We start from the raw sequence: 281,757 nt of genomic DNA, 5'->3' as shown, positions 1-281,757 counted from the left end.
TAGATTTCAAAGAAAACATACTTGAAAAATGTGAACTCTATTGGCTAGTAGTTATTAACTTTGAAAATAGTTTGTTATTGGATTTAAATAATTTTTCTTACGTCACTATAGCGACTCCTTACAGCAGTTAAGGTTTTTTAACTTTTTGGTTGGTTTTTTGTTTGCAATTCTTACAAGAACACTGTCAAAGTAACAACACACCAATTTTCCTAGTTTTTTTGAGTTTTAACGATGTTTTATTTTAGAAGAGATAATGCATGAGTATGCAAAAAGATAAAGTAGATCACCACGCAAAAAATTATACAGTATATACTCTTACAAAGAAAGAGTAATATGAAGATTTAAATTATTTAAGCTAATACTATATTTTTAAAAGTAATTGGAGGCGGATTGATCCAGGCAGATCTCAGTCTTGCAAAAGCTAGGCAATGTAGGTGAAAGTACCTGGAGGTTTCCTTCATACAACCTAGACAATGTGCGTCCGACAAGATTTTAAGCCTTACCGCCTGAATGCCTATTGGACAATATCCAGTAAGAAATCAAACAATTGCGGCAAGATGAACTTTGCTAAAAGTAAGTGGTTCAGTGGATCTCCTGCGTTCTACTCTAGTCCATAAAGATCTCGCTGTTGCACAGGAGCTGAATTTTGACCAACATCTGCTCAGCGCACTCGTGTTCATACGGCCAGCATTAGAACGTAAGAGGACAACGGTGAGCGAGCGCTAGTATTGTCGCTCAGCTGTCGGAGTGAATGCACACCTCCCTAAAAGAGGCTGCACTTCGGACCAGTATGTCCACTGCTACCTTAGTGGCAGCCACTTCTGCTTGAAAAACACTACACTCATACGGCAGCCTCAAACTAAGCTTGGCAGAGTGCACCCGATCCACATAGCTTTCGTCGGTATGTGAGCAGACAAAAAGCCACCAGGATTAGGCACTAAAAGTAAGATGCAATGGTCCAAGTTTTCTAAGGTGTACTCGGAGAAGAAGAGGATTTCAGAATGTTCCTGTTTGAATCCTTCCATTTACTCTACTTCCCTGCAATACTCTGGATTCTGAATGTCATTGTTGATATAGTTCATAGTGCACCGCAGCTGCCAATAAAAGCGTATCTTTGGACGGGTTCAAGCTTCTTAGAGAATGTAGCTTTTTCGAGCGTTAATTGAAAGTTTCAAAAGGTGTAATTATAATTTCAGGGTTTCTACTTACTAAAGTACAATATGGGCGGAAACAAAGTTGGCCTTTGGTGAGATCACTAAGAATGAGTTTTTGCGTCAATTTGTGACGATAAAAGTCGTCCAAAGCAAAACATTCGGGCAGTTGGACAAGGTTATAACCAGTAGATTTTGAGAACAACGTGGAATTATCAACTACTTTGAAAATATTGGATAGATATTACTTCGAGATGAAAGTTAGGTCAAGGAGCTTTCAACCCTGTTAGTCGTAAAAGTTATCGCATTCGTTCATAGCAGCAATTGAGTATGTGCTTAATAGACTTGGGCTGGTTAGGGTGCGCTTTAATGTAACTAGATAAAGATTGTAACTATAATGCAGACGAGTTTGTTAAGCTAGCTACACGGAAGGAAAATTTTTTTTAGCGGGAGCGTGCCTGCTGTTGTGATGCTGTGCTGTTCTTGAAGAGTGAATGCAGAATACTGAATGAAAAGGCTCTATGCAGACTAATCACAACTCTCAGCACTGATTTATTGATTGATCTCTTCCTAGAAAAACTCTTATTCAATATACTCAAGAGCTATGCAGCTTATTATTTCCATCTGAGATCTCAATTTAAATAAATATTAGAGGTTATGTAAAATAGTTTTAAATCAGAGTTGCATTCTTTAGACAGACCAAGTGGAAACTAATTTGGTTGCTGATGCTTAAAAAGTCATGAAAAAATTCAAGCCAATGAAGAAGAATGCTGGTAAGTTCATTCACTTCTTCCATTTTACCTTACATAATATTAGCAATGTTAATCAGACAAACGTGCCGTTAAACTTTTTTGTTTATACTTTTCGCAAAGATGATTTGCTATTTACTCATTTCAATTCACGACCCTTCGTCGTTACTCATACAGTACAAACACACACACGCATCTACACCCAATAGCATTTACCTTAGCTAAAAGATTCTTAAAAAAATCTTCTTAAATGAACACTCCGGAATCTTTGCTGCTAAGTGTATCGTATTTCACAGCGCGTATGTATGTTTGTGTTTACATACTTGTATGTATATACATACAGTGTACTTAGCTTAAAAGCGTGAAAAACTTCTCTTTGCCGCTCATTTACGTTGTTGAATCAGCACACAACGTCTTCAGCCAATGAGAAGTTCACGACGGAACATTGAGCTTGAACATTGTGCCAATGAAATCTGAGCTTTTTATATTATATTTAAGCCATAACCATAACGCATTAGTATGTCTTTAGTACAGGTAAGAGCCATATTGGTTAATAAATGTTGTCTTGAATTCATAAGTGATCTGGTCAAAATCCTCCTACTCGCTGAGGAAACTGGAAAATTATGATTTAATAGTGGTTTAATTTTAATTTATTTTTGTATTTGCATACAGATTTACTTATACATATGTGAGCACATGGTATACATTTACATATGAACAATTTATGCATATTCGTGTATATGTGACTTTACTTTTATAATTAAAATAACGGTGGTTCATTAATATACCCTAAGTTTGTCACGATGTTTTTAATACGCTGAAAGAAACATCACATATCCTATTAAGTATATGTATATATATAAGTGATCAGCGTGACCAGCAGAGTCGATTTAGCCAGGCCCGTCTGTCTTTTCGTCTATAAATATGCGAACTAGTCCCTCAGCTTTTGAGATACCTATCTGAAACTTTGCACACATCCTTTTCTCACAAAGAAGCTGCTCATTTGTCATATATAGCTGCCATATAAATCGAACGATCAGAAATAAATTCTAGTATGGAAAGCCTTTTCATTTGACCAGATATCTTCACGAATTTGGCGTGGATTATAATCCATGACAATGGTATAATCTCCGAAGAAATTGTTTAAATCGAACCACTATAACATATAGCCGTCATAGGAACTAACCGATCAAAATAAAAAAATATCTTATTATACCTTTTTATGCACCTGAGAAGAGTATTACTGTTTTGTTAACCTTTAATCTTATTTTCATTAGTTCTCGTCCAACAATTCACTAACTTTTATCAATTAATGAATATAGGTAAACGTTCAGTAAAAAGCGTCCCACCCTAACGCATAAATTTATAAGCTTTTTTCATGGAGTATGTGCATAAATGACTTGAAGTGTTGTAAAAGCGCATTTTTATTAGCTTAAATTAGCTGTAATACAAAGTGAATGCGTTTCTATGTGTGTGTATGTGCATATACAAGTAGTCTACAATTCCTACAATAAAGTAAATACACTTAAAATTCTCCGACAAAAAGTTATTATAAAATTGTGGAAAGTTATATTGGAAAAACTGGTTTAAGTGTAAAGCAAGTGGATCAAACGGAACAGATTTTCAAAAAGTGGTATGCATTTAAAAATTAGTTAAAATTAATTAAAAATTATCTCCACGCAGGGAGGGTTACTTATATAGATATTATTCTCATTTCCGAATTGAGTTACTTCTATAGTCCAAATTAGAATTTATTTTATTCGAACTAAGTTACGAGTTTCCAAAGCATATGAATGCTGATTTCATTTCTTCTTCTGGTAAAACCATAATATTATCTATCTGTAGTCTTAAGTGCTTATAACTACTTGCGATTTTCAAATAATTGCAGATATTATATCGAAGGTATTAAATATATTTGAGAATATTCTCTGTAAATTTAAAATTGTTTTGGCAAATATATGGTTTTGGAGATATGAACCTATTTGTAAGAAACATTTAACTTAATGTAATCGGCTCTAAAACCTTTAAACGCGTTTATCTAGAAACCATGATTTCAGAATCGGTAAGGAAATTTTCTCTGAAACGGCTTGACCGATCGACTTAAAATTTTCACACGACCATCTCACCTATATTTGTCAGATTTTGATAGAAGGAATACGGTTTTTGATAATAATATCCTTTTTTAAGCCATACTGATTTTTTCACAAAAAAATACTTTTTTTTAGAAACCGTCAATTTTGCAACATCAAAAATTTTAACTAGTCCTTCCACCATTATTTTAATTCATCTATTGTTATAATAATTTTTTTTTGTTTTTGGATTTAAAATAATTTAAAGCAGAAAAATCTTCCTCACCGCTAGACAAATTCTTTTTCGTAGGTCTTCTTGGAATTTGGCTACGGGTTCAGGAGAATTTAAAAATTCTGTAAATGTGCATTTTTTATTTATTTATTAAATAAAATGCTTCTTCAAAAAAAAATTCACAAAAATTAAATTTTTTCTGACTTGCATATACATAGATACAAGTATAACTCCTTAATATAAATCAGAGCTCAGGTAGTTATTCAATGGGTTGATTGATCTCCATCACTAAAAAATTTTTTTGCTACTTATTTTCTATCCAATTCCATAACTACTTCAAGAGGAAGAATTCATCATAATCATCAAAGTCAGGATGAAACAAGGCGACACTAGGTGTATAATTCAATAAGTAAATACCATATAATAAACAAAAAACCGATACAAAAGACTTAAGAAACGAACTTAAATTGAAAAGTGTCGTATTATCAAAAAGCTCATTCTATACATTGGACTATAGAGGGAAAATGTATTGTTAAGAATAAAATAAAGTAGAGTAAGCCAGATTATGACAATCAAAAGTAAACTATTATAAAAAAAAACTAATTTTATCCTCTTATGATTTTGCCAGAAGATTCCTCTTTTGTGCGGGTGTAAATGGTCTATCAGAAACGAAAATTCTATTAACTAAACTGTTAAATCTTTGTTTATAAAAAAAAACGTTTGCTTTAAACAATTTTTATATAACCTCTTTATCAAAAAAAAGGTGGAAGTAAATTAAGTTTTTCCTATGGAAAACAAATTGCTAACCTAACACCTAACCACCTCCAATCATCCCCTGTCAACAAGCTAAACTCCATACCCATTACATTTTACACTTTAATGTTATAAGAAATATTACTCAGGCGACTGCGGGTAATCGTGAGATAGTAGCAAGAAAGACTAGTTGAAATTCGCTTCATTAGATTTGAATGTATGAAACTGTGGTAAGAGCTTCAATGTGCTTACATATAACTAGAATACCAGGCAAAGTTTGCATATTAATCTTAAGTCATGCCCTAGAGCATCAATCCATTCTTCCTTTGTAACAAAATACGAGATTTCGCAAATCAGGTATCGTTCATAAGTCTTTTGCTACAGCTGTAGTGTATTCGTTTATAGTTTTAATATAATCCTTGATATACTAAAGTATTTTATAGCTTTTAACTAATCTGGTTTGAAACAAAGTTATCTATATATTTTAGATATAGTTATTTAAGTATCTTAAAGGTTTGGTTTTTAAAGCCAATTGCTATAAAAACAAGAAAAAACAGTAACGTCGTCTGCACTGAAGCTATAATACACTTCATAGGTGCGTTTCTTATAGCAAGGAAGGTATAAACAGGTCTTTATTGTGATTTTGATCGGTGAGTTTGTATGACAGCTATCTGCTACAATGGTCCGATCTGAATAAATTGCGTTGCTTTGGACAATAATCCATGTCCGTTCGCACGGTAGTCGGATCTACGTAACCCCGAACGGATAAGAATTTTTTTTCTGCTGTCACGTCAGCAGCATTCTTCACAATTATTTCCGGAATGTTTTTCCAGTTACAACAATAATCCATGCCAAAATACGTTAAAATCGTGTTAAATAAAAAAGTTTTCCATACATGAACTGGATTTTGAACGGTCAGCTTGTATAGTAGCTATATCATATAGTGCTCCATTATTGGCAGTATCAATAAATGAGCAGCTTCTTCGTTATCATTTTAAGTCAAGTCCTTAAGGCTTATTTTTGTGTTGAGAAAGTTTAGGTCAGGCTTTACAATTTCCGCATCCTTTAGATCCGGTCGTCGGACAAATTCACTTGAAAATGTTTACTTTCTATCGTAATATGTCCTTATGCTAACAAATGACTCAGTGTTTGTTGTACATATGTGTATGTATATATATATTTCCATACATTATTGTGGTTAACTTGTATAACCATTTAAGGATTAACACATACGCGTCGCTTCGCTTAAATGCCCATTACAAATTACAATTTAGGGATTCACATGCTTCTATCACGTTGGCCTCCTTAAGATTCTATTGCTTCTAGAAGTCAACTGTTTTGTTTAAATTTCCCGCCAAACTCAATCAATTGCATTATACACCTGTTCTACAATTATTAAGGATAACGCCAAATGTAACGTTAAAACAACCCTTAAAGGAAGAAGAACATGCGGGCAACCAAGTAACAAACCAACCAAGCGATACCATATTGTAGCATCACCAGGAACAGGTTCAACTGACAACTGCCAACCGTCAACCGCCAACGGAATACTCTTCAGCATATACATTTACACATTATTGCATACATACATTCGAGTATATCTGCATATTTATCTGAATATTTGTATGTATGTAAGTTTGTATGTGCGTGCACACACTTGCCGCTACATCCTAAATTGCCACATACTTACCCAACCGGTGCATCGCCAATTGTGCACCGATGAGCGCCGGCACATTCGCACACACATACGGGTATTTTGCGTACAAGCAACTTACCCTGCAGGGAAATCTAAAGTGATTCCGCGCTGACACCCTTATGTTGGTGTAGAAATTATTTGTGGTTCGCGTTTAGCTATCCACCTGTGGTGGTGCTGTAGATTCACAAACGCAATACCGTGGGAAATTCGTCCTTTAAAATTAATTGTCGATTGTTAAAAACCACTTGTAGGCTCAAAAGTAACAGGTATTGGTGGCATATGGAGTAGAGTGGGAATGCGATACGATTACGTAAAGTAATTGGCTAATATATGTCTCATTTACTGATGATCAATAGCAATATTCGGTTACTAAATTTCATTTTTGTTGGCTCAGAATCTGTAATCTGGAAGAAGAGTACTGAAACATAGAAATATTGTAGTACTTATGGTTGGATTGTATTCGTTAGGAAGGCATAAGGCAGTCACAATGCTTTTGACTTCATTTTAAATTTTCGCTTTTGAAGTTTTGTCTTTTACAGAAACTTTTTCAACTACGGAGTCATTCTGTTGGTGCTCCGATCGATTCTGTTACAGAACTGGTGTTTTAATAATGTCTATTAGGCGATGTTCACATGTAAAACTCTTTTGTCGGTTTTTTTGCAGGCGAGTAGACGACGAGGAAAGACAAAGTGACCGTGCCACTCGTGCTCGGCTGCACGCCTTGTACTTTTGTTACTGATACTGAGCTAAAAAAAGGAGTCCTCGTCTGAATGCAGTCTCACTCTTTCACCTTGGGGCTAGGATATTGGTTATTTATCCCTTTGTCTCTCTATCTTTCTTTTTGTATTATATTCTCCTTCTTTTTAAATTTCCCGCTCTTTCTCTCACTCTCTGTTACCATATTTTCATATCGTGATTCGGTCTGAAGTGAGTTAGATTCGCAGATTTTTATCTTCAACCGTATATGGCTTCTTCTATGAATAAAGATTGTAGAATGAGTCTTAAAAAAGAAACTTTATCAGTACTTCTGGGCAACAGCCCATTTTCATAAAAAGTATTTCTAACCGAGCACTTACACCATGTTCATTTGGTTTATTTTTTAGGATTCAAATAAAAAAAGGTTAATCTGAGTTCGGCCATAATTTTTTTGAAGAAGTTCTTCGCAAAAAGTATTCTAATACATATGAATGATTTCATGATTGAAAAAATTAATTCTAAATCTCTTTCCATTGCTGAAAATGTTTTCAAGTCAGAGACATGAAACAATTAATACAATATATATAATTTTCAGCTGCTTTAATTAAAAGCTCTACGAGTAAGTCGCATTGCAACAGCTGATTAATTCTTAGAAAAATGTTCTTTATGACTTATAACATAAATTATAGTTTGTCTTTACTTCCAAAAAAATGGTATTTCACTAGACATCTTTCCCATACCTCGTAGCTATCAAGGGCATCACTGATTAACAGATTTTTCCAACATGGTCCATATGTTCGCATTTATGTACAACGGTATGTATGCCTGCCAGCTCGCTTCAAGAGCAATGCATTTACTCTCAATCGTATAAATGAGGCAGTCGTAAAGACACCAACAGGTGAATAAAACGTTGACTTTGCTGCCGTAAAGGTGCGCTTCCCTTTGTTCACGTGTTATTCTTTCATTGTCCGATAAATAAAAACATCTGTACCCTGCTGATTCTTGCTGTTGTTGTTGTTGTTGTCGGTGCTCCTGCTGCCGCTGTTGTTGCTGCTGCTGAGTTTTACTCTTAGTAGGCACCGCTATGATGAGGGCAAGGCAATAATTTTCGTACAAACGTGTGCAGAGTTTTTGAAAAGGTATTCTGGAATTGTGCAGCAAAAAAAAACAGCTTGTCGTTATTATAACTATTATCCCTTGACTTTATTCGCCCCATTTCAAATGTAAGGATATACATAATAAAATACAATAAAACAACAACACTGTGCCCTTACCGAATCGTAGTCATAAGTGCATCCTGCATTAATGATTTTATTTCTCAGCACACAAAAACCAATAATCCTCTTCAACCCCGATTGGTTATGGGGTTTTCTCTTTGGTGAATTGGTCATGCTGTTATTTGGCATCTACATATGCGTACAATAAATGTAGGCTCTAATACAGGGTTGATCCTTATGAAAACACTTTGCATGCATGCTGAACAACTGCTCGCTAATTGTGCGTAACTAAAGAATGGTTTCAATTAGGCGAGCTTGTTTTGATGCAAAAAATGTCAATGATTAAAAACTTAAATAAATATTAAATATGTATTTGTTTGCAGGTGGCAGCGTGGGATGCTAGATAAATTTGTCGTTTTTGGAAATTAAAATATTCGAACATATGCTGCTTCAGCTTAATCGTTAGTTTTTAGAAGCATCCCTACTTTTCTGCCTTCCCCATCACCTTTTTAACTATCTTCTTTTGAAATCTACATATTTGTTACCCAGCTGCTATCATATAAGGTCCAGCAAGCGTTTTCCAAGCGGCCAATAGTCGAAACAATCGATAAAATAATGGAAATCGTCGCGTCCGACCGACATGTAATCACTGGTTCGTTTGCTCAGAAGCTATACATTGCAAAAAAAAAAGTTTTGCAAGCAATTAAGTAAGGCTGGATAAAAAAGAAGTTCGATGCGCGTGTTAACGCAAAAAAACCTCAAGGACCAAATTTGAATCTGCTATTCGGTACTGAATCGCCATAAAATTGATCCATTTTTAAAGCGGATTCTTACTCGTGATGAAAAGTGAGACATTTACGACAACTTTAAGCGAAAATGGTCGTGACCGAATCATCATAAAGGAATTATGTTCCATTAAGATAACGCTAGGCCACAGACATTAATACTGACTCGCCAGAAACTCCGGGAGTTTTGTTTGTTTTTATGCAGTACTGACCTGAAATGCATTTGCTGTGCTGGTGAAAAATTTGATACAAGAGAAGTTTGTGAAGATCGACTGTCTCAGTTGTTTCAAATAGGGACGAAAATTTTTATAAGAGAAGTTATCGAACAAAACATTGGATATTTCATCTAAGCCGAATAGTTCTACAACCAAAAATTATAGATTTTTTTACTAGATCTTATGTATATAGGTTTCTTCAACTGTTCTTGTTTGTGCGATCATGTAATGTAGCACTAAGCTTCCCCGATTCATTATTATTAGGAGCAGTGGCGCTGTTCAAGACTGTTCCCCACTGCTATGTTTATATTTTAGGATTTCCGTGGTTGTACTGATCTGAGAAAGGATTATTTTTCCTTCCCATTAGAAGTTATCGTTTTTTTAAATACTTAAGGCAGGAGCTTTTATATGGTATACCATTTTATAAATTTGATTACATATTCTCCCAATAATGACCGAATTTGTGATTTCAGTGACCCTTCGGACCTACACAATGATTTCGGCACTACTATGATCTATCTCATAGGTTTATATGTAAGTCAATTTAGACAAGATTTCTCTTAAACCGTTTTTCTATTTATTTTTAACAATACTACAGAATATGAGTTGTCAAGATGTTTAATATTTGTATGTACATATTTTTCTCATCACAGAGCCTTTTCTAAGTAGAATAATGTCAAATAAATATGATATGTTGGATAACTAATTTATTTCCTGGGTAATTATCGTAATTTGAACATTTGGCCTCTAAATGCTTGCTAAAATTTGTTAAGAATAACTTTTTCGCCACCAAAAGGTGCCCTTTTAGCTAAATATCAATACTATTTCAATCGTATTTGAGGTGGATGATATCAATTCAGATCTCAGCTCAGTCGGGTATATTGCCGAAACTGCACAGAATTATAATCCATCAATGACTGTCGCCTTAGTATAATTTAATTAAAACTGTACTTGATAAACTTAAATCTGATGAAATACAACAAGCACGCTTCTTAACAAACTATTAACATGACATAGTTGTCAGATAAATTCATTACACCGTTTTGATTATTATTTCTTACTCGTTGTATCGTGGTGGATTTATATGGAATTTATCTTTACTAAAGGCACCAAATATCTATTGCAGATCGTTAGACATCCCTTTGAAGAGAAGGACTAAGTTGTCCTTATGACCGAGAACGAGCAATGATATTACCAGAATATCTAATAGCGATTTAAGAATCAAATTTGCTTTAGGAAAGTTATATATCTGCGTCTGCTGCAAGAAAAGTAGTTTGGCTTTCAGTGAAAAAGTCTTCGATGATGGCTTAACAGTTCCTTGAAAAGTTTTCCATTACCTCAAGAATGTGCTTATATATAATTTTTTTTTAATTTAACACAAGTATTAACGGACGAAAATTAATACTTAAAAAAGTGGTATATTTTTACTTCCTAAAAAGTCAAATTTTTAGAAATATAAATAAATGTTTATAGCCCCAAAAACATACAACGCTCCTGCTCTATGTGCTCCACTAATATTTTACTATATAAAGGGCCGTACTAACTTTATAACTCTATCAACGATTATGATTCCTTGTAATGGTCAAAAGTCAGCTGAAAGCTCTGTTTCAAAACCGTCAACTCACACCTTACAGTTTATGTCCTGGAATTTCCAAAACAAGTAACCGGTAACCCCTTAAGAACCCACAATATGCAAAGCTTGGTATGTTCACAGCTGTTAGTTGACAGCAGCATTATTGCATTCGAAGTACACCGCGGTGCAGCCTTCACAACTCAATGATTTTTCGAACTGTCCGCATAAAATAAAGTGCGCTCACATTTTGCGCCGCAAGCTAAACATATGTAAATCAAATAAACCGTAATTATATACGCATACAGCTGCAAAGTAATTATTACAATTAAAATAGTCAGCAAGTTTTATTTTCTGTTAGTCATAATATTAGTTGAGCGTAAGAATCACAAATTATTATCGTAATACTAAGTTTTGTAAAATATACATTTACTTATCTGTATATGTGAGTGCGTATATATATTTATACTTATAACATATTTGCATCTAATTAATTTACTAAAGTGATATTAACTAACGATTATTCATACCTGCAAACCAATATAAGTAAAAATTAAATATGGTAACCCATAAAGTCTATACAGAACCGCGCGTTATGAATCTTTGAATAATTTTTATTTTTTATACCCTGAACAGAGTATATTAAGTTTGCAACGAAGTTTGTAACATCCAGAAGGAAATGTCGGAGGCCCTATACCCACTCGTGCCGAGCTGATTCCCTTTCAAGAAGCTGCACATTTGTTGAAATAGCCGATATCGGGCCTCCATAGCATACAGCTGCTATACAAACTGACCGATCAAAGTCAAGATAAATATCTTTTTATATCTTTTTAATCTATAAGAAATGCACTTGTGAAGGGTATAATAGCTTCCGTGCAGCCGAAGCTAACGTTTTTATATTTTAATTTTGTATTTTTTTTATGAAAACCACTTTGATTAAAAACTGGAATTGTGCAAGTGCACCGCATACAGTAGCACTGAAAATATAATTTCTCGAAGCAGGTGATTTATTATGCTGCGCCATACCAAAGCACGTACATATGTAGCAATGTGCGCGCGCGGGGATATACTACACGTATTTATCGATCCTGACGATTGCGATCGAATATGAGCTTTTTCGTTGTCGTTTTTCGTTTTTTCTTTATTATTATTATTAGTTATTAAGGTGCTGTGTGGTGAGTGTTCTTCCTTCTGGTCTTGGGTCTTTCATTTAATTCGAGCACTCAGTTCCATACACATACATACATACTTGTACATAGATACGTAAGTTTATGTGGTACATGTCATCAAGGCACAGGCAAGCGGGACGCCAGCTTCCTGTGCGCGGCCACTATGGTGTTTGCGCGTATAAATCCACCATTCGGAGCTTAAATGTGAACGAGATAAACATGAAAGAATTTGACCAACTCATATGGACTGCAGTAGCGCTACTTGAAGGTAGTTAACTCCCTATATAAGTACGTATGTATCTATATTCTTACGTTCTTATTGGTATATACTGTTTGTTGATGGGCCATGCTTGGGGGCTTGAAGGCTTCGAAAGTGCCCACATACCTACAAACGCACTCTACTTGCCGCAAAAATATCAGCCAGCTTCGGTATCCGTAAATATATATATCCATATGTACAGCCCATATGCATCTACCGTATAATGACTGCTCCCTTGCGAACTTGATTTTATTCATTCATTAAATTCCATACATACAAAACAGGTAGGAAACTAACATGTGCAATAAGAGTAGCTACAAACTAATTTAATTTGGATGCTTGATGCCGCTGGCTATGGTAGGCAATTTACTACAGTGTGATGAATTTATCTTTCGAACATTTCGACTACTTACTCGTACTTACCGACATACATACATACATATATACTTATTTAACCGGCCGATATGCCGCCTATAAATGTAAAATGCATACATACATATCTATAGGCATGCATTGTTAGTGTAATTTCTGTGTAATCGCAAATATCTTTGGCTACTGTGAAATTAATAATAGGTTTGATGCTTACGATATATGTACGTAGTATATCGATATACATATATTTATATTCCGATATAGTTACATATATATAATTTGTACATTTTATTAGATGCTTTGTCGAAAAAATTACATATATGATGATAGCAGCGAATGGAGGTGAGTTTTGTTAGATAAAAAACCCGCTTGTGTTTTTATACCTCTTGTTTCCAAACGTCGAGAGGTCTGTCGAGGTCACCAATATAAATATGATGATGCAATTCAGATGCGATGTTGAGTAGCTATCACTTCAATGATAACACGACAATTTCTGGGTCCAATTTCCATATTAACCAAGAGGAATGAACAGTTTTCAAAGTATAACTCTAAGAAACCAACTTTTCTACGATCTCTCGAGCTTCCCTGCGAGCTTTATACCACTCAAATACGTAACTATTCGGTAAAGCAGTCTGCCCAATTTACTTTTTGAAACTCCAGCTATTTCGTAGCAATAAATCTACAAAAGCCATTTTTTCATAGTAAAAATCAGCGGAACAACTTTAGGGTATCGTAAATTGCATTCGAAAGTTAAATTTGTTTAAAAGGATTCAATTTGATTAGATAGCGTATTTCGGACTATATTTAGACTGGCAAAGGGGTTTCCGAGTCACATGTATATTAGCTTTGTCCAGTTATACGACGTGTGTTCAGAAAATATAATTTTAAATTTTGCGGGTTTGGAGAGTATATTTATCACAATTTTTTAATTTGTCGATATATGTACATACATTTCCCTGAAGTACGATTAAATTTCATTGCTTACTTTATTTGCAACAGCCGCCAAGTATAGATGTGTTTTTATAAGATTGGCGATTTTCGTTTATGAAAAGCTTACACTTCGTTGCTTGTTCGTGAATACTTGACCAAAAACAATACTGTAACGATGCCCCAGCCTCTATATTCACCAGACATGATCCGTGTGACTTTTTCCTATTTCCAAAAATAAAGGGAACTTTAAAGGGTCGTCGTTTTACAAGATAGATGATGAAGGCAATAACATTAATGTAGACAAATGAATAAACAAAATTCTTGTCATTTTTTTAAAAAGGTATCGTATATCTCATATCGACATACCTATATGAGACTTTTAACGTCGATTTAATTATTTTGTACAAAATTGTATTTAAAAAATGTATTAGTTAAACATCACATAAGATGTGAATGTATCTGTTTCCCTGGGCAATTGCATAACATATTCTTTAAAAAATAATTTCATTCTTGGAGCAGGTAAGAAATCCTTGCCTTGTAGACTCCTAAGTTTTAGAGTTGCATCAGTAATTCTCGCTCTCGAATCGATTGTGATTTAAAACTCCGTTAATTTCATCGACTGAGGTCAGTCGTTTTCCATATACAAAGCTTGAATTAAGTTCTGCTTGTTATTCGCTGCTGATCCTTTGCGGTTCTCTGTTTAGACTGTTTATATACTCGTATAATTACACGAAGCTGCTTTCGGGTACAGAAGTTAAGGAAATTGTTTTATATGTATTGTATATAGAATACAGTACTGCAATATACCTGTAGCCTGTTGGACCTCTCAGAGTTTATGTACGAGTTTGAAGTAAACCTCTGCACGTTGATCTGTGAACAATGCAACCTCTATTCTTTTATATTAAGGCAGACGTCAGTCTCTATCTACTGCCAGGCTTATTCATAGTTCAACTCACCATACATTCTGTCCAACTACGGTTCAGGCCAAGATTGGAATTAACGAGACTGTATTCCTCCAGGTGGTGTAGGAAAATTGGACCTACATATGTTAGTTTAACGTAAGAAAATTATCTATCTTGTATAGTTCCTACAACCCACATTTTACTTCAAAATAATCTGTTTCCGATTTTTAGCATATTCCAGCTCAATCGGATTGTTTTCGTTTTGCGGATGCCATTCTAGCTAAACTTTGAGATTGAAAACTTTTGTTACAGATTTTTTGCATATTTTCACCAATCACAACACACAGTGCAACGTAATATTTATCAATGAATTTTAACATCTAACCGAAGTAATGAAGCGAGTTGCTCCGAAGATGCAACGCATCAACTCAATTGCTGCGAGGTGTATGTGTTCACCTCCTCATCTCGTATATTGCATACGAGTATGTACATATGTGTTTATGGGATGTACGTGGATGCAGTCAGTACTGATCTTTGCCTGCCCAACACAACACGTATACAGTAGCTCGGCTCGCTTTAATTTTATGGACACGTTGGAAACGTATTATTACTGTTAAGAAAAGAAATGCCAATGTGTCTTAAGGATGCCAAGTGACTAACTTGTATGCATGTCGTTGGTATAAATACATACCTACATACATATGAACGTTTGAACGCATGGTATTTATGTGCTGTGCTGCTCTTGTTTTGCGCTTCCGTCGAGTAATTGAAGTGAAAAGAAGTTGAAGAAGAGGAAGAGTCAAGCATATTCGCCAATATTTACGACTGATTGTAGTAAGTGGCATTGTGGTTGTTGCTACAGTTAAAGCAACAACATATTTTTAATAGACGCATGCTTCATTAACATATATTTACATGCATACATATCCTAGTCTATCCGTAACCGAAATCTCTATCTGTTTTTTTTTCGAAAGTTCTTTAATTTCGAAGCAGATAGTGTTCAAATATTTCTCCTAGCTCCGCCTCTATATTTTCCAATAAGTGAAGGATTCTAAAATTTTATGAATTCCGTATGGCTGGTCGACACTTATGGAAGAATTTTTTGATTATAAAAACCTCGAAGGTTTGATATTGCCTGTCGGGAAGCAACGCCTGGATTTAAAATCCAAATTTGTTCGAGATGAAAGTGACAACACATCAATGGTTTCCGAAGATCAAATATACACTCAAGATCTAATTTGACCCGACTGGTTGCAGAATTATTTTGGGAAGTATGCTCACAAACCTAAGTTTTTGAGTGGCATAAAGCATTCAATGACGGTCGTGAGATCATCGAAAACTTACCTCAAGCATGTCGTCCATCCAGCTCTGTTAATGACGATAACATCAGAAAAAGTTAAATAAACAATGCTTGAAAACCATCATGTTGGCATATGAGAGATAACAGATCAATCACTGACTTTTTGACCAAACACGATACGAGACTCATCGCTCAGCCACCATATTTGGCAGGTTTGGCGCTTTGTGTCTTTTTTCTGTTTTCGAAACCGTAGAATCCGCTTCGTGAAACAAGCTATGAGTCCATCGACTCAATATACAAAAACCGCTACATGAACATTAAAAAAGGTTGCATCAATCTAGGAAAAAAACATTCAACTAGAAACAACATCGGTCAACTAAGCAATAATAAGCGATTCGTCGAATGTAATGAATTTTTTTTCAATCTCAACGAACAGATTTCTGTGATTTTAGTATGAGCACTAAGAAACTATTCCGGGTCGATCCGAGTTTTTTCGTATTGCAGATGTCATTCTATCTAGCCTTTAAGCTTGAAAATTTGGCGTTGCCTTATGATAAATTCAAACCATAGCAGCTGTCAATTGTGTTGGTTTGTTTATCGTCGATTCCATTTGAAAGTATTTTTGTGGTACGTCACTTACCCTGGAATTATGTGAGGTGACTACACATGACACCCAAGACTCCTTTCTTTTTGCGTTTTTATTAGCTTCTTTGCTTGCATGTCTTTAGCACCCTGTTTCCCAATAATAGTTTATTAATTGTGTCTTTGCATAACCTGAATTTCAAGCAGACCTTAATTAACGGTTAAGCTCAAAAAAATATCTATTAAAGATATAAGCTACCTCGTGATTAATATTCGATACTCTCTTTCTACTATCGCTCACTTTTGAAATTTAATTTACATATATTTTATAAGAAAGTGAAACAATGCTTCATAACCTGACATTTTGTTGCACCAGTCGCATTCATTTTTCAGAAATTGAGCATCTTTGGGGTTTCGGGAAGTGAAATCTCAGTCGGCAATAACGACAGTTCACTTTTTTATTCGTCTAGTCTAATTAAACCCATTTTTTAAGTCTCAACTTTCATAACATTTTGGAAATTCTAATTGCTATGTCAAGTGAATTAGAGAGGGGGGAGATCGAGAACTTTTCCTTTCGGGCCCGGAGTTCTCAAGAAAACCCGGTGCTCTGCAGCAATTGTTTGCAGATTTTTTATACCAACATTTCACTGCAATCATTCACGGACCTTGGTTTTCTCTCTACGGCCGTGTACATGGCTTAATTTTCTCACTAAGCCTCTGATAATTAAATAACTAAAATATGAAACTTTTGTATGTTCTACGCAGTCTTCGCAAATCTTGCATCAAACTTAATTTGGACGTATATTAAAAATTAAGGATCAGCTTTTCCAAGATAAGATAAGCAGATAAATTTGTATACTTATAAATCCGAAATGAGAGTCGAATACATTTTTTATTACAACTTCTGAGCTTTATCGGCAATTTCCTTATACATATTATACAACTTGATTCATTAAATAATACCTTAATACATACATACATACGAACGCACGAGCATAAAGGAATAAACAAAAGCACACTTTATAAAAATATAATTATGATTTTAATAGGCGGCAATCGATCTACAATCTATGCTGCAGTGTGAATATTAAGTAGTCGCCAAACCTGCCCATTTGTCAATCGGTAGCGTTCGTCGCTCTTCGACTCTCATCGTACCAATACAAACAACTAACTGGCAATTGGCAGCTGGCAGCAATATGGTTTCATAACGAAACGAACAGTGCGTTGTCTACCCGCTAAAGCCAGGCCATGATTAAGAACATCACAGAACTCGACTTGGCTTGTCGTCTCAGCTATACGCTGCTCAAGTTGGCGCAAACCAGCCAGGTTCAGTTTATTTCAACTCTGCAGCTTGCAACTTGCTGCCAAACGCACTTTGCGCGCTGTCCGTTTGCCGCTGGCTAAAATTTAGATTTTTATATCATATATGCATGTACACACACATACTTGCATTCATACAGATGTACACGTACTAGCAGTCGTAAAGACGTATCAGTACCTCGAGAGCTTATTGCTTTTTATACCCCATGTAGATATGTACATACATACGTAGTTTCATGGGTGCATATGGGTGCAGTTAGTTGTGTATGTATGTAATTGTGTGCGGTATATCCATACTTCAGTAGCAGCAGGCAGATCGTTCGGACATTTGGCCGGACGATCGGCCGGTCGGTCGTTCAGTCGGTAGAATGAAGAACACGTTCCCGCTATTGATACGAATTGTGAGCAAATGCTTTCGAATATTAAAGAGGATGCAGCAAACGTGCGGCGTTGCGGCCATGGCCAACGATTAAGCTGCACTTTCGTATACGTGTGCGTTGGTATGTGTAGTGCCGAAAGTGGTAGCCAAGCGCCATAAAATGCTGTCGACAGTCCAGATGCTTCATCGCCGCAAGGAGTGCAATTTTGTTGGAAGCATTTCACTGACACAATACTAACACTGTATTTATTTTGCTATTACCGAAGTTAATACACATTACACTCGGCATGACACTTCCCTACTACTGGTACTAGCTAACTCTGTATATGCATGTATATCCATATGTATGGAACGAGACTAGTATGAATTATAGCTGTGAGTTGGGCGCGAGGCAAATGTAAAATCAAATGCTCGCTAAAATGAGGAATTGAAAGTATCGGTGTTGTCTATATAAACATTTGTATATATGTGCATAAATATGCATATGTACTTGTATGTATGTATATTGATATTATTAGTGTTATTAAGTTGGTGCGTCCTTTTAACGACTTTCAGAAGCTGTAAAATGTATATATAAACTGTAGGATAGATAGTAGATGTTAATGAATTGAATGTTCGTTAGCGAATAAAACCCGATTAAACGCAATTAGATTAAAAAATTCGACCCAGATCCTTTAGTTGGCAGTGAAACATATTGTCTCAATAACCTGTTGGGTCCAATAGGGCGTGTTGGAGTCTCGAAACCTTAGCGATGAATACAAAAATATATTTTTCTTCTCCACTTGTGGACGAATTTACAATTTTCTGACATAAGATCAATTCTGCAATGTAGAATATATTTCATCTGATCAAAATTGACACGTACTGAGAAAAGAAACCAATATTTTAACGTATTTTAAGAATAAACATCTTTATTATCACTTTAAACATAGGCTTCTGAGCCAATACAAGCATGTCAACGCCAAATTCAATTTTCCATACACTTGTTATAAGCCTCCGGTGAGATAGTCTTCAGTGCCTTTATCGAATCTTGGTTTTTCCGGTTTCCGTTAATTTTTGGGTTTTGGATTGCCATTTGCTACATTGTTAGATAGTTTCGAGATCATATTCATAAACCCATGTCCCGTCAGCAGTAATGAGGCGTTTAATAAATGTAGGTTCCTCATCTACGTTGTCAAACATCTTCGCAAACGTTATTCGACGTCGTTTTTGCAATGTTTCAGGTCTTTTAGTTCGAATCTAGTATTGACACGCTTCATACCCCAAACATCAACCAAAATGAGTTGCGACATTAACAGAGGTGGATGGACAACTCGTATGAGGCAAGTTGTTGATGGCTTCATAACCTTCACTTATTGCTTTGTGCCACATAACTATTTGTTTTAGTGATAAAGTAGAATACGCAAAACGCTTTTGCAACATTTTCAACGATTCCGTAGCCGTGATTCCATTGGAAACATAAAATTACAAGCAAACTTGTTGTTCAGTTTTTTTCCATAGTGAAAATCGCAAGAGAAACTTTTTGCCAAACACACATTAATTGACCTACGGAGATCAATACAAATTAAAATTTTTCAAATTATTATTTTTCCCTAAAACTTTCTCGAAGGAATTGAGTTTAATTTATCTTGTATATTCAATGCGAATAAATATGATTCAGTCTGATTGAGCTACCTAAGCATAATCCTAATCTGGTTCAACGAAACCGGAACTAACTTGAATCTATATCCGGTCATGAGCTTCTACCGAAGCAGTATTAACAGTATTAACAAAAAGTATTTGCGATCTTTTCAGCACTACGGTACCTTAACTTACGACTTGAATGTGAGATCGCTACTGTATTGTAATTGTAGCGCAGATTTAAAACTAAATTGAAAATGGCATCCCTAACCGATACTTATCATGCGATAACAGGACCGATTATAACTTTTAGGTTCGGTTCATCGCTAAAAAGCACCAAAAACATTCCAATTTGCAAGTGAAAACAAATATTGTTATTCAAAACATGAAGGAGAAAATGAGGCGCAATTTTTGGATTTCCTCGGAAATCGAGTGCATGTTAAATTTGCTACGTGAAGTTTATAAAATACAAGGCACCACCGCAACAACAAATTACACATTCATACAAATTGCTAACAAGATGAGGAAGAAAGGATTTCCCAACAAGTCGGCAACACAAATTCGACGAAAATGGTTTCAAATGAAGTCGGCTTATTTATGCTACAAACGTGGTAATGTTGAGAGGTCAGTGCAATATGTTAAAAGAATTGTGGGTTCGCTAATTTTATAAAAAGAATTTGTTGGATAAACAAATCACTATCTACATGTGTACATAGACAATTCGGTATTATGTTGCCAGATTTAAAACTTTAGAACGAATTAAATGTGCCATGAAAACTTTTAAAATCAAATTTTTTAGGTTGCTCTTGATACCTGAGAAATTTCGTCCTATAATAGCCCAATTCGTGGATAAGGATATTAAACCGAATTACCGGGAGCTATCGCCAACTCCGGAACCTGCGCCACCACCACAACGGACACCATCGCCTCCACCGTTGCCAACAACTACGCAAAAACCTATAATTACATATAGTAGATTGAGAGACACATCCAATTCCAGAAGTATGAGCATACATATTTTAAATTATATGTTCGATAATTACTTGCATTAAAATTTTTAGATGGTGCAAAAAGCGTTGACAGTGAACTGAGATATGATGACTTTTTCTCCGAAATAAAGCAGACCCATAAAATTATTAACAGTACCTTTTCGAATATGCAAAAAATTTTAATGGATTTCGAACATGAGTGTCAAGCTGAGAGAGATGCTAAGCTTATAACATTTATAAACAGTATGAAATATGATTTTTGAAGAAAAATTAAATTTTACATTTAGAAATATATATTGTGTTTCCTTTACCTTCAGTTGGAGCATAGGCTAATAGTCAAATCTAAATAAATTTTTGAGGCGGATTTTCGAGAATGTTTGATATTATATTTTTTTTAATCTAAAAATGATATTTTAGCTCAAATTCTCAAAGTAAATTTTGGTTTTAGTACACAGCAGATAAAGTTTTAGAACAGTTTTGTTAAGATATGGCAACAATCTTTCGTTGTGTTATCTTGGCAACCCAATTTGGTATTATTATTTTTCTGCTCAGAATAAACAAGAATTAAGGAATATAGTAAATATTAACTATTGTTATTTAAAAATTATCAAAAATTATGTCCTACGTTTATTTGGTGCCGGTGGCCGTTTTTCTGTTATTCCAAATTACCTTTCTCGGAACGTAAGTAAAGTTTTGGAAATATTTTATAATGCAAGTGCGTTATACTTTTTTGTTAGGTATTTCTAACAGTAAGCTAAACACAATGAATGCGTTAAACATAAAATTAAATATGTATATTTTTGAGTGATTCATTTGTAATCACATAATATTTTCATTATAAGTTCGAAATGCAAGTAAACCACAAATTATCTCGCCCAGTACTTGTGTCCTTATCTATTTGCCAGCTTGCAAGTCTTCGATGCATAATGCTTGCATAAATTTATCTGCTTTTTTATTGTAGTTATATTGCCGCCGTACTTCAGGGTCATGTAGTGCCCACAGTGCCGTATATCAGTGACGATGGCACATACTCTCCAGAAAGCTGCGTATTTGGACAGCTTATAAATATTGGTAGTGTGCTATGTAAGTAGAAGATCGCTTAAGTTGATTAGAAATTAGTCATTTCACAATGTAACATACATTTATATACATATGTGATTTTTTTAGTGGGCATCACTATTTACATACGTTATCGACAAATTCAACAACTTTACAGTCATCATCCCGACTTGGGATCCTTACTTTTGCGTTACAATAAGATAGCCGTCTGGTTTGGTATGGCTTCTTGTTTAGGTATAAGTATTGTTGGTAATTTCCAAGAAACAAATGTACGCATTGTTCACTTCACCGGAGCATTTTGTTGTTTCGGTTGTGGTACGGTGTACTTTTGGTTGCAAGCGTTAATTACCTATTTGGTGTATCCCATTGCGGGTTCAAAATTGTATGCACACATACGTCTGGGAATGGCTATCGCCTGTACAATACTTTTCATTATGATTGCCATTACTGGTGTTATGTCACATATTCTATTTAAAGGCGACAATCCAAGACAATGGTAAAATAAAACAGTTATATTAATTAAAATTTTACTAACGAACTGAATATTTTTTTACTTAGGTATCCCTCGGATGGTGGCTGGTACTTCCATGTAGTTAGTTCAATATCCGAATGGATTATGGCTACTATATTCAGCTTTTATATCCTAACTTTTACGGACGAATTTCGAGATGTCCGTCTAGAACATCCAGAACTGACGTTCATCTCCTATTCCATAACTTTATAAAAATATTAAATATTATGTGCTATGTATATTTTTTATTTTTTAAATACCCAACAACGGCGTATGTATGCAGTTGTTATACATATATGTTTCCAAAGATCTAATAGTGCTGTGATAGGTTATTATTTTTTCCTGCATTGAAATATTACACAGCACATATAATTTATCAAAAGTTGAACAATTTTTCCGCAACGTATTACATTTTTGGGTGTTTAATACAGTTAATTGAATTTATTTTGAAGTCACGTTTCAACATTCTGCAATTTTTAATCGTAATATGAATATTAAATATTGTTCGGAAAATGCTATTTATTATTGGCAGAAATTTTCTATAAAGAGTAGTAAAAATATTTACCTATGAAATTACATTTTCAACGAAAAGAGTTTATATTTTTTTTGTTATTTTTTACAAATTTTTTTTTTCTATAAGTTATTAGTAAGTTTCAATTATGATTGGATTTTTCTTATGTTCCTATGTTGGAATTAATATACATATTGATATATATACATACATCCATCTCTGTTTAAAATAAATTTTTTGCATTTATGCAAATTAAATTATACATATACCAATTATATACAGAATTACATGAAATAAACTGCTTTATTCAATGAAGAATTTTTCTACAATTTTTTTTATTTTGTTACTTTTTTTTATTAATTCTTTTAGAATTTCATTGTCAGCAAAAATCTTTTAGTTACAAAATATTAGTAACTGAGCTAAAAATTTACATTTTTTATTCATACATTATTTAGTTTATTTTATTTTTGGTATTTCTTATTACACTATTATTCTTTAAAATATACTTTAATTTTACAGCATTTATAACTATTAAATATTTTGTTATTTAACGTATTTCCTTATATTGTTATAATGTTTTTTAATGTAAAGCGAATTGCTTTTGATAACTGATCAATGTAGCATCGGTATGACTTTGTGATGAATGCTCATCTTTGATCATCAAATCGGGAACTATGTGGAAGTGATAAAATAAATTATAGTATGCATTTATTTAAGAGTATAATGTGTAAATTTTTAGCACTAAAGAAAATACAATTCATACTTGTATTCCAAATGGGACATGGGCATGGGTCCATCATTTTAATGCCTTCGGTGGAACCGCCTTCTGAAAAATAAAAATGTGGATAAGTTCGAATATTTTTAAAGAGAACAATGAAAATCATAGATAAAGACTTAACACTGGATCTAATATCTCTTAAACAATGATAACTGGCGATAGTCAGTCTAAAAACCTGAAATGTAACCAAGATTTATATCTGGTCAAGGACCATCATTATTAGTTTGTTTCTGCCGCTACAAAAATAACATTGCGAGAGTGGTTTCAATTTTTTAATACTCACAAATCGTAAGAACTGAATGAAAATAAAATATTTTGACAAGTCTGCAAAAATTTTTACCAAACGTATAATGAAGCGTTAAGTTCGGCTGCAACCGAATATTTGCTGCTCACAATTCAAAGATCAAAGCCGGCGGCATTCTTCTGGTGTTGGCACAACTTTATATTGAGAAATATTTTGAAAGAATTCAATATTCAATATTGTTGAGTTGATCGTCCACCAATAAATTGCAATCATATTTGGTTTGTATTTCATATATTGATACATCATACATTGATAACCTAAACTTCAGGTCATATAACCACATTGTAAGATATATTTATAATAATATGATATTAGGGGATAGGGTAATGCCCGTTTACATTCTCATATTCAGTTAGTGGTTAAGAAAACACTTTATTTCATTGAAACATCGCATATATTGACCTAAAAAAAATAATTAAAATCGACTGGAAGTCGGAAATTACTATATATGCGCGGGCTAGAAGAAGCATTGACCCGATTATAACCATTTTCGGCACAAGCTCAGATAATTGTCTTAAAAAGGCGCTCCTTGATTCGGTTTTCTCAGTTTTGACACAAGGACACACAATTATCAGAAAAATATCCTCTAAATATTTCCATGATACTATATTTCACAAATTTATCGATATTTTTGGTGTTTACCTAAGGGTATCCCATTTTCCTATTTTGATAGATAGATAGATAAATTAATTTTGAGGTATGCACCGCGACTTAAGGTCTATTGTGCTCTCCCCTAAGTCATAACGACTCATCAAGCCCCAGCATGTTCCTATTTTGATACCGGTTCTACTGTTCGAGATATATATACATTAAACCTATTAAAAGACCTGGACTCGCTTACTTTTTGAAGATTTTAAGACCTATACCAAACAGGTTTGTATCTTAGTTATAGCACACCGTCTGCAATACCAACATTCATTTCGATGCCAAGGAACACGTGCACCAAGTTTCATCATGATATCATAATTTTTTCTCAAGTTATCTCTTGTACAGACAGACAGACAGTCACAAGGATTTCAACTCGCTTCGTCATCCTAATAATTTATATTTAAGATCTATCTCGATTAGTTATATGAGTATTAGGCGAACAAAACTATTGTAGTCTGTAGCAACATGTTGCGTTTTGTTGCCAAATGAAAATTTGGCGTCAAAAATTTGTATTCATCAAAACACGTAATTAAGTATCTAAATATGTATATCAATATATTTGTCCCAAACATATCAGGAAAAAGTATAGACCGGTTTAACCTATTTTTGGTACCAAACAAAATAGCGCTACGAGTAACGCTATATATCACATATTAAGCTATATAGGTATACGAAATCAAATGAATTGAAGCAACGGAGCTGTCTATATTTGAACTTTATGGGAAGATAGGGAAATTTTACCTATTCCTGTACTAACAAACAATATGCTAAGGATAATATTAGGGCACAAGAGAACATAGGTCGCGGTGCATACCTCTATCCTTATCTAAGGATAATATTATCATTTAATTGGATTAATAAATCTGTAATGCTGATAGAATGCATATAGAATAGAAGTCAACCTGACTGGCAGTGATCTAAATAAACGATAATATGGAAACTATAGAAAATAGGAATGGTTTCCACCCATCATTTGACTAAATGCGATCGAACATATTTAGAAATGTGAAAGTTGTATTGGGTTTTTGGGCTGCTGATACATAAGTAGTGTTGTGTAGTGATAAGACTTCAGAGTATAATATTTCAATCCCTATTCCCATCGACCTCAAAAAATGTTTTTGGAATAGAGGACCCCTCGTAAAGCAATGCCAAGCGTCTTTTTCCATGAAACAGCTACCTAATCGATGAAAAAATTTGACGAAGGCCAAATATATATTATATATTAATAAAATATATTAGGTAAAGTAAAAAGTTCGTTCGGTTTTTATCTAAGAGATGGCGTTATTGTCTATAGTATTAGTGTTACGTGTCGCATCATGTCATACTATACGGCGCTGAAAACGTGTTTATTCGCGCTAAAAGTTTGTCTTTGATTGTTTTTCGATTGATTTACTCAGTTTGTTGTGAGCGCTCGTCAAAGATGGACACCAACAAAGAGAAAATTGGCTATATTTCACAATTTTTCTTCGATCAAAGCGAAAAAGCAGCCAAAGCGGCTGAAAACATTAATTTAGTTTATGGGCCCGATACTGCAAACGAACGTGTAGCACAAAAGTGATGTGCTAGGTTCCGTTCCGGTAATTTCGATGTCAAAGATGCACCACGCGTCGGGAGGCCTGTCGTCGAAAATTGCGATCAAATCATGGAAATAGTGGAAACAGACCGTCACGTGAGCACTTATTTAATTGCTGAGGAACTAAAGATAAGCCAGAAAACCGTTTGGAACCATTTGCATAACCTTGGATTCAAAAAGAAGCTCAATGTTTGGGTGTCACACGAACTAACGCAAAAAATATGATGGACCGAATTTCCATCTGCAAATCGCTGCAGAATCGCAACAAAATCGACCCGTTTCTGAAGCGGATTGTGACTGGCGATGAAAAATGGGTCACTTATGACAACATCGAGCGAAAACCGTCGTGGTCAAAGCTCGGGGAAGCGGCCCAGTTGGTGGCCAAGACCTGATTGACGGCCAGGAAGGTTTTGCTGTGTGTTTGGTGGGATGGGCAAGGAATCATCTACTGCGAGCTGCTCCCCTATGGCCAAACGCTCAACTCGGCCCTCTACTGCCAACAACTGGACCGCTTGAAGGCAGCACTCATCCAGAAGAGGCCATCTTTGATCAACAGAGAACTTTGACTAGCCAGAAGCACCTGGAGCTTGGATGGGAGGTTCTAATGCATCCACCTTATAGTCCGGACCTGGCACCAAGTGATTACCATCTTTTCCTGTCCATGGCGAACGCGCTTAATGGTGAGAAGTTGGCCTCAAGAGAGGCCTGTGAAAATTGGCTCTCCGAGTTTTTTGGCAATAGGGACGCAGTCTCCTACGAGAGGGGTATAATGAAGTTGGCATCTCGTTGGCAACAAGTTTACGAACAAAACGGCGCATATTTGACTTAAATCGGACAAATGTACACAAAGTTATCATTTTTTGAAAAATCAATAAAAACGAACGAACTTTTTACTTTACCTATATATATACATATAAAGGTTAAATAAGTCATTCTTTTCGCGAAATTTTAAACCTAACTTTGCTCCGATTAGTCTAAACTGAAAAAATTACCTATTTACTACATACCTTGCTGGATAATGCTGTTGTAGTTGTTCGCACCCAGTAATGGTGGAGAAAAACTAGCCTATCGAATAAAAATTATAAAATTAATTAAACTGTGTTATCAATTCTTAATCGACAAGAAACTTACTGCTGAGTTATTCGGATAGCTACTTCTCACTGCAGATGGACCATAACCGGCAAATGACTGCGTGGGTATCCATTGAGTACTGAAAAAATATATATTTTTTATTATTTGAGAATTTCATTGATAAGCCGCCAAATTACTTTGTGTTGTATCTGTAGTATGTTTGGCAAGGTGTGTGATTGAAAATCATTTTCGAGGGGCAGGTGTCAGTCATTAATTTAGGAAAATGTCCCACCGCACGATAAGGTCGCTTCATGCGTCTTCTCCGCCGATAATTGCCATTTTCGAACATATTCTCATATTGTGTATCTAACGACCAATAGTTTCCTTTCCGTTCACCTGTACCCTCGCGTGGTACCTTTATGAAACACTCATTCAAACTTAAATTGTGTCGTATTGAATTCTGCCAACCTTTCTTATTTTTTTCGAAATATGGAAAATGTGATGTGATGTAGCTGTAAATCTCATTGAGTGTAGCGCGCTTTAATGGTGAGTTCTAAAAATTAGAAATTGTGTTATGTCCAGTTTGTTTATTTGCCATTTTAATTGTTTGTGTTTAATTGCCTGAAAGTAGGCTACATAAATATTAATTTTTTTGTTCAAGCTCATACCTGTATAGCCATGGCAATGAGCGCAACATAACTGTAAGGCGGTTTGGAGCTGTTAATATCTGTTATTTCTGTGTTAAGCCTGTTGATAGACAAATATAATCAATAATAATTTATTTGTGGTATTATAATTTTATTATGGTATTAATAATTTTATTTAAACATTAGCTTACTTCTCTTTGGTTGTTTCCGTGGCATATTTTAGTTCTGCACAGGAGTTTTCCGGTGATGTCCGAATAATTGAGTTATGCATGTTATTAATTAGGTAATCCAAAATACTAAAAAAAAATTGTATTGTATATTCAAAGGTTATGTTTTAATAATTATTATATATAAATTTGTTTAGGTGTGTCACTTATTCACTAAGAATAATTTCTTTTGATTGTTTTGCATCGTTGTATAGTTTTGAAATATTCTAAAAATAGTTTTGGAGGGGTGCCTCGAGTTAACAGTCCTTTGTCACTTTTAAATTCTGTTTCTCTCCGGTAAAATAAGCCTGAAAAATGTCTATGCCAACTGTTCCTGGGTCTCAGAATGTAGAATGCAGCTATTTTCCTCGAATCAACCATGAACGCCGAAAACTTATGTATATTTTCCAATCTAGTTGCCGTGTTTAATTTGATCATTCTTCTTACAGATGTATGGGGTGTGCAGCGCAGTGCAGTGTTCCAATCCTTACTAAATATAAATATAAGAAAAAACGTTAACTTCGGTTGCGTTGAAGTTATAAAACCCTTCACAAATAAAAAAAAGTTCCATACAAAAAGAAGATTTTGTTCAGTCAGTTATATGCAATGGTAGTCCGATCTGAACAATTTGTTAAGCTCCAAACACCGTTGCCTTGGACAATAATCCATGCCAAATTGTGTGACGATATTTTGTCAAATAAAAAGTTCTCAATACAAGAACTCGATTTTAATCGGTCAGTTCGTATGGCAACTATATGCCTTGGTGGTCCGATATTAGCGGTTCCGACAAATGAGCAGATAGATGCATGCTGAGTTTCTTGGAGAGAAATGGATGTGCACAAAATTTCAGGTCGATATCTCAAAAACTGAGGAACTAGTTCGCGTTTAAACAAATAGACGAACAAAATCGACACAACTCATCACACTGATCATTTATCTACATATATATATTTGATATGATCTCCCAAGTTTTCTAAGTTTTGTTAGAAATTGCAAACTTAATATTTTCTGTTAAGATTATAATGAAATAATGTTCTTGTCAGGTATTCTTTTGAGATTTTTTATCTGTTAAAAAGACGAAAATCTGTTGTACGAATAGAATAGTTCACTAAGTTCTAAATCTGAATAAAATATCTAAATGAGCAAGGTTTTCGCATTCGAAGTTTTCATTAAATCTATAGAAAATGGGATTAATGCAGCCCCTGTGGCTCTGCTCGCAATATAAGTACTTAAATAGGAGCCACTAGAATTTTCTATTAATTTAGATGTTTTTTAGTTAGATCTAAAGTATATCATTTTTAATGGCTAGTTGAATATTATCCGGGTACTAAGTCAGGTCAAAGTTATCAAAGGCACTTGTTGAAAATATCGTTTAAAATATTGAGGGTTTGCGAAAGCTCTGTGCCAACTGCTTTCAAGGGACAAATTCTCCGTTCATGGCAAATGATGATAATTTCTTCGAGTTGCTTACGAGTCCAACAAATTCTCTGGATTAAACACTGTGTAAAGTTTTCTTATTCTAAAAATCAAAAGAATGATCGCTCTAAAGAGGGCGCCGAGACTCATGACTATTTTGCAGCAAAATATCAAACGTGATACAAATACGCCATCTGTAGCACCTACATATGTTGAATATTATCCAATTTTGGCAAAAATGTGAACATTTCAGTCTGACAGTTACATATTAAATAATTTTTAAACAAATAAAACTCTTATAATTAGTGTAATAAAATTTAAAATAATTTTTCTTTTACATTTACTTTTTTAAATTCTTGTTATAAAAAAATAATATTTTTTGAGTTCAAAATTAGAAGGCTTTTTTGTAAAATTTTGGTAAAAAGGAAAGACACATATTTACTTTTATTGTTTTAAAGTAATAGAAATTGTAATTAATTAAAAGTAAATTGTAATGTATTGTGTTTTTTCAGGATTCTCAAAAATATATTACACTTGTCCACATTTTTTATACTCTCGCAACAAATTGCACAGATTATGACAAATTGAGTAAAAATTTAGATAAATTAATAAAAATGAGATATCATAATGAAACTTGGTACACATATTCCTTGGCACCCAAGGGAGGTTGGTATTGCAAATGGGCGGAATCGTACCACTCCCACGCTCACAAATGCCCTTAAACGAAAATCTATAAAGAGTCATAACTAAGCACTAAATTATGATACAAAACAGTTGTTTGCTGCAGGGGATCGTTTGCTCGTGGTGAGGGGCACTTGTGGGCTTTTTTTAAAGTAGGCGTGGTCCCGCCCTCTAAATGGTTAAATGTACATATCTTACAAACCACTGAAGCTTTCTCGACCAAATTTGCTGGGAAGAAGTCTTCTTAGCATTTCTTTATACACTGTGATGTGGTGGGTCAGATAATAACCACCCACTCCCCATAAAACGGTTATGTTGAAAATGACTAAAAGTGCTATCGCACTCACTGAATAAAAGAGCCACAAGCACTAAATTTCACAGCCAGGATGGCAGAGAAGGGCGTGACACCGCCCACATTTAGGTGAAATCCTATATCTCGGGAACTACTTAACCAATTTCAACCAAATTTGGTGTGTAAGGTTATCCTATTATTATTTTTACACACTATGAGTAATTGGTTAACAACCACGCCTACTTTCCATATAACAAATTTTCAAATTCCAACTTATTCTTTCACCTTACAGTATACAAATCAAGCATCAATGAAGTTATTAGACTTAAACTTTGCACAAATAGTGTTCGCAAGGTATTTAATCCAACGCCCGAAAAATTGTTGAAATCGGACTACTATAACTTTACAAGCATCCAGACACCAAATATGGGAACACCAGTGCATATGTCTGATTTTTTTTTACCGAACATATCGGTCACTCTATGAATTCTTGTATTGAAATACGGAGAAAAAAATTTTTTTTTGATAATATAATAAAATAACCTTGTGCCAAAAATGCGTAAAATTGGGTCAATACATAATAAATAAATTTGCGAGCTTCCGGTTGGCTTTATGCCGCATCTATCGGTCAATATGTAAGAAATCTTAATGGAGTTCCGAAATAAGCTATGTCTAATAATAGCGTATCTTCTTGGCTGCGATTGTAAATAATGGATGCAATAGTTCCAATTAATAAAAATAATTAAACTATATACGAAAATTCCGTTTATCACTTTACCTTGCGAGAGTATAAAATGTTCGGTTACACACGCACTTAGACCTTCCTTACTTGTGTTTATATAATTTGGTCCTTGATGGTCAATTTTTCAAATATATCTGGGTTTCAATGTCCGATAGTTATCTCAAATTTCTAAAGCTGTCAATAAAGCTTCTATATTACAAACATTTATTACGCACAAGAAAGTACCTACAAAGTATACGCCTTTTCTAAATACAGTTTTTATCAGTAATTTGTACACGACCTAAAACACTCGAAGGTATATGAGTAGAAATAATAAAACACTTTCTTTAAGGATAAAAATCTCGACCGATTATAAAAGAATAGCACATATTAAACGACTATAACAATTGAGGTTATATCATTAAAAAATATACAATACTACCGACGCTGTTTTGTGCACTGAGCAGTCTTGTGCTGTAGGAGGATTTCATAAATTCTGTAACCAATGCGGATCATTTCGGTAATAAAATAAAAAAAATTAATTTTTTTTTGTCAAATATTTCCGATGATATAAGCCTATATTAGGTTTTGAGCTATGAATTTTAATAAACAAATTTTAGAAATCCTCTTAAGCCTCTCGTATTATGTGGCCTAACCATTTGCTCGAGTTATAGTCACATTTATTTATAATTTTTCCATGCGTTATGCCAAACTAAATGATGTTTAGCATGTTTGATTGAGATTCTTAATTTTCGTTTCATTATGTTTGTCATACTACAGAAGAAATTAAATTTGTTTTTGGCTTAGTAAAGAATTAGAAAAATTTTAAATCTAAAATTGGTTGATATTTGTGTAATTACGAAGTTTACAGTTTTTTAAGTCAATATCGTAGTTTCTAGCGCTTGTAAAACTTTTAGTTTTTCACTCACACAAAAAAATATGTAAATATTATTGTTTAATATAACAGCCCCCATTTATCTGTTTCGAATTCATTTTCAAAGTAATATATATAATATTATATAAAAATAATATATATATATATACAAGGCTTTATGTAGCATTTATAAAGCAAATATTTTATTATAAATTTAAAATATATTTCTAATAACTCCGCACGTTTTTAAAAATAATTTTTTTATATGAAAAAGAATCAGCTTTTAATATACCGACGGGGATTGTTTTTATATTTTTGAAATTCACTTTGAACGGATCATAGACTTACCGTAAATTTGTAATAATTTTTATTTGTTGTTTAATTTTATTATTGTTTTTAAATTTTTTTTTTATTTATTTATATTTTTTATAACTAGTATTTTATGTTATATTTTTTTTTATTATATTTTTTATTATAAGTAAATATTTTACTTTAAATTAAAATTTTCTGCCCGTCGTAAAAAGAATTTTTTGGTTAAAAATATTCTGTTTTTAAATTGCCGTATATTTGCAATAATATTTATTTCTATATTTTCACTCGAACTGCTGGTAGAACTATAATATTTTTAATTTGTAATTTAATTAAATTATCATTTTTAAGATCTTATAAATATTTTTTTAAGTTTTTATTATTATTTTGTTTTTTTATTTTTATATTATTAGTAAGTATTTTAATATGAATTTAAATTTTTGTTATGAATATCATGCTTTAATTTACCGACGGATTTTTACAAAAGCATTTGTTTTTATTTTTACGAAATTAACTTCGGACTGATCACAGACTTACAGTAGAATTGTAATAATTTTAATGTGTCGATTGTTTAGTTGAAGCATTATTATTTTCTTAAATTTTAAAAATTACTTTTAATTTTTTTATTCTTTTTTTTTTAAATATCACTTTTTTATTTTATTATTTATTTATTTATTTTTGTTAAATTATCACTTTTCAACTGTCCCATAACATAAATAAATTAACGATTTATTTTCGCTTTTTAAATAATAATTAACTCTAAACTAGTTTGCTTACTAAAAATGTAATCTCAGATTTTCAAATGTTTAAACCCATATGTAATTTGATTAATGGTTGTAAATGTACTAATCGTCTGGCGATTGATGACTTGATCTGTAGCGCTGTGAAAGTATCAAACTGCAATTAAGCAGTACATAAGATGTTACGATTTAAAAGTGCTAAATAAGAATTCTCCAGCAAATGCATATACATGCATACTTATTTCTGCAACTGCATACATATGTACATAAGTTTATATGTAAGTATGTAGATACATAGTATGTAATATGCGTTCGTTTGCATTTTCGCTATAGCCTACAATTAAATATACAATATATATAGCTACAAACATATATACTTGTACTTACATATTTGTGCAATTATGGTATATAATTGTTGTTCACATATTTACTCGACAGTCGAATACTGTTTTGTTATTGGTTGTTACTTTCGCGAAAATAACAACACGAAACTGCCTGCCCTTAAATGTGCCCTACATTCTGTTACATCAATTGGTCATTTGCGAAAATTCTAAAATCAGTTGCTAAAGCGATAAATGCACAAACATGCAATCAGCCAAACGGCGACTGATAAGCTTTAAAGATTATATATGCGCATAGTTGATTATTAATGTTTTAAAGTGTTTAAGTATATTCTAATATTCAAATGTTACGGAACATAAATTTATTGCAAGCAAACAGTAGAGAAATGTTAACTTCGGTTCAAACCGAGCTTTAAGCTTGTAATCTGCCCATAGCATATTTCCATTCTTATAGCTTTAAATTTTACTAGGTGTTGGGGTTAAAAATTTTTTAAGTCGTCTTCGGACGGCAGATCAATTTTTTATAAATTCATTCTGGGTTATACCGTATAACACGTATCCAAGTTTTGACTCGCCGAGAGCTGATCGCTGCAGAAACACATCTTTATTAACTTTTTGCTGCGCCTGGGATTTTCTGAGATCAGTGATGCATTCAAAAAACATATCAGCTACGTTATCAAGCATCTCTTTTGTGCCGTCTTTGTAACAGATTCAGATCTTTTGGCAGGAGTCTAACATTGACACGCGTCGTACATAAAACATTAACCAAATTGTGTTGAGTCCATCACTAAGAGATGTAGACCTCTTCTGCTATCTCTCTGATGCCAATACGACGATTTTAAAACACTGTTTCTTTAACTATTTCATTTATCATTAACAGAGAAGAATGGTTGACTTGCATAAGGCAAGTTTTCGACGAATTCACAATTTTCACTGAATGCCTTGTGCCACTCAAACACTTGTGTACGCGATAAAAAAAGTCTCTTCATAACGATTCTGCTACATTTTCAGCCATTCCGTAACGGTTATTCCATTGGAAACACAAAATTTCCAGCAAACGCGTTGCTAAATTTTTTTCTATGGTAAATACCGCCAGACAAACCTTTCGCAACAAACACAACCAAAAACACACCAATTAACATATGGAGATCAAACTACACAAGAACAAAAGAAAAAGTTTTTACCAATTTAGGAAAAAAAAAATTTATCGATTCGGTTTATCGCGCGCAGTTTAAATGGACCTGTCCAAGTCAATTTTGATCAGATGGTAAATACTCAACACAATATACTATAGAAGCACAAATAGACATATTTTTTTGGTGGTGTGGTGGTGTTATAAATCACAGTTCCGAACAAAATAAAATAGATTCTCTATAGCGATCATGTCAGGCATCCCAGTGAGTCTTCAACATAAAAAGCTTCCTCCACCAAACCGTCGTTTACGGAGCACTTGTAGGACTCTCCATTTATCTATATTTTCATTTATGATCTTAAGTGTTAGCTTTTTCGTCTGGTATACTTTTATTGAAATTTTATGATAAAGGGTGAAAAATAAGACCTACTTAGTTGTTTAAAAAACTTTTCTCTGACAATTATAGTATTGATATATAAGTTCCTGAGAATGAAATCCATCTCGAATTCAGTGCAATGGCTGATTTTCTTTTTATAAAATTCTTCTTTGAACTGTTAACAAAGGGGGCGATCTTGCACTCATATATTTGCAGACAGACTGAAAATTTTGCATCGTTTTAACGAAAAACACTTCTTGGCCAAATTCGGTTTTATTGTTCAACATAGGTGCCTTCGAGGGTACCCAATTTTACAATCTTCCAACTTTTTTTTTTTGTGATACGACTGGTCTTTTGCTTCAAAATAGGCTAGATCCCTAGAATACGGTGAATGAGTCAGCAACAGGGTACTCGTATATTTAGTTTAAAACCTTTAAATGGAGACTTTAAAAAATTATATGTATAAATGATCAGCTGATCATAAGTGACGAGCTGAGTCGATTTAGCCATGTCTGTCTGTCTGTATATACACGCACTAGTCCCTCAGTTTTTGAGATATCGATCTGAAATTATGAACATATCCTTTTCTCAACAAGAAGATATTCATTTGTCGATACCGCCGACCATTATCAAGTTCTTGTTAGGAAAACTTTTTTATTTGACAAGATATCTTCACGAAATTTGGCATATATTATTGTCAATACAGTGCTACAAATCCGAATAAATTGTTCAGTTTAGACCACAGGAGTAAAACGTTTAGAAGGGTATTATAGTCCACTGGTTTCATCGTCTTCGGTTCTTATATGGCCTGCACAGAATTTAGAAAACCACTTGTGAATAAATACTGGCATTGAGCTCGAATAATACTCAGCAAGTCAGTTTTTGGTATCAGCCATAGTTTTTTTTTTAAGTAGTTTCATTAACTTATGAGCATATAATCGAATTTCTTGTAACTTTTTTTTGTCAAAATACCAAAAGTTGGGTCAGTCAAAATACTATATCTCACGAATTAATTGTCAGACAGCTCTGAAATACCTTTAACCTTAAATACCTGACTTTGCATAAGCACCTCGATATTGTAACAACAATTAAACTAAACAAGCTACGGTAGGCTGGTAATATTATTCGCGCCAACGAAAACTATCCTCCTAAGCAAAGCATCCTGGGCAGATGCAGAAATAACAGAAGTACGAGTAGATACAGACCAAAACTTAGATGTATTGATGGTGTGGACCAGGACGCTGAACTCAAGCAAGGGACAGAAATAATTGGAGAATTAAATTGCAGCAAGCGTAGACCTGCACCAGGTTGTGGTGCTTATAATGATGGTGTTTTTTGAAGGCTCCTCTCAAAGAAACAACAAAAACTATTCAGACTGCTTGCTATATATGAAGAAAAATATCTCTGCGTCCCTGGACATGGTTGCTTATATTGTAATTGTTTAAATGCGGTGAGTTTATTTCTCAAATATCACTCTCATAGAAAAACTTTACTTTTTTAAAAGCCAAAATACTTTTTAACTGCATGCTGCGGTTGGTTAAAAAAATAGTGCAATCAGAAGTAATAAGTTGCGGTGCGGAGTGGAAAATAACAGACCTGATAAAGATTTTAGTTGATTGAAATTATATTTACTAGGAATACAGTATTTACTACAGATATGTATGGTAATTACATTTATTTTTACGAAAGATTAGACTTTTAAGAAATACTAATTGTATGACATAATATACTAATTTATTATAAATTTTAATTTATATTTTTTCCTATTTTATTCTTTAAGCTTAATTATGTTATATATTGTTATGTATTGGCATTTTATTTAGTATATGTATAATTTATGACATATGTTATTTACTTTTATTTAATTGAAGAAAATAGTAAATTTAAAGTAGATTTATTTTTGTTATAATTTTTAGTTTAAAGTATTCGATTTGGATTTTTTTGACATGATTTTTTAATTGTTACTACTACTACACTACTACTGCAGTAACTATGCTTGACAGTACCCAACTCCAGGTGTCGCGTTGTGTGGACCTGAAATGGGTTTTGACTTCAAATTGAAAAAACTTTTAATGAATATAAATGAAAAATTTTGCAGATGAACTTTACCGGAAAGCAAGTTTGTGGAGATGTTTTAAATTATGCCGATCTGAAATACAATAAGTAGGTAGATAGAGGTCCATGCGTTGGAATCATTGGCTTTAAATGATATGAAGTTATTCGAGAGACTGAAAATAAATATGAAGTTAATGTAGCTGCAAGATGTTAGATTGATGGACCGATTAAGTTTGGAAATGCAATATAATTTTTTGACAAACCTTAAAATAATTCTTACGCGAAGCTGTTTTTAACGTTTAAACCAGCATGCAGCGTCCTTATTAACTTACTGAATAAGGGGTTGAAGAAAAATTATAACTCTATACATACATATTACTAAATAGACTACTTTGCTGAACTTTACATATTTATAAATGATTAGCGTGACGAGCCTCACCGATTTAACCATGTATTCGTTTATATGTGAGCTAGTGCCTCAGTTTTTGAAATATCGATTTACAATTTTACCCACATCCTTTTCTCCTCACTTATCGGAACCGCCAATATCGGACCACTACAGCATATAGTTGTTATATATACTGATCGATCAAAACCGAGTTCTTGTATCTTCTTTATTTGACAAATTATCTTCTCGAAATTCAGCATAGATCATTTTCAAGGCAACGTTCTAATCAGATCCCTATAGCATATAGCTGCCATACAAACTGACCGATCAAAATCAAGTTAAAGATCTTATTAGACGCTTTTATGTCAGAACCATTTAGATTCAGACGTTTGAAAAACTGTTAGAAAAACTTTTTCTATGCTTTTTAAACTTATAATTATGTGCAGATCATCAATGCATATATAAAAATGGTCGCGATTAATAATAATTATTATTTAAATTATGGAAAGAAATGTGAATGACGTAGCTATATGTATGTATGTAAGCAATAAGATGTGCAGTTAATTCCTTAGTGCATTTCTGCACTGTTTGCGCTCTCAAATTCGGCATCGGCAGCTGGGCCATGGGTGACGCGATATTCTACAGCTACAAAATTCATTCTGCATGGAAAATACTACACGAGTAAAATTTAGCTGATTGCTACTTTTGCAAAACTGATTGTGTAAGCACTATTCCTCTGTACGAGTACATAAGAGTTTATTTCAGCACTTTCAGTATTATTACAAATGCATACATACACACACTTTCATATATACTTACATATGTTCATACATACTTATGTATGTATATTTGCAAGTTTGAATATTTGACTCAGATTTTTAATATACATATTTAATGCACAAACTAAGGTTATTTCTTGAGATAATCAGCGTTTATTCAATGCTGAAATGGAAAAATCTTTCTTCGCACTAAAAAATCTAAAAAATTTCTTATATACTTGTATGGCTATGTGTGTAACATATATGTAAATTTCTTTTATTTAGCCTTTAAGTGTGCGATTAAGGTCCGTTTAAAAAAATGTCAGTTAGCTGGAAATAACTACGGCAATGCTGAATTATCGATGCCCTACAACTATTAATTGAGTATAACTTTATTTCTAAACGAACAATTCAATGATATGAAAGAATTGGGTGTAACGGAGTTCACCTTGATAGCTCAACATATGCCAATTTTTATCAAACTGTAATGGGCAAACCAAATCTGACTGTCCAAAACAAAGCAAACAAAAGTATTTGGGAATTAAAAAAAATACTGCATTATACATATTTTAGGAAAATACAGTAAAATTTTTGTGGAAGAAAATCAAATAATTTTAAAGTTACCAGCGATCGCCGACTGCGGTAAAAAAGATCCTCCACTACAGCAATTATTACGTTCTTTTTTGTGGATGAAACTTACAAAACAATTCTCTGCTAGAAGATACTATAGGTACAATAATTTACGTTCAAAAAAATTTAAAAATAAAAACTTGAATTTTACAAAACGTGTTGGTCGTTTTTGGCCTGTCAAAATTCGATTTTTGTTCAGATCAAAAAGTTGGTAGGCCATGAAAAAATTCTATAATGATCGGATCATTTGTCTCCGAGTAATCCCTGAAGCAAGTTTGAAAAATGTGAATTTGAGAACTGTAACTCAAAAACTATTTGAGATATCAATTTAAAGTTATTTAATTTAGTATATTATTTTTAAAGGTATAGCCTGTCAAAATATGAAACAGATTTTGTTGACACACTAGATGGGCCCATTAAGTGTTTACGCTTAGGGTAGGTTAGGTTTTGACGCTGATATCCGTGACGGAGATCATGAAGATCACATTCGGGCAGTTGAATAGCCCTACCTTTGCGATACCGAAAATGCCAAGATATAGCTCAAAATACGGCTAACACATGGGTTGAAAAGTCCCGGGCCTCACACAGAGATGGCGCTAGTTTTATTAAATTCACCTCATTTTCAGAGTACTAACCTTCATAAGAAAGCTGTTAAAATTTCATGACATTCTATTCATTAGCTTGCGACTTATGGTGCTGAAAGTGACGCTACTCTTGTTATTTTAAAAACAATGGATGATAAACAATTTCGTGTTTTAATTTTAAACTGCTTCTTGATGGGAAAAAATACCATTCAAGCGAATCAATGGCTTTAAAAATGTTATGAAGATTCCGCACCATCAGAAACCACAATAAAACTTTGGTGTGTTGACTTCAAACGTGGTCGTAGAGACACCAATGATGCAAGACAATGAATGAAGAGGTTATCACTGCAGGCAAAAGACAAATCGTTCTACAAAAGTGGTATTGAAATGTTAGAGCGGCGCTAGAATGATTGTGTTGCTCTTGATGGAGATTGTTTTGATGAATAAAGCAAATTTTGAACAAAAAAAAAACGTGTTTCTTTGTTAGGCCCATGACTTTTCAGCCCATCTGTTAATTTTGTATTGGAAGTTATGACATCCAAGTTATTTCATCTTAATCTAGTGAAAGCAAGACAGTCGAGAACAAAGTGTAGAAACATTTACATAGCCAATGTGGTCCGACGTACAATTCTTTTTCAGTGATACCTCAAATTGCCTAAATATATCACGTGTCAGAGCTAGACACAAAAATGTTCCAGTCTAATAGAGAGTTGACTGTTGTAAATTATGTACCTATTTATCATAAGATTTGCCTATAGTTCGTATTTTAATAGGAATCGATATTATTATTATTACTGATTCCTATTTAGATCGTATAAGACTAAAACTCCATTATTTTAGCGATGAAAGAAGAATCCCAGTAAATATAGCATTTTATGGAATTCTGTCAATGTGACAGACCTTGATCACTGCCGTGATGCTTAGAGAATAGGGTTTCTCTTTATATTAACCTCATTGTCTGTTCAAATATATATATTTAGTTGTATGATGATGGGGTATAGCTTGATAATTCGAATTCAGGATTATGAAGAAAATTTTAAAGAGTCTACAATGAAAATGATATGTACGCAGAAAGCGTACATATATATGTAGGTATGTGTATGCGTATATATGTTTGGGGTAGGAGTATCGCTTAGTTCCTATTTTTATACACACTTGTACAATATTACGGAGCAAATTTTCAGCTGCTGCAAAAACACATCTCAAAGATGCTTTGATTGTACGTGGCTTATACAATAACAAAGTATAATATTGCAAGTGCGTCCCTATTTTATATGTGTTTTATTGAATATTGTATATACATGTACGATTCAATAGATATGTATGATTTCCTCATATATACGTGCATACTTAAATATATATTCTCATACATATTTATACCATATATATATATATATATAGTATATAGCAATTACTAAACAATTGTATATTTTTTTCATACATATTTAATACCATTACTCTGTGTTCAACTATTACAAATGCTGAGTAATCTTGATTTTATAGACCTTAAAATTAAATATATAATTTTAGTTCATAATTAGTTGTAATAAATTAGAAATATATAAAACTAATATTTTTATTTAATTATTTTACTTAACTAACCAACTTTAGTGTAATGTGGTATATGATCTCTGCAATTCGCTAGTACTATTTTGCGGTACATTGTTGTCTCTGGATGTGGACGTCATCATAGTTTCAACCCGTTGACTAGTTTCGCGCATTACGCCACTAAAATCTGGCAATTCTGGCAAATCCAATGTTAAATGTGCAGAGAAACGCTTGTAAACGGAGTTACTAGTTGAATCCTTCTTAGACTTGTTTTTTAGTTCACCATACTTTAGTTGTTGTTTAAGAAATATTGAGGTTTTTATCATTTCTTGTATATTTTTAAAAATAGCCTCAGAATGTTCCACACCTTTAACGGCGCTAAATAGGGTTTTAAAGTATTTTATATATATATATTTTTTTTTAAATAAGGTTTTTTTATGCATACCCAACCGCGTATTCCATGTCATAGCAATGCCCTTGTAAATTCGTTTGTAACTGCATAACTTCCGTCCTTTTATCTGAAATTGGCTGTAGCACCTTCCTTACATGTTCTTGTATGCGAAAGAATGCCAATGATGGATCATTGGCTACAATATGTATGTTTTCGCATATTTTTTCGGAAGCTATAGATTATGAAAGTATATTACTATGATTTACATTTAAAAAAGTAAAATTTTACTCACTTTTCTTGGTTTTGAATGCTAAATCCGCGTCCTGAGGAGTCATATCGTGTTAATAATGTTGTATATTCGAATTGAAATCTAAATTTATAAACAAAGCTTTAGATAATCAATATTAAAACAGCTGTATTTTGTATATGTAAATACAAATGTATCGATAACTCATACAAACTGTGTTGTGCTCATTTTTATGTACCAATCATACGCCAGCAAATGTTAAAATTATTCACATAGTCAATAAAAACTTGTAATTAATCTAATATTGCGCTCCGAAAATTAATTTTTTACATGTAATAGAAAATATGGCAGGAATTTGCAAAAAAAAAAAAAAAAAATGGATTGAAATAACTAAAAATCTACTCGCAGGATACTTCGTTCACTATTTTAAGTTATCGATTAATTGTTTTCATCGCAACATCATCTGCTATTTATTGAATAAAAGAAATTGGGTTTCAGCTTCTGTTTACCTAACTAACTAAAAACTCAATTTCGTGACTGAAAATGTTGCGCAGCTTGTGTAGTCGTTTGGAGCCACACAGGTAAGTTGCAGCCAATTTGATTTCCTTTTTGGCAAACTTATTATAACTACAGGAATCTTTTCCAGCTTGGTGTGTGCCTTCACGCGTGGAATGTCGGCATATCCGCCGCATTATATTGAAGCAATATTCTCGAAAAAGAAGCAGCTGAACCTTAAAGAAACCAATGAGTACATCAAGTTGTCACATATGCCAATTAAAGCAGCGAGAAATGATGAATCTGAATCGATATTTTACAACGAATTGGTAAACAAAATGGTGAATTATATAACAAAAGGTGGCAATAAGAAGCTAGCCAGAGAATTGTTAACCAAATCATTTGAATGTATGAAGCGCGTCCAGATCGAGCGCATGAACTTGAATCCTGATGTCAAAAACACGATAATTGCCGATCCGGAACAATTGTTGATTAAGGCAATTGAAAATAGCCGGCCACTCTTACAGTTGACCGCAATCAAACGCGGCGGCGTCAAATATCAAGTGCCCATCCCAGTGACTGATAAACGATCATATTTTCTAGCTATGAAATGGATACTGGAAGCAGCCAGAGAAAAGGAGCGAAAAGTGCATTTACCAGAAAAGTTGGCATGGGAAGTATTAGATGCGGCTTACAATCAAGGACGTGTGGTGAAAAAGAAGAATGATCTGCATCGACAATGCGAAGCTAATCGCGCTTATGCTCATTACAGATGGAGTTAAAAAGTTGTTTGTTGAGTAGTATTATAAAAAATGTGGTGCTTTATGTAAAACACAAAATAAAATAACAAAATTTATGAATATGTATGTTTACGGAATTTTTGTGATAACCGCGAGAAATAATTGTTTTTCCCTGTTCCATTATGTGAGACTCGATTGCGATGAGAATGGAATCAAATAGTTACAAGAGGGTATTTTTTTATATATAAATACTTGCTGGTAAATTTTTGCTGTTGTTTTAGACAACGAATACTTGTATCCTCAAACAAGATAACGTTAACTTCGTTTGCACGAAAAATATAATATACTTCAAAAATAAAAAAGTTTCCACACAAGAACTTGATTTTGATCGGTCAGTTTGTATGACAGCTATATGTCATATCTGAATAATTTGTTCGGAGCTGGTATCGTTTCTTTGAATATAATTTCGTAAAGATATCTCGTCGAATAAAAAGTTTTCCATACCAAAACTTGATTTTTAATATTCAGTTCGTATGGCAGCTATACGATATAGTGATAAGATATCAGCGGTTCCGACGAATGAGCAGTTCGTTCCCACGACAGTCGGGTCTACGTAACCGGAACGAACAACAACAACAATGACAGACAAACAGATGGATATGGATAAATCGACTCAGCTCGTCACGCTGACCAATACATATATTCTATATGGTCTCCGACTCTTACAAACTTCGTGGCAAACTTAATATAATACAACCTGTTATAAAAATATTATCGTTACGAAAAACTACAAAGTTTATATAATTTTCTTTTATTTATTAATTTCACACTACGTATAAATTATACAGTAATACGCATGAAATGTTTTTTTTTTATTTAATTTTTTCTTTTTTTATGTAAAGAATATTAAGTTAAATGAAAACGTGAGCCGACGCCATCATTCACAAATCGGATGGCATAATACAGACACGATTATCATTAAATACAATACATTTGGATACCAAGAAATCGACTATTAATAAATATATTTACATTAGACGCAGGCATAAAGAGTGCCGGACTTAATTCAGCCGGCTATTTAATGCATTGGCTAAGCCCGTTTCGAATTTAACTAAAATTGTTGTTAACTTATCTTACAGAATTTCGCACACAATTTTTTGTTTTTCTTATTTTTAGCACCCGTCTTACACACACACCAATACTATAAATAATATGTATACAATACGAAAAAGAAACATACTTTTTGGCGCATATGCAATATTTAGCGCATACTTGACATATTACCCAGATGAAACATTTCGGACAATTTTTTCAACTTTTTGTTTGTTTTGTTTTAGTGGTGAAATATACTTATATGTATTACTAACAAAACACGTTGTGAAACGGACCGCCAGTTAAAATAAATTTGTTATATTTGCTTGAACAAAACTGCCTTTAGACGCCTTTCAGCCAGACATGGTCGGCTTGTTTACTGGTTGCTCCATCTCATTTTCAAATATTGAACACTTATGTGTGTATGTATTATATATATGTATATATATATACATGTACGTACTTCTAAAATATATTTTTCCATGTAATTATAAAAATATATTCGTTTGTTTCGCAGGTTTTTCTTTAATTTTTCTCTTTTTACTTTAAACTAGAAATAATATCTGGCCTGAAGATTTGTTGTTTTCTTTTGTTTTTAATTTTATTACACGTTATACAGCACACGTTTATGTTTTTTGTGGTTTTTATTTTAATTTTTTGAAATTACATTTTTTATTTTGCTATTTCGTCCTCATTACTTTTTTTTTGTTTTTATTGAGATCATTAATTACATATACAGGTTCTATATATTATACGTTTGTTTGTATGCTTGTGCTGTAGCGCTGTTATTTTCGATTTCATGTTGAGCTTGCGCTATGCTTCTTAACTTTTGAATATATGCAAAAAATATCCATATTCAAATGCTTCGTAGCGCTTTATTTATATGCGTGCATACGTTTTTGGTGTATATGTATGTTTGTATTGTTGCTTGTTTGTTAAAGACAATATGTCATAATTTATAAAAGCTGTATGATTTTAAGTAATAATTTTTACTTTTTCTTATATTTATATATTTATAGTGTGTTTGTAAGTATAAACTTAGCAAACATGATTACGTTTTTTTTATCATCAATTTAACTAAAACTCGCTTTTACACTAATGAAACAACCTAATTGTTTTGTAGCAACAAAATTACGCATTTGTGGTTTGTAAATATAATTTTTTTTTTTTTTTAAATTGCATTGTTAAATAATTCACATTTAAGTAAAAGAAAAAACAAAAACGCTTGTATTATTTGTATTCGATTTAAATAAGTTAACTCATACTTTTCTCTATTTTTCGTGTGACAAAACTAAATCCAACCATTTTCGTTCGCTATACACAATTTGAATGAATTATGTAAAGTAAAAAATAAAATCCACAATTAGAATTAATTATGCAACGCAAAAAATACGATCCACATTACGCATACATATTTTGTTTGTATGTGCTTTTCAAATGCAAATGTATACATATGCATGTTTTGTAATGTTTTATAAGAACAAATTAAATAGCTATGTGTAATAATTACTATTATTTAAATGTATTTTTTGTATATAATTCTCGCACATGTACCATGTATAATTATATACTTATTTATATACATATGTATCGCATAGATGAGAAATGCCTTAAGTGTCTAAGAAATAAAATTACGTAGAACAATAATGATGATTTATGTATGTATATAGGGCTAATCGTCTATATGAAGAGCGTAAAATTACTCGTAAACTTGCTAAAAATGAAATTGTATTTTGTATAATATTATAAAAATATGCCTACGTAAGTATAATACCAGTGCATTTTTGTTGTTGTCTATTATAAAAATTGTATAATTATTTAATATTAGCAATAGACCTATATATCCGACAATCTACAGAAAAAAAATATATATATATATGCAAATCAACTAACGAATGTCTTTATCATTATACCATTATCAGCATGAAACATCATCGACATCATCTTGATCGTCATTCTCATCATACACGTTAATATAATTATTATAATATTAAATATTCGACGAATTCGGACTTTGTGGCAGTGTCTGTGGTACTTTATACAACGCGAAAGCATCGTAAATTTGTAAAAGTTCGCTTAAACGATATTCCTCCAAACAAACGATGCCTTGCAAATTTGGTGATAGCTTACGTGCACAGGCCATACAGTGCACAACGTGACGCTTCTCTTGTTCTCGTATAAATAAAATGTTAAAAACTTCAACCTGCAAGGTAAGAGAAGATACAGAATTAGTAAACTAAATGGTTAAAAGGAAAAATATATTATTTTAATACTAATAAATATTAATCATAATAAGATATAAAATAATGTAATAATAAAAATTAAAAAAAAAAGGTAAACGAAAATTTATATTTATTAATACCACACATATTGATGATCAGGGTTGCAAATCATGCATCAAGATTATGAAAACATTTTTTCTTTTGTAATCCTGAAAATTTACTTTAAGAAATTTTCAAATTGCCAATTACAAATATCGATCAGAAAAGTAAGAATTCATTTTTTATCCCAAAAACCAGATTGATATAAAAAAAATTGAATTCCAAAAACCTTATTAAAAAAAATGTTTATCCAAAGCAGGGTTGCAAATAATTCATTAAAAAAATTATTAAATTAACATTCCAACTAAAATTTTCTAATCCCAAATACGGGATTAAAATTTTTTTATTCAGATTGAAATTTTTTATTTTTTATTTTTCAATTCGGTAGATGGATCCGGTATGTCGGATTAAATCTTTTTTTATTTTTTAATCCAGTATTCAGGATAAATAAAAAATTTTAATAGCACATACCAGATTAAAAAAAATAAAATTTTTAATCCCAAAAACCGAACCAACTGCCGGATTGAAAAATAAAAAAGTAAAATTTTAATCTGAAGCATATAATTAAGCATAAAAAAAATAATTTGCTTTAGAATTCACATTTTTTCGGGATCCCGAACAACGGGATTAAAAATGGAAATCTACTTAAAATTAATAATTTTAAATTAAAAATTCGCAACCCTGATCGGAAGTTTATAACTAATAATTAAAAGAGACATTGTTTTGGAATTTAAATTTTTTTTGGGTTTGCGTACTTCGTACTTTGTCTTTTTTTCAGTTCTTAGTTCTGGTTTTATAATCGGAATTAAAACTTCCAAAATAAAACCGCGAATAGTTTTTATTTAAAAACTACGCAAAACTAAAAATATCTGTATCATAAAATCTTTGCGCGAAAACGCACTTAGCTTAAAAATTTTAATTTCAAATAAATCAATTAAATTACCTAACCTAAAAAATTAACTATTATAACCACTTTGTAGGCGATTGAATAACAGCTCAATCAAACAACGATTAAGGCTAAATATATACAAATATTTGTTGGTCTGCCATCAAATGTACACTATCCAGCAGTGAACATATCGGATTTAGCAAGACCCATGTGCAATCTCATAATTTTCCGTCAGAGGGGCAATCAGAGTGCTACTAAAGTGTTCACTCCAAAGTATATCCGCGGATGTGGAGAAACAAATAGCTAGTATAACTAAAAACGAGTGGTGTGACATTTACCTCGCATTGTCCACAATAATGTGAGGCTTCATTTTTTCCACGCCCATGAAAGCGCACTTCCACGCCTTTCGATTTTACATACTCCAAGGTGTGCACAACATTTTTCAGTGTCTGCAGCAGACACATTCTGTAAATTCAGAAGATTGAGATGTTTATTATAAACATTAAAGTAGTTGAAGAGCCTTACACATATTCAAAAATATTTAATTTTTATAATGTAAAAAATGATAAAAATTTTACTTACTTGACAAGTTCAAACAGTTTTGGGTCTGAAACTTTGATATTTCTAGCGAGATTCCAACTGAGATGCACCATGGGCACAATACTTTTGAAGTTTTGCAGTTTATTCCATTCATAACGTTCAATCGCTAGGGAATATTGTCGCGCTGTCAGTGGGCCCACATTCCATGCTATATTATTGCACCAACCAACTGACTGCACCCAATGAACACAACTGCAATGGGAGTGGATAATTTATTTTATTATTATTATCTATAATTTAACAACAAACTAAGTCAATTGATGATTTTTATCAGATAACTCAATCTCTACACAACGTTTTTCAGTAGAACGAAAGTTAGTATGTGATTTGTGTTTAACATCATTTGAGCAGACAACATAAATTAACAAAAAATTAGAAGTATCAATTAAGTGTTGCTGTGCATTAACTTACCCTGCATTGACCCAAACCAAGTCGCCCGGCCGTTGTATGAATCGATAAACTGGTATATTCTCCTTATATAAGTCTTCTAACACCGGCCACCATGAACCGTGCAAATAGCTGATATTATTTTTTTCGCACAGATTATGTATGCCACCCCAATAGGCATCGGGCACGGCAAACCATTCACAATCGCCCGGACCAATATTTATATTTATCGAGCAGAAATTGTTATTCTCTTGATGACCCGGTGTACGACTACCCGGCACTTTCATGTATAATTGCACAGTATTCATACCCAAAATTACATGACCGACATGTGACAACATATTGGCTGCCGATATGACGCGCGCAAATGCCGGCAGTTTTTGCAATTCAGCAAGCTGTGAACGCCATTTTCGTTCATCCGACAGATCTACATTGGTGCCAAATCTGGAAATGCAAAATGTACATGTTTAAAAACGCTTCTGGCTAAACAACAAAAAAAAATATATATTTTCTCATATTTTGAATTGTCGCGAGCCCTACTATCAAACGCCGTTCATTCATTAATTTTTAAAAACGGTGTTAGCGAAAGGCCCTGCTTTGTTTTAGCACTTTAATGAATAATATTGACTATTAGTAACGTCAATACTAGATTAATAAGTGCAAATGTTTGGTTTTTAATTTTCGCTTAATTTTTTATTTCATTACCTCAACATTTTGTTTCCATTTTTAAGCTTTTTCCGCTTGCCACTAACATTGGAATTGCTCACAGAATCTTTAGAATCCGAATCAGACATTGTTGGTACGCCAGCTGGTCCTTTATCATGTTCATCCTGTAAAGGCAATAACATATTTTTGATAATTTAATTGCAAAACATTAAAATTGCCATTCGAATATGTTAGCAAATGCGTTAAAATATTTTAATAATATTTATATTTTAACGCATAATCAGATATTTAATTATCATCAACATTCTTTACTATGTAGAACGAAAGTTATAAAATAAATGTGATCATCACATAAGAATTAGTAAAACTTAATCAGAGCAAAATACAAAAGATGCTGCTACATACCTTTAAACTGTCTTGAAAGCTGGATGCCTGATATTGCGCATATTTCGCAATAGTCGTGTGCGATCGGTGTGATATGCATGCCCACACACGTTTTGCTTGCGACGCGTCCCAGTTTTCATCCGGTGACTGATGCACTTGTGTGCGCACCTCAACACTATGATCGGGATTGGCTTCGACGAGCGTTTTAGTGGAGAATAGACCCAAGTCTAATTTAAGTGCACCAGCCAAGCCACGCACCACAGCTATCGGATGTTTTAGGCAGAACTCTTGCAATTGCGGACTGAAGGCGTGTTTCTTATTCTCCAAATGTACGGATGGTGTGGGCGGCAGTAGTTGTTCGCGGGTAAGACGTTGTGGCGGGCAATCTGGCGGCGAAGGCGGTGGCGCATTTATATGTAATACGGAACAATGAGGCGGTGGTTCTTCGAGTGAGAGATTTTTAACAGCTGCAATCAGTTGTTTCGAATCCATTTGTATGCTAAATTTCGAGGGCTCTTCAAGGTCATCATCGTATTTATCGTCGTATTCATCATCACGCAGGTTTTCCGATTTTATATCGGCGTTTTCTTGCGCACCAGCTTCTTCTTTTACGGCGCCAACAGTTTCTGTACTGTTAGTTTCGCCTGTTGGTTGCTGGCCACTGACGACGGATGTGCGTGTATTGCTTTTATCGACGGTGCTTAAATTCTTTTCGAGGCCATTGAATAAATCCTCAGAAGTACCGTCTATATCTTCTTCCTTAATATCTAGATTATCAGGGTTAAATGTCTTTAAAAGATCTTCAGCAAACGTAGAGGTTAAACCTTTTTGTGAGAGAAACACCTGCAGCTCTTGATCGCTGACACCTAAATAAAAGAAAACAATATATGCACTTATGAGATTTATAATACACTATATGAATATATGATATATATTTCCGCACTAAATAACTACTATGCAAATATATCGATTGTAGTATCGACTTTAGCGATTATGCTTCGTGGCAACAAAATTAAAGCTAAATATATAAATTTGTTGGTCTTCTATCAAATATGCACTATCAATAGTGCACATATAGGATTTAGTAAGACCCATGTGCAATCTCATAATTTTCCGTCAGAGGGGCAATCAGAGTGCTACTAAAGTGTTCACTCCAAAGTATATCTGCGGAGATTTTTAAAAATTAATATTAACCTATTAAAACATATTTATTTGCAATTTTTTTATTCATTAGAATATAAAAATTAAAAAAAAAATTATTTAAAACCTCTGAAAAATCAAATAACATTTACCAAAAAACTTAAAAAAAAAAAAATAATATTGTATTTTAAAAATTATAATTTAAATAAGCATACACAAAAGAGAATATATATGCAAGTATGCATGCGTGGATGTATGTGGAAACACGTGTTCGAGAACCTATTTAATATATACGGTGCACTTACCCAACTGATCATTACTCGGTGACAACTGCGTCAGCACACTAGATTCAATTGTTGACGTAGATGGCTTTGGCACTACTTTCGTTTGCTCATCAAGCGTTCCGGCGTATGCGGGAGGCGCATTCGTACTCGACGTTGCCCCCGTCGCTTCAGTAATACTTCCGGGCGTTAACGAAGATGACGGTGTGGAGTGTATGGGTTGTCCTGTCGCCGGTTGCAGCGACGGTGATTGTAATTGTGCTTGTACATTTTGTGGCAATTGACACGTGTTCTGCTGTCTCATTGCTTGTTGATATTGTTGCATAAGGCGATATTGACTGCTGAGTTGTTGGAACAACGCCTGCTCTTGATGATTAAGCGTGCTTTGGTTTTGTTGCAAAAATTGTAAAGTTTGTAGCTGTTGCTGTGAAAGGAAGAAAGCCGGTTGCCCTGGGCGATTGCCGGACTCGGTTTGTTGGAGGGCCTCATCTTTGAAACGCTTTGTTGGTACATTATTTATATTCTGATGTGTGTGTGGATATGGTGGTGGTGGGCCCTGTATTACCTTAAATTATATTCAAAAATATTCGTTTGATTAATTAGTTTTTTATATAGAAAAATAAATTTAAGGTGCAAATATTTTCCCAAAATTTGTAAAACTACTGGAAGTGGTATTTTCACGAACCTTTCACTTAACCTGACAAAATTGAAATGGAGGAAATGAACACGTTTCCTACGCGACATTGCCAACAATTTTTCGCATTTTACTATTGTGGCGTTGCCACAAAATTATTATTTTTGACAGGGTTTCCACGTTTTAATAAATATTTATAAATATGGCAAATAAGGTTGCAAACTTTATAAATTTTATTATGTAAATTAATATAATTTTATGTAAATTTTTATAAACAATTTGTTGAATACATTTAATTTATGAAATACAGTTGTTATTGAACTTTTAAATAAACTATTTACAAACATTTAAAAACAAAAAAATAATAATTATAGGACCCACCATTTTTGTATAGTATTAAGAAAAATCACAACAATAAAAATACCGGCAGAGAAATAAATCTAAATACCTAAAATCATGCAGGTGTACCCAATTCTTAATATTGTTAAAGGCAATGCTCTGACAAAATTTTGAAATGTAAGTACTATTGCTGTAATTTCATTTATTAGCATTGGAAACAATAAGATAATAATTATTACTACAATTGCATTCCGAACACTAAGCAACACTTTCTCAATAAACAGTAGCCAAACGTTTAAATTTCTTTAAAAAGCCTAAATCGCAAACAATTAGATTCACTATACGAATAATTGCAAAAGCTAACTTACCGAACCGTGAGCACTTTTGCCATATTGACGTTGCTGCACTTGCGTAGCTTGTTGATGTTGTTGCCGCGAACTCATTTCCAATGAAATTGGTAAATTCCACGCTTCTTCAATAGAACAAAGTTGTCTTCTTTTTGAAGTAATACTTGGCATAGGCGCTTGGGCTAACTGAGTTTCTAAAAATTTTATACGTTGAGACAATCCTTTACCCAAACCATGACACTCTCGTGAAGTTAAATTTCCTGTCGTACGGAGTTTAAGATTTAAATTTCCGGCTTTATTATCGGTAACTGTAGCCTTTGGTTGCGTATTCTGTAACGAATATTAGAAATTAAAATATATTATTTATCACTAAATATAAAAAAAAAATAATTAAAAAATGTTGAAAGCGTTTTAGTTACTTGAAATTGTTAAAAAAAAAATACAGTCAATAGAAAAAACTCTAACAAATATAGAAAATCAACTAACATTTTTTATACTTCTTGTTGCATTTAAATAACATGCATACGCATCCCTTGGTTGCCCACAACTTTCATACAATATTCCTAGGTTAGTCCACGCCGCCTTATGATTCTTGTCGAGTTGAACTGCACATATATACGCTTGCAGCGCGTCTGTCGGTTGACTTTGTTGCTGATATAATACCCTATAGAAGTCGAAATATGCACATTATTAAATATTTGGAATTTAACAAATTTATAAATAATTTATAAAAATATTACCCGATAGAACACCATGTATCGGCGTTTCCTTCACTCTTTTCCACAGAATTTCGATAAGCTATGAATGCGTCGTGAACTTTATTAATACCCGCATAACATCTGCCTAATAAATAAAGTGATTGTCCTGATTTCGGATTTGCTTCAATTGACTTTTGTAAACATATTATTGCATAATTATCTCGTTGTTTTTTATCTCCTAATGATTCAACGCAATGATACATCCATCCTTAAGAGAGGAAATATTTTTGGTTTTATTAAAATTATATTTTTGACAAATTAATGTAAAACACATACATACCTAATTGTCTATATATATCTGCTTTCAATTCCAATGTCAGCTCTTTACTATTAAGAAGATGATCGTAGGCCTCTTTGGCCGCTTTATGCTTATTATGAACTTCATATAGATGGGCAATGTGAAATTTTACTGAAAAATATTTTAATAGTTTAATATAGATATTTGTGACAAATGGTATATGTTTTAAAATTTTTATAATCTTGCAAGTATTGTATACACTTACTTTGTAGCTTAGAAAATGTGCATGGAGAATTGTCAATTTGGGCTAATTTCAAGTGTTTAAGTGATAGTTTATACTCCCCAAAGACTTTTAGCATAAGCCCAATGCGTAAATGAGCCTCACTAGCCCGTATAAAATTCGGGTCTTGATAAAGTAAACTCCGAAACGCTCTAATAGACCTAGAAAGCAGAAGTTATGAAATTAGAAGATGAGATATATTATTAATTAAAATACCGATTAACAATTTACATATAATTAAGTCTATGTAACTAAGACAAAGTTATAAATAACAAATCCCCAATGCTGTATAAAGGTAACGATTGTATACATATTTATTCTATTCTATTCTTCCATTTTCATTACGATGATAGCGTTATTATAAAAAAAAATTAGCTTTAGCTATTTAAGTTTACTTTTTTTATCTTTCAGCAATTTTTTAATAAATGTATACCAAAATGCGAACATTTTACCGATTTTAAAATCAGCTCATTTATGTCTAGCTCACTATGGTTCTTTTGTTAAAAATTTTGTTTCTACCAAACTAAATTTACAACAATTTTCTCCGTTAATGTTGAAAATCACTTCGCCTCCAAAATAGCGGCATTAAAAACATCTTAATATGTATGACTTTCATAGAGTACATTTACATACCCACGCATGGGATATATTGTTTGTAACTGTTTCCGCCCTGTGTGGGGTTAAATATAATATATTAATACTTATATATATACAAAATGCATGTACATAAATATTATTAAAACATTTTATTATATATGTAGCTGCGAAAGCTTTGCAAACAAATATAAAAACACAATAAAACTTTCCAAATTCAAAACAAAAAAAAAAAATAAATAATAAAAAAAAATCCATTTTCGTACCACCCCAAGATGCACATTTATGCATTAGTGCATACTCTGTTATGTGTACATACATATATAAGTGCTGCTCTACTAGACTATGCAGCAGCGAAGCACTAGTGCCTACGTGACCAGACATTTCACATACATTTTATATGTATGCCATAGAAAAATTCTAATGAATTTTTACAAATGCAATATTATTTAATAGGTTTACATTGTTTTTCAAATGCATTGATTACGAAATCAAAACGTTTTCTATTGCAAAGTTTGTGTTTTGTTTATAGGGTTAAGAATAAAGCTGTTTTTTTTTTGTTATTGGCCAGACAAAGTGTACGAGTAAATACAAATGTTTATTTTACATAGTCAATCATAATGTTTTACATTTTACCATTTAACTTACGTATTTTCTAATAAGTTTTCTTTTATTTATTTAGATGCAGGGAAATAAGATATTTCATAGATGAGGCGTTAGCGTGTAGATGTATATGAAAACAAATGCATTAGATTGTGGATCCCTTCTTGAAATATTGGTGTATACACAAACTAACACCATCAAATAATTTTCACGTATTTTATGAAATATTCTTCTTTTATGTTTACATTATTCGCACATATCATATTGATTTAAAAATTTATATACCAAAATGGTATTTGATTTCACTTAGATATATCGGTGTTAGAATTTATGTTAGTTTATAAAATATTTTCGTTTCGGTTTTATCATTCGTCAAACGATTACACATATTCATCAGTTATTCACAAATGTATTTATCATAAATAACCACACAATGCATAAAAACTTGAGTTATAGTACTTGTGTTAATTTTGGTGTTGTTAACTTCTTACAAATACACTAAATTCTATTTTTTTATTACTACAATTAAAATCACTCAATGGCAGTGAGAAATAAATATGGCGGATTCAACCGCACAAAGGCAGTGCATCGTGCCCTACGGAAGGAGTTTAGCGAACTAAAAAAGAAAATATGGGAAATATCATACACAGTGTTGCCAACAAATTTCATTAAATATTGTTGTTTGATTATGGTTTAACTTCAGTTAATTGGCAACACTTTTATAAAATGGGAAATTCCAAACAAATAGGTAATCAATTTGATTTATGATATATACATATGTATGGTTTTTATAAAACAAAATAAAAGTAATTTAACGTATAGATAACTGTTGTAGAAGTCATATATTGTATATTGGTTGGTTTGTAGTTTCCAATTGGATACATCTATCGCTTGTTTTGTATAAAATACGTAAATCTATATTATATATAAGTATAATTTATATTAAATATATAACATATTATATGAAACATTCACGAAACTAGATTTAAATAAAATGACACAAACACCTGGACCCTTGAATATAAAAGCTATTACTATTGATAAAATACGAGTACCTTTAGTACGGTACTCACCATGTATTGCATAAAGTAGAGTACTGTCGCGAATAACATATAATTCAATATTATCCTTACTTTATAAGACAAATTACACCTGACATCATTTTATTGAAAATTATTCTAATATACGCAATAAATATAAAAATAAAAAAGATCATTTATCATTATATGTACACACGACTATTAAAGATTTGTCTACTCTCAATGATACATGTATATGTATATATGTATATTATATATGCGAATGTACTCTTTATACAATAAATAATATCAACGATTACTAAAACAGACTCGAAGTCTAGTGATTGTTATCCATTGGCTATTAAAATATAGGTCATGGACCTTTATGAAGATCTCATCTTATCTACTATTTTTAATAGTTACTTACCATCTAAATGCATTAAAATGGAAATAAACCATCCCAAGCCCATACAGAAAAGGCAAATTTTTCCAGTTCTTTGGACAAAGTTGATAATACTTTTGATAAGCTGCAAGCGCTGGAATATAAAAATATGAAATTATCAATATGCACTTCGAATGATTACGTTTAAAGCGCAAAGTTAATGCCTTAATATGCGCAATATATATACATACCTTCGTCATACTCTTCAAGAAGTAAATGAAGGTGTCCCAGCTTACAATAAGTCAAAACATCTACGGAAATTTTATTTTTATCATTACCAGCGTCCCGATTAGTGGTAGAAGTTTCCACAGATGTTTGATTAGCACTTTCTTCTTCTTTCTTTTGGGGACTTGGTAAGTCAACAGGCACTTGGGTACTATTTTCCTGAAACAGTTCATCACTTCCCTGCTCTGTCTTCATCACATGTGGGTTCGATTCTTCAGGCACATCTTCTGATTTTATTGCTAATTTCTCACTTTGCTCTTCTTCCCTTCTTGATATAATAACCTTTTGTAAGATTTTCACCGCACGTTCAACAATAATACGTATGGCTGCATTTTCAGGCGCTGTCAATTTGAGAAAACCAAACTGGCGACTGTGTAGTTAAGAAGAAATTGTTGAAAGTATTATAAATTTGTACGTCCAAAGTTATTGCAATGTGGAACACACCTGTCCAAGTCAGCTATAAAGTGCATTTCCTCCACGGTAAGATTGTCCTCAGCATCAAATTCCATTTTTGTTTAATAAATTCTACGGCAACTAAAACAAACGTGTAAACTCGCAACAAAAAACAGGGTATACCGTATGTTGCCACATTTTCGTACGTCGTACAAATAGATTGAAATTACTTTACATAAAATAGAAAAACTTAGTGGATAACTACTACAGAACAGGGTGAATAGTGTTTTTCAAGTTGCCAATATTTTTGGACAATTATTGCATTTTACACATTTTTTCGAAAATAAGCCATATTATACAGGAATTTTTTATAAAATAAAAATAAATATAAAATGTTGCTATTAGTTATATCACTTTGGATATATTAAATCTAAAAATATTATCGAAATCTCAAAGTCGATGAATTTAAAGGAACGCTATGTCATGTATCCTAATGTCACCTGCGGTAGCATGAAAAGACTATGTGCTTCATAAAATAAATTACACAATATTTAATAAAAAAAATGGACAACTTTAATTTCGGTGGGTCACAGTTATCGCGAAATGAAATCGTTCAGTTACTTCTTCGAGTTTCCATTGCATCTGTCATCACATTTTATTCGGTGAAATGGATGATGAACCAACTTGATCCAACGAGCAAGAATAAAAAGAAGGCTAAGTTGCGTGCTGAAGAACAATTAAAAAGGTAGTGTTATTTTCACAAATCGTGTTTATACCAGCAAATGTAATTTTATTTATTTTTAGGCTAGGCGATCAAAGTGGTTTCAAAGTTAATCCACAACAATTTAATGACTATGAGCTAATGATTGCCACTCATTTAGTTGTGCCTGCAGATATAACAGTGAGCTGGAATGATATTGCTGGTCTCGATAATGTTATACAGGAACTACGAGAGTCTGTTGTGTTACCAGTGAGACATCGAGATTTATTTAATCAGTCCAAACTGTGGCAAGCACCAAAAGGTGTATTGTTGCACGGACCGCCAGGTTGTGGTAAGACTTTAATCGCAAAAGCAACTGCAAAAGAAGCTGGTATGCGTTTCATAAACTTGGACGTAGCAATTCTAACAGATAAATGGTATGGTGAATCCCAGAAATTGGCATCGGCAGTCTTTTCGTTGGCTATCAAAATTCAACCTTGCATAATTTTCATAGATGAAATCGATTCATTTTTGCGCAGTCGCAACTCAAACGACCATGAGGCTACTGCAATGATGAAAACTCAATTTATGATGCTATGGGATGGACTTAATACAAATTCAAATTCAACGGTTATTGTTATGGGCGCAACTAATCGTCCAAAAGATTTAGATAAGGCTATCATACGCCGTATGCCGGCTCAATTCCATATCGGACTACCGACCGAAGAACAACGATTACAAATTCTAAAATTAATTTTAGATACTGAATGCGTACATAATGATGTTGATTTTAATCGATTGGCAAAGCTAACAACTGGGTTTTCTGGTTCGGATTTAAGAGAAATGTGTCGCAATGCCTCAGTTTACAGAATGCGTTTATTTATGCGTTCCAATGAGAATCAACTTACGGTATTTTCGACTCAATCCGCTGAACCATCGACATCGGCAAACGCTGCTATCGAATTGAGTAATCCTTTAATTGCCATTTCTATGGAAGATCTCCTTAAATCATATGATAAAATGAAGGAGTCAAAGTTGCACACCGGAAATTTATTTATGGAAAATCGAATGGAACTAGATTAGTAACAGTTAATGTTTTAAATATATATAGTTTTGTGAAAGTTACACACGTACACGCATTCATATTTATAAAATATTCACAAAGTGATTAAGGTTCCAAATTGTTCTAAATGCGTAATCTTTATACATGTAGTTTTAAAACATATATCAATTTGTTTTTTACATTTTTATGTACAAAATAAAAATATATAGTAGTGCACTACTATCTGCGCTATAAAATATATAAGTACAAGCACATGTTTAAAACGATTTACTTAAAAAATATTGTTTATTAAAATAATAAAATGTATATTCCTGCGTCGCAGATATTACATTAAAGCACCATTTGGATGTAACTACGATCTTATTATGAGAAAATAAAATATGGAATCTTTATAAGATTTTGTTATTTATTAGTCATATACTCGTATGGTTAGGCTCTAGCTAAATTATGAACTAAAGTTTCAAAACTTGAAAGCATGCATTGAAATTCTACAATAAATGCATGTATATACCAATTTTCCTTTTATATGAATATTTAAATTAATTTACTTTCGATAAATATTGCAAACCTAAAAAATTTAGTATTGCAAAGAGCCTATTGAAAACGTTATAATATTTTTACGAACCGATTAAAGAAATTATCGATACATCGGTCGACTTTCGCAAGTTCACAATTGTGTGTGGGAATTAGTTTAATTGTAGCGTGTACATCTCCCAATCAACGTAGTAGCGAAATTTGCGGACTTTTTAATTCTAAATATTTGTTTAAAAAATGGCCACAACTCTAGCTACAGACCGTTTCTGGGTGGATAAGGCAAATTGCCATAACGCTGAACGTCAATATTACGAACTTTTGAGCAAGGAGGTAAAGAATCGAAAATATACTTATAACTCAACTCCCTATTGTACATAACTGTTACACGTGTCGGTAAAATAATCTCTATCTGTAAATCTAATATGTAGTTATGTTTCCTTTCATGCTGCTCAAATGAGGATAAGATCAAACAGATAAGCGGGGATGGTCACTTGAATGGTGTGCAAGAACCCCAAACTAAATTGAAAAAAAGCAAAAAATTGAAATACAAAAAGAATGAGCATGTAGCAAAATTAACAGAAATATCGACAAACTCTGAAAGCGAAGAGAGACTTTTATCAACCGGCTCCCAGGTCAATGCACCTATTGAAGTACCCAAAGTGGTTGCTAAACAAAGTGGAGAAAAGCCCAAAAAAAGAAATAAGGGAGCTAAAAAAAATGCTGATATGTTGGTTAGCAAGAGTCCTACTAGTAAAATATTGCAAACTTATTCTGCACAAATTACACTTTTTAAAAGTTATTTAAATATCAAATTTGTTTCATATACTTTTAAATATTTCCGTTAAGTACACAACAGTAGCAGTAGAGCTTGGGTATATCTTATTCAATGTTAATTTTTCTTTAATTTCATGTTTTGGTCGCAAATAAAAGTTTTTAGTTGGAATCGCCTTTCCTAAACATCTTTGAAATATACAATTTTATTCTTTTTGTTTTTATGGCACCAGCTTTATTTTTATTTGCTAAAGACTAGCAAATGCCATATATTTAGTGAATTTAAATTCTCAATGTTTTTACTTATATTTAAAGGGTTCCTCGGCCAACAGCCAGTGCACTTTAGTCTCGGAAATCGCTAAAGCAAGAGAACATATTAAAAATTCTTTAGAAAAGGTAATTGTAAATGTTTTACCTTGGTGCTATGTAAAAAATCGAATTTGCATGTGTTTTCGTTAGTGTTTTTTTTTCTGTATTGAGTCTACTATCCTTAAACTATTTACTAAAAATATTTATAAATTATTTTTTTTTTTTGCAATTATAGATGGACGGTATTACTACACTAACTGCAACTCCAGCATCCGGTGAGGTTCTTGATCGTGTTATTGTTATAGAAAAAGACAACGCCGATTTGAGAAAGTTAATAGAAAGCTTGAGATCGGTTTGTTTAGAAACTCAAAGTCGCATAACAGCTTTGGAAAAGAAAGTTAACGCCGAACTAACCGGTACAACGGTTGTACCGACATCTGCCCCTGCCCCAGTCTCCAACGCCGCACCTGCAAAGGCAGAAGCTGATGATGATGATGTGGATCTTTTCGGTTCTGAAGACGAAGAGGATGAAGAAGCCGCACGTGTGCGCGAGGAGCGTTTGGCTGCATACGCCGCAAAGAAATCGAAGAAACCGCAAATTATCGCAAAATCTAGTTTGATTTTAGATGTTAAGCCATGGGACGATGAAACCGATCTTAAAGTTATGGAAACGGAAATAAGAAAAATCGAAACCGATGGACTCTTATGGGGCGCATCCAAATTCGTTCCAGTTGCTTTTGGTATCCAAAAGCTTAGTATTTCGTGTGTCGTCGAAGACGACAAAGTCTCAATTGATTGGTTAACTGAAGAAATCGAAAAACTAGAAGACTACGTTCAAAGTGTTGATGTTGCTGCATTCAATAAAATTTAAATATTCATATTAAATAAAAATTTTGAGTATCTAAAAAATTATGAAGTGTTAATTTATTTCAAATTGAATTTCAAAACTTTGTTAAATTCAGAAACTTAGAAGAAACTCATTAAAAGTATTGTTTATTTATTTATGTCATTGAAATTCGTTTTACACACATCCATCACATGCCAGTAACCCACGTATTAATTAATTAGAAATATTCCATAGATCGATTTTTATTAATTAAATATTCAACGCTTTTAATTCAAGCACTGTTGTGATATCAATTACATCATATTCGCTTTATAAATCAAACTCAGTTAAATTAAATGAAATGAATAGGTATGTGTGTAATTAATGAGATGCTAGATATCGGTAAGAGTAACATCGTAAATTAAGCATGCGATTTATATTAAGCCGAAGCTACGCCTAATGCAATTCCGCCTACGAAGGCCGTTAAGAAAATGTGAAGATCGTTTACTTTGGGTCCATTTTCGTCACCAATAAGTTTGCTATACCATTTTTTGGCTTTCTTTGTTTTTGACTTTAATATGTTCTCTGCACGATCTAGTTTACGATCAACAAAACGTTCAGTCTGAAAAGTGAAAGACGAAATATTATGTTAAAGTATGCTGCGATAATAAGAACTTAAAAACAACAAGCATTAAAAATTTACTATAGAAAATGTTAGTTAGTATTCTTAAAATGCTGATGTATAAATATACACATAAAATATTAGAAAACTACAAATCTACTTAATCACTACCTACGCGTTCACCAACTTATTTTACACTAAAAAATAACGAATAACAATTTCTTAAAATATTTGCATAATTTATTCCAAAGCCAAAGAAGACAACATTTCAATTATATGAGCGCATACATATGCATTTCTAATATTAATACTTGTGACGTTAATTGTCATGTTTAGCAGTCTGCTATAGATAACATTGATCCTAAAGTAATTCATGCACAGCCAACTCCAACAAGAGCGCCACCAAGAAATGCTACCGTGAAAATTGCGTTGTTTTTAACAAACACTTTGCCCTGGTTAAAACGAAAAATAAATGCAATTAGTAGCAAACAATACTTTTTGTATTATTAAGAATATTCTTTTAATGGAATAAGTTTCCATTATAAAATCATTTCGTTCATTATTCGCGCAAGCGTACATTTTTATTTTAAACTTTTTTTGAAATTCAACTTTTGAAAATTGTTTAAAGAACTTTAATAACAATTAAAAAATATTTTATTTTTGTATTTCATTCCCATTTTTTTTTTTAAACTCGACATGGCTCTACGTAATGTGTGGGCTGTGCCAAATAAATTCTCAAATTTTGGGTTTGTATAGATCAAAAATATAAGCTTCTTACACTCACCTTTTCAATCCAATTTTTTTCTTGGCCAGTTACAGCCGTTTCTACTTTGTCAGTGACTTTATCAAGTTTTCCTGTGATTTTTGACCAATCGATTTCAATAAAACCTTCCTGATGGGCAATTTCCATTAAAATAATACCACCTCCGATAGCGAAAGCTGCAAATTTGCCAATTTTCATTGTTGCAAAACCAGTAAACCTATGTGAAAGTTTAAAAATATTTAGTATACAATATTGAATTTGTAAAATTTTTTAATAATTTTTAGATTCATACATATATATACACGTATCCATTAATAGATTTTATAAACTGTAGAAATACACTTGGCTTATAGTAATAATATATCATGTATTTGCATTCACATAACACAATTAAAAAAAAAATGTATGTTAAAAAAATTATCAAATATAAATGAATCATTTGTTGTACCTATATCATTACATTCATATGTATATATGCATTTCATTGCAATTAACGAGCAATTTATGTAAAGCACTGTTTTCGTTCTATTTAACATGCCTATTTTCCCATAAATTTGAAAATTACGTCACCTATCTGAGATTTGCTTAAATACATAATAGTCCTATGATAATTGCTATTGCATCTTTTTATATTTTATATTATAAAATTGCAAACATTTGTACATACATACATATGTATATATTTATGCTGAAAAAAGTGCTACTCACCATCCTGAGGTGGCACCAATAGCTATTTGAGTGTACGCCGATCGTGAGCTTATATCACCGAGGACACCACCCAAAAACTTTGATGCGTCTTCCGTCATTTTCTCGACTCTAGCGTTATTTGCGTTTTTGTGTGATTTTGACCAATCGCTCATGCCTTTTATGTGTTTGCACGGTTCAGCCTAATTATATTATAATTATTATGTTAGCAAGCGAATATTAAACAACAAGGATTAATGCATTATATAATTACCAGACAATGCTGTTATTTCTATTTTGAATATGGAATTTCTTCGTCTATTCTTAGCAAAATTCCAAAGATTATCCCGAAACAATCACAAACAATTTTTTCTTCCAACTATTGGGGATGTCAAATAATCGATAAATAGCGATAAATTTAATTGAATTCTTCTTTGAGCTTTCGCAAGTGTTAAATATATGGGTTAATAAGGGTTGCAACTATATAAGGTACATGCTTTCATTTAATTTTAAAATTTTAATTAAAGGATGTAAAGCTCTGCATATAAGGCAATTTGAGCTCTTACAGATTGAAAAAATGGTTATTTGGTTTAATGCTATATCATTAAACGTGTATCCATAATGGTTTACTCCTAACTGTTTTGGAACCGTCGTTCGAAGGTTAAATATAATACATGGCTCAACTCCTCTTACTTAGAACTGTTCCATTGGTATTACTTAACATTAGACGTCTATTATCACATTTTTAGAGAAGCATAAAATATGCAATCTTGCACTTTAATGAATAATTGTTGAACGTATATGTGTATCTAGGAGTTTATGTGTTGACATTGTTCTTTAAATACTTGCCATACTTACATATGTATGTGAATCATCAACTTAAAATGCATGCATATAAAATAGTGAGTATTAATTAGTTTAAAGAATCAGTACGCACTTTATTTAGTTTCCACTGTATACAGGCATTTTACCACTAAATATTTCTTAGTCATAGCTATAAAAACGTATTTATTTAGTATTTCACAAATTAACGATTCAAATTCAAAATTTGAAAACTCAAATCAATTTAAATTTCACTGCATGAGGTTTTTTTGATAATTATATTTATATCATTTGAATAATGTAAATTAGTTTACTACATTATAAATTATTTCGAAATAAAGTATATTTCTTAAAAGTTATGTTGTAGTGAGTTACATACATAAATTTTACTTATATATATAATTTATACCTACACATTTGGGTACATAGCATTTTTAGTAGAAAGGAAAATTTTAAAAAGAAAAAGTACATTTACAATGTTGCTTTGAAATGAATTTGAGGATTTATAACCGATTTTTTTACTATATTTTAATTTTTATTACTGAAACAATTAGTAATAAATAAATAAAAATGATATATTAAACTAAGTCTATAGTAATAATTTAAAATTAAGCTTAAATGCCTATTCACACACCCTTTATGGAGAAAATAACAACCCAAAGTAGACAGTGCTCAGAAGATATTAAGTCCAACGGTTCAAACAATTTATGGTAAAATAATTTATAAATAATGCCACCTTGGTTCAAAAATAATATGTATGCATAAGTGTTATATAATCTATCAACATATTATCATTTAAAATGTAATTAAATAGCTCCCAACTTAAATGTATGATAATAAGTAACTACTATACACGCGCGTGTAACAAGGTACTGATGCTATAAAATAAAGAATACATATTTTCTAAGGTAAATAAAAGAGCAGTAGCGGTTTTACATATGTAGTCGCGCATGCATACATAACCATCGCCAAAAGTATATTTTTTTCTTTAACTAATTTATAATTTAATTGCATAAGCTTAAATAAGTTATTAAATAAACTATTCACCACTTTACGCACGTTTTCTATAAAAAAAAATGCGCATAAGAACATGTGCATGCGCTCAATGTGCGAGCGTACCCTTTTCACATAGAGTAAGCGTTTATAAGCTTTTAAGAAACAAAAAATATATATATATTATAATAATCAATTTTAAAATTTTTTGTAATGTTAATATTTTTTAAATTATTATTGTTGATAAAAAATACTTAAAAGACTTAATCAACAACATAGTAACCCTTTTATAAAATTGTACAAACAAATGCATTAATTAATCAAGCAATATTGGTTGTAATATATTTTATGAATACGAAATTTTTTATTCCAAAAAAATTTTTTTTTTTAAATATTGCTTAGTCAATAACATTTTTCGATGACGAACAAATGTTATACACTATTAAGGTGTATAGACTAACTTACTTCTTGTGTGACTTCTAAAATTAGTAAGATAAATAATTTAGAAAGAAAATAAAATATGTAAAATAAAACAAAAATTTTGCAAGTATATAAAAAAATAAAAAAAATTGAAAATATAAATATTTGAAAATAAAAAAATTTGAAAATAAGTAAAAAAAAATTTTAACAATATTAAAAATATGAAACAGAAAAAAAAATTCGAAATACAATAAAAAAAATGGTTTTAAATAAAATTTTGGAAAAGAAATAATTAGAAAAAAAAGAAAATTAAAAAACAGGAAATTAAAAATAAATCGTAATTTCTTTATTATATGCCGATGCAAATGTGCGTGTGACTATTTCCGAGTACAACGTAAATTTTAATGTCATCTGAAGATTATACTTGAATGTAATTTATTTCATATAGAATTTGAGCTTTATACTAATTTTCATGGCTGTACAAGTAGATACGATTATTTGGCGATAAATTTATTTTTATATTGCTATCATATGAGTTTATTTTTTGCTTTAGAAAAACTATTATTATATACACATATGTACATATTTACATTAGGTACATTCAACCTGTCAACAATTCCAGAATAGTATAAAATATTTTTTTAATAGCTATAAAAGTAATCATTTTAATTATTATAATGGAGAGCGAAACTAATGTTACAGTGTGCCAGAAAAAAATTAACGTTAAGATTTTATGTTGTTTTTCGTATTTTCAAATTTTCCACAAATGAATCTTGACTGCCGTGTGCATCAATTGAAAAATGTTATTTGTTATAAATGTATGCAATGTACACGCAACTGACTGATTGGGGGGATAATGCCACTACAAACTATAGAAGCTTAGTTAGTTCCGGGTTTTATGCAATTTTAGCACTGTTTACCAAAATAGTATTTTTTAAATGTAATAAATCGAAAATATATAAAATATATGTGTTATATTTCTTTCAAAAATGTATTAATAAGTTAATAGTTTGAAAACCTCCAACATAACAATGATTTCATAAAAATAAATAATTTCAATCAATCGAGATCAATGCAAACTTTTTGTACATTTGTTAACTAACCAGAAAGCACTAAAAACAACATAAAAGCTGACGCATTCTTACAGTCAACCATTACAAGTGTGTTCATTTAAAAAAAATTAACTAATTTTTTACAACCAGAAAATCGTTTCTACACATCTCCGAGCCTGTCGAGTCTTTTAAGTTATTTAAATATTTTTCCTACGCTTTAACGCTATTAATTAATAAATAATAAACTAAAAATAAATAAATGAGTTTTAAACAAAAGTACAATGGTGTTGTTTTTTGTGTTTGTAACTAAACTAAGTTCGTTTTCGTTTTACATAGCACAATAAGGTGTTCGTTATTTCCTCAGTGTTTGAGTTGATTTTTTTTTGTGCAAACGCCTCTGAAATGTCGGTTTTAGTCCTAAAAAAAAAACAAGGATTCGACACGAAAAAGCTCTTTATTTTCAATTTAAACCGTGCCTAAATCATTTTACTTTTTCCATATACTTTACTTGCGGATTTTTGATCTTTGGCAATAAATTTTTTATAACCAAAATAAATATTTATTTAGTTCCGAAGTTGATTTTTTTTTGCAAACGCCCCTGATATTTCGGTTTTTGTCCTAAAAAAATTAAAAAAAGGAAGCTTAAACAAGCTCTTTTCTATATTTTCAATTCAAATCGTTTCTAAATTATTTTAGCTATTCCATATATTTAACATGCGAATTTTTGAATTTTGGCAATACATTTTTTAGCTCCAAAACAAACATACCTATAACTTTGAAAAGAGGATATTCGAATACAAAATCTATCTCTCTACAAAAAAGGGTTTGATGATTTTTTCCATTTAAAAGCTTTTCTCTTAAAAGTTGTACGCAGTTAAAGTTATGCATCAAATCTACTGAGCATTCACACAAGTGTTTTATAAGTTCTGTGTTGTTCATACGACATGGTGTACTGTATAAATACTCAGTTACTGCATTACTGATCCTCAGTGCATTTGATGTATAATTTTAACTTCGTATAACTTTTATGGGACTGGTTTTATGGAAAAAATCATTAAGACCTTTTTTAAAAAATAATTTTTTTCAAGGCTGTTTACTTGTTTAATGCAAAAAATTACATGTTATATGTGTACATGGGAAAAGAATTATGATTTAGGCACGTTTTAAATTTAAAATAAAGAGCTTGTATACGTTGGATCTTCACGATCTTAGAAACAGCACACGGCTTTTCCAAAAAAAAATCAACTTGGAAACAACGAACACCCTAATGCACAGGCATATGCATAGTTAGTACATGGTACATTTTTAGCAATATAGCCCTATGTACGTACATACTACCGAAGTGTGTATATATATGTGTGTGTGTGTGATTAGGTCTTGAAACACTCTTCCGATAATAATTTTAATGTGAGAGTTAGATAAATTTAAACTAGCTTTGTATAAATGTATAGTAATCATATTAATTATTGTAATAGCAATAAAAAGTTACTTATTAGCATACAAAATTAAGAGGTCAGATCAATTGATATAACACGACTTGGCGATACTAAAGACAGGCTACGCGCACGTTCGCGTTCCGCCAGGTGTGTTTGTTTTGTATTGCTTAAATTTGTATTGGTGCTTGTGGCTAACGCATTCAATTCCGGATACCAGTCGGGTGTTAATGTTGGTGTTGCACTATTATTATTGGCTATTTGATGTTTGACAACAAGGCCCGCAGCTGTGGTGGTACCGTTTTGTGCACGATTTTCTTGATTTTGATTTCTAAATGTATTACCAGCGTTCGTTGTTGTTGATATATCATTATTTGTTGGCACTGTTGAGGTCAATGCGTTAGCGGTATAATTGGAAAATATATAAACTGACGGTTGCAATGGTTTTGGTAATGTAATACCATTATCCATTGCGGTGGCGTATATTGCAGTAGGTGTTGGATTTAATAGTGCATTTATATCGATAGTGGAAGATTTTTTACTCTCATCACTGCTGGCCGGTGCAGTTGGCGCTGTGATTGTGGCGGCTGTTGAGGAACTATTCACAGCTAGATTTGTTGTGTGTGTCAAAGATACGCGTGTGCTGGCGATTGTTGTAGCACGTATTGGCGGCTTATCTGGCCCTTTAGTTGGCCCATTGTTACGTGTCGATTTGCGTATGGGAAATAATGAAATTTCTTTGAGACTTAACTTTTTACCATTGCCACTAGTAATTGTTAGTGCACTTTTCGCTGAGGTTTTGGTGGCGATATTATTGTTGGTGAATGTTGCTAGCGTTTTGCGTGTTATTTCAATGCTAGTGCCAGGATCGCTACATCTTTGTAGAACATGTGTTTTCTTATCACTACTTATGCTACAATCGCCGCTACTTCTAATACGACATTCATCTTCATCCGATGAGCATAAATCAATTGTGTCCACAATAATTTCGGTAGATGGTGATGAGATTTTCCAATTGGAACGTCGTGTAGCATCACGTGTTAGTTTTATATTTAATTTTGTATTTGGTAATGAGCGTCGGGTTTTCACTTCGTTATCGGTGATTTTCTTTAGCCGCACAGAAATTGGACGGCAGCGTCTTATTAGTGAAGAATTTAAGAATAGAAAACTTTCCGTACGTCTTCGTTGTGAGAATTGCCGACGCGGAAAAACGTAGACATGCGAACTGTAGTCTTGTGGCTTTTTAAATGTACAATGTGTATTGGTGAATGTGTGCTTTTTCTCAAAATATTTCGGTTTCGTTTGGGACTTTGAGAGTAAGGGCGCAAAACAGAAACGCTCTAAGCGATCAAGTCGTTCAGTTAAATATTCTGGTGTCATGGCAGTTTTTGTAGTACGCAATAGCAGTTGTCCAGCAGGCGATGACAACGGTATTGTGGCACAGCGTGCTAACGAATGTACAGCACGATTTCGTCGTGGCATACGTTTATTTTTATCAATAATCATGAATCCGCTTTTCTCGTCTTTAGTTTCCTTCGACGCATTTGACGGTTCACTCTTGCTTGGAACTTTACCATTTTTACTATCGTCACGACATTGCAGGTTAAAATTAAGTAGGAATCCATTACGCAGCTCATTGTCCTCAGTATTTCGTTTCGAATCTGTCGACTGCACATTGTTTTCGCTAGGTTCAGGTGTATCACATAAAATGACATCGTCATCGTCGTCCTCCACATTACAAGTCTTTTCATGTTCCTATTGTGTGAAAGTATTAAAAGTAGCTTAATAGTTAAAATAGTAAGATATTTGTAATTTCATATTATGAGCAATATGCAATTTTTAAAAAAAAGTTGAGGAAAAAAAAATTGGAGAACTTCCACCAAAGTCCATATAACTTGAACAGACTTAGTCGCTAGGATTTTTACAAAAGAATTACACATGTACAAATGTATTTGAAAATTATTTGATTAGTTTGTTGAAAACTTTTTAATGTTGTTGTTGTAAAAGTAGACATTTTTTTAAAAGCTTTTTACATTTTCTAAAGGCTCCGAAATAGAAGCCAGCTAGTTGCTTTTGAAAGGTGGACTATAATATCAGTGAGGCCGACGTAACCAGAATGGAATCGGATTTATCATCTGATCAAAAATGACTCGGACTGGTCCATTTAAATTGCGCTGGCAAAACGAATCGATAAATTTGTTTCCCTAGATTGGTGCAAATTTTTTATAGTCGTGTTAGTTTGATTTGCAAATGTCAATTAATGTGTTTGTTACGACGCGAAAAGTTTGTCTGGTGATTTTACCATGAAAAAAAAATTTAATGAGTTTGCTTGAAATTTTTCGTTTTCAGTGGAATTAAGGCTAAATTGTGTTTTGGGAAGTCTACTTTATCACGAACACAAGTATTTGAGTGGCACAGCGCATTTAATTTAGATCGTGAAGTTATCGAAAACTTGCCTATTAATGACGATGACATCGAAAAAGTTAAAGAAATAGTGCTTGAAAATCGTCATTTTGGCTTCAGAGAGAGAGAGAGCAGAGGATCACCAACATCTCTTATCGATCGACTCAACAAATTTTGGCAAATGTTTTGTGTATGAAGCGTGTAAGTACTACATTCGTACCAAAAGACCGGAATCTTTTGCAAAAACGAAGTCGAGTAGAGATCGCAATTGACAACCTAGCTGACTCTTACATATATGAACAGTGGGTTTATAAATATGACGTGAAAACGTCCAACAATATAGCGAACGGTCAGTGAAGGCCATCGCTGTCCAGTGTATGGAAAATTGTATTAAATGTTGACATGCTTGTATTTCCTCAAACGGAGCCTATTTTTAAGGCGATGATAAAGATTTGTATTAAAATACGAGAAAATTTTATTTTTTGTCAGTCAGTATTCCTCCATATTATTGAGTACATGTATTTTGTAAAATAATGTAACATTACTTTTCATAGCTTTACAGGAGAAGGAAAAACGATATTAAATAGAAACCACTAATATTAAAACAAAATTTGAATTTTAGTTATAAATATGTTATATCTAATGCAAAATTTTGTACATATGGGCTTGTAATATGATGTAGTGAATCGTAGTCAATAAAAAAACTCAATTTAAAAATTTTCGTTCACAAGTTGTTTTGCATTTTAGGTGACGATATGTGGTATATATAATAGAATATACATATTTACCGAAATAGCTTCTTTCGAATACAATTCAGCATCGCAATTGTCGCATAGATAAATATCGAATGGTGCTGGTTCGACCATTATTTGTTCGGCATCCGCTCTGTCTTGATTGCCACTTTTTGACTTCTGTCGCATTAAACATTTTCGACTGCGTTGAGGTTGATCGTAAGACTAAAAATATTCAAAATAAATATAGAAAACCTTATTTATACGCTTATATACTCCTTTTATTTACCATGTTTTCATTTCTAAACGTCACCAACAATTTATTGCTACGTCGTTCAAAGAGCGAAGTTGTCGAATTGTAATTGTTTATGAAGCGTAGACTCGCATGCTCATACGCAGCCAAATCGTTGCAGAAACGAAGCAGAAAAACGCTTCTATGAAATTGATAGCATATTATAATTATTTCCTTCATTTTTTGCGCCCAATTCTATACAACAAATATAAGACACAAATATTTAAAAACAAAAAAAAAAATGTTATTATATTATTATTATTACGCCAGTGAATTTTTTCGGCTTCGTAAATGGTATGGTGAATGGAAAATCTTCAGGCCACCACTCCGGTTCGCTGCAGTCTGTTTTTTCTTGAAAGTTTATGTGACCAAGCGAACAACGTACCATAAATGGTATGAATTTTTCAAGTTGTGACTCTGTTATTTTTTCCAATGATGTTGGATAGCCATTGGCGAACAATAACGGTAAATTCGATATCATATTTTGTTGAACTTCCTCCTGTTCATCCATGTCTTTCTGTAAAAAAAATATTTATAATTATTATTAGTTTAATAGTTTAATTATTTGGAAAAAAATGCAATAATTTTTTAATTTAGAAACATCATTCTTAAATTAATTGAGAATAAACTCTAAGCTGTTATGCCCGCCAAAAGCGTAGTAGTTACGTAAATAAAATAATGTTCACATATACATACATATGTACGTACAATACTTAAAAAAACTTATACGCCTAAGGGTATGCTATTATAGTTCTAGCGGAAATACGCAATGTGCATATGTGTATGCGTTTATATATTGAAACCAACATGTTTTTTTGATGTTCATGCAAATTAGAGCAATAAGATTTTAATAATTTTAAGGCGTTAACCCCTCGGCTATCACTGAACTATAGTGAATCCTCTGCTACTCACATGAGGCCGCATGCTGTGTAATATACTTTGGCATACATTTTTGATAACTCTTTGAAAAAGTACATCATATTTTCTTTACAATTCGCCTTTCATAGCTATAAGCCCAGTCCAGGGCAACTTTTATAATCTTCAATCGTCAAAGATAACTACATGTAATATTGATACTATATTATTTTAACCTCAATAAAATGTTTAACCTCTTTTTGTCATTGATTGTTTTTAAATAATTCCAGGAAAAAAAGTTTGGTTACACTAGTGTGTAAAATATATGTCTACTTCACATTTCACGCCATGTATTGTCCAACGAATGCACGTCACTCTCTTATATAACAATAGAGCGCAGTTATTTCAGCCTCTCTTATAGAGAGTGCTCTCCCACAGCATAGCATGTAACAAGAAACAAAAAAAAAACTTGTTTATTTTCTAAAGCAGATCTAGATATATTATTTTTGCTGTATATAAGTATCTGTTTTATTGGAACATGAACTTCGCAGTAGTCCGCTGGATGTGTTCCACTTTGAGCAAACTATCGAGAAATCGGAATATATGTGCATATGGGTGACCTTAACGGTGTTTGCTATTTACTAATCAAACAATTTTACAACTAATAGGATGAGTTTTCAAAATATTTTCCAACATTGAATTTGAGTTGGAAATCCTCATAAATTAGATGTAGAGCCATTATGATGAAAATTCTTTCAATTTAGAGTGTTTAATTATTTGTTTATGCTATTAAAAGTAAGCCTTTAACACAAATCACAAAAACATGTGCATTCAAAAAATTTATATAGTTATACAAATAACTTAATATGTTATTTGTCATTAATGTATGTTCATTAGTTCATCTTGAAATATACATAAGAACGTTTAAAAATGAACCTAAACAATATCTTATGTCTAATTTAGTATTTTGCAGCTGTTAACTATGAAAATAATAGTTTTAATCACAAATAGGCATATCTTATGTTGATCAAAGATACACACATGTAGTTGTAGTTGTAACAACGTAATTCTATAGTGGGAACGCTTTTGTTTTAAGCCGACTGCGTAGCGAAATTTTTTTAAATAAATCATTTTTAATAATAGGCTTAATAAATTACACTCCCATATATTTTTGTACTGGACACGGTGCTTAAAAATTCCTTTCCTCTTGACCTGAAACGACCTTATACATGGCTAAATATACAATGTGTTATGTATCTAAAATTCTTTACATAAACTAATGCTATTAATATTTTCCCACTTTGCTACTACTTATCTGACAATTGTCAACTTACAGGATCGATTATGCTTCCAACAAATGAAAAGCGGTTGTGCTTTCTCTGGGTGCCTTATTATAAAAAAAAATGCCACTTCCACTTTTCTGCAAGTAGAGCCTTTCAACTCCTTTACACCGTAAAGTCCTTCGATCTGACAAAATTAGACCGCTTGGCATGCGCAGATTGTACAATGAAGGATTCTACTAGATCCACTCCCCTTGAAGCGAACTCTCAAGCTAAATTCGGAGCTCACAAATATGGCCGCAACAAACGCAAACTATTCCCAACTGCTTTGTACTGTTCCTATTGCTGGGGAAAGTGTTTGCAAATGCTTAGAACTTTTAATCATCTGATATTAATTTTCACAAAATATATTAGTTTAAGCTCTTGTGGGGCTTATTTTCTTTATTTTTTCACCAGTACATTTTTGTATAACTACAAATTACAAATACGATAGCCTTTTTTACAGTGCTTTTCAATGTAAAGTGAGCACCCAAAAATTTCTTTGCATTCCAAAAATGAATATTGGAAGACATATGTGATATCAAGAGGTAGTGTTGAAAAAGTGCGCAAATGGCGTTGCCATTTGTTTTAGTAATATAGCAAACTATTTATAATTTCTACTGAAATAACCCGTCGTCCATTTTATATTAAATCCAACGTACTTAAAAAATTTGAAATAATACTTTTTTTGTGATATAAATTACAATTATTTCTTTAATAACTTTTTTACTAAATAAATGAGATTTAGCAGTTAAATAGTACATTTGGAAGTCAGTATAAGCGCGCTGGTCAAATATTACGATTTTGTATATTATTATTTTTTATATTATTGTTAGCTTTTAATTAGATCTTTAAAAAAATGTATTCTTAATGCTTGCAATTCTTTAAATATTTAATATTAGTAAATTTTTTGGAGTAAACTAATTATTTTATACTTTTTGGGTAATAAATATTTTACTAAGATGTACATTTATGTACATAGGTCTTAAATAACAATAAATAAAATTAAATGTAAAAATAATACATGTTCAAAACTAAAAATGAAAATGCAAACCGATGAACTGAGGGAATAACGATATTTGAATAGCTTCCAGTGAACTGGAAATATGGAATTCGATAGTTTATTATCGAATAATATGATGGTCGAAACAATCTTTGTTTTTCTTGCATCTGTGAATTTTTTGCATTTGTTTCTTGATTAATTGAAAAATAAACTTTTTGGTCGCATTCTTTGAACTCGTTTTATATTTCAATGTTTCGATGGATGGGAATGTAAAGACGTGCACTCTATATAATGGGCTCTTGTCTGTGTAAAGATAAAAACGAAAGTGAAGAGGACAATAATGATACGGGCGTTGGGCGTACACCACGGCATGCAAGAGGTTCACTCAGAAACTTATACCGTAATACGGAAGTACTGCAGACAAATGCCACATTAAAAACACTTTCTGATACCATTGATAAATTAGTACGCGAGACATTAGATGTGATTAGTACAATGATTGATAAGTATGTGTTTTACTTTTTCAGCAAATGCATAAAATAAACTATATTAAATAATAATTTTTATTGAAGTGAACCGGAGCCACCTAGCTCTATATTAATGCTACACATTATTACGGAAAAGCCAGCTGGTTGGACTGAACTGGTGCGTTCATTAATGCGTGTAGTGCCGGTAGAACATCCCATGGGCCCTAGTGTTATAGCCCTATTACTCGATGACAGTCCACTGCCTACAAAAGAATCCGTACTGAAGGTTGGCGAAATGGTTGCGCCTAAATATGGTTTAAAAAATAACCTACGCAAAGAACGAAATTTATGTGTTATACTTGGCTGCTTAGCAGAAAAATTGGCAGGACCTAGCAGTATTGCATTACTTAACGATTCCATGTTAAAGTACCTGATTAGTAATTTAAATGAAGACATCGATCCGAATGTAAAACTTCTTTCATTAATCGCACTCGAAAAATTTGCCCAAACGAGTGAGAATAAAGTGACAATACAGGTAAGCTAAGTAATGCATTCCTCAAAAAGAGTATTAATGAAGAATTTTTTTGTTCTTGAACATGTTTCCCAAAACAGAAAACTTTGCAAGAAATGAAACAAAGTCCGTTTTTAGCGCTGGAGGAGCATGTATCATCAACCAATTTCTTATTGCGTCAAATAGGATTTTGCGCTTGTTGGTGTTTAGACAACTACTGTGAGTGTTAAATTTTTTTTTTTTATCAAGGTACATATCCATAACTAACGTTAAAATATAAAATTTTCAGTTCCAGTAAGTGGGCGACAATATTCATATGAGACAACTAATGTCTCCAATATTAACGCCATGCTTAATACGAAGGATGTTAGTGAATATTTGAAAATCTCACCAGATGGTTTAGAAGCGCGCTGTGATGCTTACACATTTGAAAGTGTCCGCTGCACATTCCAGGTAAAAGCAGTTAATAAAATGTTCAAGTGACAATCAATATAATTCGAATTGTAATTGTATTCATTAGATAACCAAAGGTTGTTGGTATTATGAAGTGCTCCTAATAACACCGGGTGTCATGCAAATCGGTTGGGCTACAAAAGAATCGAGTTTTCTAAGTGACGATGGTTACGGTATAGGTGATGACAAATACTCTATTGGATTTGATGGTTGTAGGCGTATTATATGGCATAATGCCAAGTCAATTCCACACAGTTTGCCAACATGGAAAAGTGGCTCGATTCTTGGTTGTTTACTTGATTTAGACAAACAGGAAGTTATTTTTACTCTCGATGGAGAATCGACTGATCCTTATAGACACATATTCAATAACGTTAAGTAAGTGTATTACATAACTATTTTATATATGCGAATATTAAAAAAAAATAATATTTTAGGGAAGGATTTTTTGCAGCAGCAAGTTTTATGTCCTTTCAACAATGTAGATTTAATTTTGGACTGGAACCATTTCGATATCCACCACAAAGAGCATTTCACAGTTTCAATGAAAGTGGAAAGCTGAGTTCAAGTGACAAGGTAAATGTATATGCAAATGTGTTATTTTGGAAAATATCTTAATTTATTCTCTCTTAATTTATCTATTTATTCTATTCTATTAATTTCCTTATCCTACAGATAATTTTGCCGCGGCATATTTATCTGGATATGTTAAGAAAAGTGAGTGTACGTGATGACTCCTGTACACTATGCTTTGACAAAAAGGCTATTATGAGGTTGGAGCCTTGCGCGCATAGGTAAACTTTATTAATTTATATACGAGTACATATATATTTATGCCATTCAGATTATTATAAATGCCTTTTTTTTCTAATATGTTCACAGAGGGTTTTGCGTCACGTGTACGGAACAGCTAAAGTTTTGTCCGATGTGTCGCTCGGACATACGTACAAAAGTACAAGAATGCACTGATAGTCCTGTTAATGTGGAAGTTTCTGAAGCAGAAGTTATGCCCACGGAAACATGACAGATATTTTATCTCAAATCATAGTGATGTAAAAATTACGCACTCGTAGAGAAGAACGATCTATACATTTTGCCTATATCTCTTCAGAGTTTTTTTTTTTTGTAAATAAGTTTTAAGTAATAATCAAATTTTATCGCTAGGATAAAATAAAGAAAAAAATCTATAGTCTATTACGTTTAAAGCGTAAATACTAATATGATTATTTATTATTTATAATTCTATCGTATGTACTCGATTTTCGTTAATTTATTTCAACTAGAAAATTATTTTTTATTTTTTCTATAATATTTAACTACGCGGCCGTGGCTTGCAATGTGATTGGTTCCTTTTGCAGTGCTGTAGATAAACTACCTTCCCATATTTCTGAGGTATGCTCAAGCACTTCACTTGACGTGGCAGTTTTGTGACGCATAAAATAGCCTTGTACCTGTGCAGGACTGGCCTTTCGGCCATCAGCTAATACGCATTTTGCGAATTCCATCGCAAGCTTACGTGGCAGCTTTTCTTGTTTGCCATAGAAACGTAAAAACATTTCCTCCAGTTGGTATGCATCGCAATGACCGACATATTCCTTTACGTCAACACGACCGGGTCGTATAAGTGCTGGGTCTAAACGTTCTAAGTAATTTGTGGTCATAAATACAATACGCGCTTCGGTCGAAGCAACACCATCCAGACAATTGAGTAAACCACTAAATGTAATGCGATTGAGTCCTTCGTATGCAGCTGCTTGTTGTTTGACATCTTCACGTGATGCAAAAGCAGCATCCACATCCTCTAACAATATAATTGATTGTTCTGGCGCCACATTCAAAAGATGATTTAGACGATCATCTGTTAGTCCACGTTCTGATAAATTCAACAAACAGATACCATATTCAAGTTCACCCGCTAGAGCAGTAATAAAACTAGATTTTCCACAACCTGGTGGTCCGTACAGCAAATAACCACGTCGATAAGGTATACCGCGATCTATATACCATTGAGAATTGCCGATGAACTCTTTACAGTCAGTGACAATACGCTCTGCAACACCGTTCTCGAGTACCACAGAGGATAACGGTCGTCTGCGACGTGGATGTCCAAATTGCCGCCATTCGGAACCCATAGCGGTGTACATAAGTGTTTTACCTTCGGTAGCTTCCAAAGCAAGTAAACGTGCCTCTTCGAGTATATCAAAATACAATTGTTTATTACGACCAAATGCTGTTAGGGTAACACTCTCCCATGGTACACCCATGTGTAAATCCAATGTTTGCTGTTCCCGCGTACGTTCAACTTGTATCCAAATACCTTGATAGCGCATTAAATGTTTTCCAATACTGGGTATAAAGTCATATTTTGTACGTATTTGACCAGTTTCTTTTTGCACAAATGATGTCTCGACGCTGAGATGTTGTGTCTCTCTTGCTCCTCTCACAGTAATCCATTGCAATAACCACTGATAAGATTTATCCCGGCAAGGTACTTCTAATGTAATCATCATGTGTCGACGAAACAAAATTATTGCACCTTGCAGGCCTTTCCGCAAAATAGCTGCGCCGGCACCTATTCCGAATAGGCCAAAGCCTGCTCCAAAATATGGATTTGTTGATAATCCACTCACAATTTCCGAGAACGGCATGTTTTGCCTATCTTACCTAATATGGTTGATTTGAGGTAAAATTTTTTAAAAACATATGTAAATCTATGGCTCATTGTTGTTGTTACCGGCAACAGCTGTTGGGTGGTACAGAGTGCAACAAAATGTTTGCAAACTTCAATTTCAGTACTTGTTTAGCCCACCCTATATCTGCCTTATGATTCATATTTTTACAAAGGAGTTATTATTAATCACAATCAGTGCGAAAACCAGAGATAAAGCGAAAACTATTTCCATTAGACAATTACTAAAAATATTAATACCGTACGATAACATACATAGTTGCTGAAATTATTTTGCTATTTAAAAAATAAGAACAAAATGGCCAATGCTGAAATTGAATCTCGTTCAAGTCGTTGGCGAAAGGTGGGTTTACAAGGTTTGCAAATCTAAATAACAGTTTATATACAATGTAGGTATATGTATATTTTTATCTATTTACATATGTGTTTATTGTTGTATTTTTATCAGTAATGGATATAAATATGTGATTAATTATTCCAAATGTTATCTTAATTTCATTTATGGCAAAAATTAGAAAAATAGTTGCATCTGTTTTATTTAAGCCCAGTTATATGGCTTCATTAAGTTCGCAACTTGCGGGGATGTTTTACTTTTGTCACTGACATGCAGACAGTTTAAGTAACTCAACTAATAATGGATTTACGTTTTGGAGCTACCGATTTCGTGGCTTGTGACTTAATATATCTGCTAACTAGAAATCTGCTAGCTTTGAGTTTAAAGTGTTGCAACATTTAGACAGTTATACGAAACTTTGACGTTGGGCATAGCGGATTTATAGACGAAATATACTCTATTGAAGTTAATGGGAAGCCCTATTAGAACTTTAATCTATTTCGCGAGAAAATAAGTTTGTGTCAATTTTAAAGTTGAAGGTGTGCTTTTCCAATAATCGGCTCTGCTGATAAAATTCAATATGCTATTCGTATACATGACTAAATATACCTACAAAGCTTACATACATTCCTTTATAAGATTACTAAGATATTATTATTGCAATAATGCAAGAAAACGCGTTGAAAATATGAAAAAGTTATTTTTAAAGACCTTAGATGCAATAGAAAGTTAAAATATGTTACATTTTTACAAAAGTATATTTTTGTAGTACTGTTATGAAAATTTTATATTTAAAAACAAATAATAAATTGGTGGTTTTAGAAATGCAAAATGGTCAAAGTTTTGTTATGCACATCGAAATTCCACAATTAAATAAGTAAACTATTATGCAAACTACGCATTTGGTAGTGCTAGTTAGTGGAAAGAGCATTTGTTTGCTTTATTTATTAACAAAGGGTTGAAAACACTGTTAGGATAAAGAAATAGTGCTAATTAAAATGTAAATTTATTTAACATTTTTCCTTATTTTAACAGGCTATGGTCGGTCCACTACCCAATGATTTTCTACGCATTAATAATGGCGTTGACGCGCAGGTGGCTGCAGATAGTCAAACAGCGGCAGCTGTATACCAACAACAAGTGTATCCACAATATGTTGTGAGTAGACGCATTATCAACGCTTTTATCTTTGTTAATAATTTTTATATATAAATAATTCTCGTTCAAGGCACCAAATTATGTTGGACGTTTGAGCATCACCTGTGCACAAGCGAAATTAGCACGTAATTATGGCCTTACCCGCATGGATCCCTATGTGCGTATACGTGTCGGTCATTATGTATACGAAACACAAACAGATCCAAATGGTGGTAAACATCCACATTGGAATCGTGTAATACAAAGTCAATTGCCAGCGGGTGTTAATTCGATTTTCATAGAAATATATGATGAATGTAGTTTTAAAATGGACGAATTGATTGCATGGTGCGAAATCAAAATACCACAAAGCGTGATGCGCGGTGAAACGCACGAAGAATGGTATCCACTTAGTGGTAAACAAGGTGACGGCCTCGAGGGCGCTATCGACATAGTTTTGAGCTTTTCCAATCAACCCATGCAGCCATATATGTACCAAACTGTGGGCGGACCAGCGCAAATGTTAATGGTACCGCCTGGTAGACCAATGCCAATATTTGTAACACCTCAACAACCACCCGTCGCCAATACGGTAATTCAGCCGGCACCGCGACAATTATCCGAAGAAGAATTCAAACAAGTGAGTATAGTGACCTTTTGTTAACGCAATTAGTATGAGTTGTAATCAGTGTTACAAATTTTGTATTAAAAATTAGATTTTGAAGTTTTAATTATGTTTTTGGGATTAAAAATTAAGTTTTTAAATTCCAAGATGTTACTAAGATTTTAGTTTTGCAAGCCAATTTTTAAATAAAACAATTTTTGATCAATTTTCAATGTTCCAATTTTAGAAATTAAAGTAACAAATATTAAAATAAATAAAATAAAATTTAAAATTAAAAGCTGAAATAAAATGGAGTAAAAGGAAAGATTTACATATTACTAACTAAAAACTGAAATTGGAAATTTAATTTTTAATCTAATTCAAACAAAATCGAAATTAAAAATTGATAAAATATTTTTTAATTTAAAAATTGTAGTCGCAAATAAACGGATTATTTTTGAAATTAATAGCCGGAAGGAAAATAGATAAACAATATTTATATATTTCTAACTGAAACACTATACTTAAAACTAATTCAATATAAATAAGATAAAGAGTGCTAAACTATGTCGCTATTTTTATTAAAAAAAATGCATTTCTTTTCAAAAGATAAACAAAACGGTTGAACACGAAGTACGTAAACGCGAAAAATGTAAATTGTAAAACTATTTCTTTTGTTTTGAGGTTTTAATTATAAAATCGTGATACAAATTTTTTCAATCCGCTATTTAGGATTAAATTAATTTTCATTTTTCAAAAGATAAACAAAACGGTTGAACACGAAGTACGTAAACGCGAAAAATGTAAATTGTAAAACTATTTCTTTTGTTTTGAGGTTTTAATTATAAAATCGTGATACAAATTTTTTCAATCCGCTATTTAGGATTAAATTAATTTTCATTTTTAATTTTTAATCCTATTTTTTAAATTACATTTTTTTATTTAACATTTTTCGATCCGGTATTATTGGGATTAAACTCTTTTTTTTTTAATTCGGTATTTTTGGAATTAATTTGTTTCTATTTTGCTATACACTATTTATCATTAGAACTTTGGAAATTCTTTTTTATTAAGATTTTCGGGATTGCAAAAAAATTTAATTTGCATGTTAATTAAATTATTATTTTTTTTAATGCATTATTTGCAATTCTGCTGGTGACATACAAATGTGCATGTATCATACTTGAACTATGATTTTTTTTACAGATTCACGAAATGTTTCCAAATATTGACAAGGAAGTTGTCAAATCTGTATTTGAGGCGAATAATGGTAGTAAAGATGCAACAATAAATTCACTGCTACAGATGAACGAATAAAAGAAATTGGAGCTGCGCAGTTATTTTATACGTACATATAGTTATATATACATACATAAAATATAAACGTCTATACAATATTATTAACAATACTAAAAACTATGCTTTTATGAAATAAAATTTAAAAATTAGATTTTTCATTTTGTCACGCATAAGCATACAGATTGTGTTACTACTTACTACTTACTACTTACCGATCCAAAAAGGGTTAGATCGCCGAAATAACAGCCCTTGGACGAATAAAATCCGGCTGTGGTGAGAATTGAACGGATTGTGTTTTTTTTTGTGGTATATGTATATAATTTATTAGGACTTTAGTCTTCATTCAAAAATGTATTCCTTCAACTAACAACTTACTATCAGTCTAATATTATAACTTCTGAATTTATATGTAAATTAGTCTTGGGCGAGCTCAATGTTTCACTTTGTTGTTGATTGGCCTTTTTGCGTTCTGCTAATTTTTGTTGTAGCGTCTTTGTTGGTGTTGTTGGTTGACTGGCAATCGCTTGTGGCGAACTCAGAGTTGTTGCGAATGTTGTTGGTTGCGTTGTTGCTCCTAGTGTTGGCAACGGATTAGTTAATGCAATCGAACTTACCGCAAATTGTTTGAGCGCAGCGCTATTTACATCCATTGTAGGACAATATAGTGGATGATTCTCACCAAGCATTACGTTTGGTGTACTTAATGTATCCGGTTTGGGCATTTGTAGTGTATTAATGGCAGTGGTGTTGGGTAAAATATTCGAACTAATTGTGTTGATGGGCATTGCTTGTTTCGGTTTACGTTTGGCGGCGGTACGTGGTTTCTGTTGTGTCGGCATTGAAAAGTTTTTTAACTGTTGTGGCGGTGGCTGTTGCGATTGCGGTTGCTGCTGGAAGGTATTACCATCATGCATTAGATTCATAAACATTTGCATTTGTTGGTTATACAAGTCGCTGCTACCAAAAGTTGCTAACGATGGATTGACAATTGGCGCATTCGCGACATTTAACTGTTTACCCACTTTCGTTCCACAACCCTTTGTTGGTTTAGTTTGCGTTGTTGGATTACTCATTGTCATGCTGTAATTTGCTGGTGGCGCATGCGCGACGCTTGAGACAGGATTGGCGTTGTAAATGTATGGTTGCACTATATTTGTATCGGTTGGATTGACGTTGGCGATAGGTTTATTACTCGTGGTAACAGTGGAGGCGACGGGCATATTCATTGGCATTGTTGTATTGATGCTGCAAAACGGTGTAATTGTTATGTCGTAATTAGCCAGTGACTGTGTGGCGCTAATCGATGTTTGTGTTATGGCAGTGGCGTCTTGTGGATTCTTTGTTATTGACGGTGTTATTGTAGTTTCCATGGGTAATGAAGCTGATAGAAATATAGGATTTGGTGCTAGCGTCGACAAATTGCTCATTGAAGAGAACACGGGATTTGGTTGTATGGGCATTGATGGAATCGCTGATGGCATTGGAGTATTAACAATTTGCTCGGTAGGTAAGGATTGAAACAAGGCTTTATATTGCTCAAGCACTTCCCTCATGAAATGTGGCTGTGAATAATAATAAAATAATAATATTAATAAACAAGAAAAAACGTTTACCGGAGCTTGAATACCATTCACAGTTGCACTTTTGAAAGCATATGTGTTCCGATAAGAACAATATATTCGAAAATTGTAGCGTTGCCTGGATAATAATCTCTGCCAAACTTCGTAGTAATATGTTGTGAAATAAAAATTTTTTCCATACAAGGACTTGATTCTGATTGGACAGTTTGTGTGGCAGCTATATGCTACAGTGGTCGGATCTGAACAATTTGTTTTGATATTGTAGCGCTGCCTTTGACAATAATCTACGCTAAATTGAGTGAGGATATCTTGTCATATAAAAAAGTTTCCATACAAAGACTTGATTTTTATTGTACATTTTGTATGGCCGCTATATCCTATAGTACTCCGATATCGGCGGTGCCGACAAATGAATGGTAGAAAAGGGCGTGTGAAAAATTCCAGAACAATATCTCAAAAACTGAGGAACTAGTTCGCGTATATACAGATGAACTGACGAATGTGGCCAAATTGACTCAGCACGTTACGCTGATTATTTATGGTATATTTTTATATTATATATACATATGTATACTTGTATATATATATTTATTTTATAGGACGTTTCCTTCTGGGCGTTACTTCGTGGCAAACCTAATTTTATTTTCTACTGTTTGAACAGCTAAATTTATACTTACATCATGTTGTTTGCTTTCTATAACTTGTTTAGATGCCTCCAACAGTTGCTGCATCTCTAAAGATAGCTGCAAAACAAACAGTAAATAAATGTTTCAAATCATTTTTAGATTCTACAATGTAGTATATGGTATAATGCTTTCGGGAATAAGATTTTGAAATAGTTATGCTATGTTATATGTAATCATGTAATGAATTTTATTAAACTATAAATACTTACGAACTCTCCTCTAAGTAAATTGCCCCAAATGGATTCACCGGACGATGCCGTCACATGCATGCCCCCCATGTTAGGCATATTCTCACCACCACCAATGCCACTCTCTATGCTTTTGTTAAGGCTTGTTCGTGCACGTTGACGCATCGTTAGACCGGGTATATAAACTTGTTTGGGCTGGAAAAAAAAAAAAATAATGTTTTAATTGAAAAATGTCACCAATTTGAAGCACTTACTTTCATGTTGAATGGCTGTGCTGTTGGATTTAATAAACTCTGTGATAGATCACAATCGTTGCTATTAATTTTCTCCTGATTGCGACGCGATGCGATTTCATGTAAACACAGCTTTATAGCCAAATCGAGAAAATTTAAATTCTCTGGCACATTATCGACTTTATTTTGTATATAAAATTTATAAACATCGACCATAAGATCGGTGAAGAGTGATTCCTTCTGGTTCATATATTTTAAACACTTCTTATGAACTTTGTATATGTCGATTAAAAGATTTAATGTCTCTACATCGTTGCGACTCTCCGTATTTTGCTTGAGTATATCACGCATTATTTGCGCGCAATAATTCAAAGCTTGTTGGGAGAGTTTCAATCTCTCGCAATCTTTTATGTAACGTCTGAAATTAAAAATTAAAATTGTATTAGAAAAGATTTTTACTTAAAATGAGCAATTAGAAAGTGTAGTTGTTTATTACACACAATAATTTTATCGATTGTCTACAATTAGAATATGGTTTAATTTCGATTCTACAAGACGCGGCAGAGGGTTTCAGACGAACATTACAAAACAGTCAAATTTTAATTAAAACAAGAAAAAACGTTAACTTTGGTTGCTCCGAAGCTAGAATACCCTTCACCAATGAACAAGTTTTCAATACACGATCTTCGTCTTGATCGGTTAGTTTGTATGACAGCTATAAGCTATAGTGGTCCAACCTAAAAAAATTGATCGGAGATGTTAGCGCTGCTTTGGATAATAATCTATGCCAAATTTCGTGGGAATCTCTTTATAAATAAATAAGTTCTCCATGCAAGGACTTGATTTTGAATGGTCAATTCGTATGACAGCTATATCTTATAGTGGTACGATATCGGCGGCAAAATATGCTCCTTCTGAAGCGCTACACATATGCTATCTCTTTTTCCAATCATCGAAACATGCCTTGTAGGTCCGAAACACGCATGGGGCCAAATCCGGTGAATACGGTGGTTGATCGATGGTATTGAACAAGTTTTTGATCTTAAAATCGTTCATTATACTCTGTAGCAACATGTTGTAACATGAAACCAGAAAGTTTCCGGAAATTGTCTTTTTTTCGATATTCTCGGTTTGGTTCATCATGTTCGTTCCAACGGGACATACGATCAATAATGAGTATTATTTGAGCGTTTTGAGGCGTTTGCGCGAAAACATCCGTCGTAAACGGGCGGAATTGTGGGCCAACAATTTTCGGAAATTTTCTGGTTATAATGTATATACTTTATAGGGTTTCCGACGAGTCCTTCTGGGTGTTACAAACATCATGACAAACTTAATATACCCTGTTCATCGTAAAGTAAGAATGGTCTCATTAGAAAAGTTAATATTGGGCATCCAGTGTTCGCCACATGTAAAAAAATACAGACACAGAAGACCACTAACCCTGTGAGCAATAGACTGCTCTGGGTAGTTCGGGAAATATTGAGATTTTTTCGACATACCAGACAAATCACTATCATCGTCCATTTGACTATCGTGTCTACGATACTGAATTTATTTCGAATTTATATCCCAACTACGATTCAGCTGTAACTAGAAACAACAACAACGACCTAGGTTGTTCTTACGCAGTCGGCGGAGAGGTTGGTAAAATACATTCACAAAGAATTCGAAATTCCAAATATCAGCATTCATATCTGTATATAGCTAAATAAGGGCTTCAAACCGCTATGTTGCTTTGGAATAGCTTACTGTACTTAACTAAGCAACTTAGGGGATCTCACAATACGAGTATATAGCTTTTGGAAGGTGATGGCTTTCAGCAGTATAAAGCCATTTTTTTAGACCCGAATGTTAGAAAATTTTGATGGAGAAAAGGTTTTCATGAGGGTTATGCGAAAGTGGGGTGTATTTTAACCAGTCCTTTAGAAAACTCTACAGCTCTTTTAAGACGCATATCACCAATATAATTTCTTAACACTTACTTGTCTTGCTCTGGTGTCTTAAAAAGTTGCAGTCCCACGTCGATAAGTAATTTGTGATTTTTAGTTTCGTATAGCAATTCAATGGCAATAGCAGCGCATTTTACCAAATGCGATGAGAAATTTCCAGGCCGATCGATTTCCGACGACGGTATACGCCAAATACCGTTAAATATGTTATTCCATTTTCTATCGTAAAACACGCCATTAATTTGATTCTCCAAACTGGTTTTGTATTGACCCAGCAACAGCTCCTCACAACGTTGTAGATTTTTGAAACTTGCCAAGGGCGTGTTCTTGTAATGATGTGCCAGGCGATAGATCGACTTGTAGTGTTCCGGAAACCGTGTGACACACTCCTCTAAATTTTGCACAACTATTTTATAGATATTCTCCACTTTATATGCAGGATATGGCGTATTCAATTTCTTTGAGTCGTTCGAGGTGCCATCGGAATCTGAATCTGAGTCGGATGATGATGAGTCTGTGCCGCTGGTGACCGAAGTAGTGCTGCTTGTTATTGTGGTTGTTGTGACAGTAACACCGCTTTCCTGAAAACAATAGAGCGTGTAAATGGATTATTTTATAAACATTTTATCATTATATGAGATGGGAAATTATATAATATATAAATGTAGTGAGGTTGAGAGCGATACGCTTCTGATTGTTGTTGTAAATATAGCTCTGTAAGACACTTTACAAGGAAAGAGGACAGCCGCCGATCTTATAGAAACCCGAGAGAGAGAGAGAGAGAGAGAGGAAGATAGAGAGCGTAAAAGCTAAACAGACAAAGATAAGTAAGAAAGAGGTAAATCAATAAAAGGAGAGAATTTTCGGCATAGGTACAGAACTAGTTTCTCTTGTTATATCCAGATTATTAGATAGTCGAGGATTTATCATTATATGGAAAATTTTTGTAAATGTAGTGAAGTTTAGACCGATATGCTTCCATTTATTGATATATTGTAGATATAGCGACACTTTACAAGGAAAGAGAAAAGCTTCCGATCGCATATAAATTCGGCAGCCGACTTTTGCGCTCATTAGAGAGATAGAAAAAGATAAAAAAAACAAAGATAGAAAGAAAAAGGGAACTGCTGAATTTTCGGAATAGAGAGGATTTCACTTTATATATCGCGATTAATAATTATTCGAAAGCTGTTACGAATTTACCACCTGATCAAATTTGACCCGGAATAAATTTTTTTTCCTAGACTGGTTAAACTTTTTTTTATTGTTTGATCTCCATATTTCAATTAGTGTGCGTCTGTGTGGGGAAGTCATAGAAAAAGAATCATTCATCCTCCTCTGCTAATGTTGATAACATCGAAAAAGTTACGAAAAGTGCTTGAAAATCGTCGTGTTGGCATAGCAGATGATCTCACACTTTTGGTTAATGTTTTGGGTTTGAAGTCATTGCTAAACTCATAACAAAAGTGCTGAATGTTTTGCAAAAACGAAATTTAGTAGATGTCGTAAAAGAAATGTTTGACAACGTAGCTGAGGATCTTACCTTCAACAAACGCATCATTACTGGTGACGTGGGTTTATGAATATGACAACGAAACTGTCTAACAATCTGGTGAATGGCGCTCCAAAAATTAGCCAAAACCGAAAAACCAAAATTCACTGAAGGCACTGAAGGCCATCCTAGCCCAGGCTTAACATATAACAAGTGTATGAAAAATTGGACTAAGCTTTGACATGCTTGCATTAGCTCAGCAGCCTATTTGGTATACGATAATACAGATTTGCCAGTCCGGGTTATACTTGATCAATTGATATATTGCAGTTCTCGAAAAGTAAAAGAGATATTTATGTCAACAAAATGTATTTTTTCTGTCAGTCCGGGGCATATTTGAGCTGATGATATATCGCAGAACTCCAAAGATAAATTTTAATACTACTTTATTTTTTGATAAATAGTAGATTTTAATGTGATAAAATTGACAAGAATTATAAAAAAAGATAGAAGAAATGTATGAGGCATTAAAAAGACATCCTTAAACTTCGAAATGGCAATACCATTTCACCTAAGCACATACATATGTATATATGTATGTATGTAGGATATTAATGTACAAGGGTTGAATTTATCACTTCCGACATATATTTAAGGGTGGAATATATTACAATTGCTTTGTTTCACCAAAAATTCAGTGAATGCGTTCGCCTTTCAAGTGTTTGTGAATAAAAATGGCTTTTTAAGTGTAATAATGAATTAAAATTTGCAAAAATAAACAAAATTTCAACCGAAATATGCATTTGGAAAAAACTACTAGTGGAGCAATTAGAAAAATTGAAGCGATAATTTAGAAACACGAAAAAAAGGATACTAAACCAAAACGCTTACACTCGCTGGGGCGACGTTTTGCAGAATTCCAAGAAAATGTTTACAAAAAGAACAACATTTATGTTAATAATTTCGGTGCTGAATGTTTGTGGTTCAGATGTGCAGGAAAATGGGTTAGTGTTCAGGCGGATTAAAGCATATTTTTGAACAAAAAATATAAAAAAAAAGAACTAGAATTAATAATGTTTTTAATACAAAATGTTGATGTATTGACTAGTGATATTTATGTATTTATTTATTTCTTTCCCAATTCACAGCTTAAGTTTTGCTGCGCTAACAGAGAATACAGCAAAGACGCACAATGAGGAGGTGAGCATAGTACAAGTATAAAGCAGACAATTATATATTTTTTGAATTAAAGTAATTAAAGTAATTCAAGCTGTAATTAAAGTATTGTGTATGTACGTGTAATGTGAAAAAGGAGTGAAATGATAAGAACGGAACTATACATTTTTATATGTACAGACATATGAACATGTATAAATACAAGTTGTAAATATGTATGTAAAATAAGTAAATATGTATGTATATATGTACCCAAGTGCTTGTGGTTATTGAGCAATTAAATAAAGCGCAGTCCATTGACACAAGTCAGCTCTAAGTTGTAAATAAAAACAGTTTTCTTTGTTGCGGTTATAAATCCCTGTAGTATGCGTGTTCACACATATTTATATAGCATTTAGCTGGAGAACAACGGTTTAGAATTTCCAGCATTTTGTGCAAGGATACGTTAAAAGCTATTTTTACTGTTGTTACATGTAAAACATTCACTAAGCTCTTTAGACTACATAGGAAGCGTTTAAAAGTTCAGTTAATTAATTCTTTTGTTAGTGTAAAAGCAGCTATTCGAAAAATCTGTGCGGCTGCCCACGCAAATTAAAAATAAAATAGTAGTAAAATTTCAAATAAACAATTCATTATATATTTAAATATAAAATTTTCTGCTGAAAAATAGTAATTTACTATTGTACTATTTTAGAGTTAAAATTTCATAAAAAATTAAAATTTAGATTTTTCTAAATCTTAAAATTAAATCAATTCATCCATATAATTTTTACTGTTTACAGAGCTGAAAAATTGTTTTAATTAAAAAAAAAATACAGTAATCTTTTTTTTTATTAATTAGTTAACAATAATAAATTATTATTTTAAATAAAAAAAATTGTTAAAAATAGTAAATTAAATTTCTTTAACAAAATTTTTGAAATGTAGGCTTTATAAATCTTAAAATTTATTTGCTATATAACACTGACTTGCTGCAGAGCTGAAAAATTTTCTTAATTAAAAAAAAAATTAAAAAAAATAGTAAATTATTATTAAAATTTTGTTAAACAAATATTTTTCAAAAAACTAAAATTCATAAATCTTAAATTAATTTTCTATATAAATATTACTTTTTTCATTAAAAAATAGTAAATTGTTATTAAAATTGCTATTAAAAAAATTTCAAATTGAATTCATAAATGGTCAATTGATTTGCCACATAACTTATAATTTTTAAAGAGCTAAGCAATATAATAAAAAAAATGGCAATTAACATTGAAAAATTTGTTACAAAATAGTAAATTATATTTTTTTATTATAAAAATTTGAACTAAAATTTCTTAAATACATTTTTTTTTAAATTAGATTTCATGAATCTTAAAATGTATTTGTCACACAACTTTTTCTTTATACAGAGCTGAACATTTTTTTGATATCAAAATTTTTTTTTTGTTTGAAATATAATATTTTTTGTTTAAACAAATTTTTTTAATAAAAAATTTTTTTTTAAAATAATTTTTTTAAACAAATTAAAATCAACTAGTATGTATTTTATTCAAAGAGAGTAAAAATATTAGAATTAAATATATTTATATTTTCTTCTCTAAAATTGATAAAAGCAAGCATTTTTGGTTTAATCTTTGACAAAAATTGTTTAGAATATAGAAATTAATTTCAATATAAATAAAAAGAAATCCGTTATGAAACTTTTTAAGCGTGAAAATTCTCTATTTTAAATATATGTTTTAAATATACGTTTTACTTTCGCTAGAATAATATATATATAATAACTTTGGTAAAAAAAATATTACAAAGATTTTCAGGATAATGAGTCACTTTGGTATAATATTTTATGTGCCCAACATATCACTTCTCTTACTTAATATATATATATTTGTATTGCAAATTGATAGTTTTGAAGCATAAAATTTCAACTTGTAGAGCATTTTATTGGTCAAATCTTAAAAAAACATGTTTTTTTGAATTATAATAATTTAATTTCTTTTATAAATAAATTAAATTTTCAGATACCTGCCGGCATATGTCAAGTCTATTATGGTACAGTATGTGAGAAGTACTTAAAGAACCAAAGCGTCTTCGTACCGCCAAATCTCTCACTTAACGAAATCGAAGAGCGTTTGAAGGCAGCTTATGGTGTTATAAAGGAATCCAAGTATGCACATATAAATTTAAAAACACGTGAAAATAAATATGTATTTAATTATTCATTCACTTTTCATTTCAGAGATATGAATCCGAACTGCCGCGTATACGCACTGCCAAGCATTTGTTTCAGCTCACTGCCGCTCTGCCGAACGCCAGAACGCACAAATTTACTCTACTTCTCCAATCGCGCCGCACAAAAGGAACGCAAATCGAAAAAGAATAATGCCACACACGAGACTACTGCCAGCACGGAAAATCATTTAACCGGTTATCGCCGACCGCGTTTTCTCGACAAAAACAGCAAAGATCGACGCTCATTTCTGAAACGTAAATCGACCATAGCTTATGATGATGTATTCTCCGCAGAGATATCTAGTCAATATCCACCAACGAGAGAATCGGAAAATTTACGCCGCATTTGTCGTGACGAATGCGAATTGTTGGAGAATGAGTTGTGTCAGAAGGAGTATGCCATCGCAAAACGGCATCCGGTATTGGGACAAAAACTACCGTTAGAAGAATGTCAAAGTTTGCCACGTTCAAATGATTGCTCATCGTTGGGCATCACCATAGATGTAAATCCCGAACAGGATTGTTATTGGGAGAATGGTGCTGGTTATCGCGGTACGTTGGCGTGGTCGAGCACGGGTAAAACATGTCTGCGTTGGTCTTGGTTAATGAAGGAGATCTCCGATTATCCAGAATTGGCGGGACAAAATTATTGTCGGTAAATATAGTCTGCTAATTATATATATAATATATATGTATATTCTATAAGTTATATTTATTTTTGCTTTATAGCAATCCCGGCAATGTGGAGGAACGACCTTGGTGCTTTGTGGATGACAAATCGTTTGAGAAAAGTATCGAATTATGTGATATACCAAAATGTGCTGATAAAATGTGGTTCTACATCTTTGTGACAATTGGCACAGTAATTGGTTGTGTTATATTTTATATGGTCTACGTGTGTATGAAGAAGCGACGCGAGGGCGGTATGACGAACATACAAAATGTGAGTAGACACGGCAGCTATAATACCATTCACAGGTGCTTTTCTTTTAGCATAAAAGAGTTTAAAACGATTTTTCTTGATCTTCATCCGATCTGAACAATATGTTTGAAGATTGTAGCAACTTCTAGGACGATATTCCAACCGAATTTCGTGAGGATGTCTAGTTAAATATAAAAGTTTTCTATACAAGAACTGAATTATTATCGGTGACTTTGTATGGCAGCTGTATGCTATAGTTGTCCGATCTTAACAATTTGTACGAAGAATATAGCGCTGCCTTGGGTAATAATCCATGCGAAATTTCATAAAGATATATTGTCTAAAAAAAAGTTTTCTATACAACGACTTGGTTTTGATCAATCAGTTTGTATGGCAGCTATATCTTATAATGTTCCGATATCGGCGTTCTTGACAAATGAACAGCTTTTCTCTTGGTGAGAAAAGTACGTGCGCGAAGTTTCAGATCGATATCTGGTTATAAATATATTACTTTTGAAGTGAATATTATATTATATGGAGTCATGATAGAGTAAACATAGATCAGGCTCAATTTGAGATGACAGCTCTCTTGCAAGAAAGCTCTCGCTAATAATACGCTATTGTGACGTCATAGAAATATCAGTAACACTTTTTGAATTCGAAAAAATCTCAATATTCTATTCAATAATGAAAAATATTGCATAAAATAATTTAATAATTCTCTCTCACAGATAAACACACCAAATGCTGATAAAAATATTTATGGAAACTCACAAGTGAACTCATCATTGGAAATGACACGTTTGAATAGCAATACAACGAATGAGCAGCAGCCCTCTATGTTTTCACAAAATCTCGAGCGAAGTTCACTGCTGAGAGTGCCACAGTACACGCTGCAAGATATGGAATTTGTTGAGGAATTGGGCGAGGGCGCATTTGGTATGTTGAAACAAGTAAATTTTACACCAAAAACCAAAAATAAAATTCCACCTTTATTACAGGTAAGGTGTATAAGGGTCAGCTGACACAAATGAATGGCGAGAAAATATTCGTGGCGGTTAAGGCGTTAAAAGAGAATGCCTCACTTAAAACACAACAGGATTTTCGACGTGAAATCGAATTAATCTCCGATTTGAAACACGACAATATAGTTTGCATTTTGGGTGTGGTGCTGAACAAGGAGCCATACTGTATGCTCTTCGAGTATATGTCCAATGGCGATCTGCATGAGTTTCTCATCGCCAATTCACCGAGTGAAAATAAGTCGCTAACACAATTGGAATTCCTGAAGATCTCACTGCAGATTAGTGAAGGTATGGAGTATTTGTCAAGTCATCATTATGTGCATCGCGATTTGGCAGCACGCAATTGTTTGGTTGGGGATAAACTAACAGTTAAAATATCCGATTTTGGACTCTCTAGAGATATTTACAGCTCTGATTATTACAGGTGAATGCTTGAAATGATTTTCAAAAGTATAGCAAAAAATAAAAAATATTTATTTTTTTTCTTGCAGAGTGCAATCGAAATCACTTTTGCCGGTTAGATGGATGCCATCCGAATCGATTTTATATGGTAAATTTACAACTGAGAGTGATGTTTGGTCCTTTGGTGTGGTGTTATGGGAGATTTATAGTTACGGCATGCAGGTATAACATTTTACTTCGTACCTTTAAATGTGTTACTTCTACTAATCAATTTCATTTTACAGCCATACTATGGACATAGTAATCAGGAGGTTATAAATTTAGTACGCTCACGACAATTACTCTCATGCCCCGAGGCATGTCCGACAGCGGTTTATTCACTTATGATCGAATGCTGGCATGAACAGTCTGTGCGAAGACCCTCCTTTTCGGAGATCGCTCATCGCTTGAAAGTGTGGTATCAAGGGCAAGTCAAGCTGAACTCCACACCGACACTAACAATTAAGGCTTCCCCGAATACTTGAAGTTTAATTTAACGTAAAATATTTGTACTTTTTTTATTATAAAAATCAAGTAGTCTTTTGGTAATATTTGTACATTTATACGTATACTGTATAACACATACGATATGTAAAAAAAAAACTACAAAAAACACATTTCATGCACAAGTAAGGATTTAAAGAAAGCAAAAAATATATCAGTAAACTCTTTAAGATTTCTTGAAAAAAGTATAAAATTTAATTTTATTTGGTAAAGGTAAATTATTTTTGCAATTATTTTTAGGTTAGCATTGTTTCTCCTATACATTTCTTTGTCGAATGAATTTCTAGTCTGAATGCGAATCACTTGTGCAGAAAATGCGATATGAAGTCATTACCGGACAACAGAGACATCACAGTATGAATAAACAAGAAAAAAACGTTAACTTGGGCTATAATATCTTTCACAGCTGCATTTTTTATAGCATAAAGGAGTATAAAAACATCTTTATCTTCATTTTGATCGGTCAGTTTATATGACAGCTATATGCTATAGTGATCTGATCTGAACAATTTCTTCGAATATTGTAGCTTTGATTTGGGCAATAATCGATGCTTAATTTCATGAAAATACCTTGTCACATAAAAAAGTTTTTCATACAATCAGTATCTTCCGATCGGTTAGTTTATTAGGTAGCTATACACTGTAGTGGTCCGATATCTGCCGTTCCGACAAATGAGCAGCTTCTTGATGAAGAAAGGACATGTGTAATTTCAGATCGATATCTCAAAAACTGAGGGACTAGTTTGTATATATACAGACAGACGACGGACATGGCTAAATCGACTCAGCTTGTCAAGCTGATCATTATATATTAGGTGTAGTAAAAAGAAATCCATTATTTTTTCAATAGATGGCGTTATTTATCGGTATCTCGCATTGTATAAGTCCGTTTGCGTTCGGCTAGATGGCGTTAGAAAGATAACATTTCGTACTAAAAGCTTTTCTGACAGTTTTGTGATTGGTTGAGTCAGTTTTGTTTGAACGCGCGTCATAGATGGACACTAGCAAAGAGAAAATATGAATAGCGTTTATGGTCCTTACACTGTAACAGCCAATCATGCGCAAATTTTGGTTTCGTCGATTCCGTTCGTGGCAAACTAAATAGGTATATCCTGTTCAGGGTATAAAAATATGATGTTCTGCCAAATAATTTTCTATCAATCATGGCATATTTTACATATTTTTTTTATATTTCTGAATATTATACAATTTCGTTCGTTCAGAGACTAAATAAATATTTAATTATTGTAAATCACATTAAAAATTCAGAGAGCAACATAATTTTCGATGCATATGTACCCTTAAAAATCCATTAGTAATAATAATAAAAGTTTCACTTACCTCCGATTCGCGGCGTGAGGGATTGCTTTTACTAACCGCAGCTTTTTCAACGTTCAACTCTGGTGCTTGCACAACAACTTTGGGTGCTTCCTTTAGACAGTCTTTGACATTTTGTTCTTCAACATCTTCTTTCGTTGCCTCCGTACGCGTAGCCGGACTACAGTTTGGACCGTAATTTGGTTTCTTGCAAGTTTTTGCCATTTTTGCTTGCTCTCCCTTGTCAATGACTACTTTGCGCTTCAACGCATTTAAACTATTACCTGCAAGTTTTAATTGAATAATATTTTTTATTAAAATATATATGATATACAATATGTATAAAAGTTTTTTTACCATCAATTTTTGCTTTATTGAAAGCAAACGGACTGCTTGCCAAGCTCTTTAAGACGTTGCTTAGATGATTACCAATATCGCGTGAAATTTCTTTCTGGTTTTCCATGAATTTTATAATCGATGCATTTGTACGGTAGAAAATTTCTAAGGCCTCGACAGACAGCGTTGTTGGATTGCTATGATTAATCTTGATGGGGTAAGTAGCATTGCTTTCATACAGATTATTGGCAGCCTATAACGAAAAGTGGTTGTTTATGGAAATTTTGACGTTTATAAAAACTACCTTCATAAAAAATTTAAATAAGTTTAGGAAAAAGTACCTTCAAATAAAAGTTCAAATATGTTTTAGAAAACATAACTTCAAATCAATATAGGTAGGTTTTGGAAAAAAAATACCTTCAACTAAAAATTCAAATATGTTTTGGGAAAAATACCTTTAAACAAAAAATTATGATATGATTTTGGAAAAAATACCTTCAAATAAAAATTCAAATGTGTTTTAGGAAAAACTACCTTTAAATATAAATTCAAATGTGTTTTAGGATAAAATACCTTTAAATATGTTTTAGAAAACATAACTTCAAATCAATATAGGTAGGTTTTAGAAAAAAATACCTTCAAATAAAAATTCAAATATGTTTTGGAAAAAATACCTTTAAACAAAAAATTATGATATTATTTAGGAAAAAATACCTTCAAAAAAAAATTCAAATGTGTTTTAGGAAAAACTACCTTCAAATAAAAATTCAAATATAATATATTTTAGAAAAAAAATACCTTCAAATAAAAATTCAAATATGTTTTGGGAAAAATACCTTCAAACAAAAGAATTAAGATATGTTTTGGAAAAAATACCTTCAAATAAAAGTTCAAATATATTTTAGAAAAAAAAATACCTTCAAATTAAAATTCAAATATGTTTTGGAATAAAAAAATACCTTCAATTAAAATTTAAATATGTTTTAGAAAGCAAATACCTTCAAATAAAAATTAAAATGTCTTTTAGGAAAAAATATCTGTAAATAAAAACTCAAATCAAGAAAGGTAGGTTTTATAAAAAATAATACCTTCAAATAAAAATTCGCATATGTTTTGGGAAGAATACCTTAAAATAAAAATTTAAATATGTTTTAGAAAAAAAATACCTTCAAATTAAAATAGGTAGGTTTTAGGAAAAAAAGTTTCAAAGTAGAAAAAAATACTTTTAAATAAAAATTCAAATGTTTTAGGAAATAAATACCTTCAAATAGAAATTCAGATATGTTTTAGGATGCTCTTTCTGTTTTTCAGCAATTTTGCCCAACATATACTGGCATAACCATTTCTCTTCATGTGAGTCTTCATTCTCCTCGCTTTCTGTTTGCTCTGTATTTTGTAAAGCCGCAGCCAAGGAAAAGCAGTTGTGTGCTATATTCAATACACGACCTTTGCGCGTCTGCAGCAGGGAAGATCTTTAAAAATAAATAAGTCAAATAATTAATTGTTATTAACACAATTACTGTTCTATGAGTATAGCTTACTGTTCGGCTGTGAAACTTTCGGCTGAATTTTTGAGTTGTCGTGAGCAATACGAATGCATTGTGTAGGTGAATGAGCCATATTCTATCCAAAGCAGTGTTTGTTGACGATTCAAACAAATACACATTTCGAAACAGCGAATTGTATCCTCGGATTCAGCTAACACATTATTTGGACTAAAAAAAAAGCAAATAAACAAAGAGAGTTTAGTTGTTGGTTATTTTTAGATTAAATTAAGTTTACATACTTCAGTGGAATCAATCCGTTAAGTCTTGTTTCGATTTTGCTCGCCTTAGATAAGGCCATGCCGGCCCACGAGTCGAAACGTGTGGGACTTATTGTTAAATCCAAAGTATAGTACTTTATAGCTTTCGAAAAGTCGCGATTTTTGAAATAATAATCAGCTAGCAAATAGAAAATACAACGTATTTTATATGGCAGTGATGTATGCGCTGGTTCTAGTGTTTCAAAATCATTTCCTTTAATGAATTCTAATATCTTCGTTGTAGCTGGCGTTGGATCCAATTCGTTTGGCATTAAAGCGACTATTTTTAGGAAAAATTGTTCCAAGTCAGCTGTTATTGAATCCAATTTATAAGAATTTATTTCAGGTAAACATTCCGGTTTGTATAAATCGAATGCTTGCACTGCCTTCGCCCAGGTCAATTCGACATTGGTTGCCTCATGATCCTCTAGATGGCGTGAACGCGCCTTCTTTTGCGGATAACCGTACAAACAAAAAGTCACCTGTCAAATGTAAAAATACACAGTTGAATTATGCTTTTATTGCTAAACATTGCTGGTCATATGGCACTTACCTGCTCCAAATACTCGTAGAGTGTATCGCGACATGAATCATATAGTGGCGCTCTGATTATCGGCACAATGACATCCAAAATATAATGCAAAAAATCGCCATTGTTACGCGTGCAAGCTTGAAATTTGCCTAAAAACTCATGTGCTGTAAATAATAATGTAAATGATCCTGGCAAAGGATCTTCTTCCTCCTCAGCATCACTTTTACTTTTGCATTTGGCCACAGTTAAAGTGTTATTCTCATCACTAAGAAGCGTAAAAGTTTAATTAAAGTTATGCTACTAATATACAAAGTTGCGAATGATTTAATTAAAAAATTTTGGATTAAAATTTGAATATTAAATTTTTGAAACCAAAATGTTGGGTACTAAAAATTTATTGAATAATTTTTAATAAAAAATTTTGAGAAATTAAATTCAATTTTAATCACAAAATTAAAATTAAAAATTGATCAATTATAAATGTTTTCGATGTCACCCCACTATAGCATATATCTGCCATAAAAACTGAACGATCCAAATTAAGTTCTTGTACGGAAAAGTTTGTCATTTGTCGAGATATTTTCAAAAAATTTGGCATATATAATATAACTGACTAAGACAACGCTATAATTTTCGAACAAATTTTTCAGATCAGACCACTATTGCATAAATAAATCTGCCATACAAACTGAACGAAAAATATCAAGTCGCTGTATGGCAAATTTTTATATTTGACAAGATTTTTTTACAAAACTCGGCATACATTGTTGGCCGAGGCAAGACTACAATCTCCGAACAAATTTCACAAATCGGAACACTATTGCATATAGCTGTCAAATAAAGTGAACAATCAAAATCAAGTTCTTGTATGGAAAAGTTTTTCATTTAACGAGTTATTTTCACGAAATTAAGCCAAGATTATTGGCCAAGCCAACGCAAAAAGTTTCGAACAAATTTTTCAGATCGGACCACTATAACTTATAGTTGCCATACAAACTGAACGATGAAAATAAAGTGCTGTATGGAATTATTTTTATTTTTTTTGTGAAGTGTATTCTAGTTCAGTGCAACCGAGGTTAACGTTTTTTCTTGTTTAATGCGTTATTTGCAATCCTGCTTTAATATGGCTATTACCTCAATATAATTTGATGTAAAATGACAAAAGGTCGTTTCATATTGAACTCATGTTCTGGATTACTGTTTTTATCGATGGGTTGATTTGTATCCAAATGAAAGGACAACACGCAAATCGTATTCTGCACGAGACGAGCCAGCGTCTCTTCAAGGCAAAGCACTGAAAATATTTTTATTATTATTTTTTTATTCATTTAGTATAACTTTGTATAAGGTACTTACATATATCGGTGCCTTCGTTTAAAATTATTACTTCTATATAGGAATAAATATAATTTAATCCAACAGACCATAATTCTTGCTGACGTATTTTGCTTGTTTCTTTCATATATTTAACAATGCAAAAGTGCAAACATTTCTCGGCCCATTTCATGCAGTCCTAAAATATTAAGTTTAATAGATTTTTTATTGAGTATTAAATTTTTTATTAGTTCTTAAGTTGGTTTTTTAGAATTTACAACCGCAGTGCAAGCACTAACCTCAAAAGCAGCCATATTCCATAGCGATTGTAGTAGAATTTCGACTTGAGTTTTAAAATTTTTCACCCAATTTTCACAGTTTTCGATTTCAACATCATTGCATAAGTTTTCCGTTAGTATTTGCACAATTTCTTGCCATTTTTCATCTTCAAATAGTTTAGGTATCTTGCTCAATGAAATGCGCCTGAAAATATGCTTGTAATATTAACTCGTTTTTAAAAAATAAAAATGTTCAATATAAAACGCACCTTTTGAAATCTGTTATGGCTTCTTGCAATACATATTTTGCTATACATTTTGCATTTAAATTCGGTAAATGTAGTATATACTCTTTATCATCGAAAAGTGTGATAATTTCTGCTTGGTGCTCCAAACAAGCAATACATTTTTCCAACTCATTGCGTATATCAAACCATAAGTACTCCAAATTAATGAGTCGTAATTTGTATTGATTGAATGCTTGGCCGAGCGCTACCAAAGCAGTGCCGGATCTAAAAGCCAATTGATCGAAGACTTGCTTCCATATGGGTGAGAGATCGCTGAAAAAAAAAAACGTGAAATAATATTACGAAGTCTAAAATTTGCTTTTTTCTAGGATTTTTTTTGTTTTTTGAAAGCAACAATCAAGTTTTGAATATTCTACGTAAAAAATCATCTCAAAATAATAAATCGCAATTATATCATACAAAAGTTATGTAATTCCGTCTTTAAAGTTACTATGGACTTAAAAAATACTTACGCATCCAGTGACCTTTTGATAGTGTAGTCGAATTCTAGATAAAGAATGGATATGCGATAAAATGTTTCAATATCTTCAACGCTCTTCTGATTCCAGGGCGAGCAATCAAAATTGTCCCTTTTGAAATAAAAAATATGTAAATTCATTTCAATTAAGAGAATTATATCTCAATAAAAATTTGATTAAAAAGCCTAATTTCAACTCACAAATAAATGCAAAATATCTCCAAATATAAAACGCGTATGTCATCGGGCACACCTTTTGTCCAAAAAAATGAGATGCACTTGAGCCATTCGAAAACCAAAAGTGGAGGATCCAGAGTTTTAGCCTGTATAATTAAGACAGTATACAAATAAATAAAAACAAGAAAAAAACATTATCTAAGGCTAAACCAAAGCTGTAGTACCCTACACAGGTGCATTTCTTATAGCATAAAAGGGTATAAAAATATATCTATATGGCTTTTAAGCGGTTGTTGTTGTAGTTGTAGTATCGGCATAAAACATTCCTGAAGTAATTTCGAGGAATGGTGCCGAGTTGACAGTCCTTGGACGGATTAAAATCTGGGTCCATTCCGGTTTCTTAGACCCAACTGTCAAGGGTCCGATCTGAACAATTTGTTCGGAGATTGTAGCATTGCCGTAAACAATAAGCTGTGCCAAAATTCATGCACATAATTTGTCAAAAAAAAAAGGTTTCGAAATTGATCGGTTTGTGTGGCATCAATACCATATAGTGGTCCGAAATCGGCGGTTCAGACGAATGGTGTCTTTCCCCATCTACTTGGGGAGAGAAGAACGTGTGCAAAATGTCAGAACGATATCTCAAAAACTGAGCTACTAGTTCACGTATATACAGACGGACATTACTAAATCGACTCAGCTCGTCACGCTAAACATTTATATTACATATTATATCAGTTACTTTCGTTTTACCTCAATTTTCGCAACAAACTCATTAAAAACTGTGCACGTTATTTCCTGAAACGCATCATTTGACATTATTTCACTGCAATTTTTGCATTTTTCATCACTAATTTTCTCGTTGTTGTTAACCGTGCCAAAAGGCCACTCTGCATCAAAGTTAACACTAGAAAATTTATAAATATATGTAAACAAAATATTCATATTTTTAAATTTCCGCGCTAGTAATAGCTTACCTCGCGTACTTGGCGAAGATTTTTCTTAGTATACCCTTTAACGAAGTATCCACTTCGACGCGATCGGTTGTAACTTTTTTTCGTGAATTATAACGTCGATTTTTGTGCCAACCCCATTGCTCTAGAAAATGTAAATCACTGCAGCGTCTACGTGGTTTCGGCTTATTTGATTCGGAATTGTTAGAAGATTTCTCATAATTATCCGCTTCGTCTGGTGAATTTTCCGATACTTTTTTCGTTTGCTCGGCATCACTTGTTGGTGGTGTATTGTTAACAACAGTCTCTGTTGTAGCCGCATTAGTTATATTAGTGCTACTTAACTCTGTATCTGGTATTACATCCATGTTATCATTAGAATTACTACTGGCTGCAGCGCTTATTTCGGTTGGAACACAACTCTCTTGTTGTGTAACATTTTCTATTTTACACGTGTTATTGCTATCGGCTAATATATCTTTTAAACTTAAAAGCTTAATTAATATTTTGCCATTTTCTTGCATATACTGATATAATGCCACTATATACTGTCCCACAGTGACCCAATTTAATTCTTTAACACATATCTTTTGCACAATTTCATCAGGCAGTGTAAAATTTGTGGTATCCGATTTTGAATCATCATTGCGATAGTTGCGTGGAAAGGCGCTGTCTTTTGTCCATGAAGAGAGCGGTTTCAAACTTTTCGGTATTGGTCCATACATATCTTCACAAAGTGGCATAGATGATTTAAAAGTGCCAGATATTTCATATAGAATTTTGGCAGCGCGTTCATAGGTAGGATCTCTGGTGTATAATTTTAATGCGTAGCCATATGCGCCGATTATATTATGATTCTCACATAACGTACGCAACATACCATCAGCGGCACTCCAATGTTGTGCATTGCAACGTAGGCAACGCTCAAAGGCGAACTCGGCCAACTCTATTGCATTTAGCTTTAGTGCCAGTTGACCAAAACGATGCATGGTGTGAACGTCTGTGTCGTCTAATTGTGTAGCCTAAAGTGATTGAGTTTTACATTATATTATATTAATAGCTTAATATATTAGACATTTTTGTTAGAAATACCATTATGTAATGCTCCAAAGCCAATTCATTCTCAGCTTTCTCCTCGTATATGAAAGCAATATTTTTATGGCAATTGTAACGAATCGTACGTAATTTTCCATTTGGATCTTCCTCAAGCAGCTAGAAAATTAAATAATAACAAATATCGTATTAATGAAAATTAGAAACAAGAAAACCCGTTAACTTTTGTTGCATCGAAGCTATGATACCCTTCGCAAACAAACAAGTTCCTTTACAAGAACTTTATTTTAATCGTTCAGTTTGTATGACAACTACATATATGCCTAGTCTAGGCAACTTCTTCGGAGATCGTACCGTTGCTTTGAACAATAATGCATTCTAAATTTCGGGAGGATATTTCGTCTAATAAAATTACAATTCCATACAAGGATATGGATTTGATCGTTCAGTTTGTATAACAGCTATATGGTTCGGACAAATAATTATCTTCTTTAAGAGAAAAGAACGTGTGCCAAATTTCGATATCTCAAAGACTGAGGGACTAGTTCACGTATATACAGACAGAGAGACATGATTAATCGAATTAGCTCATCATGCTGATCATTTTTATATATAGTCCGAAATAATACTAACCGTTCGTGTAGGGTCTCACATTGAGTACAAGAACGATTCCTTGATACCGTAACAAGGATATTCGCAGAAGTAACACAAACACAATTTGATTAGTTAAATTTATGTCATTAAGAAGTTTTATACGTTGTGATCTGTATCTCTAATTGCACGAAATATATAAAAACAATGTGAAAAATTATGCCAACCTCGTTGAGTACTTGTGTTTCCAACAGCTGACTTAACAAGGAAAGTGCCGACTTTACATCTCCCTTCCATTTTAAGTTTATTGCCTTTAAATATTCGGCCTCTGCGATTGCTTCCTGCAATAAACAGAGTTATTAAAAATTATATCTAGCATTAATAAACAAACAAAAAAATATTACCTGCGCCTCTTTTGTAATTACGATTTGGTCCTCGGGCTCTTCATTGCATTCTTCGTTAAGCGCAACTATCCTAATCATTACTTTATCCTTTTTTACTTTGACACTGCTCCTTTTAATAACTTCTATGACACAATTCGAGCTGTTAAATGCAAATTGCAAATATTATTTATAAAACGAAACATTCCCTTATTAGCGATGTAAATAGTTGCTTTTAAAGTATTTAACCGGCATTATAATTGATAGTATAACCGATAACACTACTAATCGATAAATTTTTATCAGTGAATGAACTTGATATTTATAAAGCCATATGTGTCTATAAAACATTATAAAATATGTATATATCTTTTTTTTGGCATAGCATATTATAATATTGCATAATACAATGCTATTCAAATATGCAATACTGATGATATGAACTGCATTTCATATCGTATTCATACAAAAAAATTTGGTACATGTAAAAGAAAATATCAGCTTCTGTCACTCTGTTACAATGAAAAAATGTATTTATTCTAACCTTTTGGAATAATAACACTCACCACAAAGAGGAATAGTTTTGTTAACAGGATCAAACAGGAAATATTGTTGAGCAACTGGGGATTATATGAATGATATATGCAATTTCTAAATTTCTTTTATATGGGTTTTGTTGCACGTGACTGCACTTTAGTTTTACCCAGTATTTTCTTCAAGTTTACCTATATGATACATATATAATTTCTAAGCTGTTTTATACAAAAGTGTACGTTATTAAATATTGCATAAATAATTTAAATGCATATAGTCTGGCAGTACTGAACTATTTTTCGCCACCCTGTTGTATTCATTCTCACCATATAATAATTAATTAAGCGAGTTTATTATTCATATTGAATTAGCGACAAGCATTGTCATTTACTATTTGCCGAATCATTGTAGAATTTTTCTGTATTAACAAAAATGGTAAGAATGAATAAAAAACAGTGTAATATTTAATAAAATTTAATATATGTTTACAGTTTCGAAACCAATATGACAGTGATGTTACTGTTTGGAGTCCGCAGGGACGACTACATCAAGTAGAATACGCCATGGAAGCAGTAAAACTTGGTTCAGCCACCGTTGGCTTGAAAAACTCAGACTTTGCTGTGTTGGTTGCTTTGCGTCGTGCCGCTTCTGAACTTTCTTCATCCCAGCGTAAAATTATACCAATTGATGATCATTTGGGCATATCCATAGCTGGCATTACAGCAGATGCACGCGTACTTAGTAATTATTTACGTACGGAATGTTTAAATTACAAGTATGCTTATGGTGCCAGATATCCGGTATCACGTCTCATTTCGAATCTTGGTAATAAAATGCAAGTAACAACACAACGTTATGATCGTCGTCCATATGGCGTGGGGCTTTTAGTAGCCGGCTATGACGAAAGAGGTCCACATGTATACCAAGTAGATCCTTCAGCAAACTTTTTCAATTGTAAAGCCATGTCAATTGGATCGCGGTCACAAAGTGCGCGCACATATTTGGAGCGTAATATAAGTTCAAAAGGTCGTGATTTCGTTTGTACAAAAGACGAATTAATTTGTCACGGTATACAAGCTATACGTGGTTCACTGCCCAATGACGAGGACAGCGAATCGCCACTACTGGTAAATTTCACAATATAAATTCGTCGTATAAAATATGTGCCTGATTTTTCTTTTTATTTGTTCATTAATTTAGAACATCTCAATTGCAATTGTGGGCAAGGATCAACCATTTAAGATTCTAGATGACGTTGAAAGCAAGAAATATTTAGATATGGCGAAAAAATTGCCAGCACCACCAGCACCAAGCGATGATGTACCATCTACGGGTGGTGACGATGATGATGATAAACCTGGTGATGCGCCACCAGATCCACAAGTGCTTGTAGGAACAATGGAGCGCTAAAACATAACAATTTTATATGTTTTCGGTGCATTTCAGTTAAATAATATTAATAATAAAAGAAAATTTAATTTTGTGGAATGCTGTAAGCTCTGTAATTTTTAAATGTCCGGAAAATATGTGTTTCATTTAAAGCGTTTCTATGCAAAAGAGATTGCATTCTTATACGACGATGACTAGTTTTGTATGTAACTGCAGAGCAGCCAAACTAGTGGCTCCGTTTGTGTCAAGGAATTTTCGTTGCTTTCTTTGGAATATTTGTTGTTTACACAGTTCAAAGTGTCAAGATTTTCCGGATCGTTAATTTGAGTGATTTTATGAGAATCTTGACTGTTGTCTAATTTTTTATAAAGCGGTAAGTGAATGAGATAATGTTATTGTAGTGTTGTGCTTTTAAAATAGGTTGTTATAAAATGGAAAACAAATTATTTTGTTAAAACAACTGAGGTGACAGCACTTCATGTGATATACTTGAATCGAGGTTAGTTTGGGTTATATAGACCCGTCGGTCGATAATCCGAGGTCGGCTCAAAATATGGCATATATTTAATTGTTTTTTTTTTTTAATAGTAAAAGCTTGTGCAAATTAACGAACTTAAGTAATAATGGGGGAAAAATTTGTTAAAAAAACAATGTCAAATATTTGTGCAGTCAAAACATTAGTTATTATATTATCGAGAACAATTCACTCTTAAACTAAAAAATCTACAAATAATATGAATAAAACAAAAAATAATATAACCATACAAATATAATATAAGAACAAATGCTAAGCTCTATAAATAGATACACATTTTTATACAAAGTGAAGTGCAATAGTAAAAATATTTATTATAAAAACTAAAAGTCTTCATTGTCATGAGATTTGTTTAATATTAATTAAAGTTCCATTCGATTCGATTTTTTGCGTTCCATTTGCAATTGCTACAGGTTTCTGCCAATCTGCCGTTTTTGAATATACAGTCGCTTCAATAAGTCTATAGGACTTTCTCAATTCCGAATTTTGGCTTGACTCCAACAAATAATGATACCAGTCCAATGTATTAATTGCCGGACCCTCGCCACCCAAATCGGGTGGTAAAATATCTTTACTGACCATATTATGTAAGCTAGTCAAATTGGTGCCATGCACCAGTAAACGTCTCTTGATTTTATCATTTAAGAACGGCTTTACTACTTTTAGCATCACATCCACATACCAAGGTTGACCAATGAAATGTATGCCCTTGAATTTTGCCGGCATACAATCCTGCAAAGAGAAGAATATTTATATTACACGAGGTTAGTTGACAAATAGTGTTTTTGGAATGATATATTAAGTTAAATAGTTTGAGAATAATACGAAGTAGTTAAAGCCTGACTTATTTAAGACTTCCTGACCATTTATACATATTTTGGACAAATTTTTTGAAACAAGAAAAACGTTTACTTCGGCTAAACAGAAGCTATAATGCTTTTCTTGTCAAATAAAAAAGTTTTCCATACTAAATTTATTTACGCTAATATATAATATAGTGAGGACCAACAAAAACTCGGTCTAGTCCAAAAATTCAGAGAAAACAAGAAAAAACGTTAACTTCTTCATACAAGAACATGATTTTGATCGACCAATTTGTATGGCAGCTATATCGCATAGTGGTCCAATATCGACCAATAATCCGATATAAATTTCTCGGTATATCTCAAAAGCTGAGTTACTGGTTCGCGTCCGACTCGGATTTATTCCGGCCAAGGACTGTCAACTCATTGGTCCGAACCTGTCAAAATAGCCCGCTTTTCTCCTACCGTATGATGACATCGTCAAATTAATTACAACTCTATACAACACTTTGCTTGATATTCAAACCCACTATATCAAATTTTCAAAAATTAAGCCAATGTTTTTGATATATAAAATTTTATTTTTTTTCGAAAATCCGACTTTGGTCGCTTATAGTATCTGTCATATAAGGCTGATAGAATAATACTATACACCATTGAAACGTGATTGATACCCATATTTTTACATTTTAAGAACTTACTTACTTTTTAGTATAATTAATATTGATGTTTTCAATGAGCTCAAATTCGAAACTCGAAGACAAATAGTCTTCTTACAACGGAGAAATTACTTTTTACTTAAGACCCAATCTCTCGAACAAAATTGGTTTGGTCTAATATTCAATTTTGCCATACAGTGCAATACAATCTGATCAAATTTGACCCGGACTGACCACTTTAACCAGCGAAAACTACATTTTCATGTATTTTATGACTTTAAATGACTTCAATGGACTATTGGCGTTTGTTTTGGTAAATATGCGTTTGATGAATGTAGGGTCTTCAGCTACGTTGTCAAGCGTCTCTTTTGTGACCTCTACTAGACACTCTTCACACCCAAAACATAAGCTAAATGTGCTGAGACGTTCCATAAGAGATCCTCTGTTAACTCTCTGATGCCAACACGAAAATTTTCAAGCACTGTTTCTGTAGCTTTTTCGATGTTATCGCCATTAACGGAGGTGGATGGATGCCTCCACGAGGCAAGTTTTCGATAACTTCATGACTTTCACTGAATGCTTTGTGTCACTCAAATACTTGTGTTCGTGATAGAGTACACTCCCCAAAACATTTCTGCAACATATTTAACGACTTCGTAGCCGTGTTTCCATTGGAAACATAAAATTTAAAGCAAACTGGTTGTTCAATTTTTTTCCATGGTAAAAATCGCCAGAAAAACTTGTATCGTCGAAGATAAGTTATGCCAATCTAGCAAAAAAAATATCGATTCGGTTTGTATGCACCAGTCCGAGTCAAATATGATCAGCTGGTACTTCAGCAAGCTAAATATGTAGTAGTAGTGATAGTTGCACCATTTTTTCAGGCGTTAAATCTTTATATTTTGTGAAAAACACGTTTCTATATAACGTTTATGGCCGCGTCTTCGCACTAGTTTTAACGCAATAACGATTCTCTTAAATAGCGTGAGAACTCTTTACTGAGTTTGTGAGTGAATTTCCAAATAAACTCCCTTCTGTAAGACACTAAACTTTTCTTAAGAGAAAATCACAAAAATATTGCTTCGATTTTTTTGGATTATTTTGTTAGTTTAATTTATTTATATTTCATAATTTCACATTACATATTATTATATTCCATAAGACAACATTTTTACATTTTTATTACACCTACATTAAATTAGTGCTTTCTGAACATACAATTGAGATATTTCGACACCGTCTGTCGATCTGTATATATGCGAACTAATCCCTCAGTTTTTAAGCTATTAAGCTATCGAAATTTTACACCTGTCCTTTTCTTACTATGAAGCTGCTCATTTGTCGGAACAGTCGATATCGAACCAATATAGCATATGGCTGCCATACAAATTGAACAATCGGCATCAAGTGTTTGAATAATGAACTTTTTTATTTTACGTAATATATTTACGAAATTAGGCATGGGATATTGTTTACCGCAACAATGTATTCTCTGAAGAAATTGTTCAAATCAGATTACAAAATCATATAGCTGCCTTACAAATTGAACGATCGGAATCAAGTTCTTGTAAGGCACCTTTGGTATTTGTGAAGGGTATGATAGCTTGCAACCGCAGTTAACGTTTTTTCTTGTTTTTATCTCTAACAGACATTTTTGTATATTTTTTAAGAAATGTGAGTCATTAAAATTTGTGATGACTTTTTGCAATAACTGTCTGCCATAGATATTTACTTTATTCGCTAATAATAAAGCAGTGTTTGTAAGTATTTGTATGTAAGTATGTATACGCAGACGCAAATACATAACTGATAAATAACTATGAAAATTCACCAGCATTGTCTTCCAAAGAAAGACCAAACCGTAGCAATAAACAGATTTTTTCAAATATTTACCCAGTAGCTGGTCTTCTCTTGAATACATGTTTATATACAATATATGTACATAACTACATATGTATCTATGTATGCATGTACATACTTACATGCATGTATGTTTTATAGATATGATATTTATTTATCAAGAACTGTTTGTATTATATTATATCTTTTTTTCAATTCTTATATCGCAAAAATTTAAAACACATTGCGTCCCAGTGATAGGCACAGGTGTTCCTCTTTACATACATATGTATGTCTGTATGTATGCATGCATGTATATATGAGTATGTAATATGTGTACATAACGATTATTCGAAACAGTCGTAAATTTAAAAAAGAAAACAACGAAATTTGCTTAAAAATGTTTGTTATGATAACACTTTACGGCATAAATGACTTTTTTCCGAATATTGCACCAAACAAATTTTTTTTCGAGAGTTTGAGTCATAAGTAAAAAAGTAATTTCTCTGTTTTTCGAAGTTAGCCTCCAAAATCGAAATATTTGCTTTCGAAGTTCATAATCAAACATCATTATTAACGAAAAAATTGGTTTGGTTCAATACCCAGTCGAGTGTGGTACAGTGTAATGATTCTGCAGCTTTTAAAATTATGGCGTATTATGTTTTTTATATATAGATACATAAGGGTCTACCAACAAGAGCGACGAATAATCTTGGACAATTTCCAAGCGTTACACCAAAGTGAAACGTGGCAGGATGAAATGTCAAACCTTACTAAACACACTGACAAAATTTGACACAAGTCGGTAAACAAACATGGCCACAAGCTGTCAAAATCTTATAAAAACACAAGCCATCCCTATTGGTAGACGCTGTATATATTATTATATTATATAATTCGTTTCTAGAGTGTTTCTGGAGCATTTGTTATAATTTTGATAAACATTTATTTTTTATGTGTAATATTTTATAATTTTTTATATGCAGTCAAAGTGGAAAAAGTTAGTTTGTAATTTTTTTTTAACTCCAAAAATTAATAACAATTAAAAAATTATATAAAAAATATTAAAATTTTAAATTATTTTAGTGCCTTTCATTTAAGCAATTTCTTTACTTAATATATTGTATAATAAAAATACAAGCCATTTTGTTGTTCGAAAGACATAATTAAAAATTAATAAAGAAAATTATTATTGATTTGCGAAGTTTAAAAAAAAATATTTTTGAGCTAGCATGGTTAAAAAATCAAAATATTTAAAAAAAATTTCAAAATATATTAAAATTAATTGATTGTGAATTTCAAAAAATCGATCGCATATATTTAATATTTGGGAATATTCTCCAATATTGTAGCTGATTCAGCGAATAAATTCAGAGATATGAATTTTGGATTTCAGATAACTTCAAGCAAAAAAATCTTCCTCAACGTCAGACAACTTTTTGGGGTCTTTCTGGCGTTGCTGCGGGATCTAGGAGATCCAAAATTTTTCAAAACGAATTGGCGATTATTAAAGTAAATTTTGTAAATGTATTGTATATTACTTTTATCTATTTATTAAATAGAATGCCTCTTCAAAAAAAAAAAATCACAGAAAACAATTTTTCTGACAAGTGCATATATGTAACTCCTTAATGACAATAATAAGCAGTTTTGTTGTTTTTAAATAACATTGAATAAAATTATGGACAGTTCCGGTAACATTGAACCGGCTGTTTAGTGTTTTAAAAACGCAGTATTTTTTTTATTATTTTTAACGATTTAAAAATAAAAATTTTGTTTTCGAAAATATTAAAAAAAAAAAAAATAAATGGAAAAAAGTCTAAAACAAAAAAAAAACATATTAATCAAACGTTTAAATACTTAAAACTTTATAATAATTATTAACCATTACAATCACCACCACATCTAAAAGATATCATTTACTCACCTGCAAACATTCAATCATTAACTTAAGCGTTTTAGCGGAGATATGCTTCGATTGCTTATATGTGAAGTTTGTCCAATCAACAATCACCACAAATCCCAATGCCTGATTCTCCACATTCTCCAGCAATTTGTCCAATGAGAGCAGCAACGCACGAAACACATCCTCCATGCTATATTTATTTGTATCCCAATTGGCAGCAGCAAACGTTAGAACTTTACGCCCCTTACGATCGCGCTGCTTTAATACGGACGGGTTGCCATCCCTTAAGGAAGTTTGTATGTTTTCATCAAAAATACTGAGTTTTTGTAAAATATGCTTGTTATTCTCTTTGAATAATAAATATTTTATGAGTAAGTCTAAAGCTGCTTCGCAATGGAATTTCTTCGCGTATAGGAAACGATTTAAGAAATTGATATCCATACAACAGGATTTATCGCGCAACGCCAAATTAACACTGGCGCCGATCATGTCGCGAAATAAGTCCAGTTTTCTATGTCTGTCGCGTGCATCGCTATTGCCAAAGATCTCCTGTCGGCTGTCTATGCTGCGGGTTGGACAATGGTTAAGATTCTTCTGTATGCGTACCTCGATGAACTCAGTCATTTTGTAGTCTAAAATCAAAGATATAAAGTTTAATATTAACTTCAACTGATTTGTCTTATATAGTCAAAATATAAAACTAATATTGGCTAAAATGAGTTTTTTTCGAAATTGTCTTCGACCATGATGATTTTCAGTCCCTTCAGGCGGTTTTTTTATATGCTCAACCAAGGGATGAGACATTTCTCTAAGCATTATGGATAAAGAAAAAGTTACATAAGTTCGCGCCTTGCTCCGTCTACGGTCTACAACAATTTTTCTAATAGTGGTCATTTGGCAAACCTCAAAGCGTATTTCTTCGATCAAAAATCATCTTATAAGATACATTTGCCCTTTGGAGGCGGCCCCAAAACTATTATCGAATGAAATTGAGTCAGGGACCACGAATTTTTGAAGCAGCTCGGCGAAATATATATTTAAAGTGTAATCGCTAAGGATGTGAACCTGTTATCTTTCTAACGCTAATAAGCCGATTTTTGAGTTAAATTTCATTCAGTATTTCGAGACATAGAGGACTTGCGTAAAAAGATTTTGGAATAATTTTCGAAGTTTCCATTGCAGTAATTTCAAAGGACTACTACGAGAGTTTCTCTGCTACGCGATATCATATCCGATTTTCGAAATACTCACTATCACGCAAGCATAGCAGTAGTTAGAATATACATATATATATTATATACATACATATATGTCCTATGTGGTATCGGTAGGTTAGATAAAATTTAGCAAGAACTACTATCGCTATGAACGAATCATTGCAATTGGGGCGGAAGTTGTTCGTGGTCTTTGACGGTTATGCTGTTTTAGCGGAGGCATTCTTATCTGTATTTACTATGCAGTCACTGTCATGTCAAATTGTTAGAATTTTATTATGAAAATGTGATTTTGTTAGACAGCTCACATGAAAATGCATCCACAACGTAAATTAGTCAAGGACAGGTGACTTCATGGTCTACACTTTTCTGAAAGCAGCATTAAAGTTCTGATGGCTAGAGAATCAACTATGCGACAAAATACAAGTTGTTTTAATGTTTTCGAAGAAAAATAATAAATTTTCTTTTTTTTCTAAATTATTCTTTTCAACAATTTATTTTTTAAATATTTTTTTTGGTACTATTAAAATAAATTTAGTATAAAATATATTGATTTTTATTGTGCAATTAAGTATAAAATTAAATTTTTGCAAATAAATGCTACCAAAAATTTTTTAAAGAAAAATAAAAATTATATTTTTTTATTTAACAAGTAAACCTACGGAAAGTAAAAACAAGTCTTCAAAAATAGTATAAGTTTTGCCATGCTAATTAGAGAGATATGTTTTTATTGCTGAAGTATTTTTTATAGTGTGATAGATAAATATAATACATAAACTTTATAATTATTTTTTACAGTTTTTAAAGACAAATTAAGTTATTTTATAAATAAAAATTTATTGAAATATAAAAAGGATGATTAATTTTTGTTTAATAATTAAAGTGTAATTAAAAAGGAAACCGAATTAAATTTTTTTCTTGTACATTTTTTAAGTTATTGAAGCAGTTATCAATTAATATCAGATTGTCAATCAATAAATAATCAGTTTGTTATTTATTTACGTCTACTCTAATACTTAAATAAAAATTTAAAAAAATACATTATTGATGGTATTTTGTACAGAAATTTTTGGACAAAAAGTAAATAAGTTTTTTCTAAAAAAAATATGGAAAACATTCTTATACATTTTTAATGTTTTTGAAATTTCGAAATCATATATTTAATCCTTTTTTAAAAAAATATTTTTTTTTATATTTTTAACGAAATTTAAATTTAAAAAAATTATAATTTTTTTTTATCAATAACAGAGCTCAATATACTAAAAAAAATTAAATCTACAAAAACCTACTAAGATATTACTAGCTACTAGCAGGCATTCGAAGAACATTGGAAATTGTTTAAGTAATCATAAATGTAAATTTTATTTATGTAATTATTAAGAGACATTAATCTGAAATTTTGCGCACGTCCTTATTTCCCTAAGAAGCTGCACATTTGTCGGAATCGCCGATATCGTATCATTATAGCATATACCTGCCATACAACTGATCGAGCACTATAGCATATAGCTGCTATACACACTGACCGATCAAAATCAATTTCTTCAATGGAAAACTTTTTTATTTACAAGTTATCCTTACGAAATTTGGCATGGATTACAGTCTGTGTACAAATTGCTAAAATCGGATCACTATAGCGTATAGCTGGTATACAAACTGACTGATAAAAATCTGTTTATGCCCTTTTATGCTATAAGAAATGCACCTGTGAAGGGTATTATAGGTTTGGTAAAGCCGAAGTTAACGTCTTCTCTTGTTGTTTTTACATTATGTTTCCAACGGTTACCAGTCAACCGCGTACCTACTTTTGTACATACACGCCCTTCTTCATGTGCACAATATCATAATTAATTAAAATTTGAGTTTAGTCTACAGAAACGAACTTCATTGTATGTTTTAATATGGATCCAAATTTCATAACAGTATAATTTATACGACTATTTTAGCTTAAGTGCCTTTACTCCAGATTTATACATACATATGTATGTACAATATAACATTATTTATTTATATTTGTATATTTTTTTTGTATTCCGGCACACTTCCACCAAAAATTACTTTGTACGTCAATAAATTACGATCGCTTGTTTCAAAAATCAATTAGGCATTCTTATAACTTTTGTTGTTGTTGTTGTTTTTTTTTGTCTTCTAATCAAACTATGATCTTGCACATGTTTAAGGCAAACATTAATTAAATGTCTTTTATAAGTCATTATTGGTACATATACTAATTACAGGTAGTGTAAAATTACAAGCAACACAAAAGTTCAAAAGCGGCATTACAGTTTTGCAAGTATTTATGTAAAAATTATATACAACATGAATAGATTTACATATGTACACACCTACACACATACACACACAAGCACAATAAATAAAAGACAAAATATTGATGACACGCAATATTTAAACAAAATATTCTGAATAGATAAAAATGAAGTTCACATAAACTTTATTCCGCACGTTGTTGTTGTTTTTTGTTGTTGCTTATTATATTATATTTTGTTGTTTCCGATCAATCAAAGAGGTTTTATAGCAATGTATGCCGCGTTGTCGAATTTATGTGCTAAGTAATGCTACCCGATATACTCAATGATAGGCGAATACAAGCGAACAAAATTTGAAACTCATATCCAGTTATGTGTGCACTGTGATGTTTTTTATGCAACAGCTATTGTTTCCTGTTCTAAATGCAATGCGCTTGCGTTTTGTAACATCTTTGAGGTAAGATTATATTGCACGATTATATGTATATGTACATATGTATATTATATATAATATATATCTACGTATCGTATATATTTCAGTTATGCACACATATGTTATATCCACATCGAATTTATCGTATTGTATTCTATTTACACATTTTATAATTGACCACAAAGAAAACGTACGCTTATTTTCCGATCTACACTATATCTAGCATATGTATATTTGTGTATGTGCGCGTTGTCTGTTTTCAACGGATGACTAATAATATACCTGGCTTAAACGTGTTTATGGCTTTCTCACACAACTCACTACATAGTCTTCTTGTTGTTGTTGCCTTGTCGGTTTGAAATGCTATGTTACTCTTGGCGCGCGTTAACACTGGTATGGTATTCTCGCCACGACGCTATTGCCGTACTAAGCAAAATGTTGAAACTGCTTTTTCCGCTAGTACCGCCGCTTTAATACCCACCCAAAGCCAGTAAATGCTGAGTTGGTGAACAAGTATTGAGGAGGTTCTCGCAAAATGCCAACGTCGAAGCTTTTATTAGTTGATTGTAGTCTCCGTAGACGCTTCACGTACATATGAGCATGTGTTTGTGCTGGTGATTGAGTTCATATACCCATTTGAATTTGCTGGGAGCTTCGCTTGGCTAAAAGATACAGAGCGCGTCTATCTACTTCCGAAAGCGTAAAAGAGCGCCAAAAAAATGAGCGAAAATGATAACTGATAACTGCCATAACAGACAACGCATACAAATTATTTCGGAAATTGTGTACACTCTAAGTTAGTGGGGACTTACACTTTATTGACATGAAGAAATTAAGTTCAACGGTAGTGCCATCAAGCCCGCCGAATATTAGGCTGGAGCTCAAGAAAGAAAGGCTTAATACGTTCTACATACGTTTGAGCGTTGAAATCCACTACCAGTCGTTTCCTTTGCTTGACAGGTTGGTTATTATTCAAGAATGTAGTCCTTGTCCACTTATTTTCTCAATGCAGTTGGGACCTTCTTCTACAAAAACCAGCTGAGAACTTTCTAAAAGCTTTCAGAGCGTAACTGTTGTGCTCTGATCCATTAACGGTCTTATAGTTCATACAGTTCTTTAACTAAGGTTAGGTTAGATAGTTATGCTGATCCTAGTACCAAAGATGACACAGGATCCCACTCGGACAGTTGTGAACGTTGGTTCCTTGTGATTTTCAAAAACTGTTAGATATGGATCACCAGACCCTTAATGATCGACGAACCGCTTTGAGCCTACCACAAATTTGTTAAGACGGCTAATATCAATCTCAGTAACTTCGCCAGGTTCGCTGAAAGTGTGTCTTCCGAGATGTTTCAACCTGTCTGTCAAAAGTTGGATAGTACAGAGTACCTCTTGCGTTCTACTTTCAGCCAGAAGGATCACGCAACCGCAATAGTTTTGGTTTTTGACCTGTGCTTGCAAAGTTGACCATAGATCCAACGATAGAGCGCAGGAGGACAGCAGAGTGCCGACTTGCTGTGACCCGGCATCCAAACAAGTCGGATATAAAAGAAGCTTGATGCTATTGATAAAGATGACAATCACTCTTTGACAAATTTTGAGCGCACTGTTCGCGAACTCAAGGCTAGTATTGCAGCGCTACAATTTTTGCAGCCATACGACGGTCCGACGATGGCGCTGGTGATTTCGCATTCCTACATTTCCAGTTGGCTGCTTTCTGTGCATGTGATCCACCCGGCACATTGTACGTTTGAGTTCGGTTCCGACCTTCATCCACCCACGTCCGTTTTTTTCATAGGGTTCCCACACAAAGCAGCTATCCATCTCCCGGAAGGTAGTGGCCTTTATTGGTTCCAAGGTTATACTTGTTAAGAAGCCAAGGCGAGTGTAAATCCGATATTGGAATTCTCTTGCTTAGTTGAAAGAGGATTCAATATTAAACTAAAAATATGATTGTTACATTAAAATTATCAATATGTATTACGAGTTATGCGAAATGAGCAGAAAATTTCGAAATAATTATAATGCATTAAAACGCATAACAAGCACATAGTACAACGGATAGCATTCACATGGCTAATTTTACAAAACTACAACTAATGTGGCAACGCTTCTACTTTGACATTTAATTATTCAGCCAATCAGAAAAGTAGTGTGGTGAAAAGATTTACAATAAATGTTTCTGATGATAAAAGCAAACGATTCGGTTATTATATGCAATTTGCTTCATAATCGCGGTCAGTGATATATGTGATTTTATTTCCCAATTATATTGCAAAATGCAGTCGAAAAAAATTTGAAAGTGTAAAATACAAAAAAAATATCTTTGGACAAAACTGCGAAAGATTAAAATATCTAAGAAATTTCGTATTTACTAAGTGCTACGGAAATTCAATCAACAGCGGGTCGCTGCAAAATATCGATTTGTGCAAGTAATTTTACGTAGCTGGAATTTTCATGGACGAACAATAAATTTCATTTCGATACAAAGGATTTTACAAATATAAAAAAAGCAAAAGCTTCTGGCTTTTAGAAAAATTATGGTCGGACAAAATTTTGCCATATAGTATTCCGACAACATATATTAAATTAAAAATTGTATACTAACATAATCTTGTTTGTGTGTTAACGACAGGGCGCTACCGAGAGTGTGTAAACATATTTCTGTATGTGCGGCCATATATACCATAGTTAATGGAATTTGTATGCATTTCGTATATTGTGCTGACCTCCGCTGCATCCAAAAAAGAGCAGTTATAAAATCACTGATTCCATTATTATATTGAGACGATACTAGTTTTCGCGGAGTCTTGCTGCCGTGTGGAAGACCGGCGGATACTCCGTGTTATAAAACAAAAACATTCGGGCTGAAAATAACGATGGCGCAAACAAAACACCGTAGTCCGCAGCAAAGCTTTCGTATTAAAAGGTTTCATCACCTTATATTTTTTGCTGTATTGACAAATCTTTTCGCTAGTAGCTTGCAGGTGAGTACACATAAATACATTGTAATTTAATAATACTCGTATATTCCTATATACAGATGAAAATATGCCATAATAGATAAAACTTGCTTAAACTTTAAACTGTCCAATTAGCTGGGTTTGCAAATTTAAATTTAAGTACGATATGATCAAATATGTTTAAACAATAGATATACAAATGCGAGTTTGCATTAAATGTTGTTTATACTATAAAGCAGAAATTGTGTACATTAATGATTCGGAAAATGGCTTCCATGATTACGTTATCACGGCTAATTGACCGTGTAATTTTTATTATCATATAGGATTTAATGAAAAAAGAAAATACTACCTAAATTGTTGTAATATTATCTGTATGATAAAACATTTTTATAAGTATAATAGTTAACATTTCTTGTAACTTACAAGTGAAAGTAACTAGAATAATCACATTTCTACATAATGACTAAACTTATTATACCTCAATTCGGTCATGTTTAGGCAAAAATAAGCAGTCTATAATCTTTACTTAGGAATTTTTGAATACTTATACTATAAGTATGTATATAAATAAATTTGTGACATATTCCAAATATCGTGGTAAATTTATAAAATTTGTTCGGATAATGATTTTTAACCGATATGCGTGCGTTATAGAAATCCATTTCGTTATCTCTCGCTATAAGAAAAAATTTTCGCAGTTTATTTTTGTTTTGCGTTGAATATAAGAAAAGCTGTGGCAGCATTCAATGAATCTTATCTTTTGCGTAGAAACAAAAGACCGTATGTTTAATAAATATCACAAAGAAAAAAGTAATAGTGGTAATATTGCAATATTGCAATATAATGGTGTCCACCATATTTCAATGCTATATCAACTGATTTAATATGAGATACTTTGCTATATAGTAATACTCAGTGACTAGTTAGACCTTAGAACCTTTCTCAAAGAACTCCTAAGTCTGGGCAATTATTATGAATGTACATGCATTCGACTAAGGTTTAGACATAAGGGTACAGCCTACACACAAGGGGATAGCCGCCTTCCAACAGAAAGGTAGGACCGGAACCTTATATTGCGGTTGGTCCTCATACCCAAGGCATGCGCCAATGGGTTGATGATCTTTTATGGAAAACCTTTGTATTTGTGAAGGGTATTATAGCGTGCAACCGAAGTTATTTTTTTCTGCTTTACTGTTATCAATTTGCATATAATAACCAATAAAGAATATCATTATGGTAACAAAAAAAGATTCTTTAAAAGTAAACGTGTCATCTTTTCAACAACACGATTGGCTGAAAAGTTTGCTAGCCCTTGCATCGTTTATTCAAGTTTCGTGCTCGTTATTTTGCTGAATAGTCATTTAATTTTGGAAATTGCTTGCAGAACTATGCGTGAGTTAGCAGAGGATAAAAAATTATCATATTTCGGTTCTGTGTTAAGTAAAACTTAAGTTGTATTGTCAGCGAATTCCCGTTCGAATTGACGTAAATATCAACTGATTTGTAATTCTGTCATTTCGATTTCCTAAATTTATACAATGCAAATACGAGATCCAATCTAAAGATTTCTGTAAGCAGTTCTGCAGTGAAGAAATAAATAATTAAAGTTTATTTACGAAAGAATTTGAATTTGACTACTGAATAATGTATACAACTAGGTTTGCAAATAAATTCAGCTTCGTTGAAAATATCTATCAGAGAGTAAAATTGCAGAAAAAAGTGTACTTCCCGTTTCGCTTCACATTTATGCACAATTAACTTTCTTTTATTCCATATAATATGTAGATATTTATAACGTAGAGATTTTTCTGCAATCTTTGTTTTTCACTCATATACATATATAGCTACATATGTTTTATGCAATCAAAACTTCGGTTGGTATGTAGATGTGCGCAGTAGATCCTGTTTTAAGACTTATTACTTATAAAAATGTAATCTCTTGAAAAATTAAACAAAGCAATTTTTTTTTATCACATTGCGAATATAAATGCATTGATTAATTTTATTGACTAGCCGTGAATCACTCTTCATACATTCTAGACCTGGAACCTTTGGCCATTTTTAAAGAAAAACATTAAATTTAAACAATTGACAGTTATACTCTAAACCGAAGCTACATGATGACACTGCACTCTTTCACTAACTTTATATTTACTTTTAGTCCAGTTGCATGCCCTATTGATTCGATCTGAACATTTTCCGGAGGTTATACCGTTTCTTTGTAAATAATCTATGCGAAAATTTCGTGAAGATATCTCTCCTCAAATAAAAAAGTTTTCCATACAGGAACTTGATTTTGGTCGATCAGCTTGTATGAAAGCTACATGCTATAGTAGTCCGATCTAAACAAAAATGTTCGGAAATTACAGCGCTGGCGTGGACAACAATTCATGCTAAATTTCGTGAAGATATCTTGTTAAATAAAAAAGTTTACATACAAGAATTTGATTTTGATTGTTCAGTTTGTATGACAGCTATATGCTATAGTGATAAGATCTGATTAATTTGTCCGGAGGTTACACATTTCCTTTGGAAATAATTTATGCTAAAATTTCGTGAAGATATCTCGTCAAATAAAAAATTTTTCATACAAAAAAAAGAATGGTATTGTTATTTTCAGGTCGATAACTCAAAAAATGAAAAACATATCTTAAAAATAAAAAAATTTTCATACAAAAAAAAGAATGGTATTGTTATTTTCAGGTCGATAACTCAAAAAATGAAAAACATATCTTAAAAATGGATATTCGTAATTCAGTTATTTTGTTATTATCAAAAAATAAAAATAACAGTAACCCACGTATGACTACAATGTGGCTACTTTCATTTTATAACTTATTTAAAATTTTGAACTTTGATTCCAACTTTGTTCATTTTCAAATACCAGAGTAAGTAGCTTGTAGCTATAACAGCGTAGTTGTATGTATGTACACATGCACATAACGTGTACACGAGTGTGTTGTTCTCTTTATTAGCTGCAGATCACTTTTTCTCGTGCTGCCATTATTAAATGCCATTTCTTCTCCAGCTTTTTACTTTTATTTGAAAAATGTATCGATTTACATACAAACATACATAAGTTCAGATACTACATACGTCGGTGTTTTTATACAAATATGCACACAGTCTATGTGCACTTTATGCTACTCTTACGTAGCTATGCTCACACATTCGTACGTTTGTATATTTTCTCTACAATTTTCCTTAAATTGAGTGCATTGATGATAGTGTTAAATAAATTTATTCTGAATATTTAATTAAAATTTGTATGAAATATATAATACATTGATGCGAGTAATTTCTTAACTGTCATACTTGATAGGTCAGGTTAGGTTCAAGTATCAGTTGAATATTTATACATACATACATATATGTGTACGTTACGTACATTATTTACGCTTGTCAAAAGAAGCATAATAAAAACTCTAAGCAGCAGCGTACAGGTGTAATAGTTAAGTTTCCAAACGTGATACTTTTGATCAAGTAATTTGAGTGAGTCACGAGTGCGCGTTTGTGTTTGAAGACAGCTGTAATATGCCTTACTTACATTATACTATTCTCAGAAATGTGTTGAATAATTTTTGTTAAGATTTTAAAGATTACGCAATGTTTTTTTTTAAATATTTAAATTAGTTCTAACGGCATCGGGGAATGCTGTCAAGCTGACTGTCCTTAATAGGATGTAAATACATAATTAGTTGAACCCAACTTCCATGTGATGGAAGAATAATCCACCAAATTCATAGATGTTGTAGAAGTGGAAAACATTTACCAAATAAATTTCAGGGACGCTCCCAAAATTGACAATTTTTGGAAGGTATTAAAATACAGATCCGTTCTCGTTATGTGGACTCAATTATCATACGACGGAGAAATAAAACTGGTTTTTCTAAAATATTAAAAAAATAAGAAAAAAACGTTGACTTCGGTTGCAAGGTATACCAATCACAAATAAAAAAGGTTTCTATATATAAATTTGATTTTGATCGGTCAGTTTGTATGACAGTTATATGCTATAATGGTCCGATCTGAACAATTTGTTCGGCGATTGTACCGTTGCCTTGGACAATAACTTATGCCAAATTTCGTGAAGATATCTTGTCAAATAAAAAAGTTTTCCCTACAAGAACTTCATTTTGATCGATCAGTTTGTACGGCAGTTATAAGTCATAGTGGTACGAAATCGGTGTTTCCGGAAAAAGAGCAGCTTCTTAGGGAGACAATTTCAGAACGATATCTCAAAAACTGAGGAACTAGTTCACGTATATATTGTCAGACCGACAGATGGACATACTAAATCGACTCAGAATTTCTGCCGCTATAACAACAATAACTAAATCGAGTCAGCTCGTCACGCTGATCATTTATATATATAATATGTTATATTTTATAGGGTTTTATCCTTTTGGGTGTTACAAACTTCGTGGCCAACTTAATGCAACTTATATGCACTGCCAGAGTCTTGTTCTAACAAGGTATCGTCAAAATTTCCCTGCAGGCCGGTGACAAAAAATTGTACGTTGGAATGCCACTGAAATTGGGTTGCCAATTATCGAATAAATCTTTATTGTATCTAAAAAAAAAATATATAAGTGTTAATTTTTACATAAAAATTTTTTAAATTAATTTTTAAATAAAAAAATAAAAAATAATTGTAAACTATTTTAAACTTAAATCTGAATTATAGTGCTTCTATAAAAATATATATTTTTTTAAATTTCTGCCAAAATTGCTTATATCTTTCACAATAGTGTATTAAAACTGACTAGAAGAATGTTTTCGCTTATCTTAACTGGCGTGAAAACCTAGTAATGCACATAGCGTACTGATTAATCATATTGTTTGCACAATACATACACATACATACATATATATCTATAATTACTCATTAAATCAAAATATAAATTAAATCTCTGTTTTATTTCAATTTTTTTTTCTTTTCTTTAGGACTGCGTTTGGTATGGTGTCTGTAATGTTGATCCCGTTATGGGACACAAACAATATTGCGTTTACAATGGTACAGCAAAGGTAATGCCTGCCAATGGATTGGAATTGATGAAACAAAGATGCAGTCATTTGCTGGAAGGTGGCGCCACTGAATTTTGCTGTGATAGCGATCAGGTAAATAAAGCGATAACTCATACATACTATTTATATACTTTATATATATGTGTTTTTAATTCTTTAAAGATTTCCATACTTAACGAGAATATCAAATTAGCTGCGAATTTTCTCGAGCGCTGCCCTTCGTGTATGGCAAACCTTGTGCGTCATTTATGTGACTTGACTTGTTCGCCCAAGCAATCGGGGTTCTCGAAGATTGCTCAGAGTAGCATCTCACCGGCTGGTAAGTTAAAACACTGCATGTATGTGTGGGTTTATTTATGCCTATGCTAATTGTACTGTTTCGTAATCGAACGCATATATATATTTCTAGGTAAAGTTTATGCTACCGCACTGGATTTACACATCACTTCAGCATATTTGAACAACACATATAAATCATGTTCACAGGTAAGTTCTAAAATCTATTTACTTACATATATAGTTTTTTGTTACAATTTCACACTACTAATGGTTAAAAAAGATTATTGTTAGTGTTCATTTGAACTCTAAATAGGCCAACAAATACGGTTAATTAATATTAAAAAATCTCAGTAACTTGTTTATCTGCGTATACAGTGTGTAAATTATTATTATCATTAAAAAAATATATATTTTATGACATATTTTAATGTTATTTTACTAGTAATGTTTTGTTGAAAACTGTATTTCGTTTTGAATAAAAAATAAATACATTCAAATTTGACTCGGACTGGCCCATAAAAATGGGTGCACAAACCGATAATTTTTTTTTGTTCCTAGGTTGGTACAACCTTTTTTTATATTCGATCTCCATAAGTCAATTGGTTTGTGTTCAGCAGCTGCTTGTTTACGACACCAAAAGGTTGTCTTGCGATTTTTATATATTGAGTCAATGTTTCGAAAACAAAAAAAGTCACTAGGAGCCAAAATTTGATCCTGTAATTATGTAAAAATTTACTATGAATTAATTATCAGATTTATACCTTTGCTTGTGGCTTTTTGCGTTTTCACATAATAATATCTAAAATATACAATTCTATCAATCTAATTGTCAAATTTCCAATCTTCTTAAATTCTTAAATTGTAAATCTGTCTCATTTAATAGATTCTAGCTATATTTAAAGAAGCTTTAAAAAGAATTATTTAACATCAAACACCTTATAAATGTCGATTCTGTTTTCACTTATCCGAAAAAAATTTAGACGCGCATCTTTTATGAATTTTGGGCTCAATTACAATTCAAATTGTGTAGCGCTTACCATATTTAGTTTTTTATTTTTAAGTTAGTATTTTTCTAAAGTATGAATGTTTTAAAATTTTCCAAAAATGTTTTAATAACTTTTCAAATATATATTTTGTATTAAAATATTAATTTATATGTTTCATATTTTTTTAAATATATTTTTTCAACTTTTTTCTTTGTTTTTAATTTCTTTCCAAATAATTTTTTTTCTTATTTTGACATTTTTTAAAATTTATTCTTTGTTTTTAGTTTTATTTCTTATAATCTTGATTTTTTTTCCAATTATTTTTAATTTTTCCAATTTTTTTGAACTTAAAAATTGTTTTTTTTAATCCTTTATTTTTTTTAAAATTTTTTTTATATATTGTTTTTATGTTAATATTTCACAGTTTTTTTTTAATATAAAAATATTTCTTTTTCCTTTTTTTTCAACTTAAAAATGGTTTTATTTTTAATCTTTAATTTTTTTACATTTTTTTTTAAATATTGTTGTTTTTTTGTTAATATTTAACATATTTTTTATTTAAAAATTTTGTTTCTAAATATATCTTTTAGCATTTTTTTGTTAGTGTTAAATATAATAAAAATTAAATCGCCATTTGCAACTATGTTGTGCTCTTTTTCGATATTTCTTTGTCGTGATTTTGCTTTACTGAAAGCACACAGGTATAAATGCATTGATTCCCCACGTCATTCAAAACATTATTGTGTTTAAATGAGTAATTACATACAGTCATTTTCTGCTACTGGTGTCTATTTCGTTTTCAGTGACAGTTACAGACATTTGCTTGTAGTCGGGGAAAATCTATGTTTATCTCGTAGACAAACCAAGGTTAATTATAATAATCACACATGTAGATAGGTATAGGGGTATTTGTGCATTCCCAACAAATGTTTGGTTTACATCACGAATAAAAAATGTAATGAAAGTCTTTACATTCTCTCTTGCTTATATTCTTATATATTATTTACGTCTGGGACGAGCTTTCCTTGTAAATGAAAATAGTATAGTTTACTACCATGACATGTGAAATTACCGCTAACATTTGATGTAACTCGTTATGAATTCTATAAAATGTTATTAAACACTGGTAGATACATACATATGTATATGTAAGTACATATGTACGACATAAATGATCTTGCTGCGACAACAATATATAAATATATAATTGTTTTAAATTACCTCCATATGTAAACATGCATATTTATATATAGTATTATGGTATGTACATTAGGATAGATCACGAAATTAAGTTTGTAACTACAAAACTACAAAAGTTGACTTTTAATAGAAGAGAAAATTTTCGTTCTTGACGTGTTTTTCCCCTTACTGTTGTCTGTTTATTAAACGCAATGTTTTTCCAGCTGTTGACGATTCGTCGGTGCTTAGAAAATGGCGAATCGAACAAACAACTAGTATAAAAAAAATATAGGCAGAAAAGCTTCAACATAAGCGGACCGAACCCTGATTTTTATCTAATACTGTTAGCTCAGCAAGATTCCCAGAAGGAAACGTCGGAAACCCTATAAAGGGTAAATGTATAATTTAGGTCTCCCAACGAAGGAAGCTTTTTTTGTTTTTAATCGTCTTATTTTGACACGAAGATAACAAATCCGTGAGCGGAAATCAATAATTAATCTATGTATGTATATAAAAATATATTTAACACACTTTGCACATATTTTTGAAGTAGCTTAGTTTTTGATGTTGTAGCGGCAGAATTCTGTAGAATTCAGATCACTTAGCTGTAATTACAAGTTCAACGAATTAGACATTTTCTTGTGAAAAAAGGAGTATTAATTAAATAAATAGTTAAATAAATATAACATTCACGATTTCTTTTGTGCCGCGATCTATGGGCACCTCGGCTTTGGACCGACCGGGGTTATTTTTTTGTAGCGCGGCAAAAGGCCGCCAGTGCAGAAAGGAGTCACTCGAAAAACATATGCAAAGTGTGTTAATATGTTGATTTTTTTTGGAAAAAAAGAACAATAATTGAAAAAAAATGAATTGACGATATAAAAAAAAAATTTGAATTTTCACGGCCTCCTCGTTGGGGGACCTAAACTATACATTTACCCTATAACGTATAGTAAATGACAAGCGTGCGTGCGTGGTGCCGATACATGTCATACAAACTGATCGATCAAAGAAAAGTCCTTGTATGGATAACTTTTGACATTTGAAAATATACCTATCTGTACGAAATGTGACATATGTTGGTTATTGTTCAAAGCAACTCTATAATCTCCGAAGATATTGTTTATATCGTATCATTATTAGCTATAGCTATAGTACAAACCGAGCAATGAATATCAAGTTTTTGTATGGAAAATTCTGATTTGTGAAGTTTACCTTTATTTTTTGTGTTTTTGGTTTCGCTTATAATTTTTGTCGAGCAGGGACCAAGCAAAGTAGTGGAAAAGTGTTGCTTTGAAGCTGGTTTGCCGCTAAGCGAACTGACCTAGTATAAAGTCTAATATAATATAAATCAAAGGTGCTAAGTTCACATATCAGTGAACCACAAGTCAATTAAAATAATGATTACTAGTTCAAGAAAAATTATCTGTGCATAAATAATTTAATAATAGTGGAAATCTAAAGCTGATTTAGCAATTTAATACTCCTAGAATAATAATAATATAAAATAATGAAAAAAATTTTTTTTTTTTTTAATTCCTAATCCATTAATTTTATATTTTCTTTCGCCCACAGGTCTCAGTGCCATCGACTGGTCAGAAGGCTTTGGATTTAATGTGTGGCAGTTACATGGCAGCACGTTGCAGTCCAACAAAATGGTTTGGCTATATGGGCGATCATGACACCAATCCATATGTACCGTTTCAAATCAACTATATACAACATGCAAATAGCTCGGCCTCGCAAGGCTTTACGCCATTGAATTCGAAAACCACACCATGCAATGAGAAATTGAATGTATGTTTTCGCTAAAATGGCTTGATAATTCAACATACGGTTTTTATATTTTTCGAAAAATATTTTCCTACAGGATAAAACTCCTGCCTGTGGTTGCAGCGATTGTGAGGCTTCTTGTCCGGTACCCGTGCCGGAGCCACCACGTCCGGAACCCTTTAAAATTGCCGGCCTTGACGCATTCGCTGTGATAATGACGGTTGTCTTTTTCGTAGGCACACTGCTCTTTCTCATGGGCGTGTGTCTATTTCCTTCCAAGCGAAGTGAACGTAAGTTATATGTTAGAAAAATTTATGTGTATAAAGGTATCAAATGGCAGCATGCATTTAATGATCAGGGGTTTTTCAGATTTTATAAATTTTAAAACTTTTGCTAATGTTTTTTTGTGGGTAATATCATTTCCATCTAAATTTTTAGCAGATTTTTATTGAAAATATTACCGAAAATTGCCAGTAATGGAAATCATATAATTTCAATCAGTTTGGAATGGATTGAAAAATAGTTTATAACGTATGGGTTAATCAGCTTAGATGAAAAGAGTATAAATCCTTATTCAGATATTTTTTAGTTGAAATACTTCTCACGGTTATACTACGGGTGTTTTACTATACATTTTTGTTCTCACAACAATTGTTTTAGTGTGTGAACTGATATGTTTACAGATCTATCCGATAATGGGATCCCAAATTATTATCGAAGCTAAATTTTGAGGTTATAATGGTATATATGCATATAACTGGTTGTTTTTATTGTTGTAACACATTAAAACATTTCTCAGTTTTATTCGAGAAATGCTGTTGTGATGATAGGTCGTCAATCAGTTCAAATTCGCTTTCGATTTGTTTATTTAGACTCGTCTGTTTTAATAACGGTACTTCTAGCTGGCACAGCAAATAATCATACTTTTCTAAATAATTAAAATTTATAAAAATAAATTTACTATAAAAAAGTTGCTTTAAAACGTTGTGTACGTTCGATAATATTTAGAGTTCAAAAATTTTAATTTTTTTTTCGAAGTTATAATAACATAGACTCGCCTGTTTTAAGCCCTCTGCCTGTAGCTGACATAGAAAATAAGTTTTATTTTTCTAAATAATTAAAATTTATAAACTTAAAATTACTATAAAAAAGTTGCTATAAAAATACGTGAGTTTTCCATAATATTAGGTAATAAAATTTTGTTTAAACGTTTGACACTACAGAAGGTAAATTAGTAGAATATTAAATTTGTGCAAAAATGGTGTATTTTTTTTTGAGTCCGTGACGTCCAATTATTTCGTTTGTGTAGTGGGTTAGATTGACTCGAAAACTGTGTGGTCGTAACTTATAAGCGTAAGCCTGTTAGTATTCTTATTTCAGTGTTGACTACATGAGTAGGTTAGCAATAATAAAAAAGGGTAAGCCATAATAATAAAAGTTAAAGTAGATATAAAATATGTTTTTGGAACTGTTTTCGAAATAATGTTGAGCAGTAATAAATTGTTGTCCCAGTAGTAAACAATATATAAAATATATTTTGGAACGGTTTTCGAAAAATTTTCGAACTAAAGTTTAGTAGCAACCCAGTAGTTGGTAGTTTTTTTTATATGGTAGGAAGACATTTTTCAATGAGCTTTTAGGATATACTACTTAAAATTTGTCTTATTTTATAACACGCTTTCTTAAAAAAATCCACAATCAGTTTTCAGAAAAAAATATACAAATGCTTCAAAAAAATTTTCGCATTGTGAATATTTTAATGAATTGGCTTTTGGTGCTTTCGAAAAATCATCTCATCCATAAAAAAAAAAAAAAAATACAATATTAAATAATTAACTCATCGCGGAGTTTGCCATATACTAATTATTTTCATACAAATTATTTTCAAATGCATTGTTTTTTTTTTTAATTTACACATTTTTTATTTACTAATATCTCCTATGATCTTCTTCTTATTATTATTGCATTGGTTGTTTATAGTAGGTGAAGGTTTGGATAGTGGGCTTTGTAGCGCCACAATAAACAACCGTTTTACTGGACAAGTGAGTAACGAGTTCGCACCCGAGGAGGATTCCCCACTACAATCGAAAATGGGCAGTATGTTGAAATTTTGATAGTCTTGAAATTTAGTGTCGTAGAAGTTGTGAACAAAATCATGCTCAATCAAATTCTGTTTGCTTTATTTTTTTTGTAAATATGTATCTGCTGCTCTTCATCTGTATACTCTTAAACTTTATTTTAGACATATATGTGTATACACGTGTGTGTATACTTTATTTATATATATGTGCGTTTGTGTATGTGTGTTCTAATTGGCTTAATTTTCATTTAAGTTGTCATTACAGTCAACTGTAGCTTCGTTAATAACTGTAAATGCGCTAGTGATGCTAACTATGTGTTTCATTGCTGCATATATACAATATATCATATGAGCTGTTCTTTCTTAGACGCATCAAATAAGCTCTCAATTGTAATGAATGCCGTTACGATGATTTTCTAATTATCTAATTTGCACTTTGTCCAATTTGTGATTTAAAATAAGAGAAAAACGTCGACAGGTTTCGAATACTTAAGTATCCATTGGATTTGTCTATGGATCTGCTTACTTTGAAAATAACTTGAAATTTAATTCGCAGAACGCTTGATTTTCAAATGTATTCAGTAACCTGGAAAAAATACTCTTTTTATCCACTTACTTTCCGTGTGAACAACGTTAAAGAAATGTTTAAAACCTTTACAAAAATGTATTGTTCCCGAGTGTAAAAATTTGGTTTAAAATAGCAATTGTAATTTTTTGACAATCAGTAACTTAAAAAAATTTATAAAAATAAATTTAATACAAATTAAACACAAAAAAATTTTTTTAAGTTCATATAAATAAATTTAAAAAAATCTAAAAGGCAAAAAAAAAAATAATTAAAAAAAATTAATTTAAAAAAATATTTTTTTTTTGGAAAAAAAAGTGGTTTGGAGTTAAAAAAGTATATGTAAGCAGGAATCACAGTTTTCTTCTGAACTTAACAATATAGTTCATAACCTCAAAAAATGGCATGTTTAAAATTATATTAGTGATTTTTAAAATAAAAAATTTCGGAGTTGAAAACCTTCAGAAAATTGTTTGAACAATACTAATCACAAATGAAATAATTGATTTAAATAAGCATAATATAAATTTAAAAAAAAAATTTAATTAATAAAACAACTAAAAAAAATAAAATATAAAAAATTATTTAAAAATAAAGAAAAAAATATATATATATATAAAAGTTTAAACTTAATTTTAAAACAATTAACTGTACCGTTTTCATAATTAGTGACATTAAAGATATTAAATTATTAATTATAATACACATAAAAAAATAAGAATAAAACAATAAACAAGTAAGGAAGGGTTAAGTTCGGATGTAACCGAACATTTTATACTCTCGCAAAGTCAAATGGTATACTCGTTTGAGATTTCTTTGTGGATTGACTGATATTTTCGGTAGAAGGTCAACTATAGGCACTGGGGTCCACATATTTAGTACTTAGGGGCTTGAACAGTTTTGGTTCGATTTAGAAAATTTTTGGTCACAAGGTGGCATACTTTAAACGTATTATTCACGCAAAGTTTTACGCCGATATAATCATTGTTGCTTGATTTGCATAGTGGAAAGTGAAAGAATCAAGTGGTATTTAAAATGGTGTCATATGGAAAATAGGCGTGGTTGTAATCCGATTTCGCCCATTTTCGCACTATGACATAGAAACATGAAAAGAACGTTATGCACCGAATTTGGTTGAAATCGGTTAAGCAGATCTCAAGATATGGGTTTTCACCTAAAAGTGGGCTGTGCCACGCCCACTGTCTAATTTTGAACGCGGTTCCTATAAAGTCATCTTATACCATCTCAGAGATAAAATTTAATGTCTCTGGCGTGTTTAGTGCTTGATTTATCGCGCTTTTAGTAGTTTTTAACAGTACCGTTATATGGGGAGTGGGCGGAGTTGCCACCCGATTTCAACTATTTTCACACCGTCAATAGAAGTGCTAAAAACATTTGCTTCCAGTGAATTTTGTTATTATAGCATTAGCGGTTTAGGAGATATGCACATTAAACCTATTAGAGGCGGGACCACGCCCACTTTTTAAAAAAAAATTTTAACTGCAGATGCCCCTCCCTAATGTGATCCTGTGTACCAAATAACAGTCTTGTATCTTATTGCGGAGCTTAGTTATGGCAAGTTATTTGTTTTTGATTAATGGCGTTTTGTGGGCGTGGCAGTGGTCAAGTTTCATAAAGATATCTCAATTTTTACTCAAGTTAGAGCTTGCACGGACGGACGGACAGACGGACAGACGGACGGACGGACAGACAGTCACCCGGATTTCAACTCGTCTCTTCATCCTGATCATTTATATATATATAACCCTATATCTAACTCGATTAATTTTAGGTGATACAAACAACCGTTAGGTGAACAAAACTATTATACTCTGTAGCAACAGGTTGCGAGAGTATAAAAAACAATAAAAAAATAAGAAATAAAAACATATAAAAAATGTTTAAAAAAATTAGACAAAATTTTAATTAAATTAAATTAGAAAAAAATTAAAAAAATAAATAAAAAAGTTAACAGGTAAGCAAAATTTTAGATTAATTTTGAACGAAAAAGCAACGGAGCGACCTTCTTTCAAACATATACAAATTTAAACTGAATAATAAAAAAACAAATAGGTTTTCTTAAAAAGAAACAATGATTAAGCAACGTATTAAAATAAAAAAAAACTCGCGGAGGTATGCTCACCGCTGCACATCTAAAAAAGAATCTAATGCCTCTTTAAAATAAATTAAAGAAAAAAATAAAAAAAACGAAAAAAACAAACAACATGTTATATTATTCACTTTGCCATTGATAAATGTTTTTCTAATAAAATTTAAAATTAAATCTGTGACTTAATAAAATAAAAACTACCCTCTTCAAACTTAATGAGCAAGCTTCAAATTGCAACACCTGCACAACTTCAGTAGTTGTAAAGCGAAACAAACGCTTTTCACATCACCTAACATCTAACATCTGAATTTCATACTCTTTACTTCAAATATATATCTTCATAATATCCAACCGCTTCTAATATCTCACTACAACTCTTATTCTCTATTTGTGCAAATCTTTTAACAGTTCGATATTTTTAAAATATTTTCACCAAAGAAAATTCGTAATAAATATGTTTTACTTTCTGCTTTTTATAGACGATGAAAACGAAGTCGATGGCGCGCAGGGGCCGCTTGATGAATATGAGACTGGTTATTTCGAAAATCTCGGCGCCAAGACCGAGAAATGTCTGGAAGCGTTTTTCACCACTTGGGGCAAATTCTTTGCACGCCGTCCGAAAATGACACTGATTGGTGGCATTTGTTTTGTCATAGTAATGGGTTATGGCATTAAATTCCTACACATCACAACTGATCCGGTACAGTTGTGGGCGTCACCGCAATCGAAATCGCGCATTGAACGTGAATTTTACGATTCACAATTTCAACCGTTCTATCGTATAGAGCAGGTGAGTGCACTTTGTAAAAAGTTTAGTTAGAATTTTTAATTTTTGCCGCCAAAGTGTAGGCAGAATTTTACAATTAAGTTTACTTCTTTAAACTTTTATATTCAAATTTGTCGTTGATTATGTAAACAGTTTTTAGTATGAAAGTATCTTTTCATAAATAGTGCTCAATAAAGTTTCATTGCCGAACTTTACCTCACCTAAATGTAGGCAACATTTTTACAATAAAATAATGTTTACTTCTTTGGCATTTATATTAAAATTTTGTCGATGATTATGTAAACACTTTGTCGTATGAAAGTATATTTTTTTATATACTGCTCGAAAGAGATTAATTTACGAATTTTAGCTCACCTAAGTGTAAGCAACGGTACAGTCGATAGATTAGGAAGAAAATAGCTTACCTTGTCATGCCTGAATGAGAGAATTTCATTATTTTCGTAAATGTTGTCGCTAATCAAGTCTTTTGTTGTTGTTGAAAGATATTTGGTATTATTTTGTTGGCGCCTAAATGTAGGCAACTTCAAGACGGTTTTGTTATAAAATCTCGTCTTAATCAGGCTGAAAAAAAAACCGAAAAAAATTAGAAAATAGAATAAAATTCATTTATGATTTTTTGAGTTTTAATAATAAAATGTAGCCATATTTTTTTACTTCTAAATAGCGCCATATAAACTATTTCTCATTCGCTATTCTCTTTCTTAAAGGTAATCATCCACGCAGTCGATTTGCCTGATATCGTACACAACACATCTAACGGTCCAATACATTTTGGTCCAGTTTTCGACAAAGCCTTTCTCACACAAGTCCTAGAGCTCCAAGAAGACATTATGAATTTAGGAAGAAATGGTAATGGCACAGTTTTGGAGGATATTTGTTTTGCACCCTTGTCTAGTGAGAGCGGCAGCAAAAAGGATGTTTCCAACTGTATTGTACAATCCATTTGGGGTTATTTCGGCAACGATTTGGAGCGTTTGAATGATACTGACGAGGATGGCAATTTTGAGGTGAGCCAACAAATAAATTTTTTTTTAAATAAAAATAATATATATATTTATTATTTAATTTTCACCACAGGTCACCTACTTAGATGGTTTGTATCAGTGTATGAGTAATCCATATCTCTGTCTGGCACCTTATGGCGGACCAGTGGATCCAGCTGTAGCTTTAGGTGGCTTTTTACCGCACGGTGAACAGTTATCGGGCGATACGAAATTCGAGCATGCAAATGCCATCATACTCACATTCCTGGTGAATAATTATCACGATAAGTCCAAATTGGGTCCGGCATTGGAGTGGGAGAAACGTTATGTAGATTTTATGTTGAATTACACGAAGACACGCATGGGCAAACATATGGACATTGCATTCACATCGGAGCGCTCTATTGAGGACGAACTAAATCGTGAATCACAATCCGATGTTATGACCATACTCGTTTCCTATTTAATTATGTTTGCGTATATTGCGATATCTTTGGGTCACGTGCAGGAGTTGCGTCGCGCGCTAATCGATAGTAAAATCACTTTAGGTGTTGGTGGCGTGATCATAGTGTTGGCCTCCGTAGTCTCTTCGGTTGGCGTATTCGGTTATATAGGCGTACCAGCAACACTTATTATCGTCGAAGTTATACCCTTCCTTGTGCTGGCCGTGGGTGTCGATAACATCTTTATATTGGTGCAAACGTATCAGCGTGATGCACGTCGCGCCGATGAAACGCACGAGGATCATATTGGTCGAATATTGGGACGTGTTGGACCCTCTATGCTACTCACTTCGGTTAGCGAGAGCTGCTGTTTCTTCTTGGGCGGTCTTTCGGATATGCCAGCGGTGAGAGCTTTCGCCTTGTACGCCGGCATGGCATTGCTCTTCGATTTCATACTGCAAATCACATGCTTTGTTAGTTTGCTAACACTCGACACTAAGCGTCAAGCTGAAAATCGTTTGGATATCCTCTGTTTCATACGTGGCAAAAAAAGTGATGCCTTACCCCATACTGAGGGTTTATTGTACAAATTCTTTAAGAGTGTCTATGTACCGTTCCTAATGCAAAAGACTATGCGTGTCGTGGTTATGATCGTGTTCTTCGGTTGGCTATGCAGCAGTGTTGCTATAGCGCCACGCATTGAAATCGGTTTGGATCAAGAATTGTCGATGCCGCAAGATAGTTTTGTACTACACTATTTCCAAGCGTTAAACAAATATTTAAGTATTGGTCCGCCAGTGTATTTTGTTTTAAAATCTGGTTTGGATTTCTCCAAAACATTCCATCAAGATCTTGTTTGTTCCGGCAAGTATTGTAATGACGACAGCATGTTGACACAAATCTATTTGGCTAGTCGTCGCGGCAATGTGACGTACATTGCACGTCCTGCCTCCAGTTGGATCGATGACTACTTCGATTGGAGTCAGTCGTCAAGTTGCTGTAAATATTATCCGAAAACTGGCGACTTTTGTCCACATCCAAGTAAGTACCTCATCGTATTTTTGTTAAGATTAGCTTATATAGAATGATTTAAAAAACTATAGTGAATATATATTATAGTAATATTATTTAGTATTGACGGTTTTGCCTGCCTATATATTATATGAATATGATAAAAATCCGCATTAGTAATTATGTTTATAACTTAAAACCCGCCAATTTTAAAAGTACTGTGCCTACTAATTTAAAAACATGTCTCGTACTCTAATATGGTTTAATTGCACAGTGTCACTGCTTTCACAGCAAAAACTCTTGCTCAAAACCAACTTTCAAACGATGGGTTTAGAAATTTTAGTTTTTTTTTCTTCTAAAATTCGAAAACATTTTTGAACACAATTATTTATTGTAGCTATATATATTGACGTACAGGGTACTTCGTGCCCCTAATTGGATTGGTTGAAGAATGTATTAGCTTTTACAACAACCACTTAACTGACGAGCTAAATTTTTTTAAAATTTTTAGTGATAGATTTTTAATTTTTAGGTTTTTTTTTGGAAATTTCGAAAATGATTTTTGAAGACAAGGACTTATTTAAAACTATATTGATCTAGATAATATATTAAGGTTTGTTGTTGTGCAATGGAATAGTGGGAAAAACTGTGTGGTAAAATGATCTTAGTTCGGTTTTTGAGGTTATATCTCGTGGTAGTAGATTCATGATATACATATATATTTTAATACGAGATCCTAAATTGGTCATGATTTCGTTAAACTAGTTTTGAAATCAATTGACACTCCTTCGCCGAAAATAATCCGGGTCCGCTCCGGTTACGTAGGCGCGACTGTCGTGGGAACTGCTCGGAGAAGTATAATTTACGCTGGTGATCTGTGAACTTAATCTTAGAGTGTTTTAGCTTTTCTCGTCTTCTAAATTTTATATGTATAAAAAAAATAATAGTAATTTGCCTATGATAATAACCAATTTTTACTAACCTTATAAATTAGTTTGTTGTTGTATATTAGTTTTTTTTTTTTTTTAATTTGGAATCTAGAAATTCTTAAATAAAAATAATTTGCAAATTTCTAATTTTGAATCCCGAAATTTCAATTAAAATTTCAAATAATTTTTAAATCTCAAAACTAGCAATAAAAATTGAAAACTTAATTTTTAGTTAAAAATTGTTTAATTATAAAATTAGCAACGCTATGCACAGTAGTTTCAATATATATTTTCTATAAATAATATTACATCATTTAACCGTTACATATTGCCTTTTTTCATTTATAGAGACTGAATGTGATAGCTGCGAAATTGAGAAAACCAATCGACAACGACCTAACGCGCATGATTTTGGCAAATATCTAACATTTTTCTTGCGCGACAATCCCGACGATAGCTGCGCCAAAGCCGGCCATGCTGCTTACGGCAATGCTGTACAGTACAAAACTAATCCAAGTACAAATCTCTCTATCGTCGAATCCACCTCCTTTATGGCATACCATTCGATATTGAAGACATCAGCCGATTTCTATGAATCACTACGCGCCGCACGTAAAATCTCCGCGAATATAACGCATATGTTGCGGGGACGTTTAATGTCACAGGGTGTGCCGTTTGAGCAAACGCTCGATATTGAAGTATTTCCCTATTCGGTATTTTACGTATTCTACGAACAGTATTTAACCATGTGGCCAGATACTTTGCAAAGCATGGGCATTTCGGTACTCGCCATATTTATTGTTACATTCGTGCTAATGGGTTTCGATATACACTCATCGCTGGTGGTGGTGATCACAATAACAATGATTGTTATAAACCTGGGCGGTATAATGTACTATTGGAATATATCTTTGAATGCTGTATCGCTGGTGAATCTTGTGATGGCTGTTGGTATATCGGTGGAGTTTTGTTCACATTTGGTGCATAGTTTCTCGATTTCAATGGAGAGTACACGTGAGAAACGCGCTGCAGATTGTCTAACCAAAATGGGCAGTTCCATATTTTCCGGTATTACTTTAACGAAATTCGGTGGCATTTTAGTTTTGGCTTTTGCCAAGAGTCAAATATTCCAAGTATTCTATTTCCGCATGTATTTGGGTATTGTGCTGATTGGCGCTGCTCACGGACTTATATTCCTGCCGGTGCTACTCAGCTATATTGGTTAGTGATCCAATCAAGTAACTAAGAAAATAATATATATGGTTTGTTTGTTATACAAAATTGCTTTCTTATGTAATATTGTCTGATTTGAATTTTACATTTTCATTCGCGTTACGCAGGCGCACCGATTAACAAAGCCAAGCTGGTCAATTATCAACGACAGGCATATAAAGTGCAAGAAACATCGCTTTCTACGGTAAGCTTGACATAAACTATTTTTAAACAGTAATTTATTGTTTTATTATTATTAAAAAAATAGTTTAATTCTGGGAATCGTAAATCTGTCTATAATGCATTTTAAGACTCAACCAAAATTACTTTTTTCTAAACAGCAAATATTGCGGTTGTGTCAGTAATCCGACTTTATTTAATAATTTTTCATTCTCTATTTTAAGTTTGCCACGAAGCTTGTAACACCCAGAGAAGTCAGATACCCTATCAAGTATACATATATATAAAAAACCAGCGTGACGAGCTGAGTCGATTTAACCATGTCCGTCTGAATATACGCGAACGAGTCTCTCCGTTTTTGAGATATCTTTTTTTGCACACGTTCTTTCCTCCCCAAGAAGCTGTTCATTTGTTGGAATCGTCGGTATCCGACCACTATAGCATATAGCTGTCATGCAAACCGACCGATCAAAATCGAGTTTTTGTATAGTAAACTGATTTATTTGACAGCAAGTCCTCACGAAATTTAGTATAGATTATTAACCAAGGCAGCGCCACAATCTCCGAACATTTTGTTCAGATCGGACGACTATAGCATATGGCTGCCATACAAACTGATCGATCAAAATCCAGTTCTTGTATGGAAAATTTTCTTTATTTGACAAGATATCTTCACGAATTTTGGCATGGATTATTTTCCAAGACAATGCTACAATCTTCGAACATATAGTTCAGATCAGATCATTATAGCATATAACTGCCATACAAACTGATCGGTCAAAATGAAGTTCTTTTATGAACAAGTTCACGTTTTTTCTTGTTTTCTCTGAATTTTGGGACCAGACCGATTTTTTGTTGGTTCCCACTTTATTATATATACATATATTAGCGTAAATAAAATTTACTTGACATACATATGTACACAATTAATTTTATATATTTCATATTTTATTTTCTTTCACTTTTAGACGTGATGCGAATCGATAATTTACCAAAGAGACGATTCACCGTCAAGTCCAAAGAACATCATCCAACCAACACAATCAACCAGCATATTAGCATTTTTCCATCAATACATCAGCAGGGCATGTCTTTATCGCGCAGCGAACGTGTGAAGACGATAATGATGCGATGATGATGTTAAAATCAAAAAACGCCCCAGTCACGTTAGAAAGCGAGCATGTGTAAGTAACGGAACAGCGAAACTTTATTTGCACTTGTAACAGTTCAGGATATTTAAAAAAATATAGGGTACAAAGGAAATATAAATGTATGTATGTAGTTTATTGTTTTTAAATTTTTTCCCCCGAATGCGAGAATTACAAAAAAACTGAGTAAAAGACAAAACTAAGATTTCTTTACGAAGTAATTTATATATTTACACACACACATGCGCGTACGCAAACAAACGTTAGTTGTGAAGTTCGTAAAAGGCTTTTGTATTGAAAAAATAAAATAAAAACAAAAACAAGCACCAATATGTACCCAGCCTAAATTGAGCTCTGTGATAAACTTAGGTACAGAAAAAAGAGAACAAATCATAAAAAAAAAATTAAATTTTAAATAAACTATAAAAAAACAGCAACAAAATCTGTATTAAACAAAATATGCAATCATATTTCCATAGACTGGTCAACCGCGCAGCCGCTGCGGCGTTGAAAGCATTCATGTTTGGCTTTAGATTTTGAAAGCCGTTAGTATTTTTTTTGGCATTTTGCAATGACATATTTTTAATTATCAAACGTTCTCTCATACATCATATATAGAAATATGCAAACACGCAAAGAAATTTTCAAACATACAAACAATATTCATTCACACCTACATATATACATTTTTAGTGTATATAAATACAGCTATAATGCCATTAGGCTTATATATTCTCTGCATTCATTAAATTTTATTTTCGAATCTCTTTTTGCAAATTGGATTAACGCGAATTGAACTGTTCTTTAGCTTAAATTTTTTCCAAAATATTATTATTATTATATGCGTGCTTTGAAAGTTCCATTAGACATCTATGTACATATATACCCTTTGTTTGTGTGTGTAAATGTAGCATATTTAGACTATATTAGGTAGCTATATTAGTACTTTGAAAAGCCTACAATTGTTTTTAGGTTAAATGAATTATAATAAATTTTTTGAAATAAAAAGCACTCTAATAAAATTATTCATAAACTGTGTGACAATGTACTTTTTTTCTATTTATATTATTTTATGTATTTTCAGTTACTTTTTTGTTCTACAGGATTTGAACGATTATTTTTTAAATATTAATATTAATACTTATTATTTCAAAATTTAAAATTTTTTATTGAACATTATTGTGTTATGTTTTATTTTTAATTTTTATAATTAAAATTTTTTATTTTAATTTTTTAAAATTCTTATTAATGACCAATATATATACACATATTTATATACATTTTATTATTTTAAAAATTTGAATTTTCGAACTTTATAATATTATATTCTTATTCGAAAATATTTTTTATTATGCCTTATTTAGTTATATTATATTATTTATATTTTATATTTGAAATCCTTTTAGGCATTATATTTAACATTTAACTTGTTTTTCTAGATACTTATACGTGTGTACATACTTATACATATGTATATAGCTTTTTATTTTATTTTGTCCATTTTTTAATTTATTTTTAACACTATATTTTTCAATTTAAATATTTATGTTTTTATATTTGAAGTATTTTTTACATATTTATATTTGAATTATTTTTTATTTGAATTATTTTTTAATTTTTTTATTTTTATTATTACTATATTTAAAAAAAATTGAAAAAAATTGTTTTTGAAAGTTTTTTTTTGAAATTTAAAACTTTTTTTTTTAAATTAAAATTTTTTTTTATTAAAGTTTAAAATTTTTTTATTAAATTTTTTAAATTTAAAATTTTTTTATTTTAAATTTCAATTTGAAAATTTAATTAAACAGTTTTTTTGAATTTTTTTTAATAGTGTACTATTATTTTACGTATTTTTTTCATATCCTTTTTCTCGCGCTTTCTACTAATCATTTTCTTTGAAAATTGCCTATCACACGCATACTCATGCGATTTTAAGGCTCTTATTCACATAAATTATTCAAATGCACTCCAAAATATTTTAAAACTTCAACCAATACATGTATACGCACTTATTTATAAGCAACTTTAGTCGCAAATATTTTGTTTCGCATATTAAAAGCGTTTGCTATGAAATTTAGATATACGAAACTACCGAAATTGATATTACAGTTACATATGTACGTATGTGCAAACAATAATTTTAATTATTATTTTTTAATTGATTTTAATTACTTTATTTTCAATTTGATATTACAGTTATATGCAAGAAATCATTTTTAATCTTTTTTTTTCAAATTGAAATTGCAGTTATATGCAAGCAATGATTATATTTTTTTTCAAATTGATATTGTTTAATTTTTATTTTATTTATTTTTGAATTGATATCAATTTTTTTTATTTTTTTGATTGATTCAAAAATATTTTTTTTGCACTTAGAACAAAAATCACAGTTTTCAATTGATTTCGGTTTATAACAAATTTTCAACAATTAAAAATTAATTTGAATTATTTAATATATGTATATACATATATTATTTTTATTAAAAAAAATGTAGTAAATTTCACTGTCATATTTAGTTTTGGTATTTATTGGTGCTTAAAAAAAACTATGTTGTATGTGTAGAATAGAGAAGAAAGAAAGGCGTTGTGGAAATAGGATATCAGCACCAAGAGCAAATAAAGTATTAAAGATTTAGGCAATGTATGCATTGTATATTATAAATATTAGTTGAAAATTTAATGTGGCCTTCTTTAATTGAAAATAAAAACAAAAACTGAAATAAATAATAAAGTAAACATGTAATGAACACAAACAAAGACTAGCTGCCAATGAATTTGGTATTTGATATATGAAAAGAAAAATGAAATGTGTAAAAATAACTACAATTTGTAAGCAAAAATGCGTAAAATTGCAGTTATGTGTATATTATTTGTAAAAATGTTATGTAAAATGTGTAATTGAAAGCGGAAGTATAGCAAATAAATGAAAGCAAAATACAACAGTGAAGTTACACGCAGTCACACACACACACACGCATGGATAGAATACATAAACGCATGCATAAAATATTTTTTATAATTACAATAAATGCACACATGCATGCATAGATACATACATATGTACATATATACACACATACATATGTGCGTATGTTGTATGTATGTAATAACTACCAACAATAATATGTATGCATGTGCATATATTGTCACTTTCTGTATGTATTCGTATACTATGTAGCTATACAATATACTTGTACATATTTATAAAATACTTCTCTAAATGAATGTGTTAGGCGCAAGACAAATGTGTGACAAATTGTTGAAGCATGGATTTATCAATTATGGACTATATGTATGTGTATAAGTAAAGTGGAATAAAAAAAGTATATATATGAAATAAAACTATTCAGTTCCTGGTATACTGACTGCGACAGGTCTTATAACGCGAAAAATAAATAATGTCTTTATTATTATAAATAACTGTATAACCGGCGAAGAACATATATATGTATGTATATATATAGTAGATAATGAAGTATACTATGGTAATAAAAATGTTCAAAAATGTAACAATCTTTTTTTTGATTTGATAGATTTTTTGTATATATTCAATGTTTAACTATTCAAGAATATATATGTAGGATTTTTGAAAATTCAAATTATTTTCGAAGTTATATGTATACGCGAAGGTTTAAACGCGATTTTCTCGAAACCGTTTTTTCCAGAGGATACTCACGATTTTTCAGGTTCTACCATACTGTACCGATTTATCTGCAATTACTTTCCGTTCCCCCGACCGCTGGGTCTATGCATCCGGCATGGGTTTGGTGGACATTTAGTGTATGCATTAATTCGTGCGGTTTTCTAAGAGAGGGCTCTGCTAGTATTATTTCGCGTCGTATTCATCTGTGGCTATATTCGTTTCAAAGGTACTGCCATTTCGCGTCGTTTTCAGTAGATATAAATTGTTTGAGCGTGAACAACAATTTGTTTCATTCATTCGAAAATGTCGAAATTTCTACCAGATAAAGTGTTTTTGCGGGGAGTTCTTCTTCGTTATTTCAACATGAAGAAAAGTGCTGCCGAAAGCCATCGTATTTTACTGGATATTTACATGCTTTAGCCGAACGAACGTGCCAAAAGTGGTTTGCACGGTTTAAAAGTGGCAATTTCGACTTAGACGACGGAGAACAACCCGGACAGCCAAACAAACTTCAAGACGAAGAATTGGAGACATTGCTCGACGCAGATGCATGCCAGACGCAAGAAGAACTTGCAAAAGTATTAGGAGTTGATCAAGCAACCGTTTCCAGACGATTAAAATCATTAGGATTCATCCAGAAGCTTGGAAATTGGGTACCTTATGAATTAAAGCCAAGAGACGTCGAACGTCGATTCTGCATGTCGGAAATGTTGCTTCAACGCCACCAAAAGAAGTCGTTTTTGCATCGGATTGTCACTGGCGATGAAAAATGAATTCATTATGATAACCCAAAGCGCAAGAAATCGTATGTGAAGCCCGGCCAACCATCAACATCCACGGCAAAGCCGAATATCCATGCTGCTAAGGTTATGCTATGTATTTGGTGGGACCACAAGGATGTGCTCTATTATGAGCTATTGAAATCGGGTCAGACGATCAATGGGGACCTCTACCGAAAACAATTGATTCGTTTGAAAAAGGCCATCGCGGAAAAACGACCAGACACGAATCAATAATTTTTCATCATGACAACGCTCGGCCACATGTTGCAAGGCCAGTTAAAAACTATTTGGAAAACTGTGGGTGGGAAGTTCTACCTCACCCGCCTTATAGCCCAGACATAGCACCTTCCAATTACCACTTGTTCAGATCAATGCAGAATGCCCTCACCGGAGTACGCTTCTCTTCAGAACAGGGTATCAGAAATTGGATTGATTCTTTCTTGACCTCCAAGCCGGAGAAGTTCTTTTGGGATGGGATCCACAAACTGCCAGAAAGATGGGCAAACATCATAGCTTCCGATGGGCAATACTTTGAACATTAAAAAATTCTAAACAGTTAAAAAAAGTGGTACAAAAATTGTGTTTTTTTCATGCAGCCCTCATTTATTAAACATTTTTCTTCCAACCTTTCCGTAGAACCAGACATTGCGACACTATTCTAGATTAATAATACCTGAAAACCCTGAACAGCGTACGTCGGATACCTTATAAAATATATACATATATAAATGATCAGCGTGACGAGCTGAGTCCATTTAGGTATGTCCGTCTATCTGTCTGTATATACGCGTACTAGTCATTCAGTTGTTCAGATATCGATCCGAAATTTCGCAGACATTCTTCTCTCCCCAAGAAGCTGCATATCAGCATTGATTGTGGCGAGTCGTTGACTGACTGGCCAAATAAGTGGGTAGGTGAAAAATTTCTGGTGTTGGAGCAATAGGGTGGTACGATAACTCTCGCAAACCGAGTCGGTAAAAAAATGTTTCCTACATGTTACAACATTTTTTAGTACGTGGCTCGTACGAAAAGGACCTGCATCTTTTTTAGGCGAGGTCGCAAAAGAGATGTTCAACAACGGCGCTGATGTGGTTCGCCATAAGTTCGTTCAACAAGGTGAAACGGTCAATAAGGAATACTACTTTGCCGTTTTGAGAAGTCTACGTGAAGTAATTCATCGCAAACGACCGAATTGGTGGAAAGAAATTTCATGAATTTTTCACCACGGTAATGCGTCATCACATTGTAACTGAAATTTTTGACCAAACAGAAAACGAGGTTCATTAGCCACCACATTCACGGAACGCATGAGCCCATTGAAGTCATTCGCTGAATGCACTGAAGGCTATCCCACCCGAAGCTTATAACAATATTGAGCATTATTACTCTATATGATAAGTGTTATCCTTCATATGATTTACATTTTTAAACTGTATCAAAAAGTAATTAATTCGCAGCCATTAAGCCTTGATGACTTTATAGCAGACGTGGTAAGTTCGACTTAGTACAAAACCACATGATTTACCAAGTGTGTGAAGTAAGCACTTAGTAAGTGATCTGTTCGAAGTCTTTTAAGCTTAGATGTCATTTTATACGAAGTGTGATGAGTTCGGCGTAGTACGATTTCATATGATATCATACCAAACCACTTGTGTGTGATGAATTCGTAGTATTTTCGATGATTTTGAAGCCTTTTAAGCTTAAATATCGTTTTCTCCGAAGTGTGGCGAGTTTGACTTTATACAATACTATGTGAGAACCTGGCAAGCCTCTTGTAGGTGTAGTAAACACTTTTTAAATGATGATTTTGAAGCCTTTTAAAATTATTATAATTTTCGTTCAAGTGTGGTGAGTTCAACTAGAGTACAATTACATATGAGATCATACAAAATCACTTGTATGTGAAGTAAGTATTAAATAAGTGATAAATCTGAATAATAATTTTTTCCGAAGTGTGGTTAGTTCGTCGTAGCACAATTCTATATGAGATCATACCAAGCCACTTGTATGTGAAGTAGGTACCTAGTAAATGATTATTTCGAAGTTTTTAAGCTTAGATATAATTTTATCCAAAGTGTGGTGAGTCCGACGTGGTATTCAAATATACATTCAGTAAAAAATGTATCATCATACATATTCACATCACCGATGATTTCGCAGCCTTTTAGGTTTAGATATCATTTTCTCCGAAGTATGGTGAGTCCGAGGTGGTATTCAAACATACGTACATACAAAATTTCACCATTGTATATATTTTCCCATCATATCAACGATGATTTCGAAGCCTTTTTAGCTTGCCTGTCATCTTCAATATTCAAACATACATTCCATACAAAATTTCATAATTGTATATTTTCCTGTCATACCAGCAATTAGTTCGAAGTTTCTTAAGCCTAGATATCCGTATCTCCAAGTGTGGTGAGTTTGGCGTGGTATTAATACATCTATTTCATACAAAATTTCCTCATTTTGCATATTTTTGTCATATCAGCGAATATTTTTATGCCTTTTAGAACTATATACTTTTACTCTCGAAGTATGGTGAGTTCAGCGTGGTATTGAAACATAAATTCTATAGAAAAATCATCGTCATACATGTCAACATCATATTGGCTCACAATATGCCACTCATATGTGCAGTAAATCCTTAGTTGGGCGTACGTCTTGCGCGATTTTCATCTGTCAGCAATGCCAGCAGCGTAAAATGAATGCCACTGCAGCAGACAGTAAGGGCCTTATTTTTGCTAATTTAAAAACACAACTATCAATGCTAAATCTCACAAAAGTAGCAACGTTTCAGCGAGAGCATACAAACCAAAATACATACATACAAACATACATAGTTGTTATTATGTATTTACACATGTTAGTACACGCCTTTGGGTATTTTTAATTCAAACAATATGTACACAATGCAGATTACGTTGTAATAAAGTGTCTTTTAGCAATCACCTTACCACCGGCGATATAAAATATGGGCTACTGCATACGATTTGTATGTGCCAAGTGCCTGAGCTAGCCGTAGATAGGCGTAAAAATAGAATTAGCTTTTATATTGACATTCACTGCCATTCCTTTTCCTACATAAAAATACGGGGAGCACCGCTTCAAGATCGCACATTGACAGCTACATAAATATAACACTGTATATGTACATATGTATGTATGTAAGCATGCATGTTGGTTGTATGTTCTACAAATTGCACCACCACCTCCGCCACTATGATCGCAACGATTCACACACACTTAAGACATGATTAAAAAAATTAAAAAAAAAAATTAAAAGCAAATTAAAAAAAAATTGTATGTATGTATGTCAACAAAAACATGTCCGATTGAATTAAAACACATATACAAACATATAAATTTACATATATGAAACACCTTTATATATGGCAGTGTGTGCATGTGTTCTCGTCTCAGCAGCAAAAACCACAAGAGCACAACAATAAAAGTGGCATTTAATAAAATTTGAAAGTATTTCGATTATTTGTTACTTATTCCGATTTAGCTTGCTTGCTTATATTAAGCGTACGAATGTTTTTTGCCAAAGTAATTCGAAACAAATACCATGAATTTGAGTAAACCCAAATTTTCCGAATACTACAGCATGCCGCATTCTTTAGTCGAGAGGTATACATACATACATACACATATGTATACACATATGTATGTATGTATACTCGTATGTTTATTTGTGTTATTTTTCCTTATAACCAACTGTAACGAATGGAAAAGCTCTTGGCTTCTTGAAAATTAACATGTCAGCATATAAATACATACAGATACTCATATTGGAATATATGGATAATAGTTCGGACGAAGATACATTTGTTGGAGGAAACGGAAATGCATACGGAAAACCAAACACACATGTTCATAAACTTTATACACACATATTTGTTTGGGAATATTTCCAGGTAAGAAAGTGTCATTTTAGAAAAGTTCATTAAGATTTAACAATAAAAATAAATAAAAAAACAGTTAAAACAAGAAAAAAATTTACTCCAGCTAGCTATAATACCTTTCACAGATGCTTTTATTATAGCATAAAGAGTATAAAAAGATCTTTATTTTGATATTGAGCGGTCACTTTGTACGGTATGTATGTATGTATGTAGCTCTATGTTATAATGGTCCGATCTGAACGATATGTTCAGAGATTGTAGAGATACCTTGAATAATAAATAATCTGTACCAAATTTCGTGAAGATATCTTGTGTTCTAAAGATATTTTGTGTTCTAAAAGAACTTGACTCAAGAACTTGATTTTGATCGATCAGTTTGTATGGCAGCTATATGCTATAGTGGTCCAATATCGCCAATTTCTACAAATGAGCAGCTTCTTGGGGAGAAAAGATCGTATGCAAAGTATTAGGTCGATATCTCAAATACTGAGGGACTAGTTTTTTGACTAGTTTCGGACAGAACGACACGGCTAAAATGACTCAGTCACACTGATAATTTATATATAATATATACATACTTTATAAGGCCTCCGAGGTTTTTTTCTGGGTGTCAGAAACTTCGTGCCAAACTTGAAATACTCTGTTTAGGTTATAAAAAAATAGTTTAGTATATAGTATATCATAAGTAAATAAATTTTTATAAAATAGCTCTAGTGAATTAAAACTTGAGGAAAAAAAAAGAAAATTGTATAAAATTAATAGTTTTAAATTCTAAAAATTAAGGGAAGTTAATGAATTGTTTGCATAGTCAATAATACGGTTTACATGGTCAATAAAAAATGATTTTTATACAACAATACAAATAATAAAAATTCTACCCAAACTAAAGCCATCTTAAAGCGGCAGTAGTATTTACTGAGAAGCTTTTTCATGGCAACACTCACAGATATACCATTGTCTCTCAATTTTTCAACTTTACGCTTAGTAGTGTCTACTATAAAAAAATTTCATGGGTGGAAATTTATAATCAAAAGCCCTACAGAAATACAGTTGTCAACTGCAAGACTCCTTACAGTTGTCTTCGATTTGCATTTTAGAGTAGCGAATCGAATTAACTCTGCCAGTTAGTAGTTCAAACAAACTACGCAATTGTGTTGCGTTATTTAAGTAGCCCCTTAGTTAAGTTCAGCACAGCTTTAATGCCTTTCGTTTAAGGTAATTCGGATACTCTCTTGTATCGAAATAAAATCGCTTTCTTCAATGTTACTTTTATATTTAAGCGAGCGATAGCGAGCAGAGAATTGGCGATAAAGCTATTGTATATGGTATGAAAAATGATATGAAATCAAGATCTTTGTTTCAAGGTTTTTGTAACTTCAAATGGATGGGCCGTGGTGCTCAGTTAACATTGTTGTGATGTGTGGTTACAGGATTTCCGAATCTAGGAAATCACTATGCTGAGATCAAAGACTTTCTAACAGGTTTTTGTATTTCTTCATACATAGTTACCGTAGGCTAAAATCTGATTAATATGACAAGCTTTATTGATCCCTACATTACTAAGGCTGATTTTGAGATTCAACATACTGGCGTGTTACTTACTCGTGTTAACCATTGATATTACTTGTAAATTTCTGTGTCAGCCTTGAATCAGACAAAGCAGATTGTAAAGCCATTGATTCCGCTCAAAGGAAGTTCTGTAGTACATAGAAAGCGAACTGAGAGGACGGTAGTATAAAATGCGGATTTCTTTTATCAACTTGGTGTTCTTTTAGCTCGATATTTTTACCCCAATTATGATCGAACTTTTGTAACCCTTCTGTAAAATATGTTTTCTGCAGCTAACTCTTGTAGGCCAGCAGCGGCGGCAGCAGTTTGTAATTAAATTGGTCGTGGCGACGGCGGAGATGAGATCCAAGACTTTGTAATGGCAGAAGAGCACTTTTTTCCACCATATGTTGCAGTTTTTTCTGCATTGCATTACATTTCTGTGGCTCAATAAAATCCGACGTGCGAACACATTGAAAAATGCTATTGTTTTTGTAGCGCCAAAAAACATTCCTGAAGTAATGCTAACGAGTTGACAGTGCTTGGCCGGATAAAAATCCGAGTCCGTTCCGGTTACGTAGACCCGACTGTCGTGGAAACGGACCGAAGTGGCTCTTTTATCACGAAACTAAAACAAAACTTTGATTCTGATTCGAAAAATGTTAGAAAATTTGACAGTAGCTATCTAATGTATATATGTTAATGTACTACAACATGCTAATTCTCTATTGCGATAGCGGCGCCATCAGGCGATGAGGCTAAATTCTTACCGGGCTAACCACGTATAATAAGCATATGCCAGAAAAAGGAATTTTTAAATCTATAGGTTAGCGCTTGCTTTAAATCGCTGTTGTTTAAAAGATGTTTTAGTATATAGGGAAAGTTGGTGTAATATACAGCCTCGCATGCACTTATTGCTCGTCTACGTAATTATGTACGTATTTATATATGTATGTAAGTATGAATTGTCTACTAAAAGTTAATTTAAACTTTTTTTTATAGTTTTTAATTGCATTTATCTCAGCATATTCATATCTGATTGCAAGTACATGCATTTGTATGTACATATCTAAGTCGGTATACATGTAAAGTATATACACATAAGCATGCATGTTGCCTTGGCATGCCAAGTATTTAACCTTAAAACGCATTGTAGCGTTGACATTAGTGCCCATAATTTTTGCAAAGTAACAGCAATATTTTAGACTTTTGCTGCAGAAAACGCATTTAACTAAAACTAAAACTGAAACATACTAAGTATCTACCTTATTACATGATATTTATTTATAAATTTAGTGTATTAGCTGCGGCACCCGTAACTCACTGCCCAACCCCATTCAAGCATCCAAGCATCCAAGCATCCAACAGGCGGGCGACTAGGAAAACCTCGAGACATGCGAAGAGCAGCCGAAGTGGAGGAGCTCTTTTGATGTTGGCATTGTTACATGAATTCTGCGATAAAGCAAAACAAATAGGTCTCATAAATAATTTTATTCCGTATATTTTTACAAGTGCACTTTTCCTATGAACATACATACATACACATATACCCTACATTTGAACGAGGTACCTTAATTGTGGCGGCATAGGTACAAATCTATGCCTGCATATACTTGACTACATATTTATTTAGATATACTATATTTGTGTGTTTACAGTTAACAAAACGCTCAAGAGTGTTACACTCGACTCGGCGTAACGACTAAAATCCCAAATAACAAGTAACAAGTTCGGGTGTAAGCATTTTAGACACAAGTATACACTGTCATTAGATGGAGATTATATCTGAATTTGATTAAGATTACAGACATATAGATCGAAATATATGATATATTGTCAACTGGAAGTTCGAATATTTTTATAATAGGTATATGAGGGCTAGGGAATGTATTGAACCGATTTTATTAATTTTTGGCATATCGACATAGTTTTACTATAAAATGCTCTCTGAATTTGATTAGGATAACAGATATATAGACCGATATATATGTTATAAAATCAAGTTTGAATATTTTAATAATACGTAAAAGGGACTACAGCATGTATTAGCTTGGTTTTACTCATTTTTGACATAACGATATACTATTATCTTCGGTATCTGGAGGCTTAAACAGTTATAGACCAATTTCGGCAACTTTTAGACGTGAGTTGGTAAACCTTAAAGAAAATATTTGGGTTAAAAGATCAGTTGGAATTTAAAATTGTGATAAATATATATGCAATACCAACCTTCTTATGGTACCAAGAAACAGGTGTACTAAGTTTGATGAAAATATCTTTATTTTTACTCAAGTTATCGTCGAAATTCAACTCGTCTCGTCATCCTGATCATTTATATATATATATATATATATTATATAAGTCTATATCTAATTCGTTTATTTCTAGGTGATACAACCGTTAGGTAAACAAAACTATTATACTCAATCGTCACATGTTGCGAGAGTATAAAAATATTTATACGGTTTAATGTCGGTCTGTAAAGTATGTGCGCATGTGAAAATTCAATAAAAGGGATGACACATGTGCATGTGCACCGATTTTACTGTTACTACGTGAAAATTAATATTACAAAGCTCATTATAATGACCCAATCAAATTAAAAAAAGAAAAAAGCAACAACGAGCTGGTCTACTATAGGCATTGAGCGTACTAATTGCGTAAAAATTTAGGCAAAACAAAAATTAAATTATAAAATTGATCGCTCACATTAGATAAGTTAAGAGCTCGGAGTGTATTTTTAACATGAAATATATTGTAAGAAGAATCTTGTACATGCTTAGAGAAGAAAAATTCTTTAGGCAATTAATCTCTGTAAGCCTGAATATGGCCTTTGTAGTAGTAATACGTTAATGGAACCGCAGAAATGTGTTCTAATTATAAGCTAAATCTACGAGTATAATTATAGCAGAAGCTTGCTTTAATAGAGATCGTATGTTTGTGTGTCCGAGCGATTCGAGGTTTTCAGAACATCTAACGGAAAATCCTTGTAACAAAAGAGTTCGAACTGTGTATGAACACGGTCTTGTAAAATTTACTTTCTTTCATAGCGAATAGCAAGCCGAAGAGCTCTGCCTTGTTTAGGCCTTCTACTAATACTATCAATTAAAACATCGAACAGCTTCTGTTGCTGATGACTGTACAATAATTTCTTTTCAATTTATTCGCGATCGGTGTCCCATTTTCATTTCACATTTTTAACCTTCAAAGAATTTAGAGTAAAGTTTTTCTAATTCATCTGCGATTCCTTTGCTTTTTAACTTTATGACAAGCGTAGGACAAAAAGTTCTGCTGGAGAGGTTACATAACACCACAAGGCTTACTTTAAACATGGAAATAAAAATGCCGCTTAAACCTCAATCTAGGTTGATCTCAGCATATGACGGGTTTTTATGTCAGCAAGATCAGAAATTGTATATTGTATTTTCCACTGGAAAATATTTTTTTTTGCTTAGAGTCTCAACCTTGTGAACCTTGGTTCTACTATGTAATATGAGGTAGGTGATTAACCTTATGTTAAGCAGATATTTATTTGCCCAATACTTCTTTTAGAAGCACGTCAAGCTGGGTGGACCTCTTAGCATAGATTTAGTCGCTGACAGCCATAATATTTACACCACATCAACCATGTGGTTTCTTCAGTTTATTTTTTTTTTTGTTCAAGCCCATGTCTTTAATATCAGTTCACTAAAAATCATTTACCATGTCTCTGTAGATCTAATTTCAGCCAAAATAATATACCCATTAATAAATTTCATTAAGAGCTCTAATGAAAGAAACTGTAATATTTTTAATTAGAGTTGTCATTGCCTCGAAACTTGCACTAAACTGCTACACTTTATGTAACACTGCTCTAAAATCCGCTTTCATCCCTCAGATTCTATGTAAGAAAAGGCTTCTTCGGAGTTACCGATCTTCAGCTGTCGTAGGCTCACTTTTTTTGCTTAGAGTTATGACTTTCACATTCTATGGAACAAATAGGCTTCATCGGGATTACCAGATGTAACAGGCTCGTTGTTTGCTTGGGGTTTAAGGCTTTTTTTTTGGATTTTTTGATCTCTATTGTTTTAAATTACATAAGTTTGATGGTTTGCAGTGAGCACATTTCAGCGTATGCGCACGTGGCACTGCCCACTTTTAGATGAAATTTCATATCTCAGGAATTGCTTGATCGATATCAACCAAATTTAGTGTATAAACTTATCCTATTTATATAACATTATTTTTATGTTACGTTGTGAAAATGGGCGAAATGGGACTAAGACATCGGTAGAGAAGTTTGCACAAATAATGCGTTCAAAATATGTTATCTCTTAAGCCCTGGCTTTGATCTATAAAAATTGCGAAAGTATAAAATGTTAGGTTGTATCCGAACTAAGCCTTCCTTACTTTTTACTACTTCAGTTGTATCGTATGCTTTATTTTATTTAACTCGATTTATGACCAAGAACGTAAGATTTAAAGTCTTTGCGCTCATAAATTTTGAAAAAAATTTTCCGACTCTAATTTATAATTAATAGCTTTCAACTTAACTATTACATACATAGAATTTTACGCAAATGCAAATCAGAGTGTATGGTTGTAGGATTTGTTTGTTTGCATTGAGTTTCTTGGAATATATGGTTTGGAGTAAATAATTTTCATTTTGATTACTCTATAAGAGCCACTTATCAGGTGCACATCCCGTTCAAACACATACGCACACAGTCACAGGTATTCGCATACGCAATCAAGTCTGCGGTGTTTATTTTGGCAGCAACCACTGATCAAAGGAAAGACATTGTATATATTTACATTTTTTAAGTACCTAGGCACGCATAATTGTGGGTGTATACTAGTACAAATAATTTCGACGGCACCTGGCCTAGGTCCGGGCTGGCGACTTTCTTTTTTCTCTGCCAGAAGCATACATACATGTACAATATGTATGTATAAAAGTAAATATAATGCTTATATATAGTAAATTGTTTTTTAATTGTGGGCAGATACGCAGAAAATTATGCTCGGATGATTTTCCAGCCCGCCAATAGCTCAGCAATGGAATTTCATATGCAAACGAACTTTCGTGACAGCCTCTGTAACAGAGGAAGCACACTTGCCACGTGTTGACCTTCAATTATTTTAGGGAACAAGACAAAAATATGCAGCAAAAATCGTAGGAAGTTTTCGTGTTTGTGGCAGCAACGGCAGTTAATAAACAAATATGATTGTCAGAGACTGGAGGTACACAGTTGAACAATGCTGAATTCAAATTAGAGCGATCCCCCACTGTCAACTATCCTTTTTGTAAAGATGTCGTCGAAGTCAAATCATTATTTCTTTCATACTTCCTCAACAAAAGTTATTACACCACACTTTTCCTATTTTTCTTAAATAAAAGAGTTCTAAGCGAGTCAAATATTAGGCATAGTAAAAAGAAATCCATTATTTTTGCTTAAAATTATTACTTATTACTTTTCATATCCAGCCTTATTCAAATGGTTCCAAACGGTTTTTGGTGTAATGGTTAGGTCCTGGACAATCGTAATCATTCTTTGGACGCGGCAATTTCCATTATTTGATCGATTTTTTCGATAATTGGACTTCCAGAGCGTGATGCATCTTTGACATCGAAATTACCGAAACGGAATCGATAAAACCAAAATTGCGCACGATTGGCTGTTACAGTATCAGGTCTATAAACGCTATTAACATTTTCAGCCGCCTGGCTTGCGTTTTCGTCCTTATCGAAGAAAAACTGTAAAATATAGCTATTTTCTTTTTGCTAGTGTCCATCTTTGACGCGCGCTCATACAAAACTGACTCAACCAATCATAAAACTTTTTTAGTACGAAATGTCATCTTTCTAACGCCATCTAGCCGAACCCGATCGGATTTATACAACGCGAGATACAGACAAATAACGCCATCTATTAGAAAAATAATGTATTTCTTTTTACTACCCCAATATACTTAAATTTATTATTGTATAAAATATGTAATTAGATTATAGTTTTTCTAACCATAGTTTTTCTTACTCCAAATTGGTTATTGATCAAATTATTCCTCGTCCGGATAAAATCGGGTTTAATTCGGTAAGAAAGTAATCTTCGTGCCGGACATACCAAAAACAAACAGCCCTGTCCTTATGGTCCAACCCCATTTAAACAGCTCGTCAGCCCGAATCTATCGTTAAATGACATTGATTACTATACTTAGCTGACTTGTAACAAACCGCTACAACAAGAATAATACAACTGTTTTGATGCTCTTCTAAACCCCTAAGAATTCGTCAGACGCTGCTTTCTTATGTTCTATTATTTAGTTTTACTATTTTGCCTATATACCTATAAGTAATCGCGTGTCTTTGCCGCCAAAGAGGTAAGATTTGAATATTTTTAAACCTATCAGTAGAACACATCATTGACAACAGCCACAATCACCGATTTCGAATAACGGATAAAAAAACGAACAACATAAATTGGAGGTAAAAAAAAACGTTCATAGCAACCCCATTGGCTGTGGAAGAGTTATCTCCGCAAAACATAGGTATCTCTCATACCATAATATAAGTTATTAGGGGTCTGTAAACAAAAATTATACTTATGAACTAATCTTTAAGATACTGCGATTTAATTTTGTTGCTTTCGGGTTTTCTAAAGAATGAGGCATATGTTCATTTGAAGCCTTAATAACAAATATGTCGAACTTTGTGCCTGAAAAAGTGTTTCTGCGGAGAATTCTTCTTCATTATTTTAATGTGAAGAAAAAGTCTTCGTATTTTGGTGATAATTTATGGTGAACATGCTGTAGTTGAGCCAACGTAGCAAAAGTGGTTTGCACGATTTAGAACGTCGATTTTGGCTTGGCAGACAAAGGAACTGGAAGCATTTTTCGATGAAAATGGTTACTAAACCCAAGAAGAGCTATCTGAATCTTTGGGTGCCACTCAAGCAGCCATTTCAACCATACCATACCATATGAACTGAAGCCAAGAGTTGTTGAAAGACATCTTTGCATGCCTGTCTGATTACACGCTACAAAAAGAAGACGTTTTTGCATCGGTTTGTGAGTGATGATGAAAAATGCATTCATTACGACAACCTTAAAGGCAAAAAATCCAAATCAACGGCTAAGCGGAATATCCATGACGCCAAGGAAATGCTCTGAATTTGATGGGATCAGAAGGACGTGCGGCGTTATGAGCTTAAAAATCTGCGAGAAAGAACGCTACCGACAACAATAAATCAAATTGAAGCGACCGTATGACGAAAAACGACGCAATAACTTTTCATCATTACTGCTTTCGGCCTCATGCTGCTAAACCGGCTAGAAACTATTTGGAATACAGCCCACATATCCCAGACCTTTCCTTTCCTTTACCTTCTGACTACCAATTATTTTGGCCGATGCAAAAAGTCCTCACTGGAAATGGTGCACATCAGAATGCTATAAAAAATTGGTTTGATTCATTCTTGGCTGCCAAGCCGCCGCTATTCTTTTGGGATGGAGTCCACAAATTACCAGAAAGATGGGATACTTTGAGTAATATCGTTGTACTTACTTATAAACATTCTAATTTTTTACACTTCTTTAAAGAATATAGTTATACACCGAATAGGATGTTTAATGACAGTACAAACATAACATATTTCGTATTGCCGTCTACAATTATTAAAAACGATTTTTCGATTTTTTAAGCAACATACCCAACCAGTATAATCAAACAATCATAAATATATTCTCATCATGATGTACATAGAAATGTGTGAGATGAAAAAATGCCATAAGTTTCAGCTCTGATAGTGTGATTGTGGAAATATTCTGGGAATAGCAAAGACAGCTTACTGAGGGAAATGCCAAAATTCCAAACATCTGAAATTACTGAATGCCACTACAGTTATCTTCAAAAGCAAGACAGAGGAGAGATGAAATTATGACCTGACTAATTTCAAATGGCCGAAATAACTTATTTAAACTAAGAACAGGCAGAGAAATCGTAAAAGAAAAAATATTTCGAAATACCATACTAACAGCAAATTACCGACACTTATCATTTCCGTTTCCGTTTTTGTACGAACAGACACGGGCATTTATAGCTCACAATATTCTATGGTTGTACGTATGGATGTGCGTGTGTGTGTGTACAAATAGCGCGCGTGGTGGCATCTCAAAATTATTGAGCGAATAATATGCTCATAAATATGAAAATGCAGCATTTTTGGCAGGTGGTTTAAAAAAAATTGCTGCTTTTATGATATTTTGCTAAAACTATATGTAGACATATATACCGTATACAATACATACATATGTGTATTGTTCAGCGAATGCAGGTGTATATGAGTGTATGTTTGTGTGTATATGTTTTCGAATAAGAACTTTTAAAGAAGAACGTTCAACCTTCATGTCGTTGCACGGTGGTCTGCAATTCTTAACAGTTGGCTAAGTAAAATTTCCCAAATGTTAAATTACAAACATACATACATAAATGCCAGCAAATGCACGTGTACAGGCAGATGCCAATGTTGAGAAAAGACTGTGCAACATGCAACTGGCAACCTCTGTAGCTGTAAATCGCCAAATTTGTTTATTTATTTGTTTTTGATTTTGTTTCTCGTTTGTGCTTTGCGAAATTTATTCGTTCGGACGGACACTTTTGGCCGGCTGAGCAAACGCAGCAAACGGGCAAGTAACCACAGCACACACACGCACACACATATAGGTATGTATATGTATTTGGATGCAAACAGATGATGACGACCCTGAATCGGTGATTCTGGCCACATTTGCGTCTACGAAGGCGGCTGCATGCACCCACACACACATATGTATATACAACAACCTACACACACACACACACACGCGCGCACACACATTTTTATAATGTAATTGTAACAATTGACTAAAATACTACAATAACAATAGTCGTAATAATAATAACAATAGCAACAACAAGAATTTAATCGTATCGAGCTAAATCGAATGTTTACAAACATTTTTTGTGAATTTGTTGTTTCTAAGCATTCGCGCATCAGCAATGTAGTATGAAAATGTGGCAAGTGAAAATTTCGTATTGTTTGGCGGTGCTTTGAAGCTCACTTGATAGTCACAATACATTCAGTCGATCAGAAGCGAAACGGCACTCAGGTAGAGCGCGAGAAAAAAACCCCATACTAATAAATAGTGAATTAATTTAATAAGAAGTTGCAAGATTTGCTTTGTATTTGAATAAAACTGAAAAAAAAATAATAAAATAAAATTATTAAAACTAAATAGAAATTAAATATAAAACCTAATAAAATGTAATTTAATAATAATAAAAATATAAACTTAATTGGAAGTTAGAGAATTTACTTGGAAATTAAAATAAAATAAATTTACTGTAAAAAGTTTAAAAAAAAACTACTAAAAATAAAAAAAATCGTTAAAATTATATGTCATATAATTATTAAAATTATAAAATAAATTAATTTGATAAAATATAAATAAAAGAAATAATTTCAAAAAATAATAATTATATATAATTTATCGATAAATAAAATAAGATAATATCTCTAAAATAAGTTTAAAAATTAACTGAATAAAAATAATATAAAAAATTAACTGACAAATTGAATAAAAATAATCATACGTATATATTAAAAACTAGGAATTATCTAAATAAAAATATAAATAAATAAATATAGAAAAAAATTAATAACAACTAACATAAAAGTTATTTGCTTTCTAAATTTCAAAACAAAAAAAAAAATCAAAAGCAATTAATAAAATATATTAAGACCAAAAAAAATTTAAAAATTTGTTATAGAAATATTTTTTTTTGCATTTTAAATTATAATAAGAATTAAAAATAAAATACATTTATTAAAAAATAGGAGAAATTATTTAAATGGAAATATAAAACGAATAAAAAAATATGAAAAATTAGAAAAGGAAAGTAATTTCATAAAATCACGCATATCAATAAATAAAACAATATCATAAAAAGCTTTATATTTTCAAAAAATAAAATAAAAAATAGCGAAGCGAAGTAAAAAAATATAAATTTGGCCAATAATAATTTAAAATTTTTTAAGCACTAAATTTTTTTAAGCATTAAATAAATTTTAAATCATTTTTTGTTTTGATTTACCGTTATTTTCCGTTAAAGTAAAAAATATTAATTGTAACTTAAGAAGAAAAAAGTATTCTATAAAAAGATAATTAAAATATATAATTTAATAATAAATAACTAAATACTCTAAAGATAAAACAAAATAATATGAAGTTGAAATCAAATAACTCATATAAAAAATTCAACTAAATATTTTAACAAAAAGTAGATAAAGGAATAAAATACGGAAGCAAAATTTATAAATAGATGATACTAAATTAAATAACAAAATACGATTTGAAATTAAGCAAATAAATTAATAAAATATTGCAAATAAATGAAATAAAATAAATTAAAATATATAAAAAATAAATAATATGAAATAAAATAGATAAAAAATAATATGTCGAAAATTTTAAATTATTTATTGAGTTTTGTATTAAAATAAATAAATAAAAAGAATATATATAATAACAAAATAATTTATTTAAAACTAAAACTATAATAATTAAATAACTATTAAAAAATTAATAATAAATAAAAGGTATTATTATAATAAATAATTAATAAAAGTAACTACACTGAAATAATTGTATATGAATACATTAAAAAAATAAATAATAAAAAATTAAATTAAATTTATATTGAAAAAAATTTAATTAAGATAAATTATAAAGGATTGGAAAATTTTTTTTGAATAGATGGAAGTTTATATTAAACTTTTAAAAACAAAAATAAAAAAAATATTTGAAATATAAAATAAAAAAAGTAATAATAAATGATTAATAAATTTGAACTAAACTAATTACATATAATTAAAAAACAAATCAAAAACAAACTAAATTTACTAACAATAATTTGAAGTAATTAATATGAAAGGACCATAAAACAAAGAAAACCAAATAAACAAAAGAAAAAAGTAATTTTATGTTATGTAAAATGCAATAAATTTATTTAATGATAAACTGAAAACTTTTTTTTTAATCCAAAATAAAGAAATAAAGATAGAAATAAAAATATTTTTTTTAAATATATAATAAAAAAAAATTGTTTAATAGTAAATTTAGTTAGACAAATAAATAAATAATAAAAAAAAAGAAATAAATAGATGCAACATTATAAATAAAATTTTTTAGTGCTATGCATGCGAAACACATTAAAAAAATAAAAGAAATTTAAAACAAGCATAGAAAAAATTTAACTGTTACAGTGTCGCAGCTTTCAAGTGTTAAAATATATTTTTAATATAAAAAATATTATTACTTTGTATTCACATTAACAATCCATTCTAGATTGTGTGTGATATAAAAAACCACCGACAAAAAACAAAAAAAATGTCATACTCCTGGGATAACCGTGTAGACTTTGTTGTACGGTATATGTATGGTAAGTGTTACTAAGAGAAAAAGTTTTATAAAATAGTTACACTAAACAAATTGCATAAATATACACTGACAAAGTGAATTTAAAAGCATTTTGGACACTTCACAGCAAACCGTTCATCAGCAGTATGCTTGTACGTACATAACATACATACATATGTGACTATATAGACTGCACATCTGCTGTATATCATAATCTTTTAACAGCAACTATTTACTATAGTGTAATTAAGTATGCACATATGTTCGATAACAAAAAACAAAAACTTAATAACTAAAAAAAAAAATTCGTTTGAATAGTTTTACCCACACCTGTAACAATGCACAATTTACATTCGAACGAATTGGCGAAAATTTATGTGCTGATATAAATATTGCTTTGAAATTAATGTGTTTCGTTAATGTAAGCAATTTTCGCCAAAAATTTTCAACGAAATTTTATATATCAATACGCACATGCTCGCAGCTACTCTCCTAGCGGCCATGTATATATACACACATGCATATGTTTGTTTGCACGTGTGTCTGTGAGGAAGTAGTAAATACTAAGTAGTATATAACTTTGCAGTGATATTTAGTGAACCGCGCCATGCTTCTTCTTCTTCTGCTTCCACAATCTCACACATTTATTTACTTCGAATACATTTTGTTACTAAAGGAAAAAACAAACAAATAAACAAAAACTAAAACTTAAATATTTAAGGTTATACCTGTATACCTGAGCTTTGAAAAACCAATTTTTGCTTGTGTTAGATATCAATTCTAAAATTTAAGGCAATGTGTATTAAGTTAAATATGGACTAACTCCGAGGAATCGAAGATCGAACACATGCAATCGATGTATGTTGTTGTTCCTTAAATAATTTTGAGAAATGTTGTCGAGTTGAAAAGCGTATAAAAACCTTTCAACAGCTCTCTTCTAACCGATTAATTGTAGACAGATATCTCTTGACATCTTGACATACATCTGTAGGTATGTACATGTGTACGTCCCATCCGCCGACGGCAACTAAAATATTATAACATAAAATAAATTTATTTCCGCTGAACTTCAGTGGTCAACGTTTGACTAAATTCCTCCTTTTACATCAATTACGCTGAACCAAAATATTCGACACACTCTGGTGCTGTAGTCGCCTAGCATAATTTTGATATCGTGACGGCGACAGCGCTCGCAGCTGAGTTCGAGGAGCGTGTAAAAATTATCTTTGGTCTTTTTGTCCTTTTCATTCGTCGGGGCATCGGTACAGATTAGGCTGATGTTGTGAAATTTGGTCTTGATGCGGATTGTGGCGATTCGCTCATTCACAGGTGTGACTCCGGAGACTTGTTGGCGGAGTCTTCGCTTCCAACATCAAATTTGTGTGGCAGCTGTAGTAGATGTCACGTAATTGTCTTTTGCTACAGTCATGTCCCGTTCATCAAATATCCGTTCCATTATGTCAGCCTTATACTTCTCCCGGACATCCACCAGCTGGGCAGAATTTTCTATAGAAGGTTCGGATATTTCAGGTGCATACTCATAGATCTAGGTCCTTTGTTCGTTTGCGGGGGTCGTCATCAAAAAGGGGGTTTTTATCCGAGACTTTATCGGTTGTTTCATTGGATTTTGTTTTTATATTGGGGGCCCAAGCCCATCCCAGGGTGTGTAGTCGAAATTAGGCAATCGGTTAGAAAACGTATGATAAAGTTAGAGGAGATAGCTTCAACAATTAAATAATTACACCTCTGCCCACCTGGCAAGTCAAGGGATAGCCCAAAAGGTGTAGCGTTTATAAAAGGCCAACTTGTCAGCAAGGAAATGCAAACCATCACCTAATCATCTGTAAAACTATCATAGAAAATAAAGCTGCTGCTGTAAGTCACAATAATCAGGGAATGTATGCCTATGTATTTTCATTATAATTAACTTATTTTTTTCCTTTTCGCTTCCATTTCATGGTTCGCTAAATTTAAGCTGCTTTTTCTTTTGGTAAATTGAAGAAACTTCTATACCATTGATTTTTATACTCAGAACGGAGAATATTAAGTTTGCCCTGAAATTTAGAAATTAGAGAAAGCTTCGGAAACCCTATAAGGTATATAACATATATTGAAGTTCAACGTGACGAACTGAGTCCTGTTTGTATATACGCGACCTAGTCGATCAGCTTTTGAGATATCGATCTGAAATTTTGCACACATCCTTTTATCTTCAATAAGCTGTTCATTTGTCGGAACTGCTGTTATCGCACCACTATAGCGTACAGCTGCCATACAAAATGACCGATCCAAACAATGTCCTTGTATGGAAAAATTTTTTACTTGACAAGTTAACGGTACAATCACCGAACGAATTATTCGTATCGGACCATGAAAGCAGATAGCTGCCATAAAAACTAAATAATCAAAATCAAGATAAATATTTTCGTAAAATATGCTTTATTTCTTCTTACTAGTATTAATCCTTTCACTTCAAAATCAAAAAACATTATTGCAAAAAATAACCATATACCGTTATGTTTACAAAATTTTCAAAAATCAATATTTAATAAAAAAAAAAATATTAAGCTGAATATAAGATATTTAGTACTCTATATTTATGGACTCAAAAATATTTAATTGTCTTTTACTTGCAATAGTCGAAATATTTACTTTTCTATATATCACTAAAAAGTATGCAAGTAGATATGAGCGTATAAATGTTTTTGTGTATATATAAATATGTAATATCTGCAAAAATTCACAAGTTGTTTAAACGCACCCAGCAATTCGCACACAAGCAAAGCTAATTTAACTAAACATATTTATATATACAGTCACATATGTAAGTACATATGAGTGTGTTCGCGCAAGTGCAAGAATTCGGTTGACTAAGATTTTTTATGCACCGAGAAATTGATAAATACAACTTATGTTATACATTTAAAATTAATTTAATTAAAAGTAATAGAGCATATAAATTTCTGGGCGTGCAGTTGATTTAGCTTTTTGTATGCTTGGTACGTTCTACAAATACATTTTGGCGGGCGAAAGCTTTTGCAACACACACACACATACATATATATACACATACTACGCTCAAGCGCTTATGTGTGTTTGTTTGATTGTGTGCGTACAATTAAAGTACCCAGATCTGCTGATAGTAACTGTACACGAATAGACAAACGCTCAACAATTTTCCTATTCACTGTGCAATAGCTTTAGAGATGCTATTTATAAATTCTGCAGACTTTTTGCCAGCAAGGACTAAGCAAGTACTATGTTTATGGTAGTGTGTACTTCTTTGTCTATGAAATGACCAATTTTTATATTTTAGGGCTGATGAACTCTGCAGTTATTAGTAAAAAAAATTATTTTAAATATTACGTTGATATAATTTTTTGAAGAACTTTATTTGTTATCCAATCTGGTGTGGTGAATAATACTGAGCAATACCATTCGGTAGAACCAGACGACAGTCCGAGTTTCCGATCATTGCGAAACACTTTTTAATACCCCGAACAAGGTACATTAAGTTTGCCAGGAAGTTTGTATGACCTATAAGGAAACGTCGAAATACCTATAAAGGGTGCCTCTCCGTCTCTGTACACGTGAAATGGTGCCTCTGTTTTCAAAATATCAATTTCAAATTTTCAACACGTCCTTTAATCCTCAAAAAGTTGCTAATTTGTCGAAACCGCCGATATCAGACTACTATAGTCACAGCTGCCATACCAACTGACCAATCCAAGTTAAGTTCTGATATGGAAAACTTTTTTATTTTGCAAAAAACTTCACGAAATCTGACACAGATTATTCTCCAAAACAACGCTACAATCTCCAAACCTATTGTTCAGATCGGACTACTACAGCATATATGTAGCTGCCGTACAAACCGACTGATCAAAATCTAAATAAAAATCTGTTTATACCCTTTTATGCTATAAGAAATGCATCTGTGAAGGGTATTATAACTTATGTACAGCCGAAGTTAATGTTTTTTTAGTGGTCTTTCCACGGAAAGCCTTACAAATCACTGAGCGTGTTTTCACCATGGTAAAATGTCATAAAGGTTTCCGTATGCTCGTGTGATCGACCAGTTGACGTATAATTTAAAGTTAAGAACCACAAGTAGGAGTGAATCCCTAAATATTTGATAGCTCCAATCAAAAATAGACTTTGATTCAGAGGTTTTGAGTTTTAGATTCACGTAATAATATGTAGTAATAATCGAATATAAAAGACGCCGGTTATGAGGATCTGAAATGATCTTCAGATAGATTAGGTTAGGTTAGCTAAATAGGCTGATTACTCGTGAAGTCACGAATAATCCCACTTAGACTGTTGAAGACACTTGTCCGTTGTGTTGCCAGAACTTCTACGTATGGATCAAAAAAACATATCGAACACCGCCTGGAGCCTGCCACTAATTTCTTGTGGCAGCTCTAATATCCATTCCAGTCAATTCGACGGGTTCGTAAAAGGTATGGCAACCGAGATGCTTCAAATTTAGTCTAGCCAAAGCTGGACAGTGAAGGAGAAAGTGTCTACATGTTTCCATCTTATCCCCGTCATTGCAACTTTGATGTAGTATAAGGTTCCAAGGCTTTGTGCCAAGGGATACAAAAAATTAATAAAACTATCACATAATATTATATCTTCTTCCAGGCTCTACAAAAAACGATAACACGTAGGATTCTTAGAGTTAGCGATTTTTGTACACAAAACGTCATTAAGTTTGCAGAGATTGATGGTTTTTATACATTTCTCCATCTGATCAAATTTGATCCTGGCTGACCCATTTAAACTGCAAGTTTGCTTAGAATTTTGTGCTTTCAATGGAATTGGCGCTACAGAATCATTCCAAATGTTGCAGATGTGTTTGGAGAGACTAACATGTAACGAACACAAGTATTTGAGTGGCATAAAGCATTAAGTAAAGGTAGTGAAGTCATCCACCTCTGTTAATAACGATAACATCGAATTAATTAATGAATTCAGTGCTTGAAAAAAGTCGCGTTAGCACCAGAGAGATATCAGAGAATTTCAGCAACTCTTATGAATCAGCTCATTTTGGTTAATGTGTTGGAACATATGTTGGTTAATGACAGGACGTGGGTTTATAAATATAATATGACGACAAAATTGTCCTACAATCTAGCGGCGCTTTAAAAGTGAACTGAAACCCAAAAAACCATGTCAAAATAGGTCAAAAATAAAGGTGATGCGCATCGTTTTCTTTAATTACCGTGGTACGGTTCACGATGAACTTGTTCGAAAGGGTAAAATGGTCAGTAAGAAATACTACTTGGCCGTTTTGAGGCGTCTTGTCGTAAACGGCCGGAATTGGGGGCAGAAAATTCATGGATCAATCCGGGTCAAATTTTATCAGATGGTATATCTAAATGTTTGCAAATAATAATATTAGTAGTATCAATTGATTTAAGTCTTCTTTAACGTATATCCTCAACTTTGAACGCTCTAATAAACACTAAATTGAATGCTTCAATATGTACTATAGGCACTAACAACCGAGACAATATTAATCACACCCACTTTATGTATTTGATTTTAGATATCGACAACAATGGCTATCTGGATCAAAATGACTTCCAGTGCATGGCTGTACGGGCATGCGTTGTGGAGGGCAAAGGCGACTGCAGTGCTACCCGCATTGCAGAATACCAAAAACTTATGAAGAACTTGTGGGATGAAATCTCAGAAATTGCTGATGATGACAAAGTAAATAAACGCCATAAACATTTAACTTATTTATAAATTTAATATACATTATTTATTTGATGTCTTTTTGCTTTAGGACGGTAAAATTTCAAATGCCGAATTCAAAGAAGCCGTACGAAAAACTTGCGTTGGCAAGAAATACGACGAATTCCCCCAGGTAAGCATTTTCAGTGATTTACGAAAACATATACATACATATACATATGTGACATATGAAGTCGTGTGTAGTTATATTTGAGTTGTTTTCATTGCATGAGCATTACAATTCGCCAAAAAGTTTAATGGAGATTTTTGTTGAGGTTATAATTTTAACGTGTACCCGACTATTCTCGAAAATAATTGCCTTGGGTTTTTCGGAAATATTTAAAAATAGGTTTTGAGAATAAAAAAAACCATAAAAAGTGTACTAATAGTCTGATATAGCCTTAGTTAAGGTTAAAATGTCAAAAAACGAAGTAAAAAACCATAAATAACGATTTTAGGCAAAATTCGATTTTTTTTTGTCGAAAAACGTACAGAAGATTATGGTTGAAAGCCCTATAAGTACGATTTCGATAATTTTCGACTTCAAAGCTTAACAGAAGCTGTATATTAAGCTAACGACAAAAGTTATTTTAAGGTACGTTGGACTTGGGTCTAGCCACAAAATTTTATAGAAAAATGGAATAGTTATCGACAGAAACCCATTTTTAATTACATAAGACGATAAGTTTCTCGATAGTAGTCCATGCCAAAATATCAGTTTACTGAATAATATCAAAATAATATTTAAATTATCAAAAATTCGAAAACACAGGAGCAAGATTATTTTGCTGAGAGCTTCCGTGCTTCTAAAACAATTGTAAACAATTGTTGTTGGCGTATATATGCATTTTTTTTTTTAATTTTTAAAGCTTTTTGTTTAGAACAAAAAATAATTCACAATAATTTCAGCTCGTTAATATATATCTATTTCGGAAACGTAATATGATTAATTATTAAAAAATATGAAATTGTTTCTATCTTCTTTACTACAGGCAATGAGGGCATTTATTGAAGCCAATTTCAAAATCCTAGACATCAATAGTGACGGTATTGTGGGTATTGAGGAATATCGTTATAACTGCATTACCAGAATAGCTATCGATGATGTTGCACCAATCGATAAAGCATTCGACACTCTATTAAACGTAAGTAAAAAAAAAGTAATTAATTTATAAGTAGCCTTATTTAATTGAAATATATCTTATTAATAAATATAAAAAAAAACTCTATTTAATAATTAGTATATTGTTATAATGTAAAGAACTGATTTAATTAATATTAAATTTTATAAATTAATTTATTTCAAATTATTTTTTTTTTAATTGAATTATTGTTCAAATTCATTCTTGAATAAATTATTTTTATTAAATAGTAATAAATAAATCTTAGGATGTCAAAATTTAATTTCATTAAAATAAATTTTTAAAAAGAAAAAGAAAATTTAATAATTAATTTTGAATAAAAAAAATTGACTTTTGAATAAACTATTTTAGTAAAATATTTTTAATTTTTAGTATATTCTTATAATGTAATAATTTAATTAAAAATCAAATTTTTAAATAATTTTTCAATAAATTTTTTTTTAATTTTTTATTTATCTATTTTTCTTTAGTATACACTCTTATAATGTTTTATGAACATTAATTTTATCAAATTAATTTTTTATAAATTATTATTCAAACTACTTTTATTTTTTAGTATGTTCTTAGAATTATAATTAAAATTAATTTTTTTTAATTTATTGTTATAACATGTTATTTTAATTAAATAAAATAAGTTAAAATTTAGTTTAAATACATTTTTTAAAATTAGTTTTTCAATAAGTTATTTAAATATTATAATTATAGTTATATTATTTATTTTGATTGCTTATTTAAACAGGACGATGACAGGAAACGCGGTGGTCTGTCATTGGATCGTTACAAGGAACTGTATGCTGAATTTTTGGGCAACATTGCCGAAGACCATCCAGCTGTCAACTTGTTCGGGCCTTTATAAATACACACACACACACAAAAAAAACAAGCAAAATTTTTAACTTAATAAAATAATTATATATTTTTTTGATTGTCTTCGCTGTTGTTCAACTATTGTCATTTAAGTGTCATTCATAATCACTTTTACATTATATCTAATTAATTAACTATGGCAAAAAAGTGAATTTACGTTATGTACCCACGCACACCGAAAAGTATGTAGAATCGTTAAAAAACATAAAAACAATACAATATACATATATACATAGATAATTGTTAATGGAAAGCAATAAAAACAAAATCTACCTTTTTTTGCTCTCCCACAAAATGAAAAATCAATCTTGACATATGTCTCTCTCTCTTAATCTTAAAAAGCAAAAACAACATAATAATGAAATAAAATATTTAAGGACTTTCTATACAGAATATACATTTATGAAGTTATGAAAAAAATAGAAAGAATATTTAACACAAGGAAAGTATATAAATAAATATAACATATATACACATACGTATATGTATAATACATATATATAAATATTTTAACATTATTAGCACACAATTACTATATATTTTACGTAAAACTTATTAAATGTTTGTATCAATAACGGCACACACTTCAAAAGGCAAGTGTAAAAAACTATGAATTTTAAGTACACACTTTAACAAATTATGATGTTCCTTTATTTTATACAATAAAATATATAAATATCTTCGGATCAAAGCAACTGCGTTTTAATGTTATAAGAATTATCCACTACCGGCATCTTTATTTAAAAAAAGCTTACAATTCACTAAGGATATAAAATTAGCAAAATAGCAACAGTCTTTAGTCACAAAATATTTTCTCAAATTTGCCAGCTGATAGTAAGCAAGTCACAAAATAACAAGAGTTTTTGTTTTCCATTTAGAATATAAGGATTAAGAAATTAAAAATTAATTTCTAATCCCAAACAGGGGATTTGCCCTGATCAAAAATCGAATTTTGGCAGGCAAAAAAAGACATACATTTTAGGTGCAATTCAACTTTTTTTTAAACGGCAACATTTTGCTAATTTTTTATTATTTTTTCGGGCGTATGTCATACCCCGACATTTTTTTTAATTTCCAAAAATCGCTTGTTTATAGGCTGCCACACTAGGTGTGCTCCTTAAAAAGAAACATGAAAAGATTGCATTGCAATTGTACAATATCTACTGCACTTTTTGTTTTTGTTTCTAATTCGTTAACCACTACAGTTTTGCACATACCACCATTTTGTGAAGAGTTGTTTTAAACTAAGTTTGGTTATAAACGATGATGACCAAGACAAATATGAAAATTATGCATTTTTTAAAATATGTTGAAATAAATTAAATTTACCTTACTATAGTTACATTGGGCTAAAACTCCACATTAATGAATCTACTTCCGTTTCTGAAAGCATACTTCTTCCACCTTAAATAGCGTGAACTCTTGCAGCAAAATAAGCGTTGCCGTGGGAAAGCTTCTTTGTAGGCATAAAAAAGCATGCACAAACGATCTATAAACAAGCACTTTTCTAGCAAGTTTTACACTAAACATTTATACCGATTATTTTTACGTACATAACAATTAACAATATTAATTAAATACATTTATCAATTTCAATAATTTCCGCACAACTCTTTTCCGCTTACACTTTTTCAAAGAGACTTCCGCCGCTGAATCTTTCGCTTTGAAAAGTGTTGCTGGCTCTAATAACTCTTCCCTAATTCAACAGAGTTACCGGAAATCAGTAGCAGATGTTTGCTCCCTACCAACCATTTCTGCTTTTCGCTTAAAGAAAATTTGTCAGATGTGGCAATATTAACTGCTGACTTTCATCATCGCCTAAATTTACTACATTTTTGTATATATTCACACAGTGTTTTATAATTTATAACAAGCAAAATTGCTTCGCCATTTAAGAAATTTTGGGGCACCTGCACTGGGTTTTTAGGAATATTTCACAAGCAGTTGCGAGTAGCTATAATGGATACGGAACCTTTAGACCCGATGGATATATTGGCCTATACTACAGAGGAATTGCAAGGGCGTTTTCGTCGTGCCAAAGATGACACAGAGAAGGCTAAAGTGTTTGCTGATTTCCTATGTCGTTGGGATGCAGACGCAGCGCTAGCACCTGTGAAAAATATGAAGATCGAATTTCAAGAAGGTTTTTCACAAAATTTTTTGCATAATTTTCATAAATGAATTGCATAAATATTCATAGATCTCGATTGGTTCAATGTTACACGGCCGTTACCTTTGAAGTCGTTGCATGGCAAGTTGGTTGTGCTCGATTTCTTTACCTACTGCTGCATCAATTGTATGCACATTTTACCAGAGCTGCATGCGCTCGAAGAACTCTATCCACCAGAAAGGGGCCTCGTTGTGATCGGTGTGCATAGCCCGAAATTCGAAAATGAAAAAGATGGTGCGAACATACTGTCGGCGGTACAACGTTACGGCATAACACACCCCATCGTAAACGATGCGCACATGACATTATGGCGAGCTATTGGAATACGTTGCTGGCCATCACTGCTGGTGCTGAGTCCAAGCGGTGCACCAATGTTGCTACTAATGGGTGAAGGACATGGCACATTTCTGCAAAGCTTTACCGAGCAGGCGCTACATCATTACAAAGCAAAGGGTGAAATCGATAACTCCACACTGCCACTCAAATTGTCCACCGATGCGGTGCCAGCATCAAACTTACGTTTTCCGGCAAAAATTGCGCGTAGTGAGACTGGACAATTTGCTGTTGCGGATGCCGGCAATCATCGTGTTTTAATTTTTGATAGCGCTGGTGTAGTGCGTCAACGCATAGGTGGGTGCACGGCTGGTTTCGTTGATGGCGATTTTGCAAGCGCACGTTTTAACTCACCACAAGGTCTGGATTTTCTTGATGATGATGTTTTAATTGTCGCTGACACAGAGAATCATGCTTTGCGCCAAATAACGTTGAGTGCGCGTCGTGTCGAAACGCTCGCCGGTACTGGACAACAGGGCAATGATCGTGTAGGCGGTAAATTGGGTCCGTTGCAAGCCATTTCATCGCCTTGGGATATAGCTGCGTTCCGTATGCGCGACATGGATATGTCATTCCATTTGGATGAAGGTAATGTTCCTGAAAAAGCGATTGTTTTAGTCGCTATGGCTGGCACTCATCAAATTTGGGGTTACTTTCCGGAGGGTATCATTTGGTGGAAATACCGGCAGTTAGATCCACGTGCATGTGTAGCAATTATCGGTAATGGCATGGAGGAGAATCGCAATAATTCATATCCACAAAATGCCGCATTCGCACAACCCTCTGGCTTGGCTTTGGGCAAGAATTTTCTCTACATTGCGGACAGTGAGAGTTCCAGCATACGTAAAGTGTCGATGGTGGACGGCAAAGTAATGCCGGTTGTGGGTGGCGACCGTAATCCATTAGTAAGTGGAAAATATTTTATTAATCGAAATTTTATATTTATTTATCATTTGTATTGTAGAATTTATTTGCTTTCGGTGACATCGATGGCAAACAGTACAATGCAAAACTACAACATCCGCTTGCTGTCACCTATAACAGTGTATCGGATAAAATATTTGTCGCGGACACCTACAATCACAAAATCAAAGTAATAGACACCGCCACAAGTTGTATAGAAACGCTGTTGATTAAGGACGAAAGTGGCGTGCCATTACAATTCAATGAACCCGCGGGCTTGTGTTTCGACGCCAGTGGTCAATTGCTTTATATCGCTGACACTAATAATCACCGCATACAATTGGTGGATATGAAAACACTTATCGCCAAAACCTTCAAGCTAGACTTCAATACAATTACAGCCAACACAAATAACACGGAAACCGATTCAGCGCTTAGCAGCGGCTTGCAACTGCTCAAAAGCGTGCCATTACGCGCCTGTGTACAATTGAAGTTGCGTGTAAATATAAATTTAAATAAAGAATTGAAGTTCACCGAAGCGGCACCGCAACGTTGGACACTAAAAAGTGCTACACCAGGTTTGAAAGCGTCTGCGACTTCAGGCCAAATAACTAATGGTGTAATGAATTTACAACTTGATCGCAATGCCGCTTTGCTGCCGGCAGAGGAAGAGGTTAAGTTGGATCTTGCGCTAAGCTTATGTGATGCCAAAAGTTGTCTTATGAAGCGTTTTGCATTAGTGCTGAAAGATAACAACGCTGATGCTGACACGCCACTTGATAAAGCGTGCGTACTCGATGAAAACATAAATATTGAAATTACGCCAAATGAGATTGTTATTAGTTAGTAAAGTTTAAGAATAAACTTTTGTACATTTGTTGCTATAAATTTGTATAGAAATCGTTGTGCGTCGTGTTGTTCACTTGCAAATTATATAAATGCGCGTATATGTATATTAAAGTGACTAATTTTGTAAAAATGTAATATTAGCACTACAAAGACTTTAGACGCTTTTATAATTGCAAATAAAGTGTGTACTTAAAAGGAATAGTGTGCGCAGTGTAATTTTTTGTACCACCAAATGCGATATATATAATATACCATATACAGTAAATATAGTGCATATACATACTCACAGTGCAATTTAGGTACTCGTCATCACAAAACAAAACAAAAATCTGTTACATACTTGAGATAATTTTGTTACTATAACTACTATTCATATCAATGTGACATTTCCTAGTGACTGATTTGTTATATTTACTTATATTTTTAAGATTTTTTCTTTAATCAGACAAAATGCGTTAGGTAGATTTAGGCATTTGGCAAGCAAATGTTTGTACAGATGTATTTACAACAATAATGATGATTTTACAAACGCCACAATAAAAAGTAAGTTATATCGTTTGAAAGTTGTTAAAAAAATACATGGTTTACATTTTGTGCTTACTTCATAAATACTTTGTAAATACATATATGTATATAAAGTTTTAGCTTAATTTAAAAATTTCATACTGTAAAATATTCAAAATTATAAGTTTTAAAAAAAATGCATTTGTTACGAACTACACGCAAGTGGATGACTTGTTGTTCATATGTGCTGTGTTGCTTGTTTCATACATATCTTTTGGTATTTGGCAAACTTCCAACGTTCATTCTATGTAACGCAATATTCTTTGACTTTCTGTGGATCGCCAATTATTCTGCATACTTCACCCAACAAGTCTTTTAAAATGGCTGGCTGGCGATGTTGATCACCATCCAGTGTAATAGTGGGTATAAAACTAACTGGCGGTCGCAGTGCATGCGTGGCGTCGCCGTTAAGCTTTAGCAATTCACCAGCATGATCACTGCTGAAGCACTTTTGTATGAGATCAGTGTCTTCAACACTATTTTGGCGGGCACACTGTAAGAAAATGTTACATAAATGAAGTTATGGGAAAAAAGCTACTGTAAATATGGTACATAAAAAAATGTAGTGACACACAATATATTCAATATACATGTATTCGTTTGTTGTGCACAGACGATTGCAAATAAGATATAGCAGCTGGTGTGAAGTTAGCGTGTGAATGTCATTCATTCATTCATTGTTTTGTTTTACGTGAATATATTTGTATGCCTTCTTATAAAATAACATGGTATATATTTGCGCCTGTACTTACAAAGCTATAGGTGCCAGGTGACATAAGTTAAATGTAAATTACAAATATAGTAATATAATTTTATATATTCTTACCTTCAGCATAGCCTCCTTAGGATTTCGATTATCACGTATCATACATGCAACCATATTGAGACGAGTTTGTGGGTTTTCAATGGCCTCAATCACACAGGCATGATACATGTTACCCTCGCATTCGACATGGCCATGTTGGCATTCAAAACGATAACCACCATCGGTATTGATAAATGTTTGTGCCTTGCCATATGGTATCAATTCTATATCCATAAGTGGCGCAGCTTGTCTAAAAGCCGGTAGCAATTGTTTGATTATGAAATGTTTTGAATCACCACATAATGCTTCATAGTACACAGACACCAACACTGGCGCGCCGGGTGAGCGTTTGGGCTCTGGTGGTGGCTGTTAGTTTTAATGAGGCGGAAATAATTTATATATTTTGTATGGTTATGGATATATACTTACAGCCAGTATGGCACCATGGAAAAGCAAATAGCGGATAAAGAAGAACACTGCCACAAGTGTAAACACAATTATCAAACGTTTATGCGCTGCCGACACCATTATTAGTTATCGATGTGCCTATTCCAACTATATCAACGTGATTAATAAAATACTTAAAATATTTGTTTCATTCGGCTTTCCGTGATTTTATTGTTAGATAAACATTTTCACATATGATAAGCTATTGATGTAGCTAAGTAATGGTAGTAGTGTTGTACGATCGGACTAGAAATAAATTGCCAATTTCCGACAATCACCCTTATCGGACACGATGCGAACTTAATTGAATTCACAACTTTTACTTTTTTTGTTTAAAACTACAATGTTACACAAACAACAAAAAGTTTAAAAATGTAAGCAAATTGTAATTCGAAAGAAAATCAACAATCAGCTGAGATTGAGATTTGCGAATTCGCCGCTGTGCTGCCACATGCACAAATCGCGATATTTTCAATAAGCCATGAAACGTTTTAAATAATTCGCAATTTTACAACAATTGCGCGTTTTATTTGAAAAAAAAAATCTTTTTAACGTTGTGGTTTATCTTTTACAATCATATAAGCTCAACATTTGTTCATAACGCTTAAAAAGGATGTTCAGCCTTTATTCTCTTTCAGCGTATGTTCAGTGTCACATTACTTCGATTTGACATTTGACAAGGTTGGAATTTGATTGGATACAATTTCAATGTGCTTTTAGCTAATATTTAAAATTTAATGTAGATTTTATGATATAAAGATGGCAAAAAGACTGCAAGAATATGTGAAATATAGCATAAAGGAGTTGGAATCCTATACGAAGCAAGGAGGTTCCTGTGTACGTAAAATAAATTCTAATTTACATATATCATTAGGTCCATATTGCCTGGCCGATTTTAAACATGCGCTCAGTGCTCATATAATGCGACGGAAAGTTGGCTACTATGATGCCAGTCTCGAAGGCATTGTCCTGGATATAAAGAATATAAAAGTGTTGAGCAAGTCAGCTGCATTGCGAGCAGATGATCCACGTATACATGTTGACGTGAAAGCCGACTGCTATGTGTTTTGTCCAACCGCTGGTGCGATATTGAGCGGTGTGGTGAAGCACATTGGTAACCATCATATCGGCGTGATCATTTACAGAGTTTTCAATGTGAGCATTAGGTTTGCAGCAAAGCTCAATAAGGAACAGTTTAAAATGGATGACACGGTGCAATTTCGTATAAAAAATTTCAATTTGCAAAATGTCTTCCCGTACATTGAAGGCGATCTTGTGACAGCTAGTGGCGATAAAATTACGGTAAGGGGAAAATTTCTTTCTATAATACTTTGCAGATGTTTATATAAATTAAAAATTTGTCATTTGCAGGATAAATTTATAAAACTTGAACCTGAAAGTGCTGATAGCAACATAGATTCCGGCATTGAGACGCGCGATAATCAGGAGCTGGACGAATTAGTTAACCTAATCAAGCAAGAAAAAAAATCGGGAGAGGAATGCACTCCAACAAAAGCAAACAAGAAAAAAGATAAAGTCAATGTCAGTAAAAGAAAGCGAAAAGCTAGCGAGAGTGCGGTGCAAATAACCGAACCAACACCTATTAAAAAGGAGCCTTCATCAGAGAAGAAGAAACGTAAGCATGCCAAGAGTGAAGAACTAGAAGCTACTAACAATGACAAAGCTACAGTGAAAAGTAAAACGAAAAAGACAAATGTTGAATTATTAAATGCAGCACAAATTAAAAAGGAAGAAATAGACGAATTGTTTACAACGCCTACCAAGAAACGCAAGTCGAAAACGAATAGTATATCACTTAATAGTAGCTAGTGACTTATAGTGTGCCGTTTTGAGTTTGTTCAAAGTCTCAAATTATTTTGCGGCTGTAATCAATTTTTTGAAAGATTTTAATAATAAAATAAAAAACAGCTAGTGTTCAGTTAATAGTGTTTAAGAGGAGAACGATTGGCATTTGAAAAGAGTCTACAGAGTAGCATAAAATCAATTGTTTGGAGATTTTTAAAGTAAAAACAACGTAAAAAGTTGATAAGCAAATTTTGTTTGAAAATTTAGTTATATAGTATAACTGTAAATTGGACCGCAATCCTGAACACATTTACGTTTTGCGCTAATATAATAGCCAACGTGCAAATGTACCAAAGTATATATTGTATATTTGACAGTTGATATACCTACTTATTATTTATAAGTATGCAGTACATTTAAGTTTAAATAAGCTATTTTGTAAATTAGCACTAATAAAATGAAGAAATTTTAAATGAAAAAAATGCAAACAAATTTCAATTGCGCTTATGTACATATGTATATAAATATCTCTGCGTCAGCTTATTTGCTTTTATGGAAACTTTTCTCTAAAATGAAAAAAGTAAAAGAAGTAAAACACAAAATTATTTGGGAGTTTTCTACAGATATAACAGCAATTATGTGTTGTGCGTTTGTTAAATTTCCCCTAGTTGTCGGTGATATATCTTAATAAAATATTACTGTTGAGAATATTACAATGATCACATTGTGATAACTATTCAAGAAATCGGCCACCACCATTAAAGAAACCGTTCCCAGGACATCTGTGTAAAAGAAACCGGAACGAACCCTGATTTTTATCTGGGCAACGACTGTCCACTCGGCACCATTCCTCGAAATTACTTCAAGAATGTGCCACTACAACAACAACAAACCAGTTCAAACCATTCTTTGAAGACAATATAACAACTATGAGAGCTTTAATTTTTTATTATACTTCTAAGATTTGTTAACTCGAGAATATTTTAGTGTTATCCGTTTGTTTTTGGTTCGCACGAACTTTGTAACATCCAGAAGAGCACGTCGGACAATATATAAAGTATGAATACAAACGAAAAGCATGGTGGCTGAGTTAACTTTGCCATGTCCGCATGTCTCTGTGTATATATATGTATTAGTCCCTCAGTTTTTGAGATATCAATCTGGAATTTTGCAGACGTACTTTTCTTCCCAAGGAGCTGCTCATTTGTCGAAATCGCCAATATCGGACCACTATAGCATATAGCCGTCATGCAAACTAACGTTCACTATCAATTACTTGTATGGAAAACTTTTTTATTTGACAAGATATCATCGCAAAATTCAGCATAGCTTATTGTCCAAGACAGCGCTACAATATTCAAATATATCGTTCAGATCGGACTATTACAGCATATAGCTGTCGTACAAAGTGACCGAACCAAATCAAGTTCTTGTAAGGAAATCTAATTTATTTGATAAGATATCTTCTTAAAAATTGCCATAGATTATTGTCCAAGACAGCGCTACAATATCAACGAACAAAATCAAAGGCAAGACTACCAACTCCTAACATATTGTTGAGATAACATTACTATAGCATATAATTGTCATACAAACTGACCGATCAAAATCAAGTTAAAGATCTTTTTATACGCTTTTCTGCTATAAGAAATGTAATTGTGAAGCGTATTATAGCTTCGGTGCAGCTGAATTTAGCTTTGTTTTGTTTGTTTTGTATTTAGGTTAGTTAGTATATTTTCACCTTTTCACCATAAAATAATAGCACGTTTTAATTTTGTCCAACAATAAATATAAATTTATTAGTACTAAAAAAGAATTTGATTCTTAAATTACATTTTACATTCATATAGTCACCATACAATATATTATACAATAAATAATTATTTTTTTTACTGTTTTTATTTTTATTTTAATACGCACAAATATGCGTATTGTATCTGAAATTTTTCTAAATATATAATATATATAATACGTAAATACAATATAATTTACAGCAGAATATGTTAGGTTTCAATTTGCTAAATAAAAAGCTAGTTAGACGTATTTTGGGCGTCACCAAAAAGCGAACCCGAAAATCAGGGTAACTTTTCGGAAGTATAGAATATAGTAATATTTCGTATAAATCATGTCGCAGTTAAAATAACTGCACATGTGCCGGAACTATTTATTTGCTAAGTTAACTGTAAAGCAATAATGTTATTAAAAACAGAAATAAATTTAAATAATAAGAGAGGGTTTTGCTAAACTAATAGCAAAAGAAAGCTCAAAAAAAAAAAATCAAAATAAATATCTGTAGAATAGCTAGTACATTGTACGATATTCATTTATAGTATTCATTAGTAATTGTATGCATACCTACATAAGTATTCGTATTTGAGTAAGACTAAACCGAAATCTCTTGAATATGTACACGTTTCTTGCCGCTCGTCGACGAAACCGTATTTGAGCCCGACGAACGCAAGATGCCACCTTGTTGTTGTTGCTGTTGCTGCTGTTGTTGTTGTTGTTGTAGGTGTGCGCTTTGAAATGAACGTGGCGGTGGTGGCGGTTCCGGTATATCATCATCCAAATCATTGACAATCTCATCGGTGGACACTTTGACAGCATTCTCGATTTCTTTAAACGACAACTGATCCGACGATTGCACAGCATAATCGAATTGCATTGACGTCTGACTGCCGCTGGCCATGAACGAGCTACGTCTGCTCGGCATTAGCGCCGATTCGAGCACCGCTATGCCGGGTGCCAATGGCATTTGTGTGCTATATGTAGCCATTTCGATATTACTAATTCCTTGTAGTTGCTGCATATCAGCCGCCGCTTCCTTGCTGCCACTGTAGCTGGCCGCCTCAAAAGCGCTGTGATGCTTCGTTTTCAGCAAGTCCAAGGTACTGCTCGAGCCGCCGCTGCCCTGCCAATTAAATTCCATATGTGCGGTTGTTTGCGTGGGCGGCAGCTCGACCAGCAATTTCTCATCCTTACCGCATCCTTTCGGCGGCTTCTCATCGTAGTAATTGTATTCGCCGAAAACGACCGTACTCTTGCCACTGGTAAGCGCATCAAAGCGCATGCTGTCATCATCGTCGGCCAGCGTATTCAACTTTAGTATGCTAGCAGTTTTGCTGGTCTCATTTGTGTCTTGTAGTTCCTCTTTGGTTTTTGCGTCACGTGCACGCTTTTCACGCTGATGATAAATGCCGGCGAAGATGAGTATGTTTAGTGTGAGCAGAAAGCAACCGACGGCGACGGTGGCCACTAGCGCCGTGGTGTAGCTGGGGAATTGTTTGCCGCTAAGCCGTCGGAACATTTCCAAATTGCCGATGATTCCGGTGGAGGCGGTGGCAAGATCCTTTTGTTGACCACCATTCTCTAACATGGAGCGATTGTCTGTTGCGGCAGGCTGCTGGGTGGAAGCGCTGTCGCCAATATTCGCATATATCGCGCCATCAGGGTTGCATTCTGTGGATTGTAGCGAGAGGATTGTGAAAATAAGAAGATGCAATCACTTTGGAAGATATTCTTTGGTATAATAAAAAGATCATGCCGGTCACAAAAACTACTATTTTGGAGGCGCTCAATGTTTTCAAGATAATGGAGTTTTCGGAACATAGCAAATTGATGCCAGACCAGTGCTGTCACAAATTTGTGTATAGGACTACTAGGTACGACTAGGTTTAGGTCTCAGGCAAAGCTACAAACAAAAAACAAATTGTTGGGATCGAGCCACTATAGCGTATAGCTGCCGTAAATACTGATCGTTCAAAATCAAACCATTGTATGGAAAATTTTTTTATTTGACAAGTTATCTTCCAGAAATTTCTTATAGATTATTGTCCCAGGCAAGGCTACAAACTCCTAACATATTGTTGAGGTCAGATTACTATAGCATATAGCTGTCATATTTTTTTTGTTTAAGTAGAGAAATGATCGTAAACGAGAGTAAGTATCAGTAGTAGACGAGCTACTTGTATTACCTGTTGTTGTAGCGCCGATCAAAGTATTAACGCCAGTCTTAGTGTTATTACTCACAGCCTTAGTGGCTGTTGTAGATTTTGGCGTCTTCACGACAACGGTATCCTCATCATCCGGCGGCTTCGTTTGCAATTGTGGACGCACGACACCTGTGTGGGAAGGAATTTATTTGCTTTGTTTAGTTAATTATTTACACACACGATTGCTATATTTTACCTTCGTACAAATCACGATTACTAATATCCTCAGAAAACTGATGATGGCGCATGGACTGATCATTGATATTGGAATGCTTGTGCAGTTGTGGTATCAAATTCAACCACATGGACAATTTGTGACCGCGATAATGACTCTGCACCTCGGCCTTATTACCTGTAAACATTTCGGAAATAAAGAAAATACAGTTATTGCTATTACCCTCACAAAGCATGCTACTTCAAAGCGTCTTACCCAATTCCAAGTAGAGTTGATTCACCACATCGTAGGCATCCCAGAAGGGCAAATGCTCACCACGTCCAAGACTTGGCTCGTCAGCGGCAAATCTTAATGCCGCGTTGAGTAATTCATTCGATTCGTTGTTATTATTATTATTGTTGTTGTTGTTGTGCATATGTCGTTTGTAGTAAGCGCGTCGTTCACGCATCGCGCCGCTACGCCGTTGATTGTAGATAAGCGCCAAATTTATCGCGCCGCTCGTGTCTAGCAAACTGCCATGTTGCAGGCCGAGTTGATGTGGTATGGTGAGATTGAAAAACTTGTTGACCGCATTTAGTGTTTTCAGTGAGGCGCGTTTCACTTTGCCATGGTCGAGTTGTGCAGTGACGTATCCCGGTGATCGGGATGCTGATGCAGCTATGGATGGTGTGTCTAAACCTGAATGATTTGGATTGCTGAAAGAATGGGTGATGGAGGTGATTAGTATTTGTGCTGTGGCGTATGAGTAATATTTTGAAAAAAAGCACAATTGTAGTACATGGCGTATGAGTAACATAAAATTAAATATGTATAGACAGTGAAGTTCGAGCGGGTGAACGTAATATTATACTTTATAAACATAAAAAATAGAAATAAAAAATTAATAAAAAAGATGAAATGCGGGTGATAAAAAATTATGTCTATATTTTAGACGTTCTCTAAATTATTTCTCCCATTTATGTATGTATGTTAACATTTAGGGTTAAGTTCTAAATTTGGGTCAAAAGCTTTACATTTTTTCTGTACGAGTTAAATCATGTTATGCGGTATACAAAAAAATAAAATGTGATTTAAAACTATTTACGGCAAAAATATATATATTTTTTTTTTTTAATTTTTTACTGTAAAAAATAAATTTTTATTTTTAATTGTTTATATTAATTTTTTTTTAACTACATAATAGTTTTTTTAAAGACTTTAATGTAGCTAGAACCATTTTAATATTTTAAAACATTTGTCCGACTTTCAAAACTTTTTTCAGCTAATAGAGGTCATTGATGTGTCAAAAGATGTTGACTTGGCTATATATATACAAAGGTTGTCGACTTGACTAAATGTATCCAAAAGGTGTCATTAACGCTATTAAATGTAAATGGGGCATTGACTTCAGCAAAATGTAAACAAAGGGGCCATTGCCCCTAAATGTAAAAAAAGGTTGTTGACTTGGCTAAATGTAAAAAGGTTGTGGACTTGCCTAGATGTAAACAAAAGGTTCATTGACATCATACAATTTTAACAAGGGGGTCATTGAACTCAGCAAAATGTAAACAAAGGGGTCAGTGACCTCAAATGTAAACAAAGGTTGTGGACTTGGCTAAATGTAAACTGATCTTATCAAACGTAAAGAAGGGAGTTTGGCGTTGGAAAAATATAAAATAAAGGGTCATTGACCTCATTAAATGTAAACAAAGGAATCATTAACCTGTGAAAAATGTAAAGGGTCACTGAATTTTTAAGTCAATAACTGAATCACTAATCTCGCCATTAATCACATGCACACATTTAATACCATATGATCAAATTTGACTCGGACTGACAAAAAAAATACATCTTTACATATTTTAATACAAATCCGTTTTCTATGCACTTGGGGGAAATGTTGTACCAATCTGTGTGAATGAATTAGTTCAGGTCAAATTTGATCACATCATGTAATATTTGTTATATTTGATTCTCAGCTTGCTTACCCCGTTTTCGCAAAATTCGCGAGATAGCGCAGCATAAGGCGACTAATCTGTTTCTCCTGAGTTGTATAATTGTGCGGGAATAGTGGTGAAATGGGTAATCCTAACCAAAAAGGCACATCTTCACCACGAACGGAACCGGTTCGCTAATGGAGAGATAAAATATTGTTAAAGAAATATGATATTTTAGTAAATAGAAAGTATTTTGAAGTTTGATATGAAAAATGCAATAAGTTTAGTAGGAAAAAAATCATTTTAACTCGATTATATATTGAAAAGGAGAGACAGAGCTCTATATGAAAGCTTAGAAATCGATAATGTTAAAATTTTAAAATATTTGAAGATATAATTTGAGAAAAAAAAGCATTGAATAGTTTTCTGCTTTCACTCTTTATCCACTTAGTATACTTTCCTTGTCAATACTTCATTTATTGAATTTTGTCACCAGGGCTACATATTAGTGAGTTGCCACCAGGTTTGCGATTTTTTTTCAAAAATGTTTGACTTAACATTACATTTTAAATATTTAATTCCGATTTTGGAATTAAAAACTATATTAACAAATTTTAAGTTCTTGGATCATAATTAAAAATTGAAAAAATTATAAAAAAAAAATTTTTTAATTTTTCGATCCGTTATTTGGGATTACAAATTTATAAATTTGATTTATTTGTAATTTATACAATTACGGGATTACAAAAAAAAACTATTTCAAACGGTAATTAAAATATTTTTGAATGCATTATTTGCCACCCTGCTTGCCACTTACCTGCGGATACTCCTCTTCAACTGTTCTATGCTTAAAATGTATAAAATAACTGCGACCACCACGTAAGCTATGCATATAGCCTAGTTTAATCAGCGCTGCCGCGGTATGCCCATCACTCAAAAAGGAGAGAGTAGCATCACGTGAGCTCAGGGGACTGCGTATAGCCTTCTCCCAATCGGTGTATTCATTCTGGAAAACAAAAAATATAAAAAAATGTAAAAAACAATATAATTATAATAAAAACAAAAATAAATTTTCTTTAACTTTGAATTATCGAAAAAATATATACCTTTTAGAACGAACTAAAACTCTAACTTTAACACATGGCTTATAACGGTTTTTTTTTCTGCCCACTCACCTTTAACACAGCAAATATTTCATTTAAATGATAATGAAAATTATTACGAACAAATGTTCTTAGTATACGATCACGTCGTGTTTCGTTAAAACCAAATTCCAAATCTTGTGCACTCAAATCCAGATACGATTCCACTGAGGTAAGGCAAAAAATGAGGTCGCGTTTTGGAAAGTTTGCAAATTCAATTCCTGATGTACTATTGGTGAAGAGGGAAAGGAAACAGTTAAAATGCACAAATATTGACATGAAATTTTTTTGAAAACTAAAAAATTATATTTAAATACACAATAATTAGTTTATAACAAATGATGTTGGTTTGAAAAATCAAAAAAGTAGCAAAAAGCTATTTTCGAAATTGTGTAAAATTGAGTCAATATTGCAATTCACAAATTTTGAAATTAGTTCGTTTTCGAAAATTAAAAAGTTTTATATATAGTTTTAAATATACATATAAAGTGGTTTGAAAAATACCATGAAAACTAAATTCGTAATTTATTACCGTTAGTTAATTTTATAAATAGTAACATCTATGGTTTATATACATTGTCTACTTTAATTTCCGATTTTCAAGTAGTAATGAAAATTGTCGTTATTTTTTTAATAGAAAAGTTTAAAATTAAGATCGAAAAATAAAGTTGGAATTTGAGCAAAAACGTAATTTGTATGAAATTCAAATTTCCTGCTTCGATGAAAAACTTTTATGGGTCAAATTCATTTTTCGATCTGAATTCAAAACCGTTTTCGAGTATTGTTTTGTCAATTGAAATTGTTAAAATTTTACAATGTTTTATAAACTCTAACTTTTGGGCCTCAATCAAAGACCAAAATGATTCGAATTTGATCAAAAATCTATATACTTTTAATTTTAAAACGGTATTTAGGAAGAATTTAAAATAGAAATTGTTTTATTCTAGTGAACTTGTTAAAATTTTTTATTTTTATTTAAAAAAATAATTTTTAAAATTCGATCCTAATTTAAAATTTTAATGTTATTTTAATATTAATTTTTTGGTTTTTATTGTTTTTGAATAAATAATATATACCACATTTTAAAAATAAATTTGAAATTTCTATTTAAGATTTATAAACTTTTTATAGAAATTTAAAATTTTATCGATTATAATATACTTGGAAGCTATTTTTTAAATTTCAAATTATTGGTTTTATTTTAGTAAAAAAAAATAGGGAATTAAAATTTGTAAATATTTAATTTTTTGTTTCCTAAATTTAATTTACAATTTTGTCGAATTCGTGTTGCTAATTAATCGATAATCGATAAAAAAAACATTATTTTCATGTTTACCGCTAGGAGTTATATGATGTTTTTGAGATATTGTGTAAGTGTAGTTATACAATTTGCATTACTATTTTCCAATTTTACAAATTATTTCGTTTATTACAGAAAACAATTATCGATTTTTGAGTTTTAAGTCGAAAACTTTGCAATATTCAAATAATATTTCTAATATTTTTTATTAAAAAGATTATTTAACGCATGTTATCATAATAATTTGAGACTCAATATTAAAATTTGACTATTTTTAACTATAACAAATTTTTTTTTTTTAAATTCTTCGAACCACACTTATAAACATATATTTGACACATATAGTTACCTAACAATAGCAGAACCTAAAGGCAGCGATAATTCTCCAATTGGATCGGTATTTGGCGATATGACTGTGCCATCGATGAAAGGCGCAAAGCCACTCAAAAATCTGTACGAAAAATATTTTTTATTTCTTAAATATCTTTACTTTACAATAACAAACATCAAACTCACCGCGGATGATCGATTTTGACGGCTAAGAGCTCGGCAATGGGTTTGGTGCGCAGACAAGGCGCTAAATCATCATACAACATATCACCATGACAACCAGTTTGTTCGGCAACACGACGCTTCACGAATAACGGATTCTTTTGTATGGCCCACGGTGAGAGCGCAGAGCCGCTAACCAGCACTGCGCGTTGTATAAGATCTACAAATAAGAAATTTTAATTTATTATATTTTAACTCGGAAACTTTTATACAGTACATACCGCTTGCCACGGGCGAGACCATCAATATATTGGCTAATGCTGCGCCTGTGCTATGTCCAAGCAATGTTATGCGCTGTGGATCACCGCCGAAAGCAGGCAGATTCTCTTTTAGCCAATGCAAACCAGCTACGAGATCCATTAAGCCGAAATTGCCTTGAGCGCTCTCTTTTCCACCCGTTTTGAGAAAACCAAATATGCCGAGTCGAAAGTTAATCGTCACAACGACAATATTACCATGCGCCGCTAATTCCGAACCATCGTATGGGTTACCCGAATTCCATTCATACGATTCGCCATGTAGAAGTAGTACGGTGGCGAGTAGGGTTGATGGGGGATCGTGCGTATGCTCCATGCTGTTGCTGCTAGTGGAGCCTGTAGAATGGGATGTTGAGCCTAATTATAGATTTTTTTTTTTATTTTTGATGCATTTTTTTCAAGTTATTGGAATTAAGAGTTTAGTTCACATCACTTCAATTTTCTAGATACTGATTTTTTTTGAACATAATTAAGGCAAGTTCAGATCAAGCAGTTTTAATGAAACTTCTATTGACATTTAACAAATTTCGGTATCATCTACCTCATTCCGATCTCCATAATAGATATGTATATCTTAAAGCTTAGTTATCAAATCTATTCGAAAAATTTTTTTTTCCTGAATTGGTACAATATTTTTTCATGTGAATTTTGATCTCAATATGTCAATTAGTCTGGAGACTTTTATCATGAAAAAAAAACTAAATTACGAATTTAATTGGAATCTTGTGTTTTCAATGGAATTACGGCTACGGAAATGTTAAATATGCTACATCAGTGTTTTGGGGAGTCTATTTTATCACGAACAGTAGTATTTGAGTGACACAAAGCATTCTGTGAAGGTCGTGAAGATATCGAAAACTTGTCTCATGCGAGTCGTCCCTCCACCTCTGCTAAACACGATAACATCGGAAAAGCTACAGAAACAGTGCTTGAGAAACATCGTGTTGGCATCAGAGATATAGCAGGGGATCGCACCATCTCTTATGGGTCGAGTCAACAATTTTGGCTAATGTTTTAGGTATGAAGCGTGACAAAGCTAAACTCGTACCAAAATATCTGAATCTTTTGCAAAAACGACGTCGAGTAGAGGCCGCTTGATAACGTAGTTGGGGACCCTACCTTCAACAAACGCATTATTACTGGTGCCGAGACTTAGGTTTATGAGTATGACGATGAAACTGTCCAATAATCTAGCGTATGGCGCCCCAAAAATGAGCTGAAGGCACCAAAGACCAGGCTTCAAAAAGTTATATGATAAATTGGATAAAGTGTTGGCATATATATATAATTGGATAAAGATTTTTGCAGTCTGGGTCAAATTTGATCAGCTGGTATGTACGAATTTCCCAAGTCAAAATTTATTTGAGCACTTTTTTGAGCTTATGTCTAGCCCGATTACGCCTATTTCAGTTTATTGCTTAATTTTCGTTCTCCAATATTACATATTAACATTACAGTCGTACGAAAAATGTATCAAATGTTCATCGAAATCACTGTACGTTACTTATGCCTAGGTAAATGTAGTGGACTGGATCTCGTATTTAAAATTCTTGATACATATTTTCGATTTAATTTGGGGTAGGGGTAGGTAGAGTGGCTATCTGACGACGCACCTAGGCCTATAGGAGGCCTATTGTGATACCACCGGGACTAATGTTCCCTCACTCTATTGTCGTCTCTCTGAAGCAACATGTGCTTCTGAGCAACTTCCGATACGCCGTCTAGGAATCCTCGACCGATAGTTGCGATACTTTTCCTGTATAGAATCTTACATCGCATAGAGGATGTTTTACAGTTTCCTCTGCTTCTACCTCCTGACAGCTTCTGCAATAGTCGGTTTAAGGTACACCTAGCCTGTCTACCAATTCGACAGTGACCTGTTAGTACTCCTACCAGAGTCCTTATATCATTCCTTTTGAATTTTAATAGGCGTGAGTGGATCATGTTCGATTCCTGCCACGGTTGCCTGCTAGTTGAGCAAGTCAGTGATTGACTCCACGTTTACAAGTTGCTACAGGCATAAAAATTCCCTCTTTTTCAGAGGCTAATTGTAGAGAGATGTCCTGTTTAGGCTGGTTCATCTGCTTCGCGGTTACCAGGTATATCACTATGCCCTGGAATCCATTGTACGTTTATCGTGAAGTAGGATGTTAAATCCTCTAATAGATCAAGACATTCTTTAACTATCTCTGATGAAACCATAGGAGACTTCAATGATTTCAAAGCCGTTTGGCTATTCGTATGTACATATATAATATATGCTCCTTGTTGTGAGCACACTTTTTGTCAGAACAACAAGGCTTTCTTTGATTGCTCTACTCTCCGCTTGGAAGACACTGCAGTAGTCTGGTAACCGGAAGGCGATTTTGGTATCTAATTTTGCCGAAAAGACACCACCTGCATATAAATTACTGATATGTAATATAATCTTATAACTTCTGTTAGATCAATTCGAATAAAGACTAGACCTCACTCTTACAAATTGTATTCTTCTGTACGGCATCTTCAGGAAATTCGGTATAAATGTGACTTGGATAAAAGCACCCTAATAAAAAAATTTGTAATAGATTAAGGAGAGTAAAGACACTCACTGACTCTCACCATACTTTTACATACGACTTTTCTGAATTATCGCAGAACATTTAGTCTTGCAGCATATAATTTTCAGTAACGAAAAAATTTTTAGCTTTCTTACTTCATAGCATGTGATTTATTAACATTTTATTTATTTTAACACGCTGTTTGTCGCTAGGGTATTATCACTTCCACAATGCTTGCAGTAATTGCAATAACAAACTGCAATGCACTACGGAATTGATGACGCCATAGCGTTTTGCGCATCAATATTATGTCTTTAACTATTATTATTATTATTATCAGCATTAATTTAAACTATTATCGCATAAATTGTATATACTTCATATAATAATCATATTTTATATCATTTTTACTTACGTCTTTTGCGTCGATTTTCATATGGAACATAAATATTTAAGTATAAACAGTCTTCCGATTGATTGCTGAGTAACGGCAGCAGACGTCGCAATTGCGCCAAACGTGCCCGCGGCACTTCTAGCAATGCCTCAGGGCCATTGGGCGGTATGGGCACCGTTTGTGGGCATACGGCCGAGAAGCGATCAGCATTTCTGACATTCTTCCAAGTGGATGGCGTGATGGGTGGCATGAATCTGAAAATAGTGTGTAATGAAAGAGAAATTATTTTTAATAGTATAGGCAATTCTTTGCGTAAATAAAAAAATGTACTTTAAAATTACATTAATAACAATTAATTTCATACATTAACCTATATTAAATAAAATATACCTGATATCTACATTAGAATATGATTATATTTAAGGAATGTTCTGGAATTTCGAAACATTAACAAAACAATATTTTTGAAGCAAATGCTGTTGAATCTATTGAAGTCGATATTTTATTGAGACCTGAAAGCGACTTTTCAGATATTTAAGCTTATCCTTAGGGATTAGAAGATCTGTGATTCTAAATAAAAGGTAACATATATAGCATTGAATTTTAATACAAAATGGCTAAGAGTACAGTAAGACCCCGTAGAATATGTTCCATCAAAGTAGAGCGTAATGCGAATTAGTGCGGGGCTAGCTTATTGGTGTTTCCAATTCTTCTGTTTCTGCTTTTTTGACAAGAAGGCATTGAGTTTGTTGATAAGTGAATAAAGCATCTATGATATCTTAAAAGAGATGGGGTATCTTGTTTTTGAACTCATGTCAAAATTTGGTTCACGTAAAATAAATTGGTTCATAATTTAAATTATAGTGGTAAAACTCCTTTTTGCAAACGCCATCGAAAGTTTTTTTTGAACTTCTTCGAAATCACTTCTGTCAATGTTTTTATTTGCTGCTTGCTCAGCTAATTCCTGGGTTCATCATTAGAAAGACTAGTTGCTATTTATTGAACTAATTTTTCGACACATTTACTCCATATAAACCGGCTTATTTTGCTAATTCCACTATTTCTATCACTCTGCTATCCAGATCACTCTGCTATTCATTTCGACAGAGTGTTTAATGTCTTCGGTCTTAATTAAAACTGACCAATTGTGCTTCTATTTTCCTTGAAAAATATTTATGTTTTCTCATTTCAGGATAGGTCTATGTTTTCTACAGCTATTGTGGTATTGTAGTTTTTCCAAAATTCTCTAATTGTTTGTGTATTTTCTAAATCTATCCGCAGTCCCCGGATTGAATTACCACTAAACCGAATCAGCGTTATGCCGGGTCTCACTGTATATGTTTGCTTATTGTTAGGTGTCATGATATTAATGTTTCTAAAAATTCTACACAAGTTAGAACTTGAGTATCTTTGTCAATATAAGTATTGGTGCCTATTGAGATACGAGTATCTGACCAAAGAGAAGACAACTATTACTATTTGTTTTGGTATATAAAATTATTTATTAACATAAGGATGTCATGTTATAGTTTTAATCCACGGCTACTTCTCATATCACAGTTATGTCAGATTATTTTACATTTACATTAAATAATCAATGAAATGATAGTCAATGAGGATAACGGAATAAAACTTAGCCCAAACAGTGTTTTCAAGTTGTGGCACGTCCCATGTGAAAATACATTTTTAAGCCCCCGGATATCGGTTACGAGAACTTCAGTGCCTATAGCTAACTATATATCGAAAATATCGGTAAATTTCTAAAATACCTATAATTATGAAATTAAGAGTGTTTTTTGCATATAAAGTGCTCTGGTATCAAAAATGGATAAAATCCGGTGCTCCCATAAACTTAATGCCAATATTTGAGTTATTTTAACGAAATTCAGTTATCTTGGAGATACTGTAGTTCGTGCCATAAATGGACGAAATCGATCGATGAATAACCCAAGCACCCATATAATACATATAATGACCCTCGCCAAATATTTCGGTCAATGTGTGAGTTTTCTTAACAAAAATGCAGAGAAATATGCTCTCGAGTATACTAGAGTTCCTTAACACCATTATACCCGATGTAGTAATTTTCGACTTTCCAGCTGATCTTAACTTTTTATGTTAGTCAATATGTGTGATATTATAATTATATTACAGGAAAATGGTTTCTAGACTACAACATGTGTTAGCGTCAAAAAATAATGAAATCGGTTCAGACCTTGTTCTAGCCTGTCGATCCGTCCGTCCATCTGTATATACGCGAACTAGCTCTTGAGTTTTTGAGATATAGGTCTGAAATTTTGCACACGTTCTTTTTTCTCCAAGAAACTACTCATTTGTCGGAATCGCCGATATCAGACCACTATAGCATATAACCGCCATACAAACTGAACGATCGGAATCAAGTGCTTGTATGGTAAGATATCTTTCATTTTACAAGATATCTTTATGAAATTTGAAAAAAATTATTATCCAAGGCAAGGTTACAAACTCAGAACATATTGTTCAGATCGGTTCACTATAGCATATAGCTGTCATACAAACTGACCATTCAAAATTAAGATAAAGTTATTTTTGTACCCTATTATGCTATAAGAAATGAACCTGTGAAGGGTATTAAAGCTTCGGCCGAAGTTGCGATTTTTCTCGCTTATAATTAATTTTTTTACAATATTTTTTTTTTTTAGCAATTTTAAAGCAAATTTAGCAAATATTTTAAACAAATTTACAATTAAAATTAGTTCTCTGCCACTCACCTTAAGCTACCGACTGGCGGCGAGGCATACGGTATACCCAAGTAGGCTTCAACCATTGGACTCGAACGCACCACAATGCCGCGCAGCAGACCGTACTTCGTCTTCACCGTATTCGCGCTAAACTTGACGCTGCCGTGAAAACACTCAGTGCCATGCCACAAGGAAGATAACAAAATCAACACAGTGAGTGAGCGATGTAACAACGGTAATGAGCGACACTGCCAACGCCAGCGGCCGACATGAAAGTAATTCGTAATAATAAAATGAAAGTGACAAAAACATTGCAACAACAGCGTTGTGGTGATGCGCAGTGCGAAACTGCAAGTGATATTTGCTACTTTTTTTGCCTCCGCTTGTTGTTGTATTTTTTGTTGTAGCTGTAGCAGCTGTGTTTGTTTTTTTTGTTGTGGCTGCAGTTGCTTTGGTTGTTGGTGCTTTTGTTGCAGCTGCAGCTGCTGTTGTTGTGTTGGCTGGCACTTGAGTTGCGTCTGTGGTTGCGGTTGGGCGCGCATATATGTCTGTGGTCGAGTTGGAGGCTGCGAGGCGAGTAGTGTTGGTGATTGCGACAATGTGTGGCTGTCTAACGGTAGTTGTGTCTGTGCTTGTGACTGCGCTTGTGCGTGCTTAGTTTGTGGCGTCAACTGCAGCGGCTGTGAGGGTGTTGTCAGTGACACTTCAGACACTCGCGCTGATGGCGTATTTGTTGTTTTTATTGCTTTTAGCTTCAACATGTGCTTGCTACGCGCTAAGCGACAGCCGACAACAGCCGCTGCAATGACGCTTCTTCGGCAGTTTTGTAAACGCTTATGAAATACACTTGATTGTTGCTTAGGAATTTGTAGAAATCTCTTTAATGATATCAGTCTTATAATGCAAATTCCTTGTATTACTAGTAGTTGTATGTGTAAGTGCGATAAATAGCTAAAGCTGACGCTGTCACTGTCACTACGCACACAACAACTATGTTTCTTCGATGAGCTATGGCGGCGACTGCGGCTTCTGCTTCGTCTTCGTTTTCTACTGTTATATGCTTTTTTGATTGCTGCTGCATTGATCGTTGTGTTTGTGTGTATGCGTGTGCGCGCGCTGTTGGTGTAAATGAGTTTAGTTGATAGTGCGGGCGAATTCGGTAGATTAGTTTTTGATTTCAGTGCTAGTGTTGTTGTTGATTTTTCTGCAATTGAAGCTGTTGTTGTTGTAGCTTCTGATAATGTTGCTGTTTTCCCAACTTCTACAGCTGTTGTTGTTGTAGCTGCTGTTAATTTTGCTGTTGTTGTTGCAGCTGCCAATATTGTTGTTGTTGTTGCTGTTGCTGCTACATCTGTTGTTGTAATGTTTGATATTGCTGTTGCTGCTGCTACATCTGTTGTTCTAATGTTTATTGTTGTTGTTGTTGCAGCTGCCAATATTGTTGTTGCTGTAATTGCTGCTACTTCTGTTGTTTTAGTTGTTTTTGCTGTTGCAGTTTTTGTTTTTCCTGTTATTTCTGTATTTGCACTCCGCGTTGCAGCAATTTGCATGGTAATGAAGCAGCCGGCAACACGCTCGAAAATCAAACATTTCACCAACAGTAAACTGGCGACTAAATGCTGCTGCAACAACAAGCACAAAAGCAATAACATTGCATGCAATTTGCGCCACTTACTGCCCTTATGTTTTTCTTCACAATCATGGTTGTTGTAGTTGCCCTCCGCTGTGTGCTGATTGCTCTTCGTGTTGCTCGATATTCGGTCACAGCTGCCACGGTGACTGATTGGTTTTACAAACACCAAGTCATGGCAGTTGATTTGGGGGACGATGTTTGATTTAAGCACACCAACGCTATAGCTACACTTGCTGCAGTTTGTTAAGCTGCTGGCGCTACATGGCGTATACGCAATATGGCTTGTGTGCTTGGTACTACCTGAGGTATACGCAACCTCTGCTGATTTTGGTTGACTTGTGCTTGCTGTTGTTGTTGTGGTTGTGGGTGAACTTGTGCCTTTGTTTGTTGTTGTTGTTGTCTGACTAGTGCTACCGCTTGTTGTTGTTGTATTTATAATTGCCACTCTTCTGGCACTACCTTTGCTGCCGCCACTTCCTTTGCTGTGTCTACATGACGTATACGCAACATCAATTGCAGCTGTTTGTTCGTCGTTGGCTCTGCTTTCTATTCTGTCTTCGCTCTTGCTGCCGCCGGCCGTAAAGTAATTAAGTATAAGCATACAGTATATACGCAAGAGATTAAAGTAAATATTTAGTTGTCTGATAGCCGATCGCCGGTCAGCGTTGTATCGTACCGTAGCTGTAGCGTTAAACGGCAACAGCCAATATGCCAGCGCAAGTTGGCGCCACAACCATTGTCGACGCCGCTGCCACAACCAAGTCCAACGCCAGTAGCACAATTCCACTGTGTGGCTGGTGGTGGTACCGTTATTGCCGTTATTGTTGCTGGTGTTGTTGCAATTACTGTTGTTTTTGTTTTTGTTGTTGTTAATGCTTGTGCCACAGCAACGGCTGTGCGTAATTGTTGAAGCTGCCGCGGTCGCCGCGGTCAAGTCAACTTCATTTTCACCGTTGTCGTGTGTAATGTCAACTTCGTGCGTCGCGCCTTTAACGACATGCTGTCGCCGCGATACTTTGATTTCAAATATTATATAATTTATGCAGTGCGTTCGTTGCGTTCAAAAAATTTTAATATTAAATTTTTAGAATTTTCTTGCTTTGTGTCCTTTGTGTTGTTGTTTTTTTTTCAGTTGGCTTTCCGCTGTTTCCGTTTCGCTGTTGCTGCGTAATTACGATACTCGTCCGTTGGCAATACTTTTAGTTCAAAATTATTTTCGTTGTGATTTAGTTGTGTTGTTACTGTCTTTTTGTTGTGTTGTTACTGCAAATTGAAAGCGAAAATGAGGGGAGAAGTTATTAGTATAAAACCCGTTGCACTTAATTAAAGAACTTTTTAGTACGCTTTGTTGTTGTTTTATTTTAATTTCAATTTTTTATTTTTTTTATTTTTTTTTTTATTTTTTTTTTGTGGCATTTATTTACGCTGCTATTCGCAAGACTAAAGCTAGTTGCGTGTATATGTATGTGTGTAATGTGTATTGCAATTGTTGTTGGTTGTCTATGTTGTTGATGACACCTTCTCGGCAGCGAGTTTGAGTGCAGACTGTGCGACCGAGATTAGTTGCACCAGCTTAAGTAGCCTCGGCAGCGGCATTTTGGTCGGCATGCGACCGCATAATAGTGCCGTAGCCATCAGCAATGTTTTTAGTTGTGTGCATAATGCAAGACGGTAAGTAATGGGCATATATTATGGGGTGCTGAGCGTAGTTGTGGGAACATGTGGATGTACAAACTATTATACTTATATATATATTTAAGTAGTTGAAGATTTGCATACTTATGTACTTATATACGCAGTACATGCTTACAGAAATGAAAAAATAAAGAACTTTTTGATGGGTCAGTTGCTAGGGTAGCTTTTATAGCATATATAAAAGTCTGATTGGAACAATTTATTCAGAGATTGTACCGTAATTTTTGACAGTAACGCATGCCAAATTTAGTGTAGATATCTTGTTAAAGGTAAAAAGTTTTCAATACAAGGTCTTAATTTTGATTGATCGGTTTGTATGGCAGCTATACGCTATAGTGGTCCGATCTCAGCACTCTATACGGAAATTGTACCATTGCCTTAGGCAATAAACCATGCTAAATTTCGTGCAGATATCTTGTCAAATTAATAAGTTTTCAATACAAGGACTTGATTTTGATAGATCAGTTTATATGGCAGCTATACGCTATAGTCGTCCCGATATCAGTGTTTCCGACAAATGAGCAGCTTTTTGGTGAGAAAAAGACGTGTGCAAAATTTGCGATCGATTTTTCATAAACTGTAGTACTAGTTCGCGTATTTACAGACGAATGGACGGGCAGCCAGACGCACATGGCTAAATCTACTGAGTTCAGCACGCTGATCTATTATATATACATATTATGGGGTCTCCAACGTTTCCTGCTGTGTGTTACACACTTCGTGGCACATTTAGTATAACCTGTTTAGGGTATTAAAATGCTTACACACAAACTTCTTCAAATGCTTACTTACACACTTACATACGCATGAACGTCCAAAGTTAGTAACTTATATATTTACATACACACACACTTACACGAGGCACACTCAAACACTCAAACACATAAACTCAATACTTATATAGGTACATCAACAGCACTTGCGCTTTGCCATGCAAATTCGCTCTTGGTAAGCTTTGTGCGCGTGCTTAGCAGCTTCGCAGTATATGCTCGGGTTTCTAACTGTGCTCTTAATTAAAACAAATAGTTCATTTGTCTACACAAATTGGCATTAGAAATCGTCTATAAGTTGGGGGTATTTTGAAAATGCGTTAAGCTAAATTAGAAACAACAAAGGTGCGCCTAAAAGTATGCTACAACTGCACTGCCGTCGTAACTGCTTTTAGGCGCTTACTGAATAATTTTTGCAAAAACATTTGTGAAGGAAGGGCTGGAGTTACGCAATAGTTTGGCTGGTGTGCGATTTATATAATCTCAACATTAACCGTTGTTTGGTAAAACAAAAAACACTGAATATTTAGGGTTGGGGTAACTTTTCAAGGTTTTGCCGAAGAAGCAATGTTGTATTTGGCAATAAAGTTGATCGTAGATATATGCTATGCTCGGAACAATAACGCAAAGAACAATTGCCTTGATAGCTTTGTCAAATGTAACGAACCTAAACAGCCTTCTTACCAAAAAATAATCACAAATAATTATTTAAAATGATATTAAATACTAAATGGCGGCTGAATAAAAAAATATCCTCGCGGTTGTTAAATATATGCTATTTATTCTCAATACTTAGAATTTTAGGTAATACAGCAGACTGACATTCAAAGCTGTCCAAGTGAGATCCTTTCTTGGAACCCACATTTTGAATAAACTGAGCCACTCTTAAACTAGATACAGTATTTTAGACGTGTGTGGTCTAGAAGACAGTCCGTAAAGTAAAGGGTAGAACTTCAATTGTAGGAAATATTTCTGGAAAATCTTTTTTTTTTTTGTTTTTTAGATCATCCTAAAAATAAGTCTGTTATCACAGCAAGTCGAAAAATGCGATCGAGTAGGTCAGTAAGATATGCTGTTTCTGGAACAGATGAACAGATATAATAGCACTGTTCTAGCATATTAAAAAAATTCTCAGAATTATTGAAGATAATATTCTTGGTCCTACTATCAATAAAGTCAGCCTACACTACGAAACTTCTGCTATTTCATAGACTTTGTCGAGGCGTGAAGCATAGCTTGCTCCAGTATTAGATACCAACATAAAACATACACGAAGCTACATGGCTGGCTTCGGATTGAAAAACTGGAAACTAAATTGATCGTAGTTCGATGGGAATGGTAAGTTTCGTTAAATGAGCTCATCGAATTTACAGAGAAAATCCTTTAAATATTAGCTGAATTGCTTTAAAACTATATACTTGTATAGTACCAAGATTGTTCGTTCAGTATAACTGTTGGATCCAAAAAAAAATCTCTCCCAGCAGCGATATAAAAAAAGGCTCAAAATAGGTATCTTACTGCACTTCGTAGACAGTTGTTTAGTTCGTTATAAGAGAGTATAGAAAAATTTTGCCATAAACACCATGATTATCAGAAAGATTTTCTCGAGGTATCATTGAAATTTCATACAGAGTCCGAGAGAGATGGTTTCTCGAGAGGTGTCTTTTCGAAAATGTACAATCTAGAGACCCATTTTAGTTCGTCACAAAGTTTTTAATACTTAGAAATGAACGTCGGACTACATATAAAGTATATAAATGATCAGCGTAACAAGCTGAGTCGATTTCGAAATGTTTATCTGTTCGTCCGTCTGTATACCATATACGCGAATTACTTGTAGTCTCTCAGTTATTGATATGATATTTCGATCTGAAATTTTGCTTACCTCCTTTTCTTCCTAAGAAGCTGCTTATTAGTCAAAATCGCTGATATCGGATCACTAAAGAATATAGCTGCCATACAAACTGAACGATCGGAATAAAGTGTTTGTATGGAAAACTTTTTTACTTGATAATAAATTAGGTATTTATGATATCGAATGATGGTATAGGTTACTGTTCAAATCAATTCTACAATTTCCAAAAAAATTGTTCAGATCGAACCACTATAGCATATAGCTAAGAAAAAATTAGAATAGGGTGCTTTTAATGATTTTCGACATTTAAATATGAATACAAAATTTAAATTTTCTTCACATACGGAAACCCAGCACAATTGTTTATTGGGTAACCCAGCATGTTTGCCATGCTATGCAGTTTATAACTGTATTTTTGTATGTATGTGTATATGCGTAAGTGTGCATATCGAAAAATCCATCTTCATTCATTTCATAAAAGGCCATAAAAGCTGATAAAATTGCTGGCGACATTTTTGAAGAAAAGCGCACGCACGCACACACACACACACAGCCTCAAACAGAACAAGAACAACAGCAACAACAAAAGTAGACACAAATGTCATTCATGTTTGTGCATAAATATTACAGCACTAGGAAATGCAAACATTTCCGTTTTACGTTAGAGAAAAGTGATTGCGCACAAACTACTTATACGCACGTACAAATGCACAAACCCACACATATATACTCATGCATATGTTGGAAAAATAAAGATACATTTAGTTTCCATTCAACTGCCTTTGCGTTGGTGTGTGTGCTTAATGCAAGTGCTTGCCAAGGTGCATATGTAAATATTGACGTACATATTGTTACAATCATACGCATACACATGTGTGTGTGTGTGAGTATTTGTATTGTATGTGTGCCTATCGTTGGCTGTTTGTGCACCTATTTGAATGATACTCAAATAAAGTGAAATACCTGTCCATCTCAATGTCCATCAGCACGTTTGTTCGCCGCTCAATTGCAACCGTTAGTCGGTGCTTTATTTCATTATAACGAGGGTGGTTGGATAAGCGCAAGGTTTTATGCAGTTTGCGTCTGTAGACCTTAAACAACATTAAGGAGGTAGGCTAGTGTAGAATTTTAAAAAAATCGTTTTTTTTCATATTTTCAAAGTTTAACTATTTAAGAATATGCCTACGAGATGGTTTTTGAAAAATCAAATTATTTGCGGAGATATAGACATTTTACTGACCTGGCCTCCAAAGGTTTTTGCCTGGGTCTAATCGAACAAAAGACTTTACGCGAAACTTTAAATTTGTTGTTCTCAGATCACGATTCTCGAGTTCCACCGGACCTATTTATTTGAAATTTTTAGAGTATTTTCTTTATAGGCCTAGCCTCAGTTGAACTAGCCTCATCCCCAAATTTACCACTATTTTTAAAAAATACGAAAAAATAAAAAAAATGGTAAAAAAAATTGTTTTTCTTTTTCAAAAATGTCGCCATTTCGTAAAATGTTTTTTTTACTTATCATATAATTGCGACAGCATTGCAGATTGATAATCCTTTTTTTGATTTTAGATGACTAGGAGGGTTGAAATCATGGGTATGCTCATGCGCCAATTTTTTGAGACCCCCATTTCATCAGCTGCCATTTTTTTTTTAATTTTTAACTTTTTTTAAAAAAATTTTTTGTACTCCTGTAACACTGATAAAAAATCTTTTTTTAACGAAACTTTAATAATTACCTAAAATTAATGTCTCTAAACTAGAACACCCCCTTAAGACCTAGCTATGAAAATCGCTTGAAAATCGCCGTATTGGCATCAGAGAGATAGCAAATGATCTCAACATATCTTATGGAACCCAACATGTTTTGGTTAATGTTTTGGGTATGAAGCATACCATGTACCAAAAGACTTGATCGAATCTTTTGAAAAACGACGTCGAATAGCGGTCGCAAAAGAAATGCTTGACAACGTAGCTAAGGACCCTACATTCATCAAACGCATTATTACTGGTGACGAGACGTGGGGTTGTGAATATAACGTCGAAACTGTCCAACAATCTAGCGAATGGGGCTCTAAAAATGAGTCGAAACCGAAAAAAAAAATTCGCTGAGAGTACTGAAGGACATTCCAGCCGAGGCTTATAACAAGTAGTCTGGGTCACATTTGATGGTATAAATGGGTTTTATCTTAAAACTGAGCTATAATTAATTCCGTTGTAGTCAGTTTGCCAGGTAGAGTCGCTTATGCCAGCAATAATCGAAGGATTTAAGAGGTTGTGGTTTTAACAGAACAATACAATTTTACTTGACTTGAATTCTTGAACATTTAAATGGTAGCCGGAGACCTGGAAAAAATCATGACATTGTATTAGTTTAAACAGAGTTTTGTAAGTCTGGATGAATGAAAGAGCTATCGAGTTTCCAATAGGCCTACGGAAAACTAAAAAACTGGACTTCCCATGAAAATATTAATTGGAATGTATATACAAGAAGTCTCACTGAAGATTTAGTCCATTCCTAGGTAATCGTTAACCCAAACATTTTCCATTGAGTCCAATGAAGTTAGTAACACCCAGGAGGTAACGTCAGAGTTCCTCGGCTTTCGTGATATCAATCCAAAAATTTGCACACGTTCTTTTCTCTCGTTAGGTGAGCAGAAATCCGCTTAGCTGTATTTTCCTCGCTGCGGTCACCGTCCCTGCTTGGTATCTGGACTAGTTTCCAGAGCAGTTCTTTGCGGTGCGAGCAGACGGCGGCTAACTAAGGCAAAGGTATGTATCTATCCTTCTCTTCATGGAAACTTGCTTCGCATTCTGCCATTGCTAATGCAGTACCTGACAATAGGTATAAAACGCTAGGGGTAGAGGTTTTCTGAAAACAAAACTGAGCATGGAGGTCAATAAGGAAGAAAGTTGAGATGTGATATCAGCCCAAACGTTGATGGGAGAAGTAGCTGCTACCACTGGCGGGCACAGTGAGTTTACTTGCTAACCGGCAACGTAAATAAGCTGCAGCCCATGAAAACCCTCAAAGGCGTTAAATGCCTCAACACTACGGAACAGGAAACTTTCCAACGCTCTCCGGGGGATGCCAAAGTTGCTATGTCGGCAGTAAAGGCCGAGGGCCAAACCCAGTAAATTGAGTTGAAGGCGAAAGCGATCTATCAAGTGGCGATCAAAGCGCAGGAAAGGCTTAGTTGCAAGTCAAGCCGTACAAACGAGAAGGGGGAAATAATGCGTCGCGGCCATAATGCACATCCGCGGACTCGAGACTCGCAAATCGTGAAGGAATTGCAGACAAAAGGTAGCTGTCTATTGCAAGCGAAACAGCAGCGCCGGCTAAACGACTGAAGAACTTGATGTTAATCGGCAAATAGAGGACCTTTCATGGAATTATATTTGAATCAGCTGCCTGAAATGCTCTTTATAATGTGTGGCTTCAGACTGTTAGTTGGAAATTATAAGATAAATTACCTATATTAGCATTTGGATGGCTTCTTTATAAACTAATGAGCAATTAAAGTATAGTCCGAAAGGAATCTAGGGTCAAAATGTCTGAAAATATTTTTATGAAAAAATTCACTGACTAAAGGAATTGCCCTGGTAGATGTGTATATGTATCTATATAAATATATGTATATGTACATATTTGTTTAATGCCCGCATGCTGCTTTGTCTTCGTGGACTATGCTGAAATGGTAGCTTTTAGTAAAGTTAGTTCAAAAAAATTTTAAAATGCAATTTTCCGCACAGAAACGTCTTCACATAACAAATATGGTATATAGATATAAATATACATATGTATGTATATAGATAATATGGTAGATAACTTCGTCGGTCGTTGCGGCGCTGATTTTATGTGTAGATATGTACACATATGTAGAAAAAAGCATCCCTAAAGGACGCTATAACGGAAATCAGCACACAAACGTTTGCCATAAATGCATTTTACTGCCAATACACACACACACACATACATAAAAATATCTGTATATATATAGCGTATGAGTTTGGCATTCAGTTGGGTTATAAATAATAGTGGGAATACTTACGAGATTTGATGGTGCAGTGTGAAGTGTGTGAAGCGTGAGTGGTGCATGTTTGGCATGTGGCAAATGATTTTCCAGTTGATGTCAACCGCAAAAGCCAATGAATATTTGCAATGAGCATAGTTTTTATGTGTACTTAAATGCAAGTATGTGTATATGTGTGTGTGTGAAGTATGCATTTGAGGATCCGCAAATAAAGTTAAATGGACGATATTTATTTACATATGGATAATATATATGTATATTTGTATAGAGTGATAGATATGCATACATATGTACATTCTCAATTACAAAATACACTTGCACACACATCCACAAACACATCTATATAATTTTTAACTACAGCTCAAATCTAAATTAACACTAATTGCTTTTCTGTGCTACCACTATTTACTTATCCTACTTGTTAATCTGCCAGGTAAATATTTTCGGTAATTGTGAATCGAATATTCTATATGCCATTGAGGTTAAAATGAATTCAACATTTTGCCAAGATTGAATGAGTTGGATTTTGCTCAAGCTATGGAAAACACACTTTGCACAGTAAGCGAATGATTCATGCATTATTAAAATTGCAGTCAAGGTGATCACCGAAGTTAAGTATGTTTAGTGCGCCACTTATACTTGCACGGATATAGGTTCGAATCTCGGATAAGTGGTCCAATCTGAACCACTTGTTGTTCGAAGATTGTATTGACATGATTAAATTTCGTGAAGATAATTTTCCATGCAAGGACTTGATTTTTTTCGGTCAGTTTGTATGACAGCTATATGCTAAAGTGGTCCGATCTAAACAAAATGTACTGCGATTGTAGCTAGGGTCCAAAACAACTCGTCGAAATTATAGCTTTTTAAAGTGTCACTCATTAAACATAAATATCATCAGCTTTGATTCATTTGAGAAATTTTTTGACGTTTAAAATTATTTATAGTTTTAAATAAGAAGGCTGTTTGTTGTTTACGAGAATGTAGAAATATGTCAAGCCGTAATGACGGTTGCTATGGTACCGAAATAATTCTTGTAGTTTTAAGAGATACAGAACTGTGGTTAACGATTTTCCTCAAAATATTTATGAATAACACTATAAGATCAGTTAATAAAGAAAATCGCGTTTTTCAAGACCTCGACATTTTTGAAAAAGTCATCAGTTCTTCAAGATCATTTTTGGGTTTCTCTCATCTAACTCATTTACTTTTATTTTCTGATTTCCAGCTGAGCTCTGACTCATTATGCAAATTATTGTACAGTACATTATTTACATATTTATAACTTAAGAGTTAAGAAATCTTGTAAATTTTAGGGGGCATCGCTATGGTTCGAAAATGTGGAACCTGAGTAAAATCTAAAGGGTGATCTTTACAACTCAATTCTTTCTAAAAAAAAAACTGAGATCTTTGATTTAATACGGAATTTCTATAGTTCCAAAAAACAACTTGAATGATATCCAAACGTTGATCTTTGCAACTGAATTCCTTCAAATGAATGTCAGGTCCGTGAGTCTCTTATACTTATATCTCCTGTCATCCTTTTCGATCCTAATCCGATCCTAATAACCTAAAGTAAGTCTATGAACTAGAACCTTAGCAAAGAAATGCAAATAAGGAGGCCAGAGACTCATAAGCCAACTAAGAGCAATATGGAAAAAAGAACACCAGACTTTCGGCACACACAATTCAATTTAGGTTAAGTTGGTAGCTAATTTTAAATTACAAATGGCGTGAGAAGATGCTTAAGCGTTGCGATTAAATGAAAACAAGAAAAGTAATCTATGCGCATACTAATGAAGTTTTTCAAAAGACGCTATCTCTCTACACAAATGCACCAACACAAGCACGCTTCATTTACTCCTGCCAGCCATTACACATACGTCTCTACACACAGGCGATTTATTAAGAAGAAAAGCGTCATGGCAGCAGATACACAGTTTGCTCGGCCGCTTTGTCTAACGTTGGGTACATAAATATTTCTGTTTACACATACAAATGAGTATTTAGTAGCAACAAAGACGTCATGTAGCAATTTATTTGGTAGATTGAGGTCGGCAAAAGGTGGTAACCGTAGTAGAGGAAGTAGGTGCAGAAGATGACAGCAGTTAAAGGTGCTGAAAGGTGTACACGAATTGGGGATATTATCTAGCTGCAGCTGGGCGAAAGGTTTGAGTGGAAATTGCCGAGGCTCATATTGCCACGCAACGGTATAGATAAAACCATAAATATCGGTACAAATAAGAGTACATACCTACAAATATGAGTACATGTATGCGGTGAGTTGGAGAAGTCAGTGAGTTTTCGAATTTCAAATGCAACACTGTGTATGACATATAACAGCTTTTAGTTGACACATGTCAAATTGTTAATGATTCGTGTTAAATGGTTTGGGTTTGATAGCCACTGAAGTCAAATAACCTCACATATTTTGACGGAACGTGAAAGTGTGAAGACCTTAAGTTACACATACTTCATTATACCCAGAACAGGGTATTTTAAGTTTGCAACGATGTTTGTATTACCCAAAAAGAAACGTCGGATACCCTATAAAATATCAGCGTGACGAACTGAGTCGATTTAGCCATGTTCGTCTGTATATAGGCGAACTAATACCTCTGTTTTTAAGATATAAATTTGAAATTCTTGCGCAGGTCCATCTCTCATCCTCATTTATCGAAATCGCTGATATCGGCTGCCATACGAACTTATCGATCAAAATCCAGTCCACGCAGTAATAGCAAAAGCTGCATACATAAGAAAAATTTGTCCATAAAAAAGGGTGTAAAGGATAGGTTGTCAAAGTTAAATTGCGATACCGAAATGAGTCGAGATTTTGAGTCGTTTCTTATTCAGCGCAAAACAGACCTACTTTAGATGAAAAAAGAGGCTAGGAATAATCAAAACATCAAATTTCTGAGCTAGGGAACGTAGTTCAATTAAGTAGAACGGCCAAACAAAGGCGAAAATTCCCTTACAAAAATAACATGATTCGCAACTCAAAAAATTCGGAACTGCCGCACCGATTCGGTCATTCATCTTCGCAACTTCTTGCAAGACTTAAACATATGGTCCTGGTTCCTCGTTCTAAATCAAAGGTAGCGACTCAAGTACTGTTTCAAAAGGTTTATGGAAGCATGCCCAAACTTTGTGGGCCTTGAATCAAGTTTTTATTTGGAAGTTGTACGTAAACGATGTAAGAAAAGTTGGACTCAAGAAAAAGATACTATATTGAGCGATCCCTAAAATGCTCTTGTGGCGCTAAAACACTTCAACAACAACTGTTAGGTAAATCCGTCGGATCTCGTAGCTTCATATAAGAGTATAAATATCTGTAGGTACAAATGCTGCTTTTAAATAACGGCTTGTAGTCAACGCCAGAAACTCGCATGTGAGCGCGACATTAACTTAAGGAAGCTATACGCTCTGTATGTGTATGTGTGTGTGTGCGTTGGCGCGGATGGGTTCGCGTCAGTATGTAAAGCTATAGCAATGTATTTGGGCAGCCATAAAAAGTGCCTTGGCAGCTTCACTAACGATGTTGTCAGGCACAATTAAGTGGGTTTTGTTGCCACCGTCGTCGACTTTCTGGATAAGATTGCTGCTATTGCTTTATTATTGTTGTTGTTTGATATACACGATATGGCTTCTTTTGAGCGTTACACACAAGACTATATACATACATACATGCGATATATGCTTAAATGAAAATCTGCAATCATAAAGGAAAACATAAAAATCACTACAAGTGTAAGAGTCAACGAGCAATTGAGTAAATGAAGGGTTAATGTTTCGCAGCATTATATACGCTTCTCTTTGGCCTGAACCTCAATTTCCTACAGGGTACATGCATACACACTTAAATACCATACGTGGTAATATGTTTACATCCTTGCATGCCTGCTGTCATTATTCTCGGTTGAGAAAAAACCTAACGGATATCTGTTGGAAGCAAGTTAAATGGAGTATCGTGCGTCGCTGGTATAAAGGCAATTGCCACAAAGCATCCCAATAGCTGTGCCGTACATGAGAACAACATATAAATATCAGCGCATAAGACTGCAAGTACTTAACGGCGTATCATGGCCTTTAAGTGCTTGACGGCAAAGGGTTGAAATCATAGCATTACAGTGGTCTAATTCGCATTAGCAAGTGGTAGAAAAATTCTTCGATGAACAGAATAATAAAACTATATAAATTTGATCGAATATATTAAATGATGTAGTGCTGTGAGAAAAGTAACTAAAAATGTGTATAGCGTTTATAGTCCTAACACTGTAACAACCAATCACACTCAAGTCTGGTAATTTTGATGTCAGAATGCATCACTTTCCGGATGCTAAATGTCGAAAATTTCGATAAAACAATGTAAATGGTTGAGTCCGACCATCATGTAAGCTCTGTTTGGATTGTCCAAGGAACTAATCATGATGTGACACCAAAACCGTTTATCGACATTTAAATAAGGCTGAATATAACAAAGTTTGATGCATGAGAGCGACCTAAAGCAAAAACATCTCATGCATCGAATTTCCATCTGAGAATCGGTACTAAATCGCAGCGAAATCAATCCATTTTTGAAGCTGAAGCTTGCTGGAGATATAACTGTATACCTTATAATTCGGACTTGACACCAGATCACTACTATCTGTTCGTGTCTATAGCAAATGAATCTGCTGGTAAAAAATGCGCCTCAAGAGAAGCATATGAAAATGTACTGTACCAGAATTTTACCAATAGGGACGAGGGTTGCTATGAGAGTGGCATTATGAAAATACCTTCAAAATGACAACAAGTTATCTAAAAAAACAGGGCATACTTGACCTAAATCGGATTATTCTAACTATGCTAAAAAAACCTTCATTTTAACGCAAAAGTAACGGATTTATTTTTACTAGACCTTATAAAATTGATTTGGGGAGATCGCTTCAGTACCGATAAGCGGGTTTAGTTAGAGCAAGATTTTGTTTAATTTTTAAGTCCAGAACTACATACGCCGACGTCTAAAGAAAATGTGGAGAGCTGGCGCAATAATCTTGTTCCAAGTTCCATTATTAGTAGTGCCTGTGTAGAAAAAGGTAAACTGGAGTACAGCTGTTCACGGCGAAGAAGAATTTACACTTTTGGATTGTAGGTTTCAGGGTAAAATGCGGAAGCAATAGATAATTATCAATCCTTTCAGAAAATAAGGAGTCTAAAGAAGATCTTATAAAAATAACCTTATAAGAACAACTCTGATATATTCATCTTGATATGTTAAGTTGTTTGAGTTCAGTTGGCTAGTAGAATCAAATAAATGTGAATTCTAGTCGACTTAATAATGTTAATAATTTGGTTAGGTTAGATTGGGCAGCATGTTATGTTTTCCCTTTACAAGGGCATGTAGATTTTCAGTTCGTTAACCTTGCAGAGTTGCGAATCGAACAAACATTGAGTAATAAACAAGTAGTAAGCGGAAGCTTGAAGATAGCTATAGGTTTTTCGATGTAACAAATTGGTGATTTCTTCCCTTTATTACGCTTTTTAGTTCTTATGTAGATACAATTTTTTTAATCTAGTTATAAATATTATTTTACCAATAAAACCTAGACATTAGACACAGTAAATTAATAAGTCTGCGTCGAGGAGGCCACCAGACAAACAACCAGGCAAGTGCGAAGTGAGAGAATGTGCCGGTTTGCAGCCTATTTGATTTTTCTCGCATGACTACAACAACACCAATGAAGTTATAATATGCCTCCATCTACATATTTCTAGCGGTATAAATATATATAAATGGATATACCTATAAGCACTTGTGTCGCTAGCTAGACGCACAAACACGTCTAAGCTGTTGCTACTGTCGGACGTGTTGTTGTTTTCATTGTTGTAGTTGTTGTTGCTGTTTGTCACCCATGTTGTTGATGTTTACGTTTGAATAATTTATGACAATGCATGAAAGTGAGACAGAAGTGGGCAGATATGTATGCATGAGAATCCACTTTAGAGCGCACTTACACACACACACACATGCAAACGGCGTCCAAATATATGTAAATATATATGTGATACGTGTTTATATATATATATGATCCTATATTTATATACATACAAATATGCTTATATCAGTTGTATATGTTCACACACACACACGCATCAATATAGTTAGTATTGCATAGAAGCATACATCTAGGCGCTATGTGTGCAGCAAACAAATTGGTGACTTCTGACAGCACAGCGGGACACTGAAGCCTTTGAAAAGCCTTTACTTGCTGGTACTCAGTGCATCTCATTGAATAAAAAGAAACGAAACCAAGTAAGGAAAGGCTCAGCGCGATTGCATCGAAACTATAATATCCTTCACGGTGCATTTCTTATAGCAACTATTGTTGTTTAATTTAATCTGAAAATCTAAATAGCGATTGGTAAGGAGATTGTAGTGTTCTTACAAAATTTTGTGAAGATGTCTTATTAAATAGAAAAATTTTCCATAACATACTCGTACAAGTACTTAATTTTGATCGGTCAGTTTATATTCCGGCTACTCGTTTTGTGGTCCGATCAACAATTAAACAATTTGCAACGCTACAATGCTTTGGACAATTATCTAAAATTTAATTTCGAGAAGATAACTTGTCAATTAAAAATGTTTTCCATGCAAGGACTTTATTTTTGTCCATCAGTTTGTATGTCAGCTATACGCTAGAGTGGTCTGATCTGTACAATACATATGGAGTTTATTTACTTAGTTGCCTAGGACAATAATCTAAGCCAAATTTCGTGAAGACATCTTGTCAAATACAATAAAAAGGTTTTCCATACAAGGCCTTTGTGATGAACTTAATATATCCTGTTTGGGGCATAAAAAATGCAAATGCCAACCACTAATATTGCATAAATATGACAAAGGCAAGCTGGGGACACACACATACACATAAAATCTACATGCACTATAATGTGTTCGCACTTAATGCAAAAGCGAAGAACAAATAACTACAAGTAAAGCAAAAATTGTGGAAAAAATAAAAAATAATAGCAACAACAACAATAATAATATCAACAACAGCAATATAAATAAAACCCCATAATGAAAGGCGAACGAAGATACAAACAAGGACTACTCGACTGCAGGCAGACAGTCGTACGCTTGAATTGCTTGACTGGCTGGCTGAATGCCTAACCAGCTTGACGGGCAGCTTGCTCGGCTAGTCGGTTGGTTGTTTGGTATCTTGGCCGTTCAAATTATTGCATGTTTCACTTGCTGGTTGGCGACCACTGAACGCCGCTCGACATGTTAGCACTTTGAATGGTGGTTAAGTGAAAAGAGAAAAACGAAAATTAAATGCATTCACACACACACACACACATAAATATTTACATACAAATATATATATATAAATATGTAAAGCACAGCAAATACACGCACACACACACATACACAAAAACCAATTGAATGGTCGAGCTAAATAGCAGGACGGCGCTGGCACGTTCGTAGAACAGGGAACCGCATCGGGTACGGCACAGCGTCGGTTCTGTGGCAATCACAAGACAAAAATATGACTCGAAACTAAAAAGAGAATATAAATTGCTGCTTAAATATGGAATTGAACGATAAAAATTCCGAGTTGTTATGTTGATGTTGATGCTGTGGTGTTGCCCACCCACATGCTGCCACCTCGCAGCTTTGACCGCTGCCCCAACAACAGCCGTTTCAGCTAAATAAATAGAAATGCGTGTACAGAGGAAATTTTTTAAATGAAAGCGCACTTTATATTGGCTTGCTAACGAGCGGAGGCAAACGGACGCCTAGCAAGGGCGAGGAGTTAATGTGTAATAGCCTTGTTGGGAAAGTACTGCCAAGGGATTTTCAGGACTATTTGGGTTAACGTGCCTTTTTCGTATTTTTTTTGTAGTTGGCATGATTTGGTTGTAAAAGAAATTCTCTCTTGCAGTTGCATTAAAAGTAAGGAGCTATATGAATATTTATCTCATAGATGAGAGGTAACTCGTAAGGCTTTTTGTACTTGGACATAAACGAAAAATCAGCGTGGAGGCATAAATATAAAAATATAAAATATTTAATACCTTCACAAATAAACAAGTCTTGTCTACTAAAGCTTGATTTTGATAGTTCTGTTTGTATGACAGCTATATGCTATAGTGAACCGATCTTAACAATATATTCGAAGATTGTAGCATAGTCTTGAACAACAATACATTTCCGTCCAAAGGGAATTCAGACGGCATTCCGGCGGCACACCCCGATTAGATGGATCATTATTAGGTTAGTAAGCATGTTTGTCGAATCTGAAAGTATCGCAAGAAGACCATAATATCGATATCCGTATGTTCATGTTCAAGAAACAATCGCGGCTCTTGCACCATCAATTCAAACAAATCCAAGAGTTTCGACTCGCAACTTATCGGCGCAACTAGGAGTTAGTAGACGGTCATAATAACGGATAAATCATAATGACTTAAACTTGTTTTCGTACAAAGTTCAGTTAACTAACTGATTAATCCCTCCAGAATTGCCTGTTTTGCCAAAAAATGATTGAAATGACCGAAGAAGACAATAACATGATAAATTGCTTGTTTATGGCTGATGAGTCCAACTTTGATCTAAACGGAAATGTAAGCAAGCAAAATTACAGTATATGGAGTGAATAAAGTCCAGAAATAACTGTGAGAACTGTGCCGAAGACGTGAACTCCACTTTCCGCTAGCCATCAAGGTCACCTGACACACGTACTATTTTGAGTTTATAACTATCTAACAGGCTCCTTTTTGGCGCTTTTTGCTTGGCTGATTCCTTCTTCTTAATTTTGAAGACCCTCGCTGAAAGTCAGAGTTTGTCATCCATATAAGCTAATATACTAAATGGTGATTCCATACATAACCCTTTTTCCCGAATCAAAATGAATTTTTAATTCGCATCCGATCCCCAATGTTCATAAAAGCTTATCTCAAACATTCAAAACATTGACTCATAGTTTAACCCAAACTTAGGCGAAGAAAAAAATTACACATTCAACAAAGGTATATTAGGCAGAGATTTCTTATGAATATATCCGATATATATTCCAGATTGTGACTTTAATATTGAAAACCCTACTGCTTCTTGACCTTCTAAGATTATGTTGAACATAATCCACTCATAATCTCGTAACCTATTATAGACAACTTCCACCCATGGTTTTATGTTATTGTCAGAAGTCTATGTTTGATTTAGTAACAGTAGAATAGGACATCTAGATATCTAATTTGCAATTAAATCCAAGAGACTAAGTTAGCAGAACATCAAATTACTATCCGAACGAGGTACTATTAGAATACATACCTCAATCACTATCTACTACTAGAATCTTGTAAGAAATACCTACAACTTTCAGCCTGCAATTGAACTTAATTGGAATTTTGTTTTACTAATTATTTTAGATAATGATTTAATTTACGGCGGTCGTTTGATCTAATAGTTGGGAGTCTTGTTTTGAGTAGAAGCAAGAGACGTTGGAATAAAGCTTTTTCGCCTATATATCTGGACAAGCACCTCACCTCGAGACAGTTTCGAGGATACACTTTTGAATCGAAAACTAACTTACGGCTTTAATAGGACAGAGCCTTTGTGAAGTCAAAAAACGATAAAAAAAAGCCGTCTCCAGAGCTCCGAATATATCGACTGAGCTTGACTTAAAGTTTGTGTTTGGAGAATGTTATATATACTATATATATTTTCCTATACGAATGGGGACGGATCCATTAACTAACACCTAAAATGGGAAAATGAGGTTTGGAGATGGGAAAATGAGGCCTGGAAACGTAGTCTATCCCTTCCAAACGTCAACCTCATATTCACGCGGTATCCCTTTTCCATTACGAACGAGGCTCTGACGACCAAGTAAAGGCGGTTTAAACTTATACTTACTATAAAAAGTAAACAAATAATTAAATGAATTCAAAACCACATTAAAAGTTGAGGATCAGGTTTGATGTATGGTTGCTTAATCGCTGATATGGCTCTTTTCTAGCCTAGTTTTTTTTAAAGATAGATGTAAGAAATCTCAAAGTTAGTCAAACAGTTCCTCATTATAAATGGCAACAAACATTTTTTTATTATCAGAATAATTTAGGTGCCTGGTCACAGTGGAATCGCTAGAAACTGCTAAGCTGTTGAGCAAGCTGGAGGAGATACGCTTCTCCCAAATACTCGTACATTGGAGTGGGAACGAGCTGGATCTCCGTTGTCCTCTTGTGCTTGGGCAACTTACGTGTGCTTTTTCCTACAGGGTTTCATATACACAAATATATGTAATGCCAGATAACGGAATATTTGCAAAGAAAAGACAAAAAAATTTACATTATTTTTTGTTGTCTACTTTTCCGCTTCTTCTTCTTATCACAGCCATTTGGTAAAGCGCATAAAAGCCACAAACGTTTTCTTAAATAAAACAAATTGGTACATTTACCAGTGAGAAGTTGAAAAGTGTCAAGAGCACTTTGAAGATAGCCGGTTTAAGAAGAATATATAGTTAGTAATATAAAATAAATTATGTATGTGCATGTAGACACCACCTCGAGAGCGGTTGGAGCGGTCAAAAAGTGTATTAAAAGTGCTGAAATCTAAATGTTTTCGTTTTCAAAGCATTTTTACTTCAGAATTGTATATATGTGCAGAAGAAAGTGCGACATAAGTGCGTGAAAAAGGTCGACATATCTCAGAATATTAACTTTTGACCGTTAGTGGTATTTATAGTGACAAAAACTGTGCTTTGGTTGAGATTTGATGAAAGTAGCAGACTGTCGGATAGCGCTGAGAAATGCTGAAATTAAGACGGTGATTGAAGTTGATGAGAAAATTTTGCTGGTGAGTTGGTTTTATGGCGAGTTGATGGGAATATGCTTTCGATAACGGGATCTGTGTTTGTTCAGCAAAGATGAACCAGTAGATGAACATTTTTTTTGTAAGCTTATGGTTGTTAAGCAGCTCACGATCAACTTTTTAAAATTTTATGTATATATTTAATATAAAAATATAATAATTATATTTATATAATAAACACGCTTTATGATAAAAATCATTTTTAAACCATTAAGTTGAGTGGTCAAACCTAAAATTATATCAAATTTGAATGTCTGAAAGATTTCTAATCTCATATTAGGTTAGGTACGGTAAGAAGGTCGATCCAAAATCGGAGGATCTCAGTTGGACAGCTGAGAACGCCGGTACATTTTGATACTAATTTTGTTGTTATAAATTGAATATATCATAAATATATTAAAGTACTAGGCGCCCTCCGCTGCGCTCCGGGACTACTAATAAGTATTGATGGAAAAGTCGCCTAAAAATCGACAAAACGCTTAGAGCCTGCCACAAATTTGATGAGGTGGCTAATATACGTATATATAGCCGGAATTGCTAGTTCACCAGATTCGCCGAAGATATGATTGCCGAGCTGTTTCAACTTCAGTCTCACAAAAGCTTCACAATGGAGGAGAATATGTCAGGATGTTTCCACTACACTTTCCTGCATATAACTTTAACAGTTCTCATCCGAGAAGAACGCCTTTTCAGCAAGACGACATCTGAGCAATATAGATCGGTATAGTTTAGTAAAAACCTAAAGGTAAGTAATAAAAGTTACTAGTTCTAAACCAAAGCCTATGTTCACAGGGATCGACCCAATCAAATAGCCTTATAACTCTATAAAATCTGTGAAACCAGTCAGAAAACAGTTCAGTTCCATAAAATTTATTGCAGGATAAACAAATAAAAAAGCTAAGACTACCACGTACAAGCCAAAATTGGGCAATTCGAACTGACAGCCATCAAGATTAACAATTTCGACGAATAAATAGTTAAGTTCGTTCGAGGAGGTAGACGGAAGAAATTAACCAAGCATCATACAAGCAATAGGACTAACGTACCATAGAATAGACGGACGATAGAATTCTACTGCTCACACTAGATATTATTATTTCGGAAATATAATATGTATGCTGCTCCGACATCAACAAGAATAACACCCTTCATTTCCTTTACGAATGTAAGATGCAGTATAAGATGTTGGAGACAATGAGGAAAAGACGCTCCATGCAGCAAGATCATGGAGTTTGAACTAGTAGATCTAGCAAATGAGTTTTTAGATTAGTCAAAATTCATATAATGACAGAATTGGATTTATTATATCTTAAGCTCTCGTATTCTCAGTTAAGGAGCACGATGCCTTGGTGCTGTCGGACACAGATATAGTGCTACTTGGTCTAATGATTTATGGAACTTTGCAAGCAGCTTTTACATTTCAGATAAAGAGAGATCCAAGATTTCTTGGAGGGAGGAGTGCTGTAGGAAAAATTATCTTCCTCTTTTTCCATTCTCTCAAAGTCTAAATGATATTATTGGATTTGATATATCGGTATATACAATACTCTAACCACGACTTTTAAATCCATCTACATTCAGCTCTAAAAGCCCACCATAACCAAGGTTACAATAGATCGGTTTCTCTTCCCTTTAGCATCGTTCTCCTCATGGAGCTGGCCTCCATTGCGAAAGTAGAGCTCTTTGCTGCCAAGAGAATGCTCAAGAAATTATATTAGTAATAGAATTAGTAAAAAGCAATCAAATATTTTTCCAACAGATGGCTTTAGTAATTTGTATCTCGAGCTTTATAACCGAACCACAATCGCTGTTGAATTCGCAACAAACTTGATATATTTCTGAAGCGTATTGTTACTGGTGATGAAAAGGGAGCCAGCTACGACAACGTTAAGCGAAACGGACGTGGCCGAATCGCGGAGAGCCAGCGCAAACGGTGGACAAGCCAAGATTGAAGGTCAGTAAGGTTATGCTATGTGTTTGGATTGGATTGACAGGGAATCATCTACTTAAAATTGCTACCCTACGGCCGAACTCTTAGTTCAGACCTATACTGTATTTGCTAGAGCTAGAGCTAGCAGCTCCGGAAGCTTGGTTGAGAAGGTCCTAGGCATTCTCTTATAGTCGGGAACTGCCATCTAGTGATTAATAAGTTCCTGTTTATGGCTAATGATTTTGCGGTTGAAAAATTTGTCTTTAGAGAAACTTGTTCTTTTTAGCTAATAGAGACGAGGGTTTCTATGAGAGTGGAATTATGACATTACCTATACATTAATAATTAATTATTTATTTAAAAGTTCCGAAAGTTTGAATGGCTTTTAGTTCTGTTCCGAGATCTAGCAGCCCCAACGTAATAAGCGCTTTAAGCGGCATTTCTTTTGTAATATCATCTAAAGTTTTTTTCTGTAGATCAATGAATCTCTTGCTGTGGTCTCGTAACCAACTCGGGTAGATGCCAAAGATTTGCAGTGACGAAGGAACATTACGTCCTTACTTCTTTATTAAACAGAATATAAGATGGTCATTAAAAAAATAAAGTTCTATAAATGCCACTGGAGCATTCTTTTTCTAAATATAATATAAGTAGGTGTGTTCTTATCGAATAGCTTTTCGAAATTTCATAAGTTTTCCGAGACTTATTCATGCAATTCACACAAATTTTCAGTCTATTCGATCAGCAACTTTTTTTTGGTTCTATGGATATACATATAATATCGAGGAAAACTATTAATACGCAATCTTTTAAGTGAAGCTTAGTTTACAAGCCACAACAACAACAACAATTTATTTTCAATTATTGTTTATTAGAAGCAAACCTTTTAAAACTCAAGACAGCAGACAACAAAAATGCAAGACAAAAGTCGCACACCAATTTATTTGCAGCAAAAAACAGGTCACATACAAGTATATAGTCATCACAACTCAGCTTTGCTTTCGTTACACGAACGAACATATGTGTCACTTTAGTTACAGCACATCTATTTCGAACAATAATGCAAGTTGCACTGCAAACACAGAAGTTCCTTCACACATCATTTAATTTTATTAGTTCTACACTTTTTTACATCTTATGAAAATTCATATCTCACCGGTGAGCTACACAAACAACATACCCAAATACACACCAACTATGCTTGTGTGTGGTTGGTAAGTTAAGTAAGCGAGCAAGTGGCAACCCTGCGGTGCGCCCACTCATGCATATGCGTGTCACATACATAGAGTTATATATGTTGCATTGGTGTGTGTGTGTGTGTGTATATGTCAGGCTTGGAGTACTGCCAGTGTGTATACAGTCATATGAATACATGTGTGTGTATGTGTGTTCTCATTGAGCACAATGCGCGTATAAAAATATGTGCATATGTGTGTGTGAAATAAATATATTTTATATAAAGGGCTGGTTGGCATGGTGGCGAATTATGTTGAACGTGTGGCTTTGTGTGCGTTAAATTACTTTTCTTTTCATGATTTGATGTTGCGGCTGTTATTTGCTGAAACTTTTTACATTTCTCTTCTTGACACTTCTTCTTCTTCTACTACTACTTAGCCATCAACTCCTGTGGCGATTTGTGGCGGTTGAGATTTGCGTTTTGCTACAAACAATGTGATTTCTTTTCATGAATGCTTTCCTGATGTGGTTTCTATTTGGTTTTCATTTTTTTTAAATTATTTTTTAGATTATTGTATGATGGTGAGAGAATTTTTCTCTATTTTTATATTCACGCAAAATGTTGCTACAGAGTACAAGTATAATAGTTTTGTTCACCTAACGGTGATACAAACACCTAAAAATAATCGAGTTAGATATGGGGTTGAGGAGACGAGTTGAAATCCGGGCAACTGTCTGTCTGTCTGCGCAAGCTTTAACTTGAGTAAAAATAGAGATATCTTTATGACACACATACACATGTTTCTTGGCAAAAAAGTAAGGATGATTTCCTAGATGACCGTAATCGGATCACTGCCACGCCCACAAAACACCATTAATCGAAAACGTATAAAGTGCCACAATTAAATTAAGATACAGAACTCTAAATGGGCACCACGAATCTTATTAAAAAGCGGCACTTGTAGTTTGAAAATCGTTAAAAATAGGGGCGTGGCCCCGCCTCCTTATAAGTTTAATGTATATATCTTCCAAACCAATAAAGCTATATCAGACAATTTTGCACAGGATAAATTTTTGCAATCTTTTTTATGACATTGTGAAATTCGATGAAATCGGATGATATCGCTGCCCACTTCCTATATAACGGTTCTGTAAAAGGCGTGGCCCCGCCTCCTTATAAGTTTAATGCATATATCTTCCAAATAAATAAAGCTATATCAGGCAAATTTGCACAGGATCAATTTTTGCAATCTTTTTTATGACATTGTGAAATTCGATGAAATCGGATGATATCGCTGCCCACTTCCTATATAACGGTTCTGTAAAAGGCGTGGCCCCGCCTCCTTATAAGTTTAATGCATATATCTTCCAAATAAATAAAGCTATATCAGGCAAATTTGCACAGGATCAATTTTTGCAATCTTTTTTATGACATTGTGAAATTCGATGAAATCGGATGATATCGCTGCCCACTCCCCATATAACGGTTTTGTGAAAAAGTACTAAAAAAGCGATAAATCTATAACTAAATACACCAGAGATATAAAATTTTACACCCGAAATGTTATGAGAAGGCTTTATAGCAACCGGTGTCAAATTTAAACGATGAGCGTAGCACCGCCCATATTTAGGTGAAAACCCATATCTCGGGACCTACTCGACCGATTTCAACCCAACTCGGTAGGTAATTTTAATCTGCTATTTCTACATAACGGTGCGAAAATGGGCGAAATCAGACACAACCACGCCTACTTTTCATATAAAACAATTTTAAATTCCATCTGATTCTTTCACTTTCCAGTATAACAATTTGAGAACCAATCAATGAATCCAGATAAAACTTTGCACGAATAGTGCCTTTGAAGTGTGCCACCTCTTGACCAAAAATTGCCCACATCGGCGCAAGACTCCCAGATACCGATTATGTGGACCCCGGTTCTTATTGCTAACTTTTTATTGAAAATATCGAGCAATCTGTGAAATATATTATAGAAATTTGTAAATAATCCTTTTCTGATAATAGTATGCCTGTACGTTAAAAATAGGTTGAATCGGATCAATAATTCCCTTGGTCCCCATATATCTAATAGAAAGATTTTCGAACTTCCGACTGCCTTATATATGGGTCAATATGTGAGTTATCTTAATGCAATTGAAAGAGCTTGTTTTTCTAACAGCAATGTATCGTTGTGCATAAGGTACTTCCCAAGCTTTGATCTTGGCAAGTTGCAAAAGTAGGAAATGCTCGATTACATCGATTTCTCGATTTTTTTTTGATAACAGCTCGATTTTTTTTTGATAACAGCTTTGTTTTTATTTCGTTTATTTGATTTTTAATATACTCTAAAATTTTTGTTAATAATGTTTTATCTAAAACATTTTTAATTTATACAACTTTTTTTAAGTGTAGCAATGTTATTTATTCATGACATATTTTATTTGTTTTTTAATGAAAAATTAATTACAAAAGCATTTGCAATTCATTTAATTTCGAAAACTTTTGATATTTAAATTTTGTTCTATATGTACATGTGTATGTGTGTGCATGGCGTTTAACAGGTTGTCGAGGTAACAATATTTTCATACCACTCCAAGCACACTAAATTCTCAACGCACATAAAAACAATTCAAACACGCATAAAATCAACTAACCATCACCAAACACACTTAAAACATATGTATGTGGCATGTGGTACACATGTGCACACACCCATACACAAATACATTTGCTAGTTTACAATTGCAAATGTAGTCATTTGTACATTTAATGAGGTCCTTGCGCGCTCATGCAAATTTATTCCGTATATCATAAGCAACGCTCGAGCACCTAGTCACCCACACATACACACACATACATACAAATGTATGTAATAATATTGTGCATGTGTGTGTGTGTGCACATATGTGGACGAAAAATCTTGTTTTGGTGCGCCGATTGTCGATTTGACCCAAAAATGCCACTACATGACTTAGTGCCTGCTGAGGCTGCCTTTGCGGCTGTAACTGTAACTGTGGCCATAGCTATGTGGCTGCGCGTGACTGTGCATGTGTGTGTCGCTTACATTGCCTCACCGCTACCACTGTTGCTATTGAAGCTGCGGTTACTTGGCTTATGGCTAGTGGCTGTTGGCTGTTAGTAGTTAGTTGTCGCTATCTCAATGTCCTTGCGGTTGCCGCCATCCTCACACACACTCTTACACGCATGGCGACAAACTGCCAGAGAGGGTGTTTTACTAACTGTATACATATGCATGTGAGTGCATGGTGTGTGACATTTGCTAGTTTATGGTAGTATTAGTGGTTGACTAGGCATGCGTGTGCGTACGTGGGCCAAACAGTGCTGCCATGTTGGCGAATGGAAAATAATTGTATAACTTGCAATGTTTATTAATAAAATTTAAACAAATTTTGCGAGAATTATTGACAAGAAGATGATTAAAAAAATAAATTGTAAAAGTGAAAATAAAGCTATAAAAGAATAAAAAACAATAAAATGTAAAAGAATAATAACAATAAAATATAATAAACGTGAATGAAATAATAAGTTTAAAAAAATTTAAAATAAACAAATATAATAAAAAAATAATAAAAGTAAAAGAAATAATAAAAAAAGAAAATTTAAAAGTAAAACAAATAATAAAAAAAAATGATAAAAACAAAAAAATATATATAAGTAAAAAAATAATAAAAAAATAACAGAAGTAAATAAGCAATAAGATTAAAAAAAAAATAAAATTAGGAAACAATCAAATTAAAAAATAATAAAAGTAAAAATAAAATAATGGTAAAAAAAATATTAATGAAAATAAAAATATATATAAAGTAAAATATGAAAAAATTAATAAAAGTAATAAAATAAAATTAAAATATAATAAAAGTGAAAATTTAACAAAAAAGTAATAAGTAATAAAAATAAAAAAAAATAGTAAAGGAAACGAAAATTAAAGAAAAAATATAATAAAAGTAAAAAATAAAAAAATATATATAATATAATAAAATAATAAAAGTAATAAATATAAAAAAATATGAGTAGAAGTAGAAAAAGAATAATAATATTGTATATGATAAAAGCAATAAAATTTAAAAAAACTAAACTAATAAAACTAAAAATGGATAAAAGTTAAAAAGAAAAATAATATAATTTAAAAAAATATTAAAAGTAAAAAAATATAAAAAAGTAAAAAATAATAAAAATTAAATGTATAATAAAACTAAAAAAAATATAATATAATATAAAATAATATAAGTAATAAAAATAAAAATAAAATATGAGTAGAAGTTGAAAAAGAATAATAATATATGGTAAAAACAATAAAATTAAATTAATTAATAACGTATAATAAAGTTAAAAATATAATAAAAGTAATAAAAATAATAAAATACCTATAAGTAGATGTAGACAAAGAATAATAATATGTAATAAAAACATAACTGTTTGTTGAAAAATTATGTAATGTCAGTGTCAACATTATTTCGACAAACCTTTTCCGAACAGGCAACATTTATTTTCTCAAATAATTTGTCAAAACGAGTTTAATAGACGTAATAATATACCTATATTAGATATTTCGTAAGTGCATCTAAAGTAAAAGTAGTAAAAGGAATTAGTCTATCACCAATCATGCTAGGGCTGGGTCCACTTCTACTTTTGAATTTCGTCAAGAACAATTCCTAAATCGATCAAATGATCATTATTATACTACTTTAAGCCACATGAAGATGTTTTAAATTTTTAGAATTCCTGAGAAATTAATTCATGATTTCTCTCTTTTTCTTTTTCTTTTCTTATATTTCGAGCAAAAAGTAGATTTGGGAGTTTTTTCGAAGAACATTGGTAGTTATAAGGTTTAGTAAAAATAAGTCCATTATTTCTCCGATAGATAGCTTTAGCAATATGTATTACACATTGTATAAGTGCGATCGGGTTAGGTTAGATTGGCTATATGGGCTTAGAAAAAGAAGATAGTGTACTAAAAAAACTTTGCAGATACTTGTAGTTTTGTAATTGATTGACTCGATCTTGTTTGAGAACGCGTCAAAGATGGACATCAACAAAGAGAAAATAGACCATACAGTGTTTCTTGGATAAAGCGGACGCGATCAAAGCGGCCTTAATTGTGATTAGTATTTATGGTTCTGATACTGAAGGAGGAAATAATGCGCAATTTTGGTTTGTTGGCTCCGTTCCGGTAATTTTTATGTCAAATATACCAATTATCGATAATATCGATAAAATAATGGAAATCGTCGAGTCTGATCATCATGTATGGTAAGCACTGTTTCTTTGGCTCAGTTATAAGTGGCACACGGGTTAACGCAAAAAAACGTAATAGACTATATTTGCAACTGCGTATCGCAACAAAATCGATCCATTTTTGAAAGGTGTGATTACTGGCAATGAAAAGTAGGTCGAATACAACAATATCAACCAAAAACGGTAGTGGTCGGATAGCGGTGAGCCGGAAAATGGTGACCAAGCCGGGATTGCCGGGTAGGAAGTTTTTGCTAGGTGTTTGGTGAGATTGGCAGGCAATCGTTTAAAATGAACTGCTTCGCTAAGATCAAAATCTTAATTCGGACCTGTACTGTCAACAATTGGATCGTCTGACCGGAAGCATTTTCCCAGACGCGGTATTGGCTTTGGCCAACAGGAATGCAATTGTGCTAAATCCGGACAAAGATATTCCACACACATCGATAGTGACCCGCCAGAAGCTCCGTGAATCCAAATTATTTGAAGTTAAAATGTTACGAAATCTTAATTTATGTTACTGTAAAACTTTATTTATTTTTCAGACCAAAAAAAAAAAAACAAAAAACTACTACGGCAACACTGTCGCCAATTGTCGTCTCTATGCTGCAGGCTGTGTAGACAAACGCTTCTTCGCTAACCGAAAACGGCAGCGCCGCTACCAAAAGTGTAGAGCAACATCAACAACGGCAACCCCTGCACTTTGGGGCAGCTAGACTGCTTCGAAGGCAATCACATACGCTCCCAAGCACACTCATACACATACGCAGAATCACACGCTGGCTGTCAGCCCTTCAGCTGCTGCTTGTCAACCCCACATAGCCATACACACATACACACGCATGTACACATGTACGCACTGGGAGCGAGTCTGCTTTTGCCGCCTGCTGCGCTAGGCCATGATTAACAGCCCCCAACGAGCCGAGCGTCGCATAACGCGTCGACCGAACAAAATTGTGTCTCTATCGCCAGAACGGAAATGGCAACAGCAACACCAGGCGAAAGCATAAAAACGCACACACACACACACACACACAAGTAAGGGTACGTACGTACAGAATGTATCGAATGGTAGTGGCAAATGGCTAATGGCAATTGTAACGGTAACGACGGCGGGGGCATTTTTTATAACTGTAACAGCAACTGCCACAGCGGGAAAATGGCAACGAGCCAGGGCAGCTGGCATAGAAAAACAACAAAAGTCACAACAACAAAAAAGAGATGTGATAACAACAACAACAACAAGAAAAACAACAACAACACCAGCAAAATTGGTGAGCACAATAACAACAACAAAAGCGAAAGCAGTAACAACAGCAATGCCATTGACAGCGCCAACAACGGTGGCAGCCTCGGCGGCTGCAAGTGTGTGCGCGTGCGAGTGTGTGTGTGTGTGTACGCATGCGAGGCAAAAACGAGCGCTGCTGCGAGAATTTGTGTGCAGCGGCTTTTTGGGCGTAGATGCCCTTTCACTTTTTTGCACGCATCGTGTTCGTTTATTTTTTTTCTAACACACTTGAATGCTTTAGGGAATTTTACTGTACCCACTCATATTACAAATACTTTTTCTTTAGACTTTTTCCCATTTATGTTGTTGCTGTCGTTGTTGTATACTTTAAAGAGATAAGAAAATGTGTTTGCCATAGAGCTTGTGCAAATATCTGCTTATGTGTGTGTGTCTTTAATAGTAGCGGAAATTCGTTTAGACTTCTTGGCCTACAGCATAGAATAGCATGAAAACACTATATAACGGTATATTTATTAGCATACTGTCAATAGCCTATTGTTTGTATATCTTTTACGCTTACAACCGCATATTTACGTGCGTTTTTTTTTTGTATTTTCACCTCTTTACTTCCAGCTCATCAACGCCGAAATTATCTTCATTATGCTCGCCATTTGGTCAGTGCAGTATTTAGTTTCGGATTTTCACGCAATTAACGCCTTATTGGTTGTCTCATTTTAGCACATAGCTCTTTTTTTGTACAATTGCCGCTAGATTTTTTTTTTTCGCTTTTTGCAGTAAAACTATTTTTGGAGGTTTTTAACACATTTTTTGAATTTTTTAAATACTTTATCGACTTAAAAATCGTTTTGAAATTTGATTTTCGGCTTAAAAACCAATAAAATTAAAATTATTTACAGCTTCAAACCCGTTTTGTAAATTTGTATTTCAGCTTCAAAAAAATTTTTTTTTTGTTTCGGCTTCAAAATTGTTTTAAAAACATTTTCGGCTTAAAAACCCATTGTTAAAATCATTTACAAGCTGCAAGACTGTATACAAAATTTGTTTTTTAGCCTCAAAACCGTGTTGAAAAAAGTTTTTGAGCTTAAGAACCGTTTTCAAAATGTTTGTTTTCAGCTTAAAAACCGTTTTCAAAAATTTTCAACTTTTATTTCGTTTCTCAAAAATGTTCGAGCTTTAATTCTTTTTTTTTTGATTTTTTTTTTTTTGTTTTTGCTCAGCTTAATTGCTCAAGTTGCCACATTTGCTTTGCGTGTTGTTTTTTTTTTTTTTTGCTATTGCACACACTTTTTTCTTGAGCTTTGCAGTTGTTAGCAATTTTGATTGAACTTTAAACTTTTCGTTTTTGGTTTCCTTATTTGCACAACGTTTCTTTTTTTCTTCAGATTTTTGTTTTTATTATTACTGACTACTCCTGTTCTGTTTTCTGCTTGTTAGTTGCACACCAAATACTTGAATGTACTAAAGTTAATAGAAAATCGCAGCAGTAGCACCATTTTCCGTGTCGGCGCGACCAAGCGTTCGTCTTCTCTAATTGCGTTAAGATTTGTTCGCGCTTACAAGGATTTCGATTGAATCGTGGTTGTCGTCGCCACCGCTGTCTCATTGCCACAGCATCATCGTATTTGTTCTCCCACTTATGCTTCCTCTTTCGTCTACATATTTATTATGCTCTCCTTTCACTTGTGCTCTTCCTGCCTAATGTACGAATGTACGAGTCGTATGTGAATATCTTCGTATGTTTGGTTGCTCTTGACGCTGTTACAAATTTCGTTGTTGGTTTTGGTATTGTTGTTGCTGTAGCTGGTTTTGTTATTGTTATTTTCACTGATTCGTTGATGTTTTCGTTATTGTTGTTGTTTTTGTTATTGTTATTTTGACTGTTTTCGTCTCATATAATATGTAGACAGTGGAGTAAAGTTTATTGAAAATCAGACAGAAAATTTTGTTTAAATGAGAGGTGGTTTGGAGATGATTATATTATAGAATCTTTTAAGGCAGAAAATTGAACTAATTGAAAGTAAAAGAAATTTAATAAAAAAAATCTATATCTTGAAAACTGGAAAATCATAGGGGGCCACCAGCTCCCACATAGCTCCTTTGAATATTTCAGCGAAGTCTGTTCAGTGATTTCGGCAAAGTAATAAAAATCCGTACAATATTCCAGTCGCCAGATGGCGCAGCAGTAAAGTTACCACGAACCATAACAATTTTAGAGCTGTTAGACTAATATTCGATATATTTCCTTTGCAAAGGAAAGTGGGTATGGGGAAAAAGGGTGTACGCTAGGTGTCTACGCCCTCCGCTTCTAATCACTCTGTTGGTTTGTCTTTTGACGTATGGGTAAAGAAAATGAACAACAAAAAAGCTTTGTTCGATAACAAATGTCCCTAATCATGAGAGAGGGAAATCAAAGAGTGCTTGGATGCGAAGAACCTTCTCTTTCGACAGCAATCGACAAAAATTGGTTTCACAAGTTTCAACGTGGTCATATGTGGTTTCTGTTAAGCCTTGCCCTGGTGCCTCAAAAACGGCTACCACGGAGGATAACATGATACAAGTCCACGATCTCGTATTGGGAAACATCGAATTGAAGATGTACGAGATTGCAGTAAGTACAGTAAGCTTCTCAAAAGACCGCGTGAGTCATATTGAGCATGATATGATGGGCAAGAAAAATTTGTGGGCATGTGCCGGCGTTTGCTTACTCCAGACGTCAAGACCGATTCCCATCAGTTTTTGAGGTTGGTTAAGTGCAATTCGAAGAATATTCCGCATGGTTTCGTGATCATCGAGGAAACATGGAACCACTAAAACACACCAAATGCTAAGGAACAATTGAAGTAGCATATTTCGTCCGATGAATTATTTCCAAAGAAGGGGAAGTCGGAACGACGAAAGCCACCTCTTTTTGAAATTCGCAACGTTTGATCTATGTACATCGACTATGCGGAAAAGAATAAAGTGGTTACAGGGTTTTACTATGCTCAACAACGGCTCTTTAACCGTTTCAACTTCGAACTGCAGAGTTAATGACTCAATTTAGCAAAGAAAAGAGCACTCTTTCACTATGAGAAATTTAGTAAGTTTTCCGCTTGATAGAAATTTGAATCAAATGAGTATGTTATCGCCGCCACGTAGGCCAACTTTGCGAAACTAAAAAAAAAACATATTTTTCGGACAGGTTAAAAATGTTGTGTGACGTGTACAAGACGTTGACTTTTAGCAGGTAGGGCTGTCTTCTTTTTATTCGTTTACATATTTTATATATTTCTTAAGCCAAAATTAGTAGAAAGTCGAGGCATCTACCATCGTACGAAAAAATGTGAAATTTTCAACACTTTTTCACTTACCGTTACACTGTGCATCCACCAGCTGTTCTGTGTTTGTCCAACGTTCTACGTATAAAAGCTTTGAACTTCGTGCGCTTTTATATGTGTACGTATACCAAGGGCTGTTATCCTTTGTCGGGATATCTCATTGTTGCTCCAACAGCAGCTACGAGTACTGCAACGGCATCGTGGCGCGTGAGAGTGTTTTGTTGTGAGTGAGTGTTTTTTGTAGCTTTGGCTTTTGTTTTGCTGCTGCTGTTACTGTTTTTCCGCGAAGCGTATGTGCGTTGCTCCAGTTCCAATTTATATTGGAGTATGTGTAGCCTGGTTGAATGCTCAATGGTCGTTCGTTGGTTTGGTTACTTGACAAGCTCGTTGGCTGTGAAATTGGCTGACGTTCTGGCTGACTGTCGTGCAGCTGCACTTCGCTGAACAATAACTCCGGTGTGCTAGTCTGACTTGCTGGCTTTACTGCAAGCGTGCCGACTCCAATGTGTGTGTGTTCGATTGGCGCTTGTCTGTTTTGTGGCATCGCCAACACACACAAGCATTGTCGTTTGGCAATCGTGTTGTCGGTCGCATAATCGCCTTTTTGGCGCACACTCAGTATGTGGCTGCTGCGCTGCTCACACTATGACCATTCTCGGTTATTCGGCTACTCTCCCAAATATGCATTGTTCTCTGTAATGTTTGAAATTGTGTTGTTATTGTTGTTGTATTGCCATACCATAATCAAACGGTTGCGTGGCGCTGCATGTTGCTTTCGCTTTGTTCGTCGGTTTTGCCTTTACAGCTTACGGTTTTTGTTCTGCAAATATAATATATTGTGGATGTTGTTGTTTTGATTATTATTATTATTATTGTTTTTGTTGTTAATGTTATACTCGCGCGCTCTCATCGCCGCATACATAGTACATACAACTGTAAATGTTGATTGCTATAACTGTTTGTTTTTAATTCATGCGTTGTTGTTATTGTTATTGTATTTGTTGTTTACTTTCAATGAGTGTCTGAAGTGTAAATTTGCTTAAATTACTTTGAGGCTTCTGCAGCTGTAGCTCTTTGGCTCCACCGCGCCAACGTGCACCGTCCATCAATTCGGTGGCAGCTCCGTTGCATTATTATTATGTTGGCTGGAGCCCACAGCGCCCCCTACTTCTATTATTCATGAAAATTCTCCGCTACATTGCTTTCCATTGACGCGTAAGTAATTTCAAGCCGACAAAAGCTGGCGTAGCTATTGTGGAATGGAGCTTGGTGTCTGCTGGCCGTTGGCTGTTAGCTGTTAGCTGTTGGCTGCTCGTTGCTGCTGGTGGTTGGAAGTAAGAGTATGCTGCTCGCTGCTTGGCTTGACGGCGACTGTGGTTTGCTTGTTCGCTTCTCAATGCTCAGTTCTGTGTGATCGTTTCTGGCATTGCCAAAGCCGCCGAGGCTGTGCTTCGTCACTGCTTTAATAGTAATTGCCCTTAATTGATTGTTGTGTGTGGCTTTTCACTTTTACTGTCACCATACCCCATAATCCCAGTCTTACTTACAGTTGCTGCTTCGGGGCGGCTATTTTTGATTTATGCTTGGTATGTCTGGCTGTAGCGTATGCTTTACTCCAGCTTCGATGGCCGGTCTTCGTTGGCTCGTATGATTGTGCAAAAGCCGATGACGATAATGCTTTTGCGGCTGCTGCTCATGCAATTTTTATTGGTGGTGGGCGCTTGTTAGACCTGGTGGCACTTGTATGGTTGGGTATTGCAAATTTATGCTATCCAAGTTTTTGTGATCGTGTTAATTGATTTATTGTCTATGATATTGCCTGTGAAAGAACACTAGTTTCAAAAAATCACAATTTTTGTAATCTACGCCTCTTTCGGCCCGTATAAACTGCGCGAAGAATGGTAAGTGTATTCTCTTCGAGCTCTCGGCTCATTTATTTGTTGAATTTAACATTCTCTTTAAATCTCTGACTGGATACGCTTATTCTGGATATTAAAATGTTTTCGAGAACATTCTCCCCAGGAAAGGTAAGTGCCTTTCTTCCACGTAAGCAGTACAATGAATCTGCTTCTTATTAAGCTCGAGAGCGGCTTATTTATATTTCTATAATTGAGATCGTAAACAAGAGTCGAGATCTCGGCTGTTTCCATCTTTGAACTCAACCTCCCCTTGAAATCTCTGACTGGATCGAGTTATTTAAAGAACTGACAACTAGAATGGTTTCCATTATTTCAACTGTCTCTCGTTTGACTATTGTTTGATCTAAAAGACAAGTACAAATACCGATATATCTGTTGAATTCTGTTACATATGTTACAAATTGGGACTGCTAACCGCATCCTGCTCTAAGATCATATTGGTTTTTTTCTGCAAAAAATAGCATAATCTTGATGGTTAAAAAATTAACCAAAAAGTCAGGTCCAGTCTTTCCATAAACCCAAAGAGTGAGTTCCTTTGCATTCGAAGGTGGTTTATTTATTTATTTAAGGTTTCCTGGAGCAAAAATATTTTGTTAAAACAGTGAAAAATATAGAGGTATAACTTAGTAGAAAGAAATAACTAAGATCGGAGACCCTACGGTGGTATAGTAACGTTGACGGTGGAACGATGCCAAAAACAATTGAAATGTTTACAATTTATGTGGCCAATTTACGAGTATAGTCCTATTAGTTATTGCCTTGACGGATATCACGTTAGAAAACTTGCGTAGGTTAGATGGTGGGAATTTCAATAGTCTATGGTCTGCTTCACGACCATATCTGCAATTTCGTACTCTTCGACTCAGTTAAGAGTAAACTCGAGAGGTGGTAAAGAGCACCTTAATCATCTTGAGAGAGAAAGAGTTGGGAGAGAAATCTAGAAACTCTAATGACATCAGGAAAATTGGAGATCTCCTTACTACCTCACCCATCTTGGGAGAAAATGAGTTGAGAGAGATATCTATAAATTCTGATAACATGAGGAAAACTCGAGGTTTGTTTACAGAAGCAAATGATTCTAGGTTACGGAACTACATTTTCTCCAAATACGAATACTAAAATCTGTGTATAGTACAACTGATTAGATACCGTTTTCGGACAGTATTCTTAGTTTGTAATTGATTAGTATATATTACTAAAGACACTAAAGACAACTTCTTAACCAGCGACTTATACCACCACATACCGAGATTTTTTCGAAAATATTGCGTGAAATTGCAATTTTCTTCGAATACTTGATTTAGAGCTATCCAAATTTGACTCGGACCGGACCGTATAAACTGCGCGAAAAATGTTTTTCCTAGATTTGTATAACCTCTTTTTATGTTTATGCAGCTTATGGAAAACTTGTCTCATGGGAGTCATTGCTCCATCTTTGTTAAAGACGATAACAACGAAAAAGTGTTGGCATCTGAATTTGCAATTAGTTCCGATGATATGAGCACTAAGGTAAACACCGGTCGATTCAGTTTCGAAGCGCACTTTTTTTCAAATGCGTTTTTCTCGAAACGACTTTTTTCAACTTGCAGGAATCTTATCTCGAAAAGTAATTGACAAATCGATCTGAAAATTTGTATGAATATTCTTTATTCAATCCTGAAAAATATGAACCAATCTCTGGAATAATATTATTAAGTAAAATATATTTATTTATGTAAGAAAGGTGGCAAAAAAAATGATATAAAAACATAACGTTTTGTTCAAACACCACTAAAGCTTTTAGTTTTCAACTCTTTTGGCCAGACTTTGGTTCATATTCTTAGAAAATGTGTTACCAACAACAGAAAAAAAAATTTATGATTTCAGATCAAAACTGTGACATCCAGATATCCCGCCAACGCTGACCGCTATCGTCAATGGACACCTCCCTCTAACTTCACCACCTCTGGCATCAAATTTAAAAGTGTAGTTCAAAATAGTTTAAACGAATTCTAAGCATTCTTTCTTAGTTAAAAAAAAAATTACAAAAAACACTCGCATTTCGCCCGAATTCAGCACACGCTTACTTGCTAGTGATTTTGCAGTTCCTTTTATGTTGTTGTGTTTGTGTTTTATGCTAGCTCGGTCTTCTTTTCGCACGCGCTCATAATCACACAAAAACAATTGAAGTCAATGTGCCTACTCACGTGAGCGCTGCAAATCAATTGTTTAGCATCGACAACAACAATTATGTATGACTAACCGCACGGCCGCAATTAAATTTGGTCGCGTGAGCCAACTCGCCAAGAGTTCGCGGCCATATCGCCATCCACTTCACGCACGAGTATGTGCGAATGGTCCATGTGTTTGTGTATGCAAGTGCGTATGTGTGTGTGTGTGTGTGTAAGAGCACTTGTTATGGAGTGCGTATGATATGTTGTTGCAGCATTGTTGCATCTCTACACATCGCTCTTATTGCACTTTGCGTCTTTGTTGCAATCCATTGGCATCTGATCATTTATTTCCATTGCGGTGACAGTTATTAGCATGAACAATGGTGTGTACATATGTTTGTATCTTATCTGCACTTCAAGTGAAGTCACGCGAAAAACTTAACACTAATTAAGTGAAGTGATATTGTAAAAATATTGATTTTTCATCTATAAATATAATTTGCGTGAACCATTAGGCGAAACTCATTAGAAAATTGAAGAAGGTACTTGATTATGAGCGGTGGTTCGCTTCGGACAATATTTACTGCAGCAATCAATGAGGTATTAAATGTTTTAGCGATAGATTTTAAAATTTTTCCTTGTAATAATCAGTTTACTAGACTCGATGTCCCACGGAGCCCTGCAGCAGTGACAATTGCAAAGCTTTTGGTTTCAAGACGAATGCAGAATATTGTTCATTCATGATAACTCAGTAATACTGCCCACACATTATTTTACTGCTGATCATTTGAAGTTTAGTTTTCGATGGATCTCTATTAGGTATTATAAGAAGTCTCTGAACAAGGAATTATTCAGGTTTAAGAATAACTTAGGCGATATCGACAGGTTTTTATAGGCATTAGGCCTTCCAAGGATTTCTATATAAAACTTTTTTTTTCAGGAAAAACAATTTCTATATCAGGCCACTATAGCATACATAACCGAACGATTGCAATCAAGTGCTTGTATGAACAACTTTTTCATATGACGAGATATCTTTACGAAATTTGGCATGAGTTATTGCCTAAGACAATGATGCAATCTTCGCAGAAATTGTTTAGATCGATTTACTATAGCATATATGTATATAGCTGCCATACAAAATGACCGATCAAAGCTTTCTTTGTCTAATCTTTGGTATTTGCGAAGGCTATTATAGCTTCGGTGCAACCGTAGTTAAAGTTTTGTCTTGTTTTTATTACGCTTTTGATAGCTTCACCTGTATTTTTATTTATTATAATTTAAATTCATATATAATAATCAGTTCAGTGTTTGCTTTCACTTATTAAAAATGGAGTGGAAAGCTTAAGAAAGGTTTGCTTTACATATATAAGTGTAGAACAAGCGCAGGTGAAATTTACGAGCTTTTCAAAAACTGTTCAGAAATCAGAAAAATATGCCAAGGGAAATGGTTATATCGACCAGATCAATATCAAGACTTTTTCGGAATGATCTTCACATGAAAACCTATCGCCGGTCAATTGGTCATCTACTGACAACACGTTTGAATTAAATTAGGCTTAACAGATACCAGCGGATTTTTCGGTGACACGCGGCCAACGGTCTCTAAAGTATACTTTTTACAGCTGAATAAAATGTTTACTGTTAAAGACGTTTTCAATATACAAAACGAGAAAAACGAAAAACTTTCAAAGACACAAAAATTTTATTCCAAGGGTTCAACCTGGTCACCGTCCAGCTGCTGTAATGATTTTGTTAGGAGTCTCCTGAGAAGGCGAAGAGATGCACTGCACTTCTTTAAAAAAGTGGGACAAAAGTGTACCAGCAGGATGTTTTAGAAGGCGTGATAAAGTAGTTAAATAATACTAGATGGAGAGCATTGGATCTTGCAAAACCACCCAGATGTTGCTTAAAAACAATATTCCTGTTAACATAGCTGCAAAGAATAGCCTGTCTGAAAGTCGAGATTTGAATACATTGGACTACAATTCGTGGTCAGGGTTTGGTGTATATGGCCTGTCCATGCCATACAGAAATAGTTAGAGAGTCTCAAAAAATCTTTGGTTCGAGCAGCGTCGCCAATACCGAGAGAAACTGTGCGTGCTGCTATTGATTAATGACCGAAAAGTTTGAGGTTTGTGAAAGCAAACCGCGATCATGTCGTATAATATTATGCTTATGGTTCATTTAATATATTTCCTTTTGGGTATTACATACTTCGTGGCAAACTTAATGTATCTTGTTTAGGTTAATAGTTCAAAAATGTACCTTTAAGCTTATTTAAAATTTACTAGGTATGAGAACCTGTCTGTCCGCATTTTTTATAACCAAGGCAGCATAATACGACAGACAGATTGTTCCGAAATGCTGTGGTGAATTTTTCGTCTATTAATAATATAGCCAAATAGTATGTACAATTCATCGTCCTTACTCAGGCAGTAATCCACTATATCGTGTTACAAACAAAAATGAAACTTTGAGAGAGAGTCGAGGAGTATTAACCGAACTTGAAGTTTCAGGTCATACCATATATTAGTAGGTCTCCAAGTTGCGCAAAGCTTTGCAGCCCATATATGTAGTAGTAAAAAAAACTTTGAAACCAATAACCCTAATATGATCAATCAGCTGATCTATAGTGCTGATGAGAAGCTTAGTTTCAATCGCATTTTAAAAAACGTGAATGGAAAAAAATTATTGTTCAAACACAAGCACCATTTAGTCGGCGGCACTTATTTGAATTAATTCCTAACCTTCCGCAAATCATGTTTATTTTACTCTAATATATATAATATACTATAAATTGTATTTTCACGCATGAAAAAATATATGACGCTGATTTAGCAATAAAAATAAGACAGCAAATACAACGATGAGCAGTTGCTAACGGTTGATAGAAAGCAGCAAGTCCAAAAGCTTACCATGTGATGTTACTGAGTTAACATTTACAATGGACACTAACTAATTGTGCTCGCAATAAATATTTCAGAGCACTATAATGTAAATAGTAAGTGACGCGCAAAGCAATTATCAGCAAATATGTCGAAATGATAGCACCACAAATATGTATATACCTACATACAGGTATTAATGGCACTCTCATTATGTGGATTAAGGCCAGTTAAATGCTAACCAAACACGAAATTTGAAAATTTTTAAAATGGATTACCTAAATTTAGGCGGCGCAAATTATGACGAGTGTATTAACCGACTGTTTGTGCACATGACAGATATAGTATATGTATTAGGGATGGAAGCATTTTATAAAGAACCGATTCTTGATTCCGATTTCGATTTTATATTTCTCGATTCAAATAATCGATGACTCGCGCACAATAATCGATGTTTTCTATTTTTATCGATTATATTTTAATATATCAATAATTTTTATAGTTCAATAATTTATTTATAAAATCGCAAAGCTATAAACGGGTAAGTCAAATTTATTAAATAATATAGCACAAAATCAAATAATATCGATTCTATATTAAAAGATCAATCAATTTAATAGTTAAAAAATTTATTTATAATAAAGCACATAAATCAAGTAATAAATAAATTTTAAACTAGTCTTACATTATTATATTTCAGCTGTTTCGCATACTTATTACACTGGATATTAAACCATTATTTATTTTTTTAAAATAAATCCACACGGCGTTAGGCGCCATTTTAAGAAAAAAATATATATTTAAAAAATTATAATATTTAGTTTTAAATATATAAATAATTAGTACTTATTCTAATATTTAGATACGTATTTTTACTTTTTAGAAACCTGTGAGATGTAATGTCGAAGAGAATAAGCTTCGAATAGACTAAAAAACAAAGCTATATCGGTCTTGCTCTAAAAAGCGATACAAATTTCCATTATTCCACTTGTGAATTTCAAAAAATCGATTTTTTTTATATATATCGATTATACATATGTGTAAATTTGAAAAAACATATCTCCGAAAATATTCGCCGAGAATTTTAAGTTGATCTGGCAAAGAGTTTCGGAAATATGAGCGTATCTGTAAACAATTTTTAACTTCAGCTTCCAAAACTTATAACTCGTTTTTTTCGAAATAATGTTTCGGCTTAACCGATCAATTTGAAATTTTCACACGACCTTCTTAGGTAATTAGTCAGGTAATGATCGAAGGAATACAATTTTTGACCATCATTTTTTAAAGCCTTTCTGAATTGTAATTTTTGTTCACAAAACATTTTCACACGATTTTTTTTTAGGGAAGCAGCTATTTTGTACAGAATCAACATTTTCACTATTCCTTTGATCATTAGCTGTATTCATCCATAGCAATAACAAATAGTTTTAGGTTTTGAATCAAAAAGGACTTCCAAAAACTTATCGCAGAGCCACTTACTCAAGTAATGCAACTCTAAATTACCGCAGACCCAGACTGGTTGGCTAAAGAGGGTGCTCTAAAAGATATTTCATTTGAAGTAGTCTGAACTAAGTCATTTGAAATGTACAATGTGATATCCACATAACTTACAAAGCGACTATAGGTGTTAAATATGCGAAAAAGAATGGTTGAAGGTAAATAGTATAGGCTTTTTGAGGAAATCTATTGTTCTTCAATTAGATGAGACAGCTATAGCTACTATAAGAGGAGTTGTGTGCTATCAGGATCGCGCCAGGCCACACGCATCGATAGTGAGCCGCCAGAAGTTTCGGGAGCTTGCTTGGGAGGTTCTTATGTATCCACATTATAGTCCTAACCTGGCGCCAAGTAATTACTATCTGTTCCTAGCTATCACGAGTGATTTTACTAAAAAATTCGCCTCAAAAGGAGCATAAGAAAATCGACTTCCCCAGTTTTTTGCCAAAAGAGACGAGGGTTTCTAGGAGGGTGCCAATATAAAATTACCATGAAAATGCTAACAAGGTATCAAACAAAACATTGCATATTTCATCTATATCGAGAACTATGCTAAATAAGACCGACAAGTTAAGGCAGAAATAATGGATATTTTTTTATGTTACTTGAGCATTTATTTGCGGGCTAGCCTTGGCTATATAATTTTAAAGCCAACGAGCTAAAGTTTTTGATTTACAACCGGCAGTTCAAGTTAAGGCGTTTTTTGATCGTTCTACTTATATATTGTTATTATGTCAACATATTTCCTCCCTTTCATCATATCGCATAACATTTCGGAAAAAATTTGCGTCGTAAAATCGAAACTACACCTGTACACTTATACTTACTCTTACTCCCACACAATACAGATCGAATTCCAAGCAAAGTCATAATATTTTCTTTTAGCTTTAACATGTACTAAACATATGTCTACAAAATTTAGATTCAACTAGTTAAAAGTCGTTTAAGTTTGTTTTAGTAATTAATATAAAATTCTGTCACCCGCTAACCACAAACCCTCGTTAAAATAAATATGGTAGCAACGGGAGTAGCAGCTTTTAAAGGTTTGCTGAGAAGTCGGAGCGTTTATGCATTTATTAGTTGCAGTAGAGTTAAATTATATTATGGAAGTTTTCTAGTCGGTCATTGAGGTTATGTTTAGGCTAGCGCCGAACTCCATTCGACACAACAACTTTCTCTCTATGATATATACGTTTCCTAAGACGCTCATCTTCATAAGGCCCAGACGCTCATTTTCAAAAGCGACGTTAAGGGTTAAGAGGTAGTCAGTGGCACGAAAAAATGAGAATTCTCAGTAATTTTTTTTGGTATTAAATCATGTTATTTTACAAAAGTAGTAATATGGCATTATTACACAATGTTTTGACTTGAATTCACGAAAATTTCAAAAAACAAAATTATAATTTCCAAAGTTATAGCTGTCTGTGTTGATCCAGTTCCAAAAAAAGGTCCTTGCGGTGACAATCATAAGCTGCTCCCGAGCGCTTTGAAGTGCCCGAGCGCTCTTTGTTATTAGTCGAATAACTCAAAAAGTATTTATCGGATCAACTTGAAATTTACAGAGAATATTTTCAAGATATTACACTTAACGAAAATGCAAAAAAAAAGCAAATTGATTTTTTGAAAACTCTGACTACTCCTAAGGGTCAATACTCCTGCGTTACTAAAATGACCAAGCTATATATCCATTAATGGACTGGAATCCTTAGAAATTGGACGTAATCACAAAAACGAAAGTTAAACAACTCACCTGTTTTCGGAGAAACTGGATTCGATACTTCCTTGTACAATATACAAAGGTTAAGTCCGAAGATCTGCTCTAACAATATAATATTATATATTAGAGTAGATCAGAGCATATGTTCCAAAAAAAAAAGAGTTGTCTCACAATTTCGGTCAATTGCCCTGATATAATACTTCTTAGATATCATAAACGAATATAACGGGGTATTACTTTAACGGTATGTGGAAAAACGTATCAAGTTCGGAATGCACAACTGGACCGTTAAGTTATGATTGACTCGACAGGTGGTGTGTGATTGGCTTAAAGTATCGTGAGTTGATTCTGAGTTATATACGTGGTGTAAAAAAACGAGAGTAAGAGGAGGCGGCCAATGAGGTTTGGCATGCCGTTGCTGTTGTTAATCACAGATTTGAAATGGCAGTTAAATTCGTTTTTCTAAGAATCCGCAAAGGATTTATGGAACTCAGCAAAATAGAGCTTAGGCTGACTAGGAAACCTCCTTGGCTCTCGTCTATCTAAAATGCCGCAAACGATTTATGGAACTCAACAAAGCATATGTAGTTTAGGTTGGCTAAGAAACCTTCTTAGTTCTGAGTCTATTTGATTTAGTAGCAGCTGATAGTAGCAGAGTAATAGATTGGTCTTAGAGCTGAGTTGAAAAGAAAGGTTAACAAATGTGGAGAAAGGCATAGCTTCCCTTAGTGTCTCGAATTTTCGCCAACTTTCGAAATCGCCAACTTATTGAAAATCTTGTTGATGTGTTTAAATGTAATGAAAGGGATTAAACTAAAGAATTTTTGAAGAAGACTAAATTCAACCTTAAGCAGTATGAGGTAACGATATATTTTTTGAACTACTAGAATTCAGCAACAGTTGTAAATACGTTAGAAACATATATTGCTACTAACGGTAAATTTCAAATAGGCATTAATTATATGAATTTTCGTAGTTATTATCTCTCTAAAATATTACCAAGAGGCGTGACTACTAAAAATTGTCAACCAAAAATTATTAAAAATTAAGAACTTCTTAAATTAATACATTTACTTACCGCTCCGAAGTAGTCAATTACTTTTTATTTACGAGTATTTGTACGTAAACTCATGCATTGGCAAATACAGAGTATATGTAGTAGTGAGAGCGTATTGATCTCGTAACACTTGTAGCCGGCGCAATCAAACCGTTTTGTTTTGTGTAATTCTCGTGATTATTTACTTATTTTGTCGTCGTATGCGACTTCGTTTGTTGATTGTTGTTGCATCGTGTTGTATCGGCCATCGATCGATGTATGCTGTTGTGGTGGGTGTGAGAGTTGGTAGTAGTTAGATGGGCTTTTGCTGTGTTGATTCGTTTATTGGCTCTTCAACTTGATCGACATACACTTGAGCCTATAAAGCGACGAACCAGTTTACGCGCACTGTCAGTCGGTGTGTGACTTAGCGACGACGTTTACTTTCAAAAGGATCGTAACGGCAGGAAGAACAAGAAATTAAAAAGTAGTATTTGAAGAAGAGTAAGATAGTTAACGGCGTGCGTACTAAGCTCCTCTGTGTTTGTGTTAAACGAGATATATTTGCCTTGAATACTAAATTTTAATTAATAAAAAAAAAAAATTAAAACGATGAAATAATTTTAAGAAAATCGAAATTGTGTATTTAAATAAAGAATACGTACGTAAGAAATTACAAAAGTGAAGAAGTGACGGTAAATTTTGTGCGAACAATTGAAATCAACAGAAAGACAACGCTGAGCGGTTGTAGCGGTTTTTTTCAAGCAGCGGAATTTACAAGTATGTGAGAATTTTATTTATTTTTAGAACTATTGTAATATAGTGCAAAAATATTGTGTTTTTATTCCAATATTTAAAGCAAAAATTAGCAACATTTCATGAGAACTAAACCCGTCACAAATAATATAACAGAGAAAAGAGATAATTTAACTAAAAAATTACCGATGTAAAAATATTCTCAATAAATAAATAAATTTGACAAACAATTTAAAATTTTTGACAATATTTGGAAATTTTCTACATACAAAATTTCGAAACTAATTAAAGTTTCAAATAAATTTGAAGTTCACAGAAATTTCTTAATGAATAAAATATTAATATATCGTATGTAATGAAAAAATCATAAAAAAAATAACGCACAGAAACCATTAACAAAATAAAATTAAAATATTTAGTATTTACCCAAAATTTAATTAAATACTGAAAATGAAATACATTAATATTAACTATATAAATTTTATTGAGAACTAAATATTTTTAAGCTTTCTGATTAAGAAAAAAATTAACATCGAAACGCAAAATTAGATAAAAATTTATTTTTTAAATATTTAAAGTAACAAATTTTTTTCAAGTGAGTGAATTGTTAATCAACCGCGCTTAATTAAAAAATTATAACAAAGAGAAAAAACTAATAAAAAAAATATATAAAATATTTTTGCTAAAAAATTTGGTTTCATTTTATAATACCCAAAACTTTATTAACAATAATTTAAAATTTTTAATTCAAGTAAATTTTCAATTTTTAATGCCAAAATAAAAAACAAATTTTCAATTGCAAGCATAGCAACTGCTACGATTTCGGGATTAAAAATTAAATTTCCAAATTTAATTTCGGCATTACAAAATAAAAATTGCAAATGTAATTTTTAATCTTATAAATATTATTAAAAAAATATATAAAATACAACTTAATTAAAAAATATCAAATTAAATTAATATTAGTAGACAGAATTTAACACATAATAATATATAAAAATTTGTAAAATTATCATATAAAAGAAATTATAAAATTTAATAAATTAAAAAAAGTAAAGAAAATTAAAAAAAAATTTGAGTTTATACATAATATTTTTTAAAAATTTATATTCTAAATTTTGCAAAAAAAAAATAAACAAAATCACGAGAATACAACTTCATTTAAAAATATGAAATCAAAAAACTACAATTTATAAATATTAAAATAACTATAAAATTTCAATTTTGCAAAGATAAAACAACTAAAAATTTTAAAAAGTCAAAACAAATTTAAATTTTATATAGTTCAAATTTAAAGAAATTTTTTAATATTAATTTAAATAAAATTGAAGTTTTAGAAAATTTTTTATATTATTTAATTACAATTTACATATAATATAATATTTTTTAAAAATTTATATTTTAAATTTTATCAAAAAATACGACCAAAAGCAGCAAACATTAATTACTAAAGTAAAAAAGTGTATAAAATTAAATTAACATATATATATATATTTTTTTTATTATTTTTATAAAATTTAGGTTTAAAGAAAATTTTTTGTTTTAATTTAAATAAAATTTTAGTTTTAGAAATTTTTTTATATTATTTAATTACAATTTACATATAATATAATATTTTTTAAAAATTTATATTCTAAATTTTATCAAAAAGCACAAACAAAATCAGCAAACATTAATTATTAAAGTAAAAAAGTGTATAAAATTAAATTAACATATATATATATATTTTTTTTTTATTTATTTTTTTTATTTTATTTATTAAAATATCAAAAACGAAACATCAAACTAAAATAAAGAATAATTATAATACTTTTTTTAAATTTAGTTTTTATCATTAAAAATTATTATGCCATACATTTTAAACATATTTTTCAGACAATAATTAAACGAAAAATCGGATTAAAATATATAAATTAAGTAAAAAACGAAAAGTTATAAAAATCTCCACAAAATGTAAACAAAAATTAAATGAAACCTGTATATGGTATATTCTATAACCAGTTAAATAAAATGTTGAAACATATTTACACATACTTGTATGTCTGTATGTATGCATGTAGACAGACACAATTGGGTTTATTGATTTGGTTTGGAAGTGTTTCAAATGTTACGCTGCACGATGACAGGCGTTAATGACACGACAAAATGAGTGTGTGAAGCTGCGCAAGCGTTTAAGAATTGAACGCTGTTTTCGCTGCTGAAAAACTAAACTAAACAAAAATGTTAAAAAACATAGTAAAAGGGGGAAAACCCCTTGGCAGCGCATTGCGCACTTAATTCCCGATTTACAATTCAATCATGTGACTTATGCCTTTGTTATGTTTGTTTTTATTGACAAGCCGACCACTAATTATTTTGTCTGTGTGATATTTTTTATATTTATTGAATTCTTAGCCACAGAATATGAACATATAAATATAAGCAATGGAGAAAAAAAGCGTTTAATAAATATCGACTACAGTGTGTCATAAAAGTATTCAGATGTAATGAGTTATTATTATAGAGTCTTCGTAGTAAAATTTTTTTACTGGAAGCTATACAATTATAGCCTGAAGTATTATTTATTAAGTTTGGCACGATCATCGGACACCCTTAGTAGTAGAATTTTAAATGGTTTTTAGTAAAGTTTCTATAAACATGATTCAAGTTCTTTAAATTTGTTTTAGATTCTAAACGTTTAATCCAAAGCTTTTCAATGTGAAAACTAAGTTTAAACAAAGTCATGAGTTAAATCTCAAAAATCGAACTTAAGGAATATTCAAAGGGATTTCTAGGGAGTCAGTTATAAATTTACCATGTTTTTTTAATAAGCTGCGCTGAAAACCTATCTATTCGAGTTCTAATGTAATATGGTCTGCAATAATTATTGTGAGTATCAGACATAGTCTAACCGGTGGTTAAAGTGACGATGAAATGATAATCACTTGGAAATTACGTAAAAATACATGCTAAAAATAGCGGAAATCAGAGTTTATCTAACCAGAAGTTAAAGTCACGATTAAGAGATAATTACATTGAAAACTCTTATGAATCCATTCTGAATCACATTGATCTTTCTTATAACTCCATTCTGAATCACATTGGAAATCAGATTTTTTTCTAACCGACGGTTAAAGGGACGATTAAGAGATAATCCCATTGTAAACTTCTCGGAAAGAAGAAAACAAAATTATAATAATTAATAAAAAATTAGATTAATTAATTTAATAATTAAAAATTAAATTTAATTTAATTACAAAAAGTTAAAAAAATATCTATATATAACAAAAGATAATAATTGAAAAAATTTCGGCTATATTATTCAATAACGTCTTCTAAGCAATATTTTAATTATATTTATAATACTTTAGGATTTTATTATTTAATACAAATACCAACATACTGTATATCACGAGTTTCTAACACTACGGACACATAAACCAGAAGCTTATTAATTATTCACATATGTGCATACATAAGAATGCCAGTCAACGGCAATAATTAGTCCGAGTGGACGTGATTTTGTTTTCAATCACAGTTGGGTGTCGAGAAACAGGCGGAACGTGTATAATTGTCTATAAATTTTGTATTTTTCTTTCTAAATCGCACATGGATGGCATAATCAGGCATAACTTAGTGCACATTTGATTTCAATTATTACTGTCTAAATCTTATCAACTGTCTTGGCTAAAAGTGCATAAACTTTTTGCCGACAAGAAAATTAAATAATGAGCAGTAAGTGTGTTATTTATAAAACAATAATTTTAACTGATTTCGAACTGGGTTTTGTTATAATTGAGCAGCGTTGAAAACAATCGCAAGCAATAAACTTTGTATACGAAAAACAATGTTTTTGTTGTGATAAATACGCAGCGAGTTTCGTTCAAAAAATGTATGCAGCTTTGGCTGAGCGCATGGTGGAGCGAAAAGTGAAAGAATGTGAATGAGTGAAGCTTGTTAAATTAAGAATAATTCGTTTATTTACATTTTTGTTTTGTAACTTTTACTTTAGTCGCAACGGGGCCGGAAGATATCTTGTCTAATAAAAAAGTTTTCCAAACAAGAACTTGATTTTGATTGGTCAGTTTGAATGACAGCTATATGCTAGAGATATCCGATCTGAACACTAAGTTCGGAGATTGCACCATTTTTTTAATAAATAACTTATGCTAAATTTTTTGAAGACAGCTCGACAAATGAAGAAGGCTTTCCATACGAGCACTTGATTCTAATCGTTTAGTTTGTGTGGTAGCTATATGCTATAGTGGCCCGATCTGAACAATTTGTTCGGAGATTGTAGCAGCTTTTTGAAGAAAAATGGATGTGTGCAAAATTTCAGATCGATATCTCAAAACCTGAGGGACTAGTTCGCGTTCAGACAGACAGACAGACATGGTTCAATCGACTAATTTATATACATACATATATACTTTATAAAATCCAACTACGTTTTCTTCATATACCCTGTTCAGGCAATAAATATATATCAAATAAATAAAGTATAAATAGAAAGCTTCCATAGTGGGTGACAAAATTATACATAATGAAATTAAATATTTATAACATGAATGGGTTATTATCAAATATGCATACATATACGATGACTATGCTATATAATTTACGATTACTACGGTAGTTTCACACGTCATGGAAGCAAAAAACAAAATCGCTAATAAAAAAAAAAAGAAATATGATCAGATTCTTATCTTAATATAAATTCAAATAAAAATTTTAGAAGAATGGAAAATATTTAAAATGCGATGAGTCCTCTCAGATAAGATCATACTTTAAGTATATACAAATATACGTATGTATGCTAAACCATAATTGGTAATTACCTTATATCAGGGCTCAAGTGTTTTGATGATACAAGTAAAAATACTGTTTGTCTTATTGATAATGAACAATTTGTTTTATAAGTATTAGAACTTGTCAATAATTTAGACTCGCGATAACTACAAGTTATATATATGTACATATATGTGCTGTAATCTGTAGCAACGGATATCCGCTACTGTAACAGTATTACTTAAATTATTACAAACGGCCTCATCCTTTGAAAAGTGTGTAATACTTTAGTTAAGTACACAGGCTTTGCTTTAAAGTAACGTTTTTTAAGAATGTTTGAAACATATTTACTAAATCCTAAATAAATCTTTTAATTTTTCAAAAGGGTGTATTATAGTTGAGAACATAATGAGCTAATTGTTAAGACGTTATACGTCACATTTCAACTTATAGAACACGGAAATTTTTAATTAATTAATTGTAATATCAATGACGACAAGCTTGCTGTTGAGATTTTCTTGAGAAATTGATATGATATAGAGAAATTTATAATTTTTATTGTTTTTTAGTTTATGAAGTAAAATAACTATAATTTAACAAAAACAAACGGAGACCAACAAACACTATTATCTGCTCCAGAGTACTTACTTTCGAACTCATGCGGTGCGGCTCAGAACACTAACCGATGCTAGTTGTCAAAGTTGTATGGAGGAGGGTGAGGTGGAAACATCCCGGCACTTTCTCCTCTACTGTCCGGCTTTTGCTGGACTGGCTGAGACTGACCACAACGGACCGGCGTTTAAGTTGTCCAAGTGTGATCCTCTTAGGATCGACCTTCTAACCTAAGCTAACCTACCTACTTTCGCTGGAAATGTATTCAAGTTGAGACAATAATTTCTATTGGTATGCTTCTGAAAGCGTTCTTGTGTTAGATTTTTTCTTTATAAGTGAGCTTAAAAACGAAGAAAAAGTTAAAGCATATAAATTCTGGAAAATCTCGAATCTCCGAGGACTTAATTTTCTAAAAAAATGTTTCCATTTTATGTTTGGCAATTATTTATTGCAAAAATTTATTATGGAGCACAGTAATTTCTGTTCTTTATAAGATTGTTGATGGGAGGCTGTGAACTCCAGTATAAATTCTGCATATCCTTCTTTTAGTAATGGATGAATATGAAAAAGAAATATTTACAATATAATCTACATGCGGAGTAGTAATGGAGCAGTAGAAATGTTAGGTTCTTTAAAAAAAATTACTGCATTCCGCTTTTTCACGTCGATTTTGATTCAAGTCTTTTGGCACGAATCTAGCATTGGCACGGTTCATACCCACAACATTAACCGAAATGTATTGAGTCGAGCCATAAGAGATGCGGAGATCCTTTGCTATCACTCTGATGTCAACTCGACGATTTTCTAGCACTGTTTATTTAACTTTTCGATATTAGCGCACTGATGTTATTTTTAATATCAGGATGAAAAGCAGAAAAACAATCTGCGACAATATTGCTATAGCGAAGTAATCTCAATTTACAGAATTTTATGTTTTTTTTTCATTATTCTGTGTAGTAAAACGTTATATTGGAGCTATGAGAAGCAGAACTCACTATGGAGTTGAAAGTATAGTAACAAGCTAAACCTTGAAAGTAAGGTATCCTTAAAACGGTATAGTGTACCGTTAAATGCGATTTTATTACAAAACTTAGTGCATTTAGCCTTAAAAACGCATAATGTGTAAACGCTGCCTACTTAATTCATAAAATCGTCAATTGGGGATAACATACTTACGCAGAAGAGCTATTATCGTACAACCGACTGTTACGATGGCTATGATAATTATAAGTGTACTCGAAAGATATAAAGCCATTAAAATTAGAACATTTCAATACAAGTGTACATTATGTACATATATATGTATATGCCGTTGCACACACATATACATACATACACAACTGAATGAGTATGTTTTCATGGATAATAGAGAAAATCAGCTACAAGCAACGCTCAATTTGATCAAACTGTTGACATTTTTATATATATGTACATATACCACATATATATATGCATCTATGAAACTTATATATATATATATATATATATATATATTTGTGTATATGTGTGTGACTAACAAGTGTTAATAAGTAATAACAACAATTAATAATGAGCGCCCGCACTGCTCTCTCTCTGCGCACGCCATCAAGCATTTGTTGTATTGGTGTTAAGGCTAGCAGAAAAAGCGCAAGAAATAAGCGCACAATAACAACAACAAGCTAATTTTTCAACTCTGATTATTTACATCCCCAATCAGATGGTTATCGCAAAGCAAAGTTAAGACTTACTAGTTAAGAATTAAGCATTACGCTCAACAACTTTTGACGAAGATAGATTTTTTGGGTGGCATGTTGTCGGCCACTGTCGATAAAACGTTCATACATCAATACTCAATAATGTATAACGATAATACGTATATTTGCGATAATAATGCAATAAAACAATAAAGTGAGTGCTTGTGATCGCAATCAATCAAAATAGTCGCTCTATATTGATTGATTGCAAGCAATATTTGTGATTTATATCATTGGTTATTAGGCAATAAAATGGATTTTCAATTTACATATATACAAACATACATACTTGTATATACATATAAATGTACGTAGACAATCTTGAATCACTCTCCCTTTCCTACATCTTAGAGTACTTGAAAAGAAAGAAAGATTTAGAGTAAATTGATTTCGAAAACAAGCTTTTAGTATAAGTTACAAAATGCTTGCTAGAGAAGCAATATTACCCTTCACTGGCGCCTTTCTTATAGCATAAAAGGGTATAAAAATATCTATTTCTTGATTTTGATCGGCAAGTTTGTATGGCAGCTATATGCAATAGTAATCCGATCTGAACAATTTCTTCGGAGATTACACTGTTGCCTTGGACCATAAGAAGTGCCAAATTTCGTAAAGATATCACGCCAAATAAAAAAGTTTTCCGTACAAGGACATTTTTTGATCGTTCAGTTTGTATGACGGCTATATGCTACAGTGGTTCGTAGTGGTACACGGTTGTGACAATCAAGCAGCTTCTTGGGGTGTAAAGAATGTGTGCAAAATTTCAGAACGATATCTTAAAAACTGTGGTACTCGTTCGCCCATATACAGACAGGTAGAAGGACGAACATGTCTAAATCGACTCAGTTCGTCACGATTATCATTTATATATACAATTTATAGGGTATCCAACGTTTCCTTCTAGGCCTTAAACATTTCTTGGCAATTTCAATTCCTTTAACTCTTCTCTCTCTTTCTCGTCTGTGCTCTTTGCAAGGTCCTTAAGCCAATAATATAGCTTACCTAAAATTTTATTAACAGCCCACTTCTCTAACTACTCTCGTACCCATATGTCATTCATAAAACCACATGAACATTTTATTTGCACACACTCTCGATTGCGAGAGTAAATAAACCCACAAGCTCGTCATTGACAGGCGACAGACGTTGGTCAGTTTTATAACCGCAAAATATTAATCGCTGACGGCATCTAACTAAATATTTTTGCAGTACTCACATAGAGTAGTGAAATAAAAGAGTAAAAAAAAATTTTAGTTTAGTCTCCCTTGATTATTTTGTATATAAATGTATTGTATATAAAAATATAATATATATATACTTGTATAGATTTAGAGTATGAAATGAACTAATGATTTGCCGACAATATGTCTAAGCTTTCAGGTTCACTTAGAAAGGTTTATATAATATATATAGCGCTAACGATTCTTGAGTGTCCTAAAATATTATTATTATTGAAAATATTTTAAGCATAGCAATGACCTTTTCACGGAAACTGGAGAGAATATGCAAGGCTTAGAGGAGTACATTATACATACATATGTATACTATTTGGAATAAGGCTACACTGAGAAATAAGCGACTTGTTCGCGTATATATTCGTACAGTCAGACATGGTTATATCGACTCATTACGCTGAGCATTTATACTTTATTAGGTCTCCGTCGTTGGCTTCTGGATGTAAACACAAACTTTGTGGCAAACTTAATATACCCTATTCAGAGAAGAATATGAAGAGAAGGGTATAAAGAGAAAATAGAAGGCGTCTTAAATTGCTACAGTAAAAGCCAATGCCATTAAGAAGTAATGGATCCTTATGCGTTCTTAAGAAGCTAAAACGGTCGTAAGCGTATCTAATCCTTATGTTTGTGCAGGAAACTAGATAACACAATGACGAGTCTATCGGCAGTTATACTATCAGTGAAAGGAAAGAGATAGGTATAGAAAAAAATGAGATTACAGAGGCAAAGAAGTTCTTACATCGGAACATCGCAGCATATCGAAAATATTATAAAAGCTTTAAGTAAGACTCATTTTCAGTAATATTTTTTTTCGAAGTTATATATCTACTTTATAATAGAGCAGATATTATAGAGGTTTTATATAAGATTCATTCACTGTACTCTCCTTTTTTCGGAAGCAGCAGAAGAGTTGAAAAGTTGCCTTGAAGATTATAGGAAAGAAATTTATTATGAAGTATTGAAAGGCAAGTTAGCTTATGATTAAATAATGTAGAGTCTATAGATAATAGCTTGATCTAAGCAAAATGAAATAGATTGAAGTAAGGCAGAGTGAATGACATAAATAAGCTTACAAAGCTTTTTGTAGAACTCAGACGAGAGAAACTCTGCATTGAGAGCATAATTCACTTCACCAATTAATTACTAAAACCTGATATCAAATAATAAACAACACATGAAAATTGAGTAATTCAATATGTTTATAAATAAAAAACAAAAATGCGTCACAGAAATTTTTTTCATACGAAATATGAATAAATTTATGATATTCAATTAGCACCAACAATTAACACCATTCAAGCGACTTTTTTTACTACTTTATTCGCAATGCTTTATATCATAGCGTAATCAAACCTTTTTCAATAACAAATTGCTTGTAAATATTTACGATAATCATAAATTAAGATTTCTTAGCCAACGTTTTACGCATAGCTTACCTCGGCCTAATGATCCTCGCCATTATAACTAGAGTGTGAACGAGCTTAATGATTGATAAACACGTCGCTGCTTATTACTGTTCCCTTCGCTATTTATTGCTTTACAAAAATTAATACTGATTTTATAAGTAAATTATAAAAGTTAGGGTTGATAAGCTGATGAATGAATTGAATTGCGAATTTTATTTATAAATAAGTTTGGAAAAATCTGAATCGACGAAAACCGGCGATCATTTGTGTAACAATGGGAGTAGGGATAATAGAGTGGTAGAAGAAGGTTAAGCTATGATTATGATATATGATTATCATCATATAACACGCACTTTCTATGCTTTTACTATTATCTCTTAAATTATCTTTACTAGGAGTAGATCGAAATCAATTCCTACAAGATCGTTTACTAATTGTAGTAAGCTTTTTTTCACGTTTAAACTTCAAACGCATAAGGAACTCTTAGATAAATTCTTCTTTTTTGTTATGGTAAATTATTTCATACGAATTCATATTTTATCAGAACTCATATTTCATTTTAGACTACCTCGAAAGAATGGTCAAGGCTCTTGATGGTCTCTAGTGGTCATCATTTAAAGGTTTAATCCTCCAAAGGCATATGTGGTGTGTTCAAATAACAGGAATTTATATTTATAATTAAAATATTTATTCATTCGTCTACATTAATGTGCTCGTCTTCAAAATAACTCCCATTCGATAGTATACACTTATGCTAGCGCGTGTTCCAATCCTTCTCAAACTCGATTTTTGGGATTGCCGTTAGCTCTTTCAGCGAAATTCTTTGATCCATTCGAAAATCACCAAGCTCATAAAAACGCGTCTAACGTTAGTGGCTGTTACACACAAAGTAAGCAATGAATACAGCAGGAACATAATAAAAAAAATTTTTTTTTGACAATTAGACTCCCCAAACCCGCGAAATTTGAAATTTTTGAATTTCCGTTATTTTCTGAACAGAGCTTGTATTTAGAATATAGAAGATAATGGGCAGAATTAACCTAAGCTAATGTCATCTATCGCCGCAAACTCTTTCTCTTTGCACCTGGTCTGTTTTTCAAACTTTACAAGACGTCTGCAGATATATTCTTTACTGTGATACTTTAAATGTGTGTTTTGTTCAAGTTAGCTCCGACCGGATCTTTGGGAAAGGTAAAACCTCGTGTTAAATCGTTAACTCTTCCAAGTATTGAACTCACTCGATCTTAAAATATCGCCGATTTCGCACGCTCCTTTCGTGGACTGAGGCTAAGATTATTGATGTAGCCTATTTTGTGGACAGAGATCTTCCAACACGATTATACACTGAAAGAAATATATGAACCGAAACTATTTTTTGACTATGTTTCTTAATAAATCAATTTCGGGTTACGTCTCTAAACACCGCATAACTTAAGGGGTTTTATTCACTTGTGAATTTCAATGTAAATGTTGTGAAATGTACATATATTTCAATATATTCGCCGAAAATTTTATCCAGTAAACAGTTTCGGAGGCTTGAGAGTATTCGTATGAATTTTGAACTTAGTATACTAATAGGCTACCATAACTTCAAACTTTTTCCCGAAATGCTATTTTCAGAGTCAGTTCTTAGATACCTATATTAGTCAGCTTTTGGTAAATATTTCTATTTTTGAAGCCATTCTGAATTGTAACTTTTTTCACAAAAAACGTCTTATTTTTGGGAAGCCGCCATTTTGTGAAAAGTCAAAATCAAAAAAATTTATTTTTCTATATCTATTGTGATATTTCTATATCTATTGCATTATTAATTTTTTTTTTGATTTTTGGATTTGATATAATTTTAAGCAGAAAAATCTTCTCCACCGCCAGACCCTTTTTTTCGGAAGTGCTACTGGAGATCGACAAAAAAATTTTTCAAAATGAATCACGGATGATTGAAGCCCATAAATCTACATTATTTATAAAATAAATAAAATACAAAAAAAAAAATTGACAAAAAAGGCTTTTTTCCGACTTGCAAGTAGATATATTGGGTTAAAGAAAATATCACGCTTTATATGCAGCCTATATACGAAATCAATACAAAAGTATTGTTGTTGTGGTTACATAACATATCTGCTTCCTCGTGTTATGAATTAAGTAAGTGCGACATATCCGACATTACTTTTCGGTGTCAATATGTGACTAAAATATTGATGCAATGCAAAAAATTATTTTGTCGATGAATGTTACAGATGTATGTGCCCTCATGAAATTTAGATATTCGTCTGTGTTTGTAAGGTTTCATCGATAAGGATATAGTTTATCCGAAGTGAAAATATAGAGCACAAGAAATGGATAAATACAAAATTTTGATATGCATATACACACATACAAACACACACATCAGATATGTACAAGTGTATGTGTTTGTTTATGCATATTTATCGCTCAAGAGTATGTACATTGTATGTGTGTAAATAGCAATCAAATTGGAAAATATTTGAAGCACGATCTTTGTATTTATATAGCTAATAGCCGTAGTACTATAGAAAAAAAGCAAAAAACAGTAACCGCCAATTTTCAGCACGTCTCGTCGTTGCGTCGAGCAGCAGTGAGGGCATCACGTGTGGCGCAGCTTAACAAAAAAAAAAAAAAACAAAAACACTGTGATTAATTAATATTCATTGCGAGATTTTACACACCGTAAAATGTCAATAAACCATAGTATATAATATACTTGTATGTAGCATTATGACAATTATAACAGCAAAATAATGTGTACTAAAGCAAAAATGGATTAAGGGAAAATGGAATTTTTACAAATAGTAGTGAAAAATAAAAATTTAACAAAAATGTTTCAATATATAATATTTGCAATTTTTTCTTACGAAAATATTAAACATTAAAGTGAAAATAAAATTTGCAATGCTTTCTTTAAAAGCATTAATAAAAAGAAAAAATGTATAGAAATTTTTTGAAAAAATTTTATAAAGTATTTTAAATTTTTACTATTTTTGAAAATTTTTACTAACAAAATATAAAACATTATTAAAATTAATGAAAAATAATACAAAAATTTAAAAATTATTTTTAACTTAATTAAAAATTTTAGTTTCCAGTTTAGTTGAGGGTGTAAATTTTTTGAAAAAATATTTTAAAATATTTCAAAATTATACCTTCGAGTTATTTGAAAATTTTTACTATCAAAATATAAAGTATATAAAACAAAGAAAAATTAATGAAAAATAATACAAAAATTTAAAAATTGTTTTTCACCTATTTTAAAAATATTAGTTTCCGTACCCTATTAGAGGCGGTATATAAATAAATTTTAAAATAAAATAAAATTTAAAAAGTATGAAAATTTTTAATATATTTAAATTGTTTTTAAAATTAAAAAAAAAACTAAGAAAAACGTTTGAAAAATATTTGCTATTTCAAATAATAAATAGATGCATTTTTTTTCTAAGTTTTTTTGAAAAAATATTTTATTTAAAAAAATGCTAAATAACAAACTCTCAAAAATGTTTTTTGTTATTAATAATAATAGCTATCACATTTAGTTCAATAAATATTTGTTTCTGTGAAAATAAGAAAAACAAGAAAAAATCTTAACTTCGGTTGCACCGAAGCTATAATACCCTTGTTTTGGTTCGATTTGGACAATTTTTGGTCATAAGGTGGCACACCGTCTACTCGTCCTTAATTTTTTACCAAGGAACACGTGCACCAAGTTTCATCAAGATATCTTAATTTTTATACAAGTGACAGCTTGCACAGACAGACGGATGGACGGACAGACAGACAGTAATTCAGATTTCAACCCGTCTCGTCATTCTGATTACTTATATAATGTATATATATAACCCTATGTCTATCTCGTTTAGTTTTAGGTGATACAAACAACCGTTAGGTAAACAAAACAAAAATAATACTCTGTTGCAACATGTTGCAAGAGGAAAAAAATGTTCAAAGTAAAACTTGTATTAGTCGTATATAAATTTAAAATTTTTATTTTTGCGTAAAAAGCTTCAGATTTTTTTAAATTTAAAAAAATTCGAATAAAATAAATAATATAAAACCTTTTACATAATTTTTTTTTCAATTATTTTACCTTATATAAAGTTTGATTTATACACAGAACACTAGAAATAAACAATAAGTTCAAACGAAAATTTTTAATAAAATATTCCAAAAATAGAAGAAAATGAAAAACTTAAATTTTTTAATTTAAAGCCACTCTTACTTTAATGGTAAAAATATATATGTACTCGTATATAAATATATAATAAATAGGCAACTCCCACACACAATGGCCAATTAATTTAAAAAACGTGATAAAAAACAGATCAAGTATGAATTCTACGAATGCCACGAGTTACATATATAAATTTAAAATGAATTAAATTTTTTGCACGCGCACAAGGCTGGAAGATTGCGTAAATCTCAACGACGCACAGTGAGGGTCGACCCCCAGCGAAAACTCGGCTTACGTGCCACGCTTACAAATTTATGTTAAATAGCGGTAGTAACTAAATGTTAATATACACATATTATATATACATATGTACACAGGACTTATATAAGTATGTATGTGCTTGTATATATTTATAACAAATATTTATTAGAGCTTGCATTGGGTTTTTTTTTTTAGTTGGGCTATCAGTTAAGAAGCGTCTTTAAATAGATGTAGAATGTGATAATTTAGAGGCAACACAGCCACCGGCATATTTATAAGAAAACACACGCATATACAGACAGATTTTCATTTCCATTTTAACAATTAGCGAGCTGACAATAAATAATTTACGAATATTTACAAGAGCGACAGTTAATTGAAAAGTTGATATTTATATTGACAGACTTGTTAATTTAGGGGGTTGTCAAAAAAACGACTAAATTACAATACCAATAAAAACAAATACACCACACAAAAAACACAGTGGAATATAATAAAACAGTTTCAATACTAATTTGCACCTGTAAAAATATATACATATAGTTAACGGCAACTACTGACACATTAATGAGTACTCATATAATATCCATATAATAACAATAAACATTAACTGGGAGGAGTGGAGACTTCGCCATGTAAATTATTTAAATCGCTTGTCATATGGTCAATTTATGCGCTGTGACAGCTATAACAATATAGGCGAGCGAATTTTTATAGCTCCAGGAGGATTTTTCCAATTTAAAAAGTTTTTTTTTAGACCAAATATTAAGTTTATTACTTTTGAAAAATATTACTATTAGCAATATCTGGGAACAAATATCACAAAATGGATCGTAAAATTTAGATTTAGTAGAATAATACTATAAACGTTATACCGAAGGTAGTATACCCTTCACAAATAAAAAGTTTTCACGGAGATAATTGATTTTGATCAGTTTGTATGGCAGCTATATGCTATAGTGGTCCGATTTGTATAATTTAGTCTGAGATTATAACGTTGCCTTGGAAAAATAATCCATGCCAAATTTCGTGAAGATAACTTGTCAAATAAAAAAAAAAAATTCCATATAAGAAATTAATTTTCATTCGGTCAGTTTGTGTGGCAGCTATATGCTATAGTGATCTAATCTGTACAACTCTATGTTAAGCAAAAGATTACTACATAATTTTATTTAGATAACTCAAATATGGTAGTTGCCGATATATACGATATGAAGTCTTAACAAGAGAAAACGTTAACTTCGGTTGCAATATCCTTCACAGATATAAAGGTTCTTTATACAATAACTTGATTCCGATCTAATTTCGTGAAGATACCTCGTCAAATGAAAGAGTTTTCCATATAAGCACTTTACTCCAATCGTTCAGTTAATATGACAGCTATATGCTATAGTGTTCCGATCTAAACAATTTCTTCGGAGATTACATTGTTGCATTAGGAAATAACTTATGCCAAATTTCGTGAAGATATTACGTCAAATAAAAAAGTTTCCTATACGAGCACTTGATTCCGATTGTTCAGTTTGTATGGCAGCTATATGCTCCGTCAAATGAGCAGCTTCTTAGCGAGGCGAGATCGATAGTATAAAAACTGAGGGACTAGTCCGCATATATACAGACGGACAGACAGACGGACATGGCTAAATCAACTCAGCTCATCATGCTGATCATTTATGAATATATTTTATAGGGTCTCCGACATTTCTTTCTTGGTGTTACAAACCTCATGGCAAACTTAATATACCCTGTTCAGGGTATAAAAAGGGCGGTACTGAAATTATTTAGCTTATGTTTACTAGAGGCAGATATGGACTGATTTCATCAAACACTGGTACAAAACCACGCTATGTTATAATATGTTTCTTGTTTGATATTACTAAAATATATTTGAGCACCATATGCGATATACAGTTAATCGGTAGGACTCAGGTCTGTATATTATATTCTACCATATAGTGGGGTTACAAGAAGATATGTACCAATTTCAAGCATTAGTGATACCAAACCACCCTATACTAGCAACGTGAATCTTATCTAATTTTATTAAACCACCTCATTTATTACGCGCTCTTGAAGATATGACTCTATCTGAGGGTACGATAACCTTTATTTTTTTATAAATAGAGGCAAAATAAAATTATAGACCAATATTACTCATTTTTAGTATCCAAGCAATTTGTCTTACATTAAATATTGTCATTATATAGAATATATGGAGGTCCAGCTCAAGAATGAAAATATTGTAATTGTATACTATAAATAGGCTGATAGGGAAGGTATGAACCGATTTTCTGTGTATCAATTTATTATGTTCATATCTAATTGTCTTAGCTATTTATTATTGAGTCCATAAAGTAATGGTATATTATAAGGGAAGTAGACGTAGATTTTATTGAGTCTTAAGAGAGCGTCATTGGATTTTTGTAACATATTTTTTATTAAATTTTTATAAATTTGTGAGATATAGATTACTGCTTAAAAGTCGGGGTTCCAGACAGAAAAATGAAGTTGTGGGCTAGTATATCATACTTACTGCCAAATTATACATTGAACCAGATATATTGGCTTGCAGCGCCCAGAAGGAAACGTCAGAGACTCTATAAAGTGTTTATACGACTATAACTGATTAGCACACACCCTTTTCTCCCCATTAAGCTGCTCATTTAGTGTAACCGAAGATATTGGACAATCTTCGAACATATTGATCAGATCGGACTACCATACAAACTGACCGATCAAATTAAGATGCAGATCTTCATAAAATATCTTTTTTCAATTGAGTGATCCTAATTTGAGTTAAAAGTTGTTTAGGTATATTTTCCTTTGCATGCAAACCATTAACCGGTTACGTTTTCATACATTTGCTATAAGAATTCACGTGTGAGCGGTATTATAGCTTCGGTGCAGCCGAAGTTAACGTTTCTACTTGTTTTAATTTTTGTTTTTTTTTTTTGGGTTTTAGTGCCCGGTTTTTCACTTTTTAATTCCCTTTTCCATTATCTTTCGCATTATTAACAATTTGCATAACTTAAAATGCATATTTGTCATACCATTTTTTTTTTTAATTTTTATATACTTTATATACATACAAACAAATAGAGAAATATGCAACAGTTTATACGTTATTATATTTTTTTTGCGAAAACGTGCCGAGACCGATAAAGTACTGTTTTATATGGTAAATATGCTGACTAAGCGCCGCTTCTCATTTAAATCCGAATACTTTTTTGTATATTTCGGTAGTTATATGTAATAAAATACTCGTAAAAATGTGACCTAATGACTTCTTAAATAAGAATAAAATATATTTAAATACACATATTATATACATGAGGGGAGGAATATTTTTTTTTGCTTTATTTATATTGATGACATTTTAACCAAATTAATCCAGAAATAGATAAAAAAAATACCGACTTTAGATGGACACTAAAACATTTGCGTTTTTTGATACTTGACTGATGAATACAATGTACTCATTAGTCGCTACCGAAAATAATACTCATATGAATATCTAATATATAAATAAAATGCTTCAATTTTGCTACGGCCTTGCTTGATCCTTATCTCCTAGCCGCCTGTGATAATGGTAACAATGTGTTCCTTCTGTACTATAAGAAAGAAATAGAAAGTCCTTAACTATGCGGGGACGAATTTATTATATTACATAATTTATATTCGTTCGAAGCAGACTTGAAATCGCAACACAGACTTGCTGCTACGTCATTTGCCCTAAAAACAGTATTTCTCAGACTCGCTATTATTAAATTTGATACTCAGAATGATACGTCAAAAGTGGCACCATATTAATTTTAGATCATGTTCAAGCTTCTTAATATTTTAACAATTACTGCCCTATTTTGCGCCTTACAGAGATGATGTGGGTATCTCTTTACGGAATTATCTGCCAAAATTTAATTAGAATAAGTTGAGCTTAGCGAAGTATATTAACTCTACGGGTTGGAAAAAGCTTTTAGTCAGGCTATAACCTTTTTAATTATCATTCGATTTTTGTGGACTCAACTCATTACACAAATATACTATACATGTTCAGGATATACAAAAAAAAAAAAAGTCTTCTAAAGAATAAAATTATGCCCTCAATTTATCAATGAACGTACAATAAAAGCGACATAACCCTTTGCTTAAAAATTATAACCGCAAAAATTAGAACGTACAAGTTTTTTTGGATACCAAGCATCAAATATAAAAGTTATAATTCGCCAATGAAGTAGGAGACCTCGAATGCCTCATGTGGAATAATTTACCATATAATCAATTTTCCACACACTGCTTGGAATAAGAAAGCAGTCTTCAACGAAAATTCAAGCTGTTCATAAAGTCAATCGAAACATCCTGATCGTTCATGTTGCAAACTTTGCAAAGCGACTTTTCTATATACGAGCATATCAAGAATTTCAGTCTAATAATTCGTTCCAAAAAAATGTTCTTCCAGTTTCGAGAGCCTTTCATATTGTTCGCGCAAGAGTTGGAATATCTAAATCTATTTTGAGTTAAAAATATTGTCAAAACCTTCTAACGCCACATTCTTCATATACATAACATAACTACCACAAAAGTGGCTTAAAATATGTTTGGACTCAATTCTTATATACCGAAAGGCACACACCACTAGAGAGATCGCCGCCTAGTTAACCTCAGAGGTAACCACAATCTCCACTTACATGCATACAAGTACATATGTATGTACTACGAAGTAGTAATAATTTCATGAAAAAAAAATCACTACTTTATCCAGGCTATTGGCATTCGTTGTCCCTGAACTTATGGTAAATATTTATATATAATAAAAGAGTTAAAAGTTTGCCACCAAAATGTTTGTTTGGTTGCTAGTCTAGGAAATCGTCTCGAAAAACCTGTTTGCACTCATAAATTCCCCATTTGTTCCTAATATATTTACTCATTGTGTTACTGAGATTACTAGAGGTTTATCTTAAAAATACGTGAAAACATTTGTAAACATATTTGTACTTCTAAGTACTTACAACAACAAAAATTAAAATCGTAAAATGACGTTAATCACACTTATTACTGCTTAAAACGCCGACAAAGTATAAAAAAGACGTAAGCTGAATTTTAATAACTGTACAGATAAAATAAAGAGAAGCAATGTTAATCAGATGACAGAATTTAATGCACGTGACATTGTTTACTGCTTGGATAATAACAAAAAAAAAACAAAAGAAAAAAGTTAAGAAAATATAAAGGGGAAAGAGAAAGAAAAATCAATAATATTATTAACAGAAAAATAAATAAAGAAAGCATAAGACAAAAGAAAAATTATGATTATAAGCAAAGAAAGAAACGTATGAAAAAGGGTATAAGGCTAAGTAAAGAACAAGAAGACAGGAAATGACATTAAAATACAACAAATAACTAACAAAAAAGCGAAATACAAAAAAATTAACAAAAATTTTAAAAAATGTGAACATTAACAAAAGAAGAGACACAACGCACGACAATTAATTGCACGAATTAAATGCCAAACGTCAAAAAAACAGAAAACAAAGAGAGTGTAGTCAAGTAAAATACTTGGAGAGAGACAGCTGTAACCGGCGAAAACGTACAGAAGATCGACCAATCGAATGCGCTAATTAACTTAAAAACGTCAGAGGCGTTAATTTCTGTGGTTAATGACCACAAAACTCGATAATCTGTAGCCCAAAATCAGTGTTGATCAGCTGAGCGACATACAACTGTTACACGTTAGCGCTAAATTAGGCAAATTAAAGGTAATTGTATTAACACTTTCTGAAAAAAGGTGGGTTTTCTCTCGGGTTTGTGTTTTGCTTTTAGCCATTTTATGTTTTTATAATTTTATACTCGTTATACCCTGAACATGGCATATTAAGTTTGCCACGAAGTTTGTAACACACAGAGTCACGTTTCCTTCTTTGTGACCCTATAACATGTATATATAAATAGTGAGCGTGACCAGCTGAGTCAATTTAGTCATGCCCGTCTATCTGTCTATATATAGCGAAGTACTTCCTCAGTTTTTGAGATATTGGTTTGAAATTTTGCACACGTTCTTTTATCTCCTAAAAGCTGCTAATTTGCCGGTGCAACCGCTATCAGACCACTACAGAGCATAGATCATACAAACTCATCATAAAACTCAAGTTTTCTTTACTTGCTTATTTAAAAAGATATTTTCACAAAATTTGATTTTATTTGAAATCACGAAATTTGGCGTGGAATATATTCCAAGAGGTCGTTACAGTCTCTGAACAAATTGTACAGATCGATCACAATCAATATAAAAATATATTTGTACCCTTTTATGTTAGAAGCAATGCACCTGCGAAGCGTATTATAGCTTCGGTGTAAGCGAAGTTAAACTATTTCTTATTTTTACTTCTTCCGCCTTTTTTTTTACAGTTTTCTTTTTGTTTTTCTAATTTTATTTCTTTTTGGTCTGTTTTTATCACTTTTTCTCTCTTTTTTGTATTTTTCTCTACGTTTTTCTTTTCTACTTTTTTTTTGTATTTTTGAGATTTTGTTTTTATATTTGACTTGCTATTGTTTTCGAACTCTCTGCTATTAACCAATTTATTTCGATATCGAATAAAATTACTAATATCTTGTATACTTCACATTAGTAATTTCCGGCGACGCGACAAAGCTAACGAACGAAGTTTTTACATACCAACACAACTAGTTAACTTGGGGATGCTATAAATTTATACCAACACCGACAGCGTATTATTATTGACGATGTCATTTCGCTATTAAACGGTGAACGAAACGGATCATAAAATCAATCAACGCTCGACGATCAAAGACGCGACTACGACGATTGCAACAAACTGCAACGAATAACGAGTAGCGAGCAACGGCAAACCATATTGATATTGAAACATACAAAAACAAAAGCTCGTATTTAGTGTTTCGCGATGCGTTCGAATATTTATCACGTTGTAAGTGAATATAGCTAGCGGGTGTTGAATGTCTAAAATCGAACAATTGCACACGCCTATTCGGAAAGTGTCGTTAATTGTATAATTATGAGATCATAAAGTTCATAAAACGCATAGAAAAATTAAATTAGGCATTAAAATGTAAAGTGTGTGCGTGAATATGAGAATTACAATAAATAAAAATATATTTAAATTTATGAGTGTGTAAGCGCCTTCAAGGCACAAATTCTACAGAAGAAAAATATATAAAAATTAAAAAAATATATATAATATATTGTATTATTAAAAATTATAAAATATATATGCATGTAAAAACCAATTACTACAAGTGCCTTAAACTCAGATTGTGCTCATTTCGGTTGCTTACAGAATCCAAAAAATATGAATGAACGCGCCGAAACGGTGCCAGATGTCCTTGTTAATGGCCAGGCGAATGGCAGTATTATATCGCATGCCGGCGATGGGAATGCGGGCATTCTCACGCACAACAGCAATAACAACATCAATAATCATAGTGGCAATAATAGCACCATTACAAATGGTTTGAATTACAATAATTCGAGCATATCATTGGCCATACCGCTTGTGTCCAATACAGCGGTCAATAATATCGGCAATAGCGGCACCTATAAGAATACCATTGTTATCGATAGTCAGCCGAAGCGTAAAGTTAGCATTGTATCGGATCCGGCGAGTGAGGCGCGCAGCATTGGTGCCTATGATAATCCAGCTTATGAACAAAATCCGCATCGCAAAATATCACAGGTAAGTTGGAAGAGGGAATTTGGAAAGTTTTGAAAGAAATATCTACTTATGAAATTTAAAATTAATTTTGAGGTTGTGAAGTAGAAATTAATTTTGAGTGTTAGAAAAATGTTTTCGCGATTCAAATAGATTATAAAACAAGTAAGGAAAGGCTAAGTTCGGGTGTAACCGAGCATTTTATATTCCTGCAACTTTCAATAATCAAAGCCCAGGAAATACGTTTAGCTGCTGGTAAATTTTATATTATAAAAATTTGCGAGCGATTTCAACATTCATTATGTGACGAAAACGTGAATGAATTACAATCAGATACGTATACTATCTTATTAACTTATATTATAGATCATATATTAACTCAGTTCTAATACTAAATTTTGCCTCGCGTCAACGAAAATTATATTAAAATCAAATCAAATCAAATCAAATCAAATGAAATATACATATGTGATATACACTCTACTAATGAAGCTAAATTTAACATATTGAGTTGATGTGGAAAAGGTAAACCAAAGGATCCGAATTCATTATGTTAGTGATATAACATTTAGAGCAAGTTCTGAACTAATTTAATTCATATTCGGCGCTAAACTTCATTACATTAAACGCTTTAAAGTTCAAAGTCAAAGTGGAAATCACTATATCGCGGGAATGATCTGGACTTAACTCAATTATATTCGGGAACATGTTTTCATTTCAGTAAGATAATTCACACACTGACCGACATATTGGGCACACAGTCTGCTGGAATAACGAAAATCATTATAGGTCATATATGGGAGCTGGTGTAATTCATGTACCGATTTCACATATATTTGGCATTACACTGTAGTATATTCAGTGTTATATTTTCGATTAATTTTCCTCAAATTATATCTATCTTTGGCATTACTAAATATAATTAACAGAAAAAGATGCTGTTTAAGTTTCATTAAGGTACCTCATAAGCCATTAACAAATATAATATATTATATAATATAAGCAGTAAAGTCAACCGGATGTTTGAAAATTCTCATTTTATTTATGTGAGGCCTAGCGCAAGTTTTTACCCGATTTTATGCACTTAAGACCTTTTTTTTATCTATTTTGGAGACAAAAATACACCATTATTAGTAAAATACACTCTCACAATTTTATTAAGATAAGTCACATATTCACCGAGATATGCAGATAAAGTCAGCCGTAAGTTCGAAAATCTTTCTATTAGGTATATGGGGACTAAAGAAAGTTTTGACCCGTTCCAACACATTTTTGACATATAGACATACTATTGTCTGGCAAGGATTCTCTCAGTAGTTCAATAATATGAGAAACAGATTAACGAATAATTTCGGTAAAAAGTTAACAATTAACACTGGGGTTCACATATTCGGTATCTGGACGCTTGAACAGTTGTAGTCCGATCTTTTTGTTTATGAGATAGCGCTGCTTAAAATCACAATTTGTGCAAAGTTTTATCCCTATATATATTCATTGGTGAATGATTTGTACACTGAAAAGTGAAAGAATTAGATGAAATTTAAAATAGTGTTATATGGGAAGTAGACGTATTGTTGTCCGATTTCGCACAGTTTCAAACTGTTTTGGTTGAAATTGTTCGAGCAGGTCCTGAGATATGAAATTTCACTTAAATGTTCAATTGTTCAAGTTTTAATACTGGGTATCAGACTTTTATTAATTTCAACATAACCATTATATGGGGAGTGGGCGGGGTTATAACCCGATTTCACCCATTTCATTTTTGTACTGAGCAATATTTGTTGATTTAGCTTTAGTAGTTTGGGAGATATGTACATTAAACCTCTTAAATTTAAAAAATAGTAATAATAAATAAAATATAGAGTACAATTAGAAAACTATATTATAAAACACACAATTTAATAAAAAAAATGGAAATCGAATCGAAAAAGTACCAATTTAACCAATTTCGAATTTTTTTTTTCAAACTATAAAGGTCTATAACATAGGTGGAATTGCTAAAAATCATATTCATGGTTCGATTTTTGCCATATTCGAGATATGTTTTGGTACGGCAACTACATTTGCACAAAAGCTACGGTGCAATAGCGCCAGACACATTTTAAATAATTTTAAAAATATTATTCAATCGTCAAAATAGAGAATTATTTAGTAAATGATGATCAATTCTTACTTAATATTGCAACTTTAGTATAAACAATTTACCGCTAAATTTTTCGATCAAAAATTTAACCTCATCTTGAAAGTCAAGAGTCAATATAAATTTTTTTTATATATTTAAATTCATGTTTAAAGTTGTTTAAAACCTGTAAGAGAGAAATTCGTTTCCTCACTCGCAAAATAAATTAGAAAAAGTAAGATGTTTTAAGCGCTTTAAATTGGCCTAATCCCTTAATTAATTATGTAGATACTTGTATTCATTTGTTTGAGTGATAATGTTCCAATACCGATCATTTAAGACTCTGAATAAACGCGTTCATATTGAAATCAATATACCTAAGCTAGTATGTAGCTACCTAATAGGAATTCTATAATTGCTTGCTATTATATCACCGTTTGATTATGCCAGTCTGTTTGCTTTATACCAGTTGCTTGCACGATTCGATATATGGTATAATAATATACCTAAAAGTATCAACATTAACAATTTTAAATGCGTTCAATAAGCAATGCTACTAAACCCTTAGGATTTTCCATAAAGCTATAAACACCCATTTAAGGTATACATATTTACATTTATTTGTCGTAGGAGTTTTTATGTGACAATGAATTGTCGAAGCATGACTAACGTCCATAGTTTTTTTATATGGATTGTAAATCACTGTGTAAACATTGTAAATCAAATCTTTATTATTACTGTGGTGAATTTGGTTTATTGGTTTATTTCATTGCTTTAATCAGACTAATTTTTTAATACCTTAGTCAAGGTAGGCAAAGTTGAGTAGCATTAGGCATTATTGCGATGTTAAGTACTATAAAATAAATGTTATCGGTGCGTAGCTATACTAAAATCTTCTTACTAGACGAGGGCACTACAAAACTTTATGTGGTGTGATATTTTTGATGTGAATTCATGTTGGTGTTGCTTGTTAACATGCTTCAAATTGGGCTGCAGTTCTTCTCTTGCTAGTTGTCAGACATTTTAAGCATTTCTATGAGATAAGATGTCTATATTTTATGGTAGCTTATTAAATAGCGAGACACTACCTTTTACTGGGGTAATAAGAAAAATCTGATCTTGCAATCACATAAAAAATGGCTCTTTTGAACTACTGCGAGTGGCACAATGTTCAATGAGTGAAAAGAAGAGATTGAGTAGCGTGAGAAATCCTGAAGGAAAAAGACTGGAATCTTTCTGTTTTGGTTTTAGCAGTAACGCTTTCAGCTTGTAAGTTCGGTCTAAATACAGCATAATCAGTGGGTTTCTTAGACTCTAGATGACTCTACGAATCTATATGAAGACTTCGGCATGGATCTACCATATATGAAGACTTCGATTTTTCTTTTATTTTTCTTCTATACTTAAATAGCCTATTCAGCTATCACACTTCACCTCGAACTTGATGAACCTATTTGAACTCAAGCCTCAACAGCTGATAATATTTTTATTTTCTACCACCAAACAAAATTTTTTCTTTTTATAGAAGCATCTTCCTGTAGATCCACTACTTTGGGTTCTGTTTCATCCACCACAGTCCTGATAATGGTGTCGCATACTGACAGTGATACGATACAAATGTTTGTACTTCGAGATGAAAAATAAAGATATTTTGCACAAAATTTAAACATAGATTAATGACCTTAATGACTTTTAGAAAATTAAATTTTATTTATCTTTAAAGTAAGATTCTTGAAGGAAACACAAATAAATATATAATTTGCATTTTTAACACCCTGAACAAGGGTGTATAAAGTTTTCTATGAAGTTTGTAAGAACCATAAAAAAACGTCGAGACCCTATAAAGTATATATATAAATTACCAGAGTGAGCAGTGTGTCCAATTTAGTTCATCATTTTCTAGATATCGATCTGACATTTTGCACACGTCCAGCAAATCGCTGTCCTACAAACTGATCGATCAAAATTAAGTTCTTGTATAGAAAACTTTTTTATTTGATAAGGTATGCTCATGAAATTTGATGTAGATTACCATGCATAATAGCGCTACAATCTCCAAACAAATTGTTCAAATTGAACCACTGCAGCATATAGCTGTCATACAAACTGACCCATCAAAATCAAGATAAATATCTTTTTATACTCTTTAATACTATAATAAATGCGCCTGTGAAGTATATTATAGCTTCGATGCTGCCGAAGTTAACGTTTGTTTCGAATTTAAAAGGTACTGAAATATCTTGAGACCGAAGGTCAAAGCAGAATAAGTTTGTTAAAGTAGTTGTTAATTAAAATTTTTCTTCTTATCTTTATTTCATAAAATAATCTACCTAATTTATAGCTTAAAAAAATTCACTTTATGCTTCCAAATAGAAATTACCAGCACTTGGTAAAAACCACTGTAATAAATTTTGAAATTCCAACGACTTTATCGATTTAATTTTTTCCGCTTTTTGTTGTTGTATTCGATGTTTTTTACCAGTAATTAAAAACATGTGTTATTTTATTGCCAATATTTCAGACTTCCACACATTCACACACAGAATTTGGACCCACACGAAGAAAGAGTATATTGGTGAATTCGACAACCAATATAGCACCGTTACCTCCACCCAACACACATGATAATGAATCCGATCGAGGATCACTACACAGCTGTGGTAAGTTTACAAAGTATAACCTACAATTAATTGAGCGAAAGGAAGAAAGCTGAGCGGCAGGTAGAAAAATGAAAATTAAAAATAAATTAAAAACCAAAAAGTAATAATAATAATGAAAGAAAAAAATGTTAAATAAATTAAGTAAAAAAAAACATTAGATATAAAAATTTAAAATTTTTTTTATTTTTAAATAATTAATTTAAAAATTAAAATTTTTTTTTTAATTTAAAAAATATTTAAAAAAAACTTTATTTCAATATAAAAAAAAAATTTATCAAAAAAATTAAAAAAGAAATATAACAAATAATTTTAACAAATTTGCTGTTAATTGAACACGAATTTTGCGTAATGATCTTTGCATTTAATTTAACACATTTATTTTTGTATATTTTCCCCACTTTTTATCACCCTTTAACTGTGTGCTAAGTGGCGATGAAATCATTTTCAAATATATTTGCATTAAAATAAGTAAGCAAAAACAACAATAAGTGCAAAAAACTTATTCAACCATAATGATTTATCAGATTAAAGATCACTGATCGACGAGCCACTGGACGCTTCTCTGGATCATTTGTGCAAATTCAATTATACAAATGTTTGTATGTAGTTGCCACCGACAGTCACGTCAGTTGTGGCAGCCGTCAAATTATGTGTTTACACGATAAGTGCCTTGCATAGTAATTATCTTAAAATTTTCGACTGGACTCAATTGTTTAATAAGCCACATGCGCCTATTGTTTGATTGCCGTGAATGACCCATTATTTTTAATACAGAAGCGGAAGGGCAGATTCGGTGAAGGAGTGTTGATTGATTGACAGTTTTTAATGATAACGATCGAACAATTTAGTAGTTCAATTGAAACTAAGAATTAAATCTAGTTCGAAACAATTATGCACAAAATTTTATTGATATTTTAATAGTTAAAACTTTTGTTAGGATTTCTGTACCTTTCTGTAGTTTTTGAGATATCGCTTTGAAATTTTGCACACATTCTTTTTTTGCCAAGAAGCTGTTCATTTATACCGTACTTCTATAGCATAAAACTGTCATACAAATCGACCGATCAAAATCAAGTTCTAGTATGGAATCTGTGGCACGTAGGTTGCCTTTTATGTTTCGTGATTTGACAACCCTAGTGCTGCAAGTTGGCAACTCAGAACTTTATCGTAAAGTTTGACATTTTTGATGTTCAGAACGTTTTGACATATCAATGCTATATGTATTGTTTAGAGTAACTTAAGAACTCCCCCTCGGCCAAAATATGGAATTTAATCGCGAACATTTTCGCGCGATTATTTTTTGCTTGCTTGTCTTTTTTGGAAAAACTGGACATATCGCAACCATACCACTAGAACAACGTAGAACAGTAAATACTGAGTGGTACGTAACCATTTGTTTGTCAGTTGTTTTTCAAGAAATCAGGAAAACCAACTGCCGAAGACTCTTCACCGCGACAATGCGTGCTCTACCGCATATTCCTGACTTGACACTAAATGACTTCTTTTTATTCCCGTGAGTAAAAAATAAACTAAAAGGTCAACGTTTTTCGACAACTGAGGAGGCGGTTAATACGTTCAAAAATCATGTTTTAGAGACACCTCAATCAGAGTGTCAAAAGTGCTTCGAAAATTTGTTCAAACACATACAAAATTGTATAGATTTGAGAGGAGAATATTTTAAAAAACAATAAAGCGATTTTTGATGATTAATACTCCCCTTGTATATGAGTGGCTTGCAGCCCATGTTAACGTTGTTATTTTTGTTTTGGTTTTTGCTCGAGAGAAATAAAGTCATAAATGAGATTTATATCAGCAGTTTTCAAAAGTGTTCATGTTTTTGTTTACAATTCACACTTTCTTATGTTATTTTTCTCACTTTTCCTTTTTCTAACGGCATAATTGGTAGTTTTTTCTTATCTCTATTATACTTGTACGTTATTAAGCGTAAAAAATTCAGCACAAACATTAATGATATACGATAGAGAATATTTCATTAACCATTTAAGAATTACACATTTAGTTTGAGTTGAGAAAAGACCCCCTTATTTTTTGGTTTAGAAATTTAAAAACATCGAAATTTCATTTATTTTCGTAGTTACAGCTCATTTTGTGATGCGCCTGAAACTAAACTATTCTTTTAGAAACGGTGTGCATGATATCTCAAGTTCTACTCAATCGATTAACTTGAAATTTTATACAGAGCTTCTGTATAAATTATACTATTATACTGCACTACGAGACGATTTTTTTTTTATATTTTTAAAAAATTCCAAACGGCAAAAAAACGGAAATAACGAAACATATTTTTCAAATTTTTTTTTTCCAAAATCCGCTCGTAGTGCTATAACTACATCCTTCTTCTTTAAGTATCCCTGAATAATTCTTATTTCGGATTGCTGGGAGTCCTGATATCCTGCACACCAGGACACGCCATTTTTTAGTAGTCCCCACTTTGCCGGCCTGGATTTTTTTTAAACCCTTTGTTTTTAATATTAAAAATGATTTACACTCTTACTTAAATATCATTAAAAACAATGTAAAAATGTATGATAAAAATACTTGTGTTTTTTTTTTTCGGGTTCAAAAAAGAGCCTAAAAATCGGGCTTCTAAACCCGAATCGTGCCGTTCGTTTCCTTTGTTTTTTTTTTAAGTTCGAACCATATTAAACGATCTAAATAGACACAAATCGATTCTTTGTGTATTTCGATCCATAATATGTATGGATATACTTCATGCGACGAAAATGCAAACAGACGGCGCTTCTGAAAGAAAACTTGATTTAAAGGCATAAAGGTAATAGAAAAGTTTTACCCAAACTGACATATATTCCTTGAAATCAAGATAATTATTAAGAAAAATCAAAAACTTATTCGTACTTGTAATGAGATGAGTAATCTTAAACAAAGAGAGCATAATATCTTTAACAATCTTAAGGCTGTCTTTTTATATGTATGAAGACAGGTGACTTGAACTTAGGTTAGCTTTACCAGATTTTTCTTTCAAGCGTGAACCAAAGAATTGCGTTGAACCAAATAAAAATTTTGTATATTAATTTGCGGCTTAGTTATGGCAATTGATAGCTTTTCGATTAATGGCGTTTTGTGGGCGTGGCAATGGCCCGATTACGCTCATCTTCGAACTCGCTCTCTCAATTCTACCATAGAACACGTGTACAAAATGCATGACAAATATACATACATACATTATAAAATATCTCATTGAGTTTTAGGTGTTTCAAACAACCGTTAGGTGAATCAAATTATTAAACTTACATACGAGTTTATAAATCAGCGCATCATATAAAAAAATATCAATTTTTCACATGCTTGTTACTGATAAATAATCTTAGTTGTTGTTGTTGTAATGTTTATTTAATATATTATATATGTATATCTTCAATAGCATACCTGTAGTTATTTCTCATATTCATATGTATTTTATTTTTATTTATTCAAATTTTTTTTTAATAAAAAACAATTATTAATTGCCATAAGTCGCTACATAATTACATACATACATACATACAAGTATATAAAAATAGGCGCTTACAATTAATTGTGACTGTGTACAAATGTTCACGCTTCTAAGGCTACCGTGGCTGGCTAGCGATAAGCACGTGATTTGCGTTATCCACATATTTAATAGTTTGCAAATAAGTTGAAAAAAATTTAATAAATCAATATACATACATAAAAATGAAAAATATGGAATATAAAATTACTAATGGCGAGCTTTTGCACACAGATTAACGTGTCGTGCGCACGATATTTTCATGTGTTTGTTTATCTTTTCCGAGTTCTTAACAAAGTAGTCCAGTGCGATTAATGATCACTCATAGGGGCGCATTATCTGCTAGCCGTAGCACTTCTACCTTCATGCATATACTTAAGTAGATATATAAACAACTTGCGCCCTGTCTTTGGCATCCGCCGGAAATGTGCTGCTTAAATGATATTTCGGTTTTGACGTCTGCCTATACATATATGCGAACTAAACGCTTAGTTTTACAGATATCGATCTAAAATTTTGCACACGTCGTTTTCTCCCCAAAAAGCTGCCCATTTGCCGAAACCACCGATATTGGAGAACTATAGCATAAAACTGCCATACAAACTGATCGATCAAAATCCAGTCCTTGTATTTTCCATACTTTTTTATTTGGCAAAATATCTTCACCAAATTTGACATACGTTATTGTTCAAAGCAACGGTACAATCTCCGAAAATTTTGTTTAGATCGGATCCCTAAAGCGTAAAGCTGCCATACAAACTGGGCGATCACAATAAATTCCTTGTATCGAAAACTTTTTTATTTGAGAAGATATCTGCTCGTACTTTGGAACAGATTATTTTTCGAAGAAACGCTACAAGTATAGTCTCCGAAGAAATTATTCAGATTGGAACACTATATCAAATAGTTCTTACACAAACTGAACAATCAAAATCAAATGCTTATATGAAAAACTTTTTTATTTGACGAGATATTTTCGCGATATTCCATACAGATTATTGTCCAAGACAACGCCACAATCTTCGAAACAAACTGCCAATCAAAATGAAGTTACCTATGAAGAGCTTTTTTAATTTTGGTCATACAAAGTTAACGCTTTTTGTTGTTATTTTTTTGTTTTTGTTGTTGCTATTGAGTTTACATTTTTATTAGAAGATTTTTTGTTCTTGTTGTTGCCTATTTGTTTACATTTTCATTTGGATTTTTTCGTTTTTGGTTGTTGTTTATCTTATCCCTTTTTTCTGTTTATTTTATTTAATTGTTTCTTTTGATGTTAGTTGCCCAAGAATTACTGTTACTGAAATTTACTTTTTGTTAATTATTTTGGGTTTTTTTATGATCGTCGCGTGTTTTTTGTTAAGACTATTCATATGACATGCATGTGACTAATTGATTGTTTTAATTTTATTAAATATTTAACAATGACTAGACAGGAGTAAACATGGGCGGTTGTGTGGAAAATTTTGAATGGGCGGTGCGTGTTCAGAAAAATTAGAAAAATAAGTTTTCTGGAGCACACGTGATACACAACAATGGGTATCTTCATATAAATACAACTTTCTAAAAACAATTGAGATTATGTTGGCTTAAGCTTGGCTTACATTTTAAAATAATTCAAATCTGCACCGGAGATCGTTTGCAAGTATGTCTATTATGCTGGAGCGAAAAAAATTTTTTTTTTGCTTAGCCGGAGGATAAAATTTGTAGATTATAAAAAAAGACAGACTTGGAAAAAAAATTTTTTTTTAAGAGGCTCATCTATGCACTTACTTTTAAAGTAAATTTCGAGTTAAAATTTTCTTGGACAAAAATAATTTTTTTTTGGTTCACATTTAAACTACCGAATTTTGACTCAAATTTTATATTAACGCTTAAGGAAAGCATGTGTCGTTTAAGACTTTTCTTAAACTTCAATAATGACCACAAAAAAATTTTTTAAGTTGATAACTTTTAATTGGCCAGAAAGAATAAATTTTTTTTACTGAAATCTTAGATATACTCTTTTCTCAGGTTATTGTTTTTAACCATTTATACTCCTCTGTAATATTATTATTATATTGCTTTAACTTTAATAACAGCTGTATTCGATTTGCCAAACATTAGAGAGTAGCTAAACGAGCAAGCAATTGACTTAAATCAACAAGAGCGTCATAATCAAATATAAATATAATACCAATTTTAAAGTAGTACACACTTGCTCTATTATATTTAATTCAATTGCATAAATATATAATATTTTAAATTATATAACAAGAGAGCAGAGTTCAAAGATAGCAAGCTTAAAAGACTGCAATCGAAGAATTGCAAGTATTATTTATAACTTTAAATATTTTAACGCTATCCCTATCTAAACAAGCGGGCGATCCCCACTATAAATTATTAACTACGTTATCGCTGATTACTCATATCTCGCATTAAATATGTGTGCACACGACAACAATCTTTGCCGTGTACTCATATGTAGGTAAGCACCATAGCTGATCGCTTATTTTGACTCAATTGCCGACAAGGCAGAAAACACAAATGAAACAAGTAAGAGGAAGCGCTAAGTTCGGGTGTAACCGAACATTTTATACACTTGCAAGGAGCAAGACCGCTGAAAAATCTTCAGGTGTTGGCAAAACTTTATATTAAGAAATGTAGCGAAATGGTTCAACTTCATTGTCCGACCAAATGGTGAATGGATTACAATCGAATTTGGTATCATATTAACGTATTTTGAAGGTCATAGACGCACTTAGTTTTAATATTATATTATATTTGACTTCCCGTCAGCACATATTATACTAAAACCATTGAGGGCATAGAAATGAAAGGGTTGATTGCATTAATTTTTGACATTGCACAGGTATAGGTGCTTGAGACCTTTATATCATTTTATAAATATATAAATATAAACTTTAATATAGATCAAAGTCAGTCGAACGTTTTAAAATCGTGAATATATAATATATCAGTTATATGAGGGTTAAGGTAAGTTTTCGTCCGATTTAATCCATTTTAGGCGCAAAGATACACTGATTATTACTTACTTATTAGAAAAACACGCTTTCTCAATTTCATTAAAATAACTAACACATTGGCCGATATATGTGGTATAAAGTCAACTGGAAGTTCGGAAATCTTTATATTAGGTATATGGCAGCTGAGGGAAGTATTTTTCCAATTCGACTCATTTTTGACATTATTTATTATTATTTTCATTATTATCAAAAAACCATTTTCACCGAAATTCAATTACATATCTCACAGATCGATCGATATTTTCGGCAAAAAGTCAGCCATAGGCTGTGGGCTTTCCGGTATCTGGGGGCTTGAATAGTTATGGTCCGACTTAAAAATTTTTAGAGCTGAGATGGCATATCTTCAGGTCAATATTTGTATATGTACACGTGTATACTGGAAAGTGATAAAATCAGATGGAGTTTAAAATTGTGTTATATGGAAAGTAGGTGTGGTTGCTGTCCGATTTCGCGCATTTTTAAACTGTTATATGGGAATGTCAAAATAATCGTATATACCAAATTTCGTTGAAACCGTCGAGCAGCTTCTGAGATATGTGATTTCATTTAAAAAGGGGCGGAGCCACGCCCATCGTCCAATTTTGATACCGGCTCTTATAAAGCACTCTTGTACTGATGCATTTAGGTATTGATTTTTCACACTTTTAGAAGTTTTTAACAAAACAGTTATATGGGGAGTGGCCGGGACTTAATCCGATTTCACTGATTTTCACGCTGTCGTAAGAAAGATTAAAAAAAAGTGTCTTGTGTAAATTTGGGTGATATAGCTATATTGGTTTGGAAGATATATACATTAAAGTTATTGAAGGGCGGGGTCACGCCCACTTTTTAAAGATTTTCAAACCGCAGGTGCCCCTCTTTAATGTGTTGTTTGTACATGGCAGTGGTCCGATTACGCCCATCCACGAGCTCGTGCTTACTTTTTTGCTTAGATACATATACACAAAGTTTCGTCACAATATCTTAATTTTTATTCAAGTTATCGCTTGCACAGACGGACAGACAGTCACCCGGATTTCAACTCGTCTCTTCATCCTGATCATTTATATATATAAAATCCTAGTATCTAACTCGTTTTAGGTGATACAAACAACCGTTAGGTGAACAAAACTTTTATACTCTGTAGCAACATGTTGCAAGAGTATAAAAACAATTTACTGACCTACCAAACCTTAGAAATTATTGCTGCCTGCGTTATTGTTGTAAATGAAAATATCAAATTATTGCAATGAAAAATGGACGATTTAAACAAAAAAAAAAATTGTTTTGAAGTTTTGGTTGTTCTGAAGAGGCAACACTTCACCAAAATAATTGTGTACTAATACAGAGTACCAGAGTAGTAATGACGTCACTTTAGCTACTTTTGACAGTTTCAAAATTTCACTCCTAACCATATTTCTGTTAATTAATCGACAAGAGCTCACATTCTAAAACAAAAAATGCACACACTTACCATTTTTCTCTTTTATTACCCCAAACAGGCGACAACAGTCGACCCTATAGATCATCAGCGCTCGACAATCTGAATGCGAAAATTTATCAACACCAACAAGAGCAAGCTCTCTATGGGCAGAGTAATAAGCTGGAGGAGTCGTGGATTTATTCGTTCTGCTTAAAATGTCATGGCGAAGAAAATCGGCCGTCTTGGGAGCCACCCTATTGGCAAAAAATTTGTCCCTACCCATTGTGCCCATCGTTTCGACAATTTGCACGTCTACTCGTGCTCATAGTAATCGGTGAGTAATGAAATACAATACATTTAACTTAATGTGAAAAGTGAATAAAAAAATTATTAAAAATCTAATCAAACAGAAATATAACAATCGATAAAATTAAAATAATATAAGCTTTTTAATTTAAATAAAAAATAAATTAATCAATTTTAGTTTCAATTGAAAATAAAAATATTTTAGAAATTAAAATCTATAAAAGATAATCTAAATTAATATAATAATTATAAATAAATAAAAAAACCACCTAATAAAAAAATTTAAACAAAAAAGTATTAAAAATACATTAGGAACTCACAATTTTTTTTTATTTTAAAGAAGCTGAAGAATGTCATAAATATAATACGAATAAAATGTAATAAAATTACATTAAATATAATAATTAATATTTAAAACAAATTATAAAAAAATTATATTGGTCAAATGTAAAAGTTTTAATTTTATAAACAAAAAAAAATATTAAAAAGAAATAAAGAAAATTAAAAAAAACATAAAATTTTAAAATAATTTAAAAAAAATACTAAATTAGAAAAAATAATCAACTAAAACTTATTATTAAAAAATTGTGAAAAATAATGCAAACACAAAAATAAAGAAATACATTTTTTTATTTAAATAATAATTTATGTATATTATGAACAAAATAATATTTGAAACAAAACAAAGAAATTTATGCGGCTCAAATACAAAAATTTGATTTATTAACAAAAAATATAAAAACATATAGTGTTTAAAAGATTTATAAAAAAATTAAGTTGAAAAAAATTGATATAAACAAAAAAAAAAATAAAAAAAAAATTATATTAGATTTTGTTTTGTAATTTTCATGAAAAAAATAAAAAAAAAATATTTTATCCTATGGGAAAATTAAAAAAAAAATTTTTTTTGAACTATAAATATAAAAGTTCTAAAAATAAACATATATAACTCATGCGCCTAAAGCTTCAAATTTAAAACAGCTTTAACAACATAATTGGTTAAAACAAATAATAAAACATATGCATATATAATATTACGAATGTCTTTAAAAATAGTTTTTTTTACTATTAAAGTTATTAAAAAGTTAAATTCTAATGAAAGAAAAAATAACTAACAAAAACAATTTTTCAACAAAACGAATTTATTTAAACAAAGCAATAAATAATAGAATTTAATTAAAAGCAAAATTGATTAATATTTAAAAAAATAATATAAATAAATAATAGAATTTAATTAAAAGCGAAATTGGTTAATATTTAAAAAAATATGGTAAATAATTTTAAACAAATTTAAACATTTATAATTTTAAAACAATAATATAAAAATTGTTTCCTAAAAAAAACATTAAATAATTTGTTGAAAGAAAGTAATAAATAAATTAAATTACTATAAAATGAATAAGCAATTGAAAAAATTTAAAAAATTAAAGAAATATACATATACATATAAAATATTATTATAAAAATGCTATTTTTTTAAATAATTCAAAAGTTACATTAACAAAAAATTACTAAAAAATTTATTTTTTATTTTTATTTTATGTATGCATGAAAAAAATATTTTTTTTCCAAATATTTTGTATTTTTTTTTCAAAATTATTATACTTTTTTTTCAAAAATAATGTAATTTTTTTCCTAAAAATTATTTTTTTTTCTAACTTTTTCCACCGACTTTTTATCTAAAAATAATAGTTTTTTTCTAAAAAAAAACACAATTTTTTTTAAAAATAATACAGTTTCAACTTAAAAAAAGTTGTTTAACAACATAAATGATATGTTAAAACATATAATAAAAAAAAAAAATTAAATTAAAACAAAATTAAATTATTAAAAAATTATTTAATGATATTAAATATTCAATGTATTGTACAAGTATTACAAAAATACATAGATTTTTATAAATAATAAAAACACACTAAATTAGAAAAAAATATGTAATTTTGCAAATTCTTTCTTTGTTTTTTAAATATAATTTATTCTAAAAATTATTAATGTTTATTTTAGTAAATATAATTAAATTGTAAAATATTTATAATTTTTTCTTGAACATTTTTCCTAAAAAAGAAATTTTTTAAATGTCATTGTTTTCTAAAAAAAAAGTATTTTCAACAAATAAATTTATGTTTTATGCGTGCAGGTATACTCATCTGGTTCACGGCTTATGTAATCATTGGCGATTCAGCTGCACCAGGAGGTCAACTCTTCAATTTGGTTGTACTGACGGTGGCGGCTAATTTCGGCGGTTGGCTAATATCATTGACGACATTGCCGCGGCTCATTGGTATGCTGATCGTAGGCATATTATTTCAGGTGAGTGAAGCGTATGGCTTCGTATGCAATTTCTATACATGTAGGTACGTATGTATGTATGTATGTATGCATGCATGTAAGCTACTGTAGTACAATATGTATTTATGTTACATATACACATACAAACAATCAAATTTGAAAAGCGGCGCAGGCGTAAGTGCAAACAACGGCACAGTACTCCGACACAACTACTCAAACTAATTTGTATTTCAAATATGTTTTTTTTCCGACTTTTTTATCTCCGTTTTGCTAGCACAAACAATCACGAATGATATGGTAATTACAATACAAGCATGTGTATTTATACATATGAATGTATGTATGCATTTATGTATGTGAGTAAACATGCCTGTCTGTGTGTATACAATATATTCTGGGAATTTATTTGAATAATTAGAATGTTTCTTTTTTTCGACATTGTGTAGGCTTTATCAAAGTTTGACAACAACAATAATGAGCGCTTTAATAATTTGATTGTTGACTGTCAAGACCGGATCGGTTATCATCGTTAACTTTGCCGTTGTGTAAATAAAAAAAAAATATGGCTTAGAAAGTTGACTCTGTTCTAGACAGAAGAATTAATTACATTCTAAGCATCTGAGGCCAATTACTAAGAAAACAACTGGCGTGACTCTACTGTAATAACATGATTCCAGTTCTAACCTATAAAGCGCGGAAATAATGCAAAACTATTTAGTGATTGAAAAAAATATAGGGTGGTCTAAATGTATGCTCAAGCTTCCAAAAATCTACTTTTAATTCAGATCTCTTTTGCTTCAACAAAAAACGTTTAACATAAACACAATTGTCACTCCCATCACTCGAAGCGAAAGTTCTACAGCCAGCAAGCAATGGCGAATAATATTGCATATAAATAGGATCTTATTCAGTCTAGATATTTTTCTTTCTCTTGAAACCCCTGAACAAGTGGTTTTCGTCCTTCGGCTTTTTAGTTATATTGTCGTCCGTCTTCTTTAGGTTATGTAAGGTCATAGGGCTGATCCTCGCGCCAAAGATAATGCAGGATCCTACTTATACAGCTGTGAACGCTGGTTCTTTGCGATTTCCAAAACTCCTAGATATAAATCAAAAGACCTTTATAGATCAACGAAGCTCATTGAGCCTACCACAAATTTGTTAAAGCGGCTGGTATCAATACCAGCAATTTCTCCAGGTTCGCCGAAAGTTTGTCTACAGAGATGTTTCCACCTCACTCTGGCGAAAGCTGGACAGTTGGGAAGAAGTTTACCATGACGGTGAGATGAAGTATTTTAGAGGACCTCTTGGCTTTTACTTTGGGTCAGTAGATCCCGTAGCATTGACCAGCGCCTGCCAAGCTCACGGGAGGTTCGCTGTTCAAACGCTAGAGCGCAAGAAAGCAGCGGAGTATCGACCCGTCCTTCGCAACAGTTCATCTACTGCTACCTTATTAGCAGTCACCTCCGTTTGGAAGTCACAGAAGTAGTCTGGTAGCCTGAAAGCAGAGTTGAAGGAAAGACCTCGACAGAAGACTCCCCCTTTTACCTTTCCCCTAAGCTTCGACACATTCGCGAAAAAGCACACTGCACCTCTTCTCCAGCGTACGTCTGTTATATTCTTAAATCACATTAACTTGCCTTATATTTGTCCACGTTGTCTCAAAATTAAGTTGAGTTTTAAATTACGTAACTTCTAAGTGTTTAGCATTCCGCTCTTAACTATCTTGTACACAATATTGAGCATCCTTTCAACAAATACATATTTTTTTCATATTTTCAGAATGTTGGCTGGGTCCACTTGGATGGCGATTTCTCACAGGTCACAGCGCATTTGCGCAAATTTGCGCTCACCATTATACTTATTCGAGCTGGACTCGAAATGGAACCGGAAGCTTTTCGTAAGGTCTACAAAACCATATTGAAACTTGGCGTCATTCCATGGTTCATGGAAGCGATCGTCATTTCACTCACAACACATTTCATCTTGGACTTGCCCTGGATTTGGTCATTCCTCATGGGTTCGGTTATTGCTGCCGTCTCGCCGGCCGTTGTAGTGCCATGTCTCTTCCGACTGCGCTCAAAGGGTTATGGTGTGGCCAAAGGTATACCCACATTAATTATCGCCGTGTCGGGTATCGACGATGCGCTTTCAGTAGCACTCTTCGGTATTATAAGTAGCGTACTGTTTTCGGATCGTGGTCTGGCCTTTCAAATATCACAAGCGCCGATTTGTATCGTTGGCGGTTTGGCGTTCGGTGTGATGTGGGGTTATATGGCGAGATTCTTTCCCGAGAAGGGTGATGAATATGTTGTGCCGTTGCGTTCCATACTTTTGTTTGTTGGTGGCTTAGTTGCGATTTACGGCAGTGAAAGGTTGGAATATGAAGGCGCCGGTCCGTTGGCTGTCGTCTTTGCAGCATTTACATCGAACCTTTTTTGGTGCAAGCAAGGCTGGGAGGTGGACGATAATCCGGTGGGGACAGCATTCGAAATTATTTGGATGATATTCGAGCCGATATTATTTGGCATCACCGGTGCAACGATTAAGGTGAGTGGAATGTGACGTCATTTAATTTTTAGTTGTTTTAGATTGTTTAAAAAATTTATTTATTCTACACATTTTAATTTCTGTTATAAAACAAATTGGAAATCTGTAGTTTATTTAATTGAAAATTATTAATTTTTAAGTTAGTTAAAGTTGTATGACAAAAGAAAACTAATATTTTTACATTTTTTTAATTCATATTTTTATACTTTTAAAATTTCTACAAGTATTTCTATTTTTTTCAGTAGTTTTTTAATAAAATCTATCTATCTATATTTAAAAAGTTTTGGAGTTACAAAATTAATCTAACTTCTATTTCTTAATTTATGTGTGAATATGTATTTCAACTAACCAAATTTTTTCTTTTATTTATTGTTTTAATATTACATTAAAATCTGTCACTAGATAAATAAATCTATTAATAATAAAAAACTAATAATAATAAAAACAAAAAAACAAAACATAGAAAGAAAAAAGTAATTATAAAAAAAAGTTATTAGAAAATATATTAAAAAAATATATAAAAAAAATATACAAAAAAAAAATATATAAAAAATATATATAAAAAAAATTAATAAAAAAAATAATATAAAAAAAATTAATAAAAAAAAAATAATATAAAATAAAAAAAAATAAAAAAGCAATAAAAAAAAAATAAAATATAATAAAAATAATAAATAAAAAAAATAATGATAAAAAACTATTTAATAAAAATAAAAACAATAATAATAAAAAACGAATAAAAAATAGTAATAAAAAAGCAATAAAAATAAAAAATAATAATAATAATAAATAAATAAAATATAATAAAATGCTGTAAGTTTTTAAATAATTGTGAGAAAATGTTTTTATTATTTTTTTTTAGAATGTGGTTTTATATATTTAAACTTAATAATTAATATTTAAACTTAAATAATAAACTACCAGAATTTTTTTTTTTGGAATTTAATTTAGAAATAGGTGTAAATTCATGCTAACCAAATCATTTTGCTATATTTAAAAAATAATAATAATTTTAAATATTTATAGTTTTAAAAATAGTATTGTTGAAAAGTAAAGCAAAAGAAAAAAATCAGAGTTAAATTTAATTTACTTTATGCTTTAACTTGATAGCATTTTTTTTAAATTTTTTATTACAAAAATATTATATTTACATTTTTTTTCGCATTACACATAAAAATATTTTTTTTATTTTAACTTAAAAATTTTATTCAAAATAAAGCAAAAAAATTAGACGGTGCTTTAGCTCTCTCCAATACTGTATATAATAGAAAAAACAATAATTATTTTTTTTAAAAGCTACTTTCATAAAAAAAGTATAAACAATTTTTAATATGTATATTTTTAAAATATAACTGTTTAGTATGTATTTTTTATATATTATTATCATATTTGTCATAAAAATATTTTTTTAATTCATATTATTTTATTTTAACTTTAAAAATTTTATTCAAAATAAAGCAAAAAAAATAGAGGGTGCTTTAGCTTTCTCCAATACTGTATATAATAATTAATTTCATAAAAAAAAGTATAAAAATATTTTTAAAATGTATATTTTTAAAATATAACTGTTTAGTATGTATTTTTTATATATTATATTATATTATTATCATATTTGTCATAAAAATATTTTGTTTTTAATTCATATTATTTTATTTTAACTTTAAAAATTTTATTCAAAATAAAGCAAAAAAAATAGAGGGTGCTTTAGCTTTCTCCAATACTGTATATAATAGAAAGAAGCAATAATTTTTTTTGTAGGTTTTATTGTCAGAAAAAAAGTATTAAAAAATTTTTAATATGTATATTTATAACTGTTGTATGTGTGTTTTTTATATATTATTATCATATTTTTTACTAGAATTAGTTTTGATTTAAAATAAAGTTTTAATTTAATTTTTTTTATATATTTATTTTAAAATGTTTTTTAATTTTTTTGCGGCATTCGTTCGTCTTTTTTTCTTTCACATATTTATTTTTACCCGGTAAACATTTATATACACATATACATATGTATGTATGTATATAATAATTATATAATATTATAAAATAATTTAACTATTTTTCTTGATTTTATAAAGTTTCCATTATGTTTCAATTATTTAATTTAATTCTTTGCATTTCCCAGATAAACGAATTGGACGGCGACGTGGTCTATCTAGGCGTGACCTGCATTGTTGTCTCTTCCATTATACGCATACTCTGCACCGCCGGCATTGCCTTCGGTGATCGACTCAACACGAAAGAGAAATTTTTTGTCGCCATCTCGTGGATGTCAAAGGCCACCGTGCAGGCCGCACTCGCACCGGTCGCCTTACGCAACTTGGGCGACAATGCCACCGACGCGGAGAAGCGTTACGCCTATATTGTGCAGACACTTTGCGTTTTAAGTATTGTGTTGACAGCGCCATTGGGCGCCATCTTGATTACACTCACCGGGCCGCGCTTGCTGACACGCACCAAACAGCCGCAAGTGCTGGAGGGTAAGCAGAAAACACAAGAAAAACAAAAAAAAAAACCAAAAAAAAAAATCACAACAACAAGAAAAATCACGTGCAATAAAGAAGTGATTAAATTGTTATATTTCTCTTCACTCTTTGCAGGTTGGCGCCGCAGCCATCGGCCATCCATTCGTGACATTAGCATTATTGACGAGGAGGAGGAGCGCGAGGATCCGGAATTACCGGCAGATAAAACCACCGCCGACAATACACAATCGAATGCACACATCAACAATATTGGCTATGGTCATTAGCCTACGACTCCGCACACATACACATACACACATATAAACCCATGAGAAAATGCAGTTGTGCAGCAACAACTCTTATGCTTTTGGTCTGCACTAACGAAGAAACCGAAAAATTTCAAAATATGACATTGCTTTTGTTTGTAGAACGTGTTGTAGTACGTGTTGTTGTTGCACAGGGTTTTCACTACGTTTACGTGATTACGTTGCTGAATAAATGATACTGTACGAATATGTTGCAAATAGTATTAAGCAGCAGCCATCGGCAGGAGATGTGAATATCTATTCTACAGATACTACTATGCCCACCCCTACCGCCCATAATTTTGTTTTTGTGTTTATTTGTTTGCTTATTTGTTGCGCCTAATTGTTTATAATTTATAAATTGCTTGATAAAAAATAATATATATATATATACTTAATTAATAAAAATGAATATTCAAACGAATAGTCAGTGCGATAAATTAAATATAACAAAAGGAAATATTGTTGTTGTTGCTTGGTATGTGTTCTTTTTTGTTGTAATCAGTATAATATAGTATAATGCCCTTCACAGATGCATTTCTTATAGCATAAAACGGTATAAAAAGATCTCTATCTTAATTTTGATCGCTCAATTTGTATAGCAGCTATATGCTATAGTGGTTCGATCTGAACAAAATGTTAAAAGATTGTTGCGTTGCTTTGGACAATAATCTATGCCAAATTTCATGAAGATATCTGGTCAAATAAAAAAGTTTTCCATACAAGAACTTGATATTGAAAGTTCAGTTTGTATGGCAGCTACCTATATGCTAAATTGGTCCGATCTGAATAATTTGTTCGGGTATAGTAGCACTGTCTTGAACTATAATATATATCAAATTTCATTTCATATACCCTGTTCAGGGTATAAAAGTATAATGAACCTTGCTTAGAGAAAATTAATAATTTGGTGTCTGTCTTTACTAACTCGTTTTTTTACGTGGGTTTGAAACACGGCTAAAATTGTATTACAAAACACAGAAGTCAGCTTATGAGATAGTTTGAGAGAATGATAGTTGAATAGCGTTGAGGGTCAAAGCGTCTAGAAAGACTTGTATAAATGCTTTTCTAAGGCTTAAAGGCTCTACTAATAGTGGGTTAGCACTACGTCCCACACCAGCAGCTCAATTAAAAATCGATCAGTTTATAATGAAGCGCAAAGTAGATCACTTATGACAATATCAAGCGAAAACGGTTGTGCTCGTATCGCGATGAGCCAACACAAAAGATGACGAAGCCAGGATTGACGGTCTGGAAAGTTTTGATATGAGTTTGGGTGCGATTGGCAGGGAATAGTCTACTATAAGCTGCTCCACTCAAACTCCAAACTCTAAATCCGCTACTGTACTGTCAACAATTGAACCGTCTGAAGAAAGCAATTGCGCACAGGCTAAAAGTTGTAAACGAAAGTAAAAGTGGTAAACGAAAGTAGAAGTGCTTCTAAAGTCTGCAGAATTAGATAGTATGGCGAAATCTAGAGTCTTGTCGGTCTATGTAACAGAAGCTTACCGTAATTCGACTTAAAATCCCTTTGAGGATTAAACAGAATATCAACTGAAGCTTTATTTTTAGGATTTAAAAACTTAGAATTGCAAAAATAGCACATAAAGTAAAACTTTGCTAGCTATAAGTGGCTTACAATAAGCTATACAAGCTTAATCAATCATTAGAGATAATACTTTCTAGTAAACTCTCTTATAATATACCAACATGTCTGCTAAGGCTATTCTATTTCTAGACTTTGGTGATTTGGACAAGCGCGCAGACTTTGGTGAAAATTCAGCCTAAGTTTAGAATAAGAAGCGGCCGTGTTCAGTGCTCGAAGGGTAGATATCTGAAAATGGTCAGACACAATTGCCAATTCTAATATACTCTCACGGACAAGTTTTCCATCAACGCAGCTCTGACTTGTAAGAAGCAGTTTTTGGTGTTATTTAAGCCAGGTTTAAGGTAGTGTTAATGGGTTGATTCTCTAGTTTCCGATGCTCAAGGTAATTAAGTCTCTAAACTCGGACACTTATTTCTCTATCTTCTGTCTCTTAAAATGTTTAGAGCTTCTCATTTATACGTTTTAGAAAAAATTTTATGATCTGACCTAGTCCACAGGCATCTAACCTGCTAAAATACATATATTTGAAACCCGCAAAGCTGGGTTTACTTGGAAAAAATCTACACTTCGCGATGTTTTTAATGTGAATGAATTGGATTTGGAGCGTCAAAGGGAGTAAAGAGAATAAAGTATTCTAGTCTATAAATTAGTTTAGTTTTATATAATGCGTTACGGTTCATCTAAACTTACCTGCTGAATTTTGCTTGAAGGTAGTATTGACTTGAAAAGCTTGATTGATGACTTATATGTATGCATATGGAATGCTTGATGTACGCTTGAGTTATAAAAAGCAAAAAAAAAAATATCATTTGTAATCAGTGGTTTCAAAAATGCGATTTTGTGGCGAATTTATAATTTTTGATTGGATTGCCGATTTGATGGCTTATAGCTTAGTTTGATTGCTATAAACTTGTCTAAAGGGATCAAAGATTGAACTGCAATTTGGATTGAGGATTTTAAGGTAAAACTGTTATTCTATGCTTGAGTGGATTTCAATGTCTGATTGATGTAAAATAAAATTCAAAATATTTGATTGATGATGGTTTGCATAAAGATTGATCTGCAGATTGAAGATTTAAAGTAAACATTATTATTCTGCGCTTGATTTGAATT

At 32.7% G+C, this 281,757-nt stretch overlaps 24 protein-coding genes and 1 non-coding gene across 52 annotated transcripts; 14 read left to right on the top strand and 11 right to left on the bottom strand.

Annotated features, from left to right (window-relative positions):
• The first annotated feature begins 20,146 nt into the window (after positions 1–20,146).
• LOC106627107 (uncharacterized) lies at positions 20,147–21,247 on the top strand. Its single transcript, XM_070107075.1, has 3 exons — positions 20,147–20,590; positions 20,766–20,968; positions 21,028–21,247. The coding sequence occupies exons 1-3, from the start codon at positions 20,352–20,354 to the stop codon at positions 21,216–21,218; spliced, it is 633 nt and encodes a 210-aa protein (XP_069963176.1). The 5' UTR covers positions 20,147–20,351; the 3' UTR covers positions 21,219–21,247.
• A 248-nt stretch (positions 21,248–21,495) lies between these two features.
• On the top strand, positions 21,496–23,354 carry LOC106627126 (DNA damage-regulated autophagy modulator protein 1). The gene is made up of 4 exons (XM_014247131.3): positions 21,496–21,636; positions 21,917–22,038; positions 22,123–22,510; positions 22,573–23,354. The coding sequence occupies exons 1-4, from the start codon at positions 21,572–21,574 to the stop codon at positions 22,736–22,738; spliced, it is 741 nt and encodes a 246-aa protein (XP_014102606.1). The 5' UTR covers positions 21,496–21,571; the 3' UTR covers positions 22,739–23,354.
• LOC106627123 (forkhead box protein L2) lies at positions 22,751–33,460 on the bottom strand. 3 transcript variants are annotated; one of them, XM_036370529.2, is made up of 8 exons: positions 33,334–33,460; positions 28,249–28,353; positions 28,079–28,157; positions 27,608–27,963; positions 27,471–27,549; positions 27,347–27,404; positions 23,800–23,859; positions 22,751–23,708 (listed from the first exon to the last, which is right to left on the bottom strand). In XM_036370529.2, exons 2-8 carry the CDS (start codon positions 28,326–28,328, stop codon positions 23,617–23,619), a joined length of 804 nt encoding a protein of 267 aa, XP_036226422.1. In that variant the 5' UTR covers positions 28,329–28,353; positions 33,334–33,460; the 3' UTR covers positions 22,751–23,616. The 3 variants fall into 3 exon arrangements, with proteins under 3 accessions (XP_036226422.1, XP_014102605.1, XP_036226420.1); XM_014247130.3 differs by having other exon boundaries at positions 23,800–23,862; positions 33,334–33,458; XM_036370527.2 differs by lacking the exon at positions 33,334–33,460 and adding an exon at positions 32,596–32,691 and having other exon boundaries at positions 23,800–23,862.
• Positions 33,461–40,811: 7,351 nt separating this feature from the next.
• LOC106627145 (BLOC-1-related complex subunit 8 homolog) lies at positions 40,812–41,941 on the bottom strand. The gene is made up of 3 exons (XM_014247152.3): positions 41,792–41,941; positions 41,554–41,731; positions 40,812–41,486 (listed from the first exon to the last, which is right to left on the bottom strand). The coding sequence occupies exons 1-3, from the start codon at positions 41,832–41,834 to the stop codon at positions 41,168–41,170; spliced, it is 540 nt and encodes a 179-aa protein (XP_014102627.1). The 5' UTR covers positions 41,835–41,941; the 3' UTR covers positions 40,812–41,167.
• Positions 41,942–42,157: 216 nt separating this feature from the next.
• Positions 42,158–43,107, top strand: mRpS7 (mitochondrial ribosomal protein S7). Its single transcript, XM_014247140.3, has 2 exons — positions 42,158–42,327; positions 42,393–43,107. The coding sequence occupies exons 1-2, from the start codon at positions 42,290–42,292 to the stop codon at positions 43,021–43,023; spliced, it is 669 nt and encodes a 222-aa protein (XP_014102615.2). The 5' UTR covers positions 42,158–42,289; the 3' UTR covers positions 43,024–43,107.
• A 2,460-nt stretch (positions 43,108–45,567) lies between these two features.
• Utx (Utx histone demethylase) lies at positions 45,568–56,810 on the bottom strand. Of its 5 annotated transcripts, none has more exons than XR_001331159.3 (16): positions 56,665–56,810; positions 56,187–56,590; positions 55,981–56,089; positions 53,323–53,498; positions 53,100–53,228; positions 52,802–53,027; positions 52,548–52,725; positions 52,083–52,391; positions 50,766–51,306; positions 49,342–50,186; positions 48,976–49,100; positions 48,295–48,714; positions 47,866–48,075; positions 47,622–47,748; positions 45,987–46,276; positions 45,568–45,925 (listed from the first exon to the last, which is right to left on the bottom strand). XR_001331159.3 is itself a non-coding variant. In XM_036370516.2 (16 exons), the coding sequence occupies exons 1-16, from the start codon at positions 56,727–56,729 to the stop codon at positions 46,064–46,066; spliced, it is 4,020 nt and encodes a 1,339-aa protein (XP_036226409.2). In that variant the 5' UTR covers positions 56,730–56,810; the 3' UTR covers positions 45,568–46,063. The 5 variants fall into 5 exon arrangements, 4 of the variants coding, with proteins under 4 accessions (XP_036226409.2, XP_014102634.2, XP_014102637.2 ...); XM_036370516.2 differs by having other exon boundaries at positions 45,568–46,276; positions 49,342–50,087; positions 50,145–50,186; XM_014247159.3 differs by having other exon boundaries at positions 45,568–46,276.
• On the bottom strand, positions 48,793–48,921 carry LOC118682301 (small nucleolar RNA snoR83). The gene has a single exon (XR_004978078.1). It is a non-coding gene; the product is annotated as a small nucleolar RNA snoR83 (small nucleolar RNA).
• Positions 56,811–57,085: 275 nt separating the features above from the next.
• Positions 57,086–58,771, top strand: nmd (no mitochondrial derivative). The gene is made up of 2 exons (XM_014247163.3): positions 57,086–57,358; positions 57,418–58,771. Exons 1-2 carry the CDS (start codon positions 57,177–57,179, stop codon positions 58,394–58,396), a joined length of 1,161 nt encoding a protein of 386 aa, XP_014102638.2. The 5' UTR covers positions 57,086–57,176; the 3' UTR covers positions 58,397–58,771.
• A 277-nt stretch (positions 58,772–59,048) lies between these two features.
• eEF1delta (elongation factor 1-delta) lies at positions 59,049–60,899 on the top strand. Of its 4 annotated transcripts, none has more exons than XM_014247165.3 (4): positions 59,049–59,240; positions 59,339–59,641; positions 59,997–60,077; positions 60,226–60,899. In XM_014247165.3, exons 1-4 carry the CDS (start codon positions 59,148–59,150, stop codon positions 60,859–60,861), a joined length of 1,113 nt encoding a protein of 370 aa, XP_014102640.2. In that variant the 5' UTR covers positions 59,049–59,147; the 3' UTR covers positions 60,862–60,899. The 4 variants fall into 4 exon arrangements, with proteins under 4 accessions (XP_014102640.2, XP_036226419.2, XP_036226418.2 ...); XM_036370526.2 differs by having other exon boundaries at positions 59,050–59,240; positions 59,375–59,641; XM_036370525.2 differs by having other exon boundaries at positions 59,050–59,240; positions 59,369–59,641.
• Positions 60,900–61,063: 164 nt separating this feature from the next.
• LOC106627154 (FUN14 domain-containing protein 1B) lies at positions 61,064–63,311 on the bottom strand. Of its 2 annotated transcripts, none has more exons than XM_014247166.3 (4): positions 63,160–63,310; positions 62,910–63,088; positions 62,223–62,418; positions 61,064–61,438 (listed from the first exon to the last, which is right to left on the bottom strand). In XM_014247166.3, the coding sequence occupies exons 2-4, from the start codon at positions 63,059–63,061 to the stop codon at positions 61,256–61,258; spliced, it is 531 nt and encodes a 176-aa protein (XP_014102641.1). In that variant the 5' UTR covers positions 63,062–63,088; positions 63,160–63,310; the 3' UTR covers positions 61,064–61,255. The 2 variants fall into 2 exon arrangements, with proteins under 2 accessions (XP_014102641.1, XP_014102642.1); XM_014247167.3 differs by lacking the exon at positions 61,064–61,438 and adding an exon at positions 61,657–61,890 and having other exon boundaries at positions 63,160–63,311.
• A 487-nt stretch (positions 63,312–63,798) lies between these two features.
• Positions 63,799–73,723, bottom strand: ova (ovaries absent). Its single transcript, XM_014247236.3, has 5 exons — positions 73,221–73,723; positions 71,297–71,548; positions 71,029–71,226; positions 70,797–70,964; positions 63,799–69,360 (listed from the first exon to the last, which is right to left on the bottom strand). The coding sequence occupies exons 2-5, from the start codon at positions 71,540–71,542 to the stop codon at positions 67,678–67,680; spliced, it is 2,295 nt and encodes a 764-aa protein (XP_014102711.2). The 5' UTR covers positions 71,543–71,548; positions 73,221–73,723; the 3' UTR covers positions 63,799–67,677.
• Positions 73,724–74,336: 613 nt separating this feature from the next.
• Positions 74,337–76,857, top strand: LOC106627158 (RING finger and SPRY domain-containing protein 1). The gene is made up of 8 exons (XM_014247177.3): positions 74,337–74,714; positions 74,781–75,210; positions 75,288–75,405; positions 75,476–75,639; positions 75,707–76,017; positions 76,077–76,215; positions 76,315–76,433; positions 76,522–76,857. The coding sequence occupies exons 1-8, from the start codon at positions 74,500–74,502 to the stop codon at positions 76,661–76,663; spliced, it is 1,638 nt and encodes a 545-aa protein (XP_014102652.1). The 5' UTR covers positions 74,337–74,499; the 3' UTR covers positions 76,664–76,857.
• Positions 76,834–78,287, bottom strand: Bcs1 (Bcs1 chaperone). The gene has a single exon (XM_014247178.3). It carries the CDS (start codon positions 78,285–78,287, stop codon positions 76,956–76,958), a length of 1,332 nt encoding a protein of 443 aa, XP_014102653.1. The 3' UTR covers positions 76,834–76,955.
• Positions 78,288–78,473: 186 nt separating this feature from the next.
• On the top strand, positions 78,474–81,880 carry LOC106627160 (toll-interacting protein). Of its 2 annotated transcripts, none has more exons than XM_014247179.3 (4): positions 78,474–78,671; positions 79,698–79,820; positions 79,891–80,439; positions 81,610–81,880. In XM_014247179.3, exons 1-4 carry the CDS (start codon positions 78,627–78,629, stop codon positions 81,718–81,720), a joined length of 828 nt encoding a protein of 275 aa, XP_014102654.2. In that variant the 5' UTR covers positions 78,474–78,626; the 3' UTR covers positions 81,721–81,880. The 2 variants fall into 2 exon arrangements, with proteins under 2 accessions (XP_014102654.2, XP_069963175.1); XM_070107074.1 differs by lacking the exon at positions 78,474–78,671 and adding an exon at positions 79,028–79,201.
• Positions 81,881–81,991: 111 nt separating this feature from the next.
• On the bottom strand, positions 81,992–103,856 carry LOC106627157 (calcineurin-binding protein cabin-1). Its single transcript, XM_014247174.3, has 22 exons — positions 103,643–103,856; positions 103,466–103,579; positions 102,687–102,806; positions 101,619–102,616; positions 101,395–101,548; positions 100,666–100,787; positions 100,460–100,576; positions 99,969–100,259; positions 99,721–99,904; positions 99,464–99,620; positions 99,242–99,401; positions 98,129–98,372; positions 97,558–98,057; positions 97,313–97,486; positions 97,033–97,243; positions 95,793–96,024; positions 95,460–95,719; positions 86,375–86,922; positions 84,411–84,807; positions 84,178–84,351; positions 83,960–84,025; positions 81,992–83,264 (listed from the first exon to the last, which is right to left on the bottom strand). The coding sequence occupies exons 1-22, from the start codon at positions 103,718–103,720 to the stop codon at positions 82,080–82,082; spliced, it is 6,486 nt and encodes a 2,161-aa protein (XP_014102649.2). The 5' UTR covers positions 103,721–103,856; the 3' UTR covers positions 81,992–82,079.
• On the top strand, positions 88,260–94,292 carry Ror (Tyrosine-protein kinase transmembrane receptor Ror). Its single transcript, XM_036370523.2, has 9 exons — positions 88,260–88,837; positions 88,982–89,033; positions 91,016–91,161; positions 91,234–91,881; positions 91,956–92,169; positions 92,880–93,087; positions 93,150–93,597; positions 93,665–93,797; positions 93,860–94,292. Exons 1-9 carry the CDS (start codon positions 88,761–88,763, stop codon positions 94,097–94,099), a joined length of 2,166 nt encoding a protein of 721 aa, XP_036226416.2. The 5' UTR covers positions 88,260–88,760; the 3' UTR covers positions 94,100–94,292.
• Positions 103,857–104,456: 600 nt separating the features above from the next.
• Positions 104,457–105,676, top strand: Prosalpha6 (Proteasome alpha6 subunit). The gene is made up of 3 exons (XM_014247129.3): positions 104,457–104,587; positions 104,644–105,279; positions 105,353–105,676. The coding sequence occupies exons 1-3, from the start codon at positions 104,585–104,587 to the stop codon at positions 105,560–105,562; spliced, it is 849 nt and encodes a 282-aa protein (XP_014102604.1). The 5' UTR covers positions 104,457–104,584; the 3' UTR covers positions 105,563–105,676.
• Positions 105,677–106,199: 523 nt separating this feature from the next.
• Positions 106,200–115,693, bottom strand: LOC106627133 (clavesin-2). 4 transcript variants are annotated; one of them, XM_036370602.2, is made up of 3 exons: positions 115,519–115,693; positions 111,305–111,915; positions 106,200–106,808 (listed from the first exon to the last, which is right to left on the bottom strand). In XM_036370602.2, exons 2-3 carry the CDS (start codon positions 111,905–111,907, stop codon positions 106,416–106,418), a joined length of 996 nt encoding a protein of 331 aa, XP_036226495.2. In that variant the 5' UTR covers positions 111,908–111,915; positions 115,519–115,693; the 3' UTR covers positions 106,200–106,415. The 4 variants fall into 4 exon arrangements, with proteins under 4 accessions (XP_036226495.2, XP_014102613.2, XP_036226494.2 ...); XM_014247138.3 differs by having other exon boundaries at positions 115,480–115,691; XM_036370601.2 differs by lacking the exon at positions 115,519–115,693 and adding an exon at positions 114,949–115,301.
• A 1,688-nt stretch (positions 115,694–117,381) lies between these two features.
• On the top strand, positions 117,382–139,904 carry Npc1a (Niemann-Pick type C-1a). 5 transcript variants are annotated; one of them, XM_014247204.3, is made up of 14 exons: positions 117,382–117,629; positions 117,833–118,184; positions 123,111–123,284; positions 123,354–123,510; positions 123,601–123,677; positions 127,211–127,432; positions 127,506–127,698; positions 129,389–129,505; positions 132,643–132,953; positions 133,658–133,957; positions 134,028–135,417; positions 136,665–137,537; positions 137,657–137,733; positions 138,677–139,904. In XM_014247204.3, the coding sequence occupies exons 2-14, from the start codon at positions 118,077–118,079 to the stop codon at positions 138,680–138,682; spliced, it is 4,005 nt and encodes a 1,334-aa protein (XP_014102679.1). In that variant the 5' UTR covers positions 117,382–117,629; positions 117,833–118,076; the 3' UTR covers positions 138,683–139,904. The 5 variants fall into 5 exon arrangements, with proteins under 5 accessions (XP_014102679.1, XP_069963170.1, XP_069963169.1 ...); XM_014247205.3 differs by having other exon boundaries at positions 117,418–117,434; XM_070107069.1 differs by having other exon boundaries at positions 117,382–118,184; positions 129,392–129,505.
• Positions 139,905–157,757: 17,853 nt separating this feature from the next.
• On the top strand, positions 157,758–168,233 carry Scp1 (Sarcoplasmic calcium-binding protein 1). The gene is made up of 6 exons (XM_014247142.3): positions 157,758–157,863; positions 160,102–160,195; positions 165,728–165,894; positions 165,971–166,051; positions 166,911–167,063; positions 167,800–168,233. The coding sequence occupies exons 2-6, from the start codon at positions 160,144–160,146 to the stop codon at positions 167,914–167,916; spliced, it is 570 nt and encodes a 189-aa protein (XP_014102617.2). The 5' UTR covers positions 157,758–157,863; positions 160,102–160,143; the 3' UTR covers positions 167,917–168,233.
• Positions 168,234–169,715: 1,482 nt separating this feature from the next.
• Positions 169,716–174,371, top strand: LOC106627167 (NHL repeat-containing protein 2). The gene is made up of 3 exons (XM_014247192.3): positions 169,716–170,070; positions 170,128–171,335; positions 171,395–174,371. Exons 1-3 carry the CDS (start codon positions 169,887–169,889, stop codon positions 172,178–172,180), a joined length of 2,178 nt encoding a protein of 725 aa, XP_014102667.2. The 5' UTR covers positions 169,716–169,886; the 3' UTR covers positions 172,181–174,371.
• On the bottom strand, positions 172,643–174,121 carry LOC106627169 (gamma-interferon-inducible lysosomal thiol reductase). Its single transcript, XM_014247194.3, has 3 exons — positions 173,981–174,121; positions 173,573–173,917; positions 172,643–173,239 (listed from the first exon to the last, which is right to left on the bottom strand). Exons 1-3 carry the CDS (start codon positions 174,077–174,079, stop codon positions 172,991–172,993), a joined length of 693 nt encoding a protein of 230 aa, XP_014102669.2. The 5' UTR covers positions 174,080–174,121; the 3' UTR covers positions 172,643–172,990.
• A 280-nt stretch (positions 174,372–174,651) lies between the features above and the next one.
• On the top strand, positions 174,652–176,270 carry Polr1F (RNA polymerase I subunit F). Its single transcript, XM_070107073.1, has 2 exons — positions 174,652–175,300; positions 175,370–176,270. The coding sequence occupies exons 1-2, from the start codon at positions 174,758–174,760 to the stop codon at positions 175,826–175,828; spliced, it is 1,002 nt and encodes a 333-aa protein (XP_069963174.1). The 5' UTR covers positions 174,652–174,757; the 3' UTR covers positions 175,829–176,270.
• A 1,353-nt stretch (positions 176,271–177,623) lies between these two features.
• Nlg2 (Neuroligin 2) lies at positions 177,624–257,487 on the bottom strand. 7 transcript variants are annotated; one of them, XM_036370538.2, is made up of 14 exons: positions 257,397–257,487; positions 235,813–236,052; positions 190,826–193,691; positions 188,094–188,326; positions 185,103–185,474; positions 184,846–185,041; positions 184,679–184,780; positions 183,063–183,258; positions 182,705–182,893; positions 181,939–182,081; positions 180,227–180,666; positions 179,993–180,148; positions 179,779–179,925; positions 177,625–179,263 (listed from the first exon to the last, which is right to left on the bottom strand). In XM_036370538.2, exons 3-14 carry the CDS (start codon positions 193,027–193,029, stop codon positions 178,188–178,190), a joined length of 5,454 nt encoding a protein of 1,817 aa, XP_036226431.2. In that variant the 5' UTR covers positions 193,030–193,691; positions 235,813–236,052; positions 257,397–257,487; the 3' UTR covers positions 177,625–178,187. The 7 variants fall into 7 exon arrangements, with proteins under 7 accessions (XP_069963168.1, XP_036226431.2, XP_036226430.2 ...); XM_036370537.2 differs by lacking the exon at positions 257,397–257,487 and adding an exon at positions 257,025–257,154; XM_036370544.2 differs by lacking the exon at positions 257,397–257,487 and having other exon boundaries at positions 177,625–177,984; positions 178,160–179,263; positions 235,813–236,185.
• On the top strand, positions 236,379–279,495 carry Nha1 (Na[+]/H[+] hydrogen antiporter 1). 4 transcript variants are annotated; one of them, XM_014247228.3, is made up of 8 exons: positions 236,379–236,550; positions 258,037–258,432; positions 263,049–263,187; positions 271,203–271,457; positions 273,567–273,739; positions 275,498–276,265; positions 278,391–278,745; positions 278,866–279,495. In XM_014247228.3, exons 2-8 carry the CDS (start codon positions 258,049–258,051, stop codon positions 279,015–279,017), a joined length of 2,226 nt encoding a protein of 741 aa, XP_014102703.2. In that variant the 5' UTR covers positions 236,379–236,550; positions 258,037–258,048; the 3' UTR covers positions 279,018–279,495. The 4 variants fall into 4 exon arrangements, with proteins under 4 accessions (XP_014102703.2, XP_014102702.2, XP_036226456.2 ...); XM_014247227.3 differs by lacking the exon at positions 236,379–236,550 and adding an exon at positions 257,510–257,667; XM_036370563.2 differs by lacking the exon at positions 236,379–236,550 and adding an exon at positions 257,674–257,808.
• The last annotated feature ends 2,262 nt before the right edge of the window (positions 279,496–281,757 follow it).

The sequence above is a fragment of the Bactrocera oleae genome, chromosome 3 (assembly GCF_042242935.1).
Source record: "Bactrocera oleae isolate idBacOlea1 chromosome 3, idBacOlea1, whole genome shotgun sequence".
Taxonomy (NCBI): domain Eukaryota; kingdom Metazoa; phylum Arthropoda; class Insecta; order Diptera; family Tephritidae; genus Bactrocera; species Bactrocera oleae.
Note: the sequence above shows the minus strand (reverse complement) of the source record. Positions and strands in the feature narration are given on the sequence as shown.

Excerpts from the sequence above, each read along its gene's own strand:
- LOC106627107 (XM_070107075.1), top strand. The coding sequence starts at position 20,352 with ATGAAGGAGAAAATGAGGCGCAATTTTTGGATTTCCTCGGAAATCGAG. Across the intron at positions 20,591-20,765 it reads AAACGTGGTAATGTTGAGAG|GTTGCTCTTGATACCTGAGA; the intron begins GTCAGTGCAATA and ends CAAATTTTTTAG. Across the intron at positions 20,969-21,027 it reads AGACACATCCAATTCCAGAA|ATGGTGCAAAAAGCGTTGAC; the intron begins GTATGAGCATAC and ends TAAAATTTTTAG.
- LOC106627126 (XM_014247131.3), top strand. The coding sequence starts at position 21,572 with ATGTCCTACGTTTATTTGGTGCCGGTGGCCGTTTTTCTGTTATTCCAA. Across the intron at positions 21,637-21,916 it reads CAAATTACCTTTCTCGGAAC|TTATATTGCCGCCGTACTTC; the intron begins GTAAGTAAAGTT and ends TTTTTATTGTAG. Across the intron at positions 22,039-22,122 it reads AAATATTGGTAGTGTGCTAT|TGGGCATCACTATTTACATA; the intron begins GTAAGTAGAAGA and ends TGATTTTTTTAG.
- LOC106627123 (XM_014247130.3), bottom strand. The coding sequence starts at position 28,328 with ATGCATAACTCAATTATTCGGACATCACCGGAAAACTCCTGTGCAGAA. Across the intron at positions 28,158-28,248 it reads ACGGAAACAACCAAAGAGAA|GCTTAACACAGAAATAACAG; the intron begins GTAAGCTAATGT and ends GTCTATCAACAG. Across the intron at positions 27,964-28,078 it reads TCATTGCCATGGCTATACAG|AACTCACCATTAAAGCGCGC; the intron begins GTATGAGCTTGA and ends TCTAATTTTTAG.
- LOC106627145 (XM_014247152.3), bottom strand. The coding sequence starts at position 41,834 with ATGACTCCTCAGGACGCGGATTTAGCATTCAAAACCAAGAAAA. Across the intron at positions 41,732-41,791 it reads AGCATTCAAAACCAAGAAAA|CTTCCGAAAAAATATGCGAA; the intron begins GTGAGTAAAATT and ends CATAATCTATAG. Across the intron at positions 41,487-41,553 it reads GACATGGAATACGCGGTTGG|CGCCGTTAAAGGTGTGGAAC; the intron begins GTATGCATAAAA and ends AACCCTATTTAG.
- mRpS7 (XM_014247140.3), top strand. The coding sequence starts at position 42,290 with ATGTTGCGCAGCTTGTGTAGTCGTTTGGAGCCACACAG. Across the intron at positions 42,328-42,392 it reads AGTCGTTTGGAGCCACACAG|CTTGGTGTGTGCCTTCACGC; the intron begins GTAAGTTGCAGC and ends AATCTTTTCCAG.
- Utx (XM_014247159.3), bottom strand. The coding sequence starts at position 56,729 with ATGGAATTTGATGCTGAGGACAATCTTACCGTGGAGGAAATGCACTTT. Across the intron at positions 52,726-52,801 it reads GATACATGGTGTTCTATCGG|GGTATTATATCAGCAACAAA; the intron begins GTAATATTTTTA and ends CGACTTCTATAG. Across the intron at positions 47,749-47,865 it reads AAACTGTTTGAACTTGTCAA|AATGTGTCTGCTGCAGACAC; the intron begins GTAAGTAAAATT and ends CTGAATTTACAG.
- nmd (XM_014247163.3), top strand. The coding sequence starts at position 57,177 with ATGGACAACTTTAATTTCGGTGGGTCACAGTTATCGCGAAATGAAATC. Across the intron at positions 57,359-57,417 it reads GCTGAAGAACAATTAAAAAG|GCTAGGCGATCAAAGTGGTT; the intron begins GTAGTGTTATTT and ends ATTTATTTTTAG.
- eEF1delta (XM_014247165.3), top strand. The coding sequence starts at position 59,148 with ATGGCCACAACTCTAGCTACAGACCGTTTCTGGGTGGATAAGGCAAAT. Across the intron at positions 59,241-59,338 it reads ACGAACTTTTGAGCAAGGAG|TTATGTTTCCTTTCATGCTG; the intron begins GTAAAGAATCGA and ends TCTAATATGTAG. Across the intron at positions 60,078-60,225 it reads TTAAAAATTCTTTAGAAAAG|ATGGACGGTATTACTACACT; the intron begins GTAATTGTAAAT and ends TTGCAATTATAG.
- LOC106627154 (XM_014247166.3), bottom strand. The coding sequence starts at position 63,061 with ATGAGCGATTGGTCAAAATCACACAAAAACGCAAATAACGCTAGAGTC. Across the intron at positions 62,419-62,909 it reads ATTGGTGCCACCTCAGGATG|GTTTACTGGTTTTGCAACAA; the intron begins GTGAGTAGCACT and ends ACTTTCACATAG. Across the intron at positions 61,439-62,222 it reads AAAAAAATTGGATTGAAAAG|ACTGAACGTTTTGTTGATCG; the intron begins GTGAGTGTAAGA and ends TTCACTTTTCAG.
- ova (XM_014247236.3), bottom strand. The coding sequence starts at position 71,542 with ATGGATGAACAGGAGGAAGTTCAACAAAATATGATATCGAATTTACCG. Across the intron at positions 71,227-71,296 it reads AGCCGAAAAAATTCACTGGC|AATTGGGCGCAAAAAATGAA; the intron begins GTAATAATAATA and ends TTTGTTGTATAG. Across the intron at positions 69,361-70,796 it reads ATTCGAAAGAAGCTATTTCG|GAACATGAAAAGACTTGTAA; the intron begins GTAAATATGTAT and ends TTCACACAATAG.
- LOC106627158 (XM_014247177.3), top strand. The coding sequence starts at position 74,500 with ATGGGCTCTTGTCTGTGTAAAGATAAAAACGAAAGTGAAGAGGACAAT. Across the intron at positions 74,715-74,780 it reads ATTAGTACAATGATTGATAA|TGAACCGGAGCCACCTAGCT; the intron begins GTATGTGTTTTA and ends TTTTTATTGAAG. Across the intron at positions 75,406-75,475 it reads TTGGTGTTTAGACAACTACT|TTCCAGTAAGTGGGCGACAA; the intron begins GTGAGTGTTAAA and ends TAAAATTTTCAG.
- Bcs1 (XM_014247178.3), bottom strand. The coding sequence starts at position 78,287 with ATGCCGTTCTCGGAAATTGTGAGTGGATTATCAACAAATCCATATTTT.
- LOC106627160 (XM_014247179.3), top strand. The coding sequence starts at position 78,627 with ATGGCCAATGCTGAAATTGAATCTCGTTCAAGTCGTTGGCGAAAG. Across the intron at positions 78,672-79,697 it reads GTTCAAGTCGTTGGCGAAAG|GCTATGGTCGGTCCACTACC; the intron begins GTGGGTTTACAA and ends TTATTTTAACAG. Across the intron at positions 79,821-79,890 it reads AAGTGTATCCACAATATGTT|GCACCAAATTATGTTGGACG; the intron begins GTGAGTAGACGC and ends TTCTCGTTCAAG.
- Ror (XM_036370523.2), top strand. The coding sequence starts at position 88,761 with ATGTTTACAAAAAGAACAACATTTATGTTAATAATTTCGGTGCTGAAT. Across the intron at positions 88,838-88,981 it reads TCAGATGTGCAGGAAAATGG|CTTAAGTTTTGCTGCGCTAA; the intron begins GTTAGTGTTCAG and ends CCCAATTCACAG. Across the intron at positions 89,034-91,015 it reads CAAAGACGCACAATGAGGAG|ATACCTGCCGGCATATGTCA; the intron begins GTGAGCATAGTA and ends TTAAATTTTCAG.
- LOC106627157 (XM_014247174.3), bottom strand. The coding sequence starts at position 103,720 with ATGATTAGGATAGTTGCGCTTAACGAAGAATGCAATGAAGAGCCCGAG. Across the intron at positions 102,807-103,465 it reads AAACACAAGTACTCAACGAG|CTGCTTGAGGAAGATCCAAA; the intron begins GTTGGCATAATT and ends TTAATTTTCTAG. Across the intron at positions 84,026-84,177 it reads ATTTACTTAGAGGAGAGTTC|CTATCTTTAGAGATGCAGCA; the intron begins GTAAGTATTTAT and ends TTTGTTTTGCAG.
- Prosalpha6 (XM_014247129.3), top strand. Across the intron at positions 105,280-105,352 it reads ACAGCGAATCGCCACTACTG|AACATCTCAATTGCAATTGT; the intron begins GTAAATTTCACA and ends TCATTAATTTAG.
- LOC106627133 (XM_036370603.2), bottom strand. Across the intron at positions 106,809-111,304 it reads TAATGATTGAATGTTTGCAG|GATTGTATGCCGGCAAAATT; the intron begins GTGAGTAAATGA and ends TTCTCTTTGCAG.
- Npc1a (XM_014247204.3), top strand. The coding sequence starts at position 118,077 with ATGGCGCAAACAAAACACCGTAGTCCGCAGCAAAGCTTTCGTATTAAA. Across the intron at positions 123,678-127,210 it reads CATATAAATCATGTTCACAG|GTCTCAGTGCCATCGACTGG; the intron begins GTAAGTTCTAAA and ends TTTCGCCCACAG. Across the intron at positions 135,418-136,664 it reads CGACTTTTGTCCACATCCAA|AGACTGAATGTGATAGCTGC; the intron begins GTAAGTACCTCA and ends TTTCATTTATAG.
- Scp1 (XM_014247142.3), top strand. The coding sequence starts at position 160,144 with ATGTCATACTCCTGGGATAACCGTGTAGACTTTGTTGTACGGTATATG. Across the intron at positions 160,196-165,727 it reads TGTTGTACGGTATATGTATG|ATATCGACAACAATGGCTAT; the intron begins GTAAGTGTTACT and ends ATTTGATTTTAG. Across the intron at positions 167,064-167,799 it reads CATTCGACACTCTATTAAAC|GACGATGACAGGAAACGCGG; the intron begins GTAAGTAAAAAA and ends TTATTTAAACAG.
- LOC106627167 (XM_014247192.3), top strand. The coding sequence starts at position 169,887 with ATGGATACGGAACCTTTAGACCCGATGGATATATTGGCCTATACTACA. Across the intron at positions 170,071-170,127 it reads GAAGATCGAATTTCAAGAAG|ATCTCGATTGGTTCAATGTT; the intron begins GTTTTTCACAAA and ends AAATATTCATAG. Across the intron at positions 171,336-171,394 it reads GTGGCGACCGTAATCCATTA|AATTTATTTGCTTTCGGTGA; the intron begins GTAAGTGGAAAA and ends TTTGTATTGTAG.
- LOC106627169 (XM_014247194.3), bottom strand. The coding sequence starts at position 174,079 with ATGGTGTCGGCAGCGCATAAACGTTTGATAATTGTGTTTACACTTGTG. Across the intron at positions 173,918-173,980 it reads TCCATGGTGCCATACTGGCT|CCACCACCAGAGCCCAAACG; the intron begins GTAAGTATATAT and ends TAAAACTAACAG. Across the intron at positions 173,240-173,572 it reads CTAAGGAGGCTATGCTGAAG|TGTGCCCGCCAAAATAGTGT; the intron begins GTAAGAATATAT and ends ATTTTCTTACAG.
- Polr1F (XM_070107073.1), top strand. The coding sequence starts at position 174,758 with ATGGCAAAAAGACTGCAAGAATATGTGAAATATAGCATAAAGGAGTTG. Across the intron at positions 175,301-175,369 it reads CTAGTGGCGATAAAATTACG|GATAAATTTATAAAACTTGA; the intron begins GTAAGGGGAAAA and ends TGTCATTTGCAG.
- Nlg2 (XM_036370538.2), bottom strand. The coding sequence starts at position 193,029 with ATGCTTATACTTAATTACTTTACGGCCGGCGGCAGCAAGAGCGAAGAC. Across the intron at positions 180,667-181,938 it reads GCGAATTTTGCGAAAACGGG|CAATCCAAATCATTCAGGTT; the intron begins GTAAGCAAGCTG and ends CCATTCTTTCAG. Across the intron at positions 179,926-179,992 it reads TAATCGTGATTTGTACGAAG|GTGTCGTGCGTCCACAATTG; the intron begins GTAAAATATAGC and ends CTTCCCACACAG.
- Nha1 (XM_014247227.3), top strand. The coding sequence starts at position 257,644 with ATGCGTTCGAATATTTATCACGTT. Across the intron at positions 257,668-258,036 it reads GTTCGAATATTTATCACGTT|AATCCAAAAAATATGAATGA; the intron begins GTAAGTGAATAT and ends GGTTGCTTACAG. Across the intron at positions 273,740-275,497 it reads TCGTAGGCATATTATTTCAG|AATGTTGGCTGGGTCCACTT; the intron begins GTGAGTGAAGCG and ends TCATATTTTCAG.